Raw genomic sequence first — 288358 nt, forward strand, 5'->3', positions numbered from 1 at the left:
ACTTGCAGTGTAAAGATTGAGGGGAAAAAATCAAAATTGTTTATGGTATGTATAAACACAAACTTGATGTCACGTTAGCATCTTGCATTTATATAGTATCTTTCATAATTTACAAAATAAATCTGAATTGATTTTTTGCACCTCAGGAGTGGAACACACTAACCATTTAACAAATCACAGCAATACAAAACCATTGTTTAGGACAGGAAATGACAAATTGTGTATTAAACTGCAAGGGCAATATAAGAATGCAAAATTATAAGTATCCAGATTGGATTTACCCAGTACACCAAGGTTACTAAGCTAATTCTTGCAAAGGGATCTTTAATTACTACCCATCTTCAGTACTTTAGTTTGCATTTCATCTGAAAGATGAGCTTATGCAGCACATAGCTTCCTTACATTTTGCTGAGAATTCTGTTCAGAATTGACTCACAAGGTAGAGTTACCCACCCTGAGTTATCAACACGTACTTGTGGGTTCATGATGAGGAGGCTCACATCCGGGTGCCGACCATGATTGACTTTCCTTAACTTGTGAAAATCTGGAGAGATGATTGCCTGAAGTGGAATGCCATCATATGATTATACCAGTGTTGGTGTACTATTCCTGGAAGAAATATATAGAAACCTGTTGGTTATATCAATCAGGCTGCTGATCCATTTAGTCAGGCACTCAGCCACTGGCAATGGTCAACTATAGACTTGAATGACTGTGCTCACTTTTAGTCTAGCAACGCCTGATCCATTCAAATATACTGCCTCTGTCATTAACAATGTATGGGATCAGCTGTAGCCCTCCGTCCCAGGATCTTTTCATAGGAAAGAGTGTAAGAAGAAGGATTCATTGCCCCAAGTTTCAGGAGTGAAGATTTTTTTAATCAATTCCTGTGGAGAGTGGAAGAGGAAGGTGGTTACTAGTACCTAGTTGGTCTTTCAGCACTGATACTTTTATCAAGTTAAGTTCAAAAGCCACCTGAGGAGTGAGAACTTCAGTTCTGGGGCTTTGCTTGTTACAATCTTGAACTCAAACTAAGAATTTGCAGCAGAGTATCTCCATTGGTGTGAATAGTTTGTCTGTAACATGTGAATCTCTTGCATTGGTTTGTACTGGAGGGTGGGTTGTTTTGTTTTTTTGTAAGACTCTCACCAGGCAATTGACCATACACTTAGCATGAATAACGGTGTAGCTCTTGGAATTCTTTTTTGTGCATACAACTGCTGGCAAGTCTTCTAATGCCAACTCTAATGAGGTTGTGGCAGATGTGGAAAAACTCTGTTTGCTTAATAATTTGATAAGTATTTTTGTTTCTTCATTACCTCCCTCTTTTTCTCTATTGTTCATTTCTCCTTAGTAACATTGCCCCAAACTTGCACTAGGATCCTGACTGTTTCCTTGATTCCTTAGATCATTGTGTAAGCTCTTATCCATGTTGAAACTGTCATTAGAGGTAGTGTGACACTCACTGTGCCTTCCATAGTCTCCAAGAGGGCCTTAGTGAATGCACAAAAAACTCCACTTACAAACCTTACATCAAACTTTTGTTACTAGAGTACAAACAATGCCATGAAAACACACTGCTGCTAAAGAAACTAGGATGCTCAGACAACAGTTGGCAGCACCTAGTGGACTACAGGTTACATTATTATAATATAATGGAGAGGAGAGAGGAAGGGAATTCTTTTCTAACTTTTTCAGATGATCGACTTACACCTTATAAATCTGCCAGTGCTTATGTAATTGTGAATGTTCTGACTGTACACAAGTCTGTCTAGTCCTTTAAAGAAAGAGAAAAACAAAAAACAAACAAAAAACCTGTTTCACTATTAGTCTTGGTGGCCTCCTGCAGCCGTGAATTTGACAGGCTGACAACAGAGTGCCCCTTGTTTTCTTGAGATTTATTTCTGGCTGATTTTTATTTTCATAAATCAGGCCATTCTTTCATGGGTTTCTTTTTATTTCACCATTGCAAAACAAAGATCTCTCTGAAAAAAAGGAGAGAGAGTGAAATATTATTGTATGGTATGAGAGTATATGTATGATTGTGGCAGATATGAAAGTCTTAAAAATTAGTTTTTATTCAAAATTTTACTTTTCAGTTTATTTGGTGGCCTAGATCAGGGGTTCCCAAACTGTGGTACATGAATTTGATGTTCCATCAAATACACTTCACAACAATTTAAGATGTGAACCATGGGCCAAGAGGATGTAAAATGAGATTCAGAAAATTCTACTTTATCAGACTGTGCAATTTAAACATAAACATTGCAAAACAGTGTTAAAAATATAATTGAGGGGGTTTCCCAATTCTGCCAAAATGAACTGAGCATTTGTATCCATCCAAAGGAGGTGCTGCTTTAATAATGATTCCAACAGGAACCATAGCCAGATGATGTGTATCAAAACAAGGAAGATCAGGGTTGTAACCAGAGAGACAGAAGGCTGCAGTCAGAGCCATAGGAAAGAACAGAAGATATATTTTCCCTGCAGCTCAGGATATCTCAAGTAATGTATCTGTGATATGAATGTACTAAGTAAGGACTGAATCATAGTCTGGGCTATGTGCCAGTACAAAGATGTAAGAGCATGCACAGTTGCCCCCTTTGTGCTCTTCTGCCAGCTACCTGCAACATGGGAGAGGACGCAGCCTCTGCACTGTTGAGCAGAAGGGGGCAGAGAGTGAGAAAAGTCTTAGCTCCACTCCCCACATACAATATGCTCAGCAAAGCAGCTAAACCATCACGGTGGAAGCATATACTGCCTTTGCTATAAGCCTGTCACGGTATTTTCCTCTCAGGTACACTGAGGAGTTCAGGAAGGACACTCAGCATATTGTAAACTGATAATCTAGCCTGAAACAGAGAAATAAACAAAAACACAGAAGACGGGGGGAGAGTTCCCTGAAATGAGTTGTGGGGATCTGCTGTCATTCCAGCATGCCTGGCTAATCTTCTTGAACTGACAATATGGCTATTCCTTATTCACCTTGACAATACTGGTGCCTACGGGTGAGCCCAACGCTGTCACATGGCATGACCCTTTAAGATTTTGAAAGGTCTGAGATACATGTACATGGAAGGATCTAGGAGATATTGAGAGAAATGAAGCAGCCCAGGAATAAGTGCTGCTTGGGAGGATATCCTGTCATTATGCCTTTAAGGGCCCAGAGTCTGGAGCTTTACAGGGAGGGCAGGGCAAGGCTCCTGGCCCTGGGAAGGGGACTAGTATGAATGCTGCCTCCTCTGTCATAGCATGGCAAACACCAGTAGGAGAAATTTTGGCCTGCAGAACACTCTGAGCTTGTGGAAAATGGTGGGGGAAAAGGCCAGCTGAGGGAGAACCTTGCTAAGGCCCTACAGCTGGCTAAATGACAACCCAGCTCCAAGGAGGACAGCTGGGGACTCCTGTTTTGTGAAAGTAACCATGTAAAGTACAACCCCAGCTCCAGGAAAGGGGCTGAGTGGGTCTCCTCAACAGGAGTGAGAGCTGACGAGGTCTCCTATATGAACCCAGAGTGGGGTGACTAATGAAGTAAATTACACTTTATGGAAAGACTTCAGAAATCACCTCCCCCAAAGGAGGTACATGTTTTCAGCCAACCTCAGTCTCAATAATTGATTGAAAGAACCTGAGCGGGTGCTGAGTACAATGCCTTGTGGGGCCACAAGGGCGTATCCTGAATCTGGCATCCTATAACAGGGGCATTTTAGAACAAATAACAGTGACTGATTTAGTAATTGCTCTGTGTCTCCTTTACCTTAATGGGGAGTGCACTCCTCCACAGTGGACATAGCACCATGCTGAGGTTGCTTCCCCTGTGTCTCTCCTAAACAGGGCCACGCTGCTTACAACACAAGGAGGGCATCTGAAATGGCAAGTGTTGGAGTTTCTCAAATTGTTTTATAATCTAGGACCAGTTCTGTACACCAAAAGCATAATATTAGAGTTTGAAAAGGACTCCACCTCTTAAATACAGGAATTTGTGCATAGTGTTTGGTACTTAGTGATGCATGAGCTGAAACTTTTGAAGATCCCATATACCTCCCTTCCTCCCCCGACCCAAAAAAAAAAAGTATTAGCTTTCTTAAAGGTCATTTCATGACCAATGTGCTAAACTTAACTCAGCTGGAAGATTTTTTAAATTGCTTTTTAAGGCATTTTCTTTTACAAAAATAAAGTTGGTATTGAAGTTAGAAACATTTTTCAACACACTTATGCATTTTTCAGTCAAACACAAGAGATTTTTAAAAGAATGAGCGTGTGTTTATAATTTCCAGGGATCCTAGAAATCTGTTTGCCATGGAAAAAAACATAGAATTTGCATTTTTACATTTTGTCTAAAATAAAAACATATTAACTATTAACTACATTTTACTGAAAGTACCAGTGTCACTTATTCAGTGCATGCAACCTCTGTCTTCTGGTTGATTTTTCAATGCTCTTTAACTTTACATACTCCAATAAACTGCTTCCAGTGTAAAGGTTACACAATGACATATAGGGGTTCATGTTTTAATGCATTTCAGATTTCACTTGAGCCTCCAGATGTGAGTAATTACAGTTATGAAAAGATGCCTAAAACTTTAAAGATCAGCCCTAAAACCGTGTGACTGAGTTTGGTAAGGACAAATTTCACACTGATGGCAATGTGCTGTTCTGTACTTTATGCAACAAGGCTATAGATTATGTTCAAAGCTGATAACTGTAGAACACATGTGTTGTAGCAACCAGGCAAGGTACTAATAAACTTCAACAGAACTTTATTTTTAAAGTGGAAACCTCTTTACCAAGCTGCTGCTGCACCCTTGGTAGCTCTCACTCTGCCTCCTCAACTCCCGCCCCCCATTCCTGTTTCCTGTCCTTTCAGATTCCAACAGCCAGTGCTCCCAGTTCTAATAATTACAAGGAGCATCTAAACACCACACTCCCTCCTCTCTTAAGAAACTTTCCCAATTAAAATAAACATTGTTGTTCTAAACACAGGAGCAAATATGAAAAAAGACACAATACTGTTGGCAGAAATATTACACTGAAAACACTGTAGATACTACATAAAATAGTTTCTATTCCAGACAGGTGGTCATCTGGATCTGACAGGCTGTCTCTCAAGCCCCAGTTCCAGTGCAATGTCTTGTTGACTATGGTGAAGTCATCCGATGAAGACTGGGTGTTGGCATGATCTCCTCTTGGTGCAAGATAAGAAGCATTCCATACCTGCCCATCAGAAAGTCGATAGGTGTAAGGTCCCTTCTTCTCTATGATTTTAAGAGGAGCTGTGAATTTATGGTCCCCTTTGAGTAAAATTCCAGGTTTTCGTATTCTAACGAAGGAACCACACTCAAACTTTGGTTCCTTAACACCCCACCGCTTATCTCTGAAAGGCTTATACTTTGCTTGGTCTGTTCAACTGTTTTTCTCACATCATCCTAGGTTGGGGCATCAGGTCGTGCCTTTAACAATCCAGCAATGTCCAGTTTAGTATTCATCTGTTTCCCATGCAGTAACTCTGCGGGTGATCTTTGCATTGTGGCATGTCATGTAGCCTGGTATGCTTGCAAGAAATCAGTAGTGAAGGGTATCCACAATCGCCCTTCCAGTTTAGCCATTTGCAAACTCTCTTTCAAACTTCTGTTAAACCGTCCGATTTCCCCATTGGCTTGAGGGTAATATAAGGATGACCTTCTGTGTAAAATGTTCCTCTCTGCTAGAAAAGTTTCAAACTCCAGGGAAGTAAATTGACTACCATTATCTGCAACCAATTCTTTGGGATTACCTTCACTGCTAAAAACTGATGAGAGGAACTTAATTACTGTAGCAGAAGAGATTTGTGATGTAAACACTACCTCAGGCCATTTACTGAAATAGTCTATTAAAGTGATGGAGCCGTATCAAACAGTAACAGCAGTCACTTGGAGCCGTATCAAAGTGTCCTACAATGTCAATCACCACTTTTTGCCATGCAAATTCAAGAAGAGGAACAGGTTGTAATGGAGAGTTCAAATCACTGCTGTCTTATCATGCATTTCGCAAGTGACACAGGATTTTATGAGTGCTTCAGTTTGAGAGTCCATCCCTGGCCACCAATACAGATCCTGTAGTCATTTTTTGGTTCGGACAATTCCTTGATGAGTATCGTGTGCCAGGTGTATGAGGTTTGACTGTAATTCTCCTGGCACAAGTAGCCGGTGTGTACCTCGTAGGACACAGCCATCAAGAAAATAAAGTTCATTCCGAACTCTAAAATAAGGCAGCAAAACTGGGTCAAGGTTTTAAGGGTTACTGGGCTATCTCTTTGTCAGAAATTCCCATAGTTTTTGTTGAATTGGACACGCTGAACAAGCCGCTTGAAATTGTCCTTTTGTAACTGCAGTAAGAGTGCTTGTAATAAGCACCACTACTACTTCCTCATCCTCCAGTGGACCATCTGGTGAAGGTAAAGGCAGGTGAGAAAGGCAATTAGCTACCACATTTTGGTTTGCAGGTTTATATTCCAGTTCATAATTGAAAGAGAGTAGTCTTAGTAATATGATATCCTGCTCTTCCCAGTCCTTTCGTGGTGAGCAACATCATCAAAGGGCTGTGGTCTGTGTGCAACTTGAACATGCAGCCCCACAGGTAAGTTCTCCATTTTTCAGTAGCCCAGACACAAGCAAGTGCTTCTTTTTCGACTGTAGAATATTTCCTCTCAGCATTACTTAATGTCCTTGAAGCAAATGCAACAGTCCTCTCTGTGTTGTCCTCATGAAGTTGTGTGAGGACAGCCCCAAGTCCATAATCAGAAGCATCAGTAGACACAATTGTGGGCAATGCAGGACTGAATAGTGCAAGTAGTGGACTATGTACAATCAAGTCTTTCACCATTTCAAAACTAGCTTGTGCATTCGTTGTCCACACTAAGGTTGAACTTCTCTGCAGTAATTTTCATAACGGTTCAATGACAGAAGCATAATTGGGAATGAATTTTGCATACCAGGAGGTAAGATCCAAGAAGGAACGTAAGGTTTGCAAATCTGTTGGAGGAGGAGCATTTAAAATTGCCAGGATATGATCTGGATCAGGTTTTAGTCCAGCCTGTGAAATTGTATGCCTCAGAAAGGAGAGTTCACTTTGTCTAAATTTGCATTTGGACCTATTCACCTTGAGGCCTGATTTGCTGAAGCAGTTTAGTACAGACTGCAGGTTATTGTCATGCTCCTCAGAAGTATTTCCAAACATGATAATATCATCCAGATAGCACTCAACTCCATGTTGATTCTTCAGAATCAACGACATCATTTTTTGGAAGGCACTTGGGGCAGATTGGGACCGAACGGCTAGGCAGCAGTTCTGCAAAAAAGGACCTAGCGGTTACAGTGGACGAGAAGCTGGATATGAGTCAACAGTGTGCCCTTGTTGCCAAGAAGGCCAATGGCATTTTGGGATGTATAAGTAGGGGCATTGCCAGCAGATCGAGGGACGTGATCGTTCCCCTCTATTCGACACTGGTGAGGCCTCATCTGGAGTACTGTGTCCAGTTTTGGGCCCCAAACTACAAGAAGGATGTGGAAAAATTGGAAAGAGTCCAGCGGAGGGCAACAAAAATGATTAGGTGACTGGAACACATGAGTTATGAGGAGAGGCTGAGGGAACTGGGGATGTTTAGTCTACGGAAGAGAAGAATGAGGGGCGATTTGATAGCTGCTTTCAACTACCTGAAAGGGGGTTCCAAAGAGGATGGCTCTAGACTGTTCTCAGTGGTAGCAGATGACAGAAGAAGGAGCAATGGTCTCAAGTTGCAGTGGGGGAGATTTAGGTTGGATACACTGAGCTACTTTTGCCGGACATCCTGTGTAGCTTGCAAGGTGTTATGGGTATCCACAGTGAAAGCATGATTTTACTGTATTTTGAATTTGCTGATTCAGTGGTTTTCCAATAGTTTTCCTCTTGTAATCATTCGTGTGCGGCGATAGTGAACTTTTCTGCAAAGGAGTCACAGCCTGGACTGTGCCTCCTGTATCCATGCTCATTATCTTGGCTTCAGCTGTAGCTGACTCAATCTGAGTAGCAATGGTTATTGCTTTTTTTAGTGTAAATTGTGGTTCTAGAAGTAAGTGTTCTCTTACATGAAGCATGGTTGTTTTCCCAATGAGCTGGTTTCTAATCATCTCATCTGCCATATTCCCAAAATCACAAGTTACAATCAGACTCCTCAAGGAAGCAATATACTGCATTATAGTCTCCCCTGTTTTCTGCTCACTGTTAGGGGGCTTATTCCTTCACCCACTTACTTCCCTGGTCCTTCTCGCATGAACAGAGAGCAACAATACCCGAAGTCCAAAGGTGCAAACAATTCGATGTTTATTGGGGTGAACTTCCAGCAAGCATGATTCCAGTTTCCTTCCTTAGTATCCTCCTTCCCAGCTCTGACACCACAGAGCCTTACACCTGTGTCCCTGTTCCCATTCCTGCCCTTAGCAAAACATGATTGCAATTTCCTTACCCCATTCCCTGTTCCCATTTCCCCTCTTTAGCAAAACATGATTCCAATTTCCCCACCCCCATTCCCTGTTCCCATCTCCCCCACCCACACACCCACCCCCTCACTTCCTGATTGACTGTAGACTATATAGTAAAACTTGAGTTCTGCTTAGCTATACCTTAACCAATCATTTTCCTGAAATTTAACTAACCAATCCTAACATATTGTAACATGATTATATAACCAATTATATCCCACCACCTTAATTAGTTTACACCCAGCAAAATTAATTATACAGCAGACAGGAACAATCACAGAACCAGACAGAGATTATACAGACAAACAATAGCAAAATGGGAACTATAATGACAAAACAATACAGAAGTGAGGATTTCACATCCCAGCTATTGATAAGTGAGTTCTTGCCAGACAGAATGCTATTAAACTAAGTTTCCTTTTACATCTTCTAGGCACTTCCCTTTCTCTGGAGGCGACAGGCACTATCAGGACAGGATTGTATTCCTAACAGCCCAATAGCACCTTCTTTCAATGTGACTAGTTTGGAATGTGAGGATGTGACCAGTGGCTTCCCTGCTTATGGCTGCCTCTGTTGCTTAGCCAAAGGCCTTAATCTAAGAACAGGGCCTCAGACTGTCACCGTAAGAGAAGGACCTTACACTGGCAGACAGTGATTTTGATTCTTTCTTTTATACCGCTAACTAGCCAAGTGATAAGAATACACCTAAATTCTTAAAGTACAGGCCTTTACCGACAGGCCTGAATATCTATATCCTAACACTCACGCTGGCGAAATCTGTAGTGATTAGTTACTACATTCACTTTTGGTACAAAAAGTTCTTTACTGCAGTGAGTGCAGTCTCATATTTATCATCTGCAAGGGGAAAAGTGTAAAATATAGGCTACTCTTCTGCTCCAAGGCAGTGGATTAGTAGAGCATGCTTTCTTACTTCAGAAATCTCTGTAGCAGTGATTGCAAGCAGATAAGTCTCAAACATATGGATTCAGGAAGTAAAAGCAATTGGAGGCTCACCTGGGCTTTGCGGAAATGGTGCAGGTGGGTTCAGAGGCAGAAGATCCATCCTCGTTGCCAAAATGTTGTAGCAACCAGGCAAGGTACTAATAAACTTCAACAGAACTTTATTTTTAAAGTGAAAACCTCTTTACCAAGCTGCTGCTGCACCCTTGGTAGCTCTCACTCTGCCTCCTCAACTTCCCACCCCCTTCCTGTTTCCTGTCCTTTCAGACTCCCAACAGCCAGTGCTCCCAGTTCTAATAATTACAAGCAGCATCTAAACACCACAATATGGACAGCGCTAAACATTAACTGAATGAAAAGACATGAAAATGGGGCTGAAACAGCAGGGCTATGGACAACAGTAAAAAAATAATTCACTATCACTAAATCATTCCAGCATTTTTGTGCCTTTAAAAGAAAAACAATTTTCTGAAAATATAGAATACAGACAGAAGTATTTGGTATATGTAAGTAATACAAATTTTAATTCTATTAATTTTATTTTCTTACAATGATTCATGGTACTGGTGAGCCACGAATGCTTAAAAATTGTAAATATATCAATAAAACATTGTGTTCAACTGATATCTATATATATATATTGCGGCTAAGGAAAGTTCAGTGTTTCATTTTAATTGCGGGGAAAATGGATATTTATGGGGGGGCGGTTTACTGGAGAATTTTTTTTTTTAATAACTGAAAACTAGGATCCCTGATAATTTTGTGGATATTGGGCCAAATTCTGTTCTTAAGCTGCAGTAAATCCAGAATAACTCCCCTGACCTCAGTGGACTTGCTGCAAACTTACACTTTTGTAAATAGTGAGAGCAGAATTTGGCACATTGAATAAACATGCATACCTAGTCTGTAAGTAATCTTAGCAATATAATCTCGTACCTATAAATTGTTCAGTCACTCAGCCTGTGAAGTGTCCTACATATACTTGTGGAGAGGAAAGTGTCTATATCTTGTTAAATGAGTCAAGGTTATCATGACTTTCACTAAGAGAAAGTATTATTTTGGGCCTATATTCTGGTTTTGATTCCATCAGTCCTCAAAGTTTGGATCTGTCTTCCAGAACTAAACTATTATATACCCATTAGCTAGCGCTAAGCAGAATAATTGATACCATTATAAAAAACAGAGTAAATGATTTTTCTGATTCAAAGAATGTATGTTATTCTTGCCTTAAATTTCTGGCAATAGCAATGGGAGTTTCTGGGTAAGGGGATTAACTGAAAGGATTGGCAAGAGAGTGTAGTCTTTTATTTTTATGTCACCAGTTCAAATCCAACCCAAATGTTTGCCAGGGGCTTATGTGAAATGAATTTGTTTGTGGCAATGTGAAAGGAGGTGTACACATCACAGAAATCCCTGCTACAGTTGGCATTATCTGAGAATCTTGTTGCAGTCTCAGCAGAGAAGCCAATAGAGGCTGAACTAACTTTTCTTCCCTAGTTGTGGTTCCTCGAAGGCTGAAGAAAAATGGGAAGGCAGGGCCGGTTGGAGAAGACGTAATTGCCATTGAATTTGTTGTAGTTGTTCTGAGCTCAGGCCTATCAACTGCTAAGCACCCACATCTCTTAGGGTATGTCTACACTATGTTAGACACCTGTGGCTGGCCCATGTAAACTGACTTGGGCTCATGCGGCTCTGGGGCTATAAAACTGCAGTGGAGACATATGGGTTCAGGCTAGAGCTTTACCTTTGAGACCCCCAGCCTAAACCTGGATGTCTACAGTACAATTTTATAGCCTCATGAGCCCAAGTCAGCTGACTCAGCCACCCGCAGGTGTTTGATTGCAATGTAGACATACCCTACAAGACTTTGCTGGAAATTGCACGTTCTCATCATCTTCCAGGAATGGGCTTGGTGCACTGGAACCTCATCTGATACAAATTAACCTAGTTCCACAAATTTCAAGGATATGTTGATTAACATCAGCTGAGAATATGGCGCTGTAAAGTTCAGACAAAAGGGCTCCAGGACTCTCAAACCAGCCTTTTTCACATATGCTGCCTTCACATATTCACGCCAACATGTGCAAGGCAGTTTCCATAGGCGGAAACAAATGTACTCTAATAAAGTGGTTCTTTAGCTGGGAGAAAAATGCAGTTTTTCCAGGGGCCTAACTTTGCAAATTTGGAACTTTGAAACTGTAGGATACATACATTTTGTGCTGGAGCAAATGTGTACATGTTCATGAAATGTGAAAAATAGCAGGAAGGAAAATAGTTCTTTTTTGCTCAGCTCTCCTGTTACCATTGAATCTGTTACATAAAGCCTATTACAACAGTCAAGAAACAGCACAGGAAAACGGAGAGAGAAAAGAAATAGAAGTGTGAGAGGGAGTGGCGGAAAAGCTAGTTATCACTTTTACAGAACACACCCTGAGGCTTAACAGAATATGTGATGATTACAGCTGAAATGCCTTTGTAGACATTGGTTTATGAAAGGCTTTTTGCAGGATATATGGACAAGTTCATGGTTTACATTTGATGGAGGCTGTTCCAGGTGAAGGGGCTGCGATGGGAATAAACAGGGAGTCATGAATGGCCGAAGCATAAAAGAGGAGCAATAATCAGGACTAAGGACGGTGGGGGAGACTTTGTTGGAATTGGGTATAGGAGGAAATGGGGGTAGGGTGACCAGATGTCCCTATTTTATAGAGACAGTCCCAATTTTGGGGGCTTTTTCTTATATAGGCACCTATTACCCCCCACCCCCGTCCCAATTTTTTACACTTGCTATCTGGTCACCCTAAATGGGGGCAGAGATGTGGGAAACTGCAGATGTAGGAAGTGCTTTGAAGGTGAAAAGTAGAAGCTGGAACTTGATTCAGGAGAAGAGGGGAGTCAATGCAGAAATGTAGTAAGGAGTTATTAGAAGCATTGGGAAAGGAAGATTAACATGCCACAGGATTATCAAGGAAACAAAGGTAAAAAAAATACCCCCAGAACAATGTTAATGAGAAGAGTCTAGGATAAGATGGACAAACAACTGCAGGCCATATTCAAAAAAGTAAATAACAAAATCCCCCATGTTAAAGGTGTCTAATAAATCCATTTTCTCACCATACATTCTTCTAAATTGAAAGATACAAGAAGTCTGAAATCCATACAATAGACAGTTTACAGCCATCACTTCATTGGTAGGTTCATGTTTCATAGATATTGGAAAAAACTCGCAGGTCTCTTGAGGTTTAGCCAAAACCAATGGAATCAGCAAAGATATAGCCAGATTTAATTCAAGTCCAGTCATCTATTGAATTATGTTTGGCCAGTATTTTAGTGAGAAGAGATATATAGGAGTAAATTAATCCACAGTATTCCTAAATTCCTGAAGAATTTATTTCCAGTTTATCTTGACTTTTCACTAATCTACTGAAGTGCAGTGAAGAAACCAGAAACTTTTACGCAGTCTGAAAGTAAATATAGATCTTAGAACATTTACTTCATTAAGCAGGTATGAAACATCCTCAGATAGGGAACAAAGGTCATTTCTTTTCATGTGAATCCACACATCAGACATAAGCTTCTGATTTCACAAACAGAAAACTCAGTAGAAATTTAATTGGAACAATTCGCAAGCAGTTCGGGTGGTTTGGTCAATTAAAGCATTTTTTCCCCAGAAGAGGAGATGGTTAGAGTCACCGCAGAGGAAGTAACTCAGAATTCAGTGGAGTTACTCTGAGTTTACACCAATGTAACTGAGAAATGAATGGGTCCCATAGCCTATTAATGTACTATCATTTTGCATCTTAAGACCCAAAGTCGGTAGAGTTCAGTGAAAAAAAGTGATGGTATCATTCAGGACCTTGCTGAACATTTGTCTACCTAATACAATCAAAACCTAATTTAACAATCTCTACTCGAGTGTATTTGCCATAAATATCTGCACATAACAGAACAAATTTACATCATTGCTATTTGTTTCCACTGTCATTCATTTAAATTCCTTTTGTATTCAGTCCAATGCTCCTCACACCAATGTGATGGTTCAAAGTGCCAATATGAATGATTTAGAATTTAACAGCTTATCCTATATTATTTTTACCTAATATCTCTTCTTATTGGGGCATATGTTTGTTACAGGACACATTTTTATTTTTCAAATCTATTTAGTTACTACTTCCACAGCTGTTAATGCTGATAAAAGCAAAATCTATCTTTTTGTTGCATTGTTGCTGGCTGTAGGTCTAGTAGGTAGTGCCTGGCACTCTAGTAACAAAACAACTATCCCAAAAATGTGCAAGACAGTTATGGTGACTGGAAGGAAATGTTTAAAGTATAAGCAGACTAGGTGGTAAAAAGTTTCAAGAGTTGTGCCGACTAGATTGTTAGATATTTACCATTCTCACTTGTCCAGAAAGTGATGAAATATGAAGTGGGATTTTTGAGAAAACAAAGGGATTTATGGCATCCTGTACAAGCTCTATGGGAGTCTTTCATTTGGCTTCAGTGTGTATGGGGTTGGACTCTCTAAATTTTCGTTTTACACACAACCCTGGGACATAATGGTACTCAACTTGAAATTCCTTAAATAAGCCTAATTTTCAAATGGTGGGTGCTCAAAGACCATTGCATCAGGTCTTATATGGAGCCAATAGGAGCCTTTCTATGGACTTCAGTGGCATTGAATCAAGACTATATATGTGTTGTGTGAGCATATGTGTACATACATGCATGTATGAACACATGTATATATAATTGCAGATCCTTTACCTTTTACAAAATCGGTTTTCTCTCATTGAGTTGCTGAGACCAAGATATATATATTCTGTCTGGAGCAAAGAGTTCATACTACATGGACAAAGGCTTCCGGAAAACGACACTAAAATTGAAGTACATTCCCTGAAGAAAGATCCTTTGTGAAAATGCAATTTCCTTTATTGTTTTTAAGGTGTTGAAATTTAAGATGTAATAAAACACAAATACCAATTTGGAAGCATTAGTTGCTCCTAGTAACCTTGAGAATGTATTATGCTTCATTTTTCTTCTCCATCATCTCTGCAAAAACGGAGCAAGGGAGCGAAAGACTAGCAGCAAGTGACTGCTGAACCAATATACAGATCTGACCTCTTTTTCCCCTTCTCAGTAACAATAAATTACCATTAAAATTGCTGCTGTAGGTACCATTATGCACTGCACCTGAGAACAGAAAGAAATTCACCCCCGTGCCACCTTTTGACATTATAAAGCAGCCTATTTTAGCTTGGAGCGAATCAAGTGTAAGTTGTGTTTCCCAGAGGACAGTTCTGTTTGCATTCTGAAAACCTTGCATAAAAATTACCAAATTAATACAAATTTTAACATAAATCAGCATCTGTTTTAAAGAAATGAAGATTCCCCTTAAACAGACTAGAGTATGGGAACTCCAAACAGTGGGATGGCAAAAAGAGGGGATTGTACATGTAGTTTTATTCATAATTGCTTTTCAACTTCCCTTGAAAAATTTGCCTTGTTTTCTGCATGCAGATCTTTCCCCCTTTGTCTCTTCAATCACTCCAGGGAGCAGTGCTATGTATAAAGCCACAGGGATTCCAAAACTTCTGTAGCAGTATCTATGACTCCAGTAATCCCAAAGTAGTTATAGAAGTAGTTGAGCACTGAGCCCCATTGCAATTTCCATTCTTTAGTCTTTCTGTACTTTTCCCTTATGTATTCAGAAGCAGCAACTGAGGATGAGGCAAAATTGGGATCTGGTTCATACAGGCATCCAAAAATAATGGGGTGAAATCCCGGCTCCACTGAAATGAGTTGGAGTTTTGCCATTGACTTTAATGGGGCCAGAATTTCACCCCACATATTTATGTAAATATTTTGGGAACTTCTCCCTTCCCAACACACACCCTCTCCTGCTTCCTTCCTCCAAAATATACACACCTTAAGTGGAGCTGGATTAAGGCATAGGCATAAGAGGCATGTGCCTAGTACCCCAGGCATCTCCCTTGGTCCTGTGATGATAGAATCAAAGCTTTTATGGGGGGAAGGGAGCAGAGAGACTAGCTCTCATGGTTTCAAAGAAAAGTTTTAAAAGGTAAAGCAAGTGCAACCTCTCCAGCGATGTCTGCCTGAATCTGCAGACAGCTTTCAGCATATTGAGGAGCAGCAGTTACTTGAGCCAAAGGAGAAGCTGTCTTTCTCCACATGTATTACCAGAGCAGATCAGGTTCCCACTACACAGAGGGGCCTGTCACTGGACTGCACTGACTACCCTGGCTTGGAGCAGGAGTTACTCTATATGAGTGGGTCCCACATATAGGTGTGCCCTAGGCATCAGTCCTGCCTTTTGAGAACTGTTAGGGGGGGTCTGTTGACACCTCTAGATTGGGACACTGAGGGTCCATCTACAATGCAATAAAAAACCCATGGCACTGAGTCTCAAAACCTGGGTCAGCTGATTAGGCTTGTGTGGCTCAGGCTGCAGTGCTAAAAAATTCAGTGTAGACTTTCAGGATCAGGGTGGAGTTCAGGCTCTCAGACCCACCTCTTTCGCAGGGTTTCAGAGCCCAGGCTCCAGCTAAAGCCCAAGCCAGTGTCACTGCAGCTATGCCATCGGTCTTTTATTGCAGTCTGGACATACCCTGAGGGGTTGGAGTCAGGGTGTTCTTGGGGTGGATACTCAGGTCTGGAACTTGCAATGACCTATCTAACTGTCATATCCCTGGCTTGTTGACCTTTAGGGCATGGCACAGATTTTGTTTGCCTAGGCATATTATTGAGAGTAAATAGAACATGAAAGTAGTCTTGAAGGCGTGTGTGTGGCAGATAAGGAACTGTTTAAAGATTCTGCCTATTTCAGGCAATGTTTTATAATTAAATATATTTTATTGTGCAGTAACACAGAAGATTGTGTACTGAACACATGTATAAATCAGAATAAATAAGTTACTGGACACCACAGTATCTAGACAGTGTCTTTTATTTATAGTAACTGAAATGTCCAAAACATGTGCGTGAGACATTTTACTGATCCCCATGTGCAGAGATTTCACAACTGGGCTGTGTGTGTGTGTGTGTGTGTGTGTGTGTAATAGAATTATAACATAGCACTTTACAAAGTGCTATCTATAGGGAAGAGCCAGCTTGGATTTGTCAAGAACAAATCATGCAAAACCAACATAATTTCCATCTTTGGCAGGGTTACTGGCCTCGTGGGTGTGGAATGCAGTAGATGTGATATATCTTGATTTCAGTTTGGCTTTTGACACTGTCCCACAGGAAATGTTCATAAGCAACCTAGGGGTATGTCATCTACACCATATTATTATAAGGTGGGTGCACAATTGGTTGAAAGACCTTACTTAAAGACTGACAAATTAGAGACTTGGTCTGAAAGAAGATGAAATTCAATAAAGACAAGTACAAAGTACTTCATTAGGGAAGGAAAAATCAAAATGCTGAATAACTGGCTAGGTGGTAGTACCGCTGAAAAGGATCTGTGGGTTATAGTGGCTCACAAATTGAACACAAGTCAACAATATGATGCTGTTGTGAAAAAAGCCTAATATTCTGGGGTGTATTAACTGGAGTCTTGTATGTAAGACAATGGGATAATTGTCTCACTTTACTAGACACTGGTGAGGCCTCAGCTAGAGTTCTGTGTCTCAGAGATGTCGTATAACTTTTGATGGTGGGGGGAGTGCATATGACCACACCACATGTCTCTTCTGGGCTGAGGAGGAGCAGCAGAGCGAGGAGTGCAGGGAAGAGGCTAGAGAGCACCTCGGGGAGCATCTCATAGCAGATGGGCTTCACAGGGTGTCATTAGCCAGTGCTGGGCACCTTCAGGGAAGAGGCAAGAGTGCATCAGGGACACAGCTCAGAGCTGTGCGGCCTGCCCTGCCTATGGAGCACCTGACCATGCAGAGGTGGCTAAAGGTGATGGAACAACTTTTATAGGGGGGCGCTGAAAATGGAAATCATGTATCTGGTTGTTGTTACTACTTCAAGCCAAGGGGTGCTGCTGTGTCCCCAGCACCTCTAATTCCAGCACCCCTGCAGGTGGCCCGGCTTGGGGAGCAGGGCAGGGACAGTGTGGCTGGGCAGCCAGCCAGTGCCCTGGCTTTCATAGCGGGGAAAGCCAAGGGCCTGAGTGAGTCAGGTTGTTCCTGGCAGGAGGTGATGGTTTTCAAACTGTTGGGTGTGCCCCCTAGGGGTTTGAAAACATCTTTGCTAAATGGAAGGCAGAAATGTGGGGGTACATGACCCTGCATGCCCCTCCTCCCCCATGCATCACCTCCGCCAGTGTGTCCAATTCTGGGCACCACACTTTAAGAAAGATGTGGACAGATTGGAGAAATTCCGGAGGAGAGCAACAAAACTATTAAAAGTTTAGAAAACCTGACCTAAGAGGAAAGGTTAAAACAACTGGGCGTGTTTAGTCTTGAGAAAAGGGGAACACTTGATAAATCTTAAAATACGTTAATGGTTGTCATAAAGAGGAGGAGGATCAATTGTTCTCCATACCCACTGAAGGTAGGATAAGAAGTAGTGGGTTCAATATGCATCAAAGGAGATTTAGGTCAGATAATAGGAAAAATACTTTCTAACTATAAGGATAGTTAATTACTGGAATAGGCTTCCAACGAAGGTTGTGGAATCCCCATCATTGTCCAACCTCTTCTTAAATATCTCCAAACACCTGTGAGAGATGATTTACTTTTACTTGGCCCTGCCTCAGAGCAGCCAGGAGCTGGATTTGATGATCACTCAAGGTCCCTTCCAGCCCTACAGTTCGGTGATTCTATCTGCCTTGATGTATGCAATTTTTAAGTGTGTTGAACAAATAAGAGTCTCTTTGAAATGAATAATTTTAAGACAAGTGTATACAATATGCAGCTGTACTACAGAACATACAGAAATAGGCCTAGTCCTTTTAACTCGAGTATATCATGGAACACATGGTCTTCACCAGTTTTGTTGAAAAGGAAGTGAGGGTGGAGAGCAATTGCCGTACATAATTTGAGAGGCTGTTGTGAGCACTTGGTGTGGCATGAAAAGAGGAAATAATGAACCTGATTTTGGAAAAAGTCTCCTTTTTAATCAGTCCAGTGTGGTGCCTTCAATTAATTGCATTGACATGTCCTATCAATTAGCAATGAAAGCCAATTGGAGTTGAGCACCTAACTCATTTATGCCTTTGAAATTCTTCCTCTAGTTGTTAATTACGAGATTGCATCCTCTTGTCCACTACATAAACATCTGATGTTCCACGCAAAAAGGAGGTTGGCTCAAGGCCCACAAGTCAGGCCCAATTAAAAGAAAGAAAAGAAAACCCTAACAGAAACTTTCTAGAGGCTTGTAAAACTCTGAAAATCTTTTATAAAATCTTTTATAACTTTTATAGTTGTGCTCCCTTTGGAACATAAGCTTTCGTGTCCTGCTGTGGAAATGCACTGTGCTATTTTTTGGTTCCTAAATGAATTTTCTTGTGTGGGTGGTAAATCACCTCAGCACAACTCCTCACATGAATGTCAAACCTGCATTGGCAAGGGCACTAGAGTGATAAACATGAAACTGGCTCTTTCCCACAGAGGGAAAAGTAGAGTTGGATCAGCTGGAGGAAGTCAGCAAGATAGAGGTAGGGGTGAGGAATCCAGTGGAAGCAATAGGAGGAGGTAAGGTGAGGATAGGATGAGTCACAGGGATTCAAGAAGCATCAGTGGAGTGAGAGGCTTGTTTCAGGCTGTGTGGGGGATTAAGCAAAGCAGCAGTGGCGAGTAAGGGATCAATCTGCGACTGAGACAGGAGGGCAGATGCAGGAAACTGGGATTGCATTGTTTCCCAATTCAGTCTCATTCTTTCAGGTACCACAGAGACATTCTGCATTGCTGTTAAATTTTGTTCAGCCAGTTACGTTCTAGGTGTGTTTCCAGGACCAATCACTGCTTCTGCTAAATGGGCCTTAAGAGTTCATAACTCTTTAAGATAAATGGGAAAGTTCACACCTGTCAGTGCTGTTTTTCCTCTTTGGGGCATGAGCCATGCAACGGTTAACAATTTCCATTGTTGAAGGCATCTGAAAAATCAGAAGCATTGCTAAGGTTTTCTTCTTACCCCAGTTTAAATGGAAGCTTGTGTTCTGGAGAAAACACCAAAATAAAAGCTTGAATTGCATGGGTTTTTTTTGTTTTGTTTTGTTTTGTTTTTTTGTAAATGAAGGGCCTGATCTAAAGCCCAGTGAAGTTAATGGCTGCCTTTCCATTGATTTAACAGGGCTTTGGATCACATCCTATATGCAGAATATCTGTGCCCTTAAATATACCTGTCCCAGTTCTTATGAGTTCTTGACTTAGTGTCAACAAAAGCAGTGCATTGTTTGTTTGGGGTTTTTGTTTGTTTGTTTGTTTTTAAGTTCTTTGAGTAATTACTGTAATTGTTAAAAGCAAAGAGTAATATGAACAGTTAGAAGCCAAAGCGGTGATGAATTATTTTATTCTCCAAAATAATACATATATGCATAAATGAGGACTTGAAATTAATGAATTCTCTCACAGTTTTAATGTAAAGCATAAAACTGTGTTCCTACCAAACACTCCAGAGCTATTCTAGATTTACAAAACAATGGGAGAGATAAAGTTAAAATTTTAAGAGGAGCTATTCTTAAGGTGTTTGGATATGTAAAAGAAATTCTTTGCTCTTATGCCAAGCTACTGAATGACATAATCATTAAGATAATCACTGAAGTAGAATCATAGGACTGGAAGAGGTCAAGAGGTCATTTAGTGCAGTCCCCTGCACTCATGGCAGGGCTAAGTTTTATCTTGATCATCCCTGACAGGTGTTTGTCTAACCTGCTCTTAAAAATCTCCAGTGATTGATTCCACAACCTCCCTGGGCAATTTATTCCAGTGCTTAACCACCCTGACAGGTAGCAAGTTTTTCCTAACATCCAGCCTAAACTGCCCCTGCTGCAATTTAAGCCCATTGTTTTTTGTCCTATCCCCAGAGGTTAACAAGAACTGTATTTCTCTCTCCTCCTTGTAACAATTTTAATGTACTTGAAAACTGTTATCATTTCCCCACTCAGTATTCTCTTCTGCAAACTAAACAAACCCAATTTTTTTCAATCTTCCCTCATAGGTCATGTTTTCTAGACCCTTAATCATTTCCATTGCTCTTCTCTGGACTTTCTCCAGTTGTCAACATCTTCCCTGAAATGTGGTTCCCAGAACTGGACACAATACTCCAATTGTGGCCTAATCATCATGGAGTAGAGCGGAAGAATTACTTCTCATGTCTTGTTTAAAACACTCCTGCTAATACATCCCAGAATGATGTTCACTTTTTTTGCAACAGCGTTCCTCTGGTGACTTATATTTAGCTTGTGATCCACTATGATCCCCAGATCCCTTTCTGCAGTACTCCTTCCTAGGCAGTCATTTCCCATTTTGTATGTGTGCAATTGATTGTTCTTTCCTAAGTAGAGTATTTTGCGTTTGTCCTTCTTGAATGTCATCTTATTTATGTCAGACCATTTCTGCAATTTGTCCAGATCATTTTGAATTTTAATCCTATCCTCCAAAGCACTTGCAACCCCTCCAGCTTGGTATGATCCTCAAACTTTATAAGTGTACTCTGTGTGATTATCTAAATCATTGATGAAGATATTGAATAGAACTGATCCCTGAGGGACCCCACTTGATGTGCCCTTCCATCTTCACTGTGAACCACCCTATGGGGATGGCTTTCCAAAAAGTTCTGCACCACCTTTTAGTAGCTCCCTCTAGGTTGCATTTCCCTAGTTTGTTTATGAGAAGGTCACGTGAGACCATATCAAAAGACTTACTAAAGTCAAGATATACCACATCTTCCCCCCTATCCATAATGCTTGTTACATTGTCAAAGAAAGCTATTTGGTTGGTTTGTTCTTGACAAATCTATTCTGACTGTTACTTAGTGTTTGCAAATTGATTGCTTGATTATTTGTGCCATTATGTTTTTGGATACTGAAGTTAAGCTGACTGTTCTGTAATTCCCCGGGTTGTCCTTATTTTCCTTTTTATAGATGGGTACTATATTTGCCCTTTTCCAGTCCTCTGGAATCTCTCCCTTCTTCCACGACTTTTCAAAGATAATTGTTAATGACTCAGATATCTCCATAGTCAGATCCCTGAGTATTCTAGGAAGTATTTCATCAGGCCTTGGTGACTTGAAGACATCTAACTTGTCTAAGTAATTTGTAACTTGTTCTTCCCCTATTTAACCTCTGATCCTACCTCATTTTCACTGGCATTCACTATGTTACACATCCAATCACTACTAACCTTATGGTGAAAACCTGAACAAAAAGGGTATTTAGCACTTCTGCCATTTCCACATTTTCTTTTGTTTCTTCCTTCCCCCTCATTGAATAACAGGCCTACCCTGTCCATCCTCTTGCTTCTAATGTATTTGTAGAATGTTTTCTTGTTACCCTTCATGTCTCTAGCTAGTTTAATCTCATTTTGTGCCTTGGCCTTTCTAATTTTGTCTCTATATACGTGTTATTTGTTTATATCCATATTAAAGTAGTGTCCCTTTAGCTTTGTCCATGCTAGATCTGGATAATTAACAATTAAAAAAAATGAAGGGGAATTAGCAACTAATAATGCTTGGTATCTTAATGTTCTGAAGGCCTTGATTGGGGCAAATGGGGAAGATGTCCAGGGTTTGTATGGAGACTGGTGCCTGAGAAGAGTAGTGAGGTTCTTTTACCCAGGTGAGAACGTGGGAACTGACAGCTGAGAGGCGGCATGCAGTAGGGAAGCTAAGTGAAAGAGAGGTCGGGTAGATGTCATATCCAGGAGACAAAAGAGAAAAATGGTACCTGGCAGGGTGATAAAGTGGAGGTGGTGGAGAGGGGACAAGCAATTGGAATACTAACTTCAGACAGTTTCATTGTAGAAGTTATGGGTTCATTAGTCAGTTAGGAGAGTGGTTGAATCACTCTTCAAATGTAATGAGAGAGATGAGCAGCTGTCGAAAAGTATATTTGTCTTCTGGTCCTGAGTGCAGTTTACTGAGGACAAGTATAGCCAAGTTGAGTGATGTAAAAGTTAACTTTAAATGATCAGAATATTCATTCACAAGCAAGTTATAAAGCATAATTGTCCACAGGACAGTTGTAGTTATTATAAATGATAGAGGTAAAGGGTTTGTTTAATTAAAATTAAAGGTACAGTTGTAATGGGTCCTCTCAACATAAAACTCAGGCTGACTTCAGCTAATTGGGTCTTGCTGGACTGCATGGGGCCTAGTCCCCACACTGCTCACTTAAATTGGGTTAGAGAAGTAATCCTCTTAATGACCTTGTCACTCATTCTAATTTGACAGTCTAGAGCAGAATGATACTGAAACACATCAGTTGCCTTACAAGGGCTCACATGTCATAGCTCTAGCTTCTTTTGCTTCTAGTAAAACTAGATTGACTGTCCCATATAGGACAGGAATGGGGAGAATCTGTGTTCATTTATTTCAATGAGAGCCCCTAATACGTGTCTTGGGGGTGTCCCTAGTGAAAATTCCAGTAAAATTCATTAGAATTCTTCTTCTGGTTTCTGCTGACTCCTTCTGGAGGACCATTGCACCAAGAAGTAGTATGCTAATAATAGACAATTGTGGTAGTTCATAGCACAATTCCAAAAATCAACGGGAGGCAGTGAAATATTTTCATCTGGAGCTTCCGATAGGGTAATTGTGTGTGTCTGGTCCTAGTCAGTGAGGTTTGATTGTGATCTTTTGTGGATAACAATTATACAAAATTCAACCCAGTTTTAAAAGCACAACTAGCTGCCCTGATCTCCAAGCTCTTCTGTCTCAATCTGTATATCCATTCGTACATCTTCCTCCTCTAATGATAAATATTAACTTCTAGAAGCAGTAGAAATTCACATGTCCAAAATGCTGTGACCTGACGGGGAATAATTCCTTTCATAAGGTGAAACTAAAAATATAGCATTGTATGGACATAATATTGGATTTGGCACTTGCAAATTGTATATTATTCTGATTGTTTGAAAGGCTTGTTTAATTATATATCTATCTAAAGCAATCGGCCAAACCTGCAGACGCGGCAGGTAAACAAACCAGCTCGCCAGGGGCTTTCCCTGAACAAGCGGTGGCCCTAGTTTGAGAACCAGTGCTGTAGATTGGTTAAGTTAGCTCCTTCACCATATTCATACTGTGACCTACTTACTCTCAAAGACTCGATGGGTGTCTTAACACCAATTTCAGTGGACTTTGGAACAGGCCCTAATAGCAATGGCTTTTATTCTGGTTTCCTCTTGATTTATTTTTACATTTAATTTAAAGTACATTGCAGGTATATATACATTTTACTTTCTTATTTCATATTGTAACTGACATTTAACATGTTCAAGTATTGTAAAAACTCATTAATACTGATATGTTTAATATTTCTTTGAATATCTGTTTCATAGCAAAAGTCCCATCTTGTTTGTTTGTTTGCATGATCTGGAATGCAAAAAGTTAAATTTAATCTATTTTAACAGATTAGTTTCTGAGGGCCATATTGTAACCTAGCAATCCAACCTAAGTATGGGTAGAGAGTATTTGTGCTCTCCCTGGAGTAGGTTAGGAATCCGATTGTGACTGACAGGTGAAATAATGCTTGCTCTACAGAAAAGTAATCCTTGCCAGTTCTTTTGCTAGTGCAAATTCTCCTTCTGCACCATGACTGGAACGAGTGTATAGGCTGGCATGTGAGCAGATAGAGTTAAGCATCTGCCACCAGTACCCTTCCCAGCTATGTTGGCAAAGGAGTAGCAGCCCAGCAGTAGCTGCTGAAGGCTCTGATGATGCAGAAGGACCTGCATATGGCACTAAGGGAATGTAGGAAGTCCATTTACTCCTTTGTGCTGGCAACCCACAAGAAAGTAACGTGGATCCTGTACCACCTTACTCTCCTGTATGGGCGCAAAGAAAAGTATATGACTGAGTCTTAAACTTACAAAGTTTAAATACTCATTATTTATTTGTATGGCTGCTGTGCCTAGGAACCCAAGCCATGGACCAGGACTCCATTGTGTGAGGTGCTTGTTGGGGGCTGGACCTGTGCAGGAGCACCCCCTACTGGTCAACAGTGTCTCTAGAGTCACCTAACCCATGGTGCTCATTCTCTAAAAAACATTTTGAAGCATACACATGAGGTCAGTACCATGGAAGAACCTACTTCTTCAAAGCTGGTTTATTAACTCCTAAATTAAAACACAGTTCCTTTTTCTACTTTCCCAGGGACTAACACAGTCCTTTCTCAGTCTCTCCACCTGGGCAAGTTAGACTTCTCTTCCCTGCAGTCTTCATAAAGCGTACTCTAAGCACTAAACTGACAAAGTCCATCTATCTTGGCCTACCGTTCCAGGTCGAGTTATCAATCTTCTCCCCGTTTCCAACAGGGCTCCAGAAGACTTCCTAAGCCCTCTCTATAGGGCTTCTTCCACACAACCCTAACTTGCTCTAGCCTGTACTGGCCCCCCTCTGCCTCAGGACCCTCCCCCACATAAGCATGATCTACTTGCCAGGAGTCCTTTTCTGCAGGAGAATGCTTCCTTGTCTGCCCTACCCTTGCTTCATTTGGGTCTGGATATCATTTCTCATGCTCTCCAGCAATCTTATTACTCCATCAATTAAATCTGCTGTGTAGACAAGGGGCTAGTGTTCCATTGTTTTGGGCAGCAAATGGTTTCTACTATTTAAGTCACTTGGGCAAGTCTACACTAAGCACTGTATCGGCGCAGCTGCACGTCCGGTGAAGACTCACTGTGCCAACGGGAGAGTGCTCTTCCATTGGCATAATTACTTCACCTTGGTGAAAAGCATAAGCTATGTTGGTGGGAGAGCATCTCTCGCTGACACAGTGCTGGTGTGGACCGCACAAAACTTGCATCACTCAGGGAGAGGTCGCGGTGGGGTTTCACACCCCAGAGAGACCTAAGTTAGATAGACTTAAGCAGTAGTGTAGACCTGCCCTCAGTCAAGGCATACATGCTGCATTAATTACAGTGTTAAAGAGATTGGGACAAAGTCATCTTTGACAGGAGTGGTGCATCTCCTGCAGTTCGATCTTTATGCTACGGTGCCCGTCAGTTTGGAAAATGTTGAGAACATACCCATTAAAAGAATGCTTGCCTTCAGTCTTGCAACTATCATAATTATGCTGAGTGATTCAGATGTACAATACTGCAGTTCTATTAAAAATTACATATAAAAGTAAAGGAGTACTTGTGGCACCTTAGAGACTAACCAATTTATTTGAGCATAAGCTTTCGTGAGCTACAGCTCACTTCATCAGAGTATGCATCCGATGAAGTGAGCTGTAGCTCACAAAAGCTTATACTCAAATAAATTGGTTAGTGTCTAAGGTGCCACAAGTACTTCTTTTCTTTTTGCGAATACAGACTAACACGACTGTTACTCTGAAACCTGACATATAAAAGTGTAAAGCAACTTCTCCCATATTTAGGTTTCTCAAGCTGAAATTGGTCAACAGGCACATACCAGATAATGTTTTTAATTTAAAATGCTTATTATGAAATAAAATGTTCTAGATGACATAGACAAGAAATATGTTCCTTTATGTATTTATTCTTTCCTTCTCTTCTGATGTTTAATGGATACTGTGACTTTTTAAATGTATTTATCTTTTGCTTTTAACATGAGGGTTCTATTTTACAGGAGAGAAGTGGTGACTTTTGGGGATAGCTGAAATGTGTCTGACATAACAGTTTTCTTTCATTTTGTTGCTGCAGTGGGAGTGTAGCTGATTCTTAATTAATTGGACCCATAAGATTGGTTTCATACCATTTAATCTTTATGCACTATTGCTGTCCTTTCTCTTATCCTCTAAGCAGACAGGAAGGGGGTAGGAGGAATCATTAACTTTTTAAGATGGACTTTTAATTAAGATTTGAGGTTTACCATTTTCCCTTTTGGTTACAGATCTGGTCAGTAACACTATGATTTTCTACAACACTAACGACTTCTAATGTATGTGGACAGAATACATACTTGCTGGCATTTATAAGTTATATACAGTTGCAGATGAGTGAGTTTGGTAAGTTAGAAAAGCATTTTATTTCCATGCTTGGGGGCAACATTTCCCATGGAATAACAGCTGTGTTTACAAACAAGAATTAAGCTATCACTGCATGTAAATGAGGTGAATATTTTCCACCGTTGCCTGACCCGGTGGTATGTAGCTGTGAGGATTTCCCATTGACACCCATCCTCATTGTTTTTTGCTGGGCCCTCACACTGTGAGTCCATCTTTGCTAGGAAATGAAAACTAATTTTGTTCTCAGATAGCAACTGTTTATTGCTGTGAATCCTATAAAAGGAGAAACTCTAATAACCTTAATGAGATGTAATAGAACTTAATATGAAAATCAATATTTTTTTTTCAAAAAAAATGGTTGCTAGGTTTGATCACCTGTATGCAGTGATTAACTTAATAAAAACAGAGCCAGGCAGCATCCACAGAGATTATGGTCCGTGTTTGATGTATCTACCCAGTCCTTTCTATGACATTCTTAACTGATAGCAATGAAGAGGGTGTTTTTTCTGTTAATATACACACATCCCATATGTGAAGGTGGTGGCTACATGTTAAAGTAAAAGGGTATGTGACAAATAAATGTTTCATGTACTTGTGACCATCTCATCTGCACGCTGCCCACGAATCTATCGACTTGTGACTTTGTCTTATTGCAAGTTATGATCAATCTCCTCACTCCACTAGGTTTGCCCATTCTTAATAGTAAGCATTTTTTGCCTAAGAGTGCCTTTTAATATGCAACTGTATATTTAAAATTTTTATAAAAGCTGTTTTAGTTATAAGCAACTGTAGACAGTATATCCATAGCTTCAGAAAGGGGTACTTTAAAGGTTGGGTTTTTTTAAGTGTCCAAAATATTTCCTTTGTGAAAGACTGTTTTGGTAATCTAAAAACTGATTTGTCTGAATATGTGAACCTTGCATAAGAGTTCTGAGAGGGAGAAGAGTTAGAAATAGCTGGGGTAAGCAGGCAAACCAGGTGTGCTTTAAAATTCCCTCCCATGCTGACCAATGGCCTTTTTCTGTATCTAAGCATTTGTGATTTCACCACAGTAGTTCATACCTTTCAAGCATCTAGACTGGCTTACTGTAATATGCTCTGCTTAACGACTATAGCTGAGCTGGTAGAAATTTGGTTACTCATCTTCTGGGCAGTAATAGCCACAAGGAACATAATATATTAACCTTCCCAAAACAGTGCTGTCACGTTAATCACTCCTGGGTGTAATTTAAGTGGTTGACCTTGACTTTGATATGTAAATCCTTTCATAACTGGCTTGACCAACTGGTACTACTGTTTGCCTCTTTCCTTCCACCAGTTACTATTGCAGTTGGAGGAAGCTAGAGCCCTTAAACTAGCAAGCCTTAGATTTAGATATTTCCAGGGTTATCTCAGTGAAGGGCCTTTGACGCTGGAACGTGCTTCCCCATGGTCCAGTAATAAGAAAGCACACAATTTTTTCAGTGGTTTAATTGAGAAGGTGTTTCGGTGTGTGAGAGGATTGTTTGTTTGTCCCTTTCCTTTTGCTGCTTGGAATTAATACAGCTTTTCATTTTTATTTATTTTTTATACTGCCACTGTGCCCTGAAAGACATTAGGGCACATTTTAGAAAGCCAATAAATGTCTGAAGATCATGACACCTAAAGGAAGGGGATGACCACAAACGCTTTGTACCACTTAATGCAGTGGTTCTCAAACTAGGGCCGCCGCTTGTTCAGGGAAAGCCCCTGGGGGGCCAGGCCGGATTGTTTACCTACCGTGTCCGCAGGTTTGGCCGATTGCAACTCCCACTGGCTGCGGTTCACTGCTCCAGGCTAAAGGGGGCTGCGGAAAGCAGCGCGGGCCGAGGGATGTGCTGGCCGCCCTTCCTGCAGCACCCATTGGCCTGGAGCAGTGAATCGCAGCCAGTGGGATCTGCGATCGGCCAAACCTGCGGATGCGGCAGGTAAACAAACTGGCCTGGCCCGCCAGGGGCTTTCCCTGAACAAGTGGCAGCCCTAGTTTGAGAACCACTGACTTAATGCCAGAAATGCAGATGCCCATGAAATGAAACCTTCAAAAACGTTATGATTCATTTAAAACCCAACCATCAGGAAGCAAATGCAATCTTTATAATTGTGAGTGACACTAAAGTCAATGCCCTGCTTACGGGCAAAGTCTGCAGTTTCAGCTCTCACAGCAGACAAAAAAGGAAATATACCAATAGGCAAATACAAGTACTGTAAGTGGAAAATTAAACTTTATGCTATTTGGATTGATTTCAGAAACCTGGAAGGTGATTTTGCTCCAGATCCATGTCCACAGATAATTTAATAAAAAACTCTGGAGTATTAAGTGAACTTGACAATTTGAGTATGTCCAAATGGAAGGATATAGTCATGCATTCATAGAAGTTATTGTACCATGCCCAATCTATTTTAAACCGAGAAATGGCCCACCCAAACTGGAAAACAGGTCTCCTGAATGCTGTATTTAGCACTGACAGATAAATGTAACCTCTCCTGGAATCTAATATAAGAAAGCACATTGTTAACTCTTTTAATAAGACCTGAGAACAATTCTAGCCAGAGTTCAGGTACGTTAAACATTCTTTGTTTTGGAAACAGTGAAATCTTCATATCTAGTAGTCTAAATTCTGTCTGAGTTGCTCCAGCACTGCCCATTGAAATAAGCAAAGTAGGGCAACTAAACTGTAAGGCTGCACACAAAAGGACAGAATTTGCATGGGATGACTATTGGTCACTCATTTTTGACAAAGACTATGCTTCCAAGTAGTAAGGGTTTTGGTTGGTGGTTATTGGTGGTTGTGTGTGTTTTGTTTTAATTACACGTATTAAAGTAGTGCTCAACTGAGATTGGGTTCCTATTATGCTACATGTTGGCCACACACAATACAGACAAAGATTACAGTTTAAATAGACAGGACAGAATGGAAGTCTTAGAACTTATTTCACAGTTAAGAAAGGCAAAATGACTTGACCAGCCTCACACAGCAAGTCTCTGGTAGATCTAGGAGCTGAATCCATATCTCTTAAATCTCAGCTCCGTTCTTCATACAAAAGACTCTCCTTCCTCTTTATTGTTATTTATTTAAGCCTTGCCCCCCAAAGAGATGTTAGTGAAAGTCTGAGACAGCAACAACAGTGAATTTCCAACTCCCATCTGATGGCTTTTAGTGTTTTTTCATCTCTTTCTGTCTCTCTTTCTCTCTGAGGATTTTGGGACTGAGTCTATGTTTAGTGTGTGCTGTGCGCACTAGCTCTGATTCTCTTTTTGTTTTGTTACTTGCTGTTTCATTGTTTTAGGGGTGCTGTTGGTTCCCCTCATACATACACTTTTTCCATGGAGGGGTGTGGGTTACTCCATGGGGTACACTTCAGATGGATTTAGTGGTTTGACCCTCAAGCATAGGCTTTGGTGCATACTTGCTGTCTCCTGCATGGTGAAGGGTGTGTTGCCGAGTGTAGGTAATGTTATTGACTGTGCTGATATAAAATCTGCATCTTGAATGAGTAACTCTATAGTGATTTTCCTGGCCCATAAGCAGTCTGTGAATCGTTTGGCACAGGAGAGACTCTGGGTCAAGGAGTGTTTTGTTCAAGTTTTCCCCTTGTTTATTTCTGCTATGAATGTTTTTTTTTTCCAGTGTCCCCCTCACCCCTTCCTTCACAATGAGATGCTAGTGTCTGAGCTTTCCCATTATAGGAAGATAGTTTTTATCGGTAGGATGATTCCATTAGGCTGCAAGAACCCAAATGAGAGGCATGTTATGTCATTCCAGCGCCAGGTTTACATGGTTCTAAATAACCCTGAACAGCCCTTGAACCTGGTTTTAAAGCACCACATTGATGGGGTGGATTATACAGTGTTTGCTACCTTTTGAAGATATCAAATGCTTCCTGTGTGGTTATCCTGGTCATTTGAGGGGTTCCTGCCCGTACACTGCTGGCTCGGGGTCCCTGGTAAGAATGTGGGATTCCAGTATAATGAATAGGACAGGCTGGGACGAGGATGAGGAAGAACAGACCAATGAGATGGATTTATGCAGGACAATTTCTAGAAGGGCTAAGACTCTGAAGGCACCTCACCTGCTGGCAGTGGCTGAGGATTCAGCTGTGTGCTCTGAGAAGAAGGATAGTGTTTCTTTGAGTGGTGGCATCATTCCTGGACCTCCCAGTGGAGTACTGTCTTCCCCTGGCATGGTGAGTATTAGCACTGTTGTTTTTAACCTTTTTCCTGAATATGCCCCTACTCTGGGGTGAGATTGTACCTCCTATCTGCAAACACTTGCCCTTGCCATGCATAGCTGTGACCCTGTTACTGTTGTTGTCCTGGGGGGGTGGGGGGGGAGGGGCATTTCAATTGCACTGTACATTGTTTTAGACAGGAACCATAAGGACTCACATCCTCAGTCATCCAGGGAAGTATATTGTTTCCTGAAGACCTTTGGGCTGGTAGATGTTTGGAGGTTCTCTCACCCCACTGTTACCCAGTACTCTTGGCTGAAGGCTACTCCCAGCCAGGTCTTGGGTTAGATTGGTTCACTTTTTTTTTTACCATGAAGGCCCTTGCAAATATGTTTGTTTGGACTTCTGTGCCTCAAGCTCACTTGTCTGATCATCATTATGTCTCTAAGTGTCTCTCTTTCTTCCTGGCTGTGCTTCCCACTGGGGCTTTAATACCAAGGTATTACAGGACTTCAATTTAACATAGATGTCTGCTGTGCTTTGGGAGTGTTGGTGGCAGCCCAATTCCCTGTATGAGTCCTGAGACAGTGGTGGGATGTCAGAAAGGTCCAGATCCAACTAGTCTGCAAGTAGGATACCCAGGCTGCCATACAGTCCTTGCTTCAGGCCATGAGTGCTCTGGAATTCATGTCAACCTTGATGTGGGAAACCCAGTGCAGACTCACCCAACCTTAACTGTTAAGTACCTGCTCCTGAGATGCTTGTTAGAAGATAAGATGCAAGGAGCCCTGGTTAGGTCCCACTTTACTCAGCTGCATGAAATTGGTGCTTCTACAAGGTTCTTCTTTGGGGTTGGAGAAAAAGTCTATGGACAGTCGACAGATTTTTTTTGCCTGTGGCTGCTGGATGGTTGTCTGACAGCTGACCCTGCTGAGATCTGGAAAGCAGCTGTTTCCTTTTACAGCACTCTGTATTTGCCTGAAGCCTGTGATGTGCTGGCAATGGAGGAGCTGCACCAGGAAGTATCCTATCTGACTGCTGAGGAACAGCAGTACCAGGACACCTCACTGTCACTGCAAGAGCTTTGTGTTGCAGTACAAGCAGCTCTCTATAGGCAAGGTGCCAGGTATTGTGATGGGCTGCCATCTGAATTTTATAAGTGTTTCTGGTATTCTTTTGGTCCTGATTTTTTTTTCTAGTGGTGTTGGAATGTATCCAGGAGGAAAAGATGCCCCTCAATTGCTGCAGTCAGTGGTCACCCTTCTGCACAAAAATGGGGATCTCTGTGCCTTATGGAATTAGAAACCTATTTCCCTTCTCTGCTCTGATGATAAAATTTTATCCAGGGCCTTAACCAACCAGCTGAAGGACTGTTTATCCTCTTTAATACACCCTGATCAAACACATTGTATTGCTAAATTGATATTTTTGATAATTTGTTTTTAATTCATGATATTTTTACTGTTATCAAACTTTTTGTGATCTGTAGAGCTTATCTCAATGGACCAAGAGAAGGCCTTTGATAGCATTAACCACAGATATCTTTTAAAAACATTAGAAGCTTTTGGGATCGGGCCAGTGTTGTCCTCATATTTTTTTTATTGTACCATAGTGTTTTTAGTGGACTCAAGATTAATGGGGATTTTAGCCACTACTTCCTAGTTTGCAGAGGCATTGTCCTCTGTGTGGGATTCTGTATCCTCTTAGTTTGGAGACATTCCTGCAGATCCGCAGAAGCTGTCTGATTGGGCTTTCTGTGCCAGGTGTGCCAGATACCTTCCCGGTTCGTCTCCTGGGCTATGCTGATGATATCTCCATTTATATCACGTCTGACAGTGACATGCAAGCACTTTGCATTTGTTGACAAGTGTACGAACAGGCATCTTCTCCCCACATTAACTGAGCTAAGAGCAATTTGCTCTTACTGGGCTCTTGGCAGTGTTGCCCCAACAATGGCAATGGGACATGTCTGGGATTATAGTGTTGGGGTGGGGGTGGGGGTTCTCTTTTGGATCTAAACTATATATGTTAAGGAACTGGAAGAGGGCTGAGGAGAAGGTGCAAGTCCGCCTGCAGAAATGGCACTGGCTCCTTCCTGGACTATCTTTTCAGAGACAGGTTTTGATTGCCAGTAACCTCATAGCCTCAATGTTGTGGCACCGTCTACTGTGTCTTAACCCTGCCCCAGGCCTTTTGGACCAGATTCAGGGGCTTAGTAACCATTTTTCCAGAACAGACACCAGTTACACCATGCTTTGCTGTTCTTGCCATTAGATGAAGGGGGCCATGGGCTCATTGATTTAATAAGCAGGGTGGCAGCCTTTCACCTCTGGTCTGCTCAGCGGTTGCTGTACTCTGACTCCCCACTGCCCTGTAAGTCCCTTGTCTCCCCTCTCTTCCATCATGCTGGGGAATGGGCTTTGTCTCTTACCTATTTTTGTTGGCACCTGGTCAATTACAGAGTCTAGATTTGCCTCCATTCCATAATGGTCTTTTTAATGCCTGATCATTTCTGTGAGGTGTGTGACCGGACCAGGCATTTTCCAGTTTATGACTCCTGGAAGAGCCACTTGTTTTTAACCTTCTATTTCCCTCTGAAGCTCTCCTTCCAGGATCTGTTTTCTGCCTTTACTCAGTTTGGGTTGAACAAGCTGTCTCATGTGATTGTTCCTAGTTGTTTAACCTGAAAGTCAGTGACAGCTCTTGCTGTTCAGACCAGAATTTGGACTGTGTGTTTTTTGGATAATGTCCTTTCTGAATTCCAGGCAGCACTCCCTCAGCAGGCTGCTCAACATTTGCGGAGATTATTCTTCCGGGGGAATTCCTCTCACTAGCTATCTCCCCTTCTGTGGATGAGATCCTTGTGAACCAGGAAGATTATTGTCCTGGAAGGGTTTGGTGAATGTTCCTCTTGCAACCATGACCAAGACACAGCTCTATGTTATGTGTGTCAAGGTGTGGCATCATGCCCCCATCTATGATCTCCCTGACACAGCCTGAAGGATACCTCTGCCCTTGGGTGACTCTATGTCCCAACCTTGGAGGATAATGTACAAACTTCCTCTTCCTAAGCGCTCCGGTGACTTGCATAGCACTCTGGTGAAATGCATAGCATTATGGCAATCATTTTGTACACTGTCAGCACAGTGCTCCTTTTGTTTCGCTTCAGACACAGTGTTTCATTTTTTCCTACATTGCTCCAGGTTGATTCCTTTTTTTTTTCTTAAGCAGCTTTTTGCAGGTTTTGGATTGATTTTCTCCATGCTCCTGCTTGTTCTTGGAGTGAGATACAGTGCTCACATTTGGCTGGTTTCCTGCCTGGCTAACTTTTTGCTGGGTCAGGCAAAACTAGCCACTTTGAAATCTCACCAGAACAGAATGGCCGGGGTAGAGCAGTGTGGTGTGCTATGGCATTCCATGCACTGATTGTGTCCCAGTTGTGCATTGATTACACTTTTTTGAAATTTACTTGTAAACTGGATACTTGTTGTTTGACTTGGTGTGTTCACAATATTTTGAGCGAACATGGTGGTGGTGAAGCTTTAGTGATCCACATTTAATGTTCTCTTAAGACATGTTTTGCTTTATTTTATTCATATATTTTAGTCCATATATTGACATTTTATAACACTTTTTAATAGTTTTTAATGTGATTTTATGTCAACAAAAGTGCTTTTCATGTCCTCTCTCTGGTGCATTTCTTTTGAGAGAGAGAGAGAAAAAATATTTTTTTCTGGTGTCCCTGCTCCTTAAATACACCTGCTACATCTATATTCTGAAAAGGTCATCTCAAGTCAGCTCTGCAGTTCAGCTTAGAGTCATTAATTTTATCTCCCAGCACGGGGTAGATTTGAGATCCATCTCAGCGAAACACCAATTCAATTTTAAAAAAGGTCCCTGTATCTAAACTCCAAGGAAAAGAAAGAGTAAGATTGCGCTAAAGACCACTTTGAGGTGACTACTGCCTCTCAGACTGACCTCTTTAAAAAATCAAGTTTCAAGTATAGTTTTAGTTCATTTTTAATGAAAGATCACCTGTAGTGTGCAACTTGCTTTCTCTGATCCATTGGATGGTCATTTAAAATGGCTCATTGTAAGCAACTGTTTCTCTGGGGTGTAGGGATCATTGTACAGTATTTATTTATTTATTTTTGCCTATATAGAAATGCACAAAATACATATCAAAAGGAAAAAGGTTTTGCGATTAGCAAGGCTCTCTTAGCTCTATATTGCAGGGGAATCCGGATTAGATTGAGGAAAACAACTAAGCACACATTTTGAAGAGTGAAACAAATGACAGAGATGGGATCAACTGATTGAAAATAAGAAAAGGAAGAAAATAGGAATCCTGCTTCACCTTTCTTTTTCTGATTCAGTGTCCTGTTTTACCCACAAAGGAAATTATCCATCAATTTATCTTCTGGGTTTATACATGGCACTTATAGATCATCCTTTGGATTCATGTGCAGTTACAAAACAAAACCAATAACCTAATATGACAAAAGGGATAGCAAAAGTATCTCCATAAAAAGACCTCCTCAGACCTAAGCCAATCTCCACCTCATGCCCCCAACCATGAGAAAGCAGATGAGTTTTGCCTAAAGGTCACCATATCTGGGATGTCACATAACAAAGGGAAAAATAAATTCTGAAGACAAGGGGCACTCACTGTGATTGCCCTTCTATCAGCATCCCTTCAGTTTGAACTAGAGAGCTGTTAGCTTAAGCTGAGCCTGTTGATGTAATATTGTTTGGAGAGAAAGATGGACTCTTAAGTAGCCATGACCAAATTATTTAGGACTTTATACCACAAGTTAAAAACAACTTTCAACTTACCTCAGAACAATTGGACTGCCTGTGTAGATCTCTGCTGCGCCCTGCCTCCATGAAAGCATGTAGCTAGTTAAACCTCTATCAATTGTGTCTTTACCCGTACAAGATATCAAAGGAACTGCAATGCATTGTGGCCTCACTGTGATTATACGAATCACTTTTCCCTGTGGATGTGAGATAAATTTTGATTGATTGAGGGATGTTATAATCAACTGATCTCTCTAATGTGGACAAAGCCAAAGAGAAGCTGAGCTGACAGTTTGTCCTCTCAGAAATGTGTGGCAATCAACCCTAATAATGACCCAATGCTTCCTCACTGGTTTTCACTAGGTAGGAGCAGTATGGATTGAATTCACAAGTTGTAGTACACACATGCCCCATGTGAACCTCAGTCATTGTCAATATCTGAAACATTGTGTTTGTCCCTTCTCCCAAAATTGACTTTACTACTACCAAGGCTGACAAATGAGTCCAGATCTAAGCAATCTGGTCCACAAAATGTGAAAAGTCCTTACAGTGAGAAATATTTGACTCTTCCACCAGGTAAAAATAACTTGGATTAACTTCCCAACTTGTTCTGACAGACCCGAGACCTTTCAGCAGCTGTAACATCTTTCTTCCTATCCCAATTCACGAATACAGTATATACAGGATCTTTCCTAAGGAATTCAAAAAGTCTCCCCCTAAAAAAATATAATTTCAAATGGAGACACAAAAATGAGAACAAGCTAAATTTCACCATCAAATGCACACATGCATTGACATGTATGGGAGCTACATTTACTCAAGGAGACAGAATTTGGTTCAAAATTGTTGGCTGCCTATTTGTGAAGAATAAAATCTGTGGTCCTTAAACATGTAAACTTATTTTTTTTAATATTGGTCATGATCGAATAGGCCTAAGAAAATTCAAGCTGTTGCTTGATTGCTAATACTTTGCTTCCATCAACTCCAGGAACAGACTATTTCCTTTTTCATTCCCCTGAAAGTATGGTTATAAATATTCTACCATAAATTTCCATCTCCATGCCTTTTATCCCCATGCTATCTTGGAGCACCGAATCTATTCCAATCCATGTGACATTCTGGACTTAGATTGGGTGATTTTATTCAGTGACACATTTTAAACTTGTGCATCCCATAGGTGAACATTTATTGATTTAATTATTCAGGCTTTTACTGACTCAAGCTGCAAAGAATAAGCAGATATTGACAATGAAAATCTGTGTAGCCACCCATGATTTACAGCCTAGATTTGCTTATTACAATCTCTATAAGGGCAAAGAGGCTGTTGTGTCATTTGGTGGAAGATTATACAAGCCATACTATTTAAAGTGTGGATTTTGAAACCAGGTAACACATTTATGTCTGCTTTCTTTTTTGTGGGAAAGCGACCAATGTAGCTAGCTAATGTGAAATGTCCTTTTAAATGGTGCCAGAAATCATTTAAAAAACAATAAATCAGAATCGTACAGATCCTTTCATTTTAGGTGTCAAGACCATTCTTTGCTGCCTATGCAGGATTACAAGTATAAATATATATAAATTATATATTTGGATTTTGAAGTCTGATTGCTACATAATATATTTTCTTGAATTGAATTCAGTAACTGCCAAGACAATAAATGAGTTTTTTAAAAAAAAATATAAAGTAACAAAACTCACAGTGCATTTGAATTCTACTTTAGGGGAAAATTTAATTGGCATCTAGTTTATTCATAAGAGAATATGTGTACTTGAGACAAAAAATTGGTTTTTCTAAATGAAAAAAAATCTTTTTAAAGGAGAGAGGGAAAATGAATATTTTACGCTATAATTTCAGTAATGACATTTATTTCCATCTTTACATTTTTGAGTATTTTTGCTCTTCGTTTTCTCCTCAACTTTTATGTTCAGGCCAGAGTGTGAAATTTAATACCACGTCAGAAACTAAATAATGTTCCTGAAGAAAAGTTGTGAATTTCAAATTGTATTTGATTCTTTGAATTAAACATTTCTTTCAGTGTTCCAGACAGTGTGTTCCTCAAATAAAGTATACTGTGTCCTTGAGTTGTATCTGCTGTCCTTTCTAATTACTTACTAGCCAAAAAAGCATTATATGGGATGGCTATGAAGACAGCTGGCTAGTAAAAAAGATGATAGTTATCAGCTGTGCTGGAAGTGCAGAGGAAAGGGAGAGATGGAGAAATGGCAAATGCAGAATTATTCATTGTTTTACTAAAGCTATTTTAAAACTGTTTAATTATGATTCTACAATTATATGGATCTAATGTCTTTGGTGAATGACATGAATTATCATTGCATTAGGTAAATATAATATAGCCTGAGAAAAAACACTGAAATGCAGGTGCTAAATGAGAAAAGCCTTTACCAAACACGAAAACACACCAACAAAGAAGATAGGTCAAATCATTAGCGAGTGTAGATAGGAGCTCCTTTGATGTCATTGGAGCTATTCCTGTTTATGCTAGTTGGAATCTGGTCCTATGTACTGTGGGGAAAATCTTCAAAAATGCCTAAGTGCTTCTAGGTTAATAAAAGATGCAAGAGAACGGGAAGGACAAAGAGCAGTGAAGAGGGACATTTAAGGCCCTAGATTTAGCAAGGCACTTAAACATGCCTAACTTTAAGCAAGGAAAAAGCCACACTGAGTTCAATGGGACTATCCATAACCTTAAGGTTGGACACTTGCTTACACACTTTGCCAGATCAGGGCCAAAATGGGGAGAGAAGTGAAGGAAGGCTGGCAAGGCTCAGGGAAGGCAAAGAGAATGAGACTGGGACTGGATGGGAGGAAGTCAGAACAAAATTATTCCAATGGATGTTTTAATTATTATTTCCAGTCATTCAGGCTGCAGGGAGAAGAGTGGTGAAGAAGCCTGTATGCCTCCAAGGGATCTCTCTGTATTGGGATCAGGGCCGTCCCTAGATTCTATGTGCTGGGGGGGGGTGCTCTTCCCCCCAGCTCTTCCCCCACTCCACCTTTCCCTCAAGGCCCCAACCCGCCTCTTCTCTCCCTAGTTCCTCCCCCACCCCTCAAGCATGCTGCACTCTCGCTCCTCCCCCCTCCGCCATCACCTCCAGATGCAGCGAAACAGCTGATTGTCAGGAGGCGCTTATCGGCACTGCCTGCTGGCGGGCAGGAGACACTGGGGCAAGGGAGAGGTTGGTATGGGGGCTCCTCGTCCCCCCACCATCCCTCCACCTCACTTCCCTGCCCGGCTACTCACAAAACGCAGGGCCCCGCAATGCGTGGATCCTGGGGTGGTTGCCCCAATTTTCCGTACCCTAGGGACGGCTCTGATTGGGATTATCATCCCATGGCTGACTCCAAGAAAGCTACATTTCCTCCTCCTCACCCTATCATTTTAACAAAAGAAAACTGTGCTAGCTGATAGATACACTTAATCGATCATTTATTTATTGTTGAGTGACTCTACAGTGTGAGACATTAGTAAATGAGAGGGTTTCTTGAAATAATTTTCATCTTCAACCCTCCTAGTGGTAGGTTCATCTCAAGCATTTATTCCAATAACTTTATTGATTTCATATCTTTACCACTTTTTGAGCATTCAATCTCTGGTTTCTAATACATAGAGTTTATTGACTAATAAATCATCTAGTTTAACACACCGTGTCTAACAATGAGCTGTACAATGTGGTTCCTCAAACAGAACAAAACATCACAGTTTGAATTTCACTTCACTGTAAAACTATGCCCGCCAAATAACTCTTCCATCAAAATTCAAAGCAAGAGGTCAAGGGAAAGAATCTTCTCTTTCCTTCATAGAAATATTTAGACTATAAGCCTTTTGGGTAAGGAACATCTTTCTGTTCTGTTTGTATAGCACTTGGCACAGTGGAGAGCTGATCCATGATTGGAGCTTTTAGGTGCTACTATGATATAAATAAAAATAGTATATTAATAATAAACCAAAGATAGGAAGTAGAGCTGACAATTTATACTAATCTAGCATGCACTTTGTGAAGAATATTTTGCAAGTATTTCCAAGCCAAAACTACTGCAAAAATCTACATATTGGTATTTCTGTTTCTCTGCTGTTAGCCCTGGGAGGGATGAGAGCTGTGCATACTATCTATTTTGTCTTAGCAAATATTCATGTGTGAAAACAAATATCTTCGGAAGGTTTTGCTAGAATTCAATGTTTTGTTATGTGAATTGTTTAAATACCATTTTGACATGATGATGGGACTGGCCTCCTACAAATCTTTGGCAAACTAGCAAATTCTGTTTCTGGGCTATTGGTGATAACATACTGCATGATGGGCACTGTAGAAAAATATAAGCTACATAGATAAATGATGAGCAAAACCTGCAGTTTTTATTTTAGTGAGTCTTTACAGCATTTGGTAAATTGGTGACTATGGCACCTGGAAGATAAAGTTTGTCCCTCAGAACATGACAAAACTTCACCTTGGACAAAACCATTTCCCAGTTGTGTCCAACATATACTTACCCTGTTATCTTATAGTTGCCATTCTCACCTCAGCAAAATGGTAGGAAGCCTTTCAGGCCTGTGGAAACTGCTATGCTTATGAAAAGGAGTAAAAATTAGAGGCAAACTTCCAAACATTATAGTTATGCATTTCAAAAATGGCCAGCAATTTTGTGTGCCTCTTTTTTGAGTGTCCAGCATGAGCTAGATCTGTACAGCATGAGATAGATTGGGCCCAATTGTCTAGGCCTAATTTGGACACCCAGAATCAGTGGCCACTTTTGAAAATGTCACTATTCTTTTGTAGATTTAGTTCACAATGAAAATATGCCACACAGCAATATCATGCATTCACTTTTATTCTCTGCCCATGGGAAGTCTGTTGTTTTATTTCCCCTTTTCCTTCCTTGAGCCATTAGCAGATCTCTACTTGCAGCTGAACCGGTCCATATGCTCCCTCACTGCACAATGCAAAGGACAACAGGTCTATGGAAAAAGCCAAAGTGCATGCTTCTTCCAACAAGTCTCCACAACTTTCCTTTTCTCTGCAAAACATCTGTATGAATGAACTATTGAACATAACTCCTGCTGCACATTCTCCTTTGTGGAGTAATCAAAAATAGCCAACGGAACCATGTTTATTAGTCCCAACAGGCCACCATGGCCAAGGATGGATAAGTTAGAAATCTCCTAGGTAGCTGGGCAGGATTCATGAGAATCCCCACCTTCTGCTTTTTTTTATCAGGCCCTACTCCCAGCCAACTCCACTAATACCTCTGCGGCCAAATAAGAAAATCCTTTGGAGCTACAGGTGAGATTCTCACCTCTCTCTGGCCCTTTTGGGCTGAATAAAAGTACTGGGGTAAGGTAAAGAAGCTTGAAAAGCCCCGGATCCAGCCAGGGATGATTTCATTGGTGTGGCAACCATATGAGTGACTTCACAGAACCACCTTACAAACTCTGATGATGAGGATGTGCTGAGAGCAGCAGGGACATATTTGAGGCAGGGCCATAGCAAACAATAAGAAAAGAAAGAGGACAGGAGAAAGTTTGGTTTCAATTGTTGTGATGCTCCCCAGGTACCCAGGTTTATGAAGCAACTTACCACCACTTGCCCATAGTGTGAGGGAGCTTTGTCTGTGCCTTCTGTGGATCAGCTTCCTGAACCACCAGCTTCTGGAAACACAAATATTACAGTCTGGGCCTCTGCAGGCCTCAGTCTCTCTGTACCAGTTAGAAAAAGGCACAAACTGACCCCCGAGTCTTCAGAGAATTCCCTATAGTGTTCAGGCACTTATCCACTCAACACTCAGAAGTACCAGGCCTGCTGTTTCAAGATGAACCGCTTGTAAGATTCAACCTAAGACCATTACTTTGCTTCATACCACAGCACTTAGATATATTTATAGTGAAAACAAGAATAAACTGATTATCAAAGAATGGGGATTCAAGTGATAGAGAGTAAGTATACTGGAAACAAATGGTTACATATACAATTAAGTCATAACATTTTCTAGAGACTAAACAAGTTGTCTTCCTGTCTAGAGAAGTTTTTCTCACCCAAAATTCTCTCCAATGTTTACCGCTCTTTCATGAAGCAAACTCGCTGCCTGTTTACATCCTAGGTGAAGGATGGCTGGGTGTCTTCTTTGTCCTCCAAATATATTAGAGTAAATCTTTGATGTGCTCCTCACAATAGTGTTCCTCCCCCGCACCCCCAACCTGGCTGTTGTTTACTTCATCCTGCTATGCTGAAGTTTTCACAATCCATTATTAGCATCCAATTCAGACTGGAGAGAGGAGACCCTTTGCGACCCATATAATACTTAATTTACATGTAAACAAACAGATGCATAAGCGTTTCTTGTCGAAAAGAGAACCTGTTTTTCACCTTGCTGGTGATAGGGCTCGTGATGCAGAGTTTAAGGACGTAATTTTCAGTGTATATGTCTACCTCCATACACGACATCCATACATGCATTTCACAATGATATTGATGACCAGTGTGATCCCAGCTTATATTAGAGACCTCTTCTGGTGATCTTGAATGTACATATCAGATCTCTGAGATCCCTGTAACTCCTCTGAACCCCCTCACCAGTTGGCATTAAGAAGTTCTTGGGCTGCAGTTCTAATGAAACTGTTTTAATTTGGTGATTCATTTACTTTCTCCAGCTTGTTTGCCTGATCTGGCCAAATGATGCAGTATCTCTTATCAGTATAGAGACCAAGAAATATCAACAGTATTGCTGTCTTTCAGCTAGCTAGTGCCAGGAACCAATCTTTGTGTTAACAAGCTTTGTCAGAGCACAGTTCTCTTTCCTTGTCAGTCATATGTAACCCATGTTGTATTGTTCCTCCTCTCGATCACTGGTCACTATCTGTATAACACTGATTGAACGCTCCTGACTCTTCTTTCTGTTGGGTTTTTCTTTGAGTGCTAATAGCATCCTTTGTTTTCATTGTGACAGTCCATTGCAATGAATTCTAAACTGCCCACACAAATCTAATGAATGTATTAAAATAATTCACAAATGGTTTTCTTAGTGTTTTGATTGTACCATTGAAGAGTTATAACATTTTAAAATAATAATTGTGCACTTTCTGTTCTAATGCAATCCAAGAGAGATGCTGACGTTAAAAAGGAACAGTGATTTTCTGTGAGTCATTAGTCAAGACAATTTTAGAAAACAAATTATGGCTGCATTATACCAGTGGATATATGAATTAATTAATTTAGCATAATGTTGTTAATATGAACCATAAATGATCAGTGAGATTCCAATTGTTGCCAAGTCAAATCTTCATTCATTTATGTAACTCTTGTTTATTACTAGGACACTTTAATTACTGCTGAATCATAAGAGTGTTACATTATTCTTCCTAGTTTGAAATAATTTATAGCTACAATTTTGATTACTTTGTTGTATCTTTATTTCTAATTTACCTCTAACTATCTTAACTAGCCATTCCTTGCCATCTGTGATGAGATGTATAACCCCAAGTAGGCCTAGAAAGGCTTAACAGAAAAGCCCAAGAGCCCAATTAACCCACCTTATTGCACTTGGAGAGCATGCCATGCACAGTTCAGTATCACACCCAGCTGAGTGGTTGCCATAAAGCAAGGTGTTCAGAACAGCACTGAGAGAAGATCCAGGGTGAGGTGGTCCTATGTTGTCTTCTAAGAAGGCCCAGGGAAGAGGCAAGATGGAAATCCTTTCCTTGGTGGAGAGGCTGAAGAAGGCCTCAGATATTGGGGGAGGGGAGGGAAGGGAATAAGCCTCAGAGACCAGGATTAGTTTCAGGGGTGGGCTATTGTGGGGAGTCATTCAAGACAAATAGACCTTTGGATTGGTGTCCTGAAATAGAATAGAGGAGACAGGGGAACTGGAAGACAGACTGAAATTTCAAACTGGTAGGGGTCTGAGTGAGTTGGTGGTGGTGGTTTGTTTCCAGTCACTTGGTGAAGAGGTTGGAAGTGTTGTAAGATCTCAGATGGGGAAAAATACTTTTTGGTTCGCTATCTGTGTTTTAGTACTGGTGAAGGACACTATTTAGGACACTGATACTCCAGAAGAAACAGGGCTCCAGAAGGTCCTGGCTGTAGGGCCTACTACTTAAGATGGGAATAGGACAACATGATGGAAATGTCATAATGGGCTGCTCTTGGACAGTTAGGAGGATTACACAAACCTTTTCTTTATTTGGCAATGATATAATATCGTGAGCTTTGGACAATACCTCACATCTGTGGCTCTCAAAAAGTTTTATGAATTTAGCCTCATAGTATGTAAGGTCCCCAAGCATTATGTATGTATGTACACATGGCTATGTATGTGTGACTGAAACATGTTATGAGGTTGAAAGCACCCACAAGCAGCCTTTCAGGTACGACAGTAAAAAGACCAAACAATGTTAATGGGTCATTGAGGAAATGCACTCATTGAGGAAATGCACACAAGCACAAGGATTACCCCAGGAACTGTGTACAATAGAAACCACTCAGAGATTGCACTACACAACTGTTTGGCCCAGGTCACAGCAAAAGAGTTTTCCAGCAAGTGGGGAGAAGATATAAAAGGGTGGAAATGACATCATAGGGGCACCTCACTCTCCCTACAACACACCTGGAAACACCTGAGGAACAAAGACTGAACTGTGGGAATGATGATCCCAGTCTAGAAGGATTTTTAGCCTTGTGTGAAAACTTGGGAAAGCCAAGGCAACTTGTACCTTTAGAATCTGCCAGCCTGATTGTCACTCAGGGTAAGAATTTGTTCATTTATATCCTACCTACAATATCTAGTGTGTTAAATTCAATTTGCGATTTTTGTTTATTTACTAAGGTAATGTGCTTTGATCTGTTTGCTATCACTTATAATAACTTAAATCTATCTTTTGTAGTTAATACACTCATTTTGTTTTGTCTCTGAAACCAGTGTGGAACTCATACTTGGGACAGAAAGCTGTGCATATCTCTCTCCGCATTGAGGGAGAGGGCGAATTTTATGAGCTTATACTGTATAGTTCTCTGTACAGCACAAGACAATTCAATTTTGAGTTTACACTCCAGAGGGGGTGCGCACCTGCATGCTGGGCAATTCCTTAGCTGAGTGCTCCCATGCAGAGCTGATCTCAGCATCTGTGTGAATATAGCTACAGTTGATTGTCTCTCTATCTGTGTGTGTGCTGGAAGGGATCTTGAGAGCCTGTCACAGCAGCACTGAGGAAAAGGAACCCAGGTTGGTGGGACAGGAGGGCTCAGTGGTATCCCAGTTCCAAGTGGCACCCCGGTGGGAACCCATCACAATGGGTATGCCTATGCATGTAGACATAGCCAAAGTGACTTGCTCGTGGAAGAAGAAGAAGACTGTAGTGGAGCTGGAAATAGGATCCAAAGTTCTGCCTACAGTAGGAAACTAAATTATTGCTGAAAAGTCTTCAGCAGCAGTTCCACCCCAAATCAGTAATAGTATAGACTGAAGGAGAACTATTTGCAATACAGTTTCAGAAAACCTAACTGAAGCTTGGTGGAAACAATTCTGGTTTGGGGGAACCATTCCTGACAACCATTTTCAGGAATTCCCCAGTTCTCTATACTGAGCAAGGCTCTTAAGTCTCTTGAGTCCCTAATCCTGAGCTATGACCGCAAGAACATCCCTTTCCCCTCCTTTCTTTATGTCAATCCTGGTGGCTTTGAATATTCAAACCAAACACTTTTCTTTTCCCTCTGAACATATGGAAGATGATTTTACATTCTGTGCCTGTGAATTAGGGGCTACAATTGGAACTGGGGAAAACTATGTTCAGGGAATAGTAAATCCACTGAAAAATGCATTTTGTGCCCACCAAAATTATTTGAAAATGTGGGTCCAACTTGGAGAATAGTTTCAGCTGAAAGAAAAAACTGAGGGAAAAATAAGAATTGTTAAAATGAACCACTTTGACACTTTGTTTTGAAAATGTTGATTTGAAACAATGTCTGAAACATTTCATTCAACCCAAATAGTTTTTTCCGTGACTCTGAGGAAAAAACGAAAACAAAACATTTTCAGTTAAAAACTTTTTTTTTTCAACTGGGCCATCAAATCAAAAAATTATGCATTCATCTCTAGTGGCACTGTCTTCCCGTGGTGTATAATTTTTCAAACTATAGTCTATGTCAGTCACACCAAAGGTCCACAAAATAAAATCAAATATTGTGGGGTAGAGAGAGGAAGCTAGGTCCATGGGGTGATAATTTACTTTCAAAGTGGTTCTTGGAAGGAGCGAAAGTTGGAGACTCACTACTCAGCTCCTGGCTGTAGTCACATCCAGTTCTTCGGTGTATCAAGTACAGTTGCTGTAGTGCACAGGTTTAGAAACATAGAAATCATAGAATATTAAGGTTGGAAGAGCCCTCAGGAGGTCATCTAGTCCAACCCCCTGCTCAAAGCAGGACCAACACCAACCCTCCTCTCAAAATGCCTTTTCTCTGAAAGAAGCTCATTCATCTCAGGACTCCTCTGAATGCATTCACACACAAGGTAGCCTAAAGAGAGCTGAGAGGATGTTACTGAACTGCCCCTCCTTTTTTTCTTCACACTGCCAGGAAAAAGTGATGGGGATAGAAGAAAAGGGGTGGGGAGGCAAACAGCCCACCCCAAAATGCCCTATTTGCCTAGAGTTGGTTGGTGAGGGAATAGAGGAGACACTATTTTGTTAACTGAGTTGTAGAGAAACACAAAACAATTATGATATAATATAGTGATGTTTCATCAACATGATGTTTTAGTTGTGACAGTGTGAAGTAATAATGTTGTAAACATTGCAGTGCAATGTCAGTGCTTCATGCTTCATGATCTACAATGGAATTTGATAACAAAGCAGATCGCCAGCATTGAGTACTGCTAATCAAGAGCAACTAAATCCACCCAGTGAAAAGATATGACTTGTGAACTAATGATACACTGAGGTTTGTCTTTGGTAGCTTAAATTAAATAAGCACACTGAAGGCTGGATTGCCTAGCCAAAGCTTTCAACTCTCAAATTGTGTTGGAACACTTACAGCATCAGCTCTTCTTACAGTGCATTCTAATGTCACCTTTGCTAAAATCTCTGGGAATAGCCTTTTACTGGTATGTTGGTATGTTTCAGAAGTACAGTCACAGTATTTTTTTAAAAAAAAGCTAACTGATTTTTTTTCAAACCTGAGGCATTTATATTCTATTCTATTCCATTTAGATCTTATGCCACACCAAACCCATGTATCTTAATGCCTTCCAATGATGTATTGAACATTGTGACTAGCATGTCGCACCTGATTCCTTCACCAGTCCTCACACCAGAAGGAAAATTGTGTGTGCTTTTTGCTTCTTTAATAGACTAGAAGCTTTTATTAGTAAACACGAAGTTGAAGTTGTTGCACGTGGAGTGGAAAGTGCCGAGGTTTGAGACAGTTCTTCTGGGAGTGAACTTCATGGTCTTGGACCAGACATTTAGAATGCTCTATTCCCTGCACAATCTTCATCGTTGTGGAACACAATTATGTTGCCAGAGGTTTGGAAGAAGGTCCAGGACTCTTTATTTCAATACTTTTCATTTGGCAGCTGGTCATTTGGATTCAAAGTTTTCCTGTTGAGAATTTGACTCTATGAATGATGGTTTCTATGGCACAGGTAATTTAAAATAAGGAAACTGCAATGGTGCTCGTTTTAAAGGTTTCCATACAGATCTGTGTCACAACCCAATTTTGCTAAAAACAAACAAACCAAGTCCATGGTTTTGAAAACTGCTTTGTTCTGCTCAATAAATGAAACTTGGCACATTTCTAGAAACAATGTAATTGCAATAGGGCTGGAAGTTTGGCACTAAAAAAGTGGTGGAAATAGTTGTTTGGTTAGCTGACAGTTAAGTATTTTAAGATCAGCTAAACTTAGTACAAACAAATTGGAATTAAAAAAATCTGTAATCCAGGCATGTTACACGGAAGTTTAACAATAGAAAGTAATGAATTAAACATGTGCTTCTGTGGAAGACTTTGGATGCCAGACATATTTAAAAGCACTGCAAAAAACTTCTCAACGTTTTTGTCTTTTTACTTTTGCTTGCTGTACTCATTTTTAAAGTGAACCACTTCTTGATTTATCAGCCTGATATGATTGTACTTAATGTAAAGAGTGAACATGCTGTTGATCAACTCCTATACTCTCCCACACCTCTACTATTTAGACCTGGTTAAGGAACTATGCGTGATGATAGTTGCATTCTCCTTCACTGATTCTCCTTTGTTACTACAGGACAGGTAGCATTTGTGTTCTTGACATTATCACTGGATTGAAAATACCAAACATTATAGGATGTTGTAGTACTCTTTGTAGGCTTTATAACTCCTGATTGCTTTTAGCCTTGTCATTCCAATTTCTTTTCCTCTTCCTTACAACGTCAGAAGTAGGACCAGACCTATCAATCACAAATCCTGAGAAAACCTCCAGTTTCTTCTGCCCACTGGCAGCTTAAACATTCTGGGCCAAATCCTCAGTTGGCGTAAAATTGGCATGGCTGTGCAGACTTATGTAGAGTTATGTTGATCAAAAACCAACTGAAGGAGATGCCCCCACAGTCTCCAGATCTCTTGCTATAATGAGCCATAGGACATAAGAAATCCTTTAAATGTTTGCTCTTGACTCAAAATTCCTTTATTTTTAGGCTTCCCTCAACAACTTTCCTTGGGTTTGATTACACTCTCACTTTCAATGCTTTAACTCCATTGACCATGGTTGAGTTGTTTCTAATTTCCTAATGTCAGCATAAGTGAAATCAGCCAACAGGGATAAAGCAATTCCCATTGACTTCAGCATCGAAGCTTGTGCAAGAATTGTAAATTGAGGCCCTAGAAAACAATTTACCAGATGCTGCCAATTATACTTTTTCAACTGCAAAAGGTTTAGCTTCAGTTGGGAATAATTAGCTATTAACCATACATGTTGTTGTTGTGACATGAAAATCTAAACTTTAACCTTAGTATGAACAACACAAAAAGAAAATCATACTTGTTTAACTAGTGCCAAGTGTGCTGATTGGGAATTGGTTTTGAGCCAGATTTGTAAAAGAGCTCAGTGATTTGGGTGCTAAGTTCTTTTGAAAATGTGCCCATCAGTGTCACAATAGAATCTTCTGGTTGCTGAGCACTATTGAAAATCTGGCCCTTGTGTAGGAATCTAAATGGAAGCTGAGCTTTTTTGAAAACTTGGTCCTAATTGTGGGTGCTCAGCACCTGAAAATCTACCCCTTAAGGACCAATACTGCAGTTTGCTACATAACAGAAAGGATACATTCGAAGTAAATTGAGTTTTGATTGTGCAAGAGCTGTAGTTTTGGGGTCTAAATGTCTGCCTTTTCCTTGTAAAGCTTGCCATGTCATGTAAATAAATTAATGTACTTATGAAAATTAAATGTTATGTAGTAACTAATTCATTTACAATCATTTAACAGTCATTGGATTTTATACTAATTGCCTTATGAGATTAATGAATTTACTTAGTTACTTGAGTTTCACATTTCTTGGCAAGGCATAGTGAAAAATCTAATAAAGCCCAGCCACAAGCTTCATTTACTGTGAGATGACTGAGAAAAATGTCTGCTTTGTAACAATGAAATCTGCACTGACAAGAAGTTCAAAAAATAGACTGTCTCAAGTACCGTAGGCTATCAAAGAACTGGTAAGTAATAAAGTGATGACTTGGGCCTTGATCCTGCAATGTGTTTAGTGGGTGTTAGACACCTAGATGCTTAGTGGGGTTTTCAAAAGCACCTATTTGTGTCTTAAAGTGACTAAATATCTTTAAAAAAATCAAGTCCTTACTCTCCTTTGAAACTAGACATAGGTTCCTAAGTCACTTAGGCACTTTTGAATTTTTTTACCTTACATCTAAAGTGTCTTTTCCTTTTAGTTTTATTGTTTTGCAGTTTGTTTTAGCACTAAGTAAACAAACCCCAGAGGATTCTCTCAAGCAGGGCAAATGCAGTATGATGTTTGTTGTATAATTCCTCCCTTATTTCCATAGTAATTGAACTTTCCCTTCTCTTTCCTGTCTCACCCCGCCCCCAACTAACTTGTAAGCATAGCCTTCCCGTCATGACATGATGCTGAAAGAAATGTTTTAATCTCAAGATGTCACTTCTAGTCAGTGGGTCCTTCGACAAGTGAAGCACTAAACATCATATAATTAAATGCTATGAACGATGGCATAAATATGGAGAAAGGGAAACTAACTACTACATATAATTCTGCATGCTGTTTAGGTGACTCATTCTGCATTGGAAATTGCTTCTGGAAGTTATTTTTTCTAGTGTTTATGAAACAATAGCTACTTTCCTCCTTTATTGTATGTTCTTGGATAGAACTTTCTCTCTACTAAATTGTTTAATCCTTCCTGCTGTTACACATCCTGTTAACATCCGCAGTCTCTTTAAAAAGGTATTTTCATTTATAATTGACTTCCAATTTAATATTAATTTCAACACAAAGAGCTGATCAAAATCATACCAAGGCAGGACTATTCATATCTCAGTGCTATATTCATATTCCCTGTTGCTATAGTAACTGAAAAGAACTGAAGCTTACAGACAGTTGAAAAAGTCTATAGTAACTCTGGGATTTATACAATGTTGTGTGCATCTCTGTTTCTTTCTCTCTCCCACTCACACAATATATTATATGCACACGACACTGCACTGTGTATGTGTAGTCTCTTTCATGCACAGCATAAAATGTCATTGCTTTTACCTTTCCCTAGCAGTTGAAAACCTCAGACACTTGAGCTGACAGTCCATAGTTGTTTGTCTGTGGATGAGGAATTGTCACTAGAGAGCCCTGCAGTGAAATCCTTCCCCCCACTCCTCAAGCCAATAACAAAACTCCCATTGAATTCAATGGAACTGGGATTTCACCCCTATGGTCTTTTGACCCACTTCCAGCTGTTTTGCAATGTACAGGTGGAAAGCTGCCCTAGAAGGACAGTTGAGGACTGCCCAAGCATAGAAGAATCCACAGATGACAGGTTTCAGAGTAGCAGCCGTGTTAGTCTATATTCGCAAAAAGAAAAGGAATACTTGTGGCACCTTAGAGACTAACCAATTTATTTGAGCATGAGCTTTCGTGAGCTACAGCTCACTTCATCACATGCATTGAGCTGTAGCTCACGAGCGCTTATGCTCATATAAATTTGTTAGTCTCTAAGGTGCCACAAGTACTCCTTTTCTTTTTCCACAGATGACAGAGAGCCTTTCCCCCATGATATATGGGATGCACTGGGGTACACCAAAGGTGGGAGGAGGTGTGGCAGGGATTTGAAGCAGGGTGCAAGTGCAGCATGTTCCAGCCACTCTTTGCCAGCGTAATGGGCCCAGGATCAGGGAAGTCAATCCCCAAATCTCTCTGAGGGGGTGGGGTGGTCTATGCCATCTGTAATTTGGGAATCTTTTCCCCAATGGGATATAGCATCCATTCTGAGCTCTCAGAATAACTTCTCCGATCAAAACTCTGTTGCGAGTCTGGGACTGAATATTGCCCCTCCTCTCTACAGAATTTTGGAGAAACAGATCACTTTTGGGCCAGAAGGAGGAATTTCACAAGAAGGTTGTTTAAAAATCTGGCAACCGTTTGAAGCTGTCAGAATAATTTGTGAAGGGAGGCAAAAAGGAGAGACTTGCTTCTTATTTGAAATACTTAATTTTTGTACACTTTCAATCTACTTTCCTCTTACCCCCACTGCCTGACTCCCCACATCCCACACAGCTATGATTACCTTCAGCACACACCTCCTATACACATGAACGGCTTTGCATGAGGGGTACCACATTCTGGTTGTCCTAATGGCATCTGTCAGAGCAGGCTTCTCTCCAGTGTGCCTTTATATGACAATCCCACTTAGATTTTTTTTTTGCTAATTTAAATTAAAAAAAACAGGGAAATTCTTATTCTAAAAGCTTAATTAGCTAGGGGTAGCAACATGGTCTAGTGGATAGGACATTGGGCTGCTACTCAGGAGGCCTAGATTCTACTCCCAACTTGCCACTGACCTGCTGTAGGACCTTAGGCAAATCACTTTACCTCTCCATCTGTTTCCCCTCCCATACTTTGTCTCCTTTGTCTTCACTACAAGCTTTCTAGACCAGGGACTGTCTCGTGTGTTTGTCCAGCACCTAATGCAATGGAGTGCTGAACTTGGCTGGGCCTTCTGAGCGCTGTTGTAACACTATTGCTACTAACAACAATAAACTTACAGGGAAGGTTTCTCTGGTGCGTTTCCTGTTAACCTATTTCCTCAAAATCAAATGTGATTTTGAGGATGTGGAGAGGCACTTATATGATGGAAGTGAAGGGGAGATTGTGGTGGAAGTGAGGAATCTGCAAATGCACTTGGTTTATGGGGTTTAGTGGTAACGAACGTGCACTGAGGTTGGTCTGAATCTTAGTGTTGCCTTAATTGGTAATTTCCTTGAACTTTTGTGATTGTGTTGATAGGAAATAAACTTGAGCTGCCTTAACCCTTCAGTTAACAGGGCTTTTGGTGTGAGAGCCACACTGATATGGCAGCATGTTACTTCAATAAACTAAAAATGTTATTTAGTGAAACCTCTATCCATGCCACAATCTTCTTGGAATGCAATACACAACAGTAATGAGTTCATTCCTATTACACTGAGTTTTTCCATGCAGTATTTATTGTTGAATAAAAAGGTACTGTATGAACATCTCATTAGTTTCAAAGTGAGTTTGATGTCATATGTTGACTACTAGCATAGCAAAGAATTTCAGAAACTAGAGCCTGATTCCAATGTCACTGGTGTGACTCAACTAGTTTCAGTAGAGTAATTTACACTGATGTAAATGAGATCAGAATCAGGCCTGATGTCTATAGTCTTGACTTGGGAAAAATGCTACTTTTTTGCTTTTCTGGGAATATAATACATCTGTATAGGTAATATTAATTTTTAAGGGATTAGGAGCAGTACTAGCAGTTGTCCCCAGATATGCAATCCCTCAGGTACTGCATCCTGAAAAATTAGTTTATAATGCAAAGTACTGTGAGATAGCAAAGTATGGTATGAGGCCTTGATGCTGCAATGAACTCTGTTGGAGTGGATGCCGGTGCCTGCGCAGAGCACTGTGCCAGATCAGGGCCTAAATTTGTAACATTGCCGAGCAGAGACTTTACTAATAATAGCTGATGAGCATCTTCAGAACCTATTTTTCAAGGACAAGTCATTTAGTAGGTCACTCTTTTTTCAAAATATCCAAATGCAGCAGCACAGATAAAGATTTGAACTGTCCTCTCTGGGGTAAGAATCATGTCTCCTTTTGTGTTTGTAAAATGCCTCATATAAAGGAGGCCCTAATCCTGAACAGGGATCAACATTAAATGCTAATTAATTGTAAGTGTGCAAAAGCTCTCTTATTCAAACTAATGAATGAGATCCTGACCCCTGCTCTGGCCGCTTTTCACAAGGTAGAAGGAGGGGAGTGATGTAAAGGGGCCTTAACAACTTCAGTTCTGCCTAAAGCAGGATTCTCTTGCTGCAGTCACCATGCTCCTTCAGGGACTTTCTGGTAAGTCCTAGCAGAATGGGGAGGCAGGGAGTGTGTGCCAGGAACAGGACTGCATCTCACAGCTTTGTGGAAATTCTGGGCATCACTGTGACCTCCGGGACTGCCAGGGGAAGTTGTTGTAAGTTAGAAAGGCCCCCTGGGCTGTCTTAGTTATACTCTGTACTTCTCTAGCCTCTGGAGAAACCTAGCATCAGAAGCGCTTAAAGCGACCATAGTTTCCTCTCGCACTTGGCTGCAAGTTCTGTGTTGCGCCTCGAAAAGCATCACAGAATCTCAGCCAACAGATTTTTAATTGTTTGCTTTAAAAAAGTTAACTTCAACACATCTCTACTCTTTACATCCCTTCTCATGGAAACTTGCTATACTCTCTGTGTTGGTAGCCCAGATGCAATATTTAAACTTTAAAATATTTGAATTATAAAACCCTGGAAATATGACACATGCTGATGGATCTTTAAATGTAATGATACAATCATCTCTCTCAAAATTATTATTTTTAATTAACTTTTTATTGGACTTTCCATAAAAGAAAAGCCCCAGAAATTCAAAGATACGTTTAGCTCACTAAATTACTCTTGTATGAATTCTGTATATAGTGCTATTCTATATTATATAACAGTGCTATTGGTGTATGTGTATTACATGTGGTTATGATTTCCCACCTACAGCTATGAATGCTAGTAGTGTAATATAATGCTGTAAAGACCCAGTTCAGCAAGTTATTTAAGCATGGGCCAAACTTTAAGCATGTGAGTACTCACTGTGACGTCAATTAGACTATTCATATACTTAAAGTTAGATAATGGAGATGGCTAAAAAATGAAAATCCCTTACCCATGGGGAAAAATACATTTTGTGGGGGAGGGGGAGTCATCTCAAACCAGGATACAGATAGGGTTGCCAACTTTCTACTCGCACAAAACCAAAAACCCTTGCCCTGCCCTTCCCCTCCTCCGAGGCCCCACCCATACTCCGCCCCTTCTACAAGGCCTCATCTCCCGCTCACTCCATCCCCCCTCCCTCTGTCACTCGCTCTCCCCCGTCACTCACTTGCTTATTTTCACCGGGCTGGCTCAGGGGTCTGGGGTGTGGGAGGGAGTGAGGGCTCCAGGCTCCAGGGTGAGGCTAGAAATGAGGACTTCAGAGTGTGGGAGAGGCTCCAGGCTGAGGCAGTGGGTTGGAATGTGAGAGGGGGTGAGGGCTCTCGCTGGGGGTGTGGGCTTTTGGCCAGGGATAAGGGGTTTGGAGTTCAGGAGGGGGCTCCAGGCTGGGGGGTGGAGCTGAGGGGTTCAGAGGGGGCTCTGGGCTGAGGCAGGGTGTTGGGGTGTAGGAGGAGGTACGGGCTCTGAGCTGGGGGTACGGGTTCTGGGGTGGGGCCAGAAATGAGGGGGTCAGGGTGCGGGAGGGGGCTCTGGGCTGGGGCAGGGGGTTGGGGAGCAGGGGGAGTGAGGGCTCCAGTTGGGGGTGCAGGCTCTGATGTGGGTCTGGGGATGAGGGATTTGAGGTGCAGGAGGGGGCTCCAGGCTGGTGCTGAGGGGTTCAGAGTGCGGGAGGGGGCTCTGGGCTGGGGGAGGGGGTTGCATATGGGGGTGTGTGAGGGCTGTGGCTGGGGGTGCAAACTCTGGGGTGGGGCTGCGGATGAGGGGTTTGGGATGTAGGAGGGTGCTTTGGGCTGGACCTGAGGGGTTTGGAAGGTGGGAGGGGGATCAGGGCTGGGGCACGGGGGGGAGTGAAGGCTCCGGCTGGGGGGTGCGGGCTCTGGGGTGGGGCTGGAGATGAGGGATTTGGGTTGCAGGAGGATGCTCCGGGCTAGGATTGAGGAGTTCAGAGAGGGATTAGGGCTGGGGCAGGGGTTTGAGGCCCAGCGCGGGGGGGCGTGATGTCAGAGATTCAGGCTCCAGGCAGCACTAACTTAAAACTGCTCCCGGAAGTGCAGCACCACCAAATGGGCAGTCAATGGCCTGGTCAGCGGTGGAGCTGCCAGGATCCCTTTTCCACAGGGTATTCCAGTCGAAAACTGGACAGTTGGCCACACTGGATACAGACGCAAATTTGCACCCACACAGACACCTTTTTACAGGAAGGAATTTGAAAAAAAAAGTTCTGTTTTGGCTGAATCAAAACAGAATTTTTTTTGGTTTCCTAGCTGCCTACCCTAAAGGCTTCTGTCAATTTCACTGGCGGAAAGTGAAATTGACAACAGCCTTCCAGCCCAGGTACTAGAGAGGCATAGAGCCAGGAACCTCAGCTTCTCCTCCCAACTCAGTGCCTGAGAGGCAGAGCAAAGTGTCTGTCTACCTCTTCGCCCGGAGCTTGAGGGAAGTCAGAGAAGCTTGAGTGGCAGGTTTCTCTGCCTCTCCAGCCTTGGAGCTGGTGGGGAAGGCAGAGAGCCAAGGAGGGAGCGAATCAGGGTGTTTACCTTGCTCACCCTTCCAATTAGTAGTCTTTTATCAATTGAAAAAGTCTTCCAGGCATGCAGCCGGAGAGCTATAACTTTGATTTTTCCCAGCAAAAACTCAAAACTTTTTAGCAAAACTGAAATTTTCCAGAGTGTCTCAGTTTCATGAGAAGGGCATTTGCTGTCAGAAATTATTCTGACAAATTCTGACCAGCTCTAGTAGGTGCATGCTGAAGTACCTTGCTGAACTGATGTCTACATGACTGGTTTGTAAGTAAACACAATAAAAATATCCACAAACTGTCAAACAGCTTAATCCCTAACAAAAAAAAAGTGTTTTTTATGTATTTTTTTGAAATAACCATAACAATAATTAGGCATAGCTTGGCCCAAAGCTGAGTGGAAGTAAAGGAAGCTCTCAAATAATATGGGCTTGGAGTTTGGAAGTGATCAGAAAATTATATTGCTGACTTCCAAACTGTAGATTTTTGAATTAAAGAAATTGACACAGCCGTGCAGTCTCTGGTTCCTCTAAGTGTAAACAAACTTGATGACACTTTAAAACTGAAAACTCCAAGTCAAAGTCTGGCCACAATCTATCGGCTGGCTGGAGATATTGATCTTACTTGCTCTGCTTTAGCATCTGTGTCATTCCACTGACTTCACTGGAATCACTGCTAATTTAATCTGGTGAAAACAGATCAAAATCAGGCTGTGTGTTTGTAAACGTACAACCTCCCAGATACTACAGTCTAAACACTTCTGGTCTGATCAGAAAAAAAGGTCTTAGTATAACCCAGAATATGTGAATTGAGCATTCAAAGGGGCTAAACATACATAATATATGGATTTGGAACTGATTGCTTCCCAACTAGTTGGTAATTGCAACTTATAGGGCATCATTTCTCACTGATTGACATGCCGTATCCTTGACAGCATAACAAGTTAAGGACAAAGTCAATTATTGATTAGCTGTCACCTGTCTCACATTCCTGTGAAAGGATTGAATATTGGTTGCATTCAAAATGAGTTAGTACTAGCCAAAGGGGCTAAGGGGAATAAGAAATGCTTGCACACACACAGTGTCTGGGTTTTTTGGGGGGTAGCAGGGGGAGAAGAAATACTACAGAGGACAGAGGCCCATTTAAAAAATCTGAAAGCAAGCTTAAATCTATGATGACTCAGAAATGGTAGAATTACTGAACTACTCAGTCTTTCATAATTCAGCTGAATAGGTATGGCCCTTAGAAGAGGACTGTGTGTGAGAGAGAGAGCGAGAGGGACTTATTAATAAGATAGAAAGGAAATGTTTGGAAAAACAGAAAATATCCAAATTATATGTCCAGATGGCATGTTTCCCATCATGGCAAGGAAATCAATTATATTTTTGTAAACCACATGCCTTTCTAACATAGATTAATCGGTAGAATTTGTTGTTTGATACACTTGTTCACGCTCAAATAACTATACAGTTTGGCTTACTTGACCATAAGAAGTTATTAATTTCAACCAAAATTGAAATTGAAAATCCAAACTCCTTTGAACGTCAAAATTTCAGATTAAAATCCATGAATTCAAACTCAAGTCTGCGGATTTGATTCTATAACCAATCCAAAACCTGAAGGGGCCAATTTCCAGATGCCAGTGAGGATATAGCAGCACGTGTACATTCCCTACGTGCATTTCCTACAAGTGAATATTCTAAGAGCTATTTAATGTCAAATCTGACCCCAATCAAAGTAACAACAAAAACATTGGTGATTAAAATGGAGAGTTGCTAGCACTCTTCTTTCCATGTCATCAGAAAACCGAAATACATATGTAATTGGAAAAGGTATCTACAGAGCAACCCTGTGGTTCCTATGTCATCTAAAGATTGTAACAGTAGTAGAGTGTGGTCTAGCGCTGTATAAACAACTGACTCTTTGATTCACTGGCTGCTTTAGAGAGAGAAAAAAATCAGCCCACTGAAAAATCAAATATTTCATTGCAGGTTTAACAAAACATTATGTTTGACCCAAAATTAAATGTTTAAATCATTTTTGAGCTTTATAAAATCTGTGAAAAATAAAAATTGAAGTAAATTTCAAAAAAGCCATTTTGAATGAAAAAAACTCCAAAACAAATGTTTTGTTTCAAAAATGTCAAAATAGAACATTTCTTCATTTTTTTTTTCAATTTTAATAGGATTTTTTTATTAAAACAAATTGGCAAATTCCACACAAATTTCTGAAATGTTTTGAATGACCCAAATCTACATTTGTGCCCTCCCCCACCAAAATAAAAATGTAGGCTGAAAAATTTTTGCCCAGCTGAAGTCTGCATTTTTGGGTTCTATTCTTGTTTCAGCTACTGCTTTACTTTGTTAATTTGAGCAATCTCCATAACCTTTCTATATGTAATTTTCCCCATCTGTAAATTGTAGACACATGCATCTGCCTCACAGGATCAGATAAGATTTTGTATCGTGTCAAATGTTTTACTGATATCTAGCTATGACAGCTATTTCAGTCCTTTTACAGACCAATTCAATTACAAAAAAGAAAATCTATTGTCTGTTCTCATCCTGAGCCTTAAGGGCCAAATAGTTATCATTTTTCATTCTCTGTAATACCTTACTCCATCACTGATTTAATTGTGATTGTTCATAGAATTAGCTCCTGCTCAGCGTGCATGAGAATCTGGCCCCAAGATAAGAGTGGTTTCCCTTGCAACTTCAAATAATCTTTTGTTTACTTCACAAAATGATTGCATGTTTACTAGGACATTTTAAAATCAGGATAAATGTAATCTTTAAAAAGGTTTGTACATCTGTTGCATACAGGATTTTTTCTTATATTTATTTTAATAACACTACAAAATACCAGTTTTTCTTTCTCCTTGTGTTCTAGTCGAATGAGTGATGTCTGATTACAAAATATTTCTAAAAGAAAGCAATAAGGATTTCATTAAAAGGTTTGAATGGTGAGGAAGAGCACATGGTTGCTTGGTTTCTTTGAGTCAGTTTTCCCACTTCGATTTATATCTCCTACTGTCTTTCCATCAATAATGTTTCACTTTACTTACCGATTTTAATTTTCTTTGTCAGGACTATAAGGATTATGCTTTATAATGTCTAATGGCAAACCAAGCTAGGCTTCTAAAGAATCTTTTTTCCAAACCACAAACTTTGGGAAGTAAAGATTATGGTTTCATGGTGTTCGTAGCTACTTTTCTGCACTCTAGTTGGGATCTGGGTTGTAGAATATTAAATCAGCCATGACTAGAACATTTGGTCTTCTCACAAGAGATTTGATGACATCTGAGATTTGCTGCCCACACTTGATGGTAAATTCGAAAGATTAACTAACAAAACCCATCATGTGGAGATACAGGTGGCTAATCTGGAAAATGTTCTTTTGGAGGGTCTGATGCACTTTTCAGTCTGTGGATTAATGTGCATAAAACTCATTAGTGAGCATTTTAGAGAATAAAACCAGAATTACTTGAAATACACGGTAAAAGACAGGTGGTCTGAGTTCTCTCTTTTATTTAATCTTTACATGCTCTGTGGTCACTATCTCCTTTCTAGTGTCTGTGGGCATAATTTTCAAAAGAACCTTAGTCCCTCTGAAAGTCAATGGGCATGTCACTAATTGAAATGACCTGACAGATTGTTAGTTGTATTTGTCTGTGTGTGCTTGCACAAGAAGTGTGGTGAAGGCATCAGGAGTTCTTTCTTGGTACCACCACTCAGAAGCAGAAACAGATTCTGGGCCCCCTCGAGTCCCTCTACATCACTGTGGCAACATATTGGGTCTGTAAAGGAGTCCCAAAAGCCTAGAGGAAAATTAATGCAGTGAAGGAGCAATGTAAAGCAGGTGTATACCACCCTATGCTGCAAAATCTCAACAGCCCCTGGTTTAGGGGCATGCCAGGGGCAGGAGAGAAGAGTGTCCATAGAGCAAAATGTGACAGCTATGCTCTGCTACAGAGCAGTCCCATGGGCAGTCAAAGGAAAATCTTGGGGCTGCATTAATTTTCATCCAAGGCTGCACTATCTCTGAAGTAGGTAGATTTGGCAAGCAGCCACCTTTTGATCATTCATCTTGGGGCTGTCTTCTGTACTGTTGCTCCTAAATAGACTGCACAGAGTCTATCCCTTAATCTTTTAACTCTCTGCAGTACAAGGACTACTTACGAGTAAAACCACCACCTGGGCTATCCCTACCCCAGTGTAGCAGGGAGGAGGCCAGGCCATATTTTACCCCTCTCCACACTGGCCAGTGGAGATAATCTACTGCAGAAGGAAGCATATACCACATTGCCCCTTTTCCCCTCCCAAATGGAGATAGTAGCACACCTACTCCCGCAGCAGGCTAAGCAGCTATTGTGCTTATCTGACACAATGAGGAAGGAAACTCAGAAAAGGGTTGTTATTTTTCTTGGACTAGCCTTGCCCATCCTTCTTCATAACCCATGAAATCAGGGGTGTTTTGTAATGGGACTGCTGATACAGTGAACTGAAAGGATAGCTTTACTCAAAGTGGCCATGAAAACTATGGCATCTTTCAAACTCAACAGATGTGTTTCTCCTGTATCCACAGTTGTTTGAGTGACAAAAATAAGTTTTTGTCCAAAAGCACTGCCGAGGCATCATAGCTAATGGTGAGGGAGCTGCATTCTTCTCCCCCCTTGTATGTCCTCAACATAGTTGTTTACTAAATTTCAATCAAATATAGCTGTGGAAATCTGAAGAAGAGCCTGACATTGCACAGGTGTGACTGAGAGTCTAATTTGGCCTGCAGAATTTTTATTAATGGTGTTGGTGCATAAGAAGGAAATAACTTAGACTGATTCTAGTAGTCAAGTTGAATGTGCAGGACTGGTAGTGGGGGGGGGGGGATCTTACTTGTAAACTGAGCACATTTCATATGGAAATCATTGAAAGGCAATCAATGTGGAAATCTTTGAAGCTAGTTTTACAGTCTGTTTAGAGATTATAACTACACTTAGAGCTGAATCCTACTCTCATTGAGATCAATAGGGAGCAGTATCTGGCCTTTCAAGATGTGTTCTTGTGCCTTTATACTGGCACTTAGGGAAGAAGTCATCTTGTATATTTACATTAATTAGGAAAGACATAATGCCGGAAGATTTTTTCCACTCAGGTCTGTTCATTAAGATTTGCAGGAAACCAGGAGATAAACTTCAGATGTGACTCCACTTTAATGGATTCAAACTTCATTGCTTATTCAACTATTTTCATTACTTAAAATTTTGAAAATAAGCTAAATCTGTTAATGGATTTGGAATGGCAAGACTCACAGAATCCTACAGTCTTTGCTATTTCCGTCTAATTACTAATTCTGTTTCCATAAGGAGGTTTAATGTTTCTGACTAAAATTAACCATGCATGCCTTTCACAATGTGTATTTAAAAGAACTCCTGCTGGTATGTTAGAATTTTCATTTTGTATAATTCTTGTAAACATGCAAAAATTAGCTTGTGCATCTGGTTTATGTAATTAAAATATTGGATTTTTTCTATACAGTAAATATGAGGTAAAACACCTATATACAGTATGGGCCCAATCCAAAGCTGACAGAAGTCTTGCCATTGGACTCAATGGGCTTTAGATCAGTTTGTATGTGAACTAGGGCGTTCTGCCTCTTTATCTTTCTTAGGATGCTGTGAACAGCCTGTGGACACTATACCAAGACTTATCTGAATGTCATTTAGTCAATTTGGATGCAGACGTAGGGCTTGTCTACATTGTGGAGTACGGGGGTGTGAGTTTTAAAGTGCACTATCGTGTTGCACATTAATTTGTCCATATAGACCTACTGATGTGCACTAAAAGATCCCTGGTGCACTTTAACATAGTGCCATACCATGTTAAAGCACATTAGGGAAATTTTAATAGGCATCAGCAGAATCTACACAGACCAATTAGTGTGCAACATATTAGAGCACTTTAGAAATCACATCCCCATAGTGCCCATTTCCCCACTGTATAGGAAAGACCTTAATCTTCAAGAAATAACAGGAAGATCTACTTCCATGCTAAAACACCTTTCATTATTTACTGAAATGACTCATTTTGTAGAGATATATTTTCTAGAGGGCGTGGGATGGAACTAATGTCTTGCCAACTATTGTAGGTAGTGGTTATACTGATGCAGTAATACTCAGACCGAGTGGTTCAGGAGCCGAATTAGTGATCAGCATTACCCAAAAGAGCCACAGTAGTGTGAATTAATTGTTTCATTTACTGTAGTACTATGTACTTGATATTTAAACAGTATGACAGGGGAAATATTTTGTGTATACATGTGCATGTCTACATATATAGAATCATAGGACTGGAAGGGACCTCGAGAGGTCATCTATTCCACTCCCCTTCGCTCATGGCAGGACTAAGAATTATTTAGACCATCCTTGACAGGTGTTTGTCTCCAATGATGGAGATTCCACCACCTCCCAAGGCAATTTATTCCAGTGCTTAACCACCCTGACTGTCAGGAAGGCTTTTCTAATGGCCAGTCTAAACCACCCTTGATGCAATTTAAGCCCACTGCTTCTTGTCCTATCCTCAGAGATTAAGGAGAACAATTTTTCTCCTTCCTCCTTGTAACAACCTTTTATGTACTTCAAAACTGTTAGCATGTCCCCCTTCAGTCTTCTCTTCTCCAGACTAAACAAGCCCAATTTTTTCTATCTTCCCTCATAGGTAATGTTTTCTAGAACTCTAATAATTTTTGTTGCTCTTCTTTGAACTTTATCCAATTTGTCCACATCTTTCCTGAAATGTGGCACCAGAACTGGACTCGATACTCCAGTTGAGGCCTAATCAGCGCAGAGTAGAGTGGAAGAATTACTGTATATACTCTATCATAAGCCGGTTCATTTATAAGCTGACCCCCACAAAATGGATAAGTAAAAATGGAAAAATTGTATGACCCATTCATAAGCCAACCCTATAATTCAGGGGTTGGCAAACTTTGGCTCTCGGGCCATCAGGATAAACCTCTGGCAGGCCAAGATGGTTTGTTTACCTTGACTGTCTGCAGGCACAGAGGTAAACCTAAGTAAACAAAGTGTCCCGGCCACCAGCTGCTTACCCTGATGGGCTGGGGACAGCAACTGGTGGGGATATTTTTGGGAGGGCGGTGGGGGGAGAGGGAGAAGCTGGGGGTCAGGGGAGTAACCCCTGTGACCACCCCCCACATGATCCCACCCTTAGCCCAAGACCCCCACACTCTCCCCATCCCATCCCTTCCCACCTTAGCTGGGGTGGGCCAGGGGAGGATGTCTCTGGCCTGGCCGGAGCTGCTCCGGCAGGCTGGACGCTGTGGCAGCAGCTTGCTCCAGCGGGCGGAGCCAGGCGGCGTGGCCGCAGCCTGCCAGCCCCGGAGCTGCAGCTGCTTCAGAGGCTGGGGGGAGAGCAGCGTGGCTGGAAGTGGAGAGACTCTGGCCCCGCCTCTTCCCTTCTGGCTCTGCTGCCTCTCCTTGCCCCCACTGTTGGGGGGAGGAGCTGTGTCCCACCTCTCCCTCTCTATACTTGTTCATGAGCCAACCCCCTTCTCTGATGCCTCCCTTTTTTACTAAAAAAATTTGGCTTATGAATGAGTATATACGGTACTTCTCATGTCTTGTTACAACACTCCTATTAATACAGCCCAGAATGATGATTGCTTTTTTTTTTCAAGTGTTCCACTGTTGACTCATATTTAGCTTGTGATCCACTATGACCTCCAGATCACTTTCTGCAGTACTCTTTCCTACGCAGTCATTTCCCATTTTGTATGTGTGCAACTGATTGGTCCTTCCAAAGTGGAGTACTTTGCATTTGTCCTTATTTATATAATATATAAACAATATATATTATATATGTATATAATTTTTCACAACAAAATGACCAACCACATATTATTATGTTATCAGCCACAATTGGTTAGTAACATAGTAAAAGCGTCCTGATTGGTTAATAACTTAGATTGGTTAATAATTAAATCACACAGTATTTTAATAACACATGCTGCAAAGAGCCGGAGGAGGCACATTAAAGAGCCACTTGCGATTCTTCCGTCTGTCTAAGTATCACTGTATTAATGCATTTAAATATATTAGGTAACATTTTTCTAAAGCATCTCAATCCCATTGACTTTTAATGGGACTTTTGAAAATGGGATTTAGGCATTTTTGCAAAATTTACACTGAGTCCTATTTTCAAAAGGGCCTAAGTCATTTAGGAGCCTAAGTCTTATTGATTGAATGGAACTCATACTTCTAAACTGCTTAGGAAGGTAGGGTAACATTACCCATTGATACTTTGGAACTTGCTTATAGTGAGCCTGGATATTGTTAAACTCTGCAGTGGAATGAAAGTCCTGAATTACATAAATATATTTTTAAAGAGCTTTAATACTTCTAAATGTCACAATCTTGTCTGACTTAATAGGAATAAGCATAGAAGTATGGCACCCCAGAGAAGAGTTTTGGGGGCACAGTTTCTTCCCTGGCTGTTTTGTATGTAGGAGGAAACTTCAAGTTGAACCATCTCTTACATTTAACAGCTAGTGCTTGACTTTGCAAACTTTAATAGTGTTTTTAATGTGGGTTTCTTGTAAATATATATATAATACATGCACACACTTGAATGGAGATATTAGATAGCTGAAAAGCATGCACCCTATAGCTCAGAAGTATAGCCGTTCACTTTCAGAACTCCAGCAAACAGCTTACGATTGAATTTTTAAGCCAGCCTACACTGCAAGCCGTCTGCCTTAGACTCTTCCCAAACACATTAAGGGACAGATTCTCAGTGCCAGCTCCCTTTTCTGCAGACCCATGTTTGAATCTGTAAATAATTGTGGTTGCAATTTTTGTGCCATAATGCATCTTCTCTCTCCTTGATGTGTGGACAATTCACATTGGACCAAATTCTAGCCCATGGCACCATTTTGGAATCTCAGCTGGTGAGATAGGTGAGGGAACTGAATGGACTAGGGTGGGCTGAAATGATCCCAACAGCCAGGGGAGCAGGGCTCATCTAGCGTGAGGTTCTCTTGACCCCTTTCCTCAATGATGATGCATCAAGATGAGTTGCAGCCCCAAGTACTTCCCCCACCAAAGCCACAAGTTTCTTTATTCCTACTTTAATTTAGTGTAAAATTGACTACCTCATGTTCCTCTCCTTTCCTCTTTCCCCACCCCCTTACTCAGAAACTCCATATGCTGTACTGTATAGCCTTATGCATAGTTTTGTGAGCTTCCTTTGCATTCTACCCTCTGAGCATTGCACAGGTCTTCAGAGCAGCCCACCAAGATCCTTACATACTCGGATCAACAGTCATTTGGATCAGTTTGCCTGATGCATATTTGGGATAGCAGTTACTGGGGGCCTATGCATACTGATGGATCAGGATAGTCCAATCTCATTATTTGGGAGTTACCATATAGATACGTGTTTAAGTTAAAGTAGACCCCTGAGTGTGACAGGACACACTCAAACACCTTCATATTTTTCTTATTAGAGGATGTTCAACATCATAATAAAATTAAAGAATGCAGAGTTTTAAATCTGAAAGTGAAATCAAGTCTATGTAAAGAGTTAAGCAAGTCAACTGCCTCAGCAAGTTCTCTCTCCTTGTGAGTATTACATATATTGTGCTCATATGACACATTTTTTAAATGTTGCATTCTGTTACATATGTGGCAGAAAATAAAATGCACTGGTAGTGTAAGTGAGTAATACCAGACTTGCATCAGCAGTAGTGAATAACCAATCTGGAACACCAGATGGAAAATTAACTGAAATTCAATTATCTGTATTAAGATGACTTCTAGGTGCAATTGAGAAAGAAACAATATTAAAAGAAGAGAATTGACCATATGTGAATGCTGAAAGAAAGCTCCATCTAGCCAGTGAAAAATGAGTGATCAAACACATAATGCAAATGTGCTTTGCTAGGAGATTTTTTTCATGGTGTGATTTTTAGTTATACTGCATTGCCTTTTCTAATGAGGAGCTTTTGCCTTTCCTGATTTGACCAGAGCTGTCCTCATGAGTAAAGAAGGAAGATGATACTTAAATAAAATAGCCTTATTTAACCAGAGACAATATGTTATTGAGAAGATGAGAATGGGTATTTAAGTTACGAGAGGTATATCTTAAATACTACAAACCATGGGACTAATTGTATATCAGCACAGATGAGTTTATATTCTGTAATTGAAAAAAGGGGGGAAGAAATACTTAAGTTTGAATGGGGATCATAAACAGCTAGAATTAATTAGTGGGTTTGGTTTGGGTTTTTTTTTAGGGAATTGAAGCTCTTCTTATTTTTTGTTTAAATTATTTATTTACATATTCTTTTTTTTTTCCTTGTGGACCCAACAGGGGGCTTTTGTCTGGGTTGGGGTTTCTGCTTCTCTGCTCCCATCAGCACTTGACACAGCAATGGAATGCAGCCTGGGGTGATATTAAACTTCCATGGCACCATCTGTGCAGTCATGATTGTAAGTGGGTCACAGAAGCAGCTGCTGGCTGAAAAAGCAATAGCAGCTGGACTCCACTGCAATATTGCATGAGGGTCATGAACATGTTATGATGGGCTTTCTCCTGCCCTTCCGATGGCCCTCTAGGATCCATAAGTGGGGAGAAATCTCCAGAAAGGAAGTCTCATGGAGATAGCTTCCCCTTTATCTCCCTCTGATCGGTTTTCCTATCTGAGAGGGTGATCAACACCCTCTGGGTATAAACAGCCCAGAATGGGTTAGTCACATTGCTCTAGCAGCAGTCTCCTGATAACCAACAGCTATTATACTTTTCCCTACTCTTCTTGTCTTATAGACAATGTTTACAATTTAAAAACCTAAACAATATCATTAAAGAAAGGCCTTCTCAAGTGTCAACATTTCCATAGCAAGAGATGGCTCCCTACCTTCTCCTAGCATCTGGAAAAAATACCAAATCTTTGCTCTCGCCACGCCGCTCGACTATCCAACCCTTTTGGATCCTCTCTCTCCATGGATCAGTGGTTCTCAACATTTTCTATACTCTGACACTCCCTCCCCACCATCCCATTTGACAATTTAGGAATGACAGTGGGTAGTTGGGAACCCAAGACTGAAAACCCTTTAAACAGATTAAAAACAAACACAAATTATAAAATTTCACAGAAATATTAATGACTTATCGTAACTCTTAAAATATCTGTATGTACCCTTATGGTTAATATAAAAAGCTGGTTTTTCATCTTGGACATATTCAATGAAATCCTGACCCTACTGAAGTCAGTGAGTTTTTTCCAGTGACTTCAGTTGGGCCAGGATGTCACTCCCCTTTTTAACCATGTTAAGCCATGTTTCTTTCAAAATTAACATTTTCCGTTTGTCACAAGACTCTGTAGATGTGTATTATGATTTAGTAACAGAATTTGGCCTTTACTTTCACTCCTACCAACTACCAATCTCAGCAGTATTAGATTAACCAATATCTGTTTGGTCATTGTTCAACTATCCCCATTTTACAGATGAGGAAACTGTGGCTTTGAGCAAATTACTTAACATTTGTGTGCTCAGTTAGTCATAGGTTCATAGATTTTAAGGTGAGAAGGAGCCTAGTTATCAGTTATCTAGTGTGACCTCCTTTATAGCACAAGCAATTAAATTTCACCCAATTACCCAGTTTGGTCAATGTCAGGGACAGGAAAACCAGAACTCACTCCTAGCCCTCAGCTCTAAACAGAACATCATCTTTAAAAGTTATGTATATATATTTTTAACCAGAAAAATGTCTCGTCTGACAAGTACAGAAATTTAATAGACTAAGACCAGAAGGGACAACTGTGATAATCTAGTGTGGCCTCCCACCATAACATTTCACCAATGATTCCTGCAGTGGAGGGAATTCTACTCCACTTCTATATAAGCGGACACTTTTGAGGACAACAAATTGTGACTGAACTAAAACATAGCTTTTAAATAGACATCCAATCTCAGCTTAAAGACTCCAAGTGATGATGAATATACTACTTCTCTTGATAAACCGTTACACTGTTTAATTACTTTTGTTGTTTTAAAAAATTGATTTGTTTTTCTAATGCAAACTTCTAACCATTTGATCTTCTTACTGGGATGGGCTCAATCATGAATAAATATACCGATTAATGGAACACTGAATAGAAAGGCCAGTAGCATACACACCTCGTTCTTTATCAGATGGAAAAAGAGTCAAGTTTCTGATGAAAGTTATGTATGTCTCACTAACAGCCCTGAAGGCATCTCTCATAATTTTGCAATAAAAAATATTTCCCTGTCAAGACACGTTAACTTCCATTTTTGGAAAGTTTACTCATGCATGTTGAGTCTGACAGTTCAGTAAAATGCAGCTTGATGGATAACTCTATGAAAGGCTTGAACGGTCTCCAGATTAATTCCCTATTTCCAGGTTTAGGGAAAATAGGTGAAGCTCAACAAGATTATTGATATCAACCTTGCAACAACAAAAAAACACCAGAAACAACAAGAACAAATCTACTCTCTTTGAATAATTGTTCTTACTATTAAAAGGACTGGTAGGGATCCCAAGATTCCAGAAATGCCCTCTAGCTATTCTTCATTGATAGGAGCACCAATAAGCTCAAAACTTTCTCAGCATTTTTATACTCCTTTTGAAGTATGCATATAAAAGAGCAATGAGAATGAAAAACAGGCATCAAAAGAAAAACAGTCCCCTTTGGGCTGAAAGACAGCATGCAAGTCTCAGTCTTCTGAAAGTTTTTAGTATAACAATTTTAAAATAAACACTGATTTTTCTTTTTATTCTTCCCTACAAAAGAAGGCCTTGTCTATTCTTTGATATTTTGCGCACATAGGGCCAGGTATTCAAAGGAGCTCAGTTTTTCAGTATACAGATTTTCAATATACAGCAACCTAGGCATGGCCCAGATTTTGCAAAAGAGCTCAGTACCCAGCAGCTCCCATTGTGACACTGGTGGCTAGATTGTTAAGCCCTGATGGTTTGTCTCCACAAGAATTCTCATTTTTCTAGTACTGATGAAGCCATGGTAGGGTAGGAGAGGTGAAATTTCTGAAATTCCTGAGTGTAGATGCAATCTATCTACTATCTATGTGGAATGTTTGCCTGTAAGCTATTATCCATATGGTGTGTTAGACAGTAAGCTTTTTCAGGGTAGTGACTTTGTTTTTTTACATGTTTCTACAGTGCTGTTCTAGTAAATAATACAAAATAATAATAATCTTATTCTAGAATGGGTCCTTTGGAGCCATGTTTGTATTTCCATTTAATCATTTGCAAACCAAAGGATCTATTATGTCATTGATGCAAGGGATAATAGGATTTACATGTACAGCTCCTTCATATATCAACGGGACAATAGAGCCAGAAGAACACTTTGTGATAAATTATTACAGCTGCAAAGAAAAAATAAAATAGCTTTATGCATAGAGAAAAAAATGATTGGTATAACTAGTGTACATATATTTACTCTATCCTTAGGAGCTTTTATGATCTGTGTTGCAACCACACTTCTATGACACATTCCCACCCCAATGCCCCCTTTTATATTCTATTAGCAGCAACAGCAAATAACGAAAGCCCCAAGGAAATTCAAGTGGAGAAAACCTAGATATAAAAATTATTTGAAATGCTTTAAAAGAAAATATTAAAAACTGCGTAAAATGGTAAATCATTAACAGAACACCTGGCTAGACTCCAACATTACAAATTAACTTATTTTAAAACAAAATCCTGTAGCACTGGATATAGTCACTATAAATTAACTTTTGCTGTAACTGTGGATTTTAAAAGTTTATGGAAATTAATTTGCAATGGATATTTTCACCACCTTGCTATTTTTGGCAGCACTTCTATGAACATTTTCTTTGTGTTTCATATCTGTGATAGTTGTTTAGATTTTCTCTGTGTATTACGTGTCTGAACTAACATGTGAAAAGGGTAACTTTATATATTGATTCATATGACCTATGTCAAATATATCCAGCTAATATGCATTGGCATATATTGCGTTCTCTCATTCACCAAGAGGTATCACTCCAAACAGCCTTGTGTGAGACAATGTGAATGTAAGCATGTCCCTGTAAGTCTGGCTGCTGAAAAAATGCTAAAGGGGGCTTGCTAGCACAGGAGTCAGGTACCATGAGAGTTTTCATGGTATGGCTTCCTAATAAGAGTTAAATGGTGTTGTTCCCAAGCAAGGCGAGTCAGCTCAAAAATACATCCCCAAGGGCATTCCTTGAAATGGAAAGGCATCACATTTAAACTGATTAAAATGTACACAACACAACTACTAACCTGGGGAACTCATTCCCACAATATATAATTGAAGCCAAGGATGGAGCTGGCTGGGAAACAGTTTTCCCATTCCAATAGTATGTTTGAGACTTCATTTTTTTCCCATCCCAAACTATGATTAAAAGTTGAAATCTCAAATTTTCATGAACCAAAAATCAACTGAAAATCGAACACTTTGGATCAATCAAAACTTTTATTTTTGATCATTTAAAAACATTTTGTTTCAATTTCAACCTTTTTTCTTTTACTATATATTAACTTGAATTTCAGAAGGAAAAGTAATTTCATATTGAAAAAATGAATATTTTCTTTAGAAAACGTCATACATTTTGACAGTTTCTTTTAAAATATATATATATTTTTAACATGAACTTGACCCTTTACTGTGAACATTTTTTGTTTCAAGGAATCAACATTTTCTGTGAAATGGGGATTAAACATTTCTGTTGATAATGAGAACATCCAGAATGATAAGAACAAACTTCACTGTCAAGGTCTTGTACTATTCTACTTACTTGTGTGGGTATAATTGGTAAACAGTAGCCAGATATAAGGACAAGATTTTTTAGTAAGAAAGATTCAGTGGGCAAATGAACTTTACTGGTGTTATTCTTGGCACTAGAACAGAACAACATCTGGAATTTCCATCCCATGGGAAATCCTGAAATGAGGACACTTGTTTTCATCCCAAAGTGGGATGAAAAGTTTAACTGGTCTGCACAATGGAAATTCTGAAAACAAATCATTTGAAAATGTCAAAACAAAATGAAACCTGTTAACATTCCTGAAACTGAAATCTTTTATTTCAGCTTACTGATCTGAAACATTTTTTTCAAATCAGTTAATAGTTAACTACATTTTCCCATAGTACCTCATGACCTTATGGGAGTCAGAGTCTGGGCCCCAATCTTTTCTATGGGCTGAGCTACAGCTGCCATAATAAAAAAAAATATATAAATTTTCTTGCAGGTAAATTCGGTTTTGCAGAAACTGTATTTTCTGACAGAAAATTCCTGAACAGCTGTATTCAGCATCTCAAAAGAGGTGCATCACACTTGATAGTAAGCATTTTCACCAATCTAACTTTATACATTCAGATAAACAGATCTAATATGCCCTTCTCTAATAGCACCACCTGATGATTTATAGCAGTGGACAGACCCGATTTCACAGTTCTGCTTCCACCACATCACTGTTACCTAAACAATATAGGTTCACCTTTATTGCTAATGATGTGACTTAGTTTGAATGTAACCATCCTTTTATATTCCAATTAGGACTTTTATGCCCCATCTAAACAATAATGAAAATGTTTTCTCCCAACCCCCCGAAACAAATGTTGAAGATAGCAATTTGGCTGTTGTTGTACACAGGTTAAATATCCACAGAAATCATCATAGACAACATTTCACAAGGTCTGTGCTTTTTTCCAGCCTACGATTTACAGGAGTGATGTTAGACTGTATTGGGTAATACATGCTAATTAATATAAAACGTTTTATATAGAGAAGGCAGTATGTACTTTAATTAGGCTGTCCTCTAGGCTTTTATGCAACTAACTTAAAATGTGCCAAGGGTAGTGTGCATTACCTGCACTAGACTTTTAAAATGCCAGTGTGAAAATGTTTTTCAATCCTAATCTAGAAAAAAAAATAGTTGTGTCACATTTACACTAAATCATTTTCAACACCAGATGATGCAGAACCCAGCGCGACCTGCAGCTATCCATCGTGGACACCAACCTCACATTGAGGACAGGCAAGACTAATGGGATTAAAATGCAGCAAGGGAGATTTAGGTTAGACATTAGGAAAAACTTCCAAATTGTAAGAGTAGTTAAGCACTAGAACAAATTACCTAGGTTGGTTGTGGAATGTCTGTCATTGGAGGTTTTCAAGAACAGTTTAGACAAATACCTGTCAGGAATGATCAGATAGTACTCACTCCTGCCTCACTGCAGGGGACCAGACTACATGTTCCCCGGAGATCCTTTCCTGTCCTAGATTTCTATGATTCATCTTTTGTAGGTAAGACTTTAAAGTACTTGGTGCCCAACCCTTGCATATGTATTATTTTCCAAAACATTTATGTAAATGTTGTTCTGTATCTACAGAGCAGCAGGTGAGTGAGGAGTACTGTTGCCAATGAATCCTAGGAGGAGAGAGAGCGGCTCAGAAATCAACTATTGGATTAAAATTAAACTCCTAAGTGTGAAAGATTGGATAGTTATTTTTTTAGGAGAACTATCCAATCATTTTTAAAATAAGGGTGAAGGGTGTTGCGAGGAGGGAAGGGAGGATGTTTGACCCACCAAAGCAAAGAATTATTGTTAATGGGTGAGACTTTCAAAGGCATAAATATTAGTGAGGCACCAAGCTCCCATTGTTTTTGGATTGAGAGTTAGGTGCCTAACTCAAGCTGGGCAAAATTATTCATCCAAAATGTTTTTTTTTCCATTAAAAAACTGTAGATTTGAGTCAATCAAAACATTTTGTGAATGTATCAGTTTTGGCAAATTGTTTCAGTTGGGGGAAAAATTGGAAATGTTGACATGAACTATTTCCTAAACAAAATGTTTTATGGTGGGGAAGTGCTAGATTCACAAGGGGATATAGACACCATTCACAAAGTAATAGGAGATTGTGGGCCCCTGTTATATATAGTTCAGTGTTTCGGGCACCCATGCTGGAAGAAGAAGACCCAGTTTTGAAGACCTGCTCCAAAGTACAGAGTGGAACCCAGGCTATTGGATATTCTGTCCTCACCACCCAACTATCAGATATTCTGAGGTGGGTTTCACTCAATGTATTCTGTTGAAAGTGTTCCACTTTGTATAAATAAATATTCATTGGGCAGAGAGAGCAAGTCTGTTACTCTGTCAACTGGTGCTTTGGACACAGATGGGACATTTGGAGTGTGTGGGGGGGGACTTAGGTTCCATTCCCTCTTTAAATAATTCAATATGCATTGTAACAAAGTGGAACAGCTTCAACAGGAGAGATTGAGAGCAACCCACCCTAGAATAGCTAATATTTTAATGGTTCGGATACTGGCCTGGGAGGTAGGAGACCTGCACTCATGTCCCTATTCCAGAACAGGGATTAACACCAGATTCCCTATATCCCAGGTGAGTGCCATCACCACTGGGGTTTCAGCTACAAAAGGGTGCCTCCTCCTCCTTGGTTTTGTGAATAGAACTCTTCATTTCCAAATTCCCTTTGGTTTTATTAAAAACAGAACAAAAACACAAAAACAAATGAAATGTTGCAGGTCAAATGGAAAGTCAGTAATTTGCACAGCTCTGTGCCCGACTGCTATTTGTCTCTTTGAAAATCTCCCCCAACATTCCGTCTTTAAAAAATGGAAATTGCAAGAGTTGCAGGAGAATGGTGTGTGATGTTTTGTACCATCTGCTCTATATTACCTAAGCACAGTTATGGTTATTGCTAGGCTCAACTCGAATACCAATTGTTTAGTGGGTATGTCAGACCTTTACGTTATCAGAACATTGTCCTTTTGTTTATGAGCTGTGCTATGAAAAATGAGGCTCGGATGTAACAGTTAGCCCCTGAGTTTCTTCTGTTTATAAAACAATCAAACAATTTCATCTGAGACTTTTCAGAATTTGGGGATTCAAAGTTAATATAACGTTAAGAAACCAAGACAAAGAATTTGTGGAGGGGAATAAAAAGAAAGGTCAATCTAACCTACTCCCTGTTTATTTACATCTGGTGCATCTTGTAGTTCAGCAAACACTCTATTTTTTTGTATTTTACATATGGACATACTGAAGCATGCAGATACTGTAGTGATGGGCACCAGTATAGGAACCTGGACAGATACATATCTCTAAGCTTGTTGCATGGATTTTTAGCAAAATCTATGAATGCAATTCAAAGAGCTGTTTACACTCAAATTGATGTTAGAACAGTTTATTTTCTCCCTCACATATGAGAGGTTTTTAAGCTGGTGAGTAAGTTTGTGTGTGTTATGTAATTTAACAGGATCTATATATGTATATGTAAATATATCTCCTGTTTCAAACCTACAAGGACCACTAAAATCACTTGTATTTGTTGAAATTTGAGTTGTTTCTCTCAATTTTTTGGGTTTAAATTTAAGTGGATTCACAGTGATGGAATAATAAATCCTCCATGTATCCAAAAGGCAGATGAATCTCGAAATAGTCAAGTTCATGCTTTACAGTGTTGGCAACGACTGAATCTTTGACATGGAAATAGCGATTTAATGGCATATACAGGGACCAGCATGACCTATTCTGAGTATCTTGCCAATGGAATAACCTTTAACACCATTACTGGCAACTAGAGATGATAAAAATAGCAATAATGTAACAGTTTTCTGACAGAAAATAGAATGTTGTCTAAATTGAAATATTTCATAGGAACATATTGATTTTTGACAAAATTTTCAAAGGGAAAATCTCTAAACAAATTGTTTAAAGTTTTTTGTTTAGTTTTGATAAAGTATTGACTTTCTTATTTTGATATAATTGGTTTAGCTATATTATAGACAATATGGCATATTTGATATTTTATGTGTTGACATTAAAATGAAACATTCTACCTGATCTAAACAAAATGTTTCAATGTTGTCAAAATGAAGCAACGAAGAATTATTGAAACAAAATGTTCCGATGGTTCCAAATAATAATTTCTTGACATTTTCATTCCATCAGAACTCTTGAAATGTTTACATTTTGTTACAATTCAGAACAAAACTTCTGAGATGCAGAATTTCTGACAGAATGGAAACTCTGTTTTCTGACCAGCTCTATTGCAAATTTCCTTGGCTGTAAAATATCCCCAATACCATTACTAGATGGAATGTGGCAGTACTTGTTGAATTTTGTTTGGTTTAGTTTTGGTTATTAGTGTAATTGTTTTTTTTAAATTTTTATTATTTTATTTGGTGCTGTAATTCTTCTTGATGGGAATGGTTATAATTTTATGTAAGACCTCATCGCATACCCATTGAAGTCAATGGAATTTCTGAGATGTCCCATACCTTATTTTGCTGTCTCTCACATGAACACACAATTGACATCAGTGGGAGTCATGCCTGAATATCTGAGAGCAGTGTCAGGCCCATTGTCTCATTTGTAGCACACTGTCTTCTTTTCTTGTGTATGAAAGATAGTTTTGTATTAGAGATGGGTTCAAACCAAAAAATGTAGATCCAGATTTCAAATACTCCCTAATTTAGGAGTGCTTAGAATTTGGCTTTTACTTCAGGCCTATTTCAGTTGTGTGCAAATGGAAAATAAAATGGCCTTGGCTCATTTCAGTTTTATTATATGAAATCCCATTGATGTTTTACAATGCCCCTTTTTCTAGCCAGATTTTGATTTCTGAGGTCTTGCTTGTTCCTCGCTTCATATTACTTAACTTTTTGTCATTCTGAAGCAGAGGTGGGCAAACTACGGCCCGCGGGCCACATCCGGCCCTCGGGACCCTCCTGCCCAACCCCTGAGCTCCTGGCCCGGGAGGCTAGCCCCCAGCCCCTCCCCTGCTGTGCCCCCTCCCCCGCAGCCTCAGCGCCATGCCACAGTCTGGGTGGTTGGGCAGCGCAGTTGCAGAGCCACAGCCTGACCCGGTGCTCTGGGCGGCGCGGCTGTAGCATCACCAGCCACCGGTGCTCCAGGCAGCATGGTAAGGGGGGAGGGGGAATTGGATAGAGGGCAGAGGAGTTCAGGGGTGTGGTCAGGGGTCAGGGGTGTGAATAGGAGTTGGGGAGGGTCAGAGGGCAGGGAACAGGAGGGTTGGATGTGGCAGGGGTCCCGGGGGGACAGTCAGGAATGGGGGAGGGTTGGATGGGGTTGCAGGGGGCAGTCAGGGGTGGGGCATTCAGGGGTGGTCAGGGGACAGGGAGCAGGGGGTGGTGGATGGGGCAGGAGTCCCGGGGGAGCTGTCAGGGGTCGAGAAGCGGGGGGGTCGGATAGGAGGCGGGGGCCGGGCCACACCTGGCTGTTTGGAGAGACACAGCCTCATCTAATCGGCCCTCCATACAATTTTGGAAACCCGATGTGGCCCTCAGGCCAAAAAGTTTGCCTGCCCCTATTCTAAAGCCAGTCTTGTCAAAATAGGATGACTGGAGTCTCCACCAGGGCTGCATGGATACTATGTCACTTAGGATAAGTATAGGCATATCTTAATGGTTAATATGCAGGAGGAGATTTGCCTGCATGAATATTTTATGTTTTTAACAATTGCACATAGAGTGAAACTGATTTGGGGCAGAGTTGGAGGGGAACCTGATTCTTTCTTTGCATGGAGGATCTGGGAGCATAGAGAAATGAAATCTCAAAATGCCTGGGTTATTTGCTTACAGTGTAAGTAATGAGCTAAAGTGGAAGAAGGTCAGAAAATTCACATTTGCCATCCTGAGTTAGTTTTGATTCAAATTTTTATGATAAGCAAAGCCATGCTTCTTGTCAAAATGTAAACACTTTGGTTTGGGAGGATGGTTGTGTATGTATCAGTAAAAGGAAAAGAAATAATGCTGTTTACATTCTTAACAGACATTCAAACTCTGATGAAAAATCAGCCAAGGTACTTTTTCTATTATTCTAATTAGAGATCAGTGAAATTTTTGGGATGAGTAGCTTATTTGCCCAAAAAAAGCAGTTTAGGGTCAACCAAAATTTGACATGATTCACCAAAGAGTTTTTGATATTTTTGGGGGGTTAGGGGACGGATGGAGTGGAAAAGATTCATACAACAGGCGGAAAAGATAGTGTATCCCACACCTCTTTACATACCAAAGCCCAGTAGTTACGGGACTCACATGGAAGAGGGAAGACCCACATTAAGATACCAGCTTTAGAGTACAGATTTGACCCCCACATTTTCCCTCCCAGGAAGATGCCCTAACCATTGGACTTGTGGCTATTCTGGAGTGGGTTTCTCTCAATTTCTCCTGATGAAGCTGTTCCACTTTGTAAAAAATACTTGAATAGACAGTGTGCCAAAGAGAGAATAACTTCATGGCTTGGTGCTCACTTGGGATGTGGGACATGTAAGTCCTTTCTCCAATGACTATTCATTTATAAAATTGGACAGCTCCTCGGTGGATCTAGCCCTTTGCTTTTTATTTTAAAAAGGTTTAAAATGCCTGCAAACCAAATATTTAACTCAAACCAATTTTTCTGAACTGCCAGCGAATCAAAATATCAGTTTCTAATCCAGTTCTAATTGTAATTACCTCTTTTAAAACAAACCATTAAAGAACAGATAAAATATGCCCATGCCAAGACTAACCCGTTAATCTCACCTCCACAGCCATGGTTTCTGTGATGATGCATGCAACCTTTGTAGAGATGTGAACGTTGCATTAATAGAAAGAGGAACAGTTACTAATGTTAGTGTTTTAGTAGGGTGTGAAGGTCCTAAAACTGAGAACTAGCATGTAATTAAGTTAAATGAGCTGGTGTTGGGAATTAGTAAAAAAGAGAATTTACATTTACTAAGCATGAGTTTTTGAAACTACACTCCACCTTCGTGAGTTGGACATGTATTCAAGGAATGGTATTTGGAATCTTGTCTGAATTAAGTATAATGTATGGTTGTGGTTACGCTCTGAGTCCTGGCTAAGGTTTGATTTGATGGGGTCAAAATTTTGCAAACTGTTCTTGTAAGTTCTTTGTTCCCAACAACGGACTCTTTCAAGTGGTCAATCCAAAATAAAAACCTGAAGGTGGAAGAAAGATTAGGAAAGTGTGGGAAAGACATATATGTATGTATATATGTATAAGAATGAAGGAGTTCAGATAGATGCTCCAGTTGTGACTTTTGTCCCTTCTTTCTAAAATAATTATAGCTGCTTTCTGAGCTTCAGAGTTATTTAGTTGCCAGAGTGGTGGAATTATTTTTTTCAGATGCCTCCTTTTCTTCTCACTGAATGGGGAAGATTGGATCTGCCAATATGTTAGTTTATTGCATATGTTTAAAACTGAAAATTCCAGGCTTATTGGATGTTGGATATAAAAGTCCTACAGTCTGAAATAAATACACTGGTTGGCCAGGAAGGATGGTAGATCCATAGTGGTCATTAATAAAAACATATATATACCCGCTAAATCTCAAGTTCCACACTGCAGTTCACTGACCAGAAAGTAGTGTAAATTCATGTATTGAGCAACACAGCCCAGCATTTTTGAATACTTATAACTTCATTGTTTTTCTTTCTAAACCAAATTTCTTCAAGTAAGTCAAAGATGCATGTTCTCATTGAGGATAACTCCACAAATTTGATTTTTTTTAAAGCCATATTCAGATTATATGAGACCACCAGATAACAACAGTGCTATGTGGTGAAAACATGCCCCTAAGAAGTCTCAAAAATCACAATACAATTTTTTTCAAAATTTTCCATTAGTTGCTTGGGAGGGAGGAAAATTTGCAAAAACCATATTGTAATTTGAGACATTTATGTGTAAAGAATATCATAACAAACAACTTTTCAAAAATAAAAGCTGTGAATGATAGAACATAGTAAGTTACTATGAAATTACCTCTTTAGTCATAACCATGGCATCACAATTGCTTCATATACAGACACATTTGTGGATTGCTAATACATAAATGAATATGTTGTGCATACATTAATACAAAAGCACAGCTTGCACTTCAGAGATATAGTGGTATATGTTATGATATATGCTTTAGGAAAATAGTGAACCAATTATGGTTAAACATAATCATTAAGCCTTAAAACTGAAAGGTAAATATATTATTTCTATATATGTAATCATTGTGCAGCTTATGGCCTGTATCCTGCAATCAGATTTAAGTGGATGTACCTCTATAATGGACCTAGGCCATGATTGCACACCCACTGAAGTGACTAGCAAAACTCCATTTGATTTCCATGTTGTCGGAAAGATCCAAGGACCATATTGTAGGATGGGGCCTATGAGTGCATCTTGGATGAAATCAACCTAACCCCACAAAATCCCCTGCACTATTCATTTATAAGTTGGAAAGCTCCTCTGTGGATCTAACCCTTTGCTTTTTATTTTTAAAAGGTTTAAAATGCCTGCAAACCACATATTTAATTAAACTCAAACCACTTTTTTCAACAGAAAGCTATGTGATATCATAGTAAAGTTGTAGAGCAGGCAGAAGAGTAGACATACAGAGTGGTAGAAGATTTTACCAACCTCTAAGACACCAAGATCATGGGCTCTGCACCAAATGCAAAAAGACTGGTGTAGAGCAGAGATATTGTGATGCAGGGAGAGACTTCTGGATCTAGTAGCCAGGAACCCAAAATATAAGGAGTAATAGGGGATATATTTTATTCCCATGACCTGCTGGAGGGTACGAGGAGTGGATTCCCTCCCCCGACCCCTGCATGTTTTCCCCCACAAAGGCCATTTACTTCAGCTTTGTTTGGGAAGACAGGACTTTCACCCATGGGGAATAACAGACACACACAAAATACAGCTTCTAGTAACGTACATGGTATTTGACCACTGTCGTAGTTTCATGGTAACTGCACATTCCTGTTCCTCCTTTAGTCCACCAAAGGCACCAACTTTAGGTTTCCAGCTCTCAGATGTCACCTTTTTTGGTTGGAGACCTGTGTCTCACTCCTTCCTGACTGGGTTTTTTCTCAAGCTGAACAGTTCCTTGTCTACACTGTGATACTCCCAGCAAGCCAGATTGCCAGAAAGGTCAGCTTCTGCACTTTACATTCTCTCCAAAGGCTGTGACCAGTGTATTGTCCACAGTTAGAAGTTACCATACAGCTCTTTCTGAGAAAGCACATTTATTTTTAAGGTGAAAGCATTACTGAGAAAACATATTAAAACAATAAAAGAATTGCACCCATGTTAAAAAGCTTACCAGAGGTCACCTTCAACTCCAACCTAAGGCCTTGCAAGGTGTCAGTTCTTAAAATGCACAACTAGGTTTTCTCCATGGTTACAACTTCATAAATGTCTCAGATTCAGAACCAGAACACAGACTGGGCAGTTCAGCTTTTTCTTATACCACTGGAGTATCTGATCTTGAGTTTCCTGGAGCAGGTAATCAGCAGATGATGATCCAGTCCTCAGAGTGTAGCTTCAAAAGTATGAGTTTTTGCATATCTGGAGGTGGGGAATTTGCTCTGAACTGTCTGTAGGTATTGCCCAGGAAGTTCACTTCATGTTTATTGTCCCAAAAGTCCATTCTTGTCTGGCACATTTTCAATATAATCCTTCGAAGTCCCAGGCCTCACATCACCTCTCCCCCGCTATGGAGGTTACTTATAATCCCAGCCCACAATAATACTTAAACTTTGAAAATAATACAATGTCCCAAAAGATACTTAAACTTAATTCAATAAAGTCACTTAATTGAATAAAGTCACAGAATATGCAGGAAATAGTCATATCTGTCATAGTGCATGTCCAAAATCAACTGGAGCTCTACAGCATGTCAGTTGAATTTATTTAATTTTTTCAAATGTTACTCTTCTTTGTTTCTGAAAGAGAAATATATCTATCCTCTCCTCAACCCTTCCCCCAGAAAAAAGGGAACAGACAACAACCAAAACCTGATTTAGGTTGTTAAATGTCATTAATAGATTTTAAAAGGGACTTCCCTCTCAACAGAGTGGGAAAGTTTGTAATATATTAGATTTAAACATAAACTCATTTATTGTTTCTTATAATTTCCCTTGCCACTTTTGCTAATTTGAAAAAAATATGTGTCTTAAATGAAGACTTTATCTCTCGCAGCTCATTTTTACTCCTACTTAATAATGTTTCAGTCATAATGCTTAATTTGTGAAATCATAATGATCCCATGCCTACAGGATGATGACTTTGTTACAGGATCAAGTAGGCAAGAACACGGATTGGAAGACAGAAAATTATTCTGTTATTTCAACAGAAATATCCCAGATTCCTAGCTGGTGTAAATTTGTATGACTCTTGTCAAGGTTCCTTCCCCACTCTGAACTCTAGGGTACAGATGTGGGGACCTGCATGAAAACCTCCTTAGCTTACTTTTACCAGCTTAGGTTAAAACTTCCCCAAGGTACAAACTATTTTACCCTTTGCCCTTGGACTTCCACTGCCACCACCAAACGTCTGACCGGGTTTATTTTATTAGGAAAGAGCCCGTTTGGAAACGTCTTTCGCCTCCAAAATCCTCCCAACCCTTGCACCCCACTTCCTGGGGAAGGTTTGGTAAAAATCCTCACCAATTTGCATAGGTGACCAGAGACCCAAACCCTTGGATCTTAGAACAATGAAAAAAAGCACTCAGTTCTTGAAAGTAAACATTTTAATAGAAGAAACAGTAAAAAGAATCACCTCTGTAAAATCAGGATGGTAAATACCTTACAGGGTAATTAGATTCAAAACACAGAGAATCCCTCTAGGCAAAACCTTAAGTTACAAAAAGACACACAGACAGGAATATTCATTCTATTCAGCACAACTTAATTTCTCAGCCATTTAAAGAAATCATAATCTAACGCATATCTAGCTAGATTACTTACTAAGTTCTAAGACTCCATTCCTGTTCTGTCCGCGGCAAAAGCATCACACAGACAGACACAGACCCTTTCTTTTTCTCCCTCCTCCCAGCTTTTGAAAGTATCTTGTCTCCTCATTGGTCATTTTGGTCAGGTGCCAGCGAGGTTATCCTAGCTTCTTAACCCTTTACAGGTGAAAGGCCAGGAGGGATTTTAAAGGAGTTTACCCTTCCCTTTATATTTATGACAACTCTATTGAAGAGAATGGATTTATGTTGATTACAACAGCTGAACCCCTGACCCAGATATATTTATTCAGGTAGGGAAACAAAGAAGACTAATTACAAAGTAAATGAGTTGAGACTGGTTCACTGAATTGGTATGCTTATATAAGGTCATCATCCTCTGTGTAACTCAAGATCTGACTTCCAGTCCCCTACTTCTAAAATAAGTCTGAAAGTCATATGGAGTTACAAAGGAATAAGGACTTATTTGCATTGAAGGGATTCTGCTCTTGTCTGTGTGTGATCTCAAAGGATTATTTCAGTCTCACCCTGTTTCCTATATAATGAAATATGCAGATTGTATAATGGTATGTGATTTGCATATGCATATACTGAAAAAGTTATTTCTTCCACCTGAGTGAATTTCCATAAAACACCGAAGAACAAATTAATTGCTTTTGTATTTATAGCTCCACATTTTTCTTCTCCTTTAATGATTCACCAGTCCTTCAGGCAAATGTGTGGAAGTTTTCACTGCTATCCCAGACAGGACTTTTTCAGAGAAATTGTTTCCTCTGAGAATTACCCACAGGCTTTAATTTTGCATTTAACTATTCACTCTCTCGGTCTTGCATAGCAGTGACTTCTCTTTGAAAAGTCAAAGGACAGACTGTTTGGTACTTCCTGGAAGATTTATCTATGGTTAAATGTTTGAGTGATGGAAAGGAGAACTTCAAACCCCTTAAAAACAAAACAAAAAACAAAGGAAAAAAGGGCCTTTTTACTGCAGTCAACCCATTTGACTAATCTGCTAGTGATTTGCATTTTAAGACCTATACTTCACCTCCTTGCATTTAATCTGTGAGCACGTCTACACTACATGCTGCAGCACCTTAGTGTAGATATTTCTTACACTGGTGGAAGGGACTTTTCGGTTCATGCATTTAATCCATCTATCTGAGTAGATGGTTGATGGAGGTTGATGGAAGAATGTTTCTGTTGACCTAACTGCGTCTACATCAGGATTAGGTCAACCTAACTACGACTCGCAGGGCACACAATGTTTTATAGTGCTGGGCAACCTAGGTTAAATATGGACCAAGCCTGAAAGTGAGAACTGGAAAGAGGAATGGACTTAAGGAACAGTCAAACAGTGGAAAGTTTCAAGCATGGCAAGAAGCTCTATATCTTTTTAAAGCATCAACTCTAGCTATATAATTTTATATGACTGAATGCTTTGAGGGCCAAATCCAGTGTCCATTACAGTTCAGGGAAAGTCTCTTACTTAACAGTGTTTGGATCAGATTCCAACAGCCAACCGCTTCCTCCCTTTTTAAAAATAAATTCCTCTTTGTTCCCATGTCTCTAGCCTTTCGCTCAGACCCTTTGCTCTGGAGTAGAGATTCAAAACAAAATACAAAATGACCAACAAGAAATGGAGATTTTCATAACAATGTTTTTCTCACAAACTCTAAGAGCAGTGCCGATGAAGAGTAGACTATATGTGGATGAAGATCTGCCCTGCTTTTGTAGACTGTCTGCAGTGCAGATGAATAAAAGAGTTTTCTGTGGACTTCTCAGTCCATTTCACACATAGCCCATCATGAGCAAGAAATGTACTGCTGAGATGTCAAGGCGTGTTTTATTTCCCCAATGGTGCATGTCGAGGTAGTTTTGTAATGTGTTCTACTTTTCCTTCAGAATGAAATGGCCACCTACATCAGAGCATGAAAACAGTTTTTGTAAAATCAATCAGTACAGAATCATGATTCAGTTATTCCTACCAAAACTGTATTTAATGTGTTCCTGAAGTAAAAGCCAATGATTACTGTAGAAACCCTGTGGAAAAAAGTCTTCTTTCAATCTGTGCAAATCAAAAACATTCATAACATTTTGTTACAAAACTACAGACTTTCTCTCCCAGAGAACTTTTACCTCTACACAATTGTAATTTCTCCTTCAGAAAAATGAGCTAGCTATGGTATAGTGAGATGAGGAAAAAGTTGAGATTGATAGTGTCCACAGAGCATTTCTTAATCTCCATCAGCAAGATAAGTCAATGGATCAGTCAGCTCCGGACACATAATTGTCCTGCACGGTAAGAAATTGACTTTCCTTGTCCTAACTCTGACAGTAATTTAAATGCCCTAGGTTGGCCTTAATTCAGAGTGTTGGACTTAGGAATTCAAGACAACACAGAACAGCTTGTATGGGTTTTGAAAGAGTTATGATGATGGTAATGATCACAGTAATAGAAAGGGGGCTATCATCATCATAATCACAAATATAATGGAAACTACAGTAAAGTTTCTTATTCCTGGCACCCACATACAAATTAGCTGCCTTGTTTGGAATAAAGCCCAAAGAAATGTTTGGACTTCACTCAGCAGTGAACTTTTGACATGCTGATCACCTGTTGGTATTTAAATTATTCTTTCCTCGTTCCATAATGCATATGGATTTAGAAAACTACAATAATAGATTTATAAGGTTTAATGCTGACAGAGTAAAATATTTTTATAGCTCCTCACTTCCTTTAAAAAATATCACAATACTACAAAATCATTTTTTCATGTATGCAGCTAGCCTCACTAAAATACATGCCTCCAGTTAAACATAATGAAAGGAAAGCAAACTTTCCTGAGGATGACTTTATTATCTATATTGTTTTGTAACTCATGAATATAGGAAAGAGTAGTGGTATTATTTTGCGATGTTCGCTGTTTTTTTTAAATGACTTAAACTTAATTCTTAAGAAGGTATCTGATTGACAGCTCTAAAATCTATTCAGCCAAATAATAGATACAAGATGGGCAAAAATTGCCCAGTTTTTAGGACAGTACTCCTGAAGATAACAAAATAACCTTGATAACGATGACATTCTGCTGTCTCCCTCTCACCTCTTGAGACATTTCCCCTAATACTGGCCCCTCCCTTTATTTCTATCTTCACACCCAGTTTTACCCTTCTCTACCACTTGTCTCATCACTTTGACCCCATATTCTGCAGCCTCATCCCTACTCCAACCTTTCCCCTGATTCCTCTGGAATATCCATTTCCTAAAAAACTATCATAACCATCCATGATCTTTTATTTCTCACTCCATCCATGCTCGAGCATTCATTGAAACCTGGGTCTCTTTGCTTATGCTATTGCTTTCATGTGGAAACCCCTGCTCCTCACACACATCCTGACATGACTCATTCTCAGAAAATGCTGGGAGGGATGCCAGGCTCCCTTTCTATTGCTTCCAGACCTTCCACCCACTTTCTCCTCCTTTTGAGCAAAACTTCCTAAGCTCTGTTCTCCTTTCCCCCTCTATATTGTTACCATCCCAATTCCTCCTCCTCCTCCCCTCTTCACTTTTCTCTTTTGATTTTGGTACCTGGCTTCCTCTTCCTGCATCCCCCAACCTCACCATTTGGTTTAATCATTGATGTTACGTCCAACTCCACAGCCTTCTACCTCCTCATATGATCTTTGACCCTGGTTCAACTCCTTCACTCACCAAAATGGCCACTCTTGACTTTCTTTCCACTAAGTGATGCTCCCGCTCCGAAGGAAGTACATGCCTGGGCTGTGCACAAATCCTGCCGAGATACCAACCATACGATGTACAGGGCAGCAGCTGTAAGTGAGCAGAGTCCCTGCACATTTGTTTCAAAGTGTCATCAGTTTTGATTGATAAATAAGAGGCACCCATGTCAGACAATATGATTGTATCACCAGAAGTACTAAAGCCCTGGTAGCAGTGCGTGTGTGCTGTTTATGGTACAGAGGCTGATGGTAACAGAAGTCTCTGTGGGTCACTTCTCTGACTGTTGTTGGAATTATATGGGTCTTTGGTTGCAAACAGACACACAACACAACACCTGTCAGTGTGCCTATTCATGATTTCTGTCTATCCATATTATCTTTGTGGTTTGCGCTGTTCCAGACACTGTACCACAACACACTTTGTGTGTGATGCCCACTGGTCCTCAGTCATTTTGCCTATACTTCCCCCTCATGCTCCTTGTTCTGCCCATTACCCATCAGTTGCGACCTCATGCTATTTTTTCTCTTGCAGTTAAGGTTAGGGGTAACTACAGCCATTAACCTGATAAGCATACCTCATTGACACCAACGTGGCTATCAATTTGATGGTTAAGGGGTTAGAACTAGGGACTATGGGCAAAGACTTTACCCTGAAAAATCCCAGCTGTGTATGGGGTGGATCACGTCCATATGTTTAACTCCCTTCAACTATAATCTGCTCTGAATGCTAGGCCTGTGCGCCAGAGTTGTTGTGCTCCACACAATATGGGTGAGTGGGAATCTGCTTTAGGTCAGGGCTGTGGGTTTCAGTTCCAAGCTGGTGTGTTAGACAGAAACGGAGCCAAATAATTACCATGATTTGTTCTGGATACCTGGTGAATTTCACATGGCTGCATTCAGGTGTGCTTTATGTATGTAATTTGTAAAGTCTTTTGGAGTGCTTCATGATGAAAGGTGCTATGTGCAGAGTGAAAAAATATATTAAATTTTCCTTCAAATGTAGATCACTTAAATGCGTGAAAAACTTGAGAGGGATGAGGGACAAAAGTGGGTCATAATTTGAAGTAAATTGAACTATACTGATTTACGCTAGCTGAGGATCCAGCCCCATATGTGTAGCAGGCTTGGGTAAGTTCTACAACTGTTTTTGGGAGTTTGCAAAGGTTGAGAATGCTCTTTTTTTCCACACATAGTTTAAACCCATATTTATTTTAAAAAAGTGTAGTTGGAGGGAAGCCTTTGCTATGAATCAGAAAGATAACCCTTGCAGTCACACATCCAAAATTAAGTAGCCAAGTGGGTTCCTTATTTATGGCATAGATACTATGTTAAATGGTTCATCCAATGTTTTCTTCCCTTTCCCTGCCCCTTTCCATTCACCCCACCTTACGCATTTGCTGTTTTTCCCTTTTTTTAAAGACCAGCTCTAAAAGCAAATTTGTTTACCTCTAAAATTTCTAAAGAAGTATCCACTGACTGAATAACTCTTTGAATACAAATTCACAAGCTAATTTTCATTGCCAGTTTGCACATAATTCAAATTCTTTAGGGTAATATTGCGTTGATGAAATAATATTTGACATTTAAAATGTAAACAGGTCCACTTGTTTTTGTTTGTTTTTTCCAGGGGAGACCATTGATTTAGATGAGATATTTAGATTTTACCTTCTACTTGTCTTGCAGATAAGAGTTTAGGGAACCTATGCAAAAGGCAGACAAACTTCCTTAGCAGATAACAAGTGTACAATTAATCTTATTATGTGCCTGGTGATGTTATGGGAATACCTGCTAATCTCATTTCCTCAGTTATGGGTTAGCAGGAGTATGTGTAAATCTGAATTTCATGCCTTCACATGCAGATAAATATGACCTATGGAGATGTCATGAGTGGGCTTTTATCTAGTTTCTCTCTTCTCCCCCCTCTCTCTATTTTATTTGGAAATATTAATATGAATCCTACTAGAACCAAAACACTTTGAGCTAGATCAGAAACAGAACATCAAATATTGCCTAGGATGCCCAGCTATTCTTTGGATTTCTGAAAAACTAACATGAACGGTTGCAGTTTTTTGATACATTGTTGGCAAGTTTCAGTGAGATTGCAGTCTTCCAGGGATAGCAGAAGAGAGGAACACTTCTGTGGCCAAATTCTCTGAAGGTGTAAATGGACACAGGTCTATTCATTTCAGCGCAACTGTCACCAGAGAATTTAGCTCCTGAAGTCTGCTATGGCCTTGTCATGCAAACCTAATGTACCCAGGACCCAGACCCTGGGTGATGGATACTATAGTAAAAAGCTAAGGGAAATAACAAGGTCAGTTTGAAATGCCAAACACCACTGCTGTTTTGGGAACTCAGTTTTGGGAACTTAGCAATATCATGCTGTGAGCAAACCAGTAAGAGATGATGGTCTCATGTGTCGTTAGGTACAGAATTTATTTTAATTTTGGAAGATTACAACAAAGCTGGCAATGCTGTGGCCGAAATGCCTTCCTCAGCTGCATAGTATATTAAATGTTAACTGAGAAGATTTCTCGTCAATTTAGAGTGTACTGTGGCATTAGCCACTGAAGTGCAGCTGAATTTTTGGGAGAAAAAGAAATAATCTGGATTTTAGCCTATTCCTAATATCTATAAAACTTCAGTAAAGCTACTTCAATTGCAGTTTCATTACAATGATAGTTAATTTAGTTGTAGAAAAAAATGCACTAAAGAAATCCAGAGAAGACCACTTAAAATGTGCAAGCCAGTTATAGGATACTTTTCTTGCTGCTCTTCTGCAGGAAACCTTTCCAATTGGACAGGTACTGCCTGGGATTTGTCAGGTGTTCAGGAGCATTCCCCCTTCCAGTGTGCTCTGTGTAAGGGTTAGGCCAGATTACAGCTCCTGCTTTTGGAGATGGGTATGGAGGAGGAAAGAAGATCTAGCAGGAAAAGGAGGGTGATCCAGTGATTGAAGCATTATACCAAGAGTCAGCAGAGCTGGGTTCAATTTCTTGCACTCACCACCACCCACTTAAGTTGAATGACTGTGGGCAAGTAGTTTATGGTAAAGTGTTTCAGAAATATCTAATCAATTTAAGAGCCTGTGTTATACTTTCAAAAGTGACTTAAGCACCTAAGAGCTGAAATCCCAATGCTTTTTTGATGAGATTTAAACTCTTAAATCACTTTTGAAAGTGGAGCTTAGTCTCCTAAATCACTTTGGGGTTGTCTACATGGGGACAGCCAGAAAAATTAATCATAATTAACTAAAGATATGAATTTGAAGTGGATTAGTTAAACCAAAGTAAATCCTCATTGAGAATTAAAGTGGCTTTAAATTGGTTTAACTTAATTCACTTCCAGAGTGAATTAAACTAAACCAAATTAAGACCACTTTAAATTTTGAGTAGGAGACTCCACACAAGTGTTTCACACCATTAGTCAATTAGGATTAATTTTCCTTGATGTCCCCTTAGACACATCTAAAAATTTTATTCCTAATCTACTGTGCTACGGTTCATGTTTTGTATTTTTTTAAGGGGCAGCAGGTAATAATACTTCTGCGCATTGTGTGGATAAATACATTAATGATTGTGAGGTGCTCAGATAGTATGGTGATGGAGCTATATTATGAACATTAGATTGAGGCTTACTCTCTGCTTAGTGCCCGAAAGCATATCAGGAAGGGGTGGAAACCATGTCTCAGTTCCCCTCCCCATTTCCATGTACTGGCTCAGATAGGGGTTAGTAAACCACATCCACAAAGCTGTGTATTCAGTGAGACTCCCAGCTGTGTGCACATTATGCATCCTGCATATCATTGGCTGGGGAAGGACCGGGGCCACCCGGGGGGAGGTGCATTTTACCCTCAGCCTCTCATTTGAAAGGTTCCCCGAACTGAGTAGTGGTGCTGTGACCCAACAAATTGAGTTGTGCACCACTCACTGATGTCTGACCCAGCTGGGCCTAACCTGAGTTGGACCATGCTAAGTTAAAGAGAGAGTGGTTCAGCTGTGCATACCATGTGAAAAATTTCTGGGGAAAGTAGTAGCAGGCATGTGGTGCATGTTGAAATATTGGAGTTGCTCTCTTGGCTACAATGTGACTCCACATTACCTTCACTGTGTTGCTGATACTGCAAAGTAGTTAAGCATGCATTTAAATCTATTCATCAGAACATTTAAGCATGTGCCCTAGTTGAGGCCTTAACGTCTCAGGTATACAGGAACTAATTCTCTCTGGCTCCATCTAGGCTTTGCCCGAGGAAAAACATTTCTTCCCCTTCCACATGAAAACTGCTTTTCATTTTCACTGGAAAGGTTAAAAAAGATAAAACAAGCTGAAGAAAAACTTTTCACAAAACCATCAAACTTTTTTACCCATGCATTAATCACACATTATTTTAATCCTTGTCTATTGATGTTTGGTACACAATGGTACAAAGAAGACATTAAAAAAAAAGGAAGTCTTAGTAAAGTGATTGCAAATGAAATACAGTCTAGTGTGACACACAAACAGCCTCTTTAACATCTCCCTTTTTCAATAGCAAAGTTGAAATGAATCATGCTTACTTATTGTCAAAACATTTGTCTATCTTTTGTTCCCTCTGTTAGCAGAAGGATAGAAAGGAAAATGGTACAGTGTTTGCTGTAGCTCTACTTTTATTGTTGATGATTTTTTTTTAACAGCTCCAATAGGTTTGTTTTAAAGAAAACAAAAGTCCTTCAAAGAGAGAGGGGTTTTTTTGTTTGTTTGTTTTGAGAAAACTGAGAAGTGATGATGTATAATTAAACATGGATAAATTTGCAGGACACATGGCTAGAAACAGAATGGGAAATACACTAAACAAAGGCCTAGATTCTCTGGTCCCACTGAACTGTTCTCAGTGCTAGGTCTGGCGCTTATCTGTTGCTAATGTTGTATCCCAATTTGCTCTTTTGAACAACATTATATATAACATTAGCAAGAGATAAGGCCCGGCATTGAGAACAGTTCACCAGGACCAGAGAATCTGGGTCTACTATTCTATGGGCCACTCCTTCAAATCTTTCCTTAAAACTAGTTGGTTAAAAAAAATGTTCTTTTTTCAAAAGTTTGTGACAGTCAAAATTTTCCACAGAAAGCAGATGCTTTCCATGTGCATACGCACACAATTTGTTAAAACCCCATTTTTCCATTAAAAAAAGTTTCAAGGGAAATTTTTGAAACCGTGCTACTTAATCCCACTTTTTCAATGGCAGTTTTCATATATTGGTTTCATAAATTAGATGTTTACACTTTCTTCCACTGTACTCTTCTATTGTTTACCGTATTTGTCTCAGTAAGATTTAATTCTATAAGTGGGAATGGAAAGTGTATATCTATATACTATGATCTGTGGGAGCTTTGGGTTAGAACCAGCAAAATAAATGGAAACCTGTGTTAATTATAGTCCAGTGTATATTTTCACCCACACTTTTACTTAAGAACAAACAAACAAACAAAAGTCCAGGGAAAAGCAACTCTTCTTTCAGGATTAAATCTCTTTTCTTTAGTACAGCAGCCTTGCTTCTCACAGTACTATGCAACAGATTATTTAAGTGTTATTTACAACTGAAATTGAGATGGTTTGACCTCCTACTGTTCATTGTCAGTATCTTATCCAAGAACAGTGGGATGAAATCTGTCTGCCGCTAATATTCAATTTGTATTGCTTTGTATCTTTATTTCAGCAGGGAAACCTGCTAGACGAGCTGCAGAAAACAGATGTACATTACCAGGTGAAAAATAGGTACATCACTTTGAATTTCTCTAGGCATCTGGCATTATATCATTTAAGTGTCTCATTACATTTCCCAACATAACATAAAACTGATTCATTCCTGAATGACAAGCCATCAGCTCTCCCTGGCAAATGTAAAGGTGATTTGTATACTTTACTTTTCAGTGAAGAAACTCTCCAGATTCATTGATTGGTTTTCAAGCTGGAATGAAGATACGAAGAAGTGGGGCAGAAACCACATGAACTATGATGTATCCTTATTTCTAAATAATGAAAACAGCAATTTAAATGGTGAGCTAGCCAACCCCTCTGTAATACAATGTCCATTTTACAGAAACACCTTTTCCTGGACTACTTTGAAATGTAGAGGTGCATTCTTTCGAGGTCATTTTTATTAGAAAAAAATTGGATACCTTAGATAAAATTGTGTTTTAAACTCACTTTTATTGTTGCTTCTCTGGCATACCTGCAAAGTAAAAGTTGTATAAAAAGCCTTTGATGCAGCTACACCAGAAAATAATATATGCATAATAATATATTGTAAAATTATTGTTATGGTTGTTGGTAGTAACTCACTAACCTTGCTCTTGATTCTTCCACCCACATTCCCATTGAGCAGTATTGTACTATACTTCTGGAATAGAACCAAGAAAATGAACAACACCACTTGGCCAAATTTTTATACCCTTTCTCATATTTACTAGCACATGATTTTACAAGTTATTCCACTGACTTCAGTGAGATGACTCAGAGTAAAGCACAATTTGACGTGAGTGTGGGGACCAGTATATGACCCTGGTATTAGTTAACACGTGCGAGGGTGGCAAAACCTGGTCCCACGTGAAATACAATACAGAGCCCAGAAGAAATTAATATTTTGTCAATTAGTACAGTGAAAATATGCTGTGTATGATGAAAAAAGACATGCTTTATTGCTTGGGTTCCTCATCTGAATAAGTGATGCAAGTCAACCAAGTACTTTAGTAGTTTGCATATAAATATATTGTATACCTAGTAATCTTTTGCACTGCAAGAACTACCAACATCTTTGAAATCCATCTTTCAATCAGCCCCAATTGCACATATGGCTTATCATAAATATAAAGGGAAGGGTAACAACCTTCCTGTATACAGTACTATAAAATCCCTCCTGGCCAGAGGCACAATCCTTTTACCTGTAAAGGGTTAAGAAGATCAGGTAACCTGGCTGGCACCTGACCAAAAGGACCAATAAGGGGACAAGATACTTTCAAACTTGGGGGGAGGGGGTGGTGTGTGTGGGGGAAGGAAGATTTTGGTCTGTCTGTTCTGTGAACTTGCCAGACACAGATCAAAGAAGCAAGCAATCCAACTCTATTAGAATCAGTAAGTACTAGCAAGGGAATGCATTAGCTTATCTTTGTTTTGGCTCGTGATTTTCTCTTTGCTGAGAGGAAGGTGTATTCCTGGTTTTCTTTTTGTAACTTTAAAGTTTGGCCTAGAGGTAAATCATTGGTGTTTTGAATCTGATTGTCCTGTAAAATTACCTTCCATCCTGATTTTACAGAGGTGCTCATTTTACTTTTTTTTCCTTTATAATAAAGTTTTGGTTTTTAAGAATCTGATTGGGTTTTTAGTGTCCTACAAACCCAAAGGTCTGGTTTGTGCTCACCTTGTTTATTTTTCAAGCCTCCTCAGGAAAGGGGCTGTAGGCTTGGGGGGATATTTTGTGGGAATAGGAACTCCAAGTGGTCCTTTCCCTGATTCTTTGTCTAAATCACTCGGTGGTGATTCTTTAGTGCATTTTTTTCTACAACTAAATTAACTATCATTGTAATGAAACTGCAATTGAAGTAGCTTTACTGAAGTTTTATAGATATTAGGAATAGGCTAAAATCCAGATTATTTCTTTTTCTCCCAAAAATTCAGCTGCACTTCAGTGGCTAAGAAGAAGAAGATTTGGCAGCACACTCCAGGGTGATTTAATTTTGGGACACACTCCCCATACAAATTTCCTACTTCCTCACAACCTCTCCAACAGTGGTCTGACAACATATCACACACTTCTGTTAATGCATGGGGAGTAATATAAGACCTATATAGTACCTGGTACTGGGTTATGAAATAGGAGAGACAGATAGAAATCTTGCTGATATGGCTAAAAGTCATAGATCAATTCATTCATATAATTATTGATTCATATGCAATATATGAAACAATATATAAGTAATACTGATTCATATACTATAATATGAATTACTCATATAATCTGAATTTCTCTTCCACATATTTCTGTGTGGTGTTTAGCCTAGGGAGATAGGGTAAAATTTTTAAAGGTGATTAAAGTCATTAATTAGGAAAGACTATACTCTAGGCTACCCATTATACCTTTGCTACCAACATTATTATTTAAAAATCTTTTCAATATCATTGATCAACATTTTGACGGAGTTCTGGCCTGAAATATGTGCTTTTCTTTCAGGTACAGATCAGACTACATCTTTTAACTGTTTTTAACCAATTAGCAGTAGGACTGGTTTGTGTCCTCATTTGAAGTTGGTCAGTAATAGGGTCTCTAACAAAGTTTCTCCCCTGCCAGTGGCTTAAGCTGCCACTTTATTGTTTCCTTTAACTGGTTCAGCACGCTCTTTTTGTAGTACAAACAGGACCCTCTGAAGATACCTTTGTAACTAGTCTTTCCCCCCACCTCTTGAGTGGTTGCATCACAGAGCATATTGCCCCATGTGCTGCTGGGGCAGTATGGGATAGCTGCCCAGATTTTCCCAGATGAAGTGATACAAACACATTTGGTGTGGATGTACAAACATGGTTGTGATTGGAGAAAAGCTGTTGTGTGGAAATAATCTGAATCATGTTTCTCATAACCAGGTAAGGCAAGTGTGCCTCTAACCAGTTATACAATTGTAGTTGTAGATATTGCATCAGTAAGGTCAAGGTTATGTGGCAGTGCTTTTGCCAGTGAGCCCCTGAGATCCTTCCCCTGTGGATGGGATATCCTTGGGGGCTTTTTTGTTTTTGTTTTTCCTGAGAACATGAATTAATGTCTTCCGAAATCATGACTGGTTTATTTCTGTGAATAGGAATGTGGTAGAGACCAAGATAGGTATTTTGTGGGGTGAGGGGAGAAGAAGAATCTTGTTGCAGGAGAGAAGGTTTTACAATGTTCAGAAATCTAAGGATGTACAATAACTTTAGGATGAGTCAGAGTCTCCTCCTGCAGCTAGTGAAGCATGGTACAAGCTCCAAATCTACTGAAATAAAGTGTTGAGGAGAGATCCCTTGGAATGGTAGTTCCAGTAGCCTGAAGATGGAGATATTTCACTAGTAATCATGTCTGTTGGGAAGAAAGATTTTTCCCCTATGACATTTGAGGTTTAATCATATATAAAGAAAAAAAAACCCATAGGAATAGAAATGTCTTGAGATTAGTAATGATTATATTAAATTTTATGTAGTACCTTGTATCCAAAAATCTTTTGAAAAACTGATATAGGCACTAAACACAAGGATTGTTTTTTTCCCCATGACTTAAATTGGACAATTAATAAGTTAGGAAGATTTGCTATAATAACCATTGTTTAAGGTGAGATAAGAAAACACTTGGAATATAGCATGCAAATCAGCCATTCCAGATTATAAACATCCTAGGGTGCTAAGGGAGTTAGCTAATGAATATTCTCTACTTTGGACAGGAGAACTGGCAAGTAGCAGCAGACAAGAAAAAGTACTACTGATTGCCAAGTGAGGGATTCTTGAAAATTCCTATTATATGAGTCTAACCTCTATCCCTAGTATGGTACTGGAACAAATATTTTGAGAAAAATCACTTAAACACCTACAGCCTAATTCTGTAAAACAAAGTCTGCAAAATACCTGGAAGCTAACAGAAACAAGAGCAACAAGCAAAATGAGTTTATAGAGACTAGTCATTGTCAGACACATTGGGGGGTGGTTGTTGTTGGTTTTTGTTTGTTTGTTTGTTTGTTTTTTGATAGAACCATAGAATGAATGAACGAAATGAATGCAGTAATGTCTCTGGATATATTGTGAATATTTAGTGCTGTCTCTCACAATCTGACCCTCTTACACCCAGCTAAGGGTCATCTCCTAGATGCCAGCCTCTCCTCTTCCACATGGAAGATAGGAGAATTGAGATGAGTAGAGCCTGAAGCTTCATCAGACATGAAGCTTACCCTTCATCATGCAATCCTCTCTCTTGCATGCATGGTATCTGCAGAGCAACATTCTATAGATGCAGTTTTAGGTCCATGAGCCATATCAAGGCCGCCTCTGTGACATTGTGGATATTCTCCAATTCACCTTTGAATCTATATTTGGCGTACTGAGTTATGATGTGTTTGATGTTTGGTTTGGATGTTCTCACCACAGTCACACAAAGCAGAGTCTTTGATTTTCTACTTGTGCATCAAGTGGCCACATCTTCCATGGTTTGTTCAGATGGGGTTCAGTGTTGCCCAAAGTTTGCATGGCAGGCTGAAACTGGGAGGGTGGCTTGTTGGGTCAGATATAAGGTACTTGTTTGGAAAGGTAGATGAGGTCCAGATATCCTGGCTGGATCCAGAGACTGAGGTGGTCATACGTGGTCTATAGTGGTTTTTGTGATTTCAGCCATTGTTGGGGTATACTATCCATAATCTGGCAGATAGGAAGTTCTGGGTAGTCTTCGGTGCATTTAAGTTCTTGTGCTATGGCTATATCTCGACAGACAGCTGGAAGTTCGATCTTTGCTTATACAGAAAGCCACAGTAGAGGTGTTGATTTTAAAGTTCCCATGATGATTTGTATAGTCTGATTTAGCTGCCAATCCACAAGTAGGGTACGGCAGCTTCTTGTCCACACAGGTGCACAGTACTCTGCAACTGGCATTTGGCATTGGCATCATCCTATGCCAATGACAAAGACTATTACCCAAGAAGTACTCCCACTTGTGTTTAAAGGCCTCAAGTTTGACCTTTGCTAACTTATCTGTACCAGAAATGCTTCTGAAATTGACACAACTTAATAGGTTAACGTGTGTGATGCTGGTCAGCCATGAATGAATTGGCCTGAATCTCAGCTTGCAACACATAATAGATGTGTGCAAAACTGCCAGTCATTCAGCTTCCTTTCCCTAGTGCAGGTGTGGGGGGAGGAACAAACCACCCAGAGGGAGCAGAAAAGGGGGAGTGAACCAGAGGAACACAAGCTGATTGCCTCACCTCCTCCTCACCCTGAACAACTTAGTTTCCAGATGTCCCTGGACCAGCCAGGGCCCCACCAGGGCAAGTAAAGCGAGTATTTGAGCTATAGATGTATATCAGGGTAATGCTTGTAACTGTGAAGAGTTAAGAGTCTCAAACTTCCAGCTGAACAGTTACATATTGGACCTCCATTTATTAGAAAGCATGTATAGAGCACAAAAGTGCAATCTCTTTCCACTGCCAACCCAAGGCTTAAACTGTTGTTTACTATTGCTGTATCACCCATGTAACACCTGTTATGATATTTCTTTGTGAAAATAATATTAGAAAGCAAATATATTGCATACATCAGTGATTGATGGGAAATTTCTCTGGGGTGGAAGTGCAACCCTATTGTTTGTGACAGTGAGATGAAAAAATGGATGAAGCATTGGTAACTGAGCAACAAAGCATAATGACATTAAAACAGTTATATGTATTTTGTTTCATTCTATTTTATTCCAGAATAGTTTCCTGTAATGTGCTTTTTTAATGAAATTGTGTTAGGATTTAGGTATGTTTATAGAATGAAAGCATTACCTCACTGCAAACAATGCTTTACTATACATAGTTGCACAGTCTGGTATCCATCTTAGTACTTCAATAGTTTTATTTTAGAAATGGAAATATGTTTTGTGTATACAAAGTGATTGCCTGAATAGCACATTAAAAAGAAAAGATCATTTTAAGACATTTCTTAAAAAACAGCAATGCAAATATATCATGTAAATAATGGTGGAACATATGAAGTATTGCATATAAAACTAGTGCTAACTATAAATTATGGGCCAGATCCTCAGCTGGTGTAAATCTGTATAGTGCCGTTTACTTCAACTGATCTGTGTCAATTTACACTCTCTGGGGCTCGGGCCCAATCCTATCTAGAAAGTATCAAAACATGCTAGTAGTCTGTTTTCTTCTCTTTTGTTTTAGACTAGAACTTTGGGGAGAGCATATAATTGTCAGTATTGGAAATGAAATGGTACAACTATAGCATTTCAATACTGAGGGGCAGGCTCTAAGCTGATGTAAACCAGCATAGCTTTACCAATATCAGTGAGGCTGTGTCAGTTTATACCATTAGAGGAACTGTCTCAAAGTTTGTAAATATCTTTTACACTGACTCAGAGGGGAGCAAATATCTTTCCAGCTAGGCTTAAAACAAATCATAGCTTGGACTTTGGTTTTCCTGGACTTGGAAAATCCAGTTTTCCTTAAATGTCCTGGATATTGTCTGGCCTTGAAAAAATAAATATATTTCTATGCTCTACTTTACAGACTCCACATTTCATTTTATTTCAAATATCAGATATGACTTAATCTGTCTTGTAGGCAAACCCAGTATGTTATCTAAACCACCCAGCCCTTAAATCTATGTTTTTGGTGCTTCTGTGGTTGGCAAATGGACATTGCACAAGGAAAATCAGCCTCCTGATGTTCAGGGACTAATATTAAATCAGTGTGGGTTGTGGTGGGGGGGGGGTGTTGTTTTTTTTTCTTAATCACATTTTAAGGATTTTTTTTAATGTTCAGAAGACATTTTTTCCAGCATAGTACAGTTTTAATCATTGATTGTCATCTGCTGGATTTTACACAATTTAATTTGGGGCTACAGTATAGCAAAGGCAATCAAAGTGAAAAAAACAGAGATGTTTCTACTATAATTTATCTTGCTGGAGGGGAAAAAACCAAGGAATTTGCAAACAACAGCAGCTTCTCCTCGAACCTCCGATTATTCCTTCAAAATTGGTAGAGATTAAGAATTTAATTTCCATTACTCCCTTTGGTGCTACTTTGCTGACATGTGTAAGTTGTGTGCTTCTAGTGAAGGACTAACAGTAGCAGGCAGTTTAATAAATTCATTGTGCAAGTTTAATTTGCTTTGTTGTTTTACAGCTGCTATCCAAACTTGATGTGGAAAGGAAATACAGAAAGAAAGAAATCTCTTCCAAAGTTGCAATTTTTGCAATCAAATATATTTTTTAAAGAGTTAAGAAGCACTAAAAATAACCCCTAGCATCATATTAAAAGATACGTATGCTCAATTTTCTGATTTAAGCCTGTACTACTTCCCCCCCCTCCATTTTAAAATCCTCCTACAAACTCACCTGAGCACTTAAATCCGGGCACATAAGTACATAGGAAAGGCCATATTGGGTCAGATCAAAACTCCATCTAGCCCAGTATCCTATCTTCCTACAGTGGCCAATGCCAGGTGCCCCAGAGGGAATGAACAGAACAGGTCATCATCAAGTGATCCATCCCCTTTTATGGTGCATTTCCACTTTTATGGTGCATTCATATATACTTTTATCCACAAGATGATGATCTATATCTGCATGTGCTGTTTACCATACATATTCTATTGCTTGTGAATTAGGGGAATTTTCAGCAAGGCAAAGGGGAAAAGAAGTAAGGTCCAGATTGAAAACCCGTTGAAGCCAAAGGAAAGACTCCTTATTGATTTCCGTGAGACGTTGATCAAGACCTGGGAACCTATTACTTGTACACTAGAACTCCCATCAAAGTAAATGGGAACATTTAAAAATAACGTATTTGATTTCAGGGACCTTTGTGGACATAGAAAGGAGAAGAGTGGGAGGCACTCTCTGCTGCATCATCCCCTGCTCCTGTCACCTTGTGCAAGCTCCTTCATAGGAGTTTGGGGTGAAGCTGGGAGGAAGAGGAGGTTTGGAAGAATCCACAGATTTCCAAGCAGCTGGAGTTAATTTTGTTTCAAATGACATTGACTCTCACTGGTGCTCTCAGTGGCTGCTGCTCCAGAGCTCCTGTTGGGGAGGTCAATGTCATTGCCTGACAAGGAGAAGATGCCAGCTGAGAAGTCCAGAATGACTTGACTTCCAAGCAGATGCTGCTATTCCACAAGAACTACTTTGCTCAGTAGATCCTCATCCCTAGGGATGGAAGGCTTCATGGTTACCAAAAGTCTTCTCACCTGACTGGATATCTGTTTGGAAACAATACAAGAAACATGATACGGAATGTCTTGGACCTCCTGTCTCCTTTCTAATAATGTTTTCTGCAAAAGGGGATGATCTCATTCTTGGCCTTTTAAAATAGTTCTTTTGAAGGTGCATCAATGTCCTCCATATAGAAGAGCAACTCTCTTTATGTATCAATTATTAAATTCTTAATTCTTTCTCCTTGATACGTGTAAGGTGAGATTACTGCTAACTATAGAGTTTTCAGATGGACTTTGAAGGTTGGATCAGGTTCTGGATGCAGATCTGGCATTGGAGGGCAGAGCTTAGAAGACCTAGCTGAAGCAGTGCCCTCTCCCTTCATTGAAGGAAATTGCCTTAACATTGTCAGTTCTGTGCACAAGCCAGGGTCCTATTGAACTCTTTGCTCCTCCTGGATATCTTAATAGTAACTGTAGCTAGAAATGCTTTTTTCCCACCTTTGATCAGCCTGTTGGAGGCAGACCAAGCCACAATGATACATGTGTTAGTCACTTCCAGTCTTGTAGTGCTATTAATTATCTGTGGTTGATAGCAGTGAAGGTCACAGGGGACTTCAAAGAGCTCAGCTCACAGCAGCACAATTCTTGGGTAAGGCAGACAGATGAAAGCATTCCAAAGCTGGGTATATTACACCAGATCTGCATCCAGAACCTGATCCAACCTTCAAAGTCTCTAATGAGCTAAACCTGGCTAACTTTTCTCTCTTCAAGACCCAGTATATTGTTATAATCATCACACAGCCGATAAAGCATAGAACCTAATCGGTGGTAGGCACTTGACTATGAGATTCCCTTCTACCGTAAATCAAGATGAACTCACATCATATTGTCTTTGGAGAGAAATATAAGAACTGTCTTTTTGGAAAATCATCTCTACTATAGCAATGTTTGAATAATGGAACAGCAACACTTCCATGACACAAGCAACAGAAATTTCCAAGGGTGTGGACGGGTGTAGGGAAGGACATGAGAATACAAGAACGGCCATCCTGGATCAGACCAGTGGTCCACCTAGCCCATTATCCTGTCTTCTGACAGTGGCCAATGCTGGATGCTTCAAAGGGAATGAACAGAACAGGGCAATCATTAAGTGATCAATCCTCTGTTGTCCAGTCCCATCATCTGGCAGTCAGAGGCTTAGGGACACCCAGAACATGGGGTTGCATCCCTGACCATCTTGACTAATAGCCATTGATGGACCTATCCTCCATGAACTTATATTATTCTTTTTTGAACCTGGTTATACTTTTGGCCTTCACAACATCCCCTGGCAATGGGTTCTACAGGTTAAGTGTGTGTCATGTGAAGTATTTCCTTTTGTTTGTTTTAAATCTGCTATCTATTTCATTAGGTGATCCCTGGTTCTTTTGCTATATGAATGAGTAAATAATACTCCCTTATTCACTTTCTCCACATCATTCATTATTTTATAAATCTCTATCATATCCTCCCTTACCTGTTTCTTTTCCAAGATGAACAGTCCAAGTCTTTAAAATCTATTCTTATATGAAAGCTGTTCCATACCCTAAGTAATTTTTGTTGCCCTTGTCTGTACCTTTTCCATTTCTAATACGTCTTTTTTGAGATGAGGTGATCATAACTACATATAGTATTTGAGATGTAACCATACTAAGGATTCATATAGTGATATTATGATATTTACAACAATCACACATACACGTTAAGAGGAATAATGCAGAATTTAGAATGTAGTAAATTGTGCTTTGAGTAATTTTGTTGGCACCCATGTACAACAGTGATGGATGCATTATGAATAGTGAGATGAATACAAAGTAGGCTATGTAATTACAAAAAGCCTTTTCACACAGGAATTAGGTCCTTATACAGATTCTATTGAAATCATTTTGAAAAATTCCCATGACTTTAATGGGTTTTGGACGAGACCCACCAACTTGACACTTTACTCTCACTCTTGACAGCACAACCTGATGAAGGGTATCTATGAGACAGATATCTTTTAATTTTTCTTGGTCTCCCTTTAAACCATTCAGGATCCAGTCTTGCTTTGTTCTTTCACATCAGTAGAAGCTTTTTTTTTCATGTGAGAAGAATGCAGCCCTGGTAATTTATAACTGTTCTTTGATGCCTGTTTCTTTTTAATCTATAGTATGTTAGATTTTAATGATCTGGAATGTTTTGAGGGATTGGGAACCTATGGACACTGTTACTGAATACTTTGCTGACATTTTAATACACGTTTGATATGAAAGGGAGGGTTACAGGTATGTACTGATTCTTCATTGAAAAATATATTGTGACACATATGCAGGGAATTGCACAATGCTATTTTTAAAATCCTGTAATATCTAAAAGCAATAATTCTTGGGGTATGTCATTTATTCGTTAAGAGCCCAATTCAACTCCTCGTGATGTAAGCAGAAAAATCCCAATGGATTTTAATTGAGCTGGATTGGCCCTGAAACTTATTTATTTATTTAATCTGCCCACAATTGCTGTTAATTTTTTGTCTTTTTATGTCACTGGAAAGTTTTCACATACCATGTTATATTTTTCTTCTTGCCTGAAAGATTTTTCCAGTTGTAGGAGAAAGCTTTTCATTATTACTTTTTCTAAGACCTCTCTCCTGACGCTTTTTGGAAAAGGGAACTTTTTCAATTTCAGGTAGCACGAGGTGATGACTTTAAAGGCCCATGCTGTAAAAGGTCAAAGAATAATTCAACAAGGTTTGTTTTAATTGCCATTAACTAACTAAAGTGTGGAACAACAAAAGTGGAAACCTTGAAACTATTGAACCTGTACATGAGAGCTTTCCCTATGCCTTGCCATCAAATGGAAGGATCTGAGTCAGGACAAATAATTGCTGAAAGATGAAAAAATATTTTTTTTTCTCTGGAAAATGTGAAAGGAGTATTAACATTAATCCCACAGTGAGAGTGAAAAAACAAAGCATAAGGAAGTTGTACATGAGTTCAGTTTATTACAGTAACTAGAAACAGAGGATGAAATCCTCATCCCATCGAAGTCAATGAGAGTTTTGCCAGGCTTCCACCCGGAAACTTCAAGGGGGATACTTTGAAGAAATCTCAGTCTTCATCATGCCATAGAAAATTGAATGAGGTTGTGACAGAGTGGGAGTAGCTGAGGACTGGCTCACCATTTTTAGCAAATTGGGAGGTAATTGATTAGAAGTGGGTGATTATCCAGCTGATGAGTTGATTCAGCTCATAAACTGGGGACTGTTCAGAGAGGTGAGACCTCCCTCCTCACCATGCCCAGGGGGTACGTTGAAGCTTGGGTAAAGCCTTATGGTGTTGGGACATGAGAGTGCATAAAACACAGGTTCACCACAGTGTACTTTATTTACAATGTAAGTGTGTGAGGACTTCTTGTAAAGAGAAATCCAGGGTCAGGAAGCTCACCCGTAAACAGGTGGGGGCTCATTCAAGATCTTACCATTCTGATGTGGGAGAAAGCCTGGAGAGGGGAACTGATGAGAAAAACACAGCAAACTGTATGGTAGGAACTCCTGTGCTGGGAAGCTGAACAGCAAAAGGAGCTACAAAAAGCCTTCCCAGAGTTTCATCAGACTCAGTGACAGAAGAAACAGTTCCTGTTATCTGGGCAAGCTGAACAACAACAAAGCCTACAGCAGTTTATTGCATGTCAATCACTGGTGTAGCAACAGCTCTTGGAAAAGATGGTGAGTCCCCTGGCATAGAGCAATAACTGGGTGGTGGGCACAGGAGTGTGCAAAATGGGCCTGACAGATTGACCCCAATCCTTTTTGTTAACATTCAAGAGAGTGGCTGCAGGAGCAGGCTGGGAGGAGAGGGTATGGGCCCTCTGACTAGCTCCCTACCTCTTGAGAGAAGCTCAAGCTGTTTATATGGTACTGAGGGATGAACAAGCAGTTTACTAGCATACTGTGAAGGCAGCCATTTTAGATCAGATGGGTCTGTCTGCAGAATAGTATATGCAGAAGATTTGAATGTCAGGGTGGTCAGAGGGGACACGACTTAGGGCATTTGCCCAAAACTCAGATTGTACCAGTATGTGGCTTAGACCAGATGACAAAGGAGTTGGACTATAGTTTTGGAACAATTCTTGCAGAGTCTCCCTGAAGTCACTAGTGGAGGCACCAACCATCCACTTTAGAAGCCATCATTAAACTCATAGAGGAGTTTGTGGAAGCTAGTGGCCCTAGTAAAACAACCCATACATGTAGAGGACACAACTTGTGGAGGAAAGGCCAGGACTACTGACAATAAAGCCACAGGAAAAGAAGAGATGGGAGAGGAAAGAGACCCCACCCATCAACCATCAAATCATTTGTTACCAGTGTTGGGTCCCAGGGTGTCTGAAAAGGAACTGTTGCATATAGACTGTAATGTTGCCAAGTTCTGTAGCTGGATGGAAACCCTTGACAGGTAGTCAAAACAAACACCCACAGTCTCCATGAGTGTTGGGCAGCAACAAGTGTTGGGTATGTTAGATTCTGCCATGGGGTGCTTGTTGGCCAGGAAAGATGGGGTGAAACCCTACTCATGAAGCCAGGGGAAATATCGAAGCTAACATGTATCCATGGGGAAGCAAAAATCTGGCCAGTGGCCACAGTGCCTCTAGAGATTCAGGGAACAATTTGGTGAAAAAAGATTGGGGTAGTCAAAACATTGCCCTAACCTGTGTTAATTGCAACAGATCAGAACCCCCTTCCTTTAAAGAAGAGGAGGAATGCCCAGGGAATCAAATGGCTAGAAAGTGAAGGACCACAGCAGGCAAGGTGTCAAGAAGCCAAAGGGGGGCTAGAGAAGGAAGAAAGAAGACAGACTCTACAAGAGACAAGCTGAGAACCCAATGGCGGTGGGGGAAGACACCAAGGTAGAAGGGAATGAAAAAAGGAGCAGAAGTAGAACAAGACTTGGTAGAGAAGGAAGGCATGTGGGGAGAGAAGTCTCACCACTCTGAGATCCTAGGATTCTTTATCCTTCCTTTTAGTCCCCCACTTAACAGCCCCCAAGCCAGTGAGCTGAATCCCCTCATTAACTGGTTAATCACCCATTCCTAATGAATTATCTCCAAATTTGGCCCACGAGGTGGAATTTACAAAGTGCACAGAGTAATAAGACAGCTCTAAGCTACTCCTACACTCTCACACAGGTACAGTACTACATAAAATAGCAAGACTTTAGTTTAGTCCTCATAATTAAACACAGAGAATGATAGATCAAAGGAGAATGGTGGGATTTCAAATGTGCACAGCACTGACCTAACTGCTTCCATTGAAGTCAATCATAAAACTCCCTGTTGACTTGAGGGGGCTCAGAGTTAGACCAGTGCTGAGCAACTTTGAAAATCACATCCAAAAAGTTCAGCACATATATAGGAATAGAATGGATCTCAGCTTAACAGTTCCATCTGCACTACAATGGTGAGAGGTTCTCTGTCATCCATATCCTCATGTGCTCTTACTGTGTTACATCACATAAGATAAGCAGAGCACTCCAAGGATACCTAGGTGCTGCAGGTATGGTAGCAATGCTTCAGCAGTCAGCACTTTCCCCTCCTAGTCAGATGTGAGAAAAGTCATATGGCTAGACTGTGCTGTGGTGTTGAAAGTGCTGCTCTTTTGGTAAGAGACCTAAAATCAAGGTCTTTACCATTGTGTTAGTCAGAAATGCCATGACATTTTAAACAAGACATTTTAAATGGTTTTTAGCTTTACTGTCCCAGCCAGATTTCAGTTTGGGTAGCTACCTTTCTGCCTACCTAAAATTCCTCTTTTAGTTTCAATGGGGTAAGTTATTCTTCACTGCCTATCCAAACCTGCTGTGCAGTGCTACTGTGCACTATTAAACAGTTGCTGTATTTCAGCAATGGATGAAATGTTTTTGCATACAGGCCCCAATACTTCAAAGTGCTCTGCACAGGCAGGCATCTGCGCATGTAATCCCCACACACAATCCCAAGTAAGTAAATGGGGCTCCTATTAGGAATATGTTAGGAGTCCAATTTGCTTCAGTGTGATTATGTGTAGCTGTAATGATTGGCTGACACAGAGCAGTTTGTAGGAATGAGGCTACTGTTGGTAAAATAAGTCTTTAGGAAGCTGTCTGGTTGTAGGGTGCCTTACTAAATGAAGACTCAGGTAATGAGCAGTGCTCTTACTCCCATGCAAGAATGAAACAGTCCCCCACTTGTCTCTCCCCTACCTCCTAAGGAAGAACCTATAACAAAACATAATCCCAGGCTTTTTGTGAAAATCAAAGGCTGTTGTAACATCTGTCAGTCCAGACTCATAGATCCAGGTTCTGCCACTCTTCTCATCTGAAGGGGAGTAGTCGTATGAGCAAGGACTACACTATGTGAATAAGAGTAGCAAAATTATCATAAAACTAGCACTAATTTGAAGCCTCTGTTATATCATATGCTGGGGGAGGGAGGGTTGTTAGTTTATGTGGCTGATCCCCTACAGTTCCATATAAATATGAGATCATTATCTTTTTAATTTTCAGTTTCTCTACATTTCCACTCTTAGCCAGAAATAGGCTGACATATGCTACCCCAGTGTATCTAGGTTCATAGATAGCCAGTGTATTGATAGCTTGAGCAAGAATATGTAATACAAGAGCAGGACTCTCAATCATTTGACTCAGCCCCTGGTGAGTCACCAGAATGAAGCAAGAAGAGGATAGAGGAGTAGAACACGCTTGTAATCCAATGTTCTGGGTGCCAGATCTCCAGTGTAAACTCAGGAGAAATCTTTGGGAGATATTTGTTTTCTTTTTCTTGATGTTAACAGGAAGGGCAAACTCCAGAAAGTGGGTAAATTTGGTCCATAGGCACTGTGTATATTGTCTGTTTGGAACTCTACCTGCATGCAGACATCACATTCACATCTTGATTTAGAAATGGCATTTCAAAACCCTGAGGGAAAGTTCCTAGGAATCTCAGATCCTATTGCTAGACTTTAAATGTATGCCATGGAACAGACTGAATCAAAATTAGTTTATAATGTTGTAATGTCAGATTGTATAGAGAACTTGACATCAGTTTTCAGGGTTCTGTTGACACCAACAAGATACTTGAATTCACTGATAAGCTACTGATGTCAGAAATGCTTAAGTATGTACAGTTCTATGACTCTTGCCTGTAGAATCTCTGTGTTCACATCTGACAGACTTTTGGGAATGCGTAAATGGAAAAACAAAATCTTTGTGTTTATTTTTGCTCACTTTTCTGTTCTTCTTCTATATGAATAACTTTTAAAAACACAACTGGCTATATTTAATTTCTTTATATTTTGGTCCCAGATCCTCATCTGATGTAATTTGGCATAGCTCCAATGGAGCATTAAATTAGGATCTGGGCCTTTGGGGCTATAAAAGGTGTAAAACTGGCAGCTCAGTAGTAATAGATGCCTCAGAGTAAGAAAATTGGAGCAGTGATCGTGAAAGCTTCCACAGCGCAGGAAGGATGATCATGTGTTTAGGAGCTTGGACTGTGATTAGGTGAGACAGGTTCTCTCTTTCCCTGAACTACAGACTGCCTACTTAAATCTTGGATAAGTCACTTAGGCCAAGATTTTTAAAAGAACTATTCTGGTCACCTCAATGTGTGGGTGTTCAATTTGCGAGGTTTTAAGGAGGTCTGATATTTCAGAGAGTCAGTGCTCAGCACTTTGTAAAATCCATGCCTCTTTAATGTGCCCCACAAACGGAGGCACCCAAAGTCACTAGACACTTGGAAAAAACTTGACATTAACCTGACTGTGCCACTGTACCCATTTTAGAAAAGTGTGTGCACGTAGGTGGGTGGGTGGTAATATTTACTTTCTCCCTCTCTGGGTCTGTCTTGTCTATTTAGACTGCCTTTGGAGCAGATCTGTCTCTTTCTAAGTGTTTGTGCAATGCCTAGCACAAGGAGTTCCTGATCTCGGTTGCCTTAGGTGCTACCATAATATATTCAATATTAATCTTTTATTTGAGTGTATTTGATCTTAAAAGTAATTGAGAAAGAGTGAGCATACAGCTTCATTATGCTATTTTACAGAAACACTTTTCAGTAGAACTTTACGTTAAAACTAGAAGGGGCAAAACATTTGAAAAAAATGATTGATTGAATTGTTGTAAACCCCTTACTAGGCAGGGAGATGGACTGCAGAATAGTCTTTCTTTTGTTGATATCTTGCTGGCACCATTATATCAGTTGAAGGCTGTGTTGCTGCTTAGAGTGTCCTTAATGGTGTTTTGTAATGGGTCTACAAATCCCATGCGGAGCATAGGCAGAAAGGAAAGGAGAATCTTTCCAGCTTACCGGCAACCAGCTGACCACAACCCAGCACAGGTGCCTGAACTGCCATTCATGGAGGCATGCACCCACTGCTGGGACCCATAAGGAAAACAAGCCCAGCAATAAAGGAAGGCGAACAGAGATAGATGGGGACTCAGAAAGGGTTGGGATAGTAGAGGGGCAATAGCCCCATGCCAGACTGCCTCTGAGAAACTGACAGGAAGATAACCTAAAATGAGTCAATCAGCCCTTAAAGGAAGACAGCAAGCCCTGAAGTTTAAGTTGATAGAGTGCACTAATTTGAGATGAATTGGGGGAGACCAGTTAGGAGAAAGCTGTGACCTCTAGAGAGGCTTCCCCAGGAGCAGTTCACATATTTACTTGTGTATTTGTCGTATCTGTTTCATAAGTCCTTGCACAATGCTTCTGTGTAATGTCCTTTAAAAGATGCTTGACACATTGCTGCACTTGATGGTCCCAAATCCTACTGACCTTATTCAGGCAAAATCCTGAGTTCTTTAAATAAGATTGTTGCTTGACTAAGACAGCCAGATAGCCTCAAATCTAATATCATGCTGTCCTATCCCATCACTTACATTAAATGTGTATTAAAAAAATCTGCCTTGCTATTACATGCATAAGGATGGCCACAAAATGTGCGTTCCAATTTTTAATACCTTCATTTCAGCCAATGGAGTTCAGAACCATTGGTTCGAATTGGTCTATTATAAGGATGGGGCCCAGTGGTAAGATCCAGATCTAGCTTCAGATTCTAAACTCCCTAGAAGGTTGGAGGTATTCGGATCTTGATTCAAGCCAATCTCTATCCTCTAGGCTGCAGAATGTATATTACAAAATGAACTATAACTTATATTATATGCTCTATATCTATCTTATGGTGCCACTCAGAAACTGTAATATGATGTAAATCTAGAAGAAATTGCAACAATGAGCCAGATCCTCAAATGGTATGAGTTGAAGTAACTCTGAGGGCATTGGTGCTGTGCCCATTTACAGCACAGGATTTGGCCCAATGTCTATAAAGGAAAAAAATACAAATGGTAATGAATTTAGGAAATAGCAGATCTTCATCTGTGGAAAACAGTTGCTCAGATGATATTTTTGTTAGTAGTCTGGGCAGAAAGGCTGAAGATAGTATAGTCATGTACAATGAACACACACTTCTTGAAACCCCAGGCTGTGCTACCATAGTACAGTTGGAGGTATAATAAATAGCATGATAGTTTGGGGAAATTTGCATTGCTGCAGCTTGTATTGTCTCTGTATGGTTTCCTTTGGATTTTCTTCTTTCCAGCGCTTACTAGCCGCAGAAATTACATAGTAAAATATTAGTGAACAGTGGGTGTAATGCATTAATAATGATGAATGATGACTGTGTAGTGATATAATAACCATGTCCAAATTATTGAAAGGTGTAAACACAAGCTGAATTGTTCAGGGTGGTGTAGCAGGAATATTAAAATGAAATTAGGCTAAGAAAAAATGGGCTGAATGTCATATTATTAGCCATCAACCCATAATCTTCCACTTCTCACTTTGCTCCTTGTTGTTGTTTTTTCTCTTAGTCACACCTCTGGTTCTGTGTCTTTCACATATTTGCCACCTCCTTAGGGGAGGGAATGTGCTGCCATTCAGGGCTAGGAAGGGACTGCACATAGGGACACAGTGAGCACGAGGGAGCCAGCAGGAAAAGCAGTGAGATGGGGAGCAGGAGGAGGAAGTATAAGTCTCTAACAGGCAGAATGAGGCGCTTCAGGGGGATCTAGTTCATGAGCTACAGCACTGTTCAGAAGTTGACATTCCAGCTCTCAGGCGTGTGACAGCAGGAATAAATGTGTGATTGTCACTCCAGATGAGTGACACTTGATAGCGATGTATGTGTATGAACATATTCCCCTTAGTATTTTTCAGAAACTGACTGATTCATTTAGTTTTCAAAATGCTTCATTTTGGGAAGCAAAAGAAACAGACATTTCAATTATCACTTACTAGCAGAACAAGATGACAGAAGTTTAGCAGTTGGTTTTGGTTTAACTCTTGTATTCAATATTGAAACTTTTTTTCTTAAAGAAAATCAACAAATGAGGCTTGGAGAAAACTGCAGGCCAGTGGCAAAGCTCCATTTAACACATCTGTGTATTTTTTTCCTTTATATCACAATAACACAGGTCCATTAAACATCCCATGAATTTTGTTATTGATTTGTTTCAGACATCTTGCCCTTGCTATAGGCTATTTTTTATTATTAATGTGATATTCCCTTCTTCAAAATATGGTTTCATTCTCATTAGGTTTGTTTATGGGAGATTCTGTCTCAAGAATGCATTTTAACAGCTCTAATATTTGTTCCTGTCAATTCTAATTTTAATATATACTCAATTTAAGTCTTCTGAGCCATCAGAGATGCCAAATGGTTGCACAGGAGAGCTTATGAAGCAAAAATGATGAAAAATGAATGTACTCACAGTTGAAACTTTGTGGGTCTGATACTTCCACTGACTTCTAGCTCTTGAAACTAGGTAAACAGAAGTCCATGGCTCTTCAGTGAGGACAGAAATTAACTTTATATGACTCTCTAGGGCAGTGGTTCTCAACCTATTTACCATTGTGGTCCGCATATGCAGTTCTCTCTGTGTTATGTGGGCTGCATCTACACAATATATATACTACCTGTATGGCCCTGAGGATGTCACATGGGCCGCAGCTGGTTTGCTGATTGGGCCACAAGCAGCCCACAGGCGGTTGGTTGAGAACCGTCGGTCTAGGAGAATGTATTACATGTAGCAAGAATTCCATTGCTCAAGTCTCTGACATAAGAGAAGGATGCCTAAAAAATGTAGATTGACCACCACAAAGATAAGGTGAAAAGGAAACAATGCAATTTTTATTTGTAAGGAATTGTAGATAAATTGTTGGGAAGCAGGCAGGTGGGAACTTGAAATCCTTCTGTGTGTCTGTTATTTGTCTTACATCATGCATATACCCTGGTGTTTTACTGTACGTTCTCTCATGAATAGTACAAGGCTGCTTAGCATCATTTTGCATTCTATACAAAGTTACGTGTACTCTGCCAAAACTGCGTAAAATGTTTTTGTTTTTTTTGTTTTTTAAAAACTTTAGGTACAATTTTCATGTGACTGAGGTACTTAAGCGCCGTTGACTTTCAGGTCACACTACTGTCTAAATGTATTTTTGAAGTGGAACTTAGGCTTCTAAGTCAGTAGGGTGATTTTGAAAATGTTACCCCTTATCCAGTTTTAAACTTGGCTTCTGTTTCTTTCGAGGCCTGGTCACTCAGGGTTGTTAAAAAATTCACCCCCTTGGCTGTCATAGTTAGGTTGACTTAATCCCCAGTGTAGATGTGGCTAGGTCAGTGGAAGAACTCTTCCACTGACCTAGCTACTGCCTCTGTGAGATGTAGATTACTTACATCAATGGTAAAAACCCTTCTGTCAATGCAGGGAATATCTACTCTAAAGCAGCGCAACTGCATCACTAGCTGTGCCACTGCAGCAGCTGTAGTGTAGGCACACCCTAAGTCCTATAAAGTGCACGTGCTAGTGTGTATGTGTACACTTGACTATATATGGTGGGATAGTGAGACTGGTCTCAAGGACTGGGGGTTTGAGCAGGGGGTTGGACTAGATGACCTCCTGAGGTCCCTTCCAGCCCTGATATTCTATGATTCTATGATTTTATGACTGGTGAATATATTGATCCCCAGTGACAGGCCTGTGAGATGGAATTAAACCTTAATCTTTTGACAGCTAATGGAGATTGTCCTTTAGTTCATAGCGCTCCATAGGCCAGGAGCGTCCAGTCCAGAGCCCACTGAATTCATTTCAGTGATAGCACTCAGAGTGCAAGATGCTATTTTATGTGAGTATAAGTGTTGCTCTCTGGCCCAATGTGTTCAGTTAGCTTCAGTGGGACTGCTCATATTCTTGATGTTATCCACAAGGTCTTTAGATATGAATACTTGTGTGTGAGAACTTAGTGTTTGTTTCCCTCAGATGTTTACTTGTGTTAATTTGATATGTAATTTCCACAAATGTACGTGTCAGTAAAACTTAGCACAGCTTTCCATGAACATTAAAGCAAAAACAAGAGGGCATGAGCACAGCTGAGGTGAATTCAAAAAAAAAAAAAAAAAGAAAGAAGGAAGGAAAGTGTGCACGCGTACATACACCCACAAACATTTAGCCCCCTTTCTGTAGCTTTAAGTTAGAATCTTAACTTTACGTTCACTTTTTTTGAAAATAGAATTGATGTGTGGTTGGTTAGGGTAAAGTGGAAAAATTGTGTGTATTAGAAAAATAGAAAGTAGAGAGAAACAACATTTTATTATCATTACTGCTGAGTTGCATTTTTGCGGGAATTGTAGTGTTATCTTTCAATAAATCACATTACACTGTAGCCACCTTGAGTCTATTTATTTAGTACAACCCAATTAGCTAGTTTATTTAAGTGAAACTTCAATAATGTTGAACAAGTGTTCAGTGCAATGCTATCAAAGTGCAATCCCATACATCATAGCTTTTCAAGCATTAAACAAACTCTGCAGCAGGACCAGCTAATCAAAACCAAACTTCTTATTTAAAATCTACTAAAATGGCTTTGATCCTGCAAACACTTAATCATATGCTTACATTTTCAGCGGTGAGTAGTTTATTGAAGTCAGAGGGGCTATTCACATGCTTTAACTTAAATATGTACATAAGTACTCTGCTGGAGTGAGGCCATAGTGAGGTATAACTAATATAAGATACAGAGGCAAGATTGACTCCTAAATCCTATTCCCAGCTCAACCGCTGACCTGACTTTTAGATAAGTTATTTAACCTCTTTGACTTCAGTTGCCCACATGTACTAAACTTAATTCCACAAGGATTTTGAAAGACTTAATTAATGTTTGTTCAGGTCAGTGAGTGCTTGATTGAGGGATGGGAGGAAATCCTATTGAGGAAAGCACTTAAGCACATGCTTAATTCCCATTGAAGAGACTTAAACAAATGCTTTCCAAAATTGGGGTCAATTTATCCTCAGATGAAAAGCAAAGGAGGAAACAGGACTTGTTCATGTAGCTTTCATTTAAATCAGACTTGAAGTCTTTGGTGAGAGCCTAAATCTACAAAGTCACACTGATGAGTCTCCAACATTTTATTTTAAATTTAAAAAAATTAAAAAAGGTTGTAGAAGATCACCAAGATGCACTTGTTTAAATAGGCTTCAGAACATCCTAGGCCCAGCAGCACTATGGTACTAATCAAAATAGTGTTAATGTATTTTTTGTCAATGAACTTTTCCTTTCCTTTAAATCAAATTCCATTGACTGTCCCCAAGCTTTCCACAACAAAACAGCCAGCCAATCCACAACCAAGCATGTTTTTTGTTTGCCAAGTCATGACATTGGTAATTCATGCTTAACATGAATAACTTTTTCCACCACTGCATTAATTCAGCCTCTGCCAGTATAATAGGTAACCTAGCATCTACGGCAGCAACAGAAAAAATAAATGTCAAATCTAATGCAACACTGGATGGTACTGTTCATTTCCCCACAGCTACTGTATCTGAATGAGTCCATTTAGTAGCATGGCATATATCTCTTTCACAGCACAAAATTTGATGTGGGAAGTAGAGATCTCTATATTACATGTATTACTGAGCACAATTCAAGAGCAGCTTTATGGTTGGGCACCACTCCCCTATAGATTTACAAAAAGACCATGTATCTGCCAGCTATCTTCAGAATGTACACATCCCACTTAATGTCCAAGCAGTATAGAACAAAAGCATCATAATAACAGCATGTGTCCGTGGCTATTCTTTATCAAACAACTTGAGCTTACTCTGGTCTTTTTTGTGAGCATGTACTTACCTTTCAAGTGCTTTATTCCCTGGAGGGGCACCAAAGTACTAATCAACTCCTTTCACCTTAAGTACAGATCACACAATTTATTTTTCATTCCTCAAACAGTCAAAGCCCTAGAGCACTTACAAGCTGAAAACCATGTTTTCTAATACAAAACTATAAAATTTCCTCTTTGGATATAGCATATGAGATACTCTGTAAGCTTCAGAGGAAGCATAATATGTCACTTGTTGGGACCAAAAAATAGAAAAACAAATTAAAATAACCTCACATTTTTCATGGTTATCGTGGAATAAACAGATAACTTGCATCACACACAGAGATGCAAGGAGGCAGTCGGGAAGATGGTATGGATTTAAAGCCAATTTCCTTGTGTGAAGGGTTGCACAATGGCCACAGAAGGGTTAATGAAATGCTGTGGGCTCAGTCAGTCCTATCCTGCCTCTCCTGCAAAAGCTGTCAGGCTTGGAGGGTGTGGTTAAAAGGAGAAAGCCAGCTCAACTGAGGGAAGGCTGGGAGGGAGAACAGACTTCTTGTGTTAGCTCTCTGAAGTAATGCATGGGGGGACTAAAACACAATTAGTGGCTACTAGATGCTGGACCCTCCCCTCCAAACCCTCCCCCCCCCAGCCCCAAGGGAAGAGGCTTGGCATAGGAATATTATTTACTTTGTTGTCTGGGGCTATGATGTTCCCTTTTCAACCTAGGGTATTGTGTTTATTATTCTACTCTGGACGTATTTATGGTATGAATGGGGCTACTGCAATTGACATCCTCCTCATCTGCCAAAGGGGATGACCTTCCTCAATAAACCTCTGTTTGTGTGCCCTCTACTGGAGTCCATGCAGTGCTTTGTCTCATGCCCCAAAGCGACACAGTCACAGCTTGTCAATCAGTAAATTCAGCACAGAGAGAGTCTCTAGAAGGTGAGTCATTCTGGCAATGTGTGTCTCATTGCTGATAACTTTCAGCGTGTGAAAAGAAAAAGAAGCAGTTCTCATCTCTTGTGGTAATGCTATTTAGTCAATTGTCAGACATTTTGACCTTGATTTTTGCTTTGTGTCTGCTCCCCCCCTCCCCAGCGCACCACCAGAGAGAACACGGTTTGCTACATTTAAAATGTGCATCCCTTCCAAATAGGAAATAATTGAACAGTAATGTTTGGAATTATATGTTATGTGGGGATAATGTGTGAATGCTGAACACTAGTTACTGAGACATTTATCAGTCATAACCAGTAAGGTGCAGCTGTCAGGCATTTATCTTCAAGTGGTCGCTGTATAATTCAATCACTCACAATGAGTGTGTCCATTAACATTATTACTGCTGTAATTTGAGCAAGTGAGTCCCTTTAGTTGGTCCTAACTGCAAACTAGACAATTATCTTGAACCAAGCTTCCTGGGATAAATAAATAACAACAAATTATTGTGTAGATTTAAAATTAATAAAAGAAATAGGAATGCATGAGTAATAAATGACTTTAAAATACAGCACTGAGACAACAACATATCTGGACTAGTGGCAAACTCATTTTTCAGAAAAAAACTATCATGTCCATGGACTAGTGCATAGGGTTGAACCAAGTATGAATCAAAATTGCCCTGATCCCAGGTACAAGCAGGTATCAGTTTTGTTCCTGGTGTAAATCAGAGCATCCTCAAGACTTCTCTATCTTAAATAGCCTCCTGGAGGCCATTTTAGTAGCCTAGGATGACTGGAGCACATGCCTACTATACTGGGGGAGCATGAACATAGGGTGATCAGATATCCCAATTTTATAGGGACAGTCCCAATATTTGTGGCTTTGCCTTATATAGACGCCTATTACCCCCACACCCTCTGTCCCGATTTTTCAAACTTGCTATTTGGTCACCCTACATGGACAGGAGAAAGAAAAAGAAGACTGAGTTAGGCTGTCTCTCTCTAACCCTTAGACTTTATTATTTTTTATATTTTAGCACCTAAAAGCCTGATACTTAAGCCTCTAATTCCTATTGTCTTCAATGTGAGATTTGCCTGTGTAGGAACTGAAGCTTCGGGGTTAATAATGGGCCAGATCTTCGATTAATATATATCGACCTAACTCTGTTGAAGTCAATGGTGCCATGGTGGTTCACCCAGCTGAGGATCTGGCCTTTTTAGGATGACTTGATGGTGTGGCTTCTTTGATGACATTCATATAATTCACCTGCAGGGTGAAAGATGTTGATTTAATCTGGAAAAGAATAAATAATAGGAGGGATAACAAAGAAATAGTAATGAAAGAAAACAATATGTAAACATTTAAGGTTGGGTTATCAGGTACTATGATCAGGTATTAAGATTATATATTTATTTCCATAATTCATATTTAATGCATTTACTTTAAATGTTGATGGAATAGAGTATTTATATTACTCTGTCTTTCTGAAGATGAAACGGACATATTTTACATCAGGATATCAAATTTTAATAATCATTCTTTGTACACATTGATACTGGATAACTCTAATGGCTTGTCTACATGAGGATACTCAGGAAAGTTAATCTGTATTACCTAAAAATATTATTTTAAAGTGGATTAAAATAAAATTAATTAATGCCACTTCAGTGCTGAATAACAGTGTCCACATGGGGATTTAATGTAGGATAATTAATCCATTTTGAAGTCACACCTTTTCTTAATTCATAATAACTTTCCAGGGTGTCTCCATGTAGACAAGCCTCATTATATTAAAATGGTTTCTACACACAAAACCAGTTACTTACACTATTACCATACCTCTTCATATTTCATTTGACCTCTCCTGTACATTAAAATCAGTGAAACGCTTGCTAACAGTGATAAATGTCTTTCCTGCCACAGCTCCGAAGTAGCACAGCAAAACAGATGAGTCTGGTTTGGATTTAGGTCCTTTTAATCTGAAAGTCTGATCTGTTCATACCAGTAGTCTCATTCTGTAGATTTAACAAGCAAACCAAAAAGCTGTCCAGTTGAGAATAGTGTTTAGATGTAGTGCTCGTATTATTTTGTCGACATTTTGACAATTTTTTTCAGAAAAAAACATCAGACTTGCTACTATATTCTTTCTAAAAACAAGTCACATGAGATTAAATGACAACTTGGAACTAAGCCTAATAGAGAAACAGAACTGGATCTACAGATGGACTGTTTCACTGTTTGGGGAATGAGTAGTGGTAGTGGTATGGGAAATACAAATAGTTTTGATGGTGCTTCTTCATCAGATATTTTCTCTCCACTTAAGGAAGAGCGTGCCAGTTTTGTAGCTGGAATAAATCAACATAAACTCTATGAAGCCAATTCACAGCATCGGAGGATGTGACATAATGTGCCTAGCTGAATTTAAATATCCACAGCTGATTCTCTGCCTTATTAACAGAAGAACCAAATAATATGACAAGGACTGACAAACTTGGCAAGGAAATATTTGACATGCAGTCCCAACGTTATGCCAGGCAAAAGAAAATTCAGTACTCTAAGTGATATTAATTTCCAATGTGGGTCATTTTTAAATGCTAAAATGATAGGAAACATTTGTTTCTATTAGATGAGCCTGGCAAGTTACACTGAGAGTATAACAACCTCTCTGAAGGCTGCTCTTGGTTGCCACAGCATTTGAATATAAAAAAATGGTGTGCAATAAATCCATAGCGTACAGACAGATATCACTGTCATCAGCTGAACTTAACCCTCAAAACCTACGATATTAACTTTCAACAATCTGAAGTCAGAGTTTAAACTCAGTGTTCGAGATCTCTCAACTCAAAGAGATCTCAGATAATAAATGAGCAGATTGAAACCTAGCAGCGTATCTTTTCCGGTGTTACTTTTGAATTTTGTGGTAGAATTAAGATAATGGAAAAAGACAAATGGAGATCGCTTGAAAGCCAAAAATACTAACACCTACAGAATGTTGTAACAGGAATGTTCAAATGTAGATAAAGTAAATACAAACCATCACATCAATGGAGCTACACAAGTATACATCCGCTGAAGCTCTGGCCCACTGTTTCTAAGTATCATTTTACTTTTTAATGAGATGTTCTTCAAAGTGTTTTTAGGCATTTCTTTCCAAAGTATAGGGCTGTTTCAGTGAGGTCTCTGTTTCTGGGATCAGATAACCTGCCTGGTTTAATGAAGTGTTAAATATAACAAAATAGTTTCCTACTACTTCTCCATCTATCTCCAGGAGTCCTTTAGCCTTCCTGGCTGGTCTTCTGCCCTCTTGCTATTTCAGACCTTCAGTATTAACTCCCACTTGTTCCTTTTCTTTAAGTAATAGCCAGTGTGACTATCTTTGCCAGGCAGAGAACATATTATCAGTTTGGCCAGTCTATTCATCCAACAGATGAAAGGACAACTGTGGTAATGTGTATATCTTACAAGAGTCCAAATGATGTAGATATCTGAGCACACAAAAAAAAACTGGTTTCTGTAGCTGTAATTTGATTGAAATTTTTAATGTCTTATAGTTTAGATATTTTCACACACAAGTAAAAAGTAAGGCTACATTGCACAGCAATTTGTACCTCAAATGCATATCTGTGTATATTTGTCAGATGCACACAAACATTGTACTGTATGTATGGTGTCCTGTTCAAACACTGAACCTCCTTAATAAACCAGCTATACTTTTGCTTCATGCCAGTTCCATTGAGCCAAATCTTGTCCTGGCTTAGCCTGTTGACTTCCATAAGTGTAAATCAGGACAGAATTTGGCTTAATGAAGTCAATGGGTGTTCCGACATCTACTTCAATGGACTCATGAGTGGGCCTGCAGAAGAGATGGTCTAGTGAACATGGTTATACCACAGACTTCCCATGTAACCTTAGGCAATTCATTGAATAAATCCTGTGCCTCAGTTCCTCATTGTAAATAGAAATATATTTAAGGATTTTAGAATAGAGTGATCCATATTACCTGTAAAACCCATGAAATACCAAACCAATGGAATTGGACCAAAATGATAACCCTAGTGAAATCTCTCTCCACTACACACACACACACACACACTGCACTTCACACAATAACTGTTTTATTAGCACATAAAAATGTCACTAATCCAAAGCTATTTAATGGGGAAATAAATATTAACATAGATTTATTTTTAGATAACAAACATTGATCTGCATAGCAGACACTTGTTAGAGAGCTTATTCCTTCACTCTCCCACTTCCCTGGTCCTTCTCGCATGAACAGAGAGCAACAATACCCGAAGTCCGAAGGTGCAAACAATTCGATGTTTATTGGGGTGAACTTCCAGCAAGCTTAAATACAAGTTCCTTTTTCCTTATTTTCGAATCCCAACTTACTTCCTGTTTGCCCCTAATTTATATAGTAATATTCTTAGCTATACCATAACCAATCATTCTACTGAAATTTAACTAACCAATCCTAACATATTGTAACATGATTAACTAACCAATTATATCCCACCACCTTAATTAGTTTACACCCAGCAAAATTAATTATACAGCAGACAGAAACAATCACAGAACCAGACAGAGACCATGCCAATAAACAATAGCAAAGTGGGAACTATAATGACAAAACAATACAGAGTGAGGATTTCACAACTACATCTATAAAGACATAAGAGTTTCCCAGCTGTGTCTATTGATAAGTGAGTTCTTACCAGACAGAAAACTATCAACCTCGATTTCCTTTTACATCTTCTAGGCTCTTCCCTTTCTCTGGAGGTGATAGGCACTATCAGGACAGGATTGTATTCCTAACAGCCCAATAGCACCTTCTTTCAATGTGACTACTTTGGAATGTGAGGATGTGACCGGTCGCTTCCCAGCTTATGGCTGCCTCTGTCGCTTAGCCAAAGGCCTTAGCCTAAGAACAGGGCCTCATACTGTCACAGTAAGAGAAGGACCTTACACTGGCAGACAGTGATTTTGATTCTTTCTTTTATACCTCTAACTAGCCAAGTGATAAAATACACCTAAATTCTTAAAGTACAGGCCTTTGCAGACAGGCCTGAATATCTATATCCTAACAACACTTATGATGAATATATCTTCAGAGGAAAAAGCTGTGAAAAAAAAATAATGGGCTTGATATAATTTTTGTTCCAACTCCTTTTAATTTTTTTCACAAGATTCTCAGATTTTTAGTTGTGACAAAGTTCCTGCTCTACCTTGGTGGGTCTTGCACTTATTGGTGGATTTGCTCGCCTTGGAGCTTCACGGCAGCCCTCAGCTTGGCTGTTTTTCTGCATTCACAGTCCAGGTCGACTCCTCCTGTGTCTCACAGGATTGGGAGGATTTGGGGGGAACCCGGGCCCGCCCTCTACTCCAGGTTCCAGCCCAGGGCCCTGTGGAATGCAGTTGTCTAGAGTGCCTCCTGAAACAGCTGTGCGACAGCTACAACTCCCTGGGCTACTTCCCCACAGCCTCCTCCCAACACCTTTTTTATCCTCAACATAGGACCTTCCTCCTGGTGTCTGATAATGCTTGTACACCTCACTCCTCCAACAGTCCGCGTTCTCACTCTCAGCTCCTAGTGCCTCTTGCTCCCAGCTCCTCACATGCACACCACAAACTGAAGTGAGCTCCTTTTTAAAACCGAGATGCCCTGATTTGCCTGCCTTAATTGATTCTAGCAGCTTCTTGATTGGCTGCAGGTGTTCTAATCAGCCTGTCTTAATTGTCTCCAGAAGGTTCCTGATTGTTCTGGAACCTTCCCTGTTACCTTACCCAGGGAAAAGGGACCTACTTAGCCTGGGGCTAATATATCTGCCTTCTATTGCTCTCCTATAGCCATCTCGCCCGACCCTGTCACAGTTGATAGAGAGATCTAAACAGAGAGAGAATTATGGTACACAAATTTAACAAGCAGGGCATCTGAGCAAAATCACTCATTTCTTTATCAAATACACATACAGACATGCTTTAGGAATGAGAGGTGATTCAGTTTTTATATTACCTCAGTCCTTGTCTTCACACTTGATATTTGGCCTAATATATTGGTTTTGCTTGATATTGGTCAAGGGGCAAGATGGGAGGGGACAATAAAAGAGAGTTACATTCAACGTGATGTTCAACAGGCCCAGAGGTACCATACTATGAAAGGGAAGACAACAAGCAATTCATCTACAATCGGAGTTCTGGAATCCTGGGCAGAGTTCCAGTCCAGTGAGTTTTCAGAGCTCCTGGTCCTCTTCTGCACTAGTGAACTTTCCCCAACAAACCTCTGTGGTGCCCTCTTCTGCCATTCTCTGCAAACCCACACAGAGTGACAACCTCCCCACTTAGCTAGCTACATCTTCCCTCCTTATTCCCAATGCAAGGTCACAAGCCCCCAATACTTTCAGCCCCATACCACTCTGGGAAACAGTGATATTGGGTCCAGCTCTGGTTTGTCCTTCTCGGGCGATTCCTCCCTGGCACAGTGCTCCTCCTGGCTCCTGTCCTGGGATGTCCCCGATCGGCTGCTCTGTCCCTCCCAGATTTCAGGCAGGTTCTCAGCTGCTTCACTATGTGAGGCCTGCTTGCTGTAGGCCTCTAGTCTGAAGGTCCAGACACACACACACACACATCCTGTTGCTCTCCCTCTCTTCCCCACCCCCCTGGAACAACCAGTGCTTCCTCCTTCTGGAACAATCAGCACTTCCTCTGCCTGAGGACAAGATTTTAAAGGGGCCATGCTCTCTAAACCCCCAGTGGGTTACAGTATTTTGAAATATTTTTAACTCTAAAAGATGAGTGTATTTCAGCTGATGCTTCATTAGGTTGCTGGTTAAATATCGGGATGAGCCATTATGGGTAGTATATGTGAAATATGAATGGTCAACTCAGGTTTATCAGATATTTCACCTATTGTGAGGAATTCACCAGACATGTCTGTAAATTAATAAATGCATTTGGAAAGTTCAACATCTTTCTCAGAAGGGGAGCTTACTAGAAGAATATAAATGGGCTGCTACTATGTATAGACCACATAACTAGGAAAAATCTTGTTAGAGTAAGTATCCCAACATTTGACAGTTCTGACTACTGTTCATTCAAATGAATGACAAGAGCTTGGGAAATCCATTTGTTTTCTTTTCCTGTATAAAGGACTACTCTATATTAGAATTTAGTCAAAAAGGTACTCTGGGTATGGTGGTTAGAGGGATTGGGGTTGCTTCATTAAATATGTCCACATAGTTAAAGTGGCAAAACGTTTGTGTGTATACAAGCTCTACATTTTTAGCACCTTGAGGTTTATACATCATTATTACATGTGGTATTGTATAATCAAAACACCTTCTAATACTGCATCAAAAATATAACCAAATAAGAAAGCACACGGTTTTCTAAGTGCAGCTAATCTTGTGCTGCAAGATAATGGAAGAAGAATGACGTGGATTGGTGAGAAAGTAACAGCTCACATTGCTAGACGCCCGAAAACCTTAAACAAGTTCTGATATGCTCTACTGAGTTCCATGCCCAGAGCTGTACTAAAGGAAGACATTTTGTAGTCACGATGCACTGTGCACTTGTAGTAAACAGCTGATGGATAGACAAGTTAAGAAAACATTTTGCTAAAACTGATTAGAACAGTCTTCCCATTTCCTTTAAGTAAAAGACTTCCAGTACATCTGCTGCTATCTTACCGACAGCATTTTTTTCACAATTGTGTAGACCTGTAACATACTGTGCTCTTTCTGAAGATAATGTTGACTGCTATCTGAAGATATTATGATGCTTAGTTCTTTTTATTAGTCCTATCTTGTTGGATTCTATTTCTTTTTTATCCTCTGATGTATCATAGTAGGTAGAGTAATAGCATCATTTTCCCCCCTTCCATCTGATGTACAGTTTCATGAGTTTGTTCAGTTTTTCTGAAAATGAAAATATTGGAATACGATCTGAAAATAACACCTGACTGTCTAGTATTTAAGTGTTGTAAAAGCAGAATATGGGGCAGTTTTACTGCATCTTGGTGGAGTCCATCATCTTTGTCATGATATACTCTTTTTCTCAGTTTCCCAGTAAAAGAAAGTGGTATCGGCTTAGACAATGGGACCGGAGGGCTGCAAGAGAAGCTAGATCCCAGGGCCCTAGGAGAAGATGTGTTGAATCTCTATGGAGACAGATTAACTAAAGATTTAATTCATTCCTAATGAAAGATCTTTAGATAGGGCTGCTTATGAAAGAAAGAAGTTGCAAGGGGAACTGCTGTCTTTTTTCTCCAGGAGTTGGTTTGTAGAATCTGATCAGACAGTTTCTGGTAGGCAAGCCCAGACGCTTTATGTGATTTTCTGTGTACTCTAGTTTATTTGAGAATCAGCCGAGAGACAAATGGGAGGGCTCCTGAATCAGAATTATTGTTTATATCAAAACCAATAAAAGAGGTCTTACTAGGAAGGAGGTCTGGTGACTTATTGTTTGGGACTGGAACAGGGGTCTAGTCATATTTCATGTGTATTTTCAGCCATATAACCTTCTATGAGCCGCCCCAAAAGGAAATATTATCCCACTCTCACGTACACAGCAATTACTCCAATTAAATTGACTGTTTCTGTGCTATAATGTAGAAGCTTTATTTGGAATTTACATGTCATTATCCAAATTTCCAATATAGATCTGTTATTTGTAGTAACTGTGAAACTAAATTTGCTAACTTCTAAGCCTCTTTTTATTAGTGTATGCAGAATTTATTTTATGAAATCTCTAGAAAGCAAAAATGAACCAATCCAGAAATTAGGGAGTATGGCTAAAATGTGATCTTTTTGAGCTGGGAGAATAACACATTTTTCAGTTTGCTGGAAATTCATAATAAAATAAAATAAATGTTTCAGGTCAACAAAATGAAACATTTTGATTTTGATCATTATTAATGTTTAAAAAATGTAAATGATATTAAAGAAATGTTTGCAAACCAGTCATTTGGAATCAATAAAGTAAACCGTTTCATTTCAAACTGTCTAGACAAAATATATGTTTTTGTTTTTCTCCAGAGTGTCTTTTTTCCCAAAACAAACAATGTGATAAAACAGACACATTATTTTAGCATTACTCTTTTGTTCAATATTTCACTTTCTGTCATTCCTAAGGAACTGAAATATCATGGATCAAGATCTGCACTGACATATTCTCCTTGCAACCCATACACTTAGGTGGGGCTGCATGGAATGTCAATTAATATAACGTTTGGCCCCATTTCTCTTCCCATTGTTAAAACAACCAACTTTGCTTATGGTATAAAATTAATAAAGTAAGTATTAAGGACCAATGGGCCCAACCTGCAATATTTCAGTCCAAATCTCCCTAAAGTTCAGGGCTGTTTTGCTCCTGGGGTTTTGGCTCAATCCATTGTTGAGATTAGAGGCTAACCAAAAAGTTCATAGGTAGATCCAAATTTTCCCAAAATACAGTGATATTGCTTACTGAGTTTTCAATTCAGGCCCATCTCACAAATATTAAGTTAATAAAAAGTAAACATTTCTAAATGAATATTAGATCAAAAACATAGCAGGATATGCATTGCATACTTTGAATATGTAATAGAGGGCAACATTTTAGCGTTTCCTAAATGTATCCATTTTACACAATCATTAAACTGCCCCTAATGTTGGACTAAACCACTGTAACATGGGCGAAGATTGTAATCCATGTTCTCGCAAAATTCAAGTATTTTTTTTCAAAGCTTTTAATGTTGATGGTATTTTTGTTTGAGAAAGGACAAAATGAATTATTCTACTCCCATTTACATGAATGGCAAAATTCCTACTGACTTTCCAATGGTGTAGGATTTTTGTTCTCACTACAGTAAAGTATTTCAGTGTTTTGACCCTTGTCTTTCATAGCTAACAAAACCAGACAATATTACTTTATAGTTATCCTTCATCCTTTGATTTGATGTAAAGATCCAACATAAGTTCATCCTCTAATTCTTCTTGGTTAGATCTGTGTGAGGGGAAACTTGTTTGTTGTGGTGTGTTTTGTTCTCTCCTTCGCAGAACTACTCCAAGTAAATGAATTCTCTAAATCTTTCCTAGCAATCTCTTCCTTAAAATCCACTAGTGAATTATTCTCCTTCCTAAAAATATTTCTGAAAATATTGGTTTGTACAAAGCTATCTTTCATCTAAAAGGAATAGAACAAAATATGGGATGAATCAGACTTGCTTGAGTGAACCATAACATTCTTGCAAAGCATACCAGAATTATCAGATCACTGAGAGAACTCTACTCGAGTGTGGTAGTATGAAAAAGAACTGCATGACAGAATTTGATAAACTAAATTTTCAAGGGCATTCCAAGACACTTAAAAAGTGATCTCCCCCAACTATGCTCACTCTATCCTTAAATAATTTTAATACATTTTTTCGTAACTAAGGGTTTTTTTATCAAAAAGTATCGTATAGGATCCTCATGAAAGTGAGATTTCTTTTTCATAAGGTTAGTCCTACTGGCAAATTTTAAATAATTTAGTAAATGGGGGTGGGGAGAGAAATACTTTAAAAATATATTATTGAGGCAGAACAGGTACCAAAGGAAGTGTCTTTTCGTTTCCTTGCAGAAGATTGTGGAGGAAAGAGAGTTGTTTGTTTGTTTGTGAATTAGTCAGAAGGGACATTTCACAAAATTCACCATAAAAAGGTGCAAGTTAAAAATAATGTGGAAAAGCACAGAATAGAAAGATGCTTTTCCACTCAAGTCCTGATACCACAATATGTTGCATGACCTCATACACAGTGTGAATTTCATGTACAATACAACTTTATGTAAAGAAACAGGGACTGTGAGGCCAGGGCTTCCTTGTATCCTTCCTGTGAATAAATAGCTCTCTCACAGTGAACACAGTGCTCTAAGGCCATGATCAGCTTCCCACTGGAGTAAACAGTGAAACTCCTGTTGACTGACATGATGCAGGATTAAGTCTTAATTGAATTAGTATACATGGTTATTCCAGAGCCACACTTTTTTTGCTGGTTTCAGAGTAACAGCCGTGTTAGTCTGTATTCGCAAAAAGAAAAGGAGTACTTGTGGCACCTTAGAGACTATGGGAGCTGCGGGAAGTGGTGTACTTCCACCACTTCCTGCAGCTCCCATTGGCTGGGAATGGCAAACCGCAGCCACTGGGAACTGTGAGCAGCTGTACCTGCGGATGCTCAGGTAAACATAGGGCGACCAGACAGCAAGTGTGAAAATTCGGGATGGGGGAAGGGTAATAGGCGCCTACATAAGACAAAGCCCCAAATGTCGGTACTGTCCCTATAAAATTGGGACATCTGGTCACCCTAGGTAAAAAAAGTGTCTCGCAGCCTGCCAGAGGCTTACCCTGAACAAGCTGCGAACCAAGTTTGGGAACTCCTGATCTAATTGAATGTTAGACGTGCAGCATCATATATTTGTGTTAATATATCACTTCTGACTCTGATACAATTTTTTTTGTTCCTAATCTTTAATAACAAAGAACTAAATTCTAATAACACTTGGAGAGAAGTCAGTTTTTGATAAGTGTTTGTCTTTAAAGTAATAGATTATGACATACAAAAGCCCTGCAGAAGCGGTAGATAATATTTGCAATTTCCCCATTTTTTGTGTAGCTATATTGATGCTATAAATGTTGCCCTAACATGGAATGTAATTTCAAACCCCGTGTCATACTAATGATCTAAAGCTTTGAGATCTTAATACGAACATTAGTTAAGCCTCACATGTCAGTGGGAAGTAGTTATAATACGTAGTATTATGCCCATTTTATAAAGAGGGAATTAAAGCACAGAGCAGTTAAGTGACTTGACCCAGGCTACCCAGTGAACTAGTGGCAATATCCAGAACAGAACCCATCAGTCATATTCCCTGTCCCCTTTTGTAACCACTAGCTAGACTTATGTTGCATGAACAATTATATCACTGCCTGCCTGAGGAGTCAGAGCAGTTCTGTGTGAAAGGGGGATTCTGGAGATAGAATATCAGTGTTCTCTTCAATAAAGGACTGTCTGTAAGAGTGAAGAGAATCCATAGCTGCCATCTTTGTTGATCACAAATATTTGTTTAAAAAATTATTGTTTAAGGGCCTGATTTTTAAAGCCTCTTTACACCATGCTGGCAGCATAAAGGGTGTCTGACTTTACACACACTTTAAATTCCCTTTCTCATCCAGAGTGGTGTAAAGAGGTCTGAAACTCAATGAGAATCAGGCCATAAATTTTTAGCAATTGTCAGAACCTTCCTTGATTTCAAGAGGCTTTTATGTGAAGCAACATACATTTAAAAAACAAAACAACCCAGTACTATTATATGTTCGATCTAAGGACTATTCATACTTGACTACTCTTTAGCTTGAGCCTTTTGTGGATGACTGAATGAACGCTACTGTAATACAGAATGATGTGCTTTGAAACAGCATGAAAAAGGAAAGTCGTTTGACAGCGTTGATCCATAGCACACAGTGATCCAGAGTTAGAAAAGGAATGCTATAGAATTTTCCAAGATTAATGGAGAAATCTCCTGATAACTTTGAGCCTTAATAACCTGTGTGACAAAGCTCTGTCCTTGCCTCCGTGGGTCCTGCATTTCCTGGTGGATTTCGCTAGCGTCAGAAGCTCACTGTGACCCTCCACGTAACCCTTCTCTCTCTCTAGAGGCAAGGGTCACAGTCTACTGAGCCATTTTCATCATAAGCCAGTGAGGGAGGTGAGGAGAAGTTATCCTTTCTTGCACAGTCTCTCTTGTCTCCCAGTCTCAGTGATTAATCAGGGGGCAAAGGTGGGGGGAGGGGAGCCCAGGCCCACCCTCCGGGTTCCGGGCTCCAGCCCAGGGACCCTAATAGTATCAGCTATGGTAGCTGACCTTTTAGAAACATGACATGTGCAATTCCCTGGGCTACTTCTCCCACAGCAGCCCTCACTTCCTCAAGCTCCACTTCACCCTTACCTCAGGGCCTCTTTCCTTGTGCCTGATATGGTGTATACTACTCAGCCTCTCCAACAGTGCAACTTCCTCCCACAGCTCCTGACATGCACACCCACCTGACTAACTGGGAGATTTTTAACTAGTTTCAGCCAGCCCCTGATTTGCTTCAGGTTTCCCAATCAACCTAGCATTCTCCATGCCTTCTGGAAAGTTCTTAATTGGCCCCAGGTGTCTTAGTTGACCTGGAGAAGCTTCCATTTCACTTATCCTGGTACCAAGGATTTGTTTAGCCTGGAGCTAATATACCTATCTCCCACTACTTTTCTATAGCCATCTGGCCTTGCCCCGTCACACCTGTCACTGGTCACAGGTGTTCTCCCTTCCTGCAGGGATCATCTTTTGACCTTTTCTTTTCCTTTTCTTTTCTCCAGCTCAAGCTACAATTCCCATTTGAGGGTTAATACAGATTCTGACCTGTACCAACAGGAAAATGAAATTAATCATTCAGGACAGATTTCAGACTATCGAATATGAATAGTTGCTCATCATGCCAGTCATGTAAGAAGTGAGCAAGGTGGAAGAAATGGAGTTTGAAGGAAAAAAAAAACAAAAGAAAACCACATAATGAAAACAAAGAAACCCACCCACAGTTTACCTGTTTTTTTCTCTTGTCTGAACTTCACCTGCTCCAATCTGGGAGAATCTCTGAGCTGTATGTCTTTAATAGACACAAGTCCAAGTTATGCAGCTGTGGGAGAAAATTCTGAATTTTATTTTATTTTTTTCAAATTCAAAGATGCTTATTCAAATCCCAAATCATCAACATACATCCAAATCTGAATTTTCCATCCAAACACTGTCTTAGTTTTACCCCATGGGAGCCATTCACATAGTTTCCTGTCCATTTTTAAAAGTGTTTCTGGGAAGCAAACTCTGTCAACAGTTATGCCTCTCCCTGGTGGAGAAACTAATAGTTTGTTTTTTGTTTGAGTCTCTGGAGCAATTAAATAGGTTATAAGTAATACAATTGCATTGTGCTAGAGGTACCATTAAGTAGAGGTACCATTGGCTTTGTATATTTTTAAGCAGGGCATTTGAATTTCAAACCAGTGAATTTCATTACTTGAAATATTAGATTTATATTTAACAACAAACAAACTGGTATAATGGTACATAAGTATGAATATTGTACTGCTATATGTAATAAGGCATTTGGAACAGAGTGGCTTGCCCCTGAACCGGGGGTAAGCTAACCCTGATTACAGGCTGAGCCCCACCTGAAAGGAATCAGGTGACTTCAGTACAAAAGGAACAAAATGTTGCAGTGAAAGGGGAAGCCCAGGAAACTGCAGCGATATCCGTAGATGCCGAAGGGAGCAAGGAGGCTCCTGAAGGACCCTAAGTCATTAAGGGAAAGGCTCAAGAAGCAGGAGAGAGTGAGAAAAGATTTCCAGGCAGGGAGTGAATAATAAGGTTCTTTCTCCCCATTTTCAACCTTTACAACTGTATTTAGTTTTAAATAGTGTTTTTCAGTAATTGTGTATAAGATTTCTGCAGACCTGCTGTAGTTCCCATTCTGTTTTTATTAGCTAAGCTTTGGAAATCAGTGTCTAGCCCATACAAAAATCTACACTTTGTCAAGTAGAGCAGTAGAATAAGTATCTCAAATATTTTCTAGTATGCAATGTCTGTATAGTAAATGGTAGCTGTGTCCTTGGGGAGAAAAATGCTCTAATAAAAGTATAGTGAGATCTATACTTCCATAGATTTTACTATTAGGCTAAGGTATCATAATGCTTTTGATAATAAAATTCTGGCATAGTAATTGAAGAATTCTATTTATTTTTTAAAAAACTATGGTTAAAAGGGACTAGATTTTGCAAAATGGAAAAACGTGTGCCTCAGAATAAAGTTCAATATTACTTAATTTATATTACACTAGCTTGAGGCAAGGATGAGGGGTGTTTCTGGTGACTGAAATTCCATAAGTAGCACAAAGAGCCTGACTAGTATCCATCTTCTACCAGTTTTACATTGGTGTAACTCCACTGACATTTGATTTACATAGTAATCAGAATTAGTTATCTTTAGGTGCAGATTTATTTACAAGTAGAGATGGTAAGATTTGTTTTTATAATTAAATACAAACTATATACAAAACAGCTGTTTACAAACAGCCTGAGGTCGAACTATCCATTGGTATATTTACAAAATACTCAAATTATACACCAACCAAAATTGACTTTCCAATAGCAAGTCTCTATCAACTACAGCAACTTTATGCTTCAGAGATTAGACTCTGTCTGAATTCTCTCAGAGAGCAAAAGTTAGAGTCCTTACTTCCACCTGAAAAGAAAAGAATACATAGCTAAGAAGGTGGTAACAGAGTTTTGTTTAACAAGATGTAACTAAAATACACTTTCACTCATTTCCCCTATGGAGACCCTTTCAAACACAGTAGGTGGGGGAAAAGGATGAGAATTTTTTCTGAATCTGTTATACTTCTAGTAGTTATTAATTTACTCTGATCCCTGATAGTGATGGAGGCTTCCAAACTTAGCTAAGCAATGGGTCCCCTGCAGTCCCACATCCCAGTTTTCATGAAGGTGGCTTACGCGATTGCTCAGTCATACTGCTGATGCTCATTACAGTAGCATCCATGCCATGAAGCCCAGGCTACAGAAGACAACACAGGGAACCATATTTGTTTGGCAAAATTACTTTTGTTTGTGGGATCCTGTCCCAAATCCCTTCTGTCATCTTCTGACTGATGGAACACACGTATACACAGAAGTATGTTGACCTTGCATTGTGTAGATTGTACTGAATCCGTGGTTCTACTAGGCACACATTAGTATCCTAGTGCTGGGGTCTATTTAATGGCAAATGGCATCTGACCAGATTTACAGCCTATTGCAATGCACAGGAACCAATTAATGAAGTAATTTTCTCTCCCACAGAACCACCATTACTGCTATCATGTGTTCAAAGGCCTGATAGGCCATGGATCTAGAGTAGTTTCCCTGCGTGAGGAAGGTGCCTGTATGTGAGGAACCCGTCCAACAAAATGGTCACATCCACTGTGTACCACAGAGCTGAGCATGGAGGAGTAATTTGAGAGAGGGGCATGATAAGAAGATCAGCAACTATGTCAGTCCACCGGCGAAACCCACCTGATTAGGGGATGCACAATTGTCATATAGGTTAGTATATCCAATGAGATGCAGAGTGATTCTGCCTATGCTTCGTGATCTGGAAGGGCTCATTTAATCCCTCAAGAAGCTCCAAGTCTACACCAAAACTGTTTAATCAGAGAAGCATTTAATGTTGATGCTAATAAATCACATAGGGTGTAATAAAGTTGCAGCATTTACAAATCTGTTTTCCGAGTAATGATGCCTTAAATGTAAGAAATCTACCTCCCTGTCTGTTATGGGACAAGATGGTGAGACAATTGAAGATGGAAGCTCTTACAGAATGCGAGAGATGCTTGACTTTCTTGTAGAGACTTTGTGTCATTTTCTCTGCTGATGAAAATCAGCATAACGTCATTGAAATCAATGGATCCATCCCTTTGTATTTTTTTCTTTGTGTATCCTTAATCTATAATAGATCATGTAGGCTGAAAGTCTAGTTTTGCTGTTTGTTTGTTTTGTACACAAACTCACCCCCCATCAAACATAGCAAAAAAAAAAGTCTGAGTCAAGCAAATTAGTATTCAAGCTGATGTGCAATATTCTTGCCTCAGAAATTACTCTGATTTTTTTTAATGTTTTGGTGCTGGATACATTTTAAATCTTTTGTCTGGTGAGACAAACTTTTGGATATGTGGAAGAAAGGTTTAAGTTCATAGAATATGCCAGATACTTCCAGTTAATGAGACGCACTCAATTTTTCCTCCCCACCACCTTTGCAAATGATATTTGACATTTCTGCAGCAACTTGAAAAGGGTCAAGAGTGCCTTCTTTTCAGATGGCAACTCCAGCCTGACAGTTTTCAGTTAGTTTTAGGTTATTTTCAGTTTTTGTGTTAAGACTGACACATTTTAGACATGGCCAATATTTTCCACGTAATGAGATGTGGCCAACATTTTTCAGCTAGTAAAACAACCAACATTTTGACTGTGTCTTAACAAGCTGTGGCTGGTGGTTGGTTTTTTTTTTATAATATGTGATTGACTTTCCCAATCATGTAAGTGAGGTCAATTTTTTGCAGATTGAGATGAGGGAGACATTGCTTAGAAGGATGTCATGACATTTGGTGTTCAAAGAAACCCCAAGTCAGCTGTGTAATTGTTTCCAAGCACATAAGAATGGCCATACTGGGTCAGACCAAGGGTCCACTTAGCCAAGTATCCTGTCTTCTGACAGTGGCCAATGCCAGGTGCTCCACAGGGAATGAACAGAACAGGTAATCATCAAGTGATCCATTCCTAGCACAGAGGTTCTCAAACACTCTCCTGCGACTGCTTATTGGTCTCAACTAACACCAGGGTCCCATTGTGTTAGGCACTGTGCATACACATAGTAACGAACAGTCCGTTTAAAGAGTGTATAATATAAATAAATAGACAAGACAGACAACAAGGAGTGGGGATATATAATCCCTATTTTACAGATACAGATGGAGAGAACAGAGTTTATCACTGGTCTAAGGTCACACAGAAAGTCTGCGGGAAATATGGGAAGCCATCCAGATCTCCTTAGGTCCACTCATATGAGTTAACTCATATGAGTTAACATCTTTCTTCCCAAATACTAACATTATTATTTATTTGTATTACACCAGTACCAAGAGACCCCAATTGAATCATCAATACTTTCCATAAAAGTAGCCTGGACACTGTCTTCTCTTTGTAATACTTTAGAATATGATCTTTTGTTGACAGTGAGGAGCTGGATGTGAGTGGGACTATAGAAGAAAAACATACAGTTGTCAAGGTGAGAAAAAATGAAGGGTGTATATTGTTGTGTATTTGGCTGTTGTGGTAATAGAATCTTGTGTTGCTATGGCAACTGACTTAGATTATTAGGGTATACCCCAGCCATTTTTGGATGGTTTTTGGTTAGTTCAGTGTGTGGCAATAAATGTCTGCTTTCAGGGTTTACAGCTCTCTGTGTCTCCAGTGATTTCTTCCTAAAACTGTTGCCCCCAAGGATGTAACAATGTGGCAACGAGGATGAGTTGTCTGTGCTGCCCCAGCAACAGAAGGAAGTAGAAGTTAAGGTACAAAAAAAAAAACCAAAACAAAAAACCCACAACCTTTTTGCTGCTGGAAGGGGGTGAGAACTGGCTTGTTTGCACTGACTGTGCAAACTGAAACTAAAACCATGGCTACCCTTATGGGGCTGCTGGAACCTTTTGAGGAGACTATAGTGCAATGGCATGTATATACTGAGTGTTTTGAGCTTTTTGTTGTTGCAAATGATATTAGAGAAGAGAAGAAGGTACCAATATTCTTAAGTGTTGTAGGGGCTAAGAACTACTCCCTGCTGCGCAGCTTACTACACCCTGTTAAGCCAGAGACTAAATCTTACAGTGACATTGTGGAAATCCTGGGGTCCCATTTTTCTCCAAAACCATGGGTAATTGCTGAAAGATATAGGTTCCACAAAAGAGACCAAAAAGAAGATGAAACAGTTGTACAATTTGCAGCAACTTTGAGAAAGCTTGCAGAACACTGTGAATTTAAGAAGATACTAAATGACGCCCTATGTGACCGGTTAGTGTGTGGCCTTCACAGTGAAGCTATATGGAAACACTTATTGACAGAGGCTCAGCTTACCTTACAGAGAAGGCTGTTGACGTTGCAATCTCTATGGTACTGGCAACAAAGGAGGCGCAATCCACCGCTGCATCCCGTAGGGTGCATAAGGTGTCACAAGAACCTACCCACAAAACTGTGGTGGTCAGGAATGTTAATGCTGTGGTAAGCCAGGTCACCATGCATCAGAATGCTGGTGTAAGGACCTGGTATGTCGACACTGTGGCAAAAAGGGACACATTGAGTGTGCCTGTAAACAAAAGAAAAAGAGGCCTGTGGTCTGGCCGATCAAAAAGGGAGATCTGCATACCCTAGAGCAGACCCAGGGTGACCAAGGAGACACCTCATCACAAGAAGAAGAGCGACTCCACGTTTTGTGTTTGGCAGTGGGCTCACGTGATTACTGGGTAACCCCATTGTTGGACGGCAAATCTATACGCATGGAACTGGACACCGGTGCAGCTGTCTCGCTGGTCTCAGAGACTGTGTATAAAGAAAAGCTACAGCATCTTCTGCTTAAAGCAACAAAAACAGTTCTGAAGACATATACAGGAGAAGCTGTGCCCATGTTGGGCACTACTGATGTTAAGGTGGAGCTCAATGGACAGGCTGCTAAATTGCCACTATTTGTGGTGAGAGGTAATTAGCCAGCCTAAATGGATAGGTCTTGGCTTAGGAAGATCCAGCTGAACTAGGTAGAAGTGCACCAAATGACTAAAGAAGAATCCAATCTGCCCGCTATACCAAGGAAACATGCTGCTGTTTTTGTAGAGGATCTGGGAAGTATGAAGGGAATCACTATGACATTGAACATTAAACCTGACAGTCAACCAAAATGTCTGAAAGCCAGAACTGTGCCATATGCCATCAGGCCAAAGATTGAAGTGGACCTGGAGCGCCTGGTCACAAATGGAGTCCTAACACCAGTTACCCATAGCCCATGAGCAACTCCTATTGTTCCAATAGTGAAGAAAGATGGCTCCCTCTGGATTTGCAGTGATTTTTAAAGTCACTGTCAACCAATTGTTGTGTGCAGAGCAATAACTGCTTCCCCAAATCGATGACCTCTTCGCGGGCCTGGCTGGGGGACAAAAATTCAGTAAGATTGATCTGAGTCAAGCATATTTACAAATGCATGTCGATGAAAAGTCCCAAGAGCTGTTGACTATTGTGATGCATAAGGGGCTTTATCAATACAGTCGCCTACCCTTCGGAATAACATCTGCTCCTGCCCTGTTCCAGAGGGCTATGGACCGGATCTTGTGTGGCTTGCCAGGAGTCCAGTGCTATCTGGACGACATCCTGGCCACTGGAAGGAATGAGGAGGATCACCTAAAGAATTTAGAGGCTACCCTACAAAGACTGGAAGAGTATGGCCTACGAGTCCGCAAAGACAAGTGTGAATTTTTCCAGCCCTCTGTTGAATATTTGGAACACATCATTGATGCTACAGGTTTTTGTAAGGCTGCAAAAGTTAAGGCTATTGTAGAGGCTCCCCCTCATCAAAATGTTGCCCAGCTTTGCTCGTTTCTATTATGGAAAGTTCATCTCACAGTTAGCCACACTGCTAAAACCACTTCACGAACTCCTTGGGCAGAACAAGGCCTGGAGGTGGACTGAAGCCGGTGATGTTGCATTTAACAAAGCTAAGGATACATTGCTAAATTCTGAAGTTCTGACGCACTTTAATCCATCCTTACCACTACAGTTGGCTTGTGATGCATCCCCTTATGGAGTGGGAGCAGTCGTCTCACATATTATGCCTTCGGGAGAAGAGAGACCTATTGCTTTTGCTTCACGCACTCTAAGCAAAGCAGAAACTAACTATGCCCAAATCGAATGTGAGGCATTGGGAATCATTTTTGAAATTCGGAAGTTTCATCAGTACCTGTTTGGACGGAAGTTTACTCTTCTCACGGACCATCAACCCCTGACTTCAATTTTTGGACTCCACACAGGCATTCCCCCATTAGATGCTAGTCGTATGCAAAATTGGGCATTGTTGCTTTCCACGCACACATATGAAATCAAATATCAGAAATCCACTCGGCACGGCAATGCGGATGGTCTCTCAAGGCTGCCTTTGCCAGTCAAACGTCAAGATATTGCCCAGAAGGAAATCTTTTACTTTGAACAGGTAGAGAATACACCACATCACTTCAGCACCATATCATTCATCCACCAATGGATTAGCTGAAATATTTGTGCAAACAATGAAACAAGCTTTGAAATCAGCAAGGGGACAATTATCCATTCAAAAGCATCTGGACACCTTCTTGCTATCTTACAGAAACACACCTCATGCTATGACCAAGGCATCCCTGGCCTTTCTAATGATGGGATGACAGCTGCACACTTGCTCTGATCTGCTGAAACCTTCTGAACCCCAAAAAATTGTGCAGTGTCAGCAGCAAGATCAAGTCATCAGGCATGCACCCAGAGCAAAAGACCAAACCTTTAGCCCGGGACAGCCGGTTTGGGCTCGGAGCTAAATGGGTCCCTGCCACTGTCATCGCTCAGACAGGGCATGTTTCCTACACAGTCCGGACTGCAGAGGATCTTACCTGGCGGTGACATGTAGATCAGCTGCTGCCAGGTCATACCAGTCCTCAGGACACATCTTCAGTTGAGTTGCCTGATTTCACCACTTCCGGCGAGACACCGAATCAAGAGTCACCTGTTCCTGACTTTTCCCCTCCATTACTGCCAGCGGGAGAGATACCCCTCTGCCTGGCATGAGCTGATACCACATCCTCACCCATTCACCCTACGAACACGGAGCCCATTGTCAGGCCCACGCCCAAGACACTTTCGGGTGAACAACACCAGAAGTCCGCCGTAATCCACTGAGAGAGAGAAGGCCTCCTCAATGGCTGGATCTTTAGCTAGGGCAAACCCATGGTTATGGGGCAAAATAATCCCCGGGGTTTAGCTGGGAACTGAGGCAGTCTACCCTCCTTCTCTAGTTTAGTGTTTGTTTTATTTAGGGGATGTTCTTATTAAGGGGGGAGGAATATGTTGTGTATTTGGTTATTGTGGTAATAGAATCTTGTGTTGCTATGGCAACTGACTAAGATTATTAGGGGATAGCCCAGCCAGTTTTGGCTGGTTTTTGGTTAATTTAGTGTGTGGCAATAAATGTCTGCTTTCAGGGTTTACAGCTCTCTGTGTCTCTCCAGTGATTTCTTCCTAAAACTGTTGCCCCCAAGAATATAACATGTATGAAGTGGAATACGGGCAGTCAAAATTCTGAGTTTGGAACATGAGAATACATAAATCTAATAGAGACAAGAAATAAAGTTTCTTGAAATCTATGTAGCAAGAGCAGATGGTCTTAGTGCCCACTGACACCTACAGATTTTCACTGAAGTTTCAGAAATGTTCAGATATTCTATCATTGTGGTCATTATGTAATAAAACAGTGCAGAACTTCTGTATTAAAACCTAGCAAAATTTGTGTTTCTCTAGAAACTTGAAGTTTACCCTATGATCACTCAAAGATGCACCAAATTACATGAAATTTTCAGTGTATATGAGCTGAATTTCAAACACTACCCTCCTTTATGGTTGCTGAGGATGAATATCTGATTTGGAGTGGAAATTGTAAACATGGTGAATTTCACAAGCTTTCAACTCTTAAATCAAAATTTGGCACTTTGAATTGAGCTTTGCTCTGTCAGTTTTCAGATTTGAGACTGAATCTCAAGAAATGCATTCCTATGTAAACCAAAGGCAAAAAGGAAAGCACATTGGACCGCTTTGAGCCTAAAGAGATAACCTTCACATTGCTCTAGTCAGAGCAGAGCTGTGTAGGAATTCTTGACGGGGGTGTGGAATGGAGCGTTTTATTCTCATCCCATCTCAACATGTAAGAGCAGAATTCTGTTAAGGCAGTACTGGCAATTTTCATTTAGAGGGTATAACAAATTCTCCTGAGGGCTGGCTTTATGAGGAAGGTAAGGATAAAGACTTTAGGACTGCAGCTGTACTGTAGTACAATAAACAGGAAAAAAATCCTTATCATATTTCCTCCTGCTGAAAATAAATGATGAAACATAATTCATTAGGATAAGTATAAAGAATCATAGTAAAAAGTATTCTGATTGAGCTCCCTACCAATATATTGCCACTGAATGCTGCTGGAGAAGCTATAATGTTTAATGTCTGAAAGCTCAGAATTCTGCATAAACCTTCGGTGCTGAGCAGAATGTGCTGAGCAAGTAACTTTCCTACTGATGATTTCAGCAATTTGAATGATTGCAGAAGTAGCTTGAACTAATAAAAGCTTTCCTTTTAAAAGTAGGTTGTAAATTTTTTAACATCAAAGTTGCTGGTGTTGTAGAACGTGCAGATATTGTAAAAGGATACGTTCAATAGAATTATATACAGAGAGAGAGAGAGCACCAAAAAATTGGCCTGCTGATTCATATAGCAAATTATCAAAGAAGCTGACTACCTCTAATTGCAAAGTAATTTAGATTCCCTGTATTCCGGAATAGTTTCTACTAGTCTAAGTGTTAACAAGCATCCAAAATGTAGAACAATTTCCCACAGATCTGCTAGCTGTCTTTTTTTTTTAAAAAACATCTCATGAAATAATAGTACATATTTTAATAGGTGCGATCAGTGGTAAAGTGGAGTAAACTGAACCACGTGCTTCCTTCCTAAGGGAAAAAGCTCTAAGAAAAACTGGACCATACTTTTGCCTCACTCCCTTCCCTTAGGAGAGAATGTCAGGTGCGTTCTCTTTAAGGAAAGTAGGAGATTGGAGGCCAGTCCCATTGGGTGATATCTCATCTTACAGGACTGGAGAATAGGTGACCTGCAGTTTCTGGAAGCAGGAAAGAGTAGGCAATGGTGAAGCTTCTCCTCACTATACCTTATGGGGGCTCTTGCTCCCATATTTTGCTTCTTTTAGCAAGATGGAACAGAGAGTAGCATGTAATCTATTTTTTCCAGTTAACAAACTGTTATGGTACTGTGACTCTTACTTAGAAGCTTGAATCTATTTTAAAAGAATCAAATGTTTGGCCTCCATTCAAGCATGGTTTTACCAGCTCAAACAATTTAATGTCAGTGGAAGCAGGTGCAAATCAGTGTTAACTGCTTGTTCAAGTGCATGGATTTATGCTGAAGAAATTATGTTCCTAAAGTGGGTTTTTGTGGTAAGAGTTTGAAAGATGTCTGATTCTGAAGCTTTTGTTGAGTACATCTGGCTATTTAGCCATCCATTTGGACTTCTAATAGCAGTACATAACACCTGAAATGATAAATTAACAGAAGCCTTTCAAGCTGCTTCTTTGCTTCAAGCCTCATTTAGTTCAACCTAGTCACTGTAAAAACAAACAATGCACAATTAAAAGGCATCCCCATCCTTTTCAAAACATATCAAGGTTTCCTGTTAGGAATGCATAAAGCATCCACAATGTGTTTTAGTGGCGGAAGGTGATGATGCAAACTAACAAAATATGAACACGGCTTGAGCAGATAAGACTGGTTGCCTTTTCACTTGGCATTAAAAGAACTGCAGTCCCATATAAAACCATCAGAAGTTTTGTATAGCAGGTAAAGTATAGTACAATAGCAAATGACTAAAGCAGTTGGTGCATCTATGAAAACCTATTAAAGGCAAATTTTCCTTGGATGTTGTCTATTCAATTTCAAAAACTTTTAGTGATCTCAAGGTTCATCCCCCGACTGCAAATATACTGTGTACTCCACATCACTAAATGGTCATCAAGCACTGTAGTATTTGTTCCTATTTGCAAATCTGCTTTTCCAAACTAATATGGGCAAAGCTGAGCTGAGTTTCAGGTGAACCTGGGCAAAGTTTTACATGAAATTTTCTTCCTCGCCTTATGGTTTTCTGTCATGGTTATGTGAAATTTGACAGTTTAAGATACTTTCTGTGCAAAATGTGGTGAATCTCAATAATTGTGGATGAGTTGTGATGAGGGTTGTTTTGTTTGTTTTATTTGAAACCAGTGGGAGTTTTAGATGTTCAAGAACTTTGAAAATCTGATTTATTATTTTGATGCCTAATTAGGGATTTAGATTTTTGAGATCAAACTTCATTTGAAAACATTGTTCTTTATCTCTTTCCATCTCAGTTATCCATCTTTAAAACTTCAGTGAGATCAAACTAAGTAATACTAGTAATCACCGGGGCATTGTGAAGCTTAGTGTTAAGTGGCTGGAGATCCTTTGGTAAACGAGTGGTGATCCGTAATAATAGTCTACAATAATAATGCTATTTTCCTTATTGTCTTAATCACTAGTAATTGAATATTTCTCAAACCTCCCTGAAAGCATTTCAAAGTAACTTACATACCAAATGAACTGCAAGTTTTAAAAATACACAACATACTTGGGGATAATCAATCTTGTTGTTTGTTTTTTGTATGTTCTGCCAATATTAGAGTGAACAGCTTCAATTTATTTTCCTTAACCTCTTTTTGATTTGCAGTGACCTGATTAAAGTCTATTGCCTTTGCTTACTGATAAGAGGTTTGACTTATGAGAGCATGGCCTTTACCAAAGAGGAATATATTGGTGCGGAGGAATATATTGGTCTAAAGTACACAATACTGATGTTTTTGAGTGATAAATACAGAGTGTGGTTATCTAAAATTAAGTCATGGGCACAGCTTTCTGGGCAGATAAGTATTTTAAGTATCTCAGAAGTGATAGATAGGAAGGCTTTTTGACCACATGCAGTTTCAAACCTTTCATTTTAAACAAGCTGCACTTTATTTTGCTTTATATAACCCTAACCAACAGCTGAAGTTTGAAAATCTGAATGGTGCATGTTCACTGGCATTTCACCAAAAATTTAGGGCCAGATTCTCAGCTACTGCAAAATAGCATAGCTCAATTGACTTCACTTGGTTTCACTTTTTTTCTCAGTACCTGCCCTCACGCTCTCCTCACCGCATGCTTTGAGTCTTGAATTCAAACAAATGCAAACATTGAAAGCAAAGCACATTCAAAAACAATGAAATGATGTGGCACTTCCAAATGGAAGTCAATGGGAGCAGCAGGTACTTGGCATCTCTAAAAATCAGGCCACTTCAAGCCATATTTAAGCACTTGGTTGTTCCTGGCCCTTATGCAAATGTGTATCTGGGAGAGAGAGAGAAGGAAAATACAACCCCTCTCCAGCCATGCCCTGGTGTGGTGCAGCTCTGTACAGCTTCAATGCAGAACTGAGCTTCATAGGTATAATCTAACTTTGGGGAATTAAGTACCTAATTTTAGGCATCTGTGTTTGAAAATGTAGAGCTGAGTGGCTTACCCAGTATCGTATCCACAGCAAAACAAAGGTCTTCTCATTCCTAGTCCTGTGTTTCTCCAAAATAATGAGCAAAAAGTGCCATAGACACAACAGAACTGGTCTAGCCCTGTGTGTGAGGAATCTGCACTCTGTATGATGTGAGGCACAGTTTTGCAAAGGCATCTTATGTCCAGGCATGTAGAGAAAGAGGACGCCGTGAATCCATAACCATCACAAATCAACCAGTCATTCTTAATGCAGAGGATAAAACACGGAAGGAGCAGAAACAACTGCAACCCAAAGGCTGCAGTGAAGATCCCTGGGTTTTTCCACAACTACATTATGGCATGAGAGGGGAGGATTTTTTGCATTATACTCTTTACCCTATTTTAAAACAGGCTAAAGATAATCACCATCTGCCACTCTGTGTGTATGGGCACAGCAAATATAACTGTAGCTTGGCACATACTGTAATTGACATGGCTACCTGATGTTTGGTTCATAGCACTTTCATTTACCTCTTCTTAATTTTGTTGTTTTCAACAACAATGGACTCAAACATTCTCCTTTAAACAGGAGCACTGTTTGTTCATTTTATTATTTTCTCCCAGAATTTTTCATCTCTAAATAGAACCGTGCAACATGAGAGCTGTCTGCATTTGTTTCAAGAATTTTAACCATAAATCAGAGCTCCACCAATCTATCTTCAGTAGTCCTTAAGGGAGAAGGAGATAAAAAAAACCTATCTGAACCTGAAAATTCCTATTTTTTAGCAGAGCTTTGAGATTGACAATCAACACCAAGACCATATTTCTAAAAGCAAACTCTGCCCATTTTTGGCCCTGTTTTAGTGCTCAGAAAGTTTGCAGGCAAGAAGCATTTCTCAGCAGGAATAAACTCTGAAGTGTTTCAGGAAAATAAAAGGTTGCAATTAAAATGGGTATTTCTAAGCCTGCTGGGAGAGGATAGTCAGCTTGCTGAAAGGAAGAAGTAAAAAGAAACGTGTCCTATTATTAGAGATACTGGCAGCTGTTAGTGATTTTCAACAGTATCAAAAGGGACTGAAAAACACTCTCCATCAGCTTAAATAACTATTGAAAAGTGCTGTGATTAAGGAAGGCATTGGATTAGGACTCAAAAGATCTGGGTTCCATTTCCAACTTTGCCACAAACTTCCTTTTTTGAGCTTGGATAGATTTCATAATCTTTCTGTGCCTCAGTTCCACATCAGTAAAATAGGGATAATAATAATTCCTTTATATCACCCTTTGTCCTCTCTATTCAGTATGTAAGCTCTCTACAGCAGGGACTGTCTCTTACTATGTATGTGCTATGCCTAGTACAATAGGGCCTCATCTTGGTTGTGGCCCCCTTAGCCCTCTTGTAATTCTATAACAGAATTTTATACAATTACTATTGTTTTAACATATTACACACTAAAAATGTCTACTGGTTTCTGCTTTAATCCTTTCAGTGCCATTTTACTGGTATAGGGAGCGGACATGCCAAACCCGTGAAAAAAACACAGAAATTGGGCTTGTTTTTGGCTTGATTGGCTTGTGAATTGCTTGTTGGTTAGCTTTTGGCTTGTAGCTTTTGGTTTGTTTGGCTTGTAGCTTGTTGCTTCGTCTTTTTTTTTTTTTTTTTTTTTATCGGCTCCTGGCAAGCAGGGGAAAGGGTGGCAAGCAGGGGCAAAAGGGGGAGAGGGTCAGGGGTGCACAGTGGGCCCACCACAGTCCCAGACTGCATGCCACAGGCATCTAGTCACATAGAGTGTTGGGGTTCTTAGGGATTGGCTTGTTTTGGCCTTGTTTTGAAATGGGATCAGCTTCATTTTTGGCTTATTATGAATGCTGGGGTGCTTATTTACCATGTGAAAGTTGGCAATTGTGATAGGGAGTCATTTCTATTTGCAGTCAAAATGAATGCACACTGAATTCACTGGAAAGATTCCCACTGACTTCGTTGGGTTTTGGATTCAGCCTTTAACCTGTGAGTCTGATTCTCCACTGCCTTTTCATAATGTAATGTTGGGGGCTGAGTGAGTCCCAGGAATCTTGAGGTGATCTGTGGGTAGCCACATACCTTATTCAAGCTGCTGTGTATGATGGCTTTCATTCCAACTAAATGAGGGGACAATTAAATGTCCCTTCATTAGTGATCTCTGAAACATTGGAAGCCACTGCCCCAAAATTAGATTGAATACAAATGCAGAGGATGGGATTGATTTGGTTGCTTCAATATGTGTGTGTCAGTGGGAGCGAGAAGAACCAGGAAACAGGGGAGAGAAACAAAAAAGTCAAGGACACAGAGAAGAACTTGTAGTTTGGCTGTGAGTGAATTATGAGAGAGAAATTTTAGGGCAGGCTGCTGCCTGGAAAGAGGTTTGGAATTGTGAACAAGGCAACTGTCACCTGTTTGAGCTCTAGTGTATTCAGGGAAACAGAACTTCCTGTATATTCCTTATTAACAAATACAGTTGCATCAAAGGAATATCTGGCTCATCAATTTATCCTGCTAATGCAAACAACCCACAAGGCCGCAAATGCTGCTTCGGCTAAAGGGGTAACCATAGTTACACGTGCGCAAAATGAATGTAAAATACTATTAGTGGTGTAAAGGAGTGAAGAGTTCTGATCGGTAGTATTTTACACCATTCTTCTCAAATGATCCTCATGTGAAGGGACATCACTTTTTTTTTGTCTTAGTTATTTAGTTTCCTCACACATTTAGTGTCCTGTCACTTTTATTGCTGAAATGAAGAAACCTGAGATAGAGATTACAGAAGAGATATTCACACTAAATAAAGTGAATCATACCACACTTTGTGTCCTGAATGAATAATTTTTTTGTGTCCCTCATTTTGGTTCTTTGTCACACATCATGTCCTTGGCAGACTCAGAGATCTGTTTTACATCTATATTGCACAGATGTAAATGGCAATACAAGCTGCAAGCCAGTGGAGAATCAAGTTGTACTAGGTTCCACTTTGTCCAGAAAAGTTCAGGGTCTTCCTTAGCTGCTATAATAAAATGTTAACTAAACCTCCTCTCACTAGAGTTACTCATCTTTTCATTATTAATTGTGTTTTTCATTTCTACAGCTTCTGCCACCTGGGTTCTAAAGAGTATACAGGACATCACTTTTCCACAACAAGGTACCCACCAAGATTAATGACATTAATCACTAGCTGTAACAGCTTATTCATGGAAAGTAAGTACTTCTTGCCATTTGAACTTTCATGTTACTGGGCTATATACAACGACTGGAGTTCTGCCTGAAATGTCTTGACTTCATTGGAATGAAATTAGTAGTTATCTGAAATTTGCTTATCTACTAGACTGGAAGTTATTAAGCCAAATGAATAGGACCTTCTGAAGGTCAGGGGTTTATCATTATGTTAGAAAACTTATTTTTAAAAAATATTAAAATAGCAAATAAGAACTGGCCTTTTGATTTTTGAAATCATTCATCAGTTGGAGGGAAAAGGGGGTTAGAAATGAGTGGGAAAATCCCATACTATTTCTTTATCAAGAAAAAAATATATATATAAGGGACATTCTTCACATCAAGTAGACAGACACAAATTAGATTTTTAATGAAGGCGGTGTTGATAAATTATACAGTCAATTGCTTGACCACACTTTAGTTCATTATTTTGTTATGAAACATACTCAAGAGACCAAATAACCTATGTCAGTCAGGTTTATTAATATGATACAGGAGAAAAAGGTTCTTTACAGTAGCAGTCTCTGAAGAGCAGTCCCTTGCAGTGATGTCACATTCACCTTACATAGAAGGTGTGCTCTCCAAGTTGCTTATTTCAATCGGTATTATTTATGTGATTTTACAAGTTACATATTTCTTTACATATCACTAAATTTCAACCCATCAGTTTGTTCCAGTTCCCTAACCTGTTGTTCTGTTCCTTCCTTATATTTGTTTTGGATACTAGCATTCCAGGTACTGTTCCCTGACTTGTACTGTGACAGAGAGTGAATGTACCTTGATTTTGACAAGTTTCCTATCAGCTTGTGCCAAATGCTTACTTCATCAAATGTGAGGAGTTATGGGATACTTCGCATAAGTGAACAAAGTTATGGTACAGGCCAGTTCAGGCTATATCCCCATTACAGTATTTGTTTAACATTACTGGTGCTTAATACAGACTTATATATATGGTGCAGATAATGCATATTATTAATATGATGTATGTTTATATGCTAGTCAGCATATATTAGTCACAGGTTTTTTAAATATTGTTTGTTAGCTAAATCTTTCTATGTGAATATTTAAGTTCAAGCAGTAAGACTTTCCCCCTTTTGAAAAATATTTGTCAATGGTAGTGGCATCTCTAATTCAAAGTTTTGGATGGGGTCACTGAACACGCATTCATGTCCTGCACCTCTGCTGTTGGGCTGTTTAGCTGTGTACTGCTTTGGCATTCAGTACTTAAACGCACTCTACAGTACAGACTGCAGCACCACAGCATCTGCCCCTGCAGGGATCTCTATGTCTAGAAGATCTGTTCTGTTAAGTGAATAGCAGTTGCTGGCATATAAAACTAGGATGAAGATCAGTGAATAGAACAGTAATTATAATTCCTCACTTTTGGTGAAATAGTGTGGCCTGTGACATAGAGCACAGGACCGAGCCTGGGGGGATCTGAGTTCTATTATGAGCCTGGCTAGTGGCTGACCTTGGGCAAGTCGCTTCACTTCTCCGTGTCTGATTCCCCATCAGTAAAAAGAGGATAATAATTCCGACCTCCCTTGTAACATGCCTGGAGATCTACAGATGAAAAGCACTACATAAGAGCTTATTACTGCGAGTAGCACAGTGCTCTAATGGTAGAACTACCACTTCTTTAAGGTGTTTGTGACCCAAACATGCTTTCAAGTGCTCAGTAAGACAGCAGGCAGATGGGACAGAAGGAGCTACCAGTCCCCTGACATGACTACGATGTTACTTTAGTCATATCTGATGTCACTTTGCCATAGGCACAGATGAGGCTGTTGCTGTTTCACATTTTAGGTTTAGTGATTCTAGCTGCTTCCTTATATACATTTTCTTGCTGGTTTTTCTTTATTTTATTCTTATTTCAGCCTCCAATAAATCTACTCCATGGTTAAACTTTGGCTCTACTACCTCATTCACAATTGCACACCATTTTTTGGATGAGCTATTGTTTCTCCTTCAAGTGCCGGTCCCTGTAAGTATTCATTGTGAATGCATGCATGCATACTCCATGAGCCTGGGATGAGAAATTCTTCGACAGCAGTGTCTGCTGGTCCACATCTGCATCCTATACGTCCTCGTACTTCCACCCAGTGGCATAAACAGTAGTGTAGACTGACCGCCCCCCAGTTGCTTTTCTGACACTTGCAGTCTGGGACAGTCCTGTATCCCTTTCCTCTCTCTGGTTTTCATCTAGGAGCTGTACATTGTAAAACATATTATTGTTTAGTTTAGAGCATGTTAGTTGGAGATTGGGGGTGGCTTCCCCTGCTAGTTGCCCCCTTTTATTTAGGGCATTGGTTGTTGTATCCAGGGAGCCAGGTTTTAAACATCACCTGTCATGCCCCAGGGTTTTCCCAGGGAGTGAACCTCAAGAAATTTGCCTGTACTGCCTTGGAGAAACGCACAGGCCCTCAAAGTATGGCATCTGCTGCAACCTTCTCCTCATGCATCACAAAAGCTCATAATTTCAGGCTCCACAAGCACCTTATGGAGCTTTCCATGAGGTCCTCCTTGGATCCTGGACCCTCCCTCTCATCCAAAAGCATCAGGCAGTTCACTGCCAGTTTCTGGTACCAGTCATTCAGATCTCCTCCAAACACAAGGACTCTGTGAAGCTGAGATATGAAAGAGACACAAATTTCCCCACAAGAAATGGGACAAATCCCCACATAAGTCCTCAAAGACTTCGCCCCTTCCTCAGCACCACCAGACACTTCATGCCCCAGAATGGATGCAGTCAGAGCCTGTACAGCAAAGACAACATTGAAGATACTGAGAGCTCTCAGTGCCCTGAAACTATGTATATACAGAGCATGAACAATATCCGTGCCTCAAATGGGCAGGAAGGACCATTCTACCCCTGCTTGCCCGTACTATCCACACACAGACCTTCTGTCTCTAGGACTGCATCCATGATCCTGACAAAGTCAAGAACCTCAGGAGGGCAGTTACCTCAGGAGGGTCCTCAATATGTTGACCTGGAGGACTTTGTTATCTATGCAGACCTAGAGTCTCTAACTTCTGCAGATACAGTACAGTTGCAGGAAGTCCTCACTCAATCGACCTAACATTTGCCAATGCGGGGGCCTACCTGGGACCTGGAGGCTCGGCCTCAATCTCTTTTCCACCCACTTCGGATCTGATGGGTTCAGATCCCATGGTATCCCCAGCCTCAAAGATGGAATGAGGAGGGCTATTCATCGGACAAATATAAGCCATTACCAATGGTCCCTCCAGCTAGCAGATAGGACTATCAGTCCAGTCAAGACTTCCAGATCTACTCCACCTCCCCACCCTTGTAAACAGCAATCTGGCCTAGGCATCAATGGTACTCATCCTGGGGACTACTTCCATTTCCCTACTATCCATCGTGTCAATCTTATTGGAGTCCATGGAATCCATACTTCTAGACACCCAAGAATGAGGAACCTGCATTCTGCACCCAGCAATGGACACTACCAGGTGAAGAAGCACAATCTCCATGAAAACAGTTGATGAAGGAAGATCAACCAGTACCAACGGATTCACCAGCTGTACTGTACTTGTCCTCTGGTTAAAACTTTAAAATGTCATACTTATCTACTCAATAGATATAACCTTCTTATAGTTTCTTAATTTCCTTTCTACCCAATTATGAAACTGTGATGAGATATGTATCCCACACATGCCCTGAGAGGCCAACACTATTACCTGGCTGCACCTGGAGGGAGAGACAGATTTAACTGAGCAGTAGTCTAAGCTGGCGAAGGAGCTAGATAGTTAATATAAAAGTAGGAAGTTCAGTGCAGAAGCGGGTTTCAGGGAGGACCTCTGCAGTCACTCTCTGGGTTAGAGTAGAGAGACCAGGAAGACAGATGGCCCTGGGATCCTCTCCTGAGTAAGGAAGTCTACAGACAGGCAAAAAAGTCACTGGAAGTGGAAGAGGCTCCAGTGGTGGGCCCTGATATAAAGGTATGATTTGGAATTCCAGGTAGGTCTCAGATGAGGAACAGAGTGGGGGGAAGGGAGGGACTCAAGCCCAAGAAGGGCAGAAATTGTTTTGAGTTTATATTTTTAGCTTGGGGATTTTATTAGGGGATTCCAGGGAAATCCCTGAGAGTCCTGGCTCGGAGAGATTGTGGGGGGAAGAGAAGGGCCACAGTAGGAAGAAGCCCAAGGAAGTAGCAGACAGTAGACTGAAGGAGCAGACCTTGGCTCCTGATTTTAGGGTCCTTGGGCTGGAACCCAGTGTTGTAGGAGGGCCTAGGTTCCCCTAACAGCCAACATAGAGGGTAGCATGATGCCCCTGAGAAGGAGATAAGAATGACTGAAAACCCAAGGACAAGGGTTTGCAAGGGCTACTGGGCCCAGATTTGGGGCTGGAGATGTGATATAAGGATATTGGACCTTTATTTTTGGGCCTGTTCCCCTGGAAGGAGTGGATGTTAATCATGACTTGTCTAAAGGGCTGAGTCAAGGGGAGAGACAGCCCACTGAGAGATCAGAATAGCTGTTAGCAGAGGGTGCCAAAAAGGTGGAGAGCCCCTATGCTATGCCTGGCCACAAGGAGGTTCTCCAGTGTGACACACACAACTACACAGATCACTGTTTAAACAGGATTTTTATTTCTGTAGCCTCCTTACTCCTACATAGTCTTAAAGTGAAGTAATGATCTCAAATTTGTGACATTAGCATTCTCTCCTATGGCAACAGATGGATATCAACAATAGAAAATTAGACTTTCCCGGCAGGATAAAGCAGCAGGAGAAGCAGGATTGCAGAGTGAGGGAAGGCTTTTATTCCAACACAAATTGCTTCAGTAATAACCAGGGTAGAAGCAGAAAACTTCTGGGAGAATAAATTGCCTTTTTTGGTTTTGTTTTAATGTTCTCTTTCAGCTGGCCCTGGCCTGACAGCCCCTTCCATACAGAAAGGAAACAGTTGCTACTGAAATAACATGACTTGCTGGTGATTTTTGTTGCATTCCTCCTATAAGCAAGGGCCACAATACTGGGTTTCACAGAACAACAACAACAACAACAACAAAAAAGATACTTGTTGCTGACAGCAATTCTGTAGTTAGAATAAGAAAAGCCAAGGGCTGGATTGTTGCTAACTCTAACATAGCTTGCATTACTCCTCTGCAGCTGCATTAAGGTTCCCATAGATCTTGAGGCCAGCACAGTGCTATCTGTGGTACTTATATAGCCCTGGTCACTGTAGTATCTGAGAGCCTCTCAATTTTTTAATGTATTTATTCTCACAACAATCCTGGGAAGTAGGGAAGTACTATTATATCCATTTTACAGATGAGGAACTGAAGCAAAATGACAAGTCCAAGGTTATACAGGCAGTCTGTGACAGAGCAAGGAACTGAACCCAGGTCTCCCTCATCCCAGGCTAGTGCCCTAACCACTGGAACATCCTTCCCTTCAGCAGCATGGTGCATCCAATACTCTTCCACCTTCAGGAGTGACTGGAGAGGGTGAGGAAAAGGTAGTATCTTGGCTCTGCCGCCAGTGTGCTGGCCAGCACATCTGAGCCAGTGCAAAGAGGAGTGTCATAAATATAAAGGGAAGGGTAACAACCTTCCTGCATACAGTACTATAAAATCCCTCCTGGCCAGAGGCACAAAATCCTTTTACCTGTAAAGGGTTAAGAAGCTCAGGTAACCTGGCTGGCACTGACCAAAAGGACCAATAAGGGGACAAGATACATTCGAATCTGCGGGGGTGGGGGAAAGGTTTTGGTCTGTTTGTTCTGTGTGCTTGCTGGACACAGATCAAGGAAGCAAGAAATCCAACTCCATTAGAATCAGTAAGTACTAGCAAGGGAATGCGTTACATTATTTTTGTTTTGGCTTGTGATTTTCTCCGTGCTGAGAGGAAGGTGTATTCCTGGTTTTCTTTTTGTAACTTTAAAGTTTGGCCCAGAGGGAAATCCTTGAATCTGGTTGCCCTGTCAGATTATCTTCCATTCTAATTTTACAGAGGTGCTTCTTTTACCTTTTTTTTTTTATAATAAAGGTCTGTTTCTTTTAGAATCTGATTGGGTTTTTTTTTTTAGTGTCCTAAAAAACCCCAAGGTTGGTCTGTGCTTATCTTGTTTATTCTCAAGCCTCCAAAGGGGGTGTGGGGGCTTGAGGGGATATTAGGGGGGAGTAGGAACTCCAAGTGGTCCTTCCCTTGAGTTTGTCTAAATCACTTGGTGGTGGCAGAGTTACCTAATCCAAGGTACAAGGGAGAATTTGTGCCTTGGGGAGTTTTTAACCTAAGCTGGTAGAAATAAGCTTAGGGGGTCTCTCATGCGGGTCCCCATGTCTGTACCTTAGAGTTCAGAGTGGGGAGGGAACCTTGACAAGGAGTTTACACTATGTTGACAAAAAGGCTGTAATGAATTACTTCTCTCCCTCCCTCCCTAGGGAACAAAGGAGTATTGTTACCGAGTCTTCCTTGCATGGTACAGCTATGCATTATACCATACTTAGGGCACCAAGCAAAGGTTCAACAGTGCTGCTCAAAATAAGCATACAGCACTTCATATTGTTTTCTCTTACCTTGCAGCTTCTGACAAGCTTCTTGTGCAACCTAGACTTATTTTTTTTTTTTAAAGGAAATTTTCAGTCTTGCCATTTTGAGTCTGACTCATTTCTCTTAGCTATTCTTCTCTACAAGACAGTTGCAGATCACCTAGTAATTCTCGGAGCAATGTTAAGGCACACAGGGTTATTGAGAACTGCTTACAGTAATTTTTCTTCTGCCTGAATTTTTGATGACTTGTTTTTTCACTGCATGAAAGGCTCTGATCAGATTTTATATACAATGCTAACCTACTTTTTCAATGGCAAGCACTTCAGAGTTTATGTGCTGTAGTCTCTGAGAGGAAATGGATCTTCCCATTTGATTCCCTTTCCAAATGTAATCGTGACTTCAGATTATTCAGACTGAAAGGGATAGGTTTATAAATATATTTTTTTTCTGGTTTGCAATCGTTGTTTTTATAATTTTGAAAGCCCTAAACATTCTTAGAGAAACCTAAGGAGAAGTAAAAAGAAAAGGAGGACTTGTGGCACCTTAGAGACTAACACATTTATTTGAGCATAAGCTTTCGTGAGCTATGAAGTGAGCTGTAGCTCACGAAAGCTTATGCTCAAATAAATTTGTTAGTCTCTAAGGTGCCACAAGTCCTCCTTTTCTTTTTGCGAATACAGACTAACATGGCTGCTACTCTGAAACCTAATGAGAAGTGTAGTTTTGATCCAGACGTTTCTTCAAGCACCTGGAAGCTGTTGAGAGTTGAGTTCAGCTGGTCTGGATTTTGTCCGGAGAGGCTGAAGGTAACTACATGAGACATTTAAGCCTTGTCTAGCCTATGATTAAAAGATGTGTTGTTGGAGTGCAGTAGGCTTACCTATCACATTCTAACAAGGCACTGTTTTTTGTAGTCTAGACACAGCCTATTTTCTGACAGGGCTATCTTGATTGCCTAGCGTGAGCAATAGCAGAGAAAGTTCTGAGGCAGAGTGAAAGGCTGAAATAGTTACTTAGGGTATGTGTACTCCACAATAAAGAACTCCACAGCACCAAATCTCAGAGGCGGGGTCTGCTGACTCAAGCTCTCAGTGCTCAGGCTGCAGGGCTATACAATTTCAGCCTAGCCATGGACTCTTACTGTATGTCTGATTTGGCCTTTTCCTCAGCTAGAGAAAGGGATGCTGGCCATTGAGACTGTTGGGTGGGATCCTGGAGGACACACAAGAACATTTGTGGGGGGGGGGGGGGAATTACATTTAGAATATAAGTCCTGAAAGCAACAGGGTCAGTCAGAGCAAGTTTCTGAAGTATTTATACAGAAATTTAAAGAGCATTTTTTTAAAACAAAAACCTGAATAACAAAGAACTGGAGAGTAGGGTGAATATTTTCACATAAAAAAATGTGGGGTGAGAAGGATGAAAGGGGTTTTTATTTCTAATCCCTCCCCCTTTTAACCAATTTAAACAATTTTGCATAAAAGGTTTATGCAGCAATGAATGAGACAGTGAAAAATTAGTGGATGCCAGACAACAGTCCATCAGTGGATGATAGATACATTGGTGCAATGACTTGATTGAGGTCTGTAGGTGCTACCACATTAACAACAACAACACTGAGCTACGTAGGATGACTATGTGAAATCAGACAAACAATGGTGAACTAGCAGCCTTTCTGAGGTTTGGAAGTAACTGAAATAAGACTCAGTCCTGGATGAATACAGGGGGGTAGAAATGTTACATCGTGGAATTTTAGGATAATATCTTGATAGGATAAAGCTATTTTAGAAGGAATTTTCTATGAATCAGCTGATCAAAAGAAGCAGCATTAGGTATTGGAAACTTAATATGTTTGTGGAAAGGGCAAAGTTACATTTATGGAGTCTTCAGCTGGCCAATTAAAGTTGGATACATTAAAAGGAAGGAGTAAATAGAACAAAATATTTATACACATGGGATTGCTCTTGTTAATGCCTACTCAGTACTTAAAGTGGAAACTAGAAATGGAAGAATTTATTATTTTAGTCTTGAGGTATAATAAAAAGGTGATGTTGGGAGGAAAATGTGAGACAGTAGAAACTTAATATGTTAGATGTAGGATTAAACTGAGATCATAAAACAATTAAGATGGCTGTTTTATCTTCACAAGGCCGTCTATATCACACTGTTCATATCTCCCTGATTCGGCAAGGTACGTAAGCACATGCTTAACTTTAAGCAGAAGAGGGTTTCTACTGAAGGAATGGAACTACTTGTGTGTTTAAGTTCCTTATTGAATTGAGCTCTGTTTCTCCAAGTCAAAGTAATTCTTGCGTGTGTATATATACCCCGTATCTACTTAAGGAACTGTCATGATGAAAGGTTCTGCAGAAACGTAAAATTAGTATGAAATCTCTTGTAAAGTACTTAAAGAGGTGGCAGCAGTTTAGTAGATGAAAGTCACTAATGGAGTATCACAGGTACTGATATTATGTGCAGATCAATTTTCTCCTCTTCATTAGTAGCCTGGACAAAGGAACAGAAGCATGATTAAATTAGCTGGTGCAAAACTAGGATAGTGGTAGAGGATGACCATCATCACAAGGACCAGAGCCATCATAAATTATGCTGAACATACTTGAAAATAGGCTTTGTAATTTACTGTGGGAAAAGTGTTATGTAATGAAGCTGGGGGGAGGGGGGAGGGGAAATCCAAGCAATATTATTGACGTACTTAAAATTCTAAGGAGCTATTCAGGTGAAAACTTTATTTCAGAACTTGTAGCTAACTCTCAGCAATGTGATCTGTCTTAGGCCCGGGTTAAACTACACAGTTTGGTTGATGTAAGCTGCTTCTCTAATTAAGCGTAACTTAAATTTGGCTCCCATCGATACAAGTGCCTCTCTACGCCGATTTAGTAACAGAGTGCCAGAGAATCACTGTGTTGCGTCTGTTGACAGTTACTGGCTTTCACCCCAAAGTGCCCCACGCTGACAATACAATCAAATCATGGTGGTTGTATGCTGACATAAATTAAGTTGACATAATTTTGTAGTATAGATGTGGCCTTAGATTCTAGCAGTGCCAAGGTATTTATGTTTTGTCACTTCTGGATACAAACAAGTGTTGCAAATGGAAACCATCCTCTGTATTTCTAATATTCATATAACTAGAAGGAAGGCTGTTGTATGTGATTAATTAAAAAAAGTTCCCTAGCATCATTATTATTAAGCATTTCTACAGTATAATAAACATATGAAAGTTGACAAAACATAGACTGATATTCTACTATAGTTTACAGTCTAAAATAGACAATACATGGGAGACTGTTTCAATTAATGGGGGAGAGGGGAGATCACTGATTATGCGAAGAGTTAAACAAATAAGTTTTAAAGAGAGACTAGAAGAAGGAGAGATGGCAACCTGGTGGACAAGAAGTGGGACAGTCATAAGACAGCCCCACCTGGATTGCATTCCTTATGCCTTCCAGGAAAGGGAAACCTTTGTATGAAATGATCCCATCAGCTTACGTTCTGGGGGGAAGGGGATAAAAATCCTTGACAAGTAGAAATTGGGAGCTTTGTGCTGTGAGGACTCTGAGGGGGCAAAGATTCCTAAACATAAGCAAGAGATTCCCATGCTGCTTGGCCTGGGTCAGCCCAAAGAGGACGCAGCTTCTTATTATAGAAGCTTATATTGCCTTTTTAAATATAAGACTGTAACTCATTTGTGTGTGTGTTTCCTGTTTTAACCTTGTAAATAACTCATTTATTTTCTTAGTTAATAAACCTTTAGTTAGTTTATTACAAGATTGGCTACAGGAATTATCTTTCGTTTGAGGTCTGAGTACAAATGACCTAGGGTAAGCAACTGGTCCTTTGATACTGGGAGTACCCTCAATATTGTTGTGATTTTTGGTGTAAAGTGACCATCTGTCACACAGCCCAGCTTGCCTGTATGGTAAGATAGACTGGAATGCCCAAAAGGACTCTCTGTGACTCCATGGGGAGACAGTTATAGTGCTTTAGGAGTTAAACTTGGTCTTGGGTTGGTGACATCTAATTATATAACATGCAACCAGTTTGGGGTTTCTGCCCTGATTTTTGACCATCTGCCCTAATGTTAGCACTCAGTTGTGAGCCGCTCCAGACAGTGTGACACTTATTACGAAAGAAAGCCCCGTGCACATAAACCATAACCCATGTCCCATAAGTATAGTCCAGACAATACATCAATTAGAGTAGAACTCCAGCTCTCTGGTACCGCTCCAGCATCCCTCACTCCCAGCCTCTGGTCCTCTCTCTGGCCCTCAGGCATCTCCCTCTGCTGCTCTCAGTCTTCAGCCCTCTGTCTTTGCTGGCATTGGTTTTCTTCCTTAGGAATGGCAGTAGACTTAGCCCATCCACTGGTTCCCTAGCCCTTTTCAGCTTCCCAGCAGTGGCTCTGGCTGAGGACAGATAGGCAGCTAGACCGTCCACTGGCTTTCTGGTCCTCAGCTCTTTTCAGACTCCTGAAACTCGGTTTAGCTCTTGAAAGTCAACAGGCCAACTTCTTCACTGGCTTCCTCATAATTCCTCCCTCTTTCCAGAGAGGACCTGCAGAGAATTCTTTGCAGCTTTCCCCAGAGATGCCCTCTTCTGATTGACTCTGGCAGCCCTGATACACGCTCTCTCACTCTCTCTCTCTCTCTCACCCACCCCTGCCCTCACTTCCTCCCACAGGTCTCCCTGATCTTGTAAAGCAACAGTTGCTGCCCCTGCAGCTTCACTGGCCAAGCTGGGAGCATCTGTTTTGGCACAAGGGGCTGGACCTGATGAATTTATAGGACCTGCCACCCTGTGACAGAGAGTTGTGGTCCATGTGTTGGGATTAGCATGAAAGAAGAAAGGCTACTTCAGATCTTCTCTCAGGGATATTCTTGTATGTAAAATCATGCTGCAAAAGGCACCTTTCTATACTCATAGTATTTCAGGGATTTGAAGGTCAAAAAGATGGGCCATTCTGATAACCTCATCTACCCTTCCACATCACAGACAATGTGATATTGTTTCCAAACTGTATGTTTACTGGTCACCTTACAATATTGTGACTGTTTTCAAAAAGCATTGTCCTGAGAAATCCTGAAGTCATTAGGCATAGATCAGTCTATTGCTGTCATACACAAAAATCTCAGCATACATCTTTTCAAGATGCAGAAAATGGAAACCCCAATGCAACTGGTCACTTATCTCCAGAATAAGTGTAAACATCACCATATTTGGAATTTGTGTACATCTGCAGTGGTCTTTTCACCAAGGGCCTCTGAAGAGACCTGCCAGTATATACATTAAAGACCTCACCCAGTGACCACTGGAGTCAGCGGAAAGACTTCCACTGACTTTAATGAGTATGGGACTGGGTCAATCCTAAGTAGTTAGGTAGCAAGTTAATGAAGACATGTAATGGTGCTCTTGTGTTGTTAAGCCTATGATGTGGTGATAAATAGCTCCTTAAACTTGAGCAGATTCTCTTTCCTGAATCTCTGGCTGCAGGGTTGTTATTCACTAATTCCAGATGAATAGATTATGGAACATGGTGAGGCCAGTGAGCCCCTCCCAGCCACATAGTTTAGTGAACATGATAGTAAATAACCGTGCCAGCATTTAATAATAAAAGAATAAGAAGAAAAATGTAAGTTCTTGGAATGATAGCCTGATGTTTCAGAAGTTCCTGTAGCTTCCTTGCTGTCAGTTGGAATTGAAATTCCTAAGTATCTCTGAAAATCGGGCCCGAACACTGTTTTTTCCTACTGTCTTTTATTAAAAATAATCTGCTTATCTTAATTTAATAACAGAAAGGGGTTGTGGGGAATCTACAGTAATATAATAATATATATATATAAGTTCAATCGTAAGTGAGGCAGGAAAAAAGTTGACATTCAAAGAACAAGGAGATATGTTGCCAAACCACTTAGCTCCAAAGCATATGGCAACATGAGAAAGATTCAGATTTCACAAGCATGAAAGTGGGAAAGGGAAAGCATTAGCACTTGCATAGATAAGGTAAAGAAATTTTCGGAACACTGTGATTTCAGATATTTTAAGTAATTCTTTGTGACACATTCAGTGTTGGCGTAAGGAATAACATCCAAAAACGGTTGTTTTTAATAGATGAGCTAATGTTCCACCCACACACACACAATGGGCACTGTCATTAGATATTAATTGAAACTGCAGGTCAGATATATGTACAGCCAATTCTGTTAGCTGTTGTTTCAGCAGAAATTCAAAGGTGTCTATGTTTATCTTTAGGAGTACTTGTGGCACCTTAGAGACTAACACATTTATTTGAGCATAAGCTTTCGTGAGCTACAGCTCACTTCATCGGATGCTTATGCTCAAATAAATTTGTTAATCTCTAAGGTGCCACAAGTACTCCTTTTCTTTTTGCGGATACAGACTAACACGGCTGCTACTTTGAAACCTATGTTAATCTTTGTTATCAATCATCTATGGAGTGTACAAACAATGAGAGATTTCCTACAGGTACACATGAAATCTGGGATAGACATGGTACAGAAAAGGAATTAAAGTAAGGAATGGTGTGGAAAGATTAACAGTGGGAGAACAAGGTAGGAAGGATTCCTGGAAGATGTGTGATTTGAAAGAGCAGAGGGAGAGGGCACTCGGCAGAAAGATGCAAATTGAAATTTTATTTGTGCATTTAGTGTTAGTGGAATGGTAATGTAGAAAGATCTTACAGATTTAATAAAGAAGGACATAAACCTGAATCATGACAGTTTAGGGCTGAAATGTGCTTCAAATGTTTTTTTTTTTTTAAAGGGAAAGAAAGCAGGTGTTGAAAGTCTGCTAGACAGCAACAGAAGAAAGCAATAAAAGAATAGTTAACCAGCTCCTACTTCTGTTTTGTTTGTGATCACAGATAGAGCCAATCTTTTATGTATAGGGCATGACAGCAGGTTTGTCCATGTTACATTGCTTTTATACACTTCATGGCCATATCACCACTTGGTGTAAATCAGTGCTGCTCCATTGATTCCAGTGTAAATTTATACTAGTTGAGGATCTGGCACCAGTCATTTTTTTGGGTGGGCGGGAGAGTTGGGAGGAGGAATTGGGTCTCTACTGCTAAAGCATGACATTGAGTGAATTTCTCATTTATGAACGTTTCAATGTGTGGGGAAAAGCCACTTGGCCAAAGTGTCACAGAAAAGCAGAACTTCAGGAGGTGCAAATATCACCCTAAATGAAATGTCATATGGCACATAATTCTGCACTCAAAAGACTAGGGTGTTTCTGGAATTAGGCAGAACATATTTGCCCATCCTTAATGAAAAATACTTTGGTAATTTTTGCTGTTGACTGTGTCCAGGACATGAAGCTCTCATGGAACAATCAATCCCAAGATCAATTGCTTTCATGGATAATTCATAAATTTTATGTTTGGAAGAATATTCCCAGGTAGCTTCCATATAGTATGGATGGAAGAGGGACTAGTTAAGAAGAGTGTAATGTGTTGCCTTCTGAGGCATGATTTGAAAAGGCCTAGTGAAGTTTCAGAAAATCCATTTAAGGCTCCTGATCCTACAGACTTTTCTGTGCATATTTACATTGAAGCATGCAAATAATCCCACTGAAATCAGTTGGACTACTTGTGTTCAAAGGCAACTACATATGTGTTTGAAGGTTTGTGGTCTAAGTGATGAATTGTTCACATCCTTCCAACTTCCATCTGTTCACATTAGGAAGGGCGGGGATTTCAAAAACAAGAAACATTTGTCCCTGAATACTGCATTCAATGTAGATGATGGAAACATGATGAGGAAATCAAGAAGTTCTTAGGAAAGAAATGAGGTTTAGGTTTGTAACCCACTAAGCTTTTAAACAACACAGTTTGGGGACTGTCAGTATGTTATCTTTTTTGTGCACTATTTTGCCATTTATTTATTTTAATCAACCTTTTTCTGTATTCCTTTCTCAGCCTTTTATTAAGTTACTGGAGTTGTACACAAACATCCCATTTAAGATTTTGTTCGATTCATGTGCTGCTACAAGCCAGTTTTTGTAATCTCACAATGGCTTCCAGGGCAATGAATTATCTTTGGTACCTACAATTGTATCATCATTGCTGAATGGATCATGCAGTTGAAGATTCACTGTAAATACAAGCGCTTCTGTGTACCCTTAACATATAAATATCCTAATAATATTGAAATTATTTTAACAAAACTAATCTCCTTAGGTTCACTGGCATGATGCAAGCCATATTTCAATGTTGTTGATGCTATTGTATATCACGTTATAATTTTTCTAAACTTAAATCTAAAGTATATTAGTGCAGGTATATGCATGAGGAGAAAAACATAAATCAAGTGTCTTTTTAAAATCAATCTAATCTAACCTGGAACCACAACACTGAAATGCATTAACTGAAATTGTATAGTTATTGCATGGTGGCACAATAAGGCAGAGAAAACTTTAAGTCTGGGTGCCTTATCTGAGAATTTTCATACCTTAACATGTTTGGATATCTTTTACATAACCTTAACTCTGAATTTCTTGTGTTCATAATGCTTGGTTTTTAAGATAATTACAACATCCCTGTGAAGGTTTTAACCCTAAATTACAAATCTTTACTCTCAAACCCATATTAATGTAATTTTTACCTGGGAATTTAGTACAACATTGTACTGTAACCTGTCTTCTGAAATACCCCGTCACACTGCTACCAAAACTCTATTGCAATAGAAAATGTTTTATTTTATTGTATTTGTGAAGAAATGAGAAATCAAATGAACTTGAATATTTTGATATTGGGGATGTAAAATCAGCCATATGATCAGTGTGCATTTACACTCTCTGTGAACTCTGGAATATTTCCACTAGCAAATTCAGGCTGTTTAAAAATGTGACATCTCTGGAGATCTTCTGAACTGGATCAAGAAGGCATCAGTATCTCTGAATATAAGGTGTTTATGGTGTGTTGTGGGGGGAGGGTTGTGGGGTTTTTGTTTTGTTTTCACAAACATTGGTAGAATTTTCTGTTTAATGAAATTAAAGGAAATTGAGTTCTAATAATAGAACATGGGAGTTTTTGCCAGCTAGTGAGGTAATAATACTCTGCTAGATGCCTGGCTGTGGTCAAAGAGCATAGAGCAGACCTCAGGAAGTGGTGTCAAATGTCGCTTTCAGCTCACCTGATCCTGGTCTGGCTATGTGGTGGACTGGTCTCTTCTCCTACCTCAGAGCAGCCAGGAAGGCTGCTGGCCATTACACCAGCTACCCACTGGTGTTAGAGGCCAATATGGCAATGGAGTATCAGTGGGCATGACAGAGGCTACAGTCATATTCCCTGTGCTCAAGCTTAGCCTTCTATACCAGCAGGAAGAGAACATATAATAATTGCTCATGCTGCCTCAATGTCATCAGAGGATCCCTGGTGATGGCTTTAGGTCTCCTTTTTACCAGCAGCACAGCACAAAATGGCCTGATTGCCAAACAGAGTTTGGGACAATCTGACTGAACCATGGATGTGCATTAATACCAAAATGATATATGAATATCATCACACTGAAAACCAAATATGAGATGAAGAGACAACTCATAATGTTACTCACTATTTTATTTACCTCATCAAAATTCTGCAGCTTTATGTTGCTGCAAGCTTGCTTGTTTTGGGAAGCTTGCATTGAGAAAGTTTCCTCTCTCTCCCCTCTGACCTGCTGCCTGGCCCTTCCTTGAAGCATTCCCTTTTGATTATTTTAGGTCACGCTGGATGTTTAAAAAGTTCTAAAGACATCAGTTTAAACACAAGAATGGAAACGACACATAAAGCACCTCAGTCTGAATAAATTAGAAACACCAAAATGTCATCTCAAGCATATCATAGTTGACCTTGGGCTGCTTTTTGCCTTGCAAGAATTTAGACCTTCCATTTTGGAGACACACAGCTGTAGCTAGTGAACCTAATTCCATAGGCAAAAAACTGGAAGCCTCAGACTTAGCAGCAAAATTCCCCACTGGCATTAGTTCAGCAGTAGCCATAATACCCATTACAGACCAGTACTATTTTGCTGTAAACTTGACTCCCTTTGTTGCCACCTATTTATAACTGGGGAACATTCTTCCTCAAAATGTCATCTACTTATTTCCTCTATTGTTGGAGCAGTACTAGTGTCTCAGCTTCATAAAGTTATGCGATTACACTGTAACACAGAATTCATTCACTTCTCTAGAAATTGGAATACAGCCATCACAGAGGGAATAAAAGCATGAGTTAAGGCTTAAAGCAGTAACAAAAGTATATCATGTACATCTTGAGCATAAAGAGTAAGATACCATTTGCCCTCTGTGGCATAGTACAGATCATAGTAGAATGCTAATTGCAGTATGACTTCTTTTTAAAGATAAAAGAACATTTTAAAAACACTTTTGTAGAGAACTAATTTTAGGACAAAATAAAAATTCTCATTTTACTATTTAAGCTGTCATAGATGAGGCTTTTGTGACACAACATAGCAATTTTCTAGTAATATACTGGGTGTAATTAGATACCTTGGTATTGTTGCTGACAACTATATCAGTTCATTGATATTATGAAAATCAAAATGTTACACTTTATGACAAGATACGATAACTAATGAGTATAATGGAATTTTATGATATAGTTCTGCTCATTCTGTCTTAATAATTATCTTTGACACCAGAAGAGTATGTGTCTACAGAGACTTTTTTTCTTGCTGCTTAAAGTTTAAAATTAGCATAAAAATTGCCATTAGATTTAAGCAATTATACCTTTGAGCTTTGCTATCGGAAAAGAGGTTTTGTTATATTTACCATGGCCAGATTCTGTTTCACTCAGATATAGTAGTATCTTACTAAGTAAGTAATCCCATGGAAACCAGTGGGAATATTTTTGCATTAAGGTTGCCGTTCAACATAAATACAGGTGGCAGAATCTGACCCAGTAGTGTAAATTGTTCAGAGACTAATATGATTTATTCTATAAATGAATTCTCCTCTCCTCTGATACTGAAATGAAAAATCTGAACTCCTACTCATTGATGGGTTCTAAATGAATGGTTGCCAGGAAAAAAGCAAACAACTGGGTATCATGGACACTTCAGTGAAAATATCTGACCAATACACAGCAGCAGCTGAAAAAGCAAAATAACAGTGGTGTGCTGTGGTAGAAAGAGAGTGCCTAAAGCATGGGGCCTGGTAGAAGGCCTAAGGTCTGAACTAAAGTGAGCAAAAATCAGGCAATATTATAAACCAGCTTGCAGTTTCACTGTCCGATACATGAACTTGGCAAGAACAGGGCTGGTGTTATAACAACACAAGCACTGCTAGGCACTAAGTATTCGTGTGAATACATTCCAGAAGGATAGTACCAGAACAGCCCAGAAGATGAGCCAGGGACACACTGACCCCTCCTAAAGATAAGATCAGGATAACAGGGTGATAGATAGAGATGTTCTGATCTGACCAGCAGGTATAAAGTAAAGGGTGGTAACTAACTATAACGGAGGAGCAAGCAATATATAAGGTTTTTGTATCCATGTATAAAAGAGAGGTCACAGAAGAGGTGTCTTTGTCTGGCTGAAGTGAAAGCTAGTCCACTGTAACGGCCTTACGTGTGTTAGTGTACCTGTAACCATTCATCAGGGCACTAGAACAGTGTTTTTTTTAAATAATAAACCTGGCTGAGCGCCTTGGCTACTGAACTGAGTCTGTGGTCTTTTTCAGCAGCTCAATCAAAATCTGCTATATGGGGTACCTGGCCAGAGCCAGTGCAGCACACACAGAGAACACACACATAGCCAACAACTTACAGCAGGTGCAATATTTAAGTGATAGGGAACAGCACTGAAGCTATTAGAATACATTTTTAGAGTCACCTTATTCTGTGTATTGTTTCATGAATAAGAAAGTTGCAGAGAAAAGGGAAAAATAGAGCAGAAGCATGGCAAGACTTCAATATCTCTCAGAAGTGGGGAGCTGGATGACAAACAATGTTTTTAAACATAAGCTAAGATAAAACGAATACTGGCATTTGATTCCAAATATTTGTTAAATTATTTTCCTTTATGATTCTGCTATTGGTTGAGCCTTGCTTCAATTTGATCCATTAAGAATGGTGGTGTCCTTGATTCTGAGTACTCTATATAGGAACACATTTAATCTGTCTTGAAAGGTGTTCTCCATTGCTATCCTTAGGAACTTTGCTAGGGTATATTCTTTTTTCTCTCAGGCATTTGTGGAAATGCTAGCCCACAACAGTGGATTTGAAGCTGGACTATTGCAATTCTATTTGCTGAGCTCAAGGTACAGTCAGAATGTGGTGCACATCTTGTATATTATTCAATTCTTATAAGAGGTTCCTTTCTGATGCTAATTAACTCAATATATTCTTGGGGTGCTTGAACAGGATGCCTGTATTGAGTCCCCAATATTTTAGTGAACAAAACCAGCATGTTTTACTTGCTGTGTATGGCAAGTTCATGTTGTTTGTTGTTCATGAGTATTCCTGTAGCCGTTGGCCATTCATAAATATAGGAAACTTCTGGGATTCTTGAACAAAGTTTACCTCAAATAATTTCTCATCTAAAAATTTATTCCGGAACTGAGTTATTCAGTATTTGCTGTTTGTTTTCCATTAGTCTTCTGTTTTAAATGTTTCCTAACCACTTATGGAGCAGATAAACTAAGTCACATTATGATGTCAGCCACATATGAATAATGAACAGTAAATAGCTGCAGTGAGTACTCTGTGAGCAACCTACAATTGGAATATTGTTGCTCCATGCTTTTCAGTTGAAAACTTTGTTTGTCTTCTCTCATTTCTTCTCTATACTTTCCTACCTTTTTGTTATGTCAAGCCAAAAATTAGCTCTCCATTACTGGATTACTCTCTTAAATGTTAGGTTTCAGAGTAGCAGTTGTGTTAGTCTGTATCTGCAAAAAGAAAAGGAGTACTTGTGACACCTTAGAGACTATCACGAAAGCTTATGCTCAAATAAATTGGTTAGTCTCTAAGGTGCCAGAAGTACTCCTTTTCTTTTTTCTCTTAAATGTTTTACAGTACAGCTAATCAAATTTATGGATGCTGTAAATCTAATGAATAACAATGATAATTACTGTTTGTGAAAAGATTGGCAGGCTTAGGAATTGGCAGGCTTAGGAATATAACTTCCTCTATTTATCCACAGAAAGTGTGTGATTTGATCTTGATGATACACGAGTAGGATAGACTAATTTGAGGGCTAAAGGGCTAATTGCAATTGCCATTAAAAGTCAGTATGCAGTGTTGTTGTAGCTGCGTCGGTCCCAGGATATTAGAGACAAGGTGGGTGAAATAATATCTTTTATTGGACCAACTTCTGTTGGGGAGAGAGACATGCTTACACAGACCTCTTCTTCAAGTCTGGGAAACTTAATCAGAGTGTCACAGCTAAATACAACATGGAACAGATTGTTTAGCATAAGTAGATAACGTATTTCAATAGTGAAACCAGACAATTACTATGCACTTGAATGAGCTCATAGGAAAATGATAAAAGACAAAACCACATCACATATAAGTGAACCTTTTTTTTTTCTTTTCACAAAGTGATCACTCTGTGTCTGACCTATAAGTCCTCATCCTTGAAGAAAACCTGCACAATGTTTTCAAATGACGAGCCTGGGAGCTTACATTCATAACTCTGCTAGACACTAAAAATCATGGACTGAATAGAGACTTCATGGCTCTGGATTTATGGTTTATTATATAACCCACTAACACTTCCTCCTCCCTCAATGCTTCCCCACCTACTTTTCCTCCCTAAGACTCTAGGAGTATTCACCTTGAAGGATTCCTTGAAGTATGTGTTAACTGATTAGCGTAAGTAAACTGTTTAGCATAGTAATCTGTTCCATGATGTATTTAACTGTGACACTCTGAGTACCTTTCCCAAATCTGAAGAAGAGCTCTGCCTAAGGTTTAAAGTTTGTCTATCTCACCAACAGAAGTCAGTCCAATAAAAGATGTACCTCATCCCCCTTATTCATTTTTGCGTGGGAGGGAAAATCTGTTTTTCATTTTTATTCCCCCTCCCTCAATGTAATATGAGAATCATGATATGAAAAAAAAAGTTGAGCATCATTGTTTAAATCATAACTGAGGAATAATATAGCTTTAAAAAAAAAAGAAAGAGAGAGACCACTCCATGCTTCGACTTACTCTACTCTCCCTAATAACTATAGATACTAGAGCTTGTTCTGGAATGGTTGTATCCTCTACTGTAGAATGCCCCAGCAACAGGAATGTTACTGCACCATATCTGAGCTGTTGGCTAGGAGTCTTTTGCACTTTGGAAGGATTTAATTACTGGTATAGTAGAAAGTGGAAAGAAGAAGCAAGGTGAAATCTGAAAAGGGAGCTGTGAATAATGTGGAGTTAGCTTAGGAAATAGGACACTTAGGGTACATCTACAGTACGAAATTATTTCGAAATTATTCTATTTGAATTTTCAGAAGCTATTTTATACATTCGGTCTTCTGAGTCTCCACTAAAGCACGTGACTTCGGCAGATTGCGTCCACAGTACCAAGGCTAGCATCGAATGTCGGAGCGGTGCACTGTGAGTAGCTATCCCACAGTTCCCGCAGTCCCTGCCCCCCATTGGAATTCTGGGTTAAGCTCCCAGTGCATGATGGGGCAAAAACATTCTCGTTGGTGTTTCTGGGTGTGTGTCGTCAGAAAGCTACAGCAGACAATCGTTTCGCGCCTTTTTGGCGTGCAGATGCCATACTGCTTTCAGCAGATGGTGCACCGCTGCTCTCCTGCTACTATGAATCCACCTCTCCAACTCAACTGTGCTCGGCCATCATGAACCGAGCAGCACAGCTTCCGCTGCCAACTCTACTCTCCCGCTATTGCCATGCTTCTGAGCTTCTCCATGTTGTCTGTTCTGGGCTCCCATCTCCGTGAAAGCCACAGAAGACAACCATTTTCAGCCGTTGTTTGGCTACCATGAACCAAACAGCACAGCTTCTGCTGCCAATCTGCTCTCCTACATTTTGCGCCCTTTTTCCAGGATTACCCGTGCAGGTGCCATAGCCATGGAGCCCGATCAGATCTCCACTGCAGTTTTGACCATTGTAAATACCTCAAGCATTATCCAGCAGTGTGTGCAGTACCTGCAAAACCGGGCGAGGAAGCGACGACAGCGCGATTACTATACTGATGAGGACATGGACACAGACGTTCTTAGAAGCACGGCATGTGGCAATTGGGAGATCATGGTGCTCTTGGGCCAGGTTCATGCTGTGGAACGCTGATTCTGGGCCCGGGAAACAAGCACAGACTGGTGGGACCCCATAGTGTTGCAGGTCTGGGATGATTCCCAGTGGCTGCGAAACTTTCGTATGCGTAGGGCCACTTTCATGGAACTTTGTGACTTGCTGTCCCCTGCCCTGAAGTGCAAAGACACCAAAATGAGAGCAGCCCTCACAGTTGAGAAGCAAGTGGCCATAGCCCTGTGGAAGCTTGCAACGCCTGACAGCTACTAGTCAGTCGGGAATCAGTTTGAAGTAGGGAAATCTACTGTGGGGGTTGCTGTGCTGCAAGTAGCCAACGCAATCATTGACCAGCTGCTATCAAGGGTAGTGACTTTGGGAAATGTGCAGACCATTGTGGATGGCTTTAATGCGCTGGGGTTCCCTAACTGCGGTGGGGTGATAGACGGAACGCATATCCCTATCTTGGCCCCAGAACACCAGGGCAGCCAGTACATAAACCGCAAGGAGTACTTTTCCATGGTGCTACAAGCACTTGCGGATCACAAGAGACGTTTCACCAACATCAACGTGGGATGGCCGGGAAAGGTGCATGACACTTGCATCTTCAGGAACTCTGGTCTGTTTGAACAGCTGCAGGAAGGAACTTACTTCCCAGACCAGAAAATTACTGTTGGGGATGTTGAAATGCCTATAGTTATCCTCAGGGACGCAGCCTACCCCTTACTGCCATGGCTCATGAAGCCATACACAGGCACCCTGGACAGTAGTAAGGAGCAGTTCAACTATAGGCTGAGCAAGTGAAGAATGGTTGTAGAATGTGCGTTTGAACATTTGAAAGCGCGCTGGCGCAGTTTAATGACTCGGTTAGATCTCAGCACAACCAATATTCCAGTTGTAATTGCTGCTTGTTGTGTGCTCCACAATATCTGTGAGAGTAAGGGGGGGACGTTTATGGTGGGTTGGGAGGTTGAGGCAACTCGCCTGGCGGCCAGTTTCACACAGCCAGACAACAGGGCGATTAGAAGAGCACAGTAGGGCGCGCTGTACATCAGAGAAGCTTTGAAAGCCAGTTTCATGACTGGCCAGGGTACGGTGTGAGAGTTGTGTTTGTTTCTGTTAAAGTTACCCGCCCCATATAGATATATATATTAAAGGAAATAAAGTCACAATTGTTTAAAAACTGTTCTTTATTATTTGTTGCACAAAACATTGAGAGAAATCAGAAGCTAGATGAGGGGGTTGGGTTAGGGGGGTGGAGGAGGAGGGAAGGACAAGTCCAGAAACCAAATCAAAATTTAGGATCTGCCAGCTTTCTGCTGCTTGTGCAGTCCTCTGAGGTTGACTGTGTGGGTCCCCGTAGCCTCCACCTCCCCACCCCCATGTTCTTGGGTGTCTGGGTGAGGAGGCTATGGAACTTGGGGAGGAGGGAGGGTGGTTATTCAGGGGCTGCAGCAGCAGTATGTGATACTGCTGCCTTTCCTGCATTAGATCCACCATACAGCGGAGCATGTCAGTTTGCTTCCCCATGAGCTTGACCATAGCATCCTGCCTGCTCTCATCGCGTGTGTCCCTTCTCTCTTCGTATTCATGTAACGCTTTACGCAACTCTGCAATTGTTTGCCTCCACACATTCACCTGGGCCCTATCAGTGCGGCAGGACTGCATGAGCTCAGCAAACATGCCATCCTGAGTTCATTTTTTCCTACTTCTAATCTGGACCAGCCTCTGGGACAGAGTAGATAGGAGCCGCATTGAAACATTTGCACCTGCTGCAGGAGGAGAAAAAGGGAGGGTAGTATTTTAAAAGATACATTTTAGAGAACAAAGGGGACACTGTTTCTCAGTGAAAGAGGCAATTCATAGTACGCAGCACATATCCTTTCTGTACAAGGTCTCATTTTGGCTCCTATACTGAAGTGCCTGCCATTTTGGTGTGAGTAAGCCATCACATGCGGCCAGGCAACAGAATTCAGCTTGCAGGCAGCAGCCAGGCAACAGAATTCAGCTTGCAGGCAGCTTGCGGGCTCTCTGGGATGATCACTTCACACAACACCCTTCCCTCCCCCCTCCACCCCCAACACACACCGCGGGGCTCCAATGAGGCTCTGAGCAGGGATGAGCCCTTTAAACTAAACATGAACATCCCAGCGTGGCTCCGATGAGGCTCTGAGAAGGGATGAGCCCTTTAAACTGAACGCGAACAGCCCAGCGCAGCTGGGTTTCCCCCCACCCCCCACCACGTGGCTCCGATCAAGCTCTCACTCACCAGAAGTGCCTTCTCCAGGGTCATGGTCCAGCAGCATGCTTTGGGAGTAGGAGGAGGCTATTGGCTCCAGCGTTAAGAATAGTTCCTGGCTAGGGGGAGAAACAGATTCCCCACTTGCCTCCTGTGCACTGTCCTCCTCCTCTTCTTCTTGGTCCTCCAAAAACTCATCCTCCTAGCTCCGTGCTACTCCCCCCTTGCAGGTGTCCACGGACAGTGGTGGGGTTGTGGTGGCCTCACCCTCCATAACTGCATGCAGCTCACGGTACAAGCGGCATGTATGGGGCTGCGACCCAGAGCACCCGTTCACCTCTCTGGCTTTTTGGTACGCTTGCCTGAGCTCCTTGATTTTTGTACGACACTGTTCTGTGTCCCTGGAGTAGCCTCTTTCCGTCATGGCCCTGGAGACTTTAGCATACATATTTGTGTTCCTTTTTTTGGAAAGTAGTTCTGCCATAACAGATTCATCTCCCCAGCATGCAATGAGATCCAGTACCTCCCGTTCAGACCATGCTGGAGCTCATCTGTGAATCCAGGACTGCGTGGTCTCTTGTGAGGGTGGACTCTGCATGGTCGCCTGTGATGGTGTACTATGCTGATGGTCACCTGTGCTGATGGTGACCAAACAGGAAATTCAAAAGTTCCCGGGGCTTTTACAGCTCACCTGGCTAGTGTATCGGAGTTCAGAGTGTTGTCCAGAGCGGTCACAAGGGAGCATTCTGGGATAGCTCCTGGAGGCCAATATCGTTGAATTGCGTCCACAGTACCTGTAACCTGGAACTGCAATCTCGATTTTAGCGCTACTCTACTTGCCGAGGTGGAGTACAGAAATTGGAGTAAAGAGCCCTTTAAATCGAAAAAAAAATGGTTTGGTCGTGTGGACGGAACCAGTTTTATTTTGAGGTAACTCGGCTAATTCCGAAACAACCGCGTAATGTAGACCAGGTCTTAGTCTGAGTTATTGTTGCTGTTTGGCCAGATGTCTAAAGACTTGTGCACGTGCAAATGGGTGGGGGTGACTGTATGTGCGCATCTGCTGGTGTAAAACCAAACACAGAAATGCATATAATTTTCAGATAGCGCAATTTGAAGTGTGTATGCATTTAAAGTTGTCCGCATGCAATTGAGGAGACATTATGGGCATGATCTGGAAGATAGGGACTTGAAACTTAAGTCCAGAATTACACATCCCTGTTTAGGTGTGTGCATCTTAAGCCTGTTTTTTATGTATGTGCAGTTTAGGACTTAGCTGGTAGTGATTTACATTTCTCCTTCAGAGCAGAAAACCATGACTGGAGCATTAGTGTTGCCAATTTTGCTTGGATGAATTCCTGGAGGTTTCATCACATGACATTACCTTTAATTAAAGATTAAGTTTTAATTCCTGGAGACTCCAGGACAATCCTGGAGGGTTGGCTACCCTGTGAAGCGTAGGTGGCAGGAGTTAATACTCTGATTAGAGGGTTAACAATGGAAGGGGGGAGTTTTAAAGAGAGTATTGTTGTAGTTTGGATTTGTTCTTTTAGCCTCAGTGATCAGCATTGGCATTAATTTTCACTTGAATCAACTTAATAAGGTGACTGGAGACAACAGAATCATAGAATATCAGGGTTGGAATGGACCTCAGGAGGTCATCTTGTCCAACCCTCTGCTCAAAGCAGGACCAATCCCCAATTTTTGCCCCAGATCCCTAAATGGCCCCCTCAAGGATTGAACTGACAACCCTGGGTTTAGCAGGCCAATGCTCAAACCACTGAGCTATCCCTCCCTCCATCCCAAATAAGATGTCCCCTGTTAAATAAATGGCACCTGCATGATATTCACCTGCAGAGTGTATTTATATGGACTGTAATGAATTGTGAAGTCTTCTGTGATACTTTAAAGGCAACCTACAAAAAATACTTTTTTTTGCTAAAATAGTGGTTTAGGAAGGAAGTATTTACCAAGTTTTGTCACCTGTTCATCAGAAGGTTTTTTTCTTTCATTTTAAAAAACAAAAACAAAAAAATTCTTTTTAAAAGTATGGTTTTAGATAAAAACAAATAGGGCTAGTGGTAATAACAGAATATCTAAGTTTATAGAAAACCACCATATCTATACAGACAAAAGCACAATTTAATATTTTTGAAAAGTACCATTTTACCTTAAACATAGGCATTTTGTAGTTGTCATTAGAACTATCCATTACTTATCTGAATGTGAAATTCAGTCAGTAAGAATGGCATCTGTTCATTAATGTTTCAAAAATGAAATGTTACTGTTTGTTATCCCTTTGAGACAAGATTCTTCTTATCCCTATACTATCTATACATGCTGTTAATTTAATGCCTGTGGATGATGTCAAATTGACAATCCTAGAGAATGAAGCCTGGTATTAACAAAACAGATATGGCATGAGTAATGGCAGAGCAAACTTCTCCACAGTGTTCTATCAGTGTGCCTTAATTCTAACCTGGAGGGACCATCTTTAGGAATGAGTAGGTAGTTCACTCACTATGCACACTCAGTCCTCAGCTCAGATACCACATTGGGGGAGGCACATCGGGGTCATATTGGGGGAGGCACATCGGGGTCATGTTCCCTTACCCCCCCCACCACCTCCCCGAATTGCTGCTTGGCTTGTACGGACCATGCTCAGTAAACATCTGCTGAAGCCACTCTCATCACTCTGCCTCTCCACTATAGGCAGGTATGGGTCATCTCTGCCTCAGCGTATCTGCTGAGACTGCCAGTTGCAAGTGTGTGTGTAGCTGCCTGCATGGAACTGGAAGGAAGCATGGAGTGGCTCAGACCACCCGGAATGCTGGGTTTCCACCCACAAAACCTTGCACAAGTAGTGGAAAGTAGTCTCCCACCAAGAGCAATAACACAAACAAGAAGTGAGAGACTGGTTCAAAGTTCAGCATACCTGAAGAAATATGAGGTCTAACAGGCCACAATAGGCTGGTGGTAAAGGCCATCTACTAGTAACCATTGGCCTCAGCAAGCCAGTAAACACTTGCACTAAAGACGCAAAAACAACAAAATTAAAAACAAAAAAGATGTAGCAAGCAATAGGCATTTAACATGGAGGAAGGAGAAGAGTTTGCAGTGAGGAACGCTTTGGAAGGGGCACCAGGAAATCAGTCTGTCTATACATGGCTTGAATGCTACTGTAGTTGCAGCATCTCTGTAAATAGTTCTCTTAATAAAGAGATGGTTTAGTTTTAGAAACATGGAGTCCAGTGCACAGTACACGAACCTATGTGTTTTTCTTTTTATAAGTTAGGCAGTCTCCTATGAACTATACTGAGGCTACTTATAATTTACTTCACAAGATCTGTGCAAAAGCTTTTTACTATGTCTAAACCAGTTTATCGTAGACTTGAGCTTCATGTGGTCAGTTTTCAAAAAAGGAGACATTTCTTAACACACACCTTTATTCAGTACTACTGCTTTGATTTAGGAGCAAGAACTGATGGTCATGGTAGCAGAACAATCTTTATTTAGTTAGGTACTCTTCAGTTTCCTTGTACAGCTTTTTACTGGTAATTGGTCTCCCAGGAGTGAGAATCTTCTGAGGCAATTATCAAGGAAGAGAAACTTACCTGTTACTGAAGTTCTTTGAGTATATTGCCTCAACCAACTGCTGCTCACCTACACCTGTTCCTTGCTCCTTTGGAATCTTCCTGTGGCATTCTGTATTACCGAATATGGTAACCGTCCCTTTCCTCACCTCAAACCAAACACTTTTGCTAGCTGCCATACTTTCTAGATCAGCGGTTCTGAGCGCACGGCCCATGGGCCACATGCGGCCCAATTAGCACACAGCTACGGCCCAGCTCAGCTGTGTGCTAAAGGCTGGCCCGCATGTCTGGGGTCTGCCAGCTTCCCAGCTGCCTGGCTCGGAAGGGTCCGAGCTGCCCTGCTGCCCAGCATGGAAGGGTCTGGCCGGGCTGCCCCGCTGGGGCAGAGTCCGGGATCATGGCTGCCGGCCTGCCCTGTGAGCTAAGGGGTCGAGGTCCAAGGCAGCTGGCCACTCTGCATAGCAGGGTCTGGGGCAGCCAGCCGGCCCCACGTGGTCTGGGGTGGGCAGCCGGCTGCTCCACACAGCGAGGGTTGGGGTTGGGGCTGCTGCTGCCCTGCCACTCGGCCCCTGCGGCCCAGGTTACACAACGTGTAATCATTTGAGAACCAGTGGACTAGATGGTTCTCAGTTTGTCATAATTAGGCCATGAGCCCAAGAGGGGAACCTATAGGGGTACCATTGTGTGTCTGGTTCAAAGCCCATACAAGTAAGTGGGAGTCTTTCCACTAAATTCAGTAGACTTTGGATTGGGCCTTGGAGAAGCTTAGATATTGGAGACTAGCCTGCCTGACCTCCTTCCCCCCGCCCCCCTCCCCCATAGTCTGATTTTATTTTTATTTATTTATTTTTTGTAAACTAAATTGTGCCTTGTATTTACTATCCTCTTGATTTATTGGTAGTCCTCATTAAGTCATTTAACTGAGTAGTAAGAGTCATCCTACCACTCACCCATTCCTAATTTTATCAGGGAAGAAAACTGTATCCAATTTATGAACAAAACACCTTGGAATTTTAATCTTCTCACTCCTAATTTGTATTGGACGTATTTGTTTTTCAGGGTCTTTTTAAAATTCTGCAGTGCCTGATTGGAGAAAAAGGATAAAAAACCCAATAATACTGCTTTGGGGATATATACTTCAGTGATAAACAGATGTGATCAATCTGTTGCACTTTAATGAGTTGTAGAGTGTGCCTCCCTGAATTAATTATCTCCTGACAAATATTTGCCTGCCATCAATTTTATTTTTCCATGCTAAGTGCTACATTTAAAAAAAAAGTTGTTGTATAACAGTGAATAATTATAAAATATAGAAAGGGAGATGAGCACCCTTATGCTTTTTGAATAGCACATTAGCAATAGCATCCTTGAACTGCCTTCTTTGTAGAACAGCAGCAGTTCCACCTGAAGGACCCTGTTCTCAGAAAATCCATACAGAGCACTAGACTAAACAAAACATAACAAAAATATGGATTTTATCTTGTGTGAGTAGCAAACAGTCTGTATTTCCCCACCTCTTCTAATTCACTCCTACTATTTGAGAGAAAAGCATAGTTTACGTGGGAACAGAACTATATGGGCCAATTCTTAGTGGTCCTTGAGTACCAATGAGGTTTAAATACAAGATCCTTTGGAAATATTTTGTTTTAATTTGAATTGCATGCAGCTCTCAAGAGAACTCAGCATGATGTCTTGTATTCTCAAACAACACAGGATCATTTCTTGAAAAATAACACTTGGGCAAATGAAAATGGAATGGAACATATTTTATTGTAATATGTAATAGCAGTGGAGTAGTTCAGCTATGGACAGGTGTGCAATAGGTCTGCCACCCAAGTTGCTAAGCACTAGAAAATACCTGCCAAAGCTTGGTACAGATACCAGATATATATTTTTTGGAAATGTTTTCTGGTGCTATGGGGCAAGAAAGAGTAAAAAAGATAATGAGAATGAGTGATTAAAGAGAAAGAAACAGTATCAGGTAGAATAATACTTTATGTAGAGGTTTTCGTTCATAGATTTCTGTCAAAGTCTGCAACCCTTTTTCATGATGAGTAGTACCTTACTCCCTGAGTATTTCTATTGAAATAAATGGTACTTTTTGTACACCTAAGATAATACATTCTCAGTGTGAGTAAGGGTGGCAGAATTTATCTCAAAGTACTTTACAAATACTGGTTAGCATTTTTAGCTCCATTTCACAGATGGGACGCACAAGGAAGTTAAATGAGCTGTCCAGTATCACAGACAGAGTTCATTGCAGAGCTGGGGAAAGTACTCTGGTCTTCTGAATCCCAGCTTAGTGCCCAGTCCACGGGGACATCCTGCACTGAACTAGCAGGATATCTCGCTTTAGCAACATTCCTGCTCCATGAGAGATTATAGGCAAATAGACCCTATTGATACATGGAAACCCCAACATTTTCCTCTTTTTTGCCATCATATATTGCACCACCTCCAAAACTAAAACTTTGGAACTGTACTCTTGCACATTCCTCGTTTCCTGCATTAACATGTAAAGTGTTCTAAAAAAAGAAATATTGGGGTCAAGTAGATGGGAAAGGGAAATGCTATTTAGTAAGGAGATATGGAACCTTTTACCTCTAGATCATTAGTTCAAAAATAAAACCAGGTCAGTAATGAATGACCAAGAGCCACTACCATCTTATCACTGTTCTGTGGCCTGTAAAAAAGGAGGCGTTTTGTCTGTTGCTTTTTTTGTTTCTAATATTTTAGTTTTCACGTAAGCTTCGAAAGGGGCCTAGAAACAAGTGATCTATAAAAAAGGAATTCACTCATTATGAGTTTACAAGAAAGTTAAAGCCTGGGAGAGAAAAAGGTACAGCTTTAAGACTGAAATAAAAACATCTGTTCATTCAAGAGAGATGTTTTGAAAGGATAATAATGGAATGTGCAACATTAACTGGAAAGATGGGAGGAGGGCTGTGGGGAGAAGGAGTACCAACTGAGGATTCAGAGGACCAAGACCTCAATGTTTCATGATCATTAAGGCCCCATTCTAAAATTGTATCAATGTGCAGGGACACCGGCACCGATCACACAGCCTTATTAATTTTGTGAATTCAGTGGCATCAGTGCTTCTCATTGGAACTCTTCATATGCGTAAAATTATTCACATATGTTTGCTGGATTAGTCTCTAAATTGTCATGAGGTGGGATATTGAAAAGCATTCCACATTCACCTAATGCTGCTTCCATTGAAGTCAGTGGGGGTTTCACCATTCATGTTAGTGGGGGTGGGAGGAAAGTTGGGCCAACACTAGGCTTTTGAAAAAGCCATCTACTTTCTCTTTAGTTTCTTTTCATATCAAAGCTTCTTATTGCTCATGCCACCTAAGCTACACTTTTTCTCTGGAGCTTTTTCATTCTAGTATATGCTTGTGATGAAGTAAATAATAAAATCAGGGTTGTATCCAAGGTGCAGGAGAAGTATCATTATTTTATATAATGGCATTATGACAGTCAGTATTATCTCTAATACCTTCTTAAATTAGTTTCTTAGTCATTAGTTCATTTATGCTGCACGTTGAACAGATCTGTCCACAATGACATCTAGCTGTCTTTCTTTTCAGTAGTATCACTCAAAGTATATCTTTCCCCCATCAGGAGTTCTGGTTGTATAATCTATTCCAAGGCCCCTGTTAATTCCTTTTAGCAGTTCATTCCTCTCTAGGTGGTGCAATTTGTACCATCTTCCAAGGCCAAAAGTCCTTTCCATGAGGCATACTATTCAAATGGCATTCCCTGGACAAATGGTCTGAAAGTTACTCTGAGCCCCGATCCTACCATTACGGATCTGACTACTTTCTCTCCATATGTCCTTAACCTGTGCTACAGGAAATGAGGACAGATTAATCAGTAGTTTTGAGAAAATTGTTTTAAATTCTCTTTTACTTCCAGTATTGGTGCCCTATCTGCTATTCCTATAAATAAAGTGACATAACTATACATTTATAGTGCCTTGCAAACAGTGGCACTAATATATGCAAACACTTAAAAGTTTGCATAACTTTTAGTCCTACAGATCACAAATGGAATTATTCATATGACTAAAATTAAGCATATTCAAAAACTATTTGTCAGATCAGGGTGATACAGAAGATTTATTCCAAGCCCCAAACAGATTATAATTTAAGAAAAATAAGTAAATATTACACAGGTCAGTGGCTAAATTTCAGTAAGGGCAAATGTGGGGATTGTTGATGATCAAGTATGAAGGATTCCTTTAAGAGGTGGGGTTTTAAGGAACCTTGTTGCAAACTTAAATTTATGGGGAAATATTCAGTACCTGATTCTCCATGGCCCATGACGTGGTGTAGTCATTTATACCACTGCAGAGGAGATGCAAATTATGAGTAAAGTTGAATGGTAGTATTTTTCACTTACTTTACACTGGCATAAATGATGACACAAGGTGCAAGTATAATCCACTAGTGATTGTGTTACAGCGCTCACTCTACAACCGATCTACAGAGGATAGGAGACTCTTACTGTAGCAGCAAGGAAGCCATGGCTATTTAAATCAAGCTTATGGCTTATGCTTTTTGATGTGAATGTAAGTGGGGGAATAGTCCCGCTATTGTGGGGAACTTTCCTGGCTTTCCTGGCAAATGCAAGTTATTTAATCAACAATTAAATTTAAAAAGAATAAGGAAAAATGGGAAAGGTTAAAGGAAACACATCAACCCGCTCTGTGGCAGGGAACATCACAAACAGTGTCTCTGGAATGTCACAGTCTGTTCTTTGTAAGTCCCAGGCCTACTTCTCAGGCTCTGGCTGTGCTGCAGGGATGCTATGGGTTGGACACTCGCTCTGGTGGTGTTCACAGGCTCTAGGTGGCAGGGTCCTTCTTTCCAGCATTGTCCCCCCCGCTCCCGTTACCAATCCCCCTCCGAGTCTGGCCTGCAGAGCTTCCTGGCTGAGGCGTCTCCCTGTGCTGGGCCCACTGCCCAGGGTCCCCCCTTGCTCTCCCCAGCTGCTCACAACACCCAGCCCTGGACTGCTCCAGCACCAGCTCCAGCTCCGCTCTGTCTTATCTCCAGCTCCACTCTGCCTCAGCACTGCTGCTGCTCTGCCTCCAGCTCCCTGGGCTGCTTCTTTGGCCCCTCTGGATCTGGTTGCTGCAGCTTTGCTCCCAGGACAGGTCTGCTCTGCAGGCTGCTTCTGTGACTCTGCTCCCAGCACTGACCAGCTTCATGGGCTGCTTTTCTGGACGCTCTGGTTGCTGCAGCTCTCCTCTCAGGGCAAGTCTGCTCTCTCTGGCTTTGGGACTGCAGCTCTGCTCCCAGCACAGGGTCTGCTCCCCAGCTTAGCTTGGGCCCCTGCTTTCTTCTTAGCATGGCCCCATTCTGTCTGACCCAGGCAATTCCAGCTCACATGGAGGACGAGACCTCCCTGCCGTCCTGACTCCCTGATTAGCCTGCCTGCCCTGTTATTCAGGCTGACCTGGAGCATTGGCCTGCCCCCACTGCTCCTAGGGACTGGCAGTTTCAGGGTCCTGATTCCCCATCAACCCTTCCCCCTTTTAGTACTGGGAGCTAGCAACTAAAACACCCCCACTGAATGTTAGTAAGGGGGCAACAGTCCCCTTGCATGAAGGTCCTCTGGGTTTTGGCCAACATGGCAGCCATTACTCAAGCCAATGAAGAATTGGGACATTGGAGATTAATTAAAGTACCAAAATAGGCCTGAAATTCCTCCTTTTTTGGTTAGCTCTTTTTGAGTTAAATCAACAGGATACTCACATTTGCGTAGCATTTTATATCTGAGGCTAAATTGTATCTATAGTTAGAGGACATCAATCAAAGTCCATGCTCTTTTATTTTAGGAGAAAAGTGTGTGTAAGTATTTCAAGTACTTTTCGATGCTCAACAAAATTAATAAGGCAACAAGACTTCAGAAGTCAGAGCTGAGAATTACTCTACTGGAAGTGATCCTGTCACCCAGGCACTTATCATGAGAAACAGAGGATTTGAAAATTTGGTTTAGAAAGACAGTTCTGTTTTTGTTTCCCTTTGTCACTTCTGTAGTCAAAATAAAGTAAACTATGCAGTCACAAAAATGTCCATCATGAACTGATGAGCTATAAATGTATTATCAATATCACTAGCAAAGTATTATCTTGTTTTGCAATTTTAAAAATAGTGTTAAGGGATCTTGAATTTTTTTAAAGGATAAAGATTTCAACAGAGGGGAAGTTTGTTTAATTTCAGAACTAATCCTGGAAGCTTTGCTCATCCTTGGGAAGAAGAAGGGGATCGGGGGAGGGACTTTCTATACAAAGAAAAATAAAGCTCCTGAAATCACAAAATAGATGTGAATGTGACATTCCCCCCCCCCCCTTTTTTTTTTTCTCCTCCGTTTAGAAAGCTCCTACATGAGCCTTTTCAGATTCCCATGTGAAAGTGGCTGGTTATTCATTAAACCAAATGTCAGAAAGCAGAGTGCAACAGAATTTCTTGAAGCAACAATTCTAGTCATTTGTGTGTACCTCATGCTAGCAAATGGACCAGAATGTTCAAAATCACTCACTTGAGGGTATATTTGTCATTATATGGGGCCAGCTCTGGTGGGCCTTTCAAATTCTAGCCAAAATTGTATGTACTCATGGCTTGAGCATGTGGATGCTGACTGCAGTTTTCCACTGAGCAGCTAGAAGAAAGATTTTTCTAAACTTCATCTGTGTGATGCTCATCTGTGGTTTCTTGGCATCTCATTTCACTAATACTGAAGTTACCAACCCTCACAATATTTGTTGTTTTTCTAAAGCTGCAGCTCCTGGAGTCAAGAGATTATGTGAGAATCTCCATTTTTTAAAAGTAGGTTTCCAAGCCTAAGGGTTGTGGAGAAAGGCTCAAAAATGTGACCTCAGTGCCCTGTAAAAGTTCAGAAACCAGAAGGCAAATAAAAGTTGCCCATACATTGTATTTTTTAAAAAAATCATGATTTTTGCACTAATGCCATGATTTTGAGGGCCTGATTCGTGACTTTTGAACATTTGAGGTTGGCAAAACTGAACATGATACTGTGCAATCAGTGAGTTGCCTTTAAAGACAGTGTGGTGGGTGTTAAGAGTGGATGTAAAGAGCTACCACAAAAAGCCATTGGCAGTATACAGGTTTTATGAGTCTTACAAAACACAGGAACTATCCTGAATATTTTTGAGCACCAGTAATTGACACCTTATCTATTAAGTAACTGCAGATATACCAACATCTTTTTTCTAACAGTGAAGGGAAGGAGTGGTATCTGTGGAAAGGTGTCTGATGTACACTTCTGATTTAACTCCTTTAGTCCTACAGGTAAAATGTTGCAAATCTGATGTGGGCTTAGGGATTACTCACTGATTCTCATTCACTGTGGCATAATGTTACTTTTCTCCCTTAATTTCTTAGTGTGTGTTGTTTTTACATTTTCACACTCCTCTGCCCCCTCAGATTTGTGTGCACCCCAGAACTGAGATCACCTTAATGTAACAATTTATTGTTTTTTCATGTTTTTTTTTAACTAATAGGCGGGGGGGAGGGGGAGGAGAAGAGGAGGGGTCAAATCCTAACTCTCAAATTGACAACGTTTAGATAGGTTCCTTTGGCGCAGCCAGATTTCCTGCCCATCAACTGCTACTCAAATCCTGAAAGGGAAGATTATTTCAGGCTAGAGTTCAATACCATTTCAAATGGGTAGAGAGTGTTTAGTTTCCAGTATTCCTGGGTTGTGAGAGGGTTTAAATACATTTTAAAGGCCCTTTATTTAAATAGTAACTTAATAAGTAGCTTCAACAAATCCCAGTGTGGGGCATGGATTAGGTAAATAATTGTTGAAGGAAGGAGTTAGTGTGGATGATTATTCAGAGAAGTGGGCTGTGTAAAAATAGTCAATAAAATGTCAGATTTCATACTTTCTCTCTTTCTAGACCATGACTAGATGACATTCTTCTCTTTTCATCTTCTGCAATGAAAACTGACTTTTCTTCCAATGGCCCCAATAACAGACCCCTTGACCTTCTACCTTCTTATCCCAGGATAAATCCCACAGGTGCATGGACCAACATATTATTCGCTGATCTTCTGGAGAGACCAGCAGAGTGCCCCCCTCCCTGCTGGTTCATGGTACTATGCATCAAATTACATTTCTGTAGTTGTATCTGGCTTCAGATTTTTATTAAATTTAGAATACATTTTTTCTTCTTATTTCTTTTGTCTCATTCTATGCAAGAAGGTGAGACACATATGCTAACCTGTAAAATTCTGGAGCCAAATACCACCCTTAATATGCCCATGAGAAGTCTCATTGATTTCATGGAATTATTTGAGATAGTAAAATTAAGCATGCATGTAAGAATTTGCAAAATCAAGGATCACTTTTAAATCTTGACATACTTTTAAACCGTAACATTTCGAGACTCTTAATTACTCTTACACTTCTGTACAATGGGCCAATCCCAAAGTCCTTCCTCAGTTTTTGTTAAGTAGACCTGGTTCAAAAACCAGAAAAAAAATAATGAAAATTTCACCGATTTTTCAAAATTGCAAGGAGAATTTTCATCAAATATTTTTAATTTGCAGGATGTCAACTAGCTCTACTTCTCTACATCTTTGTGTAAGCAAAATGGGAGCCAATGGGATTGAGAAAAGAGTAAAAAATGGCAACTTAGTAATTGAATTCATTGGGTGCAGAAGCTGGCCTAAAGGAAGGATTTCAGGATTTGGCCAAGTTATTCTATTATATATCTGATCTATTGAGTAGTATACTATATTCACTTGATGTGACTATAACATCCTTATGATGTATTTTAATTTTGTAATATGTATGGAACAAATTCTGAGTGGTTCTGATCATGCCGTGAAGGTTCTGAGGAGTGAAGTCAATGGGAGCTGCATTTCTAAGAATGTGGCTCCATGTCTGTTTACTTTCTAAATGTGGAGTAAAAAATAGATATAATATATGCAGAAGGAAGGCTCACCCAACCCCATGGCCAAGTTAGCTCTGTCTTACACAGATCTCTGAGAACATTCAGCAGGACTATATGGGTTCTGTATAGACTGGGCTCTATGTGGAGAGAATGACTGGGGACTAGAAGGTCTGGAAGGAGGCGTGGATTGGCAGAATGGGGATACACCTTTTTTTTTCTGCCAGCCTAGTGGAACTCAGAGGAAAGGCAATAAAGCCTGCAGCTGTCTTACAATATTTCTTCAGAGTCCACTACCCAGTGGGGAACTCCCTTTAAAGGGCTTTGTGGGGGCAACTTCAGCCAGGTGGTGTTCCTAGTAGTGAGGTTCCAATGGACTCCTGCTAGCAGGGACGCAGGAGATAGGTGATTTGGGGTAAAGGTTCCAGGGAGTCACAAGTCATTGTGCATGTGGTCATGGACTCCTACAGCACCCTGGGGTTTCTGTTCAGATTATATATTCTTTTTCCCCCTTGATGGAATGATATGGGGGAAATTCTGAGCAGGGTTCCTGATGGATATTTCTTCCCACAGAGATCTCCACTGAGGGGTTTGCCTTGAGAGAAGGATGATCCAATCATAATCATTCAGGGCTAGCGTCTCTTTCACCTTAAGATCTGCTTCAGTCTAGAGGTTGGGAAGCAAGTTATGAGCAGCTGATTCTCAAACTGCCCCAGTCCCAGAATTAGTGAGAGCAATCCAGGGATTGCTCTAATTTAAGCCAATTGTCTATGTCCCAAAGAGGCTTTATGCCAGTTTAGAACTGTTGGAAAAAATATGTATCCATCGTGCTTTGACACACGCCCTTTCTCTCCAGTTTGTTCTCTGTGCTGGCATGTGTGTGGGAGGGTTGGGGACATTTTGCATAATAGTAGCTTAACCCTCTTTATGTCAGTTGAGAGCTCCCTATACTGAGGGAATTTTCATCTGGCTTGTTAGGACCAGATTCTGCCACTTTGAGCCAACTGAGTGCCCCTTTTTTACCTATATTAGACTTCCTTTGTAAATATCAAGTCACCATAAATTACTTGCAATATAATCAGCTGGTCATCATCTATTATCATCTAGGTGTAGGTTATCTAGGTTATCATCTAGGTGTAGTCAGCAAATGGAATAAAATGTCAGCTGTGTTCAATCAAATACAATAATCCATTATTTTCCACTTCTTTTAATTTGGATTATTTTTGTCTGTTTACTTGTTACTAGAAATCCCATGGACATTCACATTTAATTGAGAGGAATACCTTTATGATGTATGGTTGTTAATTAAGAATAGCAGGTAACTAGACTGAGTTTTTAGTCCATTTTTAAAGAGTCATTGGCAAAGATTGACTATCAGTATGTGGGTATAATGTGACACTTCTCCTCTTCACCTCTCTGCCTTCCCATACTCCCTCAGTTCCCTTAAAATAGCAATAAACAATGGGTAGATGGAACTCCTCCACAAAAGAGGAGATATATTTAGTACACGCTAAGACTTTGGAGAAAGAATCTGCAGGTTTATCTCCACTCTTGTCTACTGCACCATACCTGCTAAAGAGTTCTGTGCTGGAGTCAAACAATCCAATTTGTAAATATATACTTTTTCTTGCACAGATAACAGATGGGCAAAGTGACATCTTTTATTAGGCCAACTTAAGAAAAATGTTTCAGAGTAGCAGCTGTGTTAGTCTGTATTCGCAAAAAGAAAAGGAGTACTTGTGGCACCTTAGAGACTAACAAATTTATTGGAGCATAAGCTTTCGTGAAACCACTGAATGCATCCGATGAAGTGAGCTGTAGCTCACGAAAGCTTGTGTTCAAATAAATTTCTTAGTCTCTAAGGTGCCACAAGTACTCCTTTTCTTTTTAAGAAAAAGTGCTATGCAAGCTGTCAAGACTTCTAAAGAGCACTTTGTCACATATACCAAACTACATTTCCTTTAACTCTCATTCAGCCAACTAGTTTTACACCTTAATCTGTCCAACGGAGATATGTTCAGATCCCAAGTCTCAAAGTGCAGGTTTGAAATTCAGTGTTTGTTACTATGAAATCTTAATATTTGATATACATAGTTACTGTGTTTTTCTTAATACTTAAATCGAGTATAATGACATTATACACTAAAACAACAGAGAGTCCGGTGGCACCTTAAAGACTAACAGATTTATTTGGGCATAAGCTTTTGTGGGTAAAAAACCACGTCTTCAGATGCACCGAGTGAAAATTACAGATGCAGGCATTATATAATGACACATGAAGGGAAGGGAGTTACCTCACAAGTGGAGAACCAGTGTTGACAGGGCCAATTAGATCAGGGTGGATGTAATCCACTCCCAATAATAGATGAGGAGGTGTCAATTCCAGGAGAGGCAAAGCTGCTTTTGTAATGAGCCAGCCACTCCCAGTCCCTATTCAAGCCAAAATTAATGGTGTTAAATTTGAAAAAGAATTTTAGTTCTGCTGTTTCTCTTTGAAGTCTGTTTCTGAAGCTTTTTTTCAAGTATAGCTCCTTTTAAATCTGTTATAGAATGTCCAGGAAGATTGAAGTGTTCTCCTACTGGCTTTTGTATGTTACCATTCCTGATGTCCGATTTGTTTCCATTTATTCTTTTACGTTAGGGACTGTCCGGTTTGGCCAATGTCCATGGCAGAGGGGCATTGCTGGCACATGATGGTATATATAACATTTTAGACGTGCAGGTGAATGAGTCTCTGATGGTGTAGCTGATGTGGTTGAGTCCTCTGATGGTGTTGCTAGAGTAGATATGGGGACAGAGTAGGCAATGAGGTTTGCTACAGGGATTGGTTCCTGGGTTAGTGTTTCTGTGGTGTGGTGTGTAGTTGCTGGTGAGTATTTGCTTCAGGTTGGGTGGTTGTCTGTAAGCGAGGACTGGCCTGCCTCCCAAGTTCTGTGAGAGAGACGGATCGTTTTCCAGGATAGGTTGTAGATCGTTGATAATGTGCTGGAGAGGTTTTAGCTGGGGGTTGTACGTGATGGCCAGTGATGTTCTGTTTTCCTTGTTGGGCCTGTCCTGTAGTAGGTGACTTCTAGGTACCCATCGTGCTCTGTCAATCTGTTTCCTCACTTCCCCTGGTGGGTATTATAGTTTTAAGAATGCTTGATAAACATCTTGTAGGTGTTTGTCTCTGTCTAAGAGATTGGAGCAAGTTCGGTTGTATCTTAGGGCTTGGCTGTAGACAATGGATCGTGTGATGTGTCCTGGATTATGAACAGGAGGCTGCCAGGCAACTCTCCAGCACCACATTCTGCAGGCCACTATCCTTTGATCCCACTGAGGAGTACCAAAAGAAACTACACCATCTGTTCAAGAAATTCCCTGCTATAGCACAGGAACATATCAACACAGATACACCCCCAGAGCCCCGACCAGGGGTATTCTATCTGTTACCCAAGATCCATAAACCTGGAAACCCTGGATGCCCCATCATCTCAGGCATCAGCACTCTTACAGCAGGATTATCTGGCTATTTGGACTCTCTCCTCAGACCCTACACTACCAGCACTCCTAGCTATCTTCGAGACACCACCAACTTCCCGAGGAAACTACAATGCAGTGGTGATCTTCCTGAAAACACCCTCCTGGCCAAGTGTTATAGAAGAAGCATCTTTTTTCATCCTCAAAGACCTATATCTTTGGGCTTCTCTACACAAGTGCTTAGTAGCAAGCTCAGGTGTAAATCTATCTCGCATTAGCGTGCCGTGCATTCTGTCAGGTCGACCATGTTGCTGCACACCAACAATTCCCTAGTGCATTTTAATCTACTCTCATTTTAAAGAGGGATAGGTCAAAGTGCACTAGGGTCCTTTATGGCAGCAAGGTCCATGTAGACATTTAGGCAATGTACGCAGTACGGTTTATGTCAGTATAAATTATGTCACTCAGTGGTGTGAATAAGCCACCTCCTGAGTGATGTAAGTTGCACCGACCTAAGTGCTGACGTGCACTGTGCTATGCCAGTGGGAGAGTTTCTCCTGCCGATGTAGCTGCTGCCACTCATGGAGACTGGAGTAATTAAGTTGACAGGAGAGTTCTCTCCCATCGGCTTAGAGCCTCTGCACTAGCAGCTGCGCTGCTGTAAACACTGTAATGTAGTCATAGTCTTAGTGTGTGGTAGGCTAGTGCAAGGTGGATTACACAGCAGCGTGTCCCTAACTAAGGGCATGTGTACACTACAGCCCTAAGTCGAGCTGCATTAGGTCAACTTAAAGCCACTGCAATAATTACCGTGGTGTCTGATGTCAACACTATCTTTCTGTCGGTGGTGTGCGTCCTCACCACGAGTGCTTCCACCATCTGAAGAGGGGCAGTGTGGGGGACTGAGAGCCAGGGCTCTCAGCTCCCCTCCAGGAGCTCAGTTGCCCTTTCTCCACCCTCTTCCCGCCCCCCCCTCGGGCTTCTTGCCTCCCCACTGGGAGTGGGGGGCAGCCACCCGGGTTTCTTGGCTCTCCAGCAGCTCAACTGGGAGTAGGGAACTGGGGGCATCTGGGCTCTAGCTGCCTGGCTTTTTTGTCAATTTCCCGGCTCCAGCGTGGTTATTTACTATTAGACATTGATTATGTGAGAAATATGGTAAAAGGACAGGGAAGAGGGTAATATTTAAAATTGATGAGCAGATGCACTTTCAGCAGTCAGTGCTGTACCCACTAATACATAAATACATACGTACATAAAGTCTGATTCTCCACTGTTACACTGGTTTTATGCTGGCCTAATTCTATTAACTTCTGTTCTTTAAGACTTAGAAGGGTAATTTATTTCACAAAATTGCTCTCAATGCAGAGTCTTAAAATTCTCTCCACGATTCCAGGACTCTCATGATAAGAAAGTAGATTAAATTATTTGATATTTGAAACTAGGGTTTTGTTTTATACTGAGATACCCTAAATTAGAACTGGGCAGAGAACTAAAGTTCCGTTTTGTGTAGGATTTTGAGGTTTCAAAATTAGTTTTTTGTTGTTGTTTTTTGTTCCAATTCAGAATGAAACTAGAACATTTCAAAATTCTCCATGAAAGAAAATTTAAAAAAAAATGGTTCAGCTATATCAAAACATTTTATTATGACAAAATTGAAATGTTTTCGTTAGTATTTAGTATAGTATTTTATAGTGTATATATAAAACAGAATAAAATAAAAAATAAAAATCTAAACGTAAAGTCATTTCAAAATGTTTCATTCCAGCAATATTGAAATGGGATGGTGTGACATTATTGGAACTTTTTATCTCTGAAATGAAATTTCAAACAGAAAGCTTTTCTGTTAATGTGTGTCCAACCAGCTCAGCCTCACACTCAAAGCACTTTAAAAGAGAAGTTCATTAGGGCCAGTGGCCAGCTTTGAGCTGGAGCACACGATTTATGAGGAGAAGCTGAGGGAACTGGGATTATTTAGTCTGCAGAAGAGGAGACTGAGGGGGGATTTGATAGCTGCTTTCACCTACCTGAAAGGGGGTTCCAAAGGGGATGGATCTAGACTGTTCTCAGTGGTAGCAGATGACAGAAGAAGGAGTAATGGTCTCAAATTGCAGTAGGGGAGGTTTAGGTTGGATATCAGGAAAAACCTTTTCACTAGGGGGGTGGTGAAGCATTAGAATGGGTTACCTAGGGAGGTGGTGGAATCTCCTTCCTTAGAGGTTTTTAAGGCCTGGCTTGACAAAGCCCTGGCTGGGATGATTTAGTTGGGGATTGGTCCTGCTTTGAGCAGGCGGTTCGACTAGATGACCTCCTGAAGTGCGTTCCAACCCTGATATTCTGTGATTCTATGATTTTTCTTGTAGGTGGCTGCTGCTGTATTTCATTGCCTTTTTAAATGGTTTCTCCCTCAGTGGCAAGTGTTATCATCTGCCTTGCTTGGCTGTTATATATATTCTTTTGTCACTACTTGTACTATTAGACAAAAGGGACAATAAAGAGCAAGCTAGTTAACCAGGCATTCTCCTAGCTCCCTTGCATCTTCCTCCTTCTGTCTGTCCCTGTTCCATTGTTCATAACTGCAATTAAGCTGTGAAGATGTTTCTCCATGCTTATTTTTCAAGTGGTTTCCTAAAGCAGATGTTCCCATTTATTCCCTCTAACTTTTTTCTTTACAAACACTAGCTCTGAGTGCTACTTCCACTAGATATACACAGGAGGAAATGCTACAAGAATAAGTATTTATTTTCTAGGTTGGATGGTGGTGGTATACAGCATGAGGGGACAGACCTGAGCTTCTTCCCCTTAAATTGTAGCATTGTTCACGGGAAAGGACTTCTTTCCTCCTTTCCTTGTGGAGGGATCTATTACATGCCTCCCTATGTTCACTTTAAACTTTGTCTTCCTCTAGTCATTTAGCATCCATCTTGCTGCTATCTTTTAAAAAAAAAATCTCCTGTTTAAAACCTTTGGAGTGACTGGAAACTCACTCGTAGCCCTATGAATAGAGCTACATGAGGTACAATTGCTTTTCATCCAAACAGAGACATTTGTCTTTCTACCAATACCATATGGAAGACTGAATAAATAAGAATCCACTTTCCTCCAGGTGTTATTCTATTGTAGGGGAATAGAAACTCTACAGGTCTCAATTTGTTCTTTCTCCATGTTTCTGTTTACTCCTTCCTCCATCTTTACCTGCAGCCTTGGACAGGAAAGCTCCTGCAGGATCAATTTTTCGCTCTGAAATAGGGATGGGATAAAATAAGAATCCCATGAACCTTCTTTGTCTGTTTTTAGGTCTTGTGATTGAGAGGAAGGATGATCTTGTTGTCAAGGCATTGACTTAGGACTGAGATCTGTGTTCATCTCCCAGCTCTGCCACAAACTTCCTGTGTGACTACAGAACAGGGGTTCCCAAACTTGGTTCGTGGCTTGTGCAGGGTAAGCCCCTGGCAGGCCACAAGACGCTTTGTTCACCTGAGAGTCCGCAGGTACGGCCGCTTGAAGCTCCCAAGAGCCGTGGTTCACTGTTCCTGACCAATGGGAGCTGCGGGAAGTGGCGCGGGCCAAGTTTGGGAACCCCTGCTATAGAGCAAGTCACTCACATCTTTCTGTCTCAGTTCCCCATCTTCAAAATGGGGATTATACTTCCTTTTTGGTCTTCTCTAATTAGTCTATAAGCTCTGTAAGGGATTGTTCCTGTGTATGTATTTGTACATGCCTAGCATAATGGGGCACTGCTGTTGGTTGTAGCCTCCATGTAATACCCTAACACAAATAATCTGTATAATAAGATTCCAGGAATGTCACACTGAAATCTAAAATATTTGTGGAATTAGTATGAAGTGATGTCAGGAGCTACACACATGGTTGGACTTCCTTTTTGTTCAGAGTGTCATTGATTAAATCCTCACTGGATTTTGTGGTCTATTACTGCTCAATGTAAATTTGCCAGTCATTATAAATTTACAAATTACACCCATGTGGTGTATAGCTACAGTAAGGCATTTATCTATGCCATGCCATGAGTCCTAGACCATTGTGATAGCAGAGGTAACTCAGCCAGTCTACCCTTGCTCTATAGTTAGTATGCATGCAACAATTTCATTTGTTATATGATGGATACTGCACATTAAGTGAGTTACTTGGCCCAACTGTCACACCCCTTCACCCAACTGCCACCTGTACAAATCAATAGAGATCTCCTGGCACAACCTCCCAGACACATCAACACAACCAGTACACACAATAACCCCAAACCGTTCACAGCAGCATACCCCTCATTCATCACCCACCCAACTCTCCCATCACAACACACTCCACACGCAAATCAACACAACCATCACACAACCAGCATACACAATAAGCCCAACACAGCCCCTCATCACAGACCATAACCCTCATTCACCACCTGCAGAAATCCACACAGCTCTTCCCACACTTCACAACCCAGCCACACAAATCAGCACAATCTGAAAATAGAATCATCACAATCACTCTGAAACCTTGAATGTCTGTGGAATCAGTGTGAAGCTATAGAAATAGCTATAAGCATGGTTGAAAGCCCTTTTTGTTTTGAATACCCCCAGGTTCAATCATCAGGGGATTCATGGTTTGTTGCCATCCAATTTTTATGTTCTGAGTCACTTTCTGCTTTTTTATACACATGACTTCACGAATGTACACCCATGTGACAGCCCAGGCTTTCGGCAACTAGTAAACCATATGTTTTGTAACCAAACTCAAATGAACTTCTTTTGAAGATCTGAAATTTCCAAAGTAAGATTTGTTATTGTTCCACTCCCATTTTCTGGCCAGTTCTCTGGGACCGGTAATGGAAGTACCAGAATAGCGGAGAGAACGTGTTCTTCCAAGAGCTCTAGCACAACTTTTAGCCTGAAAAGGTTCTGATAAAGGTTGAGGGTCTGACCCTCAGCTTGTGTAAACCAAGGTAGCTTCATGGACATCAATGGAGTTCTGCTGATTTACACAAGCTGAATATCTGGCCTTGGATATGGATCCATTTTTGGGTGCTTATTTAAGATTAGAGATGGTCAGATGGTCGTGGTGTGTATGGCGATGTGTGTGTGGTTTTGGTTTGTTTGTTTTTCCTGCCTCACCCGTGCTTCACCCCCTGCACTCCTGCCATGAACTTTTGGGTAAAAAGTTGAAAACCAATATATTTCTGCTGTAAACAAATAAACTATTCTGAAATGCTTCAACAGAGCCTACTATGATTTGCATTGCTGATAACTTATGCTCCCATTCTCCTCTATGATCCATGTTCCATACTCAGACTATATCCCACATGATTAATCATGGTATCCACCTCTTGGAGGGAGGATGCAATGCATTATGGGAGTCCTGTGGCTGTAGTATATCACAAGAGATGTAACTCAGCTGTGGAGCTTAGCCCATAGAGGAGAATGGAGACATGAGGCAAATTAAAACTCCCATGAAGCACACATCCAGCTGAAAATATTTCAGTTTTGGAGCAGTCATTTTTTTGTGAAAAAACTAGAATTTTCCATGGAAAAAAGACACCTCTAGCATGTATGTATAATATACAAATATGCAGACACCTTTAATAGAGATGTGAAATATACAAATATGCAAACCACCATTGTCTGAAGAAAAATCGTTACGATGGAAACATTTAACCAGTCCTAATTTCCTCTCCCATCCCTACTTGGAACTGGCTAATCCATAATCTTCTCAGCAACAATGTAATCAGCTACAACCCAATAACTGTCAGTGTTGATTCTTTTATGAAAGTCTACTTTACCAAGGATATGTGCAGGAGCATACTTTTAGCAAGAAATACAGTATTAATGAATTTCTTAGCTTGTCTAAATTGCTATAAAAGCTGTCACTAATAATGAAGCTTCAATTTGTAGTTTCTCTAACATTCATCCCTGGCTAACTGATCTATCCTTCATGTCAACTATTTGTCCAATATGTGGCTTAAGCTCCTTATCACTACTGGAAAAGGAGGAGAATATCTGGCACATACTTTACAGCTTTCCCTGCTTGATGTCAGCACAGGACCTGCTATTGTGGTTATTTTTCTGAGTATAATTACTGTTTCCTTCATTGTTCAATTACTCATTTGGGGATTTCCATATATAGCTATAAGAGATTCTTCCCTGGAGAGGGGGTAAACATGGAATATATAATATGGCATTCTACGTCTGACAAAGTAATGAGAGCAATATAAATACAATGGTCACCCTTGGAAACTTATTAATTGCCTTAGGTACTGCCCAAGTATCTACATATTTTTTTATCTCAATAAAAATAATGATTTTGACCAGGGATTCTCAACCTGGGGGAGAGGTCCACAAACAAATGTCAGGGGCTTGTGACCACCCTGTCAGTCCCTTATAGGTAAATGGGGGAAAGGTGTGTGACACATGGCCAGAAAGGGTTAAGCAGTTTGCAGGCTAATTGCCCCAGATTCAACCTTTAGGGACATATTGATAGATAATGTTTGTGGTTTTGTGTGTTTACTTATATATTGTTTGAGGTAAACAATGTAATCAAGCAGTCCCTGTCTATGCTGTATGCTTTTAATTCAGAGATCAAAGGAAATATTAACATTTAAATGAAACTTATGCTCAAATAAATTTGTTAGTCTCTAAGGTGCCACAAGTATTCCTTTTCTTTTTGTAAACATAATGATATGACTGTATTCACCTCTCTTTGAAATGTATAGCAAATCACCTGTGAATGGTGGAAAACAGTCAATTGCCTTATGATAATCTCTGTAGCTAAATACCTGTGATGCTTAGGAAATAGGTCTACTTCAAAGTCTCCATGATTGCCTGTTGTTCACCTAAGGATGCCAAGCTGTCAAGAGAAGGCCTGGAACTGTATAAAAAGCCCTTGGGTCCTGATCCTTTTTATCTCAGATCTGCTTGATGCTTCATGCACGGAAAGCTTAAATCATAAGACTGAGATCTCCTGTCCTATCTGGATCACCCTGAATATGAACACTGGACTATAACCTATGGACTAATTTGGAAAGAACTCTTTGCAACTAAAAAGCTCAGCATCTCTGCTATGAATCTGATCTCAGAACTGTATTCATGTCTGTATGTATACTGATCTTTTAACCAATACTCTCTCTCTCTCCTTTTTAAATAAATTTTAGTTTAGTTAATAAGGATTGGCTGTAAGTGTGTATTTGGGAAAGATCTGAGATATTCATTAACCTGGGAAGTAATGTGTCCAATCCTTTGGGATTGGTAGATCTTTCTTATATGATTAATAAGATTTTCAGTGGTCCTCATCACATTTGACTTGGCTGTCTGGGTGGGAGCCCAGGGCTGGGTTGCTTTAAAGGAACTGTGTTATTGGCCTCTGGGTAACCAGTGAGGTATTACAGAAGCTGTTATGTGCTGGCTTGATAAATCTAACTATTGGAATAGCCACCAGCTTTGGGGATTGTCTACACGAGAGGTGGGCAAACTACAGTCTGCGGGCCACATCCGGCCCATGGGACTGTCCTGCCCGGCCCCTGAGCTCCTGGCCAGGGAGGCTAGCCCCCAGCCCCTCCCTTGCTGCCCCCCTCCACCACAGTCATGCTGCCATGCAGGCAGCACTCTGGGTGGTGGGGCTGCGCGCTCATGCAGGGCAGCGCGGCAGCGTCTCTGGCTCTGGCCGGGTGACGCGGCTCCAGACATGCTGCTCTGAGCAGCATGGTAAGAGGGCCAGGGGGTTGGATATGGGGCAGGGGATCCTGGGGGGCAGTCAGCGGACAGGGAGCAGGGGCAGTTGGATGGGCGGAGGTTTGGGGGGGGCAGTCAGGGGATGGGGAACAGAGGGCAGTTGGATAGGGCAGAGGTTCCAGGGAGGGGGGCGGACAGGGGACAGGGAGCAGGGGGGGTTGGATAGGGAGTGGTGTCCTGGGGGATGGTTAGGGACGGGGGTCCCAGGAGGGGGCGGTCAGGGGACAAGGAGCAGGGGGGTTGGATGGGGAGGGATTCTGAGAGGCACAAGAAGTGGGAGGGGTCGGATGGGGGCAGGGGCCAGGCTCTTTGGGGGGGCACAGCCATCCCTACCTAGCCCTCCATACAGTTTCGCACCCCGATGTGGCCCTTGGGCCAAAAAGTTTGCCCACCCCTGGTCTACACCATTCTTTGCAATTTATCCTAATTGAGTAACTTCAGTGAGGCTCCCTCGGACCCCAGTCACAGGGTTTCTCACCATATTCCAGCTTATTGGTAAGGGTATGCCATCAGGTTCCCAGTATGGAGAAGGCTGATAACCACTGATTACATTCCATAATCCATAGTTCAGAAAAGTTTAGATGCTGTTGCAAATACTGAGGTAGCCATATCTATGTATCTATTGCAGAATGGGGATGTTTTTAAGGATGAGAAGAGATTAGAAATATTGTAGTTACCCTTCGAATTAACTGAGATTCACTAAGTAATGGCAAAATACTACTATAGAAACAACGGGATCATTTGTGGCAATGCAGAGCCACTCCATTTCATTAGGGCTCTCAAAGGAGCAGGATTCTTCTCACAGCTTCCCAGCACACAAAGGGAGCAATTGCTGCTACATCCCTTCAAGGGATGCATCATATTCCCCTCCCGCAATGCTCCCAGACCATTCTGTAGGCCATTGCCAAGTGACATGAGCCTTGGCCCTGCCTTTTTGTTGTCCCTCTCCCTGATCTTTTGGGGTGCACAGAGGGATCTGTTCCTGCTTTCCAGGGGGAACTTGGACTGCAGACTTGCCTACTGTTGCACAGGAGTGTTGGCAACCCACTGGCCATTGTATGTAAAGTGGGATGCCTCAATGCACATTTGACAGAGGCTAAATGAGTCTTTTACATATCTTAGCTACCTACCTTGGCTCTTTAGCTTAAGCGGTAGAGAGTCCAACTTTTAGCTCTGGAGTTCCCAGGTGGAGCTGGATGGAGGATGGAAATCTTGTGTTTCTGAAGGATTTTCATATTTGTCTTCATTATGATTAGGAATAAAATCCAATAACTGTGACATTACCCATGAAAGAAAATTCTGAAAAAAAATTGGTTGATTGAGACATTTAATTTCAACAAAGTCAAAACGCTTTATTTTAAATTATGTTATATATTACAATAGATACTAGAATACAAAATAAAGTCAAAATGAAAAACTGAAAGATCTCATTAAAAAAAATGTTGAAATGGGACATTTTCATGCTGTTGGAACTCTTTGTTTTTTGCTCAAACAAAATGTTGGCAATATGAATTTTCAAAGTATTTCATCATCAATGAAGGTACATCCTCTGATATAAAATGGTTCCATCAAAGTTTTTCCAACCAGTCCTTGGTTCAGTCCCCACTGTCAGTCAAGATGGCAGCTGTCACACTTGGTCCAGTCCTTCCCCTTTGCCTAGCAAGTGGACACCCTGTGACTCTTTGTTTGTAAATGTGAAGTTATGTAAATGTTTAGTGTTTACCATACACTATTATGGTATATTTCAATAATTAAGATTACAGCGATACATATCCTGTAGGCAATACCTGAACTGGAGAATACAATTGACTACTGTTGGGGGTGGGGGGTAGAGGAGGGAATGGATAGTATTTGCAGTCTCACACACTTTGCTGCAACAATGAGTGGAAAGACTGGTTGTACAGAATAACTTTACCTCCAAGATCAAGTACTGCTTGCAGGCCTGTAACTGAAAAATAACTATAGAGAGGATATGCATTTCAATCACTTCCATGTATTGAGATCAGAACGTGTTTTGTTTCTACTTATGGGTTCAGTGTTTCAAGATGCTGAGCACTTCAGTGCAGAGCACCCTCAACTCCAGCTGACTTCAATGGCAGTTAAGGTCCTGGTACTCTGCAGAGTCGAGCCCTTACAGACCAATGTTGTTTTTTCTCTTGCATGACTTGTGATCACGATAATAGACCTTAGATGTAGAGCTGATAGGGAATTTTCCAATGAAACGTTTTTCATGAGAAAACTTTGATTCATAGAAACTGAGACTGTTTACAGGTAAGTGTCAGCTTTGATAAATCTGTTCATTTTTTAAAAACTTTGTTAAAAGTTTTTAAATTGTCGTAATAGGATGTTTAGATTTTTCTGGATTATTGGTTTGGTAACATTTTTGGGATTTGACTTTTTTCCCAATCCTGAATTGGGATAAAATCTGAAATCTCAAACTCTCACAGGACTGAAAAAAAATTCCCATCCAGGTCTATCAAGAAAGCTCAGGAATCTAACTGGAGCCATATAAACTCAGTTTGCATGACATTATAATAAATCCTATATAAGTAAAAAGAAAAGGAGTACTTGTGGCACCTTAGAGACTAACCATGTAACAAGTACTCCTTTTCTTTTTGCGAATACAGACTAACACGGCTGCTACTCTGAAACCTATATAAGTAGTTACAAAGAAACACAGTTAGTAATTAACGAATGATGACAAAAACAAAGCTATAAATTATATGCCAATTTCTGCCTTCTGCACAGTAGTTGAAGGACCTTTGCGAGACAAATTGTTAAGCTTTAGAACATGTTGCTTTTTTTGTTTTTTAACTCCAAGGCCTATTATCTTGCATTGGTCTTCCACAGTGAGGAGCATTGTGTCAGCCTGATATTACTTGACAAACTAGGGCTGCCTTTGTATTTAGTAAAATTATTAAGACTGGCCATTTTGCGTTCAGTAGCACTATCTAATTTACATCTGAGAAATTTCTCAGTGCTGAATCTTGTAGCATACAACTAACTAGTTCTGTGCAGAAATTTTCTTTTATTGCACGGATGGTGCAATTTTTGTATGCTTCCTACAGAATCTTGGCTAACAAACATTATTTGGCCAGATTTTGACTGGCCATTTTGCAGGATGACCAGGGTAAACTCTTTACACAAAGAGAAAAGGAGTACTTGTGGCACCTTGGAGACTAACAAATTTATTCGAGCATAAGCTTTCATGAGCTACAGCTCACTTCATTGGATGCATCCGATGAAGTGAGCTGATCCGATGAAGTGAGCTGTAGCTCACGAAAGCTTATGCTCAAATAAATTTGTTAGTCTCTAAGGTGCCACAACTACTCCTTTTCTTTTTGCAAATACAGACTAACACGGCTGCTACTCTGAAACCTGTCTTTACACAAAGGTACTTCCTGCAACCTGGTTCAATTGTAAGGGGACTGTTGCCCCCTTACTAACATTCAGTGGGGGTGTTTTAGTTGCTAGCTCCCAGTACTAAAAGGGGAAGGGTCGATGGGAAATCAGGACCCTGAGACTGATAGACCCCAGGAACAATGGGGAGAGGCCAGTGCTTCAGGTCAGCCTGAATGACAGGGCGGGCAAGCTAATCAGGGAGTCAGAAGGCCAGGGAGGTCCCGCCCTCCGTGTGAGTTGAACTTGCCTGGGTCACACAGAGTGAGGCTGAGCTAAGGAGAAGGAAGGGGCCCAAGCTAAGCTGGGGAGCAGAGCTGTGCCAGATCCAGAGAGACCAGAAAAGCAGCCCAGAGAGAGCAGACCCTGTCCTGGGAGCAGAGCTGCAGCCCCAAAGCCAGAGGCACAGCCCAGAGAGAGCAGACTTGCCCTGGGAGCAGAGCTGTAGCAACCAGAGCCAGAGGGGCCAGAAAAGCAGCCCAGGAAGCAGGTCAGTGCTGGGAGCAGAGTCACAGAAGCAGCCTGCAGAGCAGACCTGTGCTGGGAGCAGAGCTGTAGCAACCAGAGCCAGAGGGGTCAAGGAAGCAGCCCAGGGAGCTGGAGGCAGAGCAGCAGCAGCAGCAGCAGCAGTGCAGAGACCGAGTGGTGGAGCTGGGGCTGGAGCAGTCCAGAGCTGGGTGCGGTGAGCAGCTGGGGAGAGCGAGGGGGTCCCTGGGCAGCAGGTCCAGCACAGGGAGATGCCTCAGCCAAGAGGCTTTGCAGGCCAGGCTTGGATCGTAACCCTGACAGGGCAGGGGCGACACTGGGAAGAAGGGTCCTACCACTTAGAGCCTGAGAGCGTTTGGCCACCACCAGTGTCCTATCCACAGCATCCCTACAGCACAGCCAGGGTCTGAGAAGAAGGCCTGGGACTTACAAGGAGCAGACTGTGAACTGCCCTGACGTTCCAGAGACACTGTTTGTGATGTTCCCTGCCACAGAACGGGTTGATGTGTTTCCTTTAACCTTTCCCATTTTTCCTTATTCTTTTTAAACTTAATTGTTGATTAAATATCTTGCATTTGCTTTAAATTGTATGTAATGGTCAGTGGGTCAGAGAAATGCCCAGTGCAGAGCGAGTACCCCGGAGTGGGGACACCCTAGCCCCTGTCCTAGGTGACCACAGCAGGGTTTGGGGTCGAGCCCCTCAGGAATCCTGGGCCCAGCCTTGTTGGGGTTACGAAGACTCTGCCAGACAGGAGAGTGGAAGGGGAGTCCTCAAGGGCAGGGAGGCCTCTGGGTAGAGGAAGTGGGAGCGAGGACTCAGATCCTTTCGCTAGCCTACTTCACTGGGGTAGTGCAGAAGCCAGGAAAGTGCCCCACAATAGTGGAACTATTCCCCCGTGTACAGAAGGGCTATTCAAGTCACAATGCCTACATTTTGGGGAATGCAGGGACTGCTCCCTGGAGTACACACTTCACTCCAAATGAGATCTGTAGTAGAGGGTGCCACGGCCATACCCCATCCTATGAACCAGTCAGTGAAAAACTTTCCATTGATATCAATGGGCATTGGAGCAGGGCAGAGATGAGCCTGAGACATAGATGTCACTCCAAGCAGAAAGATTCGGCAGACTGCCCAAATATCTTTTTAATATCCTCCTTAGGGAAAGAATGAAATGCTGGTCCTATTCGAGTCAATAGGAGTTTTGCTATTGACTTCACTGCGGCCTGGATTTCACCCCTAGATTGTGTATCCTGTGAGTTTGAAATTTGCAGCGTAATGTCCTTTTTCACACTCAGCTAAAAAAGAGCTTTCATGTTCATAACATCTTCTTCTTTTGGTACATTAACAACAATAAGTAAAGATACCTGGAAGACATTCTAGTTGGGTAAAAACATAAGGGGAGAGACTCATAGATGCAGGACTTTAAGCTATTTAAATTTCACACATACCTTCAGAGTTCCTAATTTATGACACAGGTACATCTCCATCCTTATGTTTAGATATGGCCAATCCTAGGTGCATATGCCCCCGGGATCGTTGGGAGCCCCTGCTCTCCCAACACCCTAACTTAGTCATTGATGACTACGTGTCTCTATCTATTTCACTTATATTGCCCCATTACCTTAGTATCTGACCCCCTCACAATCTTTAATGTATTTATCCTCAAACACCCCAGTGAGGTAGGGAAGTAATATTAGCCTAATTTGACTGCACAAAACGTCCCATTTGTTGTGAATAGGATAGATTTATAGCTGTATTGACTTCAGTGGAGCGATGAAAATTTACATTAGGTAAATATCTGCCTTACTAGAAGTACTTTGTGGGGTAAGGATATCAAAATCTGGTACTCAGTAAGTGATCATACAGTGTATTCACTGTGCTATGTCATGCCGAAGAGGATGACTGATTACAAAACTCCACATGAAACACATTCAAATTCTGATTCTGACACTTTAGAGTATTACTTAATGGATGGTACATGTGCTTTTGTTTTCAGATTTTTGAATGTGAGTTTTATTTTGTAACCTAATTCTTCTTGAAAGAAAGTACAAAGATTTAGTATCTGAAAACATGCCTTTTTATGTTGTCTTGTGATGCTAGTTTGCAAAATGTGCTGAATAATCTGAGCAAGTAAAGGGAAGGTACTTAAGGAAGGATTTGCTCCATTTAATCCAAGTTTATAAGCCTTAGGAGCATTTGAATTTTTATGACCTAGTTTATTGTAGTAGTGCCATTTGGGCTGTTATAGTTAGTTATTTCAGCATCTCCATTACAAACCTCTATTTTCAGAGGGTGGTAACTCAGCCGCACAAAAAAAGCCCACTTTGGGCTGAAATAGTGTGCCAAATTTTACCCAGAAGTAATGTTTCTTTCATTGTTAAAATTAACTAAAACTCTAATCATATTTAAATGATGGAAGAACAATCTAAAATGAGTTTTAATTCCAATTTCCATGCACCTGTAACTCAAATGGCTTTTGGCTTCTTATCCCACAATTGAGGAAAGACATGAAGAGAGAAGTTAAATAGAGGAATATATGAAAATATTATTTGTATTATAATAAAACCTAGAAGTCCCATTTGTGATCAGGGCCGTATTGTACTAACCCATACCCATGGCAAGGGATAACTCCTGGCCCAAAAAGATTACAACATAAGTAGACAGTACAGATAAAGGATAGGACAGAAGTAGTAGTATTATCCCTATTTTATAGATGAGGGGACCCAAGGCATGAGAGATTAAGGGACTTGCCCAATGTCACTTTAGCAAAGCTAGAAACTGAACCCAGATTTTCTGAGTTGCAGTCCACTAAACCAATCTTCCTCTAAAACAGATTTAGAGCTACCAACAAATGTGTCCCTAGAAGTACAGTCAAAAGTGTATGTCTGTGTGCACTGGAGCAGGAGGTCTGTCCAAGAGTACACATGTAGATCCAAATAAAATGCAATAAATTCTGGTAGGAAAGATCCGCACAGACTGGTGGTGATACACAATAGGCAATAAAGGCCACTTACATGAGTTTACAGATATTGTTCCTCATATGAACATGCACGGAAACCTTTAAAAAGGGGATAGCTCAGTGGTTTGAGCATTGGCCTGCTAAACCCAGGGTTGTGAGTTCAATCCTTGAGGGGGCCATTTAGGGATCTGGGGCAAAAAAAAATTGGGGATTGTGCCTGCTTTGAGCAGGGGGTTGGACTAGATGATCTCTTGAGGTCCCTTCCAACTCTGATAGTCTATGAGAAGCAAATGTCAAGCAGGTGTAAAGATAACAGTATTCTTCCATACAACGGGTGCACAGCTGCACCACAGAAATTTTGGCAGTACCATAACTGCATAATGCTTTGATGCAAGTGTACAGAGTGCCTGCTAGGTTTCTGTTTTGTTCTTGGCTTTTTGTTTTCGTTTTTATCATTAATATTGATGTTGGTGAGAGGAGGAGCAATACCACTGTTCATGGTGATCCTGGACCCGTCTCCCCCTCTACAACTGCCCTTGGGATGGCATCTGCTCCTTCTCAGGGGGTGATCAAGGTGATTTTTTGAAGACACCATAACCTCTTTTCTTACCCTACCACATCTGTGGAGGAGGAACTTCAATGTTTACTTGCATACTGCTCCTCTTTGGAATAGTTACTGTATATCACTGGATTTGTGCGACCGGGTGCTAATAGGGTATGGGGGGGTGGGGATGCATAGGAAGTTAATAGGAGGGTGAGTAAGGATTTTTTGGTTGAGGGCAGGATAAAAGTATATATGTGATATGGAGAAGGAAGATGCAGACTCAGAGAATCAATACTCAATATTTACTAACTTAAATTTAAAATAATGGAAAGGTGCCATAACAAATCATTAACAATACATTAAAAACAATTAAACCAAAGCAACATTAAAATACTAATTTCAGCAGGAACTCAGACAGCAGGAACCCATTTCCACTACATCACTGTTATTGGACACATGATAGGAGGCCTGGGCTGTCTAGCTCTGGCACAGAGATGATAGTGATCTGGCTTTCAAAGGTGTTAAACAGCCATAACTCCAGTCAAAGATAATGGGAGAGGGAGTTCCAGGGCACTCAGCAATGTCCCAGTCATGTGAGGTGCTGAACATCGGTCCACACTGAATTTATTAGTATGTTACGTTTTTATTTGTATTACTATAGTGCCTAGGTGCCCTGTTCATGGACCAGGACCCCATTATGCTAGGTGCTGTACAGAAAACAGGAACAAAAGACAGTCTTCATTGGGAGCCGGGAGCTTTTAGCATGACAGAGGAGGCATTCAGGCTGGAATTTTGAAAGTTAAAACAGGCAGTTAGGCCAAACTCTTGCTGATAGTCAGTGGGAGCTCAGTACATAGCTGCCCAAGGCCCCTTTGAAAATGCAGCATCAGAACATTTCATGACTAGGCCCAAAATTTATCCACAGTTTATGGAAATCCTACTGAAATTCTTTTACAAATTCCAAACTAGTCTAATACAAATGTTGATGAAGTCGAAGATTTCCCAATGCTTTAAATAATGGTTCTATTGTGGGATTTATTTTAGTTATTTTTTGGGGGGTAGGGGGGAGAGGAAGAGGGTTAAGTCTGCATTTGTCATATCTGCTAAATTTCATTTTTTTCAGCAACTGTTCCTAACAGGAAAATAAGCTTTTTAATGTCAAAAGCATTAGTATTTTAGAGCTTCCAGGGCAAACTATGGATTGTGATGCTAACCATTCTCAGTGCATAGCTAAATGTTATATAACTTACTAGAAATAAATATAAATAAATTAACAGATGTCAGCCAGAATATGGAGAAGAGCTGAGTAACCAGTAAATGGAGCTCTCTTACAGTCATCTATCTATAACTTATGTTCAGGTCTTCTGTCATTTTAAAAATATTATGTTTGAATATAAACATGTACATATTACTATATTGAACTGAAAAGACCATAAACATCCCAGCTGATGGAAAAAATGGATATGGTTAAAGTCCGGGCATGATATTTTTGTGTATCTTTTCAGGAAAGAAAAGAACTTCACATTTACGTCATTAGGGTTCTGTACAGGTACAAGAGATCCTGGTTACACAGAACTCCTTGCAAAACTGGGGCTTAAAACAGTCAGTGAGGGCCAAATTGTCTTCCCAGGTTCACTAGTGATTGTGTTTTATATTGTTAGTGTCTCTCTTTTTGAAATAAGGGATTCCCTGCATGACTTGAGCTACAGTAATTGTAATTTAAAGAGGATTGCAAAAAAAAGTAGCAGTCCATTGTTAACAATTAATAATAATGTCAAGTTGTATCTCTCTTTATTAAATGTGATCTTAATGATGTACAGAATGAGGGGGGAAATCCATATTTATTGCAAATAGTTATAGCATATTCCTGGAATCCTGCCAATATCTCACTTTGCAAACTGCCAAATACATCTTCCACAGCCATTCCAATCTTCTTCTCAATCATGAAAAAAACCCAACATTGAACCAGAATTCAAGGTGTGCTTTTAAAATCTTGGGATGAGTCAATAATAATTAGGCTTGGAAGGATTAGATTACTATTGGTAAATGTTGATTTCACCTTACACACACAAACCAACAAAAAAAATTCCATCAGTGAAGATAAAAAATTACAGATAGAAACAGTAAGAAAAATGCTGCTTGAGAATGTTAGTAAGTTTTATTAACCGATATTTACTTTGTATGGTTAAACGTGGTGTTAACAATTTGTGTTTTAACTGTTACAAAACTTTGACTTCTTGAATCTCGTCATGTACTCTCATTACATAATTATTGTTTGATCCCTCCTATTGACTGACCTCTCCCCATAATTTTCTGCAAATCTGAAAATTTAAATATTTCAAAATAGAAAAAAAAACCCTAAACCCCACAATTTTGTTTAACTGTGAATATTTAAAAATAGTCAAAAATAAAAAAGTCTGTTGAAATTATAAACCATAAAAAATCAATTCTGCCAAGCCTAATAACTGTGTACAATTTTCTTAGGCTTCTTGTAGAAATTGTGAAATACCTTTATGAATATGCTTCCTATTATGCCATTTATGAAGACCAAGTGGTTATGGATCTAGATATTAGAATTACATATGCCTCTTATATGGTGTCTCTACACCATATCTACATTGCTTAGTCAACCCCTCCCCTGGTCCTGGCATTGCAGCTGCAATGCACCCAAGGTTTACAGCTTCTGCATTTAGTAGCTGACTCCAGGACTCCCTTGAAAGATGGATCCTCAAACAGTAGCTGGGTTGGACAGGGGTGGGTAGTGAAATAAATACATACATAAATAAAGAAAGAGTGATTATTGCTGCATATTGTCAGCTCTAGGGGAGACAAGTACTGTTGTATAGGGGCTCGGGCTGCATTAAAGTTTGCTGGATTATTTTTACAATGTGGTCTTGCTTCATTCCTTTAGATATCCTACAATATAATTGTAAACAAGTGGTTTAAATACATATATAGTTAGAGATTGTTCTAGTATTGATTTGGAAATGTTCGAGCCATAACATAGTTTTAAAGCTACAGAGCTGGGCTGGTAATCAGACAGATTCCGAAATATTTTATTTTGTTGTTGTATGATGGATAAATTTTATTCCACAAATATACTACTTATAATCATTCACCCAACTCTAGTCTATGGATTGGCATGCATTTTATTTTATTTAAGTTAATTACTATGTGACAAAACTGGCACAACAGTTTGTTACACAGTAATGAACAATCTTGGGGTTCATTAAATAACAGACCAGAGAATGAGAAAGGAATAAAACTTTAATAAAAACAAACTGGAGAGCATCTCTGGTAAACTGCGGCAAATAGCCATTCAGTGTTCTCAACCCCTGCCTTCAGCGCACGTCTCCAAATTCCTATGCTCATTGTGCTCTCCTTTATGAGAGAGCATCTCTAAATTATAATCATCATTACAAACATATCTCTACATCTTCCCTGTTAAAGAAAAGCAAATTAACTCATATACATATAAAATCTAAAATCTGCACTGGAAAATTGCTGTCCATTATCATTAATGACTTCATCTGGAATTCCATGTCTGGAGAAGATTTCTTCCATGCTGGCTATCACTGATTTACTATTAATACTGTGCAGTGTGCAAATTTCTTGATACAGAGAATAATAATCTGTGACTATTAAATAATCCTTTGATTGCTCGGTAAATAAATGAGTGCCCTGCCTTCTCATAAGGCCTCTGTGGAACTGGATGAGGTCTCAGTAGCTGTGCCTGTTGGCTTATCTTGTCTTTCAAGCATGAAATTTCAAGCATATTAGTAATGTGATTGATCTGTGGCCAATACAGCACCTCTCGTGTTATTTGTTTGCACATTTCGGTTCTTAAATGACCCTCCTGGATCTTCTGTAGCATTTATTTTTGGAGGCTCACTGGAATTACAACCTTATTGCCCTTGAAAATCACCCTGTCTATTACAGTAAGTTCATGCCTGTAATTCCAACAGTCTGTTATACTTGGACTGCAACTATTTTTATCTTCAGGCCGCCCTTTAATTATCACTTCTTCAAGGATTCCCAGCAATTCACCTTTCTCCTTTTCCTTTCTTATCTGTTGCAGTTTCCTATTAGCTGTGGGAATTGACTTTACAATCAAATCTACGTAGGCTTGCATCTGTGTCTCTAAAGTCTTCTCTGGTCTCATGGGAGCCCCTGCTCTGGAAAATGCACCTGCAGTGAATATGAATTTACTGGGCATGTAGGTCACAACCAAATCATACTTTTGTAGCTTTATCATCATTCTTTGAATCCTTAAGATCCAGTCATTTATCAGTTTGCTAAATAACGCTGTCAGAGGCTAGTGGTTCATTTCAGCTTCCACTCTCTGTCCATAGATATACTGTTTGAATTTCTCACAGGCAAACAATATTCCTAAAAGCTCCTTCTCAATCTTTGTACATCTGGTTTCTGCCTCAGTCAGTTACTGGGATGCATATGCCAGTAGTTGCCAACAACTTTCATGCTTCTGTAAAATCATTGCACTTAACCCAGACTGTGAAGCATCTGCTGAAATTTTAATAGGTCTTGCTGGTGCATAGAACATCAGTGCTGGTTTTTGTATCAGTGTTGTTTTCAACCTTCCCATGATTCATCCTGTTCTGCACCCCAATACTATTCATTTTTATTTTGTAGGAATTTGCTCAAAGCTGTTATTTGGTAGATAGATTAGGTATGAATTTTCCAAGATAATTAAACATTTCCAGGAACCATTGGACATCTTTCTTTGACTAGGTACGTGGCATCACTTCAATGGCTGAAACCTTCCTCTTATCAGGTTTAAACCTTTGTTGGAAATAATGTCCCCAGTTCTGTAACCCCTAAAACATATTTCTCCCTATTGAGTTTGAGGTTTGCAGCTCTAGTTGTATCCAGGACTTCCCTAACATAAGTACAAGGCTGTAAAAAAAATTCTAAGTCTCAGCACAAAAATATTAAGGAACAGCCCTTCAAATGCACATTTGGCAATCCTCAGTCATCTGTGCACTCCATTTAATTTGGTGCTGTGTTTGCTGGATCAAGCTTTAATGTGTTTTAAGCAGAAGGCAGACAGAGATGCAAAAAAGGAAGGAGGTGTTAGGTTGTTTTGTTTTTGCTTGTTTAAATGTGGAAACTCTATCCTTGAAGATTTTTAAGAGCAAGTTAGAAAAACACCTGTCAGGGATGGTCTAGATAATACTTAGTCCTTCATGAGTGCAGGGGACTGGATTATGTGACCTCTTGAGGTCCCTTTCATTTCTATGATTCTGTGCCACCAACCTTAAAAAAATTGTATACAGATTTTGAACCTACCCTTCCAAAAACGTGTGGAGGAATTTGTGTTCCGTGCATTATGAAAATAGGTATAAGTTACAAAGATTGAATTCAGATCTGAATCATCCCCAGGTTTTGGCTTTGGGGAGCTTTCCTACTGCTTTCAGTGATCCCCAATAGTGGCAGTTCTATTTATGGTTGAGAAGGCTGAACACTGTTCCATAAGAGCTTATCTGTACTTTTAACAGAACTGGAAAAAATGGAAGCTGCTCTGCTGTTCTTCTAGCTCCTGCTCAACCAGAAAGCAAGGGGCACAGCATACAAATTGGCTGTCTTATCAAAGTTTTAATATAGAAGTACTGTTTTATGCAAACTTTGCCTGTAGTAATTGCCTATATCTTAACACTAAGAAGTAAATAACATCAATGAAAGGATATTCTGAAAGAAATGTCTAACCACAAACCTGCTTTCAAAAATAATTACTTTAAAAAGTGGATGCTCTTTTAGCAACTAGATTTAATTTCAGTAGGGTCATCTGTGCTTCTCCTGAGATTAAGTGAGTCTTGAGACAATTTTAATAATTTTAACCCAGATGACCTTTGAACAAATAGAGTGCAGCTGTAATTGCAGCTGTAATGCAGATGTGCATTTTCCTTAGTTTGCAAATGCTAAAAAATTCAGTTCATTAGCTGCTTTTGTACTGTAGGAAAAATACTTTTTCACAAATTCTGTCAATTGTACATGTGCATTTTTAGTTTGAAATTATTTTTAAAGGTCTCCAGCAATTCAATTATTAGAGAGATGAATGTGTTTTGGGTTTGCAAGGGAGATCCAGATATTGGAGTAAACATGTCATAGTCACAAGTCGGTTATCATTTTGTAGACAAAGATAAAATTTCAAGTACACAACGACCAAGGGAGAATGCATCCTTTTTCCTTGATACTGCATGAAGGAATACCAGTGGAATAGACACTTGGAGAGCTATGTTTTTTGCTCCTCCGTAAGATTGTGTAAATTGAGTATTGCTAAAGATCAAGCAAACGGGACAATCTGACTGGAAAGTAGAACCATTGGGTCTGATGCTGGTGAAACTCCACAGTGAGTAGGCTAAGACAGTACTTTTTAGGGTTTGTTTGTTTTTAGTAATCTACACAGTCATTAGAGAGGAATGACCCATCCTCAGATTAAGCAAATAATGTAATGTATATCCCAGGGCTGAAAATATGCCTTGAAAAGATAGAGTATTATTCCCTATGAGACTCTAAAGATTATATCTTGGCTCAGTATAACTAACATCTGTTGAAATGATGCACTCCTCTTGTTACTGATAATGATATTGCGCACATATACTGTATAGTAAATTGATGCTGCTAGAGACGGCATTGGAAAGTGTAGCACTCTGCTTAAGTGGAAGGAGGATCTCAGGTGCAGAGAGAGTTTGTAGTGCTTTCCCAGACTTTACTTCTCTTTATCTTTGAGGAAATTAAATGTTTTGTTAGATCTCATAGCTTTTTATGTTTCAAACCTGTTCAGTTACATTCCCCCTACACATCACATTACCCATAGCTAAGGCTACCTTTTAGTAAAAGTCATGGACAGGTCACAGGCAATAAACAAAAATTTACAGCCCATGACTTGTCCGTGACTTTTAGTATATACCCCCTGACTAAAACTTGGGGAAGAGGCGGCTCAGGAGGGTGGCCCTGGGGGCGCCACGGCCTGGGGGGGTGCTGCGGGTACTCGAGGGTGGGGGAGCTGGGGCAGGTTCCCTACCCGGCTCCTCGGAAGTGGCGACCCTAGCTCCATGTGCTGTCTCCGCTCCACCCTGTGCCCCAGTTCTGCAGCTCCCATTGGCTGAGAACCGTGGCCAATGGGAGCTGCAGGTGTGGTGCCTGTGGGAGGAGGCAGCACGTGGAGCTGGTAGCTGAGGGAGGGGAGTTGCTGTCATCCTTCTGGGGCATGTGTCAGAGGACTGTTGATGGTAAGAAACAGGTATAGTTCTCAAATCAGCACATGTATGCATGAGAGTGAGTATTAAAAGTAGAGCTGATAGGGAAATGGATTTTTCTTTTACTGTGGGAAGAAAATATTTAGGATTTTTTTTTCATTTGTCAACCAAAAACATATTTTTGTTTTGTTTTCAGGAAAAAACCAAGCCCCAACAAATTTTAGATGAAAGCAGATTGGGATGTGTGTGTGTGAAAAATTGTTTTCCCTAAGCCATTATTTCTAGGATTTTTTAATGATTATTTTTTTACCAGCTCTAGTCAAAAGTATTTGAGGAGATGGGCCTTGGCCAACAGGTTGCATGGAGCCCTTCATCTACATGACAGATGAAGATCTCTAGGGGCACAGAAGAGAGAGATGCCCCTAAAAAAGCTAAAGTGAGTGAAGACTTGATCCCCATTACCAGAATATACGGGTGTGGGTAACGAGCTACTGGGTCTCCACAAAGGATAAACTACCAGTTGTCTCAGATAGGAGAATCTCAAAGGTAAGGGTTGTGACAGTTCCTGTAGTGGATACAGGATTTATGATGGTTAACCAGAGTTGGTGAGAGCCTTATAATTAGATAAGTATCAAAAACTGTCTGGGTGCTTATCCAAAGCGAACTCTTCCCTCATCAGAAGTATTTATATATATGTTTACTATGATGGAACTAGCTTATTACATTTTCTTAGACTATGGAGTAAACTGGTCCCAGTGTACCAAAAAATGTTTGCATAGGGGCCCCTTTATTTCCAAGCACTCTTGTGTGCATTCTGGCAGGACTGGTACTGGCTTTCTGCATTCACATATGTGAATTTTAGGCTATGTTGGGTGTAGTGTTCCTGGGAGTATTTTGCCAGATGGTAGGATTTGAATGTTTTGCTTGATTCCTTTTTTTTTATTATTATTATTATTTATCCTCATAGTCCCAGAAGCAAGTCAATAATTATTTGAAGAGGAAAATTAGATTATTTCCAGCTAGTCTTTCACAAGTGAGTAGTGGATGTGTATATGTTCTTTATTTCTCTAGACCAAGAATCCAAAATCATCACAAAGTGAAAACACAAGGTTTTGGCTGGATATTTGCAAAGGTATGCATGTTGAATAAACCACAAACTGGCCGCCTCTTTCTCCATGAAATAGGATTGTCTGAGCCCAGAGAATACTTTTTCATTTTCTTCTCAGAAGCCAGTTTTATTATAGGTGAACAAACTTTGTGAACAGTTCAAGTAAGAAGTGGCTGAAACTTCCCCGGGGTATTTTGTTTGAGTATGGTCTGAATGACTGTTCCTATATTACACATCAAATCACAGGAAGAAGTCAGGCCACTGCGGTGCAGAAAACTTGTGTTATTGCCCTGTACTTCTTTATGTATAGGTTTGAGAATTAATATCAAGAAGAGTCTGTCAAGACTGAGTGTTGAGCCAAAGAAGAAGTAAAAGATTTAAAAATTGAGGTTAGATATAAAATAAATAAATAAAGATTTCCCCCCCATGGCCAAGTTCATAAAGCAAATGGTCCTGCTGTGTGCCTTGAAGCAATGTGTGGCATACTGCATATTGCAAGCACAGTAAATCTTAAAATCCTATCATGCATATGCAGTGGGTAATATCCTAGGACCAAGGCAAAGGGGGGTGTATGTGTGTGTGTGAGAGAGAGAGAGAGAGAGAAGTATAGCACTAAGCTTCAAGCAATCATAAAACTGCATTTTTTAAAAAATTAAGGTTAATAAATGAGTATTTAATTGTGCAAAAAAACCAAAGTGGCTAGTATGAACATAAAACATTTTCTTCTACACAGTGCAGCAGAGATGGTAAAATATTGCCCTCTGTTATATAGGATGTGACTGAAAAGTTTCTGCTAGTTGCATCAAGCCCTGACCCACTATGTCTGCCATAAAGCAATGTTTACTATTTACTGCCCCTCAACGGTCAACTTAAACAGCTTGAAAGATCGTGACAGATGCTAGTAGCATTCTGTGTAATCACAACTTCTATCCACCTAATTGTCAGGGTCATTATCTATGAAATGAGATGGCTGTGAAGTTTGGGAAAGAAGCAAGGAAGTCATATTTAGGGGTGACTGTGGAATTTATTACTGTGATGGTATTGAATGGTGAATTTCAAAACAAAGAATGATTGAGGAACACAACCAAGCTAATATTTTAAATTCAGTAGGGTGTTACAGTTTACAACATTAGAGGCAGGAATCAAAGCAAGATTAAAACATTGCTGAAAAAATACTTATACTAATAGATATTATTGTGTGACTACACAGGCTTCAGTTCAGAAAAATATTTAAGCACATGTTTAAATCAGTCCCTCATCAGGAAAAAACACTTAAGCAAGTGCTTAACTCTAAACATGCATTTAAACAATATTTTCAATGTGGATGATTTCCAAATGGGAGATACAATAGAGTATTGCATGGTTAGCTGTAGCAATTCATGGCTGAAATTTGCATAAACTATTGGAGTGTGGTTCTCATGTAAAGCTATAGTTTATTATGGAAAATTCATCTGGATCTCTCAGGATCCAGACTCAGTAGGGTATTTCCTTCCTGTTACAAAACAAAACCACTTTATTTTAATATTTAATCTTTGAGTACATTGAAATACTAAATAGCATTTTAACTTCTTAAATAGTTTAAATATTAGGCAGAGCACAAATTGTATGCTGAAGATGTTGATTTTTTTTAAAAATTTCTGTTGGGAAATATATTAGCATATCACCTTTCTGCGTTCAGACTGTTTTCTTTATTGCCTGCAGAGGTACCAGTTATGGTATTTTTAGCATTTCAGCTATTCATCTGAATATAGAAATTAATTCTTTATAAGAACCCCTCATGATATTAAGTTGGGCTTCTTAAAGTAAGTCAAGAAACATTTTTTCTCTCCTCTTAGGAGTTAATACTTGCAAAACAGTGGAAAAAAAGATGTCATAAAATTAGATTCTCAGTATAAGCATAAGGAACCTTTTTGACAGTACTGCAGACCATTTGATTTCTGAAGGATAACCTTTCTAAAATCTATATTTATTTTCCTGCGAAATTCTCTTCTTTTAGCCAGCTGCCCATGCAAATGAAGCAGAAAGGGAACTATTGAGCAATGGTAAACTTGGCATAGAAACAAAACAACTGCAATAGTTTAGAATTATATCAACCGCTTGAAGTCTAAACAAGAAATATAAATACCTGCCGTATTTTTAGGAGGAGAGAGTCAGTGATGTCAGTTGTATGAAGGCTTCAGAAACAAACTACTATTATTCCCATATGTTGTTTTTTAATAATGTAGATTATGAGTGATACCTTGTGCTATATCATGTTGATGACATCATCAGTGTCATGCTATCAGATTATGATAGTTCCAATTATGAATACAGTACTAGATTATATCTAACATAAGAGTGGATCGGATATGTTTTGAAATTATTTTGGACCAATAGAATATAATTGCTAATGGCTAAAGTTTAAATTATACTTTAATTTGCCTTTTATTCTAAAAAGTGTGATATTGACAATCTCTCCAAACCCTGAACAATATTATTATACTGTACAGAGGTCACACTGTGGATGAATATAATTCAGCATTAATCTACACAAATGTAACCCAGGGACCCGATGGTGCCCACTGACACCCTGGGGTCCCCTGGGTTGGATGTGTGCATAATAGTTCACCAAAGAGTGGCACATGAAGTCTCTACTGAGAGCCCATTGGCCATCATATTTATTGTGAAATGTATGTAAGGATAATATTTAAGGAGTTATGTATTGTGACAGGGTCGGATCAGATGGCTACAGGAGAGTAATAGAAGGTAGATATATTAGCCCCAGGTTAAGTAGGTCCCTTTTCCCTGGGTAAGGTAACAGGGAAGGTTTCAGAACAATCAGGAACCTTCTGGAGACAATTAAGACAAACCTAGGGCACCTGGGTTTAAAAAGGAGCTCACTTCAGTTTGTGGTGCGCCGGAAAGGAGCTGGGAGCAAGGGGCGCTAGGAGCTGAGAATGAGAATGCATACTGCTGGAGGACTGAGGAGTACAAGCATTATCAGACACCAGGAGGAAGGTCATACGGTGAGGATAAAGAAGGTGTTGGGAGGAGTCGAAGGGGAAGTAGCCCAGGGCGTTGTAGCTGTCGCACAGCTGTTCCAGGAGGCACTCTAGACAGCTGCATTCCACAGGGCCCTGGGCTGGAACCCGGAGTAGAAGGCGGGCCTGGGTTCCCCCCAAACCTCCCAACTCCTGGTCAGACACAGGAGGAGTTGACCTGGACTGTGGGTTCATGAAAATGGCCAAACTGAGGGCTGCTGTGAAGCTCCAAGGCGAGCAAATCCGCCAATAAGCACAAGACCCACCAAGGTAGAGGAGGAACTTTGTCACAGTATCTATACTGAAAATCATTCTCTTAAGGTCTTGGAGGTAAAGCAGTCACCAAGAGGTGACATACTTCTCAGATATTCCTTTCATACAGGAGATAACTAACACTTATCTTCCTCTATGACCCACTTGTGTATTGCATGTCTGTTTGCATACTGAGCCTGGTTTGAATTGAGAGATTGAGAAACCTACCAAAGGAGAAATCTACAGGATAAAACAAACAGCGGGGGGAGGGAGGGGGAGGGAGAAGTGTCCCGTTTTTGAATAAAGACAAAGTATTGGTCTGATCAGTCTTGGAGTGCAGAGACATACTGAATCCTTCACCTAGGAGGCAAACTGATAGCATATATAAAGAAGAGTCAAAGCCTGTCTGGCTGTGAAGCACTGCAAAGATTTTGGGTGAGTAGTGCTTTACTAGACTTCAAATGTATCTTGCTAATTAAGTCTAGGCTCCAGAGTGCGTGTTCTGATTTTATATATAACCCTTTCGTTCTAATAGTTCTACTTGCTACTACTTGACTGTATGCTTTGTTAAATACATTTATTCTTGATTTTGCTATAAACTAATTTAAGTGTTTTGTGTTAAATATTGTGATAATATGAGGTGAAAGTAGTAAACTGGGATGTATTGTTTCTTTGGAATTGGTGAATACTGAGTGTGAGTCCAGTGGACCTGTAGGGGGTCTGGAAATGCTCCAGGGAGATACTTGGAGGGGTCAAGGGTTGGAATGTGCCTAGCGCTAACACGTAGAGTGACAGTGAACCTGTGAGGTCTAGTGGGGAGTGCTTGTGTTGGCAGAGGCCAGTGGAATCAGGGAGCATGACCCCATAGCGGACGTAGGTAAGGCTTCCTCATACTAAGGGCAGATGGTAGTGAGGTGCCTCACAACCCTGGGTTCCACAGGGAAGCTTCAAGTTCTCATTGATTTAATAAGGAAAGTTTGACTTGGTATTTCCCTGATTAAGTAGTCAATTAGGATTATTAAAATACACCTTTATATTTAATTATTTAACCATTTTATTCAAGTAAGAAACGCATTGAATATAACCCCCCATCCATCCACAGAGGCAATTCTTGTGTAGTGTCCTACCTTTTGATAGCCTCATTCCTTTTGATAATCCCATTGCAGGGTACAGAAAGTCAGGCAACCCCTTTGATGGGTCTGTTGTTCTAAATTATAATCTCCTATGTCTTGGGCAGGCTGTACTCCCTAAAGCTTTTTGCCTATAGTATGAGTATATAATACTTTTAAATACACATAGTGGGGCCCAGATGAGATTGCTGACCTGCCAGATCTGAAAAATCATACTGGGTGATCTGTGCTAGACCAGCTACTGCCTAATGTGCCTACCGCTGGTGCTGTCTCATGAAGATGAGAAGCCTTCTGGCTTTTCTCCAAAGTGGAGTTGCCAACTAAATGGGGCCATGAAAGAGCCATAGGCCAATGTCACAGGATGACTGGATTTTTAAGAAGGAAGAGGCCAGTGTGACTCAGTTGCCTCCCAGAGAGCCAGTGGCGTGAGGCTGAAAAGGGCCGAGTTGTTGGACTATGTTTAGGAGAAGAGCCACCATATAGGTCACGCTCAGATGGATTGGTCTGGAGAGTGGGGACCTGAAGCAAGGGCAGAAAGGAACTGGGACTGGAGTGGTGGCGGTGGACTCACATGAGTGACCTGGAAGTCCCTGGAAAGAGAAATGGAAAATCACTGTACTTTTCTGTGTGTTTTACTGTGAGGACTGGGAGAGTGGTTTTACCATGAGGGTTCCATGGACCATTATACATTTACTGTGCTTTTTTGTGGCTGGACCAAGGGGAAACTAAGGCAGACATATACTGCATCCTGATGCAAGGCATTATGGTGGAGAATGTGGGCACTTCTGTCAGCCCCTGAATAAAAGTATGCCTCAAAGCAGAGGGTTTCAAGGAGTGAAGGCTGGTAGCACTGCACAAATGCAAGAATGGAAAGGACAGAGTGAGTTAGAGACTTCCCTGTATGTAAATTGGGAGGAAAAGGCTGATTTGCTAAGGTGAATTGCAGGAGGGGGGTACCAAAATGCTACTGGGGGCTGAGATGTGGACAGGTTATTTGTATTTGTTGTAAAGAAACTTTCCCTAAGGAGAAGGAAAACAAAAACAAAAAAACATTGCCCTTGAAAGAAACAGGCTCCCCTCCAAAAGAAATGCAGGAACCCCATGAGTCAGCAACAGAAGAAGCGAGTATTGGATGAGACAAATGCAGATCAAGTAGAGGTGATGAATTGTACAGCCCCTCAACAGACCCACCCAAGTAAAGATGAGAGAGAGCAGTGCAAGAGGACTACAGAGGTTGATGCAAACAACGCTGATGGGGATATAGACACAGAAGCTGTTGTGGGAACAGATGTCACAGTAATGGCAGTGCCTGACAGGGCTGACCAAGCAGTGATGGTGACACTGAGTGAGGTGCATGGACCAAGCAGGCTCACCATAGTGGATACCTGAGAGACTTTGATGCTTCATGAGAGGCCAAACAACAACTCCTGAAGAAAAAGGAGCAGTTACTTACTGAAGTTGGCCACCTGAAAAGATATGGTGGAAATATAGGGCATCTCCAGTTGGGTGGTAGTGTTGGCCCTGAAAGTGAACAAGGTTTGGGAATGGAGCAGGTATATCACAAGCTGGCTGGCCCTTTAAGGCAAGTGGGGCTCAGCCTTGCCTCAGTCCTGGCAGCTATCCCCCAGCTGAATGGGATGTGGAGACCTAATTCTAATGACTGACCCCAGCTGGGGGGAGTGGGAAATCAGAGATAAGCAGATTGGAGAACTCAGGACAGACCCAGGACAGAAAAGGTCAGAAGATATCATCTGCCAGAAGGGCCTGGCAAAAGCTGGAGAGAAGAAAAGGCAGCTTGGAATGAAATGGGAGAAATGCTCTTTGTTCAGCTATGTGAACCAGCACATAACCCTTCAGAGTTGGTTGGCCCAAGAAGAACAGAAATAAAAGCCCTAACTAGTGGTGAGTCCCAGGAGTGGGCAGACCCATGGAGGGCAGCTACATGAACACTGAAAAACCATTTCATGAGGACAGTATTTTTGACTGACTGTGGGGGGAACCTGAAGATTGGAAACACAACTAAAGGCCTGGAAATAAATAAAATACAAATAAAAAAAGACACCTTTGGTTACTTACAACCTCCTTTAAAAATGCCTGCTACCCAGAGAAGGAAGAAGGGAACAAAGATCATTATGCCAAGGAGCTGTAATTTTGTCAAATCTGTCACTGAACAATAAAAATTCGATTTCTTTGAAAGTGGCAGTCATATGACTTCATCTGATAATTACAGTGTTGGCTGTGCAAAGTCCCTGAATATAGGTTTGATCTGCAGAAGTGCTAATCACCTACAACGCCACCTGAATTTGTGGGTGCTCATTGTAGTTAATTCGTGAAGTTAGATTTGGTATTAAGACTGTTTTGGTTAAGTTAATGTAAAAAAGATTTATGAAAACAAAACAAATGAGAGATCCTATTGATGACTATTTAATTTCGAAGCAGAGTTATAAAATTCACTGATTGGTTTGGTCAGAAAAAACCTTTGCAGGTAGTGATGGATCACATCAGGCATCCAAATGCTCATCTGAACTTTGAAACTCTCCAAACACCATTACAGAACTTCCTTCCTTCTTATCACCAAGCAGCAGTTCTCTGCCACTTCCTTTGAGCAATCCCCCCATGCAAAGGACTCAAGACCCTTGTACCATGAAATCAACCCCTCCATAATGTTCCTTTATGATTCATTTATAGACTGTTTTACTCCTTTGTGCAACATAAAGCCTTCACTGGACAGATATGTAGCTCATTCTTTTAACTCTCACTCTTTATTAGTGAGTAGGACGCAGGTAATCGTGCCTACTGGTTTGTGCAGGTGTCATTAACCAGGAACTAGAGCCCAGGGTCTGAACTGGCAAGGCTGGGAGCAATCCGGTAAAGGATGTATCTCAGCCATGGCAAATGCTTTGAACAGCCAGTGAACTCCTGCTGGGTTTAAGAGTCCGGTCTGCTGATTCTTCCAACCAATCAGGCAGTGTAGCCAGTTAGGCCAGCTGCACTCGTTAGGTTGCCTGGAGAGTGACTCTGCTGCAGATGATGATTCCTGACACATGAGCTCAAATTAGGTAATCTTTATTCAGTAGTATTAATAACAGCATTCTAGTTATGCCTGTGTTGTGCTAGACACTGTCCACACACACAAGGAAGATGCAACGCTCCTTCAAAAATCTTACAGTACAAACCCTGATTGTCCAAATTGCTCCATGTATGTACATCTACACTAGCATGGGGTCCCGTTAAAGACCTGGGGTTCTCATAGTCATGGGAGTCCACCTGACTAGATGAATTAGGACCAAAGAAGGCAAACAACATACGTAGGGTAAGGAAGAAGGATGCAATCAAAAATATGTATGAGCTTTATATGGATTATACACTTTTAAAAAAAAGCAGAACATAGCGATAAAAAACTGCCCCTCAAACCAATGGGGAGCCAATTGTTTATATAGAATTATATAGGCTAAGGTGGTATTGACTGTAGTCTTTTTAATCTATAGCAAAGATGCTGAATGTATACTGTGTTGGATGCTTGTTCTTAAGGTAGATTAGCTTGATAATATATCAGGATACAGCAGTGAAATGAAATCAATGTTCAGTATTTATGGGAATGCTACTACAATTCTTTGGAAGAAAAACTGCACTAAGTGTGTGTGAGAGCTTTGTGGAATTAGTACAGAAAGCCGCAGGTGAACTATCCCTGCCTTCCCAGTGCACAGACGCAGACACACACACACACACAACCAGATGGTGTTTTGCATTCACTTCAGAGTTGGGCTATTTACTGAGGTTCAACCCGAAATTCACACCATGCCTAGTACAGCCTAAAGAAACTGGTGTGTTGGTGTATTTGAAACTCTCTTTTTCTTGATCTCTTTTCAATATTGTGATCACAACTGAAGCATTAAGGGGTTGGGAGGCAGACACTTTCCCACACCGGTACTAAAAATAATAATAATTTAAAAAGTAAGACTATTTTTTCTAAGCACCCTTCATTTAAAACAAATATTTATACCCCTTTGATTGTGAAGTGAAATTCAGGGCCAAGTTCTCTGTTGCCTAGCTCCACCAACTTTAGTGGAGATTTACTGATTTAAGCCAGCTTAAGGTTATGTGGTTTGAGATAGTTGGGTTTTGATGGGTTTTTTTGGGGGGGGGTGGTCTTGCTCTGTTATCTCGTTATTTGTCAGTAGATTATTTTAAGTATCGACAAGTCTGTAGTTGGATGATAAAGTCATGTGATGCTTTTGTGAATAGCTTGTAAACCAATGTCTAATTATGCAACTACCCAAATGCAAATTTTCATCCGATCCAAATCCATTAGTGCTGTAAAAACACAATATCCTCCTAACATAGGGAAAGTATAAAAATTTCAGGGCTGAACCTTCTGCTTTGCTGAGTGGGAGAACTCCAGTCCTGAGCCTGGTGGGCATTTGTTCTTCCTCCAGCACTGGGGTTAGTTAGGGCCCATACCTGCTCAAGGCATAAGTCAGAGAAACCACCAGAATGCTATAATTTATGCCAGCTGCAATGGACTGTTAGGTGCAGTGCAAAAGGATTTAAGCAATGCTGAGGATTGGACCCTCAATTTGAATTTAGCTTATTAACTTGTAGAACTAGCAAGTAACAAAAATCATTCCTGTGACAAGAAGCAGTGTCTGGCCTTAGAATCTGTGAATCTCAAGTATTACAGGTAGCTGTTTAGCTTCTCAGTTCTCTAGGCAGAAGGTAAATGATGGTTGATAAAATACCTAGCCTATCAGTACTGCATGTTCCGAATTCCCCAAATTTTTCCAAAACAGGCTAAACTGAGAAGCACTGCAGGAGGATTACTATACCACAGAGAGTAGTATAGTAATACTCATCTGCAGTACAGATACATTGTCAAAGCAATACATACTCAAAAAGGGCCAAACTTAGCCCTGACATAAGTGGTATGTGCAGATACATAACTGTATTTGCGCCCAAGCAAGTAATAGCATACAGTACAGGCTGTATATTTAAAGACTTTGATGAATTATTGATTTCTTCTTGCATTAAGGGGCTAGTACATCCAGACTATGCTGATTTTCTTCACTGCATCTGAACTTTTAAGCTGAGGGTTTCTTACAAACGTTTCTGAGTGGGTTCACATGATCCAGTGACCATTGAAGTAAAATAGAAATACTTATTGCTGTAAATTTTATTTTTCTCTCCCTGTAGCTAGCCTATAAACCCACCTGGAACTAATTTCCTAATAACAGGGATTAAAAAGAAATGGCTTTTAAAGATTTTAAATTTCAGTTTCCTGCTGTGTGGATTTTGCTTGTGCAACTGAGCGTGTGTGGACTAAAGCCCGTTAAAATTTAGCAGTCCTGCCTTGGCTTATGTTCAGAGCTCCTGCAGAGAAGACCCCAACGAAGAAGCAGTATTAGATAGGTTCATTATCTGTGAAAAAGCCTTAAGAATATGCATTTTCTCTTCCTCACTTTGAAAATGTAGGGCACCTTCAATTTTAGAACATTGTTCATGAATTATATCAGTAATGATGTATTTGTTTTGATGTCGCATATTAAAAAAAAAAAACACCCAAAACCTAGCTCTCATTTTGTCGCTTGCTTGTTTATCCATCTGTGATTTGAACCTTCAAATATTAGTGAGGCCACTGGATGATTGAAGTGCTAAAGGAGCACTCAAGGAAGATAAGGTCATTCAGAGAAGCTAAATGAATTATTTGTATCAATCTTCAGTGCAGAGGATGTGAGGGAGATTCCCACCCCTGAGTTCTTTTTTTCTTTTAGGGGGCTGATCTGAGGAACTGTCCCAGATTGAGGTGTCAATAGCGGAAGTTATGGGGAAGAAATAATAAATTAAACAATAATAAATCACCAGGAGCAGGTGGTATTCACCCAAGAGTTCTGAAGGAACTCAAATATGACATTGCAGTGCTACTAACTGTGGTATTTACCTATCACTTAAATTAGCTTCTGTACTGAATGCCTGGAGGATAGCTAGTGTGTTGCCAATTCTTTTAAAAGGCTTCAGAGATGATCCTGGCAATTACAGACCCATAAGCTTAACTACAATACCAGCAAACTGGTTGAAACTATAGTAAAGAACATAATTATCAGACACATATATGAACACAATATGTTTGGGAAGAGTCATATATGGCTTTTGTAAAGGGAAATCATGCCTCTCCAATCTATTAGGATTCTTTGAGGAAGTCAACAAACATGTGGACAAGAGTGATCCAGTGAATCTAGTGTACCTGAACTTTCAGCAGGTCCTTTATCAAAGGCTCTTAAGCAAAGTAGGCAGTCATGGGATAAGAGGGAAGGTCCTCTCATTGATCAGTAACTGATTAAAAGACAGAAACAAATGGTAGGAATAAGAGGTCAGTTTTCAGAACTGAGAACAGGAGAACTGAGAACAGGATCTGTAATGAGACTAGTGCTATTCAATATATTCATAAATGATCTGGGAAAAGGGGTAAACAGCGAGGTGGCAAAATTTGCAAATGATACAAAATTACTCATGATAGTTAAGTCCAAAGCAGACTGCAAGATGTTACAAGGGGATCTCCCAAAACTGGGTGACTGGGCAACAAAATGGCAGAGGAAATTCAGTGTTGATAAATGCAAATAATGCACATTGGAAAATATAGACCCAACTATGCACATCAAAAGATAGGATCTAAATTAGCTGTTACCACTTAACAAAGAGATTGTGGAGTCATTGTGGATAGTTCTCTGAAAATAGCTGCTCCATGTATGATGGCCGTCAAAAAAGCTAACAATGTTAGGGACCTTAGGAAAGGGATAGATAATAAGACAGAAAATATCATAATGCCATGATATAAATCCATGGTTTATACTTACATCTTGAATGCTGTGTGCACTTCTGGTAGGCCCATCTCAAAAAAAAAAGGATATGTTGGAATTGGAAAAGGTACAGAAAAGGGCAACAAAAATGACTAAGGCTATGAAACAGATTTCATATGAGGATAGATTTAAAAGACTTGGATTGTTCAGCTTGGAAAAGAAATGGGTAAGGGGGGATATGATAGAGTTTTATAAAATAATGAATGGTGTGGAAAAAGTGAATAAGGAAGTGTTATTTACTCCTTCACATAACACAAGAACCAGGGGTCACCTAATTAAATGAATTGGCAGCAAATTTAAAACAAACAAAAAAGGACATACTAGCTCACACAACACAGTCACAAACTGTGAAACTGGTTGCCAGGGGATGTTGTGAAGGCCAAAAGTATAACTGAGTTCAGAAAAGAATTAGATAAATTCATGGGTAGTAGGTCCCTCAACGGCTGTTAGCCAAGATGGTCAGGGACGCAACCCCATGTTCTGGGTATCCCAGTCTCTAATTTCAAGGAGCTGGGAGTGGATGATGGGGATGGATCACTTGATAATGGCCTTGTTTTGTTCATTCTCTCTGAAGCACCTGGCAATGGCCACTGTCAGAAGACAAGACACTGGACTAGATGGGCCATTGGTCTGACCCAGTATGGCCATTATTACGTTCTTATGAGTTTGATTCTGTATAAATATTGTCATTTATATATCACACTGAGAAGCACCCAAGTTTCTCCCATTCCTAATAGACAGGAAAGAACACACCCAAGTGAATTCCATGCAGAGCAGTGCAAAACATTCACAGTGAAATGCAAAACCACAGGATGCACCTAGTTGAGGATGTTATAAACTCAGTGCTCAGACAAAGTTCTTCTAAGACTTGTAAAGTTTTCAAACCTTTTGAAAGAACCTTGAGAGATTTATGATTTTGTGGTGATATAATGTGCAATTTGTAGGTTATTATTTTTACAGTTATGTTTGTGGGGTTTTGAATGTTTTTTTGTTTGTTTTACTTTTCAACACCTTTATTGCAGTGTATTAATTATAACATGGAAAAGAGGTTGGTACACAGTAAAGGGCAGAAACACAATTTCACATAATCACATTTTCTCTTAAAGATGAAATATTATACACTTTAAAAGAGTCAGCAATGAGAGAGAGAGAGGGTGGAAATAATGATTCATGATTTATTTTTGGTTACTGATGTTGGGTATGTTCAGCTGCTTGAAGTAACTGGCTATTTCTAAGCTGCTTGGACTACCCACGCTTCTTGCAGTTTCAGTGCAAACTTCCTAGTTACAGATTTTTGTGTATACACTTTGACCTTGACATTTTAACTCATTGCTTTGCCTTTTTATTTCTTATTAATCTTTTTTTCATTCTTTGAAAAAAAAGATTACTTTTAGTACAGTTTAAAAAAAGCATGAACTTTTACTAGAGGGGGAGCGTTATAATGATCAGTATGCTAATGTTAAGTGTTCCTATAATGTGACCTGATTCAGTATGCCCCCCATTTTGACCAAAATCAGAATTATAATATATTTTAGGTTTAGAATAAATATGATTTTCCATCATCTACTTAAAAAGAGAAGTGGTACTAGATCACAGAGGGTCAGTGAAAGTATATATGTAGAACAGCGATATAGCTTTTCCAGCATTGTAACATCCTATAATAGCTGGCCCAAGTCTATTAATCCCACAGTACATATTCTTCAAAGGATGGGAGTCCAATTCCCTCTATAACATTAGTCACAGGATACTTGGAAAGAGACCAACCAAGTTCTTTATTTTTTTCTCCCCCCCCCCCTTCCAAAATAAGATGAATTTGGGACAAAAATGCAAGCTTGCCTGAAATTACAAACCCAGTTCCTTGAACAGTATTTATAATGTGATACCTTGAACTGGATGAAGTGAAATTCTTTCCCATAACATTTTGCATTGTTCTGACAAAAAACCAGTCCAACTCAGCACTTGCTATTGAACTTCTTTTTCCTTTGGGATTTGTTGAAATTTAAAGCAAAACTCAAACTGTCAGTTTGCACAGATTGAAGCAAAAGAAAATGTTCACATGAATCCCTTCACCAAAACTATTGCGTTTGCCCACCTCTGGCTATTGTGATACAGGAGAGCCAGAGAGCAGTGGTAGAGTGTTAGAGGGGAAATATATAAGCCCTAGGCTAATAAAGGTGTGGTTCCCTGTAGACTAGGGAGGGTTGCTACAGGTTAATTGGAGCACCTGTAGTCAATTAAGGCCCTGTTAGGAACCTAATAAAACCCGCCTCTTCAGGCAGTCAGAGGAGGAGGAGGAAGAAGGAGAGAGGACTGGAGCTTGGAGGTGTGTTGAGAAGACCAGGGAACTGAAGTAAGGAAGAACCTGACGCCACCACCTAAGGACTGAGGGTAACCCCATGTAAGGGGGATGAGGGTAAGAAACCCTCAGGAGTTGAGAGGGACTGGGACTCAGAGCAAGGAGCAAACCCAGACCCCTCCCTCCTCTATCCCCTTCCCGGGCCACTAGCAGGGCCCTTGGTGCCCAAGAGCAGGGGCAAGTGGTGGCGTCTTAGCCTCTTTCCCCCCCCCCCTCCCCCCCAAGAAAAGCTCAGGACCCACCATATGAACGTTGGCCATTTTGTCACACTATAATGAACATTTATTTGTACTCAGTGATGAATAGGCAGCTAGAGGGATTCTCCCCCCCCCCCCATCATATTGAAGCAGATATCTGATGGAGAGAGAAAACTAGGAAATAACAGCACAAAAGAACTCTGTAATGATCATGGTTGAAGCTGATAACTTGAAGATTATCCTTTTTATGCTGTGGGAACTTTTATAAGTAATACATTTAGGACTGAGTTGTCTCTATTAAGCCTTCTTGATCCATAAATCCAGCCACATTGCTATCAATTCCAATGGGGTGTGTCTTCACTAGAACACTGGAGTCTTGTTAACCAAAGTAATATTGGCCATGACTTTGCAGTCCATATAGTCAGAGATAAATCATGTTTTACAACATTATTAACTGCTCATGGGTAAACCATACTAACCCAGAGTTTACCTGCAAGCCCCTTATTTGATGTTAAACACAACTTCTCACTGCAAAGTAGTGTCAATATCCTATTAGCTATCTCACCTCCTCAAGTCGTGCTATATGTCAGTGTAATTTTCTAGAAAAGACAAGCCTCCTCTCATATCTACTCGATAGTTCTTAAATCTGAATTATCCTAAGCCTATCTGTATGGGGATCTCCCACGTTGAGGGTGGATGAACTGTAAATGTAAAAAGACTGCAGAATACCAAAGTTGAGTACTACTTACTGATCCAAATGGAAAATGTTTATTTTCTGAACTAGCACTGTCTTCCAATTAAGTAAACATTTGTTTTGTATGCATTTTATGACATTTTTCAGTTATCCTATCCCTACAGATGTATGAAAACAGCACAATATAGTTTCAAACTTATGAGCGACGGTCTACATTTGAAATAATAAGTGGATCATCTCCCTCCTGTCACATGTTGCTCTTAGACATATCAGTTCCTTGAGAATGCCTTTTCATTAAATTTCAGGCCATAGAAAAAACATGTGATACAAAGATGTGGAAAGCTGGTCCATTTCTGAGGAAGAATTATTCAGAACAATTCTGCAAGTGTTTAGACAGGCTACACTTTCAAAGCTGATAATTATTTAATAAAATTTTCTGTAGCTGGAAGGGTTCAGCTAATTGGAAAAGAAGTTGCATTATCATTCCCCATCTGTGGTTGTGTCAGAGTTGTAGTTTGGGCTAATAATTGGCAATATGGTTGGTGCTGAAAGGCACTATAGGCCCTGTAGACCTGGCATTGCATGGCCTTTTTTAATTAGCTCCCAGAACTGGATCTCATCTAAAAAAACATTCATTTTTGTGTCATTTAATTCAATTAAAAACATTAGTGTTTTCATTCAGTTGCATCCACACTAACTTAGTGTTTGCTTTCTGGTTTATAAACATACTGGATACAAATGATTACTTTAAAACCAACACTAATTTTATATATGCCCTAGAAATAGAGATAAAGAAATGTATAACTCACATGGTATCAACATTCCCACTGGTAATCTGTTATTCCATCTCCTATCTCTCTAGAAGGAGAACTGTGGGCTTCAACCCTCTAAATGCATCTCCATCATCACTATTCAACTTCACTGCAATATCATGAAGGGCTGTTCTGGGCAGATGAGTGGCAGGGCTAATAAAAATAATAAAATAAAGCAGTGAAAGAGAGAATTCTCAAGTATACTGATTTTCTCTCCCTCTCTCTAATGGATCTCCTCACAGCAGCAGCACACAAATGACGATGTATATTTGGCACGTAATTTCAGCTGTCAGGCATCTACGGTCAGATTTAATGCGCAATCACTAGACCTAGTTGAAATTTCAGAATATTAACCTTTGTGTTCTGGCCTGACTCCAGCATAAACTAGAACAACCTAAATTGACCCGTTATTAAAATTGGACAAAAATTATCAAAAGCCTCACCATTCAGTAGTCCAAGTGCATAACTCCTTTTTTAAACCTGTCTTTCCCCCTTTGCAACATATCATATATACTTGCACTAACTTTGTTTTACAATATACTCCCGTTTATCCAAAACCCTATTATCCAAATCCCTCTCTTATTCCCTAATACGAGAGACATACCATCTTACAATCCAATTAGCACATTAGCACCTCAGAAGGCCTCAGAGTGGTAGCCTTGTTAGTCTGTATCAGCAAAAAAAATGAAGTACTTGTGGCACTTTAGAGACTAACAAATTTATTTGGGTATAAGCTTTCATGGGCTAAAACCCACTTCATCGGATGCATGTAGTAGAAAATACAGTGGGAAGATATAGATAGATAGATATACAAAGAACATGAAACAATGGATGTTGCCATACCAACTGTAATGAGACTAATCAATTAAGGTGGGCTATTATCAGCAGGAGAACAAAACCTTTTGTAGTGATAATCAGGATGGCCCATTTCAAACAGTTGACAAGAAGATGTGAGAAACAGTGGAGGAAAAAATTAGCATGTGGAAATAGTTTTTACTTTGTGTAATGACCCATCCACTCCCAGTCTTCATTCAAGTGTAATTTAATGGTGTCCAGTTTGCAAATAAATTCCAATTCTGCAGTTTCTCATTGGAGTCTGTTTTTGAAGGTTTTTTGTTGGAGAATTGCGACTTTTAGGTCTGAAATTGAGTGACCAGGGAGGTTGAAGTGTTCTCTGACTGGTTTTTGAATGTTATAATTCTTGATGTCTGATTTGTGTCCATTTATTCTTTTGCGTAGAGATTGTCCAATGTACATGGCAGAGGGGTATTGCTGGCACATGATGGCTTATATCACATTGGTAGATGTGCAGGTGAATGAGCCTCTTATGGCGTGGCTGATGTGACTAGGTCCTATGATGGTGTCCCTTGAATAGATATGTGGACAGAGTTGTTCAGTAATTGCTGATCATTAGTGACTACTCAAGCACTGTGGTACGACATAAAATAAAGCAGTAAAATTAGTGGATTAAAAGATAGGCTTAATGTTGGACAAAACACAGACAGCATGTCCTCAATATTGAGCAGGAGCTAAGAGTATTAAAGTGCCTTGATGATGGGGAGAGGATTGTAGATGTGGCCCAAAAGTTCTGCATTGGTAATGCCATGCTATGCAATATTTGCAGTTCATGAGGAAAGTTGAGAGAGTATGCCTCTATCATGGATTGCTCTGATGGTCCCAGTCATTGCAAGAGCATGAAGGGCCACAGAGAGAAGGCTCTGGATAAGGCTCTATAAATTTTGGGTTTTTCAAAATCAAGTTAGGTCTAGAAATGGAGGTGCCCTTATGTCATAAACATACAGCTAAAGGTATCATAAAATCCCTCCTTACCTGTAAAGGGTTAAGAAGCTCAGATAACCTGGTTGGCACCTGACCAAAAGGACCAATAAGGGGAGAAGATACTTTCAAATCTGTGGGGGAAGGTTTTTGCTTTGTTCTCTTTGTTGGTTCTCTCCAGGTCAGTGAGGAATAAGGACAGGGAAAATACATCTCCCAAAGCCCTACTTGAACTAAGCATCCAGATTACAAAAATTGTAAGTAAAGCAAGGAAATGCATTAGTTTATCTTTTGTTTTAGCAAGTGAATTTTCCCTGTGCTAGAGGGAGGTTTATCCCTGGTTTTTTAACTTTTAAGTTTTGCCTAGAAGGAAATCCTCTGTGTTTTGAATCTGATTGTCCTGTAAAATTACCTTCCATCCTCATTTTACAGAGGTGCTTCTTTTACTTTTTTTCCCCATTATAATACAGTTTTGTTTTTTAAGAATCTGATTGGGTTTTCAGTGTCCTACAAACCCAAGGGTCTGGTTTGTGCTCACCTTGTTTATTTTTCAAGCCTCTCCAGAAAAGGGGGTGTAGGCTTGGGGGGATATTTTGTGGGAATAGAAACTCCAAGTGGTCCTTTCCCTGATTCTTTGTCTAAATCACTTGGTGGTGGCAGCATACCTTAGTCCAAGGACAAATAGAGATTTGTGCCTTGGGGAAGTTTTAACCTAAACTGGTAGAAATAAGTTTAGGGGGTCTTTCATGTGGGTCCCCATATCTGTACTCTAGAGTTCAGAGTGGGAAGGGAACCCTGACATGGTGGCAGAGAGGTGGGATCCTTTTGAACCAGAGATCCTTTTGAACCAGAGATCACTTTGAATCAGAAGCACAAACCTTAGGAATTTTTTTTCTTCTTTTAGCTGCTTGGGGAAAGCAGGAGCTGTGAACAGCTGTAGTTTTTTTCCCCCCCTTTTCTCTCTTTGCCTGGAGGCAGAGGTGTTAGGTTTTTTTTTAACAAAGGTGATAGCTACAGCCAGGAAAATCACAAGCAGGTTCTTTTTTTCTTTTTAGCTCTCGGGTAAGCTAGGCAAGCAAAAGCTAGGATGGCAAAAAAACTAGGTCCAACAAAAACTAGAATTAGCTAAATTTGAAGCTGAAGAGAAACAAAAAGAACATGACAGACAGATAGCCTTAAAATGCTTGGAGTTGGAAGCAAAGAAAAGGAAAGAGGCAAAACACTTGGAGGCGGAGGCAGAGAAGCAACGCTTGCAGGTGGAGAAGCACCACTTGGAGATGTAGTTAGAGCTGAAGTGCTTAGAGCTGGAAAAGGCTAAGGTGAATTTACCAGCTAATCCTACCAATCCTTCTCTGGGTACCGCTCCCCACTCAAGGAAATTTCCCACCTACAAGGTAGGTAATGATACAGAGGCCTTCTTAGAAAATTTCAAAAGAGCCTGCCTTGGGTACAGCATCTCTACAGATCAGAATATGGTGGAGCTGAGGCCGCAGCTCAGTGGACCCTTAGCAGAGGTGGCAGCTGAAATGCCTAAGGCATTCATAAACAGCTACGAAGTTTTTAAAGACAAGGCCAGGATTTGAATGGGGCTAACACCTGAGCAGGCCCGTTGGCAGTTCAGAGCTCAAGGTGGAAACCGGACGTGTCATTTACCTGACACGCCTACCACATTGTGAAACATTGGGATGCCTGGATATCAGGAGCAAGTGTTAAATCTCTGGAAGAGTTGCCCTTCCTAATGCAAATGGAGCAGTTCTTAGAGGGTGTTCCTGAGGAAATAGAAAAGTACATCCTAGATGGGAAGCCCAAAACTGTAATTGAGGCGGGGGGAGATTGGAGCCAGATGGGTGGCGGTGGCAGAAAAGAAAAAAACTGGTAGGAGGTGAAGCGAAAATCAGAAGGGGCAACCCGAAACAAAACCCTATGACCGGGGGCCACCCAAGGCCCCACCTACATCCCAGGGAAAACCACTCATACCTTATCTCTCCACCACACCAGTCTCCAGCAACCAGCCATGCCACAGTGACCAGTCAGCTGGGCGATGTTTTAAATGTAATGAGGTGGGGCATGTAAAGGCCAAATGCCCCAAGAACCCCAACAGATTGCAGTTCATTACATCACAATCACACCAAAGGTCCCCAGGCCCAGATGCCCCCCAGAAACGCTCAGAGCAAAGGGAAACCGTGAGTGTGGGCGGGAAGAAGGTTTCCCCGTGGAGGGACACTGGAGCACAGGTGTCAGCTATCCACCAGTCCTAGTGGACCCCAAATTCATCAACCAAGAGGCCCAAGTGACAATTCAACCCTTCATGTCAAACTCTTTAAACTTGCCTACAGCCAAGTTGCCTGTCCAGTACAAGGGCTGGTAAGGAATGTGGACTTTTGCAGTCTATGATGATTATCCCGTTCCCATGCTCCTGGGGGAAGACTTGGCCAACTATGTGAAGCTAGCAAAGAGGGTGGGAATGGTCACCCGCAGCCAGGCTAAGCAAGCTGTCACACCTAGCTCTGTTCCTGAGCCGTCCAACAGGTGCCCATCTGTGTTACCAGAGACCCAGACGGCAGTGGTGGAACCAGATCCCCTGCCAATGACTGCAACAGCCATAGCGGATTCAGTCCCACAGACCCAGCCAGAGCCAGTCCCAGAACTGGAACTGGTGGAGGAACCAGCATCAGAACCATTGCCAGTTCTCAATCCAGCGCTTGCAACCCCGTCTACAGCTCCAACACCAGAGGGCACCACCGAGCCTGCACTGGCAGCAGCAACTAAACCTGTGCAAGAGGCTCAGCCAGAGCCTGAACCCCAACATAGTGCACCAGTGGAGAGTGGTTCACAGTCACTGGAAACAGCCCCTTCCCCTACATCACTTCCAGAGGGACCAAGCCTGAGTCCACAATCCAGGGAGGAACTGATGTCTCCAGCATCAAGGGAACAGTTCCAGGCTGAACAGGAAGCAGATGAAAGCCTCCAGAGAGCTTGGATGATAGCATGGAGCAACCCACCACCTCTCAGCTCTTCTAATTGATCCAAGTTTGTTGTAGAAAGAGGACTTTTATACAAGGAAACTCTTTCTGGTGGACACCAGGAAGACTGGCATCCTCAGAGACAGTTGGTAGTTCCAACTAAGTACCGGGTCAAGCTCTTGAGCTTAGCCCACGATCATCCCAGTGGGAAAACCTCAAGACGAGGTCAAAGTCCCTCTCCAGCCACTCCCCATCATTGAGATTCCATTTCAGCGAGTAGCTGTGGATATTCCGGGTCCTTTTCCAAAAAAGACACCCAGAGAAAAGCAGTACATATTGACTTTCATGGATTTTGCCAACCGATGGCCAGAAGCAGTAGCTCTAAGCAGCATCAGGGCTAAAAGTGTGTGCCAGGCATTAACAGATACTTTTGCCAGGGTAGGTTGGCCGTCCGACAGCCTGACAGACGCGGGAACTAATTTCCTGGCAGGAACCATGAAAAGCCTTTCGGAAGCTCATGGGGTGAATCACTTGGTTGCAATCCCTTACCACTTTCAAACAAATGGCCTGGTGGAGAAGTTTAATGGAGCTTTGGGGGCCATGATACGTAAATTTGTAAATGAACACTCCAATGGTAGGGACCTAGTGTTGCAGCAGTTGCTTTTTGCTGACAGAGCTGTACCACATCCCAGTTTAGGGTTTTCACATTTGAACTTGTGTATGGCTGCGAGGTTAAGGGGCCATTACAGTTGGTGAAGCAGCAATGGCAAGGGTTTACGCCTTCTCCAGGAACTAACATTCTGGACTTTGTAACCAACCTACAAAACACCCTCCGAACCTCTCTAGCCCTTGCTAAAGAAAACCTACAGGATGCTCAAAAAGAGCAAAAAGCCTGGTATGATAAACATGCCAGAGAGCGTTCCTTCAGAGTAGGGGACCAGGTCATGGTCTTAAAGGCGCTCCAGGCCCATAAGATGGAAGCATCGTGGGAAGAGCCATTTACAGTCCAAGAGCGCCTGGGAGCTGTTAATTATCTCATAGCATCCCCCACCTCAAACCTAAAGCCTAAGGTGTACCATGTTAATTCTCTAAAGCCCTTTTATTCCAGAGAATTAAAGGTTTGTCAGTTTACAGCCCAGGGAGGAGATGATGCTGAGTGGCCTGAAAGAGTCTACTACAAAGGAAAAAAATGACAGTGGCGTGGAAGAGGTGAACCTCTCCATGACCCTTGGATGTATGCAGCAACAGCATATCAAGGAGCTGTGCGCCAGCTTCATGCTGATGTTCTCAGCCACCCCAGGACGGACCAAATGGGCATGCCACTCCATTGAAACAGGTAGTGCTCGCCCAATTAGAGCCCAACCTTACCGGGTGTCTCCTCAAGCCAAAACTGCTATAGAACAGGAGATCCAGGACATGCTACAGATGGGTGTCATCCGCCCCTCTGACAATGCATGGGCATCTCCAGTGTTTCTGGTTCCCAAACCAGATGGGGAGATATGCTTTTGCATGGGCTACCATAAGCTAAATGCTGTGACTCGCCCAGACAACTATCCAATGCCACACACAGATGAGCTATTGGAGAAACTGGGACGGGACCAGTTCATCTCTACCTGGGAATTAATCAAGGGGTACTGGCAAGTACCGCTGGATGAATCCTCCAAGGAAAGGTCAGTCTTCATCACCCATGTAGGGCTGTATGAATTTAATGTGCTCCCTTTCAGGCTGTGAAATGCACCTGCCATCTTCCAAAAGCTTGTAGATGGTCTCCTAGCGGGATTGGGAGAATCTGCAGTCACCTACCTTGACGATGTGGCCATCTTTTCTGATTCATGGGCAGAATACCTGGCACACCTACAAAAAGTCTTTGAGCGCATAAGGGAGGCAGGACTAACAGTTAAGGCTAAAAAGTGTCAAATAGGCCTAAACAGAGTGACTTACCTTGGACACCAGGTGGGTGAAGGAACTATCAACCCCCTACAGGCCAAAGTGGATGCTATCCAAAAGTGGCCTATCCTAAAGTAAAAAAAACAGGTCCAATCCTTCTTAGGCTTGGCCGGATATTACAGGCGATTTGTACCGCACTACAGCCAAATTGCCGCCCCACTGACAGACCTCCTAACCAAAAAGAAACAGCCAAATGCAGTTCAGTGGACTGAAGAGCGTCAGAAGGCCTTTAACCAGCTTAAAGCAACACTCATGTCTGACCCTGTGCTAAGGGCCCCAGACTTGGACAAACCCGTTCCTAGTAACCACAGATGCATCCAAGTGTGGTGTGGGAGCAGTTTTAATGGAAGAAGGACCAGGGTCAAGAATTCCATCCTGTCGTGTTTCTCAGCAGGAAACTGTCTGAGAGGGAAAGCCACTGGTCAATCAGCGAAAAGGAATGCTACGCCATTGTGTGCGCGCTGGAAAAGCTACGCCCATACCTTTGGGGATGGCTTTTCCAACTACAAACCGATCAGGCTGCGCTGAAGGCTTCACGCCCTCAAGGACAATAACAAAAAACTTATTCGGTGGAGTTTACCTCTCCAAGATTTTGATTTTGAAATACAACACATTTCGGGAGCTTCTAACCAAGTGGCTGATGCACTCTCTTGTGAAAATTTCCCAGAATCAAATGGTTAAAATCATCCTTGAAATGTGGAAAATATTGTTAGTTTTATATAATCAGTAGTATATCTAAAGGTACATGTGTCTTATTAACTCTGCTTTCTCCTAGAGTTCCAGGAAGAAATCACAGCCAGTGAGGAACTGGCTGTCCAACACTGTGATTTGGGGGGCGTGTCATAAATATAAAGGGAAGGGTAACAACCTTCCTGTGTACAGTACTATAAAATCCCTCCTGGCAGGAGGCACAAAATCCTTTTACCTGTAAAGGGTTAAGAAGCTCAGGTAACCTGGCTGGCACCTGATCAAAAGGACCAATAAGGGGACAAGATGCTTTCTAATCTTGGAGGGGTGGGGGGAAAGGTTTTGGTCTGTCTGTGTGTGCTTGCCAGACACAGATCAAGGAAGCAAGCAATCCAACTCCATTAGAATCAGTAAGTACAAGCAAGGGAATGTGTTAGCGTATTTTTGTTTTGGCTTGTGTTTTTCTCTGTGCTGAGAGAAAGATGTATTATTGGTTTTCTTTTTGTAACTTTAAAGTTTGGCCCAGAAAGAAATCCTCAGTGTTTTTTAATCTAACTGCCCTGTGAGATTAGCTTCCCTTCTAATTCTACAGAGGTGCTTCTTTTACCATATTTTTTTTCTAATAAAGTTCTGTTTCTTTTAGAATCTGATTGTTTTTTAGTGTCCTAAAAATACCCAAGGTTGGTTTGTGCTCATCTTGTTTATTCTCAAGCCTCCCCAGGAAAGCGGGTGTGGGGACTTGGGGGATATTACGGAGGAGTAGGAACTCCAAGTGGTCCTTTCCCTGAGTTTGTCTAAATCATTTGGTGGTGGCAGCATTACCTAATCCCCAAGGCACAGATTCTCGCTTGTATCTTGGAGTTTTTAACCTAAGCTGGTAGAAATTAGCTTAGGGGGTCTTTCATGCAGGGCCCCACGTCTGTACCCTAGAGTTCAGAGTGGGGAGGGAATCCTGACACCAGGAATTACAGGTATTTTCAAATGTTCCTGATGTTTTCCTTTACTTAATGTCATATAATAACAGTGACCTCTGTATTTGAGCCACATTAAATAACAAGACATGAAATTCCTTTCAGCCTAGGAAATTTCAGAAATCCTAATTAAGTTTTCAGCATTCACACCTTATGTCTGCTGAACTGAATAGCATTCTAAATGAAGATGGCATTAGGTCCATTAGAACTGTAACTATGCTATTTGTTCTGAAGAATTGCCATGTTTTAAAATAACTCTTTGCCAATCATAAAACTTCTATTTGTGCAGCATACTGTATGTGTGTATCACCCAACATTTATTAAGGAAATAAAATTTTGAATTGTTAAAAGAAAGCTAAATAAGGAAACAGTGTAATGGAATACAAATTAAAACAAATAAATCCATAAATCAGAATGCAATTCTGATTGAATTCAACATTCCTTGGGCACCTATTAATGGGAGTTTTGTTTGTGCAAGGAATGCAGGATCAGCTCAGTAATGACATGAAGGAGAACAGCTTCTTTTCAACCATTGTGCACGTGATATATTTGTTTGCAGAAAAGTGTTACTTTGTTCCCAAATACAATGCATTTTGCAGACAAAATGAATTGTAGCATTTAGCTTTATTATAATAAATGCCATAATGAGACTCATAACCATATTTATGCATGAGTGATTGAGCTGAGTGTATCTTATGCTATAAAAATATAAAATTGAAGGTGCTTATATGACAGATGATAAATTATAAAGGTTTATATCTGACAAAAGTGGGGTAAGCAGGTTATATCAACAATCTGGTATTGATTTCAGTGCGAACTATCTTTTTCATCCAAAATGCTGTTTTGAAAATAGAACTTCATTTTTCTTTGTTTGTTAGAAGGATGGAAAAAATGGTCTCAGAGTTCACAAACATCCCAGTCAATTGTTATATGCTTTCGGCATGGTTCACATCCCACTGAGGTCAATGGAAGACTCCCATTGGCTTCAGTGGATTTGGATCAGGCATTTTAAGCTTTATAAAAGTGCCATAGGACATGGTGCTGTCATACTACACTATGGGAATTTACCCAAAGGAAAGTAAGTGTGTGTGTGTAGTTTTGTCTTTCTGGCCACAAGAATATGTAGTGGAATGGGGGGAGCATTATTCATACAGGACTTTGTTATGCCATTAAATAAATAATGCCTGCAAGATAAACATATTGGTCTCCCAAATGACTGTATAGTCATTATTATTTATTTATTTGCATTGCAGCAGAACCTAGGAAGCTGCATCATCAGCCAGGAAACTCTGTTGTGCTAAATGTTATACGAACACATAACAGAAAGCTGGCCCCTCCTCCAAGGAGCCTACAATCAAATTGCCTAATCCATCCTCTTTTCCTTTCCCTCCTGTTTCCTGTCCCTCTCATTTTGGACTGTAAGTGCAACATGATAGGGAATGCCTTTATTTAGGCCCTGATCCTACAGATATTCATGAACATGCCTCAGCTAGATTTCCCATCTTACTCTGTATGATTCCAGAAGAACACTACTTCTGAGCTAAATTAGGTTTATTGCTTGTGTCTGTCCATATGTCTTCAAATAATCATTCAGTCAACAATGACTTAATTAGAATGCATATTAAACATTTTTAAGGAGCTGGTCAAGCTAGTCATATTAGCGTAAACATTGTTGTCTCAACCCTCTTAAGCTACATATCATCTGTATTGAAGCACTTGCCATTTTTAACATTCTGACTGACATTAATCCCATAAAATGCATAGACTTTTCATAAGGGGATCATGTTTTTGAGTGAGGAGATCTGTGCAATTGTAATTGATTTGCCTGAATTCTAGTAACCAGTGGGCCAGTTGGCCACAGTGAAAATACCAAGTTGTGATATATATAACAAAACATCTTCATTTTTGTTTCTTTCATGGCTTCTTTTATTTAAAGGGAAATCAAGGCTCTTCTTTGATTTTTGCAGCGGGTCTCATTCCTGATTTATATATAGCTTTGTTTTATTATGAATGGTATAATTGTCTGATGTAACTTGGATATGCACTAATCAACAATTAAGAGTAAACTTTTTTTCTAGTGCAGAGTCAGATGAATTTGCTCCTTAAATTAACAAATAATGAAGGTAATTGAATGGAACTTCTCAATATATTTGGGAATGATGAAGGGGAAGGAGGTTTTGTCGTAGCTGTCCTGCATCTTGGCAAATGCTGGATCTCCTGCTCCTCATCATGACATCAGCATGACTATATTAACAGATGAGTGACCCACCTTTGACAGAATGGTACATCTTCCAGCATGATGATTTATTTGTAGAATTCCTAGACAGAAGAGAAAAGCCACACAAAGGTTTCAAATCTGTGGATCAAGGTAATACAAAATTATGATGTAGATAAGTAGGATGGCATAGCAGACGGATAATTGGATCTGGAGTCTTTGATTTCTGTTACTTAGATTGTAATCTCTTTCTGACATAGGGACCATTGTTTTGTTCAGTGTTTGTACAGAGCATAACATAATGGAGTCCTGATCCATTTAGGACTGCAGCTCCTAAGCACTATGATAATACTAATAAGTAATCATCATTATTTCTATTGCCATTGTACCTAGAAGTCCCAGCCATGGGCCAGGAACCTGTTGTCCTAGCCATTGTATAAATACAGAACAAAAAGACAGTAAGATCAAATCCAGCCGCATGTAGCAAAGTCAAATTTTACCATTTGAAGTCAATGGATAGACCTCTGTCAATTTCAGGTGGGCTTTGGATCAGGGCCTCTCTGACTTGGAAGTGAACTTTTAGAACAAAGGATATAGGGCAGTAGTATTTCCCTGGATTCCCTGTCTACAGAACAAATCATTGCTCTAGTAGAGTTACCAGTTTGACACTGTCATAAATATAAAGGGAAGGGTAACAACCTTCCTGTATACCGTACTATAAAATCTCTCGTGGACAGAGGCACAATACCGTTTTACTTGTAAAGGGTTAAGAAGCTCGGGTAACCTGGCTGGCACCTGACCAAAAGGACCAATAAGGGGACAAGATATTTTCAAAGAGGGAGGGAGGGTGGGGGTTGTCTGTCTGTTGTGTGTGCTTGCTGGACACAGATAAAAGAAGCAAGCAACCCAACTCCATTAGAATTAGTAAATACTAGCAAGGAAATGCATTAGTTTACTTTTGTTTTGGCTTGTGATTTTCTCTGTGCTGAGCAAAAGGTGTATTCCTGGTTTTCTTTTTGTAACTTTAAAGTTTGGCCCAGAGGGAAATCCTCTGTGTTTCTGAATCTGATTGCCCTGTGAGATTAGCTTCCCTTCTAATTTTACAGAGGTGCTTTTTTTACCTTTTTTCTTTCTAATAAAGTTCTGTTTCTTTTAAGAGACTGATTTCTCTATTGTCCTAAGACCCAGGGGGTTGGGTTTGTGATCACTTTGTGACCAATTGGATAGGATATTATTCTCAAGCCTCCCCAGGAATAGGGGTATAAGGGCTTGTGGGGGAATAGGAACTCCAAGTGGTCCTTTCCCTGATTCTTTGTTAAATCACTTGGTGGTGGCAGCGTACCCTCCAAGGGAAAAGAGTTTGTGCCTTGGGGAAGTTTTACCCTAAGCTGGGACAAATAAGCTTAGGGAGTCTTTCATGCGAGTCCCCACATCTATACCCTAGAGTTCAGAGTGGGGAGGGAACCCTGACAGACACTTTCCTGTCCCCACCCATATTTACAATAGACAGACTTTGACAATGGTCACCATTGAAATACCTACAGTTTTGTCTTTGCAAGTAGACAACATTACTATTCACTGTTCTGAATGTCATTAGTGTCACTAATATACTTAGTACAGGGAATACTTAAGGAATAGCACAAATGCTGGGATTAAACTAATTTATTGAAAGAAGCCAGTATCAAGATTGCAATGATAATCACTGTAACTCTTTGTTTACTGAATGTGTGCAAATTCTGTTGAGCATTTTTTTTGCATTGAGTTTTTTACTATTAGAAAAACTAGTACTTTAGAAGCATAAAGGGCTTTTTGCAGTACTATCATGCATTGATTTTCAAATAGCTGTCTATTATGAACACTGATGTTGTAAAACTGACAAATCATCATTAATACTTAATATACTAAGAATAAATTAAAACTGGTTGAGTGATTTTTCTGACTGTAAAAAGCTGGTTTTACTCATGAAATTAAACAGACATTGAAATGTGCAAATAGAATGTAAGAGCTGATTCCACTTAACAGTGGATTATCTATATGATGTATTTTTATTTTATTTTATTTCTGGCCTGCTCATAAAGTCCAGCCTTGTCATTATTATCTGATTGTTATGGGTGAGCTTTTAAAATTAATACTTATGGCATCTTTAAAGCCTGTCAGAAAATGAATAAATGTTTTAAGAACTGTCCATAAAACTCTTTAGTTTACATGTTTCAGAGTAGCAGCAGTGTTAGTCTGTATTCACAAAAAGAAAAGGAGTACTTGTGGCACCTTAGAGACTAACCAATTTATTTGAGCATAAACTTTCGTGAGCTACAGCTTGCATCCAATGAAGTGAGCTGTAGCTCACGAAAGCTTATGCTCAAATAAATTGGTTAGTCTCTAAGGGGCCACAAGTACTCCTTGTCTTTTTAGTTTACATGTGGCTTTGGGTTTGGTTTTCTGCTGCTCCTTCTATGCTTCAGCTTTAATTGGAGGAACAAAATAGTTGCTTTTGCTTTTCTTTTTTCCTGGCTCAGGGATAAGTGGAAGAGGGAAAAAATGCTGAACGCTAGAAGATGTTCTCAGTCTCCATATTCACATGAGGCTAGACTGTGTCCTTGTTTTATTCAGCTAAGTTTGTGGGTAAGTGCCCCACCAACCTCTTGTTCATCTAATCAGATCTTGAGTCCAGGTCTGGTGCCGAGTTCAGCTCCTGCTTTCTGGACACTCCCCACTGTGAGAAAATGGTCAAAATGTGGGGTAGGGATGAGTAGACCAGGCAAGAAGAGGGGGAAGTAAGCTCTCAAGGCCTGCAGTAACTTACTTTCCCCCACCTGCACCCAGAATAAGAGGAGAGCAGGGACAGAATTGCAATTGGGAATCATAATTCCTTCCCAAGGCTGCTTCTGGATGAACACAGTTACACAAGGTCTGTTCCTCAGGACTAAACCTAAATATTCAGTCTACCCCATGTATGCAGAAATGGGGCAATAACCTCACCAAGTGAATATTCGGGTCAAAGGCACTATCATGACAAAACACCCAGCAGCAAGGTGTTCCTAAACATTAAAGGAAATGGTGACGTCTCCTCTGAAATCATTTGGAATTTACTGAGAGTGTATGGTTGCGAAATTTCTACTCACACAAAACCGAACATCCTTGCCCCCATGCCCCACCCCTCTGAGGCCCCGCTCATATCCCTCCCCTTCTATGAGGCCCCGCCCCCTGCTCACTCTAACCCCACTCCCACTGACACTCATTCTCCCCACCCTCACTCACTCACTCATTTTCACTGGGCTGGCTCAGGGAGCTGGAGTGCACGAGGGGATGAGGGCTCCAGCTGGAGGTGTGGCCTCTGGGGTAGGGCCAGTAATGAGGAGTTCAGATTGCAGGAGGGGGCTCCAGGCTGAAGCAGTGGGTTGGGATGGGAGAGGGGTGAGGGCTCCAGCTGGGCCTGCGGGCTCTAGGGTGAGGTGAGGGATGAGGGGCTTGGGGTACAGGAGGGGGCTACAGACTGGGGCTGACTGTTTCAGAGTGTGGGAGAGGGATCAGGGCTGGGGCAGAGGGTTGGGATATGGGGGTGAGAGTGAGGGCTCTGGCTAGGGGTGTAGGCTCTGGGTTTGGGGTGCAAGAGGGTTCTCCGGGCTAGGATCGAGGGGTTTGGAGGGTGGGAGGGGGATCAGAGCTGAGTCAGGGAGTTGAGGGCCCAGGAGGCAGTCGGGTACGGGCTCCAGGTGGCGCTTACCTCAAGCAACTCCCAGAAGCAGCAGCATGTCCCCCCTCCGGCTCCTACATGGATGCGTGGCCAGGCGGCTCTGTGCACTCCCCTGTCCATGGGTGCCGCCACCACAGCTCCCGTTTGCTGCGGTTCCGGGCCAATGGGAGCTGCAGGGCTGGTGCTTGGGGCAGGGGCAGTGTGCAGAGCCCCCTCGCTGCCCCTACGAACTGGAACTGGAAGGGGGACATGCCAGCTGCTTCCCGGGAGCCACGCAGCATGGAGGCTAGCAGGGAGCCTGCCAGCCCCTCTGCGTGGTGCCACCAACCAGACAGTCAGCAGCCCAGTCAGCAGTGCTGACTGGAGCTGCCAGGATTCCTTTACGACTGGGTGTTCCGATTGAAAACCAGACACCTGGTCACTATGAGAGTGATAGTGGCAAGATGCAATGATGTTGATTTAATGTACTCTTTGGGTATGTGGTAGTGAAGGCTTGCAGTCTCTGACAGAGATCTGACAGTTTCATCACATGCTCCAAACAAAGTGCATGACTCATTGGCCTTGGCCAGCTCTCCTTTGGATCAGGTGGTGTTTCTTTTTTAATCTGTGAACAGTCATTTAGAAGACGGTGCTCCGTTAACAGAAATATCACTGCTTTTCTTTTATGTGTTACCTTTGGTGGGGCAAAAGTATCTGACCAGATGGGTATGAAAAGGTACAGTTAAACTCTTCAGCATTGTGCCCTGAAGAGAACCAGGTCTAACACTCCTCTCACAATGGAATGAGAGAGGCAGTGTTACAAAAATTAACAATGTTTCCAGTCAGCCTGAAATTACTTTGTACTTCTTTATATTTCATAAGCCCTCAATAATAAATACCAGTACTATGATTCTCTCAGATAGAATGTATTAAAACCAAAAATCAGAATGCCATCACCTGTTCATTTTAAATTAAACCAGACATTCACTAATTCACATTAATGGCTAAGAGACCTATGTGGATCATTTAATTTTGTGAATTCACTAATAAGGGGAATCGGGGGGAGATTTCAATGAGATTACCTGAGGACGAGATTGTAACTTTTTAATCACTCCTGCATAAGTGATGCTGCAGAGCTGCACTTTCCCAAGAAGAGACCAGAGAATGAAGCGTGACTCAGAGAGGTACAATTCCTTCCTGCTCCCGCCTTATTTTTGTCAGAGGAATAGGTTACTTCACTCTTTTTTGGTGGAACAGCTTAGTCCTTACTATTCACCAAGCCAGCTACTCTGACTAGCAAATAGGGGAGGGAGGGTGCATTAAAAGTTCCTCCCACTTCCTGTCCATCTCTTACCCTGCCTTCACCAACTTGCTAATAGGGAAGAATCAGGCCAGGGGCCTCTGCTTCACCTCCCAGGACCCCTAGGAGAACCAAGCAGTAGAGTAAGTGGGAGCATCTGGGTAGGAGCTGTAATGATCTAGACCTGAGTGATAAGATTATTCAGATGAGTAAGAAGAATTTGCAGGATTCATAGTGAGTAGTCTATATTTTTATTAATACAGATTGGATGGATTCAACACATTTTGTTATTTCTCCTGCGTGTGAGTTGTCACTGAACAGGTCATGAATATTTAAAATTTCTTATTTGAAACAGTTTTCCAAATTTCCATGCCTGGTTCTTGGTTTCTAGGGTGTTCATAAGAATTCCATTATGAGTGTTCAATATATGAAAGCTGAGCTGAACTAGGGTAACTAACCGTCCTGTTTTTAAAGGGCCAGTCCCATTTTTTTGGAACTTTTTCTTATATAGGTGCCTATAACCCTCCACCCCCTGTCCTGTTTTTTCACAGTTGCCATCTGGTAACCCTAAGCTGAACTGACTGGGCACACTATATTTGGAATAAAGAAAAGGAGTACTTGTGGCACCTTAGAGACTAACTTATTTGAGCATGAGCTTTCGTGAGCTGTAGCTCACGAAAGCTCATGCTCAAATAAATTGGTTAGTCTCTAAGGTGCCACAAGTACTCTTTTTCTTTTTGCGAATACAGACTAACACGGCTGTTACTCTGAAACCTATATTTGGAATATTTCCAAGATTTGGCAGGCAGGGCAAGATTGTGTTGATGACATAAATGTGGGGTCTACCAAGTACAGCCCCACACAGATAAGTTGGGGTGGAGTGGCACAGGCTCCTGAAGTCTGAGAACAGCAGCAGTGACCGTGTGGTGGCTCTATTGTTCCTCCATATCCTTAGCTGTTATATCATGGAGGGGTAAGAATCAGGATGGCCAGCTCTGAACAGAGAATGGCTGCCCTGGACAGCTCCACAATTTTCTCAATACAAAATGTTAGTTTTCTTCTGGCTTTCTATGGCCAGCTGACCTTTCCCTTTTATTGGTCTGTTGGCAACAGAGCCAGCACAATCAACCTTCAGCACTTGCACAGCTCAGGAAATCATGCCCATTCATTCTGAGTGCCGAAAGTTATCATGACAAAACATGACTAGGTACAATGCATAGTTTGTGGAATTTATTTAAACCTCATTTTTAATATCAAACCTGTCATTTCTGAGCTTCCTGCTGATAGTGAATAATTTGCTTAAAAGTGACTAATTTCTTACATCTACAGTATGTAATCTCCATGCAAATCAGTTTCTATCCAGAAGGAAACTTTCTCTTGTCCATATCTATCTGTTATCAGTTATTAAAGATCTCTTTTGAGGCTAAAATATATCATTCAAATGCTGTCAACATTTCCTTTTGCTATCTCTTACTTACAAAGTTGTGATGGTGCTTAATTAATGTTTGTAATGTGGTTGGATATCATGGAGGGAAGATGCTGTGTAAGTGCAAATCATTATAATTTATTATTATTGAGTTTCAAATCAGAAAATTAGGAGCAATAGTAAGAATTGCCATTAAGGCTTCTTAAATAAAGTTGGCTGTACTGTAGTTCCTTTGGTTAAATAGAGAGCCGAAGTACAAAGAGAAATTATTGAGCCATAAATAGACGTATAAGGGAGACAGTGGTGAGGCTGACGGTAGCTAATGGTGTGTCATAGCCCAAACAGGAACTGCTTGTAATTGTGCTGTTCAGAAGACATAAACCCAAATCAAGAAACTGTTGTGAAAATAAGAGACAAGGCTACAAATGAGAACGGGATGAGATACAAGGGGGAATCAAAGACATATAAGCCAGGTGTGAAGAGAAGGTGTGAAAAATAAAGTTTTGTGAGACAAAGTAAGGAAAAGAAGAACAAAGGAAAATCGTGTCAGTCTCATCTTTTTCTTATTTAGTGGATGAGAGGTAATAAAGAAATAAATTATTCCCATTTGAGATATAATTCCAATGCCAAGAGGGATAATTTGTGATTATCTTCAGTGACCTCCTGAGCAACACAGACCAAAGAATTTCCCAAAATAATTCCTAGAGAAGATCTTTCAGAAAAAACATCCAAACTTGGTTTGAAATTTGTCAGTGATGCAGAATCCACTGTGACATCCAAACTTGGTTTGAAATTTGTCAGTGATGCAGAATCCACTGTGACACTTGGTAGATTGTTCCAGGGTTAATTGCCCTCACTGTTAACACTGATGCCTTATTTCCAGTCTAAATTTATCTAGCTTCAACTTCAACTTCCCTCCTCCGTCCCAAAGGCTATCTCAGATAAGGCGGAAAAAAAAATGCACGTGCGACGAAATGTTTGGGGCGGATAGCTCAGTGGTTTGAGCATTGGCCTGCTAAACCCAGAGCAGTGAGTTCAATCCTTAAGGGGGCCATTTAGGGGATCTGGGGCAAAAATTGGGGATTGGGCCTGCTTTGAGCAGGGGGTTGGACTAGATGACCTCCTGAGGTCCCTTCCAACCCTGATATTCTATGATTCTCTGAGCTCATGCAGTCGTCCGGCACTGACAGAGCTCAGCAGAATGTGTGGAGGGACACAGTAGCAGAGTACAGGAAAGTGGCCAATGAACATGAGGAGCGGTGGCAGCAGGAATATCAGAGGAGGCAAGAGGCAATGCTGGGGCTACGGCGGGATCAAATGAACATGCTCCGGCATCTGGTGGAGGTTTGTGAACAGCAGCAGGATCACAGACTGCCACTGCAGCCCCTGTTTAACCACCCTCCCTCCTTCCCAAGTTCCATAGTCTCCTCACCCAGATGCCCAAGAATACGGAGGGGCGGGGGGAGAAGAGGCTCTGGACATCCAACCACTCCACCCCAGTGGGGACAGCCCAAGCAACAGAAGGCTGTCATTCATAAAGTTTTAAAGTGGCCTTTTCCTTCCCTCCTACCCTCGTCCCACAACCCACCCGGACTACCTTGTGAGTTATCTCCCTATTTTTATAATCAATTAATAAAGAATTACATGTTTTTAAACGATAGTGACTTTATTTCCTTTGCAAGCAAGCTCTGATTGAAGGGGGGAGGGCGGGTGGCTTACAGGGAATTTAGAGGCAACCAAGGGGGCGGGTTTTCATCAAGGAGAAACAAACAGAAGTGTCACACAGTACCTTGGCCAGTCATGAAACTGGTTTTCAAAGCTTCTCTGATGCGCAGCACTTCCTGCTTGCTCTTCTAATCTCACTGGTGTCTGGCTGCACATATTCAGCGGCCAGGTGATTTGCCTCAACCGCCTACCCTGCCATAAACATCTCCCCCTTACTCTCACAGAGATTGTGGAGCACACAGCAAGCAGCAATAACAATGGAAATATTGGTTTCACTGAGGTCTGAGCGAGTCAGTAAACTGCGCAAGCGACCCTTTAAATGTCCAAATGCACACTCTACCACCATTCTGCACTTGCTCAGCCTGTAGTTGAACAGCTCCTTACTACTGTCCAGGGTGCCTGTGTACAGCTTCATGAGCCAGGGCCTTAAGGGGTAGGCTGGGTCCCCAAGGATAACTATAGGCATTTCAACATCCCCAACAGTAATTTTCTGGTCTGGGAATAAAGTCCCTTCCTGCAGCCGTTTAAACAGACCAGAGTTCCTGAAGACACGAACATCATGAACCTTTCTTGGCCATCCCACGTTGATGTTGGTGAAATGTCCCTTGTGATCCACCAGTGCTTGCAGCACCATTGAAAAGTAGCCCTTGCGGTTTATGTACTGGTTGCCCTGGTGGTCCGGTCCCAAGATAGGGATATGCGTTCCATCTATAGCCCCACCACAGTTAGGGAATCCCATTGCAGAAAAGCCATCTACTATGACCTGCACGTTTCCCAGAGTCACTGCCTTTGACAACAGCAGCTCAATGATTGCGTTAGCTACGTGCATCACAACAACCCCCACAGTAGATTTGCCCACTCCAAATTGATTACCAACTGACTGGTAGCTGTCTGGCATTGCAAGCTTCCACAGAGCTATTGCCACTTGCTTGTGAACTGTGAGGGCTGCTCTCATTCTTGCACTTCAGGGCAGGGGAAAGCAAGTCACAAAGTTCCATGAAAGTGCCCTTACGCATGCGAAAGTTTTGGAGCCACTGTGAATCATCCCAAACCTGCAACACTATGTGGTCCCAACACTCTGTGCATGTTTCCCATGCCCAGAATTGGCATTTCACAGCATGAGCCTGCCCCAGTAACACCATGATCTGCAAATTGCTGTGGACCGCGATTTTAGAGTAATCTGTGTTCATGTCCTCATCACCGCGCTGACGTCGCCTCCTTGCCTGGTTTTTCAGGTGCTGGTTCTGCATAAACTGCACGATAATGCTCAAGGTGTTTACAATGGTCATAACTGCTGCGGTGAGCTGAACAGGCTCCGTGCTTGCTCTGCTATGGTGTCTGCTTGGGCAATCCAGGGAAAAGGGCGCAAAATGATTGTCTGCTGTTGCTTTCATGGAGGGAGGGAGGGTTGACTGATGACATTTACCCATAACCACCCGTGACAAATTTTTGGCCCCATCAGGTATTGGGAGCTCAGTCCAGAATTCCAGTGGGCAGCGGGGACTGCGGGAACTGGGCTAGCTACCCACAGTACACTGCTCGGAATGTCGACGCTTGCCATGTGGACTCACACTGCCGAATTAATGTGCTTAGTGTGGATGCATGCACTTGACTTTATACAATCTGTTCCCAAAAATTGACTTCTTTAAAATCGGAGTACTTTCGTAGTGTAGACATGGCCAAAGTGGAGGTGTAAATTCCAGCTCAAGAAGATGTACCTGTGGTAGCTGTGATTGATCACCTTGGAGAGATACATACTCAGGATGGCTAGCCCTAACCAGCACTCATATTATGCAGCTGCGCTCTATTTTTAGTGCACTAGTTTGATCAGAGATCGTGCAAAAATGTCTCTTGGAGCTGGATTTTACACCCGTAGCTCAAAATGTAGACATTTCCTTAGATTCTTGCCTGCACCAGAACTTCACTTGGTGCAGTAGAAAAGGTGGGAGATTGAGGGCAGTTGCAGTTCCCCATCTCTGGAGGCCAGCCCCTGCCCTTATGCCACGTAGAGCTCCTGCCAGTCAGTTCTAAGTAATGCCACTGGCATGAGATCCAGTGGAGGACTGGCAGAGCGAAGCTCCAATGTGCCCCTTTCCTGGTGGGAAGATTCAGAGCCCAGAAGTAGAATAAATGTGCCAGCAGGGAGTTCCCCTCTGACAGGGGAATCTCTACTACTATTTACAACTGTACCACATCCCCTTTATGCAACTGAGTGGTACAAAGTGACTGTGTCTGACTTTCAGATTCTAGTCCTTTATACACTTCAGTGGAGCTAGAGTTACCAGTGATGATGCATGAGCAGGAAGAGATGTAGGGTTGACTTGCAGATCCCAGGCCAACTTGCTGTGTTGACAATTAGGAAAAACAACAGTAACAATATGGGCCTGATCCTCTCCTGGTATCCATTCTTTGTTACATATCTGGCCATATACTTGTAAAATGAGCAATGGAGCCGGTGAGACAAAAACACACATGAAATCCTCAGGATGCTATTTCCCCCTTCTTTTAGAGAATAATCAAGAATTTCATAGGAGAGTTATTTAGTAAAAAATGAATTTGAACACACATTAGGTGATAAACTACATCACTTTTCAGCAATTTGGTTAATATAGTGACAAATGGCTCACAAAGGACCATTTTAATTAATTGCTTTGCTAATACCTAGCACATTTGGAAAAGTTGTCCTCATTGTCATCCCCTGCGCCAGGTACATTACTCATGTGACACTTTACTTTAAAGCTTCCCCCACTATTCATTGCAGAACAGAAGCTCCAACAAAGAAGTTAAAACAATGCACCCTTCTTTCCACACCCAAAATATATTTCTTGGGGTATACACAAAGGCTGATGCATAGAGGGCCAGAACAGGGCATTTGTACTGCTTAAGTGCTCAAGATAGGGCTGAGGTGATATAAAGGCCTTGCACTGCCCTGAACTTCATCCATTCAGAACTGTCTGAGCAAAGTAAGTTATTTCAAAGTGACAATTTAATGTACAAAACAAGTAGTATGGAAAAGGTATTAAGGGTGCACAGACATCCAATAAATGTTATTGAATCATCAGAATATACCCACATAATGGAAAGCTGAATGTCATGCCATTTATGGCATGGTTCTACTCCTCAGATCAGTTAAGAAACAAGCTCTCTTCCCTCATTGCGTTCCTTTTATTTCCTTTCTTCACTTCGGGGGTGGTGGTGGGGGTGGGGAGAATTCTGCATCACTGTGCATGCTCAGAATTCATGGCCCCAGCCTATTTCTTTGTTTCCCCACAGAAAAATGACTTCTGACGGGGGAGCAAAGGGAAGCCACAAGAGCGGTCATGCGCCCCCTCTCTGGCTGTGCAGGCAACTCGGTTTGGGCACCCAGAGCAGCTGGTAGAGACGTAAATCATGGCGGGGAGGGGAGGAGGCTGGGCAGTCACATGTGGGAGAGAGAGAGAGACTGTGTCCCTCTTGCTCGTTATTGCAGCATGTTCGGTGTAGAATGGCAGGGCTTTGGGGTCTTTCTGAAGAGGTAGGTGTGGCATGGGGCAGGCTCTGTCCCCTCCGACAGAGCAGAATGTAGCAGCGTGTCTGCTTAGTGAATTGTTTCCATTGTTCTTAGTGAATTCCCCCAGGAGTATAAAACAGGTGTAAAAATTTTAAGGCTCCTTTACATTGCCGGAGTGGTAGAAAGGACAGTATGGCCTTATAAATGCTGTTGGTGCTTTAGTGATTAGAAGTAGTCTAAGTTTTTGGACTGAAAACATTTCCTATCAAAATGTGTTCCATGAACTGTTTGCTACTGATCTTTTTGGAGATGGTCAATATAGCCAGTATAAATTGTGAGTTTGAGTCCCCAGCCCTCAGTTGCTTATGATGGAACACTGAGCATATGGCAGCATATATTTGTTGACTAATAACTAGAAGCAAAGGGTCAATGCTTGCTACATTACTATTAGACAGAGGGGGTTTGCTGATTTCCTCCAGTGCTGCCCTCTCCCATTCTTCATCAGTTGTATTATAGTTTAAATAAATTACCAAAATTATTGAAACCAGCTTGATTATATTGTGTTATTTTGACAAAAAATATGCAGATTTTTGAAGAATTTTAAAATATGGTGTGCAGAATTTTTAATTTTTTGGTGCAGAATTCCCCCAGGAGTATTTCCTGCTGTGCTTTGTTTTTTTCCTTTTTGTTTTTTGCACACTTCTTCATGCTGTGACAGTGATGCTGAATTATACTTGAATGAGTAAGGCCCTACTTAACTTGCAATATTGCAGAAATTGTGGATTCCGCAATATTAGGCTTCCACTGCAGTTTTGCAGTCCTGACTGTCAGTCCTGGGCTCCAGCTTTCAGCCCCAGGTAGCCGACAGTGGGAGCTGCCCACTCTCAGCTCCATGTTCCCACTGTCAGCCCCGGGCCCTCACTCTCAGTCCTGGTAGCCAACAGCAGAAAATTATGGAAAAGTAACAATGGGCTTTATTACTGCAAATACTGTAATATGATCCATTAATACTTTTCCACAATTTTCCATGGCTTGACCACATCTCAGCCGCAATTTTTTGACAATCATCCCACAGTTCAAGTAGGGCCTTACTGATGAGGCAAAATACTTAGATAAACCACAGGCAGCTACTATTAGATTATTATTCTACGTACCAAACAACCAACCTATAATTATTATTTTATTTTAGAGGGATTTTTGGGAGGGGATATTTTGGGAGTGACAGATATTTTAGCAAACTTGTTCTGAGGCAAATGTGTTATACTAAAAGTACCAGCAGTGCTTGTTTGTTTTTACAATGTGTCAGCTTATCTTCCATGTATGTTTAATTTCCCTCTCTTTAAATTGATCCTTAGCCCAAGTGTTCACAGACATGTAACATGATTGTGCACCACGGCTGTCTCTCTATTCCTGCAGTGGAATTTTACTGAATGCAAAAATGACATTAATTCACCAGCATCACCGGACGCTAAACAGTATGATTTTGTGGAAATTTATTCTCTTTGGTTTTCCTCCCCTGCTGGGAAATTCCTGTAGAGAACCAACTGTCCTATCTGACACATCTGTGCACCCTGTCTTAATTTCTGTGACTGAAATATCTGACCTAAAAAGTGTCACTGGAAATTGCACTACAGTCACTTCATTGAAATAAGACCTGCAGGCTAGCCTGCTAAAATACCAAAGTAGTGTGCTATCTGCCATCATGCGTTTTCTTTTGCTCTCTCTTTTTTCCACTCAGTCTTTTTGAAACCCCCGGTTTCTTAATGATAGCAATAGAAACTCAACCACTCCTACTGATTTTAGGGGAGGTATAAGATGTGACAGAAATTAAGCTATTATCTAATATAATATAAATACTGGAGGATGACTCGGTTATTGGGATGTTTACTCTGTGAATATATTGGTTTAGTTCAAGCAGGGGTGGGAAGAGGGCTTTAAACAAAACAAGCAGGAAAGAAACCAAATGGTTCAATCTAAACCACTTCTTGGCAAACAACTGAGGGCTGTTAAAGGATAATGCCATTGCAGGAAAAGGCCTAGGAATCAGAAAATGAAAACAACTTTTGCAGTTTAAACAGAGATTATCTAGGGAGAGGTTTCAGTTGTACAAGGGTATCAGGCTGACACACACAACCTACTGGGCTGTCTGAAGAAGTTAGGCTTGCCTAAGCTACCATGAGTTATGATCTGTCTTTAGTTAGACTGTTTGTGTGTTTTAAAATCCTTTTTCTCTAAATGCTTTGTTCTTACTGTTAAAAGAAATAATATATTGAGTTTAAAAAAGATGTATGATCACTACATAGACTCCTGGTCATGGACTTCAGTGAGGAAGAATAGCAAGTGCCAGACTCAGTTGGACCTGCTGGGTAAATGCGGCTGATACACAAGATACTGTAACCCATGGCCTGATCTAAGAGTGGGAGAATTGTTGAATTCATCCCAGGACTGGTAAAGGCACAAAACCTGACATTTCTGAGGTGCACTCAGAGACACCAGAGAAGGGGTCAGAGGTACCATGAGCCCTGTAACTGTGATACTGGGTACAGCACTGTATCTTTCAGCACATGGGATTTCATATTGACTACTTCAAAACAGTTAATGCTGTCTACCCATCTTGTACAGGCTCCATATAGGAGCAGGTTAAGTGTTCCTAAGCTATTTTTCTCTGAACAGGTAAGAGTGATGGATTTGCAACAGCAGTGACTATGAAGGCTTCATATAAGGATGTAGTTTCAAGAACCCCTACATAAATGTATATAGATAGAGATATTAAAAAAAATGATGGTGATCTTTTCTTCATTTTAGGATTTCTGTTTGCACCTCATTTTACACAATGCAGTAATCAAATGCTGGTGATCCAAGCCTTTAACAAAATATATACTTAGTCAGTCTGTCTGTCTGTCTACAAAATCAAGCCTCTCCCTTTCCTATGACTGTTCACCTGCCAGACGTAACGTTTCTGCTGACTAAGGCTATGTCTACACTACGGACCCTACGGTGGCACAGCTGTTCTGCTGCCATAAGGGCTCCAGTGTAGCGCTGTATGCCAGCATGAGAGAACCAACATAGTGCTGTCCACACTGGCACTTTTGTTGGTGAAACTTTTGTCAGTCATTGGGGTGTTTTTTTCACAGCCCTGGCCAACAAAAGTTTTACTGACAAAAGTGCTAGTGTAGACATATCCTAAGAGCTAGACTGAGCAGATACGAGTTGTATTACAGTGGCCCACCAAACTCAGCCTCTGCAGGACTTTGGTTGAGTGAGTGTTTCAAGAACCAGCTGGATCTGATTCAAAGTCCATGGATATCAATGGGCGTTTTCCATTGATATTTAACAGGTTTTGGATCATTCCTGTGATGCTTATCACTGTGCTGTGTGTGCACAGCACTAAAATAAAGAGCACAGTTGTGGAAACGAAAGCCCTTCTCTAAAAATGCTCTGCCACAGCTCCCTGGAGTTCCACTCTGGGCAGAGACAGCAAGAGCATTTCATACAAGTGGAGCCAACTTGAAGGTACTTGGCATGCAATGAACTGAAATGGAAAATGGAAAATAACTTTAAAGTGACACAGATTTAGAAAAGTGGCTAATAAAACCTGCCACGCTGTGAAGAACTAACCTTTTAAGACAAAGGAACGAAACTTACTAAATGCCTAGAACTTGAAAGCTGCTTAAGGGATTTGAATGCTCAGTTCCCATTAAAATTAATGGAAATTGGGTGCTCAAACCATTTAGGCACCTTTGAAATTCCCCCCCTTATTAACTTACAATATAGAAAAAAATATAAAATCTACGAGCTTTTAAAACTGGTGCTGTCTGTTAATGGAGAAAAAAAAAGGAATGAAATTCTGGGCCCATAAAAAACTCCTGTTGTCTTCAGCAGGGTCAGATTTTCACCCGTTATCTAACAAAACAAAAGAGGAGGAGGGTATTGCACAGGGAGCAAGGCTGCAGTTAATTAAAAAACTAAACAATCCCCCCCACCCCGATATCAGAAAGAGTTTTCCTCTTAGAATAATCCAAATAAATAAATTGGGCATGCACTAAAAAACTCTCCCTGTCGCTTCTAGAGGTGGTCCTGCAGAACAGGGTTTCAGCATCTTAGTGGGTCAATAAATGGAAGGCTCCTTTCTGCCGGTTTGTTCATCACTGTCAATCTTAAGGCAATCACAATCTATATCACATTTCTCTAATTCTCTAAATTCACTTTTCAGGTGTAATAATTAGAGTGAGCAAAGCAGTGTGGATAAGATATGAATCAATCCCTACATTTCCCCCCAGATTTGAACATTAAAAGGGGGGGGGGGGGAGCTAAAGAGAATTTTAAAAGGAAATGTTTATTTCCACACTGTTGCATTTTCTAGTCTGAACTCTACTGAAGGCAGAACACAGCATAAATTTCATGAGAGAAAGCCTGTTAATGCAGGATTTCCAGCCCAGTTTCACAGACTAAAGAGCTTCAGTTAAACACCTACTATTCAGGTTGTTTCTCTGACCTGATATTCCAGTCTGTTAGAATCTTGCTCACCTCTAACAGTAAATCTCCTGAGCATCGTAAAGACAAGTAGTACTGGCTTCAAATCCCAATTAATTTTGTATATTTATTTGTTCCAAGTTTTAAAATGCACTAATCACAAGTCTATAAGCACATGTACTGAATCGAAAAACATCAATTAAGAAAACAGAACAGTGGCCAGATATACACTGTATTTAATTTGAAATTGGAGAACCTCAGATAGGGAGGAGGAGGCAGTATATTGTCAATTACAGCAAAATCATAAAATCTGTCCTTTGGAAGGGACTGACAGCTGTCTGATGCTGACAGCTGTCTGATGCTTTGCAACTGCTGAATAGGATATAGCCCTTCAGAATAACAGGAAACCTTTGCATATGCTGAACCGGCTCAATTTATGGAGCTTCTGTTGTCCAGCACTTGTGGAGGCTATTATGAACCTCTGACTGCAGTGCTAATCAAACTGGGCACCATTTAATTGAAGTAGTACTTGTGGAAAATATTGATATATATTTACAGGAGGTAGTTTTCACTTTTTTAGTGTTCAGAGTGTCAATACCATCATCTGTTCCATTTTTTTCTCCCATAAACAAATAACCATAAGTATAATTCCATCTCAAATTACTTTAATTGTGGAAGATTAAGGAAAACAACAAAAGTAAGGTACTTGTGACAGCACATCATGATAGTACACATTCATGTCTTCTTTTTAAGAGGTCGCATAACTGAAAACAAAACATCTGTCCTTTCTGTTCTTAGAAATGTAAAGGTACAGTATACCAAAAAAACCTAAAACATCACGTTTTGATAGATACATACACCATGTTGTCTTGTTAAAGTGAATCAGATCGTGCTCAAACCTATGTATGCTTCGGTTGATTTTGTACAGTAATACGACACACTATCATTCATTTCAAAAACCTTAGGCGTGTCCAGATGTTATCTGTTCATGGAAATGGATCTTACTTTTTTTTTTAATGCATAGTTACTTTGAAGTGGGAGCAGTATCCTCACTTGATGTCTTTAGTGCTACAGTAATCTTTTTACAGCCTAGATAGTCTTTCTGGCCATTTTATTTCTTTATACAATTCTGGGTTTTAGTTTTATATCTGAATTCTCACTCTCTTCTAACATTTGGCTTTACTCAGAAGAAGGACAGGAGACACTGGATATGGTTTAATTCAGCCTCAGCTTTATTATTAGATGTCTGGGAATCCCCGGCAGGTGCAAGCATACAGTATAGGTAACTCCATGATTATTTCAATATCTACCCAGGGAGTTTCCATCAGCCCTCCCCCTTACCCATTCTGTTCCCCAGGCAACCAGCTGTTGGGACCTTACCATTCCTCTCCCCCACCCCAAGGCTTAAGGTGGGCTATAAAGGAGGGTGTGGTTGGCTCCCTGCTGTGCCAGTCATAGGCACCTCACCCTCACCCCCACCCCCCAGTTTCTCTCTGTTAACAAACACCTTCTTTAAATCCTTCACCAAACCATTTATCTGATCGCTGTATCCCTTCCCTGTGGAGTACCTGCACTGGACAGCCACATCACACTTAGGCTATGATGTTGCAACTTATTATGTAACTCCTGTTCCTTGCTCACCAACCAACTTCCTCCCTCCACACACTGAACCCACTGTGAGGAAGGCGAACCTCCCACCCCCACCCCCCACACACTCTGCCTTGGCCAATCTGGTGCTGAGGAAAAAATTCCTTCCCAGCCCCCTAAGAAAGGAGCCACTAGTGCAATGCAAGACCTGACAAAAACTGATATTTCACCACTTGCAAAGGTGGGATGCTGGATGCTGCTCCACCTGGTCTGGGGAAAGGGGGGTTTTTCCTGCTGGACGTGCCCTTTCTCAACTCCCTTCCCTTTCAGTGCCTGTGGAATGAGTCAGCATCATCCCTGACCTGCTGCTGAGCATCTGTGTCTCTATGCCCACCTCCTTAAAGTGGTATATCCCTTCCCCCAGTAATTCAGACAGGAATGTCCCCACTTAAGGTGCGGTGCGGTCACTGTCTGACATTTCTGTTTGAGCACAGGATGTTTTTCTAGGATGGATTTATGAGAATGATAACAATATGACTATTTGGTGTCTAGGAGTCATTGAAAATATTTTGAGTAGCAGTGTGCCATAAGTAAATACTCATTCCATGTGAACAAGTTCTTTCCCAAAATTTGCCTTGGGCAAATTGACATTTCATGAGTGATGAGCATCTCTTGTCTTTGAGTATTTTTATTTTACTGACACATGTCAAATTAAATCACAATTTCTTCTGTCTTTCCAAATATTCATGGGCAAAACAATATCTCCCCTAAGTCCTGTTTACATTTCTCTGTCTTCATATTTTGTAGATAGATTTTGATCCATTCTTTTTCTCATAAGCTTTGGAATTTAAAAAAGTTTTATATTCTTTCTTTCCGTTCTTACATCTGCCAGTGTCCAGCTCTGCAGTTTCAGTATAACATTATAACTGTGTGATGACTTGTATGTTAAGACTAACCTTTAGCTGATAAATTCTGCTAGATTTACTCATGCAAGCAGTCCCAGTGAAGTCAACAGGACTACTTTCATGAATAAGATAGCAGCTTTTGGCCATCTCTATTTCTTTTAATATTCAGTATTTCATTTTCTGGCCCTGATTCAGCAAAGCACTTAAGCATATGTTGAGGACCCATTAACGTCAAGCTTGTTCTTAAATGCTGCCCTGAATTGGGGCCTCTCACTTTAACTTGATTTTAGTTCAGATTTGTACAGCCACTGGTAAACACTTCATTAATATGTGTTACTTGTTCAGTATGTTCTTCATTAACGTTTGACATCTGTATAAATTACATTTTTATTCAGGCCTGGTCTAGAAAGTGCAGCTGTTATATACATTTCCTCTCAGTTTGCATGTTGTCCTAAGATAATGTATCAGTAATTTTGTGATGTTGCATTGCATAGATGTAGAGCTGGTTAACTATTTATTTATTTTGAATGACATTTGTTACAAATGCATCTCCTTTTTGTTAGTGAATTGTTCATGAACCAACCTTGATTAACTTTCAGGGCTCATGAACATTCTCATAATTTCCCAGTGGTTGTTAAAATATTTGCATGTGACTCCTCAGGTCATAGGAACTGAAGTCTGATTTAATAATGAGTATATTTGTGAATGAGTTTTATTTACTATTCAGCTAACTCTATTAAGCCATTATTAAAACTTAATACCGGTTGTTTATAGAATCATAGAAATGTAGGGCTGGAAGGTACCTTGAGAAGTCATTTAGTCCAGCCCCCTGGACTAAGGCAGGACCAAAATGTACCTAGACTATCCCTTGTATCAGATAAAGCCTATTACTACTTGCCTTACCTTCAGTGAATATCGAGAACACTTGATCACCATCCTCTTTATAAAAGCCCTTAACATATTAGAAGACTGTTACTGGGTCCCCCCTCAGTCGTCGTTCCTCAAGACTAAACATGTCCAGGTTTTTTTTTAACCTTTCCTAATATGTCAGATTATCTCTTTTTCTCATAAATAAACTGGTAAAGAAATACAGTAGTTTGTCGTTTGAAATACAGGTTTTTTAGCATAAATTATTGTCACAGTTTTTAATACAGAAACAATGTACACAGGTAGTTAAAGAGTCCACCCTGTCCATGATCCACTAAACACTCAAAGGTTTGGAATGCCATAAAGCTGCAAAGGCTATTATTAACTAGTTCTCACTGGTCCTGATGCCCACTGAACCTTTCCCTTTACTTCAGTGAGCACTGAATCATAACAACATTGTTCTTAACATTCCAATTTTTTTCTAAGCCACGTGCACCCAAGTGTCTGTAGCATTTTCCTCTCTTCACAGTAATAGATTTACTAGCCAAATCTATAACCCAGTAGGTATATCCTGAGGAGCAAAGGTTTGGTACACAGTGTGGTACTGGAGACTGTGCCATTAAGGGCTGAGTGTCCCAGATATGGCTGGGGCCCTGTGACGCTCTTGTTGTTACACGTAGCCAGTCAGAATCAGACACAGAATAAGGTAGAGATCTTCCAAGCACCACAGGCGCTGTATTGTTACTGAACACCACACACAGTGGGTATGGGTCCTCTTTCTAGATTCCCAGATTTTGCCCCTTCTCTGTGCAGTGAAACTGTATTTGTTCTAGTACATCTGGCCCACTCACTGGCAGCAGAGTCAGGATTTGCCCCTTAATAATGCATGCATGTACTTAATCTGACATACGTAGTGGCTTTGTAAATTGTAGAGGATCTAATTTTCTAAGAGATCATAACTCAAGCAGGATATTGGACAGGTACTCAGAGGCTATGGTGAATGAGCATAATACAAATGCTTAGATACGTGGATATTTCTTGGGCAAAGCAGACTGTAAAATTGTAGAGGTCAAGCTGAGACCCCTTTGAAAATGAAGCCTCATCTGTATCAATTTATGCAAGCATCAGTAAAGTTTGTATCACTGCCTAAGTTTGTGTCTGAATCATTTCAAAAATGAAGAGTAGTTATTGCCATGTAGAGACACACACAAAAATGACATAGGATCAGATACTTAACAAATAGGTCAGCAAAATAGCACTGGTTCACTGGCCCCAATCCTTAGATGATACGTAGTATATTGCAGCTATTACTGTAGCCTACTGATCTACAATGGAATGGATGCACACATGCCCAGCATCCTTTGTAGTGACAGCACTCTCCCCATCCCCTGTATTAGGTCCCTGCACAAAGCCAATTTAGGCACTCTGGGGGGGGGGGGGAGAATTAGGGTGGTGGAACATTATTGGACCCAGACATTTCCATTTTGAGGTGTCTAAGAGTCCATTGAACTTCACCTTACCTTAGAAATCTTCCCCAGAAGTTCATATCTAACTTTCATTTTAATTAGCTTGGTGGAGAGTAATTTGAGGAAGACTTTTTTCCCCCTGCAGTAAAATCTGAAATTATTAATGACAAGTTAGAAATTAATAATTTCAAAGTCCCAAAAAATATCTTTTGAACCAGTTAAAATGAGGTGGGTTGATTTTCCTGTTCTTTCCTCATTGCCCACCCCAAGATGGGAATCAACAATAATTAGATTTTTCTGCTGTTAAATGAAGTGGATATAAGGATGTGGCTGTTACTTTTCTTACAAGAACTGTTTCAAGTGGTCTGTGTCTGAAGTACTGGAGATGATATAGATGAAAGAAGAGCTACAGTTTTCCTTTACACTTTATATATAATATGTCATGTGCTAACTTCCTTTCTTTTATAGGCTTCATTTCCCAGGGCTTGTATTCTTCCCACTCTATCATTTATAAAGAAAAATATTGGTGTAAACTATAGATCATACCATTATCACAATCCTGGAATTAATGGTAGGGTGAGATTTTCAAAGGCACTCAAGATTGGCCTAACGCTGGCCCCATTGAAATCAGTGGTAAAACACCAAGGAGCAGAATTAGGCCAATGTTGAGTACTTTTGAAAATGCTACCCATAATCACATAGTCTGTGATAACTATTTTATTTTGGACTTTGAAAGAGGACTAGATTCTGATCTTTGGTACACCTGGGAGGGAGGGATGGTGCATCCTGACCACCAAGTATAATTTTGAATAACTCAGAATGATCACTAGGCATATTATGGTGAAATTTATTTTCTAAAGTTATATTGAATGGTACTCCAAGAGCCTTACAGTGCAAGAGTATTTTTCAGTGCTGATGGAGATGTTTGGACAGAGCCTGATTTGCTCCCCAACTTTAGTGGTATATGATTTCATCCCATGCACCCCCTTCCCATCTTTCAGCATCTTGCCCTAAAATATTTTATTACTTTTGCCTAAGTATTTTTCCTCTCCTCTCATTAAAAATACCAAACTTCCTTGCAAAATACTGTGCCAGTGCTACGCCGCATTATTAAGTCAAAGATTGCCGTGTAATGTTAACATTACTGCTTTGCATTCATGTGCTGTTGGTAATGCGATTTCCCTGTTCCATTTCCTGCATTATATCAGTCCTATCACTAGATGATCTGGTGTTCCCTTCTGGCCTTAAACTCTCTGACTCAAATCATTCCTATGGCTTTTTCAAGCAAAGCATTTTTCTCAATCTGTCCAATTCCAAACTTGAAGAGTTATTATCCAGGTATAACAGAGGTGTTTTAAGGCACGTTTTCTCTGAAAAAAAATTAAATTAATTTCGCTACCAAATAATAATAATTAATAATTAAAAAACCCATGGGTGTCTGGCATATATTACTGATCTATTGCTTGCTAAGAAAAAAAAACTTCAAAAAATCTTACCTATACGCAACTTGTGTTAACTATATATATTGTAAAAAGAACAGGAGTACTCATGGCACCTTAGAGACTAACAAATTTATTGGAGCATAAGCTTCCGTGGGCTACAGCCCACTTCATTGGATGCATAGAATGGAACATATAGTAAGAATATATATATATATATATATATATATATATATATACACACACACATACAGAGAAGGTGGAAGCTGCCATACAAACTGTAAGAGGCTAATTAATTAAGATGAGCTATTACCAGCAGGAGAAAAAAAAACTTTTGTAGTGGTAATCAAGATGGCCCATTTAGACAGTTGACAAGAAGGTATGAGGATACTTAACATGGGGAAATAGATTCAATATGTGTAATGACCCAGCCACTCCCAGTCTCTATTCAAACTGAAGTTAATGGTATCTAGTTTGCATATTAATTCAAACTCAGCAGTTTCTCATTGGAGTCTGTTTCTGAAGCTTTTCTGTTGCAGAATTGCCACCCTTAAGTCTTTTACTGAGTAGCCAGAGAGGTTGAAGTGTTCTCCTACTGGTTTTTGAATGTTATGATTCCTGATGTCAGATTTGCATCCATTTATTCTTTTGCGTAGAGACTGTCCGGTTTGGCCAATGTACATGGCAGAGGGGCATTGCTGGCACATAATGGCATATATCACATTGGTAGATGTGCAGGTGAACGAGGCCCTGATGGCGTAGCTAATGTGATTAGATCCTATGATGGTGTCACTTGAATAAATATGTGGACAAAGTTGGCATCGGGCTTTGTTGCAAGGATAGGTTCCTGGGTTAGTGGTTCTGTTGTGTGGTATGTGGTTGCTGGTGAGTATTCGCTTCAGGTTGGGGGGCTGTCTGTAGGCAAGGACTGGCCTGTCTCCCAAGATTTGTGAGAGTGTTGGGTCATTCTTCAGGATAGGTTGTAGATCCTTGATAATGCGTTGGAGGGGTTTTAGTTGGGGCTGAAGGTGACGGCTAGTGGCATTCTGTTATTTTCTTTGTTAGGCCTGTCCTGTAGTAGGTGACTTCTGGGTACTCTTCTGGCTTTGTCAATCTGTTTTTTCACTTTAGCAGGTGGGTATTGTAGTTTTAAGAATGCTTGATAGAGATCTTGTAGGTGTTTGTCTCTGTCTGAGGGGGGATTGGAGCAAATGCAGTTGTATCTTAGAGCTTACTATATGTTCCATTCTATGCATCCGATGAAGTGGGCTGTAGCCAACGAAAGCTTATGCTCTAATAAATTTGTTAGTCTCTAAGGTGCCACAAGTACTCCTGTCATAAATATAAAGGGAAGGGTAAACCCCTTTGAAATCCCTCCTGGCCAGGGGAAAGCTCCACTCACCTGTAAAGGGTTAAGAAGCTAAAGGTAACCTCACTGGCACCTGACCAAAATGACCAATGAGGAGACAAGATACTTTCAAAAGCTGGGAGGAGGGAGAGAAACAAAGGGTCTCTGTCTGTCTATATGCTGTTTCTGCCGGGGATAGACCAGGAATGGAGTCTTAGAACTTTTAGTAAGTAATCTAGCTAGGTATGTGTTAGATTATGATTTCTTTAAATGGCTGAGAAAAGAATTGTGCTGAATAGAATAACTATTTCTGTCTGTGTATCTTTTTTGTAACTTAAGTTTTTGCCTAGAGGGATTCTCTATGTTTTGAATCTAATTACCCTGTAAGGTATCTGCCATCCTGATTTTACAGAGGTGATTTCTTTACTTCTATTTACTTCTATTTCTATTAAAAGTCTTCTTGTAAGAAAACTGAATGTTTTTTCATTGTTCTCAGATCCAAGGGTTTGGGTCTGTGGTCACCTATGCAAATTGGTGAGGCTTTTTATCCAACATTTCCCAGGAAAGGGGGGGGGGGATGCAAGTGTTGGGAGGATTGTTCATTGTTCTTAAGATCCAAGGGTCTGGGTCTGTAGTCACCTAGGCAAATTGGTGAGGCTTTTTACCAAACCTTGTCCAGGAAGTGGGGTGCAAGGTTTTGGGAAGTATTTTGGAGGGAAAGACGTTTCCAAACAGCTCTTCCCCAGTAACCAGTATTTGTTTGGTGGTGGTAGCGGCCAATCCAAGGACAAAGAGTGGAATATTTTGTACCTTGGGGAAGTTTTGACCTAAGCTGGTAAAGATAAGCTTAGGAGGTTTTTCATGCAGGTCCCCACATCTGTACCCTAGCGTTCAGAGTGGGGAAGGAACCTTGACAACTCCTGTTCTTTTTGCGGATACAGACTAACACGGCTGCTACTCTGAAACTTATATATATATATATATGTGTTGTGTTACTATCATTCTTCAATTATAGGGGAAATCTACTGAAATCTGACTGACATCTCTAAAGACTTAAAACATTTTAATGCCATTTCAAATTACAAAGATTATAATTTTGTCTTTTTTTTTAATTACAGTTTGGCACCACTATGCTGGCTCTCTAGCTATACTTTAGAAACTCCACATTTCTTCAATGGGCAAACATTAGAAGTAGATCATTTTAAAAGGAAGAATATAGAATGGTTCAAAATGTTATAGTAATACTACCTGGAGCCATAGCGTTTTGCTTCAGTAGCTGCAGAAAACTGTAGAGTATGTGTGTATATAAACAAAATAACATCCAACAAATCTGTGGTAAAAGAATACTATTTAGTCTGCCACACTGAGCACTCAAAATTAAGTAATGCTAGATTTACAGTTGCTTAAGCAACTTTAATTCTCCCCCTTGTGCATCCATTCTGTGCACTGAACGAGGCAGGGTGCCTGTGCAAAAACAGTATGTGATTATGTCATAGAATATTGTATCATAATAGGAGCTGGACTAAGATGTGTGGGCAATCATAAATTAGCATTTCCTAACTTTCAGGTGTTTGACTTGGCAACCTAAATAACATTCTATCACCTTATGGTTTTTTGCATGTAACTTTCTAGAATTTTTTTAAGGGAAAAATAATTACATGCCACCCTAACAACCTCTTCTCTAGTTATGTGTCATCAGGGTTTAAACTCTCAGTCTTCAGCGCCACAGCACAGACTGCTACCACTAACAGGATTTAGTTATTAGCTATCAGAAGAGGGCCCGTATCACAGAACAGGAAAGAACACTTAGTGCAGGGGTTGGGGCTAAATGTTGGTGTGGGAATCTGGCCTGTCTATCTCACTGTCTCTCCCAGACTTGGACAAAATATAGGCATTTCCAAAACTGTTAGGAATATGCCTTCCCAGTGGTCTATTCAGTCCAGTAATTTGCACGAGAGCGCTATCAATACCACATGCTTCAGAGGAAGGTGGAGAAAGAATCATAATGCTCCTAACCAGCTCACTTATTAAAATGAATAATACTGTTTCCCACATACCACCCTCATACCATCTCCTGCCTTCAGAAGGCAAGGAGATTTTTTGTTTAAGAATTTATCAAGTTAAAGGTTGCATCTATTTAAAGGGAGAACTAATACAATTAATGCAAACGAATTAATTTATTTACAAATCTACATGGGATGTGAACTATTGAGTGGTTAAACTTGGTACTAATGAAATATTATTCTTATTCTAAAGGCTGAAAACTCACCTTGAGAAGTACGAGTATTAACGACTTGGCCTCGTTTACTAGGAGGCCTAGGTTGGCACATGTAGCCAAGAGCAGCTCCACATGGCCCTGTACCTGAGACCATGAGCTGCCCTTGAGCAGCCAGTCACCGAGGTAGGAAAATATCTGGACCCCTCGGTGTCTGAGGTAGGCCACCATGACCGCCATACACTTTGTGAATACCCTGGGCGTGGTGGACAGGCCAAATGGGAGGACCATAAACTGGTAGCAGCGCTCCCCTCTACGGGTACTGCTAAGGGAAAAACTTCCGGCACTGGTGCTGTCACCTTCAGCTCCGAACTAAAAACCTCTCCAGTGCATCATCAAAGATCTACAACCTATCCTGAAAAATGGTGCACTGGTGCACATGGCGAGCACGCAAACCTACTGTGGAATAGACATGAGCAAACACATCTCAAAGAACGCCAGTTACGGAACAGGTAACTGTCCTTTTTCAGGTTTCAGAGTAGCAGCCATGTTAGTCTGTATCTGCAAAAAGAAACGGAGTACTTGGGGCACCTTAGAGACTAACAAATTTATGTGAGCATAAGCTTTCGTGAGCTACAGCTCACTTCATCGGATGCATGTGATGTTGCAAGCATGCACTCACATGCTTATTTTTAAGCATATGTTTAAGTTCATTCCTATTTATCAAAGCACTCTAAGCGTATGCTTAACTCCCATTGAAGTTAATGGGACTACTTATATTGTTTGAAGTAAAGCATTTATTTGTTTGCAGGTTTAGGGTCATAAAGCAAGAGTGAAGTATGAAACTTCAACTTTGAACAAACTGATTACTCCTATTTGGCAATAGAAGCCGCAGGTGCTCAGCACCCAGCTAAGATGTTAAAATCAAGCTTCATTTTACATTAAAGTTAGGGAGATGGGAGCAAATTTGTAAATTATCTGTAGGGAGAAACAGCCCAGCAGGACAAATTTAAGGTAATTAAATGCCTTTCACCTGAATAATCATAACAGTAATATTCATGAGTCTGCCCATCGTGTATTGTGCACCAAGAGTTACATTTCCTAAAGTGGGTGTTACTATAAGAATCAATGGACATTTATCATACTATTACCTTTCATCTTAAAGTGATTCACAAACTAAAAACTATTGATGTTGGAATCACTTCTACTGCTGTTGAAATACAGCTTCCTAAGAGATGGAATGGGGCAGCTTTTCACAGCAATGAAACACAACAGGCCAAAATAGTGAAGAATCCTGGTATCGAATTAAAATCTCAAAGTGAATTTATCTATGGTGCATTCAGTTACTCAGATTGGAATTGGACCAGGACATCAGCATTAATAAATCTATTCTTGCAATAGTGCCATGAGATATTAAAAGACCACAAATGGCAAGGTCTTGGTTTTAAGATTTAGATCAGAAGGTGGCAACTCATGCAAGGAGGTGTACTGTTTCTTTTAATTTGTAACAGAAAGCAATGCAAGAGGGGAACTCAGGGAGATTCAGTGCAGAATTTCTACAGTGAAGCAGAGGCAGAATAATTTTACTGTCTATAACACTATTTCTTTATTCGAGGTTCCTTATTTAGTGTTGGAATAAGCAGCTTTTTCTGTGACAATTTACCATTTTCAGATGACACCACTAACCCCATGTTAACGCATGGGTCTAGTTCTCACTCAGAGGGAAAAAGTGCCACCAACAGCACTTCTTGTCCTTAAAGGTCTCCCATCTAACTACTAATCAGGATTGACCCATCTTAATTTGACCTTTTTAATGGTCTTATACTCCATAGTGATCCAGTAGTTTGGATGCCAGTTTGGAAACCAACGAAAACACAACAACAAAGAGATATAACTTAGAGCAGTGGTTCTCAAAGCCGGGCCGCCACTTGTTCAAGGAAAGCCCCTGGCACACCAGACTGGTTTGTTTACCTGCTGCATCCGCAGGTTCAGCCGATCGCGGCTCCCACTGGCCTTGGTTCGCTGCTCCAGGCCAATGGGGGCTGCGGGAAGTGGTGTGGGCCAAGGGACATGCTGGCTGCCCTTCCCGCAGCCCCCACTGGCCTGGAGCGGTGAACCATGGCCAGTGGGAGCCGCGATCAGCCAAACCTGCGGACACGGCAGGTAAACAAACCAGTCTGGTGCGCCAGGGGCTTTCTCTGAACAAGCGGTGGACCGGCTTCAAGAACCACTGACTTAGAGTAAAGTAACTTCTCACTTAAAGTTGTCCCAGTTAATGTTGTTTCCTTATTAAGTTGCTGATCAATTAGAGAACATGCTCATTTAAAGCTGTGCAGTGTTCCCTTATAATGTTGTTTGGCAGCTGCCTGCTTTGTCCATTGCTTGCAGGAAGAGCAGGCCATTGGAGCTAGCTGTGGGGGCTTAGAACTGTGGTGGACTGGCAGCCCCGCATCAGCTCCACTCCCCTAAGTTCCCCGTGCCACAGCCGCCCAGCAGGCTATGAATTGGCAGTCAGTTCAGCTGTCCCTCCCCCCACTGCCATGTGCTTGCTCCCACACTCTGCCTTGGAGCTGCTCCCCGGAGCCTCCTGCTTGCTGTGCAGAGGTGGGGGGAAGAGGGATGCTAATGTCAGGGTGCCCTCTTCCCCCGCTCCTGCACCTTATCTCCACAGAGCAAGGGGGGGACACCACAGGACTCAAGATGGAGGGAGCTTGGTGGCAGCAGCTGCTATCTCAACTTGCTGATCTACTTAAAAAGGCAGTGTACTTACAGTGCAGTCAGCGTACTTAAAGGGGCAATGCACATTTTTCTCTCTCAGACATGGTGTGTGTCTCTGTCTCTCTCTGCCATGCAGTCTGCCCTCCCTCCATTCATGCTGCCTTGTAGAGTGTGAGGCTATATTAACAACAAAGTGTTAACCCTTGAGGGCTCAGCCAAGTGCTAGTTCATCATTTAGCAGTAAGGCATTCCCTGGGAAATATCCCACCCTCTTCCACCCTCTCACTTCACCACCTCAACAAATCTTCACAGTCATCATCACTATGTACAATATTAAATTGTTTGTTTAAAATGTATACTGTGTGTGTGTGTGTGTGTGTGTGTGTGTGTGTGTGTGTGTGTGTGTGTGTGTGTGTGTGTGTGTGTATAAAATATAGTCTTTTGTCTGGCGAAAAAAATTTCCCTGGAACCTAACCCCACCCCCCATTTACATTAATTCTTATGGGGAAAAGTGGATTCACTTAGCATCATTTTGCTTAAAGTAGCATTTTTCAGGAACATAACTACAACGTTAAGTGAGGAGTTACTGTATACAGTACATGAAACCAAAGAATTGTGAATAACAAAGCAAGGCTATTGCAGCATGGCTTGGAGAAAAAGATGACCATTTTGTTCTAAACAATGCTACAGTTAAGCATTGAACATTTTTGAATGAAATGATTTAATTTTGCTTCCCCCCCGACTGGAAACTATAGCATGCATCCAATGAAGTGAGCTGTAGCTCACGAAAGTTTATGCTCAAATAAATTTGTTAGTCTCTAAGGTGCCACAAGTACTCCTTTTCTTATAGCTGAATTGGCACTGGTCCACCTTGTGAAAGTTTTGATGTATTTGGTAATCTCATTATAACTGAAGTAACAGTGGCAACGTTTCCAGACATGAGCCGGCTTGCAAATTTAATTATGATATGTGGCCCATGAATCTACTGTCACAGCTGTGATATTAATGTGTGATTATGATTTACAAGCTACTAAAAATACAATGGAATTGTGGGTTTTTGTGGTTCCCAAGAAACATGACTGTGCCAAGGCCAAATTGGCATAAAGTATCCAACTCTTTCCAGTGTCTACAAAATTTTGCAACAAGGGCAAACAAAAAAAAAGTCTGTAAAGACAATCTGGATAATAATATATATGCATGCAAAAGAGGTAGCTCCTGCAGAGAAAATATCCATCTTGACTAGGCTAATTTTCCTCATCACTAAGAATGGGAGGGTGTACCATAAATCAAAATCAAGATCATTTCACCTGGAGGAGAATCTGTTCCAGTGAAATTGACATGGAGCAGATAACATTGTTATATAGAAACCAGGCCAAAGAATGACAAACAAGGATTTAAATTACAGAGAGTTATAAATGAAAACAGGAATTACCCATGCCCAGCAAGAAAGTCAGGAAAGAGGGGTGGGGTGGTAATAAAGAATTAAGTTATATAAGAAAATGAGGGTTTTGTAATTGGAACAGTTATGGTAAGGGGGAAAAATCTCTTTAAAGCGGAAATATGAAGCTATATGATATGTGTTGGGAGGGGGGTGGGGGTTGTACTGTTTCTTTTTAAAATGTATGTACCTTACAAAATAAGTCCCTTTTTTACACATTGACACTGTGTATTTTGAAAATATCTTGACCTAGCTGAAATAGGTTTCTAACAGAATGAGGCCTGGATCCAGCAAAACACTGAAGCAGATGCCTAATTTTAAGCAAGTGAAGAATCTCATTGAAATCAGTGGGACTACTTATATGCTTGGGGTTAGGCACATACGCAAGTGCTTTGCTGGATCAAAGCCAAATATTGCATACTAAAATATAGAAATTAGAATTGATTTTTAAAAATATAATAATGCTTCAGATGCTTACATTTGTTTGTAACATTTACATGTATTAGGTTTTTTTCCCTTGGAAGAGTTTATTTCAGATTTATATATTGCCTATCATCTGAGGATCACAAAGTACTTTACAGAAAACTCATGAAACTTCACAATACCCCTGTGATATTTTGCAAACATATTTACATAGCGATCACACATTTTACTTGCTTCTGGCAAAGTTTCTGCTGGCTCTACTGTATATGTAAGCAGAGTCAGGATGAGCTCCACCCTGACATCTGGTGGTGAGGTGTGGCAAGTTGTGGAAAAGAACTTCAGGGGCTGATCTCATTTGCATAGGCACACCCACCCCGCCTAGAATGAGCCCATAGCTGCCCAAATGGTCACTTTGGCTGCTGTGGGATCCCCAGTGTCTCTGTTATTGGGGCAGGAAGAATAAATTTTTATTATCCTGATTATGGGAATCAAGGACAGTGGAACTGTACTTGGCCTTTTGTTATGATGGAGGGACTCATCATCAACTAAGTAGCACTTGCTAGGCAAGGAACATGGGTTCCAAAACTCTGTGAATTGAGAGAGGTTAGAGACAGGTATTAGTACCTGGTGGTGTGGGCTTGGAACATCAATTGCACCTCTGTCTCTCTCCACTGTAGAACATCAGAGCTAATTTTGGGTCTGTTAGGAGTCTAGCTACAGGTGCTGAGCTGAATTCACTTTGGTATTATAGTGCACCAGCACTGAGGCTCCCACTACTACAAGCTGAAATCACTGAGCACTGTGTTAAGTAGTGGGGAGCCTGAAGATCTATTGCAGAGCAGTTCGTGGGATGGCTGGAGCGGCTTGTGGATGGTTGGTGGAGCAGTTTGTGGGATGGCGGGAACCTTCTTATGGAGCGGTTTGTGGGATGGCTGGTGGAGTGGAGTGGCTCATGGGGTGGATTGGAGTGAAGCTGTGGGGCAGTCAGCTTCAGATTATGTAAGGTGCCCTTACCTCTTCTTCTTCCCCTCCCCCCCACATTTTCTCCCAGACTGGGGAGTAACACTCTGCAGATGAACTTTTGAACTCTGGGGCTGGACTTCTGGGTTGTTGGACTTTTTGGACTTTGGGTGATTTTTGGGTTGCTGGACTCAAGAGATGTTTGGGTTATTGGACTCAAGAACCTGAGGGAAAGGACATGGCCCAGTTTGCTGGGGTGGGTCTTTGCTCATGGTTTGGTTGATGAACCCTAGCTGTGGTGTTTTCCCAATTTAATGCTGATGTCGTTTACCTCATGTTATTAAAGATTCTCTGCTACACCGAGACTCTGTGCTTGCGAGAGGGGAAGTATTGCCTCTTTGAGGCATCCAGGGGTGTGTGTAAGATTTCCCCAGGTCACTGGGTGGGGGCTCGAGCCAGTTTTGCATTTGCTTTGATGAGAGGGAACCCCTGTGTACTGAACCCGGCCCTTGCTGCTATCAACTCGGCCTGGCAGAAGGGTTACATATACAAATGTGTGCCATACTGTCAATCTTTGCTGTTGCCATCCTTTCTCATTTTGTGAACTTTTACATTCAGAATTTCAAAGTTTGACTTTTGGGGGAAGAATTTGCAATTTGGATGTTGGACAACATTTTTAAATCCATTCATACATAAATTGTTTTCTGTAGTGAAAAATGGTTTTAAAAAAAAAGTCATCTGGGAAACTTATTGCAGTTTTTAAATCCATTTTCTCTAGGTTAGAACTGAACTTGCTTTTCTGTTAATGAAAAACACCAAGAATCTCTGATGGAGTACAAATCAAAATTTATTTTTTTTCTGGTGTTCTGCAGCCAATCCAAATCCTGCCACAAGCATTAGAACATCTGCATTGCACTTCACATAGACTGCTCAGTATAATGGAGCACTCTTTATGTTCCCTACCGCTGAAGAAAGGGGTTTGGGTTTTGTTGTCTATTCAGGGACAGAGTTAAGGCTATGGGAATTAGTGTGTTATTGCGGAAGTGCAGCTCCACTGCAGCCATAGCTATAAAGTGGTTTTCATTGCTCCATGCTTATTTATTATCTTCTGCAGCTGGGAGAAGATGGAAGCATATTCCATCACCATATCATACACAGGTATTTTCTAAGTAATTCACTGACACTCTCCCATGCTTTCTAGAATAAAGGACCTATATGTGATTAATTGTAACTGATTTTGGTAGTACTTCTGAATAGCAAGTACAATTACCCAGTGAGCTGTTTAATTACTAACCTATTAGAGCTGGTTGAAATTTTCAAACACAGACTGTCAGTTTGGGGTTTTTTTGGTTGATGATTTCTTTCTATGAAAATGAAAAAAAAAACAAAAAAAGTTATTTTTGCAACATTTTTCTTAATATATTTATCAAAATTCCATTGAAAATATCAAAATGATCACTAATATATTTTTAGTAACAAAATCCCCACTGTTTGATAAAACAATTTACTGAAACCCTGGTTTTTGGAAAATAAAACTTTTTGATAATCACTTTGATAACAGTTTAGATTACTTGTTAGAATTACAACTTTGATTTTAGAAAAATTGAAAAAAAGAATTAAAAGGGGTCATTTTAAATCCTTGAAAATTGAACCAAGTAAAAAGAGTTCATCTCCCTCCTCCCCGCCCTTCCCCTCCCATTTTTGGCCAGATGTTGATCTATCTTGATTATGTATTAATAATTTCTCTCTTTTGAGTTGTCTCTTTGGGCTTATTCTTAATAATCTGGATCACCCTCCTCATTGTATAATGTTTGTATATTTGCCATTCAGTATGTTCTTTTTAAGGATTTTAGATTTCTGCATTGTCTTCATTTCTGTATCAACCCTATTGTAATATGAAATGTAGACCAAATCCTGAGTTCTTACTGTCTTCTTCTCTCATTTAAGTGAATGGATGTTTTACGTGAATAAGGTCTGAATAAAGTGAGTAAAAAGCTCAGGATTTAGCCATATTTTTTTCTTAATTTAGTAAATACCTGGATCACCTTATGTACATTAGGACCAACTAAACGTCACTACCTTGGCTGCATTACTAGTGTGGCAGGTGAGTATATGATCTAGTTGGAAATATGGTGGAGAAGTAAGTTGTACATTATAAACCTTCTGTTACAGAATGGAATTCAAAGGCCAAATCCTCAGCTGGTGTAAATCAACATAGCTCTATTGATTTCTGTGGAACACAGAGGATTAGCTGAGTATCTGACTCTGAATCTATTTCATCGTATCTACACAATTTGTTACTTCCAGGATTACCAGAAAGTTTGTATAAAGCTCACTAAGAACCAGAATTTCAAAACAGCTCATTGGATGCTGAATACTTTTGAAAATCTGGTCCTTTTAAAGTCCCTAAATGAGAATTTCTCCCATCCACCCCCCTTTTGAAAATCTGGACCAACTATATGGGTGCTTCATGCTTGAAAATATTGGTTGTGAACTCTCTTAAAAATCTGGCCCGACTTCACCAATGTTGATTGCTCCCTATGGCGCGCCATGTTCAACGTGATGTTGTATGATTTTGTGCACAAGACAGCCTATAACTGCCTAAACAGCACTGATAGATAGAAGGAAAACTACTAATTCCTATAAAGTATGCTAATCTATGCTTAGTTAGTACATTAGTGTGGAGCAAGTGTGCTAATGACGGCATAATGTGTATGTACCGCAATGAGATTTTACTTAGGTCTGTTTAAAAGTTTAATTGTAGACATCTGCCTGGGTTGTGATGATGGACAGATGATGCTTAGTGTCTTATTACTAATTGAATGTCCAAGAGGGGCTTGTGGTGATTTTAAATTGTTTACTTCAGTTTAGCTCCAAGAAGAGAGATTGGACCATCATCAGCCCTTGTTACAACTAATGAATTGGTGCCATGGTTTTTACTTTGCATGCCAATTAAATACTAGATAAGCACAAGCTGATGCTAGGATTATGGGACATTTGTTACTCACATTAACTAAGTTTATTCTTACTACTAACAACACTTTGCACATATAACCTTCTTTCATTGGAGGACCTCAAAGCCGTTTACAAAGGTGGGCAAGTTATTAGTCCCAATTTAGAGATAGGAAATCTAACACACAGTGAGACTAATTGACTTGACCCTGGGAACACACAAACAGAATGCAGAACTCCTGACTTCCAGACCCCTGCTCTAACCACTAGCCAAATCCATAAAGTTTTGCTGCCAAGCCAGTAACAGGAGGCCTGGCCTCAAGTCTAATGCCACAATAAACAATGAAGCTAATTTAATTAGAGTACAACCTGTACATACAGTGTTATTGCTAGGTGAGAAGCATAAATAATGCAGAACTATGTTAATAGAATTAAGGAAAGCTGTGTTAGAAAAGCTCTGGCAGATTGGAACTATATCACAGTTTAGCAATCAGAACTTTATGGAAACATAGATTTGCTTGTTTGTAGATTCAGAAACACACAAGTATTTTGGTTTCAGAAAATGGTTTCGTGTTAGTCTGTATTTGCAAAAAGAAAAGGAGTACTTGTGGCACGTTAGAGACTAACAAATTTATTTGAGCATAAGCTTTCGTGGATATTAAAGAGCTGATATACACTTACTACAATAGGTGAAACTGAGTAAATACTGACAATCATAATGTTGGAGAACTGGCAGTACAACACTTTGTCAATCACAGAATACTTTACAATAACCATAAAATATGGGATAACCATATTTGCTAGCAAATAATAGGCACAGTCAGTAAGGATAAAAACAAATTAAGTTTCATTTGTTTTAGACTAATATAGAAAATTCCAAATAAGTTTGATACTAGATGTGATGGATGAATCAAACTACTTTTGGTGTATTTAATGGCATCTCCTAATGCAGCCCTTGAGATGTTTCTGGCTCCATGTCTCTATTTTATTTGGGTGATATTGTTATACCAATAAATTAAAAACCAGCAGGATCTTATTAAAGGGGAAAAGGCAAAATACCACATTTATTGTGAATACAGAAAGAATCATAGTAAGCAGTTAGTTATAGCTATAACATCCCATTCAATCTCATATTTATTCACACACACACACACACACACACACACACACACACACGTCTGCAAGGTTGTTATCATAGTTACCGGCCTTAGAGTTGCTCATGCCAAGCCACTGGCCAGGTGGCCTGGACATGAGGAGGGAGCAGGGCCTTGTCAGATGCTCATCTGATGCTCCTGGAAGTTGGTTTGCAGAATCAGACCCCCCCCCCCCCCCCCCCGCCCTTCAAGTTCTCACTTTGTAGAGTCCATTTTTATAGGAGTTTCTTCTTATGCCATTCTATGGGAATTGCTTCATCATGCTGTTAGCACATTCCTGACGGCTCCGTGCTGCTAGATGTTATCTTGTTCTTTGGTTCTCCCATTCTTGAGGCTGTTGGGTGGATTCCAGTCTGCCCTCCGGGGGTCCTCTGGTTATTTCCACTTGACGCCTTCTTCAGACGATGGACATTGGATTCTTAGGCTGGCACCTCCCTGATCATTCAGTTATTATCCACACCAAGCATCCATCCACATACATCCTCTCTCTCTATTTTAATCACAATTGTTAATACAACAAAAGGGCGGGGAGTCTCTGGGTGCTGTTTCTATTGTTACAAAGTATTGCTTTGAGTCTCTCTCTGTGTGAGTAGTTGTTGTTACAAAGAATTGCTTTGAGAACAGACTCTGTCTTAGAATGTACTAACACAATTAGCAGCTTGCAAGTTTCACGCATAGTGGGAGGGAAACAGTACCAAAAACCAAGAGACCTCTTAATTAGTAATATCCTGGAATTTAAACTATGGGGAATCAAACTCATTTGTGATTTTAATACAGAACGTCTTTAATATGATCCAACAATATTAAGTTACAGGCCTTTGTGAGCTCACTGGCTCAGCACCTCCAGCTTGCTGGGGTTATGACAAAAGAACCCTTTCTGAGCTCACTGGCTCATTAACTCTAGCATACACCTCTGTGAGCTTGCTGGTTCAATACCTCACGTTAATGTTAAGGTCCAGGTCTTTGAAGCCACATCATGACCGGGACATGGGCAGTGAGGCCTAATGATCAGAATAGCAGTTGGAAGCCAGGAGGCAGGCCAGGTCAGCATACCAGGAGATCATAGTCTGAGACAGTTCCAAAGGGCAGCCAAAGCATCAGGAAACAGAGTCAGGTTACCAGATCAGAATCAGGCAATACGAACAGATAGCACAGGCAGAACCCATTGCATAGACAACTTCCTGTTCCTCTGCTTGGTTTAAATAGAAGCAGGGAACCAATCAGGACCCTTAATGAATGGGGTCACTTAAGTGTGGGACCCTTAATGAATGGGGGAGGCAACCTAGTGACAGATGATGTGGAAAAAGCTGAAGTACTCAATGCTTTTTTTGCCTCAGTCTTCACAGACAAGGTCAGCTCCCACACTGCTGTCCTGGGCAACACAGTATGGGGAGGAGGTGAGCAGCCCTCAGTGGTGAAAGAACAGGTTAAGGACTATTTAGAAAAGTTGGACATGGACAAGTCCATGGGTTCAGTTCTAATGCATCCGAGGGTGCTGAGGGAATAGGCTCATGTGATTGCAGAGCAATTGGCCATTCTCTTTGAAAACTCGTGGAGATTGGGGGAGGTCCTGGACAATTGGGAAAAGGCAAATATAGTGTCCATCTTTAAAAAAGGGAAGAAGGAGAACCCAGATAACTACAGACCAGTCAGCCTCACCTCAGTCCCTGGACAAATCATGGAGCAGGTCCTCAAGGAAACCATTTTGAAGCACTTGGAGGAGAGGAACGTGATCAGAAACAGTCAACATGGATTCACCAAGGGCAAGACATGCCTGACCAACCTGATTGCTTTCTATGATGAGATAACTGGCTCCGTGGATATGGGGAAAGCGGTGGACGTGATATATCTTGACTTTAGCAAATCTTTCGATGCAGTCTCCCACAGTATTCTTGCCAGCAAGTTAAAAATGTATGGATTGGATGAATTGACTATAAAGTGCATAGAAAGCTGGCTAGATTGTCGGGCTCAATGGGTAGTGATCAATGGCTCAATGTCTAGTTGGCAGCCTGTATCAAGTGGAGTACCCCAGGGCTCAGTCCTGGGGCTGGTTTTGTTCAACATCTTTATTAATGATCTGGATGATGGGATGGAGTACACCTTCAGCAGGTTCGCAGATGACACTAAGCTGGGTGGAGAGGTAGATACGCTGGAGGGTAGGGACTTGAGAGTGTAGTAGCTTATTATAACAAAAGTCTTACTTCTCCTGAGACAAATGATTGTACCACCCAAAGGAAACAGCTAGCAGTGGTTACATTTATAGAATATTGTCATCACTATTTATAGGGAAGGAAGAAAGTGGTCAGGATAGACCATGCTTCCCTGCAGTGACTTTTTTAAATTCAGGAATTCTGAGGCACAGCTTTCGAGATGGTTGGAGAAACTGCAGTGCTATGATTTCACAAGCACAGACCAGGCCTGGCCATAAGTATGGTAATGTTTTTGTGAGTCCAGATGGCCTTCTTGGGAGGCTAATTGAAAACACAGCCTTAAGCGGGAGATCAAGCAATTAGTTGTCCATAGGGATGGGTGTGCCTCTCTTTCTCTAATTCACAGAAATGCTCATGTTCTTGGTTCATCCACTGTAACAATGGGGATTGGGTTGCAGGAAGGGATCCCAGGCCAACTAAAAACTTCTCAAAGAGAGGATCCTGAGATTAGGTTAATGTGTAATTGGAAAAGCAACTGGCAAATGCAGACAACCTGGAATGTAGTGTCCGCTCATCACACTGCAGTAGAAGCTTTCTGGTTACAATGGAGAAACTTGGAATTTAAAAAGAAAAGGAGTGCTTGTGGCACCTTAGATTTTAATTTAAAGATGAAATTTTACAGGGGAGAAACCAACAATTGATGGATATAGATACCAGCAGGTTATACCGGCTACATTGAAAAAGGAGACCCGAGGTTATGGCATGATCTTAAAACTGCTGGACATCTTAGGGTTGCAAAAACTTTAGTCAAGTGAGGGCAGAATTTGTACTGGTTAAAATGCAGGCAGGATGTAGAAGGTTGGTGCAGGAAATATGATGTGTGTGTTTCAAAGACGCTTCTCCTCCCCCACTAAAAGTTGGAGAGCGTCTTTAAAGCAGTATTTTGTGGGAGCACCAATGAAGTGTATTGTCATTTGTCTTCTTGGGCTCTTGCCTGAGACAGACGATGGCAATCAACACTTGCTGGTAGTGATGGACTCCTTCACCAAATGTCCTGAAGCTTACCCAATAAGAAATCAAAAGGCTGTGACAGTGCCTGAAATCATAGTGAATTGAATTCTTCACCAGGTTTGTGGTTCCGGATGAGTTACACAGAGATCAAGGCAGAAACTTTGAATCCAAAGTGTTTCAACAGGTTTGTGAGATTCTCGGGGCACACAAATGTGCACCACCCCAGGACATCCACAATCTGATGGGATTAGAAAGTTCCAATAGGACGCCAAGGGTTCAGTTGGCTGCCTTTGTAGAACAACATTAAAGGCACTTGGACCAGTATATCCCTTTCAAGTTTATAGAATAGTACTCAATGAGAGTATTAAGTGTACCCCAGCACTCCTTGTGTTTGGGTGTGAGCTAAGGACCCCAGGAAACCACTTGCACGGAGTTCCTGAAGAGGAACAAAGGGATTCAAACTATTTGGACTATCTAGAAATCCTACAACCAAAATTGCTAGGGAAAAATCTGAGCTTAGCCTCTGGCCAAATGAAAAGGCAGTATGATATAAGGTCATATGTGGGAGACTCTTAAAAGAGGGGACCTGGTCCGGTTCCACAATCCTAGAAGAGTGGAGGGTAGGAGCCTTAAACTCGGTAAACCTTGGGAGAGAAACTGTACAGTATTGACCCAAATTAGTGAAGCAGTGTAAACTGGGTCAACGTTTTCTGTGAGGACCATCTAAGGTGGTATCAGGGGGACAGGATTTCAACATGGCTGCTCTCTGAATCTAAGGCTGGGAAAGTTGTGACAGTAATGAGTCCCCTAGTTGAACAGAATGGGCTGGAACAGTCACAGCCAGCAAGGTCCTCTGAAATACTAGACACATCTCAGGACACACAGAAAAAAAAATACAGGGAGAGAAAAGACCCAGAGAGATTTGGTTAGGAATAAAATTATTTGATGTTGGTGATGTGAACTCTCCTGACAGAAATACACTGTACATATATGAAGCTTGTATCATTTGTAATTTATTTATTTTTCCTGTTTGGGATGGGTTATTCGGTGTCACCACTTTGAGCCTTATCAAATCAATGAGGTGGGCATGGAGTGTTAAGAGCTAGATGAAACATTTTTATGGTTTGAGTTAGAACCTCATTCAAGCTGATGTGTAAACAAGTACCCCATTGAGATGATTGTAAGAGAAAATTAAAGGGCCACACCTAAACCAAAGCAAAATACGGTCTTCCCAGAAACTAACTCCAATTTTCCACTGGTTATTGTGACCAGGTCTATGGATGTGCGGGCTGTGAGAACAGACAAGAAGCTAGAGGGGCAAGAAAGCCTAGCTATAGCCTGTGAACACAGTGTGTGACCCTGGAAAAAGCGTGAGAGCATAATTTGGGGTATGTTGGCTAAAGAGGCTTGGGCCTGTGTAAGCCGAGAAACTGCTCCATTTGTTCTTGGATCCTTCTGTGTTCAGAGACAAAAGACTTTGTACATTCTTTGTAAATAAACATAATGGCATCAAAGAAATACCTATCACCAGATTTTACTCTCAACTGGAACACCCCCTGGGCCCCCAAATTTGAATAGCCTCTTGGGTTGACAATGGGACAACAATATAAATGCATTGTTCTTTGGAGCCTGATCTGAGTCCCTTCTAAGTAAATGGATATATTTTTGTTAACCTCAGTTGGTGGTGTTTCAGACCCAGGGCTTGCTTCCAAATACTGTCTCCTTCTCAAGAATCCACATTTGAATTCAACAGTCGGTACAAGATTTCCGTTCTTTCAACATAACTAGTAAGATGTAGATACTGACAGTTCACATTTACCTGGATGTCTGTGTAAAGCACTCTGTTCTGTTCCTTTTTTGCATATTCTAATTTATGTGGTTAAAAATAAATTACAATGTTCTATTTGCTCGATCAGATTGTGCAATTTAATTCGCCTATTCTATATCACTTGCCGATAAATAATGCTAATTTATTCTTTATTTGCATAATAAAATATCCATGTAGATTTTGGCTGCTTGCAGTGACTGTTGAAAGGAGATCAAACTGTAGTCACTGCAATATTTCCTTATTACTGACTGTTTGCAAAGTGTGATGAGTAGGGGCAATTTTTTATTGCATTTCAGCCATGCTATTCAGGAGACTGGGAAGTGGAAGACTGCAACATTTTTGGCTCTTAGAACAATAGTCCTTTGTTCTTTTGTCCTGGGCACCTGTGACATTTTCTTTCTAAAGCTGAGACATTGGAAGGCAAATGTGCTACAAACCCTGAACTAGTCAAAGAACTGTCATCTTAACATTGTTGTTGTTTCTTCCGGAAATGGCACTTAGAAAGAAGTCATTGTGTAGGCCAATTTAGATCCTTTAGGCAGATCATTTCTCAATCACTAGGGTAATGAATCTCCATTTGTTCATAGAGTTGTATTCAACCTTCAGTGTCAAAACAAACAGGAATTCATTGCCACAGCTAAGGGTATGTCTACACTACAAAATTAGGTCGAATTTATAGAAGTCGGTTTTTTAGAAATCGTTTTTATATAGTCGAGTGTGTGTGTCCCCACAGAAAATGCTCTAAGTGCATTAAGTGCATTAACTCGGCAGAGTGCTTCCACAATACCGAGGCAAGCATCGACTTCCGGAGTTTTGCACTGTGGGTAGCTATCCCACAGTTCCCGCAGTCTCTGCTGCCCATTGGAATTCTGGGTTGAGATCCCAATGCCTGATGGGGCTAAAACATTGTCACGGGTTGTTCTGGGTACATATTGTCAGGTCCCCGTTCCCTCCCTCCCTCTGTGAAAGCAACAGCAGACAATCATTTTGTGCCTTTTTTCTTGAGTTACCTGTGCAGACGCCATACCACGGCAAGCATGGAGCCCGCTCAGGTAACCGTCACCTGGGTAACGTATGTCTCCTGGGTGCTAGCAGACGTGCTACTGCATTGCTACACAGCAGCAGCAACCCCTTGCCTTGTGGCAGCAGACGGTGCACTAGGACTGGTAGCCGTCATCGTCATGTCCGAGGTCCTCCTGGCCGTGTCGGCCAGGAGCGCCTGGGCAGACGTGGGTGCAGGGACTACATTAGAAGTGACTTGACCAGGTCATTCTCTTTAGTCCTGCAGTCAGTCCTATTGAAGCATCTTATGGTGAGCAGGCAGGCGATACGGATTGCTAGCAGTCCTACTGTACCATCTTCTGCCAGGCAGGCAAGAGATGAGGATGGCTAGCAGTCGTATTGTACCATCTTCTGCTGAGCAGCCATGAGATGTGGATGGCTTGCAGTCCTTCTGAACCGTCTGCTGCCAGCCAAAGATGTAAAAGATAGATGGAGGGGATCAAAACAAGAAATAGACCAGATTTGTTTTGTGCTCATTTGCTCCCCCCATCCCCCGTCTAGGGGACTCATTCCTCTAGATCACACTGCAGTCACTCACAGAGAAGGTGCAGCGAGGTAAATCTAGCCATGTATCAATCAGAGGCCAGACCAACCTGCTTGTTCCAATAAGAACAATTACATCGGTGCACCATTTCTTATTGGAACCCTCCGTGAAGTCCTGCCTGAAATACTCCTTGATGTAAAGCCACCCCTTTGTTGATTTTAATTCCCTGTAAGCTAACCCTGTAAGCCATGTCGTCAGTCACCCCTCCCTCCGTCAGAGCAACGGCAGACAATCGTTCCACGCCTTTTTTCTGTGCGGACGCCATACCAAGGCAAGCATGAAGACCACTCAGCTCACTTTGGCAATTAGGAGCACATTAAACACCACACGCATTATCCAGCAGTATATGCAGCACCAGAACCTGGCAGAGCAATACCGGGCGAGGAGGCGACGTCAGCGCGGTCACGTGGATGATCAGGACATGGACACAGATTTCTCTCAAAGCATGGGCCCCGCCAATGCATGCATCATGGTGCTAATGGGGCAGGTTCATGCTGTGGAATGCCGATTCTGGGCTCGGGAAACAAGCACAGACTGATGGGACCGCATAGTGTTGCAGGTCTGGGATGATTCCCAGTGGCTGTGAAACTTTCGCATGCGTAAAGGCACTTTCATGGAACTTTGTGACTTGCTTTCCCCTGCCCTGAAGTGCATGAATACCAAGATGAGAACAGCCCTCACAGTTGAGAAGCGAGTGGCGATAGCCCTGTGGAAGCTTGCAATGCCAGACAGCTACCGGTCAGTTGGGAATCAATTTGGAGTGGGCAAATCTACTGTGGGGGCTGCTGTGATGCAAGTAGCCCACGCAATCAAAGATCTGCTGATATCAAGGGTAGAGACCTTGGGAAATGTGCAGGTCATAGTGGATGGCTTTGCTGCAATGGGATTCCCTAACTGTGGTGGGGCCATAGACGGAACCCTATCTTGGCATCGGAGCACCAAGCCGGCGAGTACATAAACCGCAAAGGGTACTTTTCAATAGTGCTGCAAGCTCTGGTGGATCACAAGGGACGTTTCACCAACATCAGCGTGGGATGGCCGGGAAAGGTACATGACGCTCGCATCTTCAGGAACTCTGGTCTGTTTCAAAAGCTGCAGGAAGGGACTTTATTCCCAGACCAGAAAATTACTGTTGGGGATGTTGAAATGCCTATAGTTATCCTTGGGGACCCAGCCTACCCCTTACTGCCATGGCTCATGAAGCCGTACACAGGCAGCCTGGACAGTAGTCAGGAGCTGTTCAACTACAGGCTGAGCAAGTGCAGAATGGTGGTAGAATGTGCATTTGGATGTTTAAAGGCATGCTGGCACAGTTTACTGACTCGCTTAGACCTCAGCGAAACCAATATTCCTATTGTTATTACTGCTTGCTGTGCGCTCCACAATATCTGTGAGAGTAAGGGGGAGACATTTATGGCGGGGTGGGAGGTTGAGGCAAATCGCCTGGCTGCTGGTTACGCGCAGCCAGATACCAGGGCGGTTAGAAGAGCACAGGAGGCGCGGTACGCATCAGAGAAGCTTTGAAAACCAGTTTCATGACTAGACAGGCTACGGTGTGAAAGTTCTGTTTGTTTCTCCTTGATGAAACCCCCCGCCCCTTGGTTCACTCTACTTCCCTGTAAGCTAACCACCCTCCCCTCCTCCTTTCGATCACCACTTTCAGAGGCAATAAAGTCATTGTTGCTTTACATTCATGCATTCTTTATTCATTCATCACACAAATAGGGGGATGACTACCAAGGTAGCCCAGAAGGGGTGATGGAGGAGGGAAGGAAAATGCCACACAGCACTTTAAAAGTTTACAACTTTAAAGTTTATTGAATGCCAGCCTTCTGTTTTCTGGGCAATCCTCTGTGGTGGAGTGGCTGGTTGGCCGGAGGCCCCCCCCACCGCGTTCTTGGGCATCTGGGTGAGGAGGCTATGGAACTTGGGGCGGAGGGCGGTTGGTTACACAGGGGCTGTAGTGGCAGTCTGTGCTCCAGCTGCCTTTGCTGCAGCTCAAACATACACTGGAGCACACTGGTTTGATCCTCCAGCAGCCTCAGCTTTGAATCCTGCCTCCTCTCATCATGCTGCCACCACATTTGAGCTTCAGCCCTGTCTTCAGCCCACCACTTACTCTCTTCAGCCTGCCACCTCTCCTCCTGGTCATTTTGTGCTTTCCTGCACTCTGACATTATTTGCCTCCACGCATTCGTTTATGCTCTGTCAGTGTGGTAGGACAGCATGAGCTCAGAGAACATTTCATCACGAGTGTGTTTTTTTTTCTTTCTAATCTTCACTAGCCTCTGGGAAGGAGAAGATCCTGTGATCATTGAAACACATGCAGCTGGTGGAGAAAAAAAAGGGACAGCGGTATTTAAAAAGGCACATTTTATAAATCAATGGCTACACTCTTTCAGGGTAAACCTTGCTGTTAACATTACATACATAGCACATGTGCTTTCGTTACAAGGTCGCATTTTGCCTCCCCCCACTGCATGGCTACCCCCTCAACCCTCCCCTCCTCCCCGTGGCTAACTGTGGGGAACATTTCTGTTCAGCCACAGGCAAACAGCCCAGCAGGAACGGGCACCTCTGAGTGTCCCCTGAAGAAAAGCACCCTATTTCAACCAGGTGACCATGAATGATATCTCACTCTCCTGAGGATAACACAGAGAGATAAAAAACGGATGTTGTTTGAATGCCAGCAAACATACACTGCAATGCTTTGTTGTACAATGATTCCCGAGTACGTGTTACTGGCCTGGAGTGGTAAAGTGTCCTACCATGGAGGACGCAATAAGGCTGCCCTCCTCAGAAACCTTTTGCAAAGGCTTTGGGAGTACATCCAGGAGACCCACAAATGCCAGGGCAAATTAATCCTTTCACATGCTTGCTTTTAAACCATGTATAGTATTTTAAAAGGTACACTCACCGGAGGTCCCTTTTCTGCCTGCCAGGTCCAGGAGGCAGCCTTGGGTGGGTTCGGGGGGTACTGGCTCCAGGTCCAGGGTGAGAAACAGTTCCTGGCTGTCGGGAAAACCGGTTTCTCCGCTTGCTTGCCGTGAGCTATCTACAACCTCATCATCATCATCATCTTCTTCGTCCCCAAAACCTGCTTCTGTGTTGCCTCCATCTCCATTGAAGGAGTCAAACAACACGGCTGGGGTAGTGGTGGCTGAACCCCCTAAAATGGCATGCAGCTCATCATAGAAGCGGCATGTTTGGGGCTCTGACCCGGAGCGGCCGTTCGCCTCTCTGGTTTTCTGGTAGGCTTGCCTCAGCTCCGTAAGTTTCATGCGGCACTGTTTCGGGTCCCTGTTATGGCCTCTGTCCTTCATGCCCTGGGAGATTTTGACAAAGGTTTTGGCATTTTGAAAACTGGAACGGAGTTCTGATAGCACGGATTCCTCTCCCCATACAGCGATCAGATCCCGTACCTCCCATTCAGTCCACGCTGGAGCTCTTTTGTGATTCTGGGACTCCATCATGGTCACCTCTGCTGATGAGCTCTGCATGGTCACCTGCAGCTTGCCACGCTGGCCAAACAGGAAATGAGATTCAAAAGTTCGCGGTTCTTTTCCTATTTATCTGGCCAGTGCATCTGAGTTGAGAGTGCTGTCCATAGCCGTCACAATGGAGCACTCTGGGATAGCTCCCGGAGGCCAATACCATCGAATTGTGTCCACAGTACCCCAAATTCGACCCGGCAAGGCCGATTTAAGCGCTAATCCACTTGTCAGGGGTGGAGTAAGGAAATCGATTTTAAGAGCCCTTTAAGTCAAAAAAAGGGCTTCATCGTGTGGACTGGTGCAGGTTTACATCGATTTAATGCTGCTAAATTCGACCTAAAGTCCTAGTGTAGACCAGGGTTAAGACACAGTGAATTGTTTGTTCATACTTTTCTGGAGAATCTTTTTTAATCTTTATATATTTTTACAGTAAGGTTGATTGTTTAGTGAGGAGGAAACTGTTGGGATCAGAAAGCAGAAACCTACTGAATTTTCTGAAATGTCTCATTTCCCAGGTTCTAGAAATTAATTTGGCATTTAAAAAAAAGATGAAGATGGATCTATTTGTTTTCCACTTTCCAGTCTACTTATTTCATTAGCGTTGTTAAAGTATTGTGGATACATTAAGATGAAAGACTGAAGTTTTGTTTATTCCATAGGCAAGAAACATTAGAGTTAAAAGCTGAAAGTGGAAGTCAGGCTGAATGGGAGCTTCCATTTGCCACCAGGGTTCTTAAGCTTATCCCCTTTCCTCTATGGTCCTAATAGGCACTTCAGCAACAAGCCTATTTAGGCTCATTGGAAGTGCTGATGGACATGTTAGGGCTAATTGGGTCACCAGCAGGTTTATCATGAAAACTGAATTGTGTCCTTAATTATGGGGAATGTACTGTCCCTCCATAATAAATATTCTGAATGTTAGACTGAAAACTTAAATGCTATGGTATGTTTTGAGCATGTTATTTGTACATAAGTCACAATTAAGGGAAGTGCGCAGTTGTCAGCAAAATCAAGTTATAATGTGTCTTTGAAAGTATTGTTTCTAGGTGGAGAAATGTTGTATTAATTTAGATAAAATAACTGAGTCCAAATAGTCAACAGTGTTACCATGACTCCACATCTGTCCAACATTAAATAGTTTTAATTAAGGTTTGGGGTTTGGTATACGGAGACTTCAGCCTGCTTAGTACCTTGAAAAATATCATTCAAATCCTTGTGGCACCTTAGAGACTAACCAATTTATTTGAGCATAAGCTTTCGTGAGCTACAGCTCACTTCATTGGATGCATACTTTCCACAGTATGCATCCGATGAAGTGAGCTGTAGCTCACGAAAGCTTATGCTCAAATAAATTGGTTAGTCTCTAAGGTGCCACAAGTACTCCTTTTCTTTTTGCGAATACAGACTAACACGGCTGTTACTCTGAAACCATTCAAATCCTTGTTAACCTTTTATTAAAAATACAACAAAAGAAGGAAAAACAGTGAAAGCACTAAGTATTAAGTCAGGCAGTCAAGTTGATTTTGGCAACATTCCTTGTTCCCTTTCCTTCTAGCTAGAAAGAGTCTTTAGAAGAAGGAAAACAAAAAAAACCCCAAACAAATAAAATCTTGTTTGATAGGCTCTTGGGATATGTCTGTACTGCTATAAAAGACCTGCGACAGGGCCATGGTTGGCCCAGGGCAGCTGACTGGAGCTACCTGGGCTATGCAATTGCAGTGTAGACTTTCAGGCTCACGCTGGAGTGCAGGCAGCCACGCAGCCCAAAAACCACAAGCCTGAATCAGCTGATCTGGTGCCTTGGGGTTTTTTTTATCAGTGTGTACATACCCTGAGATGCTGGTGGGGTTGAAGCAGGAAAGAAAAACAGTTAATTGAAATTGGCTGGAGCCATTGTTATTGATGTTGTTACGGTCCAATCCTGTTTCCTAAAAGGCAAAATGAGCAACACACACAAAGGCGAAAGAAGAGAACAGCACAGATAGAAAATGCAGCTTGTACCTCTGGTGTTGACTCTCACTTGCAGCCTCAATGCTCGAAAAATACAAGCACGACACACAGTTTTCTCAGTCACTCTGAGATCTAGCAAACTTGTACCAGCATCGGGTTGTTTAGGGCATTGCTTTCAGCATCCTTTCTCATCACAGGCTTATGGTAGTGTTGCAAAAGGTAGATTTTGGCTGGCTAAGCCAGACTCTTATTAGATGGAAGGAAAAAAGAAAACAAGAAGAGATAAGGTGGGGAAGAGAAAGGACACACACAGGAGTATGGCGGGAATGTGAGAAGTGACAAAGAGTTCCATCCCACCTGGTGGTCAGAATTCAGCTGGAGCCAGTGGAGACAGTGATGTCACCTGCGTCCCTCTCTCTGGCCTAGTCTGGTCAAGACATCTCTCAGGATTATGACGACGAAGGCACAATAATGTCATGCTGGATCCCAGGAGATGGTTGGGAGGGCAGCCGTGATGTTTCAGTCTGCCTTCATAGCAATGGCCAGCATTTCCCCACAAACTCTCTTCTTTTAATGACCCCCCAAAAGAGTGATGTATATAATGGCCCATCCCTTCATTTTTTTTGTCCATCAATTAGTCCTAATTTGCAATACACCAATTTTGGTTCACTGATTTCTGATCTCCTACTTATCTTGTTTATCAGGCATAACCTTAAAATAGCCCTCAAATTATTTCAGCAGACCTTTTTGCTTGTACTGATATAGGCTTTGAGTCCCTTTTGCACCTTTCTTCATCAACATCTATTGTTGTAGGTTATTGTGACATTTTATGAACTTTCACTCACTTTTCACAGTTGAACTCACAATTAGGGTAAATTGGTAGGCCCAGTTATCATAATACAAGTAGTAAATTCAATAGTCAGAATAGATGGAAAAAATAGTGACTATAATAATGTGTATTGAATAATGTGTCATTTTTTATTAAATTCAGACTACAGCATTATATTTCTGTGGCAACCACTTTCCTGTCAACAGGGTATAAAACATCAGTTAACAGCAACGTCTCAAAGGTCAGATTTGTCCTTGGGATCAGTTTTCAACGTCCTACAGAACCATTATCTTAACAATGGCATCTTTCCAGTTAGCTTGTTTTCCTTTGTTGCCCTGCCAGTCATTACTGATATTTCCTCCTCCAGAAGTTTTGCCAACTACATTTTGCAAAGTACATTCAGGACTTTCTTTATCATTGGCATTTAGTTTTCCAACCCCATGTCTTGTACTAAAGTAATCTACAGTGTTAAACAATTTCCCACAGTCAACAGACATGTTTGCCAATCACAACTTGTCTTTCCATTGCAGTCGTACCTTACTAAGCCTCTATGACAAAAGTTCCCTTACGTTTGAGAGGGCTTTTCTAAATCCATGCAACACTGATGAATGAAGAGCTGAAGGGCTTCTATGCTGCATGCGCTGCATTGTGACTTTCCTTTGAGGCAGAGAAAACTGAATTTTGCTTTTTGTGCACAGTTTTCATAATTTAAGAGTGATTCATCCAGCTTATTTAGAGAGTGTACCTTGAGTGTCTAAGGCTCCCCCGCACATGTGCATGCACACACACACACACTTACTTTAAAACAGAGAACTTTTCTTTGATTCATCTGCGGGACAACTCATCTGCCTGGGAGTACTGCAGTCTATGCCTTTGTTTTTACTTGAGCTCTTGTATGTCCTGATCCAGTGAAGCATATCAGTCTTTCAGACAATTCACATGCTTAAATTGAACATATTCGGGGACAGTGGAATTGATGGGATGAGGGGGTTAGCACCTCCACAATGGAAATATTGGTGGATTGATGTATGTTTCCACTCTCCAAATGTTTTCTGCCCCCACAATATCTTGCAGAGGCCGAAGGGGGACCCAACTATGTTTCCACACATGGGGGAGGGGAGAAGAGCAGATGCAAGAGTGGGATCTTCAGGCTGGGCTAGGGCAGCCGCTGAAGTGCAGGAGATTGGGCCTGCCACCAGGGAGCAGGTAGGAACAGCTCTCCCCTCCCCTCCCCTTCTTCCAGACAACAGAGTCCCAACTGAGACATTCGGAAGAAGCAAGTGCACCAGCTGACAGGGTGAGGTGGGGAATACGGTGCCAGCATGTGGTTGGAAGGTAGGGAGGGGTTGGTGCACTGGGTGCCAACTGCCGAGAGGGACCGGAGCACAGAGTTCCAGCACCAGCCAATTAGGTATGGCAGTAGGAACTGCCGAGATGCCCCTTCTTAGCCTGGATCCAGCTACCCCTCCCTGCTGAGTCTCAGTAGTTCTTAGTCCACCTCTTATCCTTCCATCCCCCATTTACAGCAAGCTTTGCACCCCAACACATTCATAAGCATTTTGCTAGACTGGGACCTTACAGCATGTACTTCCCACAGCTGCGTGTGTTCCATTTGTATATGTGGCACATGGAAGCATGATGGTTTCTAGAGGCATCCTCTTGCTTGCAATAAAAAAAGATAATTTCCTCTTTATTGATGACAAGGCTAACTCAACCCGTGTAAGATACTAAAGGTAATGTGTGCGTACAGTTCAATAAATATGAACCCTCCAAGACCAGTGGCAGGACTTTCTCTGTGGAGGGTCCCCATATTAGGAATTAAATCTCTGCAGTAGTCCACAAGAGCCTGAGTTTAGCAACCTTCAGAGCAAGAAGAGACAAGGCCCCTTTGTTTTGTCTAGAATTTGGTCTGACTGATTCATTCTTCTTGTACTATAATACTTTGTTTTTGCAATTCTGTTCTTCTTAGCTGGTGTTTAATCTATCTCTGCAATTGGAGCACCAAACAGCCATAAAAATAGCATCTAAATATGTACACAAAATAATGTAAGTTGACACATTATAAGTTCATTGCACTTTTTTCAATTTTTCCATTGTTGTTTTCTTTACTGTTTTTGTGCTAATCCAGTAAAGCGAAATCTGTTCCTTATGAGCATTAGAATAATCCAGAAAAAGGAATCGGAATTCCTCTGTCTCACATAAAAAAATATACTAGTCAGATAGAAACTGTCAAAAGGGACTGCACATCTTTCCAATCAAATGCTGCTTGCATTTGAGTTTTGCTGCTCTTCTCCCACATTCTGAAGATCAGACTTTATGGTATAAATCTCATGCCAAGTACTTCATCTGAGTGTCTAGTATCCTCACCCAGGCTAATGGCTAGAATAGCCTCTCTGGTTTTAGCAATCCCTTCCATAAATGGGAAGGACAGAGGATCCATTTGTAGTGCTGCTTAAACTTCCTGAGCACAGTGGGTGCAGGGCATGCTGTGCAGTCAGCAATATTGCATACTCCAGGAAGGATGTTTTTGCAGAAACCAGGGCATGGCTAAAGTCTTATTTAGAAAGTTGATATTGGGAAAACACAAAGGCTAGATTCACAGAAGGACTTAAGGTCCTAACTGTCACTTTCAGAACCTAAATTCCAGAATCAGGCTGCACTGAGAGTCACAAAACCCCCACTCTGTTGCCACTGAACCCTGTAGGTACCTGAACTCACTTGGCACCTAGATTTTTTGCAGTAAATAGTCCCTTAGGCATCTGGGTTTCTGCTTGTGCACATGCAAACTGCAGCCCCACACCAGATGTCCAGATTGCCTTAGCTCCAGAGCAGTGCATGAGCTGGGGGAAGATAGACATTCCTCCACCTCATGCAAATGCAAACCCTGATCCAGTAAACATGCACAGAGCTTGGGCCTTTATTAGGTGGCCTTACAAAAAACAAGGAGAATGACCACTGTTAACAACTTTTAGCCAGTGGTTAGGGATGTTGGAGATGCCTGCTTGAAGTTCCCACCCAACTCATGATTCTTTGTCCTCATTGGGCCAGAGAGAGAGCAAACATGAGAGTGATACTGGTGCCTGGTGTTTAGATCATTCACCTGAGAGGTAGGAGACCCAGGTTCCATTCCCCTAACTCCAATAATTTCCATTATTTAGCCACAGTGGAATAGCTTCAACAAGAGCAACTGAGGGAGTCCGACATAGAATAGCCCACATCCCACTCGTTAGGGAAATGAGAGATGACAGATTCCTGTTCAAATCCTTTCCCCTCAGAAAAAGGGGAGACTTGAACTGGGGGGTCTCCCACATCCTAGCTGTGTACTCTAACCACTGGGCTAAAAGTTACAAAGGAGGTCCTCCTCCTCCTCCCAGCGTCATCTTCACCTGTTCATGGCTTCTTGATAAAATGGTTTTGGTGCCCAACTCCAAAAGAAAGTTTGTAGCTGAGAATCCCAAGCAGAGGAAGGTGCCTCCTACAGCCAGGACTTAGGTGCCAAACTCCCTGAGAGGGGCTGGGCATAGCACGCATCCCTGATCTTAGTATCTCCCATTGGCTAGCTTAGGTGAGGAGTCTCCTAGCATGGTGACTTTTGTGAATTCTATTCTGAGTCACCTATCTCTCCCCCTTCATTGTATAAGGAAAGCATAGGTGTTGAACTTAGGGTTAGAATCATAGAATCATAGAATAACAGAGTCAGAAGGGACCTCTGGAGGCCATCTAGTCCAACCCCCTGCCCAGAGCAGGACCAATCCCAACTAAATCATCCCAGCCAGGGCTTTGTCAAGCCTGACCTTAAAAAATTCTAAGGAAGGGGATTCCACCACCTCCCTAGGTAACGCATTCCAGTGTTTCACCACCCTCCTAGTGAAAAAGTTTTTCCTAATATCCAACCTAAACCTCCCCCACTGCAACTTGAGACCATTACTCCTTGTCCTGTCATCTGCTATCACTGAGAATAGTCTAGATCCATCCTCTTTGGATCCACCTTTCAGGTAGTTAAAAGCAGCTATCAAATCCCCCCTCATTCTTCTCTCCGTAGACTAAACAATCCCAGTTCCCTCGGCCTCTCCTCATAACTCATGTGTTCCAGTCCCTAATCATTTTTCTTGCCCTTCGCTGGACTCTCTCCAATTTCTCCACATCCTTCTTGTAGTGTGGGGCCCAAAACTGGACACAGTACTCCAGATGAGGCCTCACCAATGTCGAATAGAGGGGAATGATCACGTCCCTCGATCTGCTGGCAATGCCCCTACTTATACACCCCAAAATGCCATTGGCCTTCTTGGCAACAAGGGCACACTGTTGACTCATACCCAGCTTCTCGTCCACTGTCACCCCTAGGTCCTTCTCTGCAGAACTGCTGCCTAGCCATTCGGTCCCTAGTCTGTAGCGGTGCATTGGATTCTTCCATCCTAAGTGCAGGACTCTGCACTTGTCTTTGTTGAACCTCATCAGATTTCTTTTGGCCCAATCCTCCAATTTGTCTAGGTCCCTCTGTATCCTATCCCTACCCTCCAGCATATCTACCACTCCCCTCAGTTTAGTGTCATCCGCAAACTTGCTGAGGGTGCAATCCACACCATTCTCCAGATCATTAATGAAGATATTGAACAAAACCGGACCCAGGACCGACCCTTGGGGCACTCCGCTAGATACCGGCTGCCAACTAGACATGGAGCCATTGATCACTACCCACTGAGCCCGACAATCTAGCCAACTTTCTACCCACCTTGTAGTGCATCCATCCAGCCCATACTTCTTTAACTTGCTGACAAGAATACTGTGGGAGACCGTGTCAAAAGCTTTGCTAAAGTCGAGGAACAACACGTCCACTGCTTTCCCTTCATCCACAGAACCAGTTATCTCATCATAGAAGGCAATTAGATTAGTCAGGCATGACTTGCCCTTGGTGAATCCATGCTGACTGTTCCTGATCACTTTCCTCTCGTCTAAGTGCTTCAGAATTGATTCCTTGAGGACATGCTCAATGATTTTTCTGGGGACTGAGGTGAGGCTGACCGGCCTGTAGTTCCCAGGATCATCCTTCTTCCCTTTTTTAAAGATGGGCACTACATTAGCCTTTTTCCAATCTTCCGGGACTTCCCCCGATCGCCATGAGTTTTCAAAGATAATGGCCAATGGCTCTGCAATCGCATCCGCCAATTCCTTTAGCACTCTCAGATGCAACGCATCCGGCCCCATGGACTTGTGCACGTCCAGTTTTTCTAAATAGTCCCGAACCACTTCTTCCTTCACAGAGGGCTGGCCACCTCCTCCCCATGCTGTGCTGCCCAGTGCAGTAGTCTGGGAGCTGACCTTGTTCGTGAAGACAGAGGCAAAAATAGCATTGAGTACGTTAGCTTTTTCCACATCCTCTGTCACTAGGTTGCCTCCCTCATTTATTAAGGGGCCCACACTTTCCTTGGCTTTCTTCTTATTGCCAACATACCTTAAGAAACCCTTCTTGTTACTCCTAACATCCCTCGCTAGCTGCAACTCCAGGTGTGATTTAGCCTTCGTGATTCCATTCCTACATGCCCGAGCCATATTTATATACTCATCCCTGGTCATTTGTCCAATCTTCCACTTCTTGTAAGCCTCTTTTTTGTGTTTAAGATCAGCAAGGATTTCACTGTTAAGCCAAGCTAGTTGCCTGCCATATTTACTATTCTTTCTACACATCGGGATGGTTTGTCCCTGTAACCTCAATAAGGATTTTTTAAAATACAGCCAGCTCTCCTGGACTCCTTTCCCCCTCATGTTATTCTCCCAGGGGATCTTGGCCATCAGTTCCCTGAGGGAGTCAAAGTCTGCTTTTCTGAAGTCCAGGGTCCGTATTCTGCTGCTTTCCTTTCTTCCTTGTGTCAGGATCCTGAACTCGACCATCTCATGGTGACTGCCTCCCAGGTTCCCATCCACTTTTGCTTCCCCTACTAATTCTTCCCGGTTTGTGAGCAGCAGGTCAAGAAGAGCTCCGCCCCTAGTTGGTTCCTCCAGCACTTGCACCAGGAAATTGCCCCCTACAGTTTCCAAAAACTTCCTGGATTGTCTGTGCACCGCTGTATTGCTCTCCCAGCAGATATCAGGATGATTGAAGTCGCCCATGAGAACCAGGGTGTGCGATCTAGTAGCTTCTGCGACTTGCCGGAAGAAAGCCTCGTCCACCTCATCCCCCTGGTCCGATGGTCTATAGCAGACTCCCACCATGACATCACCTTTGTTGCTCAGGCTTCTAAACTTAATCCAGAGACTCTCAGGTTTTTCTGCAGTTTTATACTTGAGCTCTGAGCAGTCAGACTGCTCCCTTACATACAGTGCAACTCCCCCACCTTTTCTGGCCTCCCTGTCCTTCCTGAACAGTTTATACCCATCCATGACAGTACTCCAGTCATGCGAGTTATCCCACCAAGTCTCCGTTATTCCAATCACATCATAATTCCCTGACTTTGCCAGGACCTCCAGTTCTCCCTGCTTGTTTCCCAGGCTTTGTGCATTTGTATATAGGCACTTGAGATAACCCGCTGATCATCCCTTGTTCTCAGTATGAGGCAGGAGCCCTCCCCTCTCACATGCTCCTGCTCATGCTTCCTCCCGGTATCCCGCTTCCCCACTTACCTCAGGGCTTTGGTCTCCTTCCCCCGGTGAACCTAGTTTAAAGCCCTCCTCACTAGGTTAGCCAGCCTGCTCGCGAAGATGCTCTTCCCTCTCTTCGTTAAGTGGAGCCCGTCTCTGCCTAGCACTCCTCCTTCTTGGAACACCATCCCATGGTCGAAGAATCCAAAGCCTTCTCTCCGACACCACCTGCGTAGCCATTCATTGACTTCCACGATTCGACGATCCCTACCCCGGCCTTTTCCTTCCACGGGGAGGATGGACGAGAACACCACTTGCGCCTCATACTCCTTTATCCTCCTTCCCAGAGCCACGTAGTCTGCAGTGATCCACTCAAGGTCATTCTTGGCAGTATCATTGGTGCTCACATGGAAAAGCAGGAAGGGGTAGTGGTCCGAGGGCTTGATGAGTCTCGGCAGACTCTCCGTCACATCGCGAATCTTAGCCCCTGGCAAGCAGCAGACTTCTCTGTTTTCCCGGTCAGGGCGGCAGATAGATGACTCAGTCCCCCTGAGGAGAGAGTCCCCGACCACCACCACCCGCCTCCGCCACTAGGTTCATGTATCCCAGTGATTTTTATAGGTGCCTAAAAGTTAGGTGCTAGGATGCTCAATGTCTCACATCTATGTTTCTTTGTGAATCTAGC

This window comes from Chelonia mydas, chromosome 8 (genome assembly GCF_015237465.2).
Source record: "Chelonia mydas isolate rCheMyd1 chromosome 8, rCheMyd1.pri.v2, whole genome shotgun sequence".
NCBI lineage: Eukaryota > Metazoa > Chordata > Testudines > Cheloniidae > Chelonia > Chelonia mydas.